The sequence below is a fragment of the Diadema setosum genome, chromosome 3 (assembly GCF_964275005.1).
Source record: "Diadema setosum chromosome 3, eeDiaSeto1, whole genome shotgun sequence".
Taxonomy (NCBI): Eukaryota; Metazoa; Echinodermata; class Echinoidea; order Diadematoida; family Diadematidae; genus Diadema; species Diadema setosum.
Genome location: NC_092687.1, coordinates 4,404,164 through 4,692,521, shown reverse-complemented (window position 1 = coordinate 4,692,521; position 288,358 = coordinate 4,404,164). Strand labels below are relative to the sequence as shown.

At 38.6% G+C, this 288,358-nt stretch overlaps 8 protein-coding genes across 9 annotated transcripts; 5 read left to right on the top strand and 3 right to left on the bottom strand.

Moving 5' to 3' along the window:
- Positions 1-33,640: 33,640 nt before the first annotated feature.
- LOC140226678 (uncharacterized) lies at positions 33,641-39,424 on the top strand. The gene is made up of 4 exons (XM_072307117.1): positions 33,641-34,351; positions 35,448-35,680; positions 36,062-36,222; positions 36,912-39,424. Exons 1-4 carry the CDS (start codon positions 33,641-33,643, stop codon positions 39,260-39,262), a joined length of 3,456 nt encoding a protein of 1,151 aa, XP_072163218.1. The 3' UTR covers positions 39,263-39,424.
- Positions 39,425-51,447: 12,023 nt separating this feature from the next.
- LOC140246980 (proton-coupled folate transporter-like) lies at positions 51,448-69,912 on the top strand. Its single transcript, XM_072326286.1, has 9 exons — positions 51,448-51,484; positions 53,407-53,741; positions 54,479-54,674; positions 57,150-57,328; positions 60,221-60,551; positions 64,312-64,443; positions 65,403-65,486; positions 67,200-67,356; positions 68,700-69,912. Exons 2-9 carry the CDS (start codon positions 53,433-53,435, stop codon positions 68,836-68,838), a joined length of 1,527 nt encoding a protein of 508 aa, XP_072182387.1. The 5' UTR covers positions 51,448-51,484; positions 53,407-53,432; the 3' UTR covers positions 68,839-69,912.
- Positions 69,913-90,187: 20,275 nt separating this feature from the next.
- Positions 90,188-92,569, top strand: LOC140226676 (uncharacterized). The gene has a single exon (XM_072307116.1). The coding sequence runs from the start codon at positions 90,188-90,190 to the stop codon at positions 92,567-92,569; it is 2,382 nt and encodes a 793-aa protein (XP_072163217.1).
- An 8,936-nt stretch (positions 92,570-101,505) lies between these two features.
- On the bottom strand, positions 101,506-112,965 carry LOC140246979 (splicing factor 3A subunit 2-like). The gene is made up of 8 exons (XM_072326285.1): positions 112,806-112,965; positions 111,301-111,453; positions 110,237-110,355; positions 106,631-106,740; positions 105,939-105,988; positions 104,987-105,127; positions 103,738-103,806; positions 101,506-103,310 (listed from the first exon to the last, which is right to left on the bottom strand). Exons 2-8 carry the CDS (start codon positions 111,424-111,426, stop codon positions 102,717-102,719), a joined length of 1,209 nt encoding a protein of 402 aa, XP_072182386.1. The 5' UTR covers positions 111,427-111,453; positions 112,806-112,965; the 3' UTR covers positions 101,506-102,716.
- Positions 112,966-117,836: 4,871 nt separating this feature from the next.
- LOC140246986 (leucine-rich repeat-containing protein 72-like) lies at positions 117,837-130,840 on the top strand. Of its 2 annotated transcripts, none has more exons than XM_072326292.1 (6): positions 117,837-118,092; positions 121,469-121,669; positions 122,484-122,622; positions 123,237-123,326; positions 127,060-127,255; positions 130,073-130,840. In XM_072326292.1, the coding sequence occupies exons 1-6, from the start codon at positions 118,063-118,065 to the stop codon at positions 130,242-130,244; spliced, it is 828 nt and encodes a 275-aa protein (XP_072182393.1). In that variant the 5' UTR covers positions 117,837-118,062; the 3' UTR covers positions 130,245-130,840. The 2 variants fall into 2 exon arrangements, with proteins under 2 accessions (XP_072182393.1, XP_072182394.1); XM_072326293.1 differs by lacking the exon at positions 117,837-118,092 and adding an exon at positions 118,632-118,662.
- Positions 130,841-137,288: 6,448 nt separating this feature from the next.
- On the bottom strand, positions 137,289-153,663 carry LOC140246978 (uncharacterized). Its single transcript, XM_072326284.1, has 5 exons — positions 152,338-153,663; positions 148,243-148,285; positions 143,588-143,786; positions 142,340-142,593; positions 137,289-138,346 (listed from the first exon to the last, which is right to left on the bottom strand). The coding sequence occupies exons 1-5, from the start codon at positions 153,288-153,290 to the stop codon at positions 138,113-138,115; spliced, it is 1,683 nt and encodes a 560-aa protein (XP_072182385.1). The 5' UTR covers positions 153,291-153,663; the 3' UTR covers positions 137,289-138,112.
- Positions 153,664-163,358: 9,695 nt separating this feature from the next.
- LOC140226527 (vinculin-like) lies at positions 163,359-249,556 on the top strand. Its single transcript, XM_072306977.1, has 26 exons — positions 163,359-163,546; positions 196,480-196,587; positions 197,777-197,948; positions 201,679-201,824; positions 202,869-203,040; positions 204,080-204,304; positions 206,999-207,144; positions 210,184-210,376; positions 212,954-213,099; positions 215,486-215,578; positions 216,464-216,533; positions 218,288-218,505; positions 219,314-219,425; positions 221,348-221,545; positions 222,328-222,419; positions 222,878-223,003; positions 225,872-225,994; positions 227,480-227,758; positions 230,894-231,016; positions 233,670-233,801; positions 237,164-237,260; positions 238,125-238,243; positions 238,927-239,042; positions 239,508-239,631; positions 245,296-245,386; positions 245,857-249,556. The coding sequence occupies exons 1-26, from the start codon at positions 163,490-163,492 to the stop codon at positions 246,024-246,026; spliced, it is 3,648 nt and encodes a 1,215-aa protein (XP_072163078.1). The 5' UTR covers positions 163,359-163,489; the 3' UTR covers positions 246,027-249,556.
- A 5,039-nt stretch (positions 249,557-254,595) lies between these two features.
- Positions 254,596-288,016, bottom strand: LOC140246977 (recombining binding protein suppressor of hairless-like). The gene is made up of 12 exons (XM_072326283.1): positions 287,910-288,016; positions 280,921-281,595; positions 271,366-271,543; positions 269,901-270,014; positions 266,996-267,161; positions 265,320-265,494; positions 264,312-264,449; positions 261,272-261,384; positions 260,346-260,486; positions 259,632-259,787; positions 258,770-258,873; positions 254,596-256,902 (listed from the first exon to the last, which is right to left on the bottom strand). Exons 2-12 carry the CDS (start codon positions 281,123-281,125, stop codon positions 256,584-256,586), a joined length of 1,809 nt encoding a protein of 602 aa, XP_072182384.1. The 5' UTR covers positions 281,126-281,595; positions 287,910-288,016; the 3' UTR covers positions 254,596-256,583.
- Between the last annotated feature and the right edge of the window lie 342 nt (positions 288,017-288,358).

The following is a 288,358-nucleotide window of genomic DNA, read 5'->3' as shown; positions in this document are numbered from 1 at the left end:
TAGACTGCTTCCAGGTCAAGGGTCAAGTAAAGTTCTTTGACCTTGGCTACCTTTTCCGGGTCATCCATCCCATAATTCTCCTGTGGATATAGATATAACAGAGGAGAGATTAAAAGTGAAAGATGGTGTTTTCAGATCATTCCTTGCACTACTATTTCATGTTCAAATTATGTATGTTATTTTGTAATGCGCAGTAGAGTATACTCTTATAGTAGCTGCACAATGTCCTTATAATATTATTATTATTGTTACTGTAGAGGTGATGTTATATCATAGGCTTCGATTAATGGTTGGAACAGTGTGGCAGTCAAGGTATTCCTGAAAAAGTACTGTGGCGAATCAAGGACAAAACAGCTGCATGATTTTATAAACACATGTAAAAACAACACCAAAGGTACAAATCAGGTGAAAAAAAAAATACTGACAGACTGACAGAAAGACTACTGGAAATGGATCTTCACTTAACCAGTTAGGGAAGGTTTGAGTTTACTACAACACACATTTCCCATAGACACCTGCCTGAATATACTCAGGACTCGTCCTCGATGGGTTAATGAGATGCACTGCGACCATCACTACTTTACTTTGAAAGAGAAGATACCACTTATGAAAAACAATGGAATCAAAATTACTTTCAAGGTGAAATTTTTATGCATTTTGTGTGATTTTTGATACTAGCGTGAAAATAAAACTGTGTAAAAGGTTTTGTTTGGTATACATGCATGTAATATTTCATATCTTTCATTTCACAAATTTTTAAACACACTAAATCCATCTTGTCCAGCCGAGCGCAAACAATCACTCATCCACTTTTACAGGATATAGTCAAACCTGTCTATAGCAACCACCATCTATAGCGAACACCTGCCTATGCGACCACTAAACACAATTCCCCGAAGAGAAAAGCCATGCTAACGACCTTGTCTATAGCGGCCACCTGTCTACAACAGTCACTTTTATCATCTCCCTTGGGTGGCCACTATAGACAGGTTTGACGGTATTAAGGGATTAGACTCACCTCCAGGATTTTTCTCTGATCAGGTGTCACTCTCTGCAAGGCTTGTACCACTAGCCAGCCACACTTGTTCTCCTCGATGTCCGTCCCAATTTTTCCTATCACCTCCGGAGACCCGTAGCAGTCTAGGTAATCATCCTACCACACCACATGGACAGAGGAAAGTTGACTGATGTGGAATTCACCAAGATGACATTCAACCAGTGATCAGACTGAGATCTAAGCTCAGATCCTACTCATTCACCATATATGGTGCCCTGTACTGAGTACCAGTAAATTAAAAGCTCGGCTACACAAGATACTGCTGACAGATCAAACACACAAGACATTTAGTTTCTGAAACATAGAATAGCATTATGTCGCTTGTCATGCTGGCTAACTGGGTTTAAAAACAAAGCTGGTTAACCTAGCACAACCTATTCGCAAGGCTGATTAATTTAGCACAATGTATATATTATTATACAAGACCAATGATTAGCACAACATAATATCATTTATAAGCAAAAATAAAGCACATGTTTGAACCAATAATTCAGACTCCAATTAGTTATCTCTTTAGATTCAAGATCATTTTTTCTTTCTAAATCAACACATGATAGGAAATTCACAATATCCAGCATGTCAAAAACCTTCAATGATGATAAAATTCAAGTTTTACCTGAACTTGAAAGAAATGTCCCATCTGGAGTAGAATGGTTTTTGCATCAGCATGAGCCTTAGCATCTGATATACCAACCTGAGAAACAAACACAGAGGCAAGTATGAAATGAAATTCATTCTTTTTCCACAAATATGAACTAGACTAGTAGGCCCTATAGCATTTTAACAACATCAAACACAGGTGTTTTCTCCCAATGAGCAAAGATTGTAACACAAAATCTTGTTGCTAGACCTTCCATTAGCTAAATACTTACCAATATCCATTAGAGAATATAAAATCAAAATGTTTACTCAGTGTTCTTTGCAGAGTCTCATATACTGTAAAACACAATATTTTTGCGGCATGAAATTTTCGCAAGTTGCCTCTAACATTCAATGCATATAGTGTAGACAAGAACTATCATGCGCATTTTAATTTCGCGAATCTTGGCTCTCATGAAATTTGTGAAATTAAAATGCGTACAAATATTCCTCATGTTACAGAAGAGAAGACAATACTATGCATTGTATTTTGCTAAATCTCTAACTGTCCTTCCCTGATGACAAACAGAGAATTTAATGAGAGAAAACTCTGTTCTCAAGAAACAAATAACAAACTCTTCTCTGCTCCATTCACATCGTTTGGATCCTAGACTGATAAATCTGCCTTCTGTATGGTGGCCTCTTGTTAACTGTACAGTTTACGCTCAGTAATACGGTTGGCCCCTGACAACAGACAGATATCTTCCATTCACTCCGCAGTATGAACTGTGTGATCTACGATGTATCTGCGCACATGCGAGTTCAGCGGTTTGAACGCGACTGCTGCATCATGTAGACAAGCAGATTTTTAAGACTGTTTTACCCAATAAAACACACAAAATGGTTTATAAGAGGAGTAAATCATGAAATTGGTGAGCTACGCTCGTTCCTCGAGTATATAAAGATACACTTGCCAATTTTTGTGATCTCTTACAATGGAAAAAGGGGAGTTGTACCCCATATCCTACTTGCAGACGTCAGGTAAGTGAGTCTGCACAGCAGAGTGAATAGAAGATATTTGTCTCTTGTGAGTGGCCGACCGTATTACTGACCATACAGTTAACTAGAGGCCACCAAACAAAAGGCAGATTTATCTCCTATCTCTTGTGTCTCTCGTAGAGCTGTTTCATATTGTCTTTTATCTCTTGTAGAGCTAAATTCTACTCTGAAGGGTGGAAATTTTGTTACTTTTACCAGGAACCGGGCAAGATGAATTTCATACATTTTTAATTTTGCTAACTGTCACAATTGAGCCAGCACATAAAACAGCCTACTGCTGCAATGGTAACTAAAGCAGTAACTAAAGGTTTGGGCAGCACATACTATAGTACAGGGTATCCAGTCTGCATTACAACCTTTTTAAAGATAAAAGATTATATAACATTAACAAGTAAGAAATTCACACACTTTTATTTTGTGCTAGCTTTGTGCTGCAAAAAAAGAAACAAACAAACAAATATGTGTAAAAACTTACACTGCACAAAAATTCCCACTTTATTTACAGTATCTCAAATCAAAAATTTGAAACCGATGACAAGAAAAATTGTTTCTGTGACTCATAGCCATCACAAGCCTTGTTAAGATATTTCAGTACATCAAAGAAAGGCAAAAATCAGCCATCACTCGGTGCAAGACTTAAAAGTCTGAAACAAACACACAAAAATATTGAACTTACCATGTACATGGCTGATGCAACTGGGAGGTAAAATGAGTAAAACGCTGTTTTCCATTTCACAATGGCATCGTACCTGATGCAACAAAAAAATAATGTGACAGTGATACTATATATATATAGCCATGAAAAAGAGAATGGAATATCTACAGAAAAAATCTTTGGCGGTTTGTAAACATTTTCATTTTTATATTCTCTTCATGTTATAATGACATACTGGGATGACCTACTGTCAAGCTCATTGAGCTTTTTCGTCTTCCTTTATTTCTTTCCATAAAACTTTACATTCAAGCAGTCATGTTGAAAGTTGTAATTATGAAATACTTAACCCGTTCCTTATGGGAACCTGATATACCAGGTATACCTGGTATGGGTCTAGGACTTGTCCCCCGGAGGACAACTCCCCCGGGGACTACTCCCACCTGACAACTCCCCCGGAGGACGTCTCCCCCGGAGGACTACTCCCCCGGAGGATGTCTCCCCCGGAGGAAGACTCACCCGGAGGACGACTCCCCCGGGGGACAACTGCCCCGGGGGACAACTCCCCCGGAGGACCACTCCCCCGGGGGACCACTCCCCCGGAGGACCACTCCCCCGGGGGACAACTCCCCCGGAGGACAACTCCCCCGGAGGACAACTCCCCCGGAGGACAACTCCCCCGGAGGACAACTCCCCCGGGGGACCACTCCCCCGGAGGACCACTCCCCCGGGGGACCACTCCCCCGGAGGACAACTGCCCCGGGGACGTCTCCTGGGGGACAATCCCATACTGAACAGAGATTTGTGTGTGTGTGTGTGTGTGTCCTAGAAATTAGAATTAAATTCATTTGTGTTAAAACAGTATTCTTTTTAAATAAAATTTAAATTAAAGTTGGCGTTACCTAAGACACGTCCATCTTCATAACAAAGTTTTTGAAATCTCAGCACAAAATTTTTACCATTGTACACGCTACATGTAATGCCGAAAAAAGTAGAAACGCAGGTCCATTTTATCACTGAAAATTGGTCAAGAGATAAACACATTGACGGATACACGCTTTTTAGGGAAGAGTTTATTCCTTAGCATGTACCTGTTATTCTTCATTATTTTATAATATTTTAAGAAGTCCATTCTTTGATGATTTTCTTTTTCTTTTTGCAATTCATGATTATGATAAGGAATTGAATGAAAGAAAGATATCATTCAGAGGGGTGAAGGCTCAAGTTTTTGAGTTTCTTCAGTTTGTCTCCCTCTACAAAGGAATATGTTGTTAGAAATACCCTTTTAATGGGGTTATGATTTTCATCTTAGATTCTTATGATAGTTACTATCCTGTATGTCACTGTCAGTAATTTCATTGTGCAATTTTCGTTTGTTATGTTGACAGTGAATTTATCTGAACATCATTACAATTCTTAATGTCGGAGAAATAATTGACAGAAAAAAATATTCTGTTCCTGAAAAGACTTGAATGTGTAAAAAGGTAATATCTTCCAACCGGCATTAGGCACTATAACGCAGAAACAGTATTAGCACTGGTTGCACAGTTACCATGCATCCTGAATGCACCAGCCACATACCGGTATCTGCATGACACACGTATAACATAACCCTTGCTGTACTATTGTTGGTAGAAAACACCAGATTGATAGCTAGAACTTGTTATAAAGAGTATGGTAGTCAATACTACTTGAAAAAATACAGAAAAAAATGTAAAAAATGGCAGTTGGGGTAGGGGTAAAAGGCAAGGAAATTTTATGCCTAAATACGGGCAAAAGGTTAGTATCATGTGGAAGATTAGGTTTTACACTAAAATTATCATTATAATCCATTTCCTTGACCCCCAAAACATGGGGTTAGACACCAAAACCATCACAATTGACCAAAAAATAGCCGAGTTATAACCAGCAATGTCTTTTTAAAGCCGAAACGGCGACCAGCTTCTCGGCCGGGGCACCCTGGATTTCGCATTTTTCGTTCTTTTTTTTTTTTCAAAAAATTCTAATGGTGTCAGTAGGCACAAAGTCATCAAACTAAGGTGTGATGAGCATTTTCTGAAAATGTCATCCTCTTTAGCCCATCTCTAAGAGATATCAAGGGATGACGACTGTAATATTTAGCCTGTTATTTAGAGAGTTCCTTAGTTGTTTCTTTAATCAGTCAGAATAAGCACACGATCTTGGCAGTAATTTGTTGTATTACAATCATGACGAGTTTGAACAATGCAAATGCTTTAGCGATATCGATTGCATCGGATGCCCAAGGGAAGAAACGGACACTGGTCAAAAAGTATATGTGCACATTTTGTTAACACGCAGGTGATAGGTTGATATGTTTTCATTCTTCTAGGTCTTGGGTGCAAGTAAGGAAGTTTGCTGAGGTAGTATATACATCAACCTCCGGGGTTTCTCGAGAGGGGTATAACTATAGAGCATAGCAACAGCATCATCTCTGTGGGGATTGGTTGGTGCTGCATAGCTAGGCACTAGTCTCTGCGTTCAAACTGTACTAATTTCAAACATTTGGCATCTCCCTTTTTTTTTTTTTTTTTTTAGAAAAGTAAAGTTTCTCTTTTTCACACAGATTTTTTCATTTATCAACTACCACTGAAACTTAATTAATAAGCCATTGTCTTTTTAGGATTATCATGGCAATTATTTGATACGTTGTTCACACAATATACTTGTCCTATTTGAGTAATAATGGAAATATGTCTTTTATGGGCGTGTTTGACTTGCCATATCTTACATCTTACATTCAACTTTACTACAACACATCTTATAAACACAAACATTACTGATACTTGTAAAGTGAGTAACACTTCACTTCAATATTGAGATATCACGGCTTTGTATGACACATTACAACGCACTCTTATAACGACGTAAGTTCAATCTCGCTCTTCACACTTGGAGGAATACTTGTGATTGTTTTGTAAACTGTACTTTTGTTCACTTTTAGAAATGTGTTATTTTTGTCTTTGAAGAAACGTTAATCATTGTTTCTCTTATAATAATCGACAAAGCTGTTACTTTTGATAAGTTAGATGAAACACTTTTATTGCACTCAAAATGTAACCAACTCTACTCTCCAGATGAATAGTTCAACATCTAAACATTATCACAATCCCGTGATCATTGTCATTTCATTTCCCGTCAAATTCCGGTATCTATCCTATAAAATAGATAAGTTTTTACACTGGTCCATATTTTTGACCTGATCTTGTGATACGATATTATGTTGAGTCATCTAGCTTTGTTGCATTAAGGATTGTTTTCCGCTGTACCTCTTCTGATGTCAATTCTGTTTTGACAGGAGCATTTTTCCTTCACATTCCATTATGCAACTTCTTGGAAACTTTGACTTTGAAACAACAACGCTTTTCGCTTCGATCAAAGTAATTTTACTGCACTTTTGTTTCTTGGTCAGCTTTGTTTGCACATTCTTTATTACTTTTGGTTTCAGCAGCTGACTAGCTGTTGGCAGGGTGGTCCTTGTCCTCCTCTGCATCAACAATTGTGCAGGACTAGCATCTAGCCCATCGATCGGTGTGTTCCGATAGTCAAGAAATGCTAAACGTGGATCTGTTCCATCTCTCATTGCCTTTTTCATTAGACATTGCGATTTGTACTGTCTTTTCAACTTTCCCATTGCTATGTAGAAAGTGATGAAGACGTGACATGCTTGAATTGGTACTGACAAGCAAACTCTTTGAACTGGTCACTTGTAAACTGTGTACCATTATCTGATACCACAATCTCCGGTATACCATTACGTGCAAAAGTGTTGTTTGCATACTAACTTCAATTACTCTTACGCTAGACATTTTTTTTTGTTTTTGTTTTCCATGTTCAAACGTTATCAAATAAAACTGTGTGAAACAAAACTCAATTTTCAATTAATTGAAACTCGAATCATCCCATCTTTGTGGTTGAGGGATTTGTGTTGGTCGTGCGGGTGTGCTTTCCCAGGGCTGTTGGAAGATATTACCTTTTTACACGTTCAAGTCTTTTCAGGCACAGAATATTCATATTTTTTTCTGTCAATTATTTCTCCGACATTAAGAATTGTAATGATGTTCAGATAAATTCACAGTCAACATACCAAACGAAAATTGCACAATAAAGTATTACTGACAGTGACATATAGGATAGTAACTATCATAAGAATCTAAGATGAAAATCATAACCCCATTAAAAGGGCATTTCTAACAACATAGTGGTCCTCCGGGGGAGTGGTCCTCCGGGGGAGTGGTCCCTCGGGGGAGTGGTCCCTCGGGGGAGTGGTCCCTCGGGGGAGTTGTCCCCCGGGGAGCTGTCCCCCGGGGGAGCTGTCCCCCGGGAGAGTTGTCCTCCGGGGGAGTGGTCCTCCGGGGGAGTGGTCCCTCGGGGGAGTTGTCCCCCGGGGGAGTTGTCCCCCGGGGGAGTTGTCCCCCGGGGGAGTTGTCCCCCGGGGAGTTGTCCCCCGGGGGAGTTGTCCCCCGGGGGAGTTGTCCCCCGGGGGAGTGGTCCCCCGGGGGAGTGGTCCTCCGGGGGAGTTGCCCCCCGGGGGTGTGGTCCTCCGGGGGAGTGGTCCTCCGGGGGAGTGGTCCCTCGGGGGAGTTGTCCCCCGGGGGAGTTGTCCCCCGGGGGAGTAGTCCCTCGGGGGAGTTGTCCCCCGGGGGAGACGTCCTCCGGGGGAGTAGTCCTCCGGGGGAGCTGTCAGGTGGGAGTAGTCCCCGGGGGACTAGTCCTCCGGGGGAGTTGTCCTGATACGACCTGGTATACCAGGTTCCCAAAGTGAAGACAAGAGTACCTGCTTTCGTGGCCTAAATTCATGCTTCTTTGTCTTATAAAGTCCCCAAAAATGGGTTTGATACAAAGGTTAGAGTTTATTCTATCAGCACTTGTTCTCTTTTTGTTGGAAGAATTCATATATAACAGTATTTTTTACCTTTGTTCTGATTTAGTTTGCCCTTGCTCAGCTACAAAACTCGTACGAACATACATATTAGCGATCAAAGCTGATCACCGTAGATATCTGGGTTCGCTGACCCCAGTCATTGCAATCTGGTGCCTGATTTGTGTAAAACAAAAGAGTCTGTGAGCCCATCAGTGCACGCTCTATTCATACATCGCACCCGATCAATATTTCTATTGTTCAAGGGCACATGTAGTTGACCGTGGGGAGGGGATGCATGTACCGCTTGACTGCTTTCGCACAGGTAGATTGCCAACCTGTCGATGTGCAAAAGGAATCTCATTTGGGGACATTGAAGGTATTTAGAGAATTGGGGAAGGAACGGGTTAAATGAATGTATATTTTGTAATAATCTCTTGCTTCTTTTATTCTGTTGGAATCTGAAATAAAATCAATAAATCGAAAGTTTGATAAATTATCTCATTTGTTCACACCATTATATACTTGACAAAACAAGTTGGCAGACATAACATTTTTTCAAATCATATGTCCACAACAGAAGTGAAATTAGTCTGCCAACAAAGGTTACTTCACGGTGGTAAGTCACTTTTCATGAAAAGTACACATTCCGTCGACTTGTTACTGACATGTTACAGGTAATACTGTTCCCCTGCTTTTTGAAGGAGGTATGAAGTCAAGGGCTCTCATTATGCTAGAAAAATGAAAATATGTTGCATTTCCTTTATATTTAATGATTATCCATAATGACATCATGAACTAGCACAAACCCTTGTTGGTCGTAGAAGGAGTCTGCGCCAAGACTACTATATGCACCACTTCGGCACTGTCCCATAGGCCCTGTGTTGTAGCTTCTGTTGGGAGAGGCTGCAGTGTAGTGGTGCGTGTATTAGTCTTGGCACACGCAGACTCCTAATACGACCAACAAGGGTTTGTGCCTGCAAACTAATCATGAACTGCAGTTGTCTCCTTATCCAGTGAAGACAGCAAAGAAACTTAATAAAATTCATAACATTTGAATCGACTGTTTGATTTTCATCAAACTTTCACTGATGTGTTCAACTAAAATTGCTGCTTTCACTCCATCCACATTTATATCTGAGCTTTGAATTCCTTTAACAATATCACTACTCAACATAGGCCTACATATTCATATTGTATTCTACATAACTTCATAACTCCTTCTTTAACCCATTGAAGACAAGCTCATTTTGCTTCACATATATTTCCCACCAAAGGTCGATACACTTTTTGATTACTGGTTATTTCAAGTTTCCGAGTGTCCAAACTTCATTTTATCAAAAGTCATCAAAGTATCTAATTACTGTACTTTCTCACTAGGTACTCCCTCTCCATCTCTTCTTTAACCTTTGACCCCTGACCCCCAACTGACCTTTGCTGGGTGAACCTGTTGAGATCTCGGTCACTGTCTGGAGATGTGATGAGGTCCAGGGCCTGACCCACCACTGTCTGGTATGTCACCTATAGAGGGCAGCAAATAATGTATGAATGGATGAACACAAAACCTGCGATTCAAGTCTTAAAAGGGCAGTCCATATGATTTTCACAATTTCACATCATGTAGTACATTATGTAGTACATGTGAATAGATTTGTGGAATTTATTGTGGTTCTTGAGCAGAAAAACAATACTTTTAAAAACCTTAAATTCGTCAAACAATTAAGGATAATGACACGCTCTATTCATACATTGCTCCCAATCAATATTTCCATTGCTCGATGGCACATGCAGTTTATCATGTTAAAGGGGATGGCTAGTAACTGATCAGTGGGAATCGGTGGGAATGCTGGGGATGATTGTTTCAATCCTTGTGGGATTCATTTAAGAGTACATTATGTATCTATTGTTGTGTGAAAAACATTTGCTTCAGAATGGTCTCATATTCAAGTAATGTGTTTCCAGGTTATCATGCCTGTACAGTGTCGGGGTGATCGTTATGGGCCGTTAACGATCGCCCCATCACTGTGCAGGCATGCTTAACCTGGAAACATTAAACTGCACATTACTTGAATATGAGACCATTCTGAAACAAATAATTTTTACACAATAGATATGTAATGTACTCTTAAAGATAATATAAAGTTTTGGTATTACCTCAAAAGTTTCCCTAAATTTCCTTGTCTTAGTTTGTGTTTCAGGTTAAAGTACCCTACCTTTCATATAACTAACACTGTGAGACTTACTCGCCCCAAAGTGCTCTCATGTCTTAGTAATCGTGCAATAATGGTTTCGTACCAGAGCCGCCGCTGAGGTAGCACACGTATTGTACGAAACCATTATTGCATGATAACTGCGACCAGCAGCGTGCAGCCCCATACGCATACTGAGTAGCTAACTGCGACCAGCAGCCCCATACGCATAGCTAAATGGGGCTTCGCATTGTAGCTTACAGGATCATGACAGATTTAGTATCGCGGGTAAATATCAACTTAAAATCCGAAAAATTCTTCAATTTGAAGACTTACCAATTAAGTTGAAGTCTTGAAAACAGGCTTCGAGCAACGTTTGGTTCTGCTAATAATCCCTTTCTGTTCGAATTGATGACTGAATATGACTCGGTCGAGAGGACCTTGGGAGAGCTACACTGAATTGACGGCCAGCGCATGCGCACACAAACATCTTATCCGTTTGTGGATTTGAAATTTGTTCGCATGTGATGTGTGCGTATGCGCTGGCCTTAGTAATCAGTGTATGTAGCTCTCCCAAGGTCCTCTCGACAGAGTCACATTCAGTCATCAATTCGAACAGAAAGGGACTATTGGCAGAACCAAACGTTGCCCAAAGCCTGTTTTCAAGACTTCAGCTTAATTGGTAAGTCTTCAAATTGAAGATTTTTTTGGATTTTAAGTTGATATTTACCCGCGATACTAAATCTGTCACGATCCTGAATGCTACAATGCGAAGCCCCATTACGCTATGCGTATGGGGCTGCTGGTCGCTATGCGTATGGGGCTGCTGGCCGCAGTCATTTGCATGATTACTAAGAAATGAGAGCATTTTGGGGCGAGTAAGTCTCACATTGTCAGTTATTTGAAAGGTACTTTAACCTGAAACACGGAAATTCAGGGAAACTTTTGAGGTACCAAAACTTTTTATTATCTTTAAATGAATCCCACAAGGATTAAAACAATCATACCCAGCATTCCCACTGATCAGTTACTAGCCATCCCCTTAACATGATCAAATGCATGTGCCATCGAGCAATGGAAATATTGATTGGGAGCAATGTATGAATAGAGCATGTGCTGATGGGCTCACAAACTTATTTGTTACACACAATAAGGGTACCTGAATGAGGTCAGCGAAAGTCAAATCTAGTGAGGTCAGTCTTGATAGCTAGATACATGTACTTCTTCATCCATGCTTTGTAGTGAACGAGTGCACTTCTATGTTGGAAAAAGGTAATTAGCAAAAAGAAAAAAGAAGCCACATTCAGCTTTGAAGCAAAAGGATAACAGGTACTGATAGAAGAAACTGTGAATTTCTGATCAAAGTAATTTTTCTGGGCAGTATTACATAACAAACAAATGAGACTTTAGATCACAAATGCAGACACTCTTGTCTACATTTTGGGAACCTAGTATACCAGGTTCCCACAAGGATCAGGTTAACTAACCTCATGGAAAAGGTCGGTGACGTCCATGTAGTACGGTTCTTGTCTAATGTATCTTTTTAAGAGTTTGTAGATGCAAGCCTCCACATAGAACGAGTCATTGATGGCCACCGTACCAACTCCTTCCTAGTAATGACAAAAGTAATGATGATCTTAACTAACTGTAGGTCAGCTGATTTTTCATAAATCTATTCATAAAGTTACGAACGACTTACAAAGGACTGGTGATCAGTTCTTGTGCTGAATTAAATATCACACTCCAGAACTGATCACTAGTCTTTCATAATTCGTTCGTAACTTTATGAACAGCTTTATGAAACAACCTCAGCTAATTTTGCTCCAACACACATTTCCCATAGATAACTTCCTGAGAATACTCAGGATTAGTCCTCAATGGGTTAATAGAAGATAACAGTATCTACCAGCTAAATTCCACCTCTGATATTGCTCTTCCGTAGAAATTACTGATTTTCAACTATACGAATGCTGAAAATTGCTCATTTCCCAATATAAAAGCCTTTGTTACGTCATAAACCCTCAGATGTGTGACATGCCTTACCCTAGCAGAAACTAGAGCATGCACTTAAGTGCGCGCATGAAAACCTCAAATACATGCAGTCTGATCTCCCCAGCTCAATGACCCTACCTGCCAAAATATCAGAAATCCTTCACAAAATTCATAAACATTCTGGATCACTATCAAAATTTAATCATCTGTTATATGTGACATTCTTGATCTTTCCTGTCAGTTTCATCCAAATACTTTAACCACTTTTTGAGTTATTTTGCACACGGATGGACAAACAAACAAACAAACAAACAAACGGTAATGAAAACATAACCTCCTCCCTTGGTGGAGGTAATAAAGACATCATGATTAGTCCAGTTCCAGGACCTCTCTCACCTTTCTGTACCAGCATGGCTTCCCTCTCCTGGTCTTAGACTGGTCCATCATGTCGTCTGCTATTAGGAAGTAGGCCTGGAGCTGGGAGGGATAGGATCAAAGCAGACATGACCAATATCAACTTTCATGTCAAAGGTCAAGGCTTTCAGGAATTAAGCAACATGACAAACTTTAGCTCAGAGCAAAGTGACAGAACAAATCAACTGTCAATCAGGGCCCCATTTCATAAAAGATGTTAGGATAGAAACTCTTGCTGGAATGGCATCAGCCAATCAGGAAGCTGGATTTTTGTCGTTACCATGACAATTGCCATTCCAGCGAGAGTTGCTATCATCATATCAACTTTTGATGAAATGGGGCCCAGATGTCAAAGTCAAATTCATACTCTAGATTAGATGCTAATTAAGAAACTCACGAACTGCACTTCACACAAGAAGATGAACCAATGCAGATATTCATTTGTAAACAATCATCATGAGAAACACCAGGAAAAATTTCACAAACAGAATGCTAATGAAAGTAAACTTCAATAAAAATATGTTTCTTGATCACATAATGCTGACATACCCTGGGCGGCCAACATTGCAATGTCAAAACCAGGGGGACTTGGCAGCTGTGGTTACCAGTAGTTTAGATAGAAAGACGCTTTTATTCCTTTCAGTATTTTACAAACTCTATGCTATCATGATTACATTACTTTTTTCAGCTGAACAGCAGTTGCTTATCAAGTCAAAAAGAAGCAGCATAATCTGGAGTCTGAATATGAGACTACTCCCTCACCCATTCGATGCACCAGCCAAGTACCATGGCCTTCTGGATATTGTCTTCGGTCAGCTGGTCAGCCGTGGCCAGCTGGCGAAAGGCATTCACGACTGTGAGACCCCTGTTCATCTTGCCTCCTGGAACAGTGTACACCAACATCTGAAAGAAAAGCACCAACGTCAAGGAGGCATCTTGCCTTTAAACACAAAACTAAACAAAATGTACAAATACTGGTGATTTGGGTAAGCTCTTGAACCAAAGAACACAAGACCACTGATCTAAAGTAGCAATGACCATGGGAAACGAATGACCAGACTGACCAACAGGATAAGAGGTGTATTGGACATACTGCTCACATGACTAATATCCCATTGGCCTAAAGAGTCACTGGACAACTGACCAGCGCAGTTGTAGCGATCAGCTAATGGGACTGACAACTATCATGACGAAGGGACCTACAAAGCTTATAGCATCAAAAATCTCAAACATGGGTCAATCCATGTCAAATCATCCAGTGCTTGTCACCCGACCCCCTCCGATTTTCTTAAAAATCGCACCAAATGTTCCCCAAAGTGTCTGACGGAAAATCCCAAAATATTTTGCCCCAAGGTCAATTGGTTGCTAAGATACAGCCTCACATAGCAACCGGTGCGCATTCCAAAATATTAGTTAAAAGAAAATTAGGCATTTTTGATTGACTGTTTTAGCATGGATATTAATGCGAAAATGTTCGTTATCTGGAAATTGAGAGAACTTTATAGTCTTTGCAAGAAAAACTTACTGTGACGCGAAATTGACTTTTCGTTAACGTGCACGAGGTCACCGAAAATGGTGTTAAATGTTAATTTTGAAAATTTTAATGTATATTTAGAGGCTAATATCTTCCACATTTCATCACGTTAGGTTCTAAAATATTAGGCTGTTGAAGGCTTTGACTTGCTCAGTAATTTTGAAAAAAATCAGCGCATTCATGCGCACCGTTTTTACGGAGAGCGCCCTCAAAGTTGACAAAAATGAAAAATGTGCCAAATTCAAGGTCACGGATCACCCTTCGTCCCACCTAAGAATGGCATCAATTTTTGTGTATTGATAGACATTTACCTATATTATCTTGGGTTACCAAAGAAATTTTGCTACCGAAATGTTCAATGGCAAATTTACCCCACCGAAAATGGTCGTAAACGGCCAAATTTCCATGTAATATCACATATTGGGTTTAGAGGACATTTCAAATGTCCACACTTTCAAGATGAAAAGCACTAGCCCTGTGATATTTGCAGTAGGCATAGTCTGTTATACATATTTCAGTAATATATACCACAAAACACTTTTATTACTTAATAATGACCTTGAAATTTAATCCAAAATTTGATAAAAACAATGAAATTGCTCCATTTTCCTCATTGCACTGCATATAAATACGTGTTTTGAAAGACATTTCACAGAGCAATATTTCAAGAATTATGAAAGCTGAAAGCCTACCTTATTAAGGTTCTAAAGTATTTGTGCTCTTCTTTCAGATTTAGTGTCAATTTGATCATGAATGTTTTACCCTTGACCTTGAAGCCCTTCTAAAAATAGCTGTAAATTTGTTAACTACAAATTACACACACGACAGGTGTATTATGGCATGATAATTATACTTGTGATTCTTTCACAAACACAAAAGCTTTTTATGGTGTAAATGTATATACTGGAATTAATCTACACATGCTTGCAAGATATGTTACAATTAATAACTTTGTTCTGACAATGACCCTCAATTTCAATCAAAAAAAGGGGACAGTAATATTTTGTGATTTTGTGTGCATTTCCTATGGAAAACAGTGCTTTGTTTGAAAACTCATAAAAACTTGACCATTTTTACAATCTATCACTTTGATTGATTAATTTTATTCTGGTTATGGTAGAAAAGTGGCCCGTAAAAATTTCCAATAAAAGAAAACACAGTTATGCTTTAGAAAATGAAAAACAAAGAAATACATAAGAAATTCCAAAAACAAGAAAATACATAAGAATTGAAATGATTTTGGAAGTTTTCATAAGGTACAGAACAAATCCCCTGAAAAAGAAGACTCTCAGTCCTTTTAATGTGCGTTTCACAGGCTAGAATAAGGATCTATATTATGTTGGGCGCAACGTCCATATTATCAACTATTATTCAGTACAAAAAATACAGGTCTTTATGGAGAGGAATAGGCATTTCTCATGATTTTGAAGGTCATAAATTGAGGTTCATTGTCTGAACAAAGTTATTAATTGTAACATATCTTGCAAGCATGAGCGTAGATGAATTCCAGTATATACATTTACACCATAAAAAGCTTTTGTGTTTGTGAAAGACTCACAAGTATTATCATGCCATAATACACCTGTCGTGTGTGTAATTTGTAGTTAACAAATTTACAGCTATTTTTAGAAGGGCTTCAAGGTCAAGGGTAAAACATTCATGATCAAATTGACACTAAATCTGAAAGAAGAGCACAAATACTTTAGAACCTTAATAAGGTAGGCTTTCAGCTTTCATAATTCTTGAAATATTGCTCTGTGAAATGTCTTTCAAAACACGTATTTATATGCAGTGCAATGAGGAAAATGGAGCAATTTTATTGTTTTTATCAAATTTTGGATTAAATTTCAAGGTCATTATTAAGTAATAAAAGTGTTTTGTGGTATATATTACTGAAATATGTATAACAGACTATGCCTACTGCAAATATCACAGGGCTAGTGCTTTTCATCTTGAAAGTGTGGACATTTGAAATGTCCTCTAAACCCAATATGTGATATTACATGGAAATTTGGCCGTTTACGACCATTTTCGGTGGGGTAAATTTGCCATTGAACATTTCGGTAGCAAAATTTCTTTGGTAACCCAAGATAATATAGGTAAATGTCTATCAATACGCAAAAATTGATGCCATTCCTAGGTGGGACGAAGGGTGATCCGTGACCTTGAATTTGGCACATTTTTCATTTTTGTCAACTTTGAGGGCGCTCTCCGTAAAAACGGTGCACATGAATGCGCTGATTTTTTTCAAAATTACTGAGCAAGTCAAAGCCTTCAACAGCCTAATATTTTAGAACCTAAGGTGATGAAATGTGGAAGATATTAGCCTCTAAATATGCATTAAAATTTTCAAAATTAACATTTAACACCATTTTCGGTGACCTCGTGCACGTTAACGAAAAGTCAATTTCGCGTCACAGTAAGTTTTTCTTGCAAAGACTATAAAGTTCTCTCAATTTCCAGATAATGAACATTTTTGCATTAATATCCATGCTAAAACAGTCAATCAAAAATGCCTAATTTTCTTTTAACTAATATTTTGGAATGCGCACCGGTTGCTATGTGAGGCTGTATCTTAGCAACCAATTGACCTTGGGGCAAAATATTTTGGGATTTTCCGTCAGACACTTTGGGGACCATTTGGTGCGATTTTAAAGAAAATCGGAGGGGGTCGGGTGACAACTTTTCTGAAAATTGGATGATTTGACGTGGATTGACCCACATGCGTGACCACTGGGAAGAAATGGAATGACACACTTTAGAAACCTGATTACTGTATCTTCATCTCTAGTGACAGTAGCTAAAATCTTACAAACGAAACATTTAAAGAGGATCCGTCAAAAATATCATACCGTAATGATACAGTATTCAAAATGTCTCCTCTGACGCTGTGACCTATTTACTAGAGCCCAGAACAATTGGAAGAATCTCACTGTGAACTCAAAATAATGTCTGGTAAAATATTTCCAGCTATTTAAGTATGATTATCTAATTTTTACCTTCAAAAAAATATATAAATTTTGAATCCAATACTAGTAATTAGTTTGTTTATTCTGTTAACATTCAAAGTGATGTGTAACATGGAATCAGAAATCAAAACTTTTCTGAAAACCAAAATATCAAATCAAGGTTTTCAGACAGACAAGAGAATATAGTTTGTATGTTTGTTTGTTTATTTTATTTAATCACGGGGTTAAAAGCCCTCAATCAGCCAAGAGGCTGTTTTTTTCAGAGAACAAAAGATTTGACATAAACAAAACAAATCAAAGATACAGAACGAAACGAATAGTCTACAAACTTTACTGATATCTCCACAATGCAAAGTAGCGTTCAATGAAATCATGTCCTGCAACTCTCAAGCCAAACCATGAATTTGAAACTTACATCTCTGAATCGGTTGGCAGCGTCAGCAATTTCTGGATTGGCAGCGTCATCGTCCACCAACTCGTCGACCAGTTCATTGAAGATCTTCTTAAACTTCTCTACATCTTGAGCACCATTGGATGACGTCATATCTAAATAAAATGGTCTGAGAGAGGTGGAGGCAGGGGAGGCAATGCGAAAGAAGTCAGTGGTACAATGGCTCTGAACGGAAATGTGAAAGTTTTAGTGTTGACATTAATAGTAATGTCAGATGAGATTTTGAATAAACATCATCTGGAATTGCTGAAACATGACAACCAAAATCATCCTCAGGCTTCATAGTGGTGAGTCCATAAAGTGCTGTAAAGTCTGTGTCAATTACACTGTTACTAATAACTTCCCCACAATACTAGAGACTTACTCTCGAAGAGCACTGACTTTGTGTAAGTCTTAGCACATTTTTAACCATGCATACCAGAGCAGAAACTCCTCTACCAACATCACTTCAAATTTGATGATTCTTGTCTAAAATTTAACACTTCATGGTGCAAATAATTTCACCACTTTTTTCTAAAAAGGGAAATTCCAGATGATTTATATAATTTAATATTACGTATCAGTAGATTTGTAGAATTTGCTGCATGGTCCCAGAGCAGGTAAACAAACATTCTAAAAACCCCAATTGATACATGAATCGGTATTTATACCGATTCCAGTAATGTAATGTAATTCCATTGCAATACTTCTGCAATATAAAGAACATGGATATTGAGCAGGCTAACTGTTAGTAGTTTACAACAGTCTGGAGTCTTGATAAACTTTTGGATATCTGATCAATGCTGGTCTCTGCTTACACTTGTTGGACAAGCTCTAGTCTACATCCTGGCAGACCTATTTTTGGTCATATACCTTGACTGGCCAGGAGAAGACAAACACCATGGAGCCGTGCCTTGCAAAGAGATAAAATGTCTGCAGACTGTCGCCTTCGTAGGTAGATTTCTACCAACAGGTATCAGTGCACAAATTCTGGCTGCTTGGAAACCTGGAAGAAAAAAAAATTCCAAATTACAATATTAGTCATTATGGTTTGTGGAATGTTTATTATACAGTGAAACTCTGCAATTCTACCTTCGTAAACATTCATAATCATAGCAAGATAAATAAGGCAGCCAGCAAATTCAGGTAATTTAAGGAAAAACATTGTGAAACATGAATTGGGATGGGGATAGTTAAAGTGAAGTGATTACATACACATTAAACTTAGAACATGTTTTGATTTAACTTGACATATCATTCATGCAGCAGACAATCTAATCTGCACTTAGAAACATCCATGTATTAATAAAGCACCTAATAAATGTATTGTACTATCAATATTATTAGTGGAAAATTGAGCAAAGAAAATGGGATTCCATCGCGATTTGAACCCAAGACCTCTGCTCTGGATGCTAGCCCGGTGCTCTACCGACTGAGCTTAAAAGAAAGCACTATAGTTCAGTGTTCTTCCCAGAAACCCAGAATTAAGGGCTTTAGCCTCGGGCCGGGGTTCTGCTGAACTAGGGTTTTCTTTAGGACTATAGCTCAGTCGGTAGAGCACTGGGCTAGCAATCTGGAGGTCTTGGGTTTGAATCCAGATGGAATCCCATTTTCTTTTCTCAATTTTATATTCATTTCTGGTCAGGGTAGTTTTCTTCTGTTTACGAATACAATTACATTATACACATCACCAAAACTAAAGGTTCTACATTAAATCAGACTCAGACAGCAAGCCTAACCAGCATTGCCATTGGTAAGAGAAGTTACTACAGGGTCTAGGCCCTGTCTTATAAAACTTGTGATAGAAATCAATCAATCACAAATCTCTTGAAAGCTGCAATTTAATCAATCACAACCTGTGTCTGTGATTGATGGATTGCAATTTTCCGTCCTAATTTCAATCATAATTTTTTTATAAGATGGATGTGCATTCAATCGTAATGTTGTAATTGATTTGAATCAATCACAATTAAAGACGGGCCCCTACTTACAATAAAAAACAGAGAGAAGTAAATCGAAACCCACACTGCCACAGTAAGACCACACTGCAAAAAATGTTTATCTACCTATTCGGCAAAGTTGTGATTTCAGCAAATACATTCCACAGTTTTATCGAGTTGGTGGCACATTAGTTGACAGTAGAGTTGAGAAAGCACAGGGTTAACTTCGGCAAGAAAATGACAACACAAAAAGACCCGCACATGATGAAACTTGACCAACGGAAGCAAGCCCAAACTGCCAAAACCAGGAGGCTACGCGATTCCACGACTATCTACGCTTCGATGCAAGCATGAGCGGCGGGGCCGCGCCCGGGGAGATCCGATGATGTAGCCGCTCTAGCTGGCCAAACACACGGGCATGAGAGCTACGGAAGCTTATGATAGCACGCACACATACACACAACACATGTATGGTGACATTCATGGGAAATCACCGACTGCGCGTTACCGGTATCACGCACAGACCACTCCGCATCAGCAATGGGGAGAGTGACCTGCCTACCGTTGTCTACTCATATCAACGGCCTTGCCTTGCTGCTTCGGTAACAAAGATATTTAGAGTAGTTACCTCCCTAAACTAAAGATATGACATAAGCAGAACATATAAACTCTCAGAAAATTGGCAAATACTTACTTTTTAAGTATGAAGAAAGCTGCAGATGAACAAAGAGCGACTGTCTACTACAGACCTTTAGAATACAGCAGCCGACATCGTCAGATGAACTTACTAGCTCGTGATTGGCTGATGTCGTGACCTCGCCGATATCGAACGTTGTGTGTGCTGTACAAAATCGCTGCTGTCTCTCCATGGAGCTACCAAAAAGACAGTGTACCGTGATGAGGTGTATGTCAGGCCTGGGTAGATGTCACAGGTACAAAACTCAACACATATTAATGTGTCCATCTTGACTTATTATTTTTCTCCCACGACCCTTACCTATTCGATGCAATAGGTTTATAGACTTCAATGTCACAATTTTCCTTTCCCGCCATACAATCAACTGGATAAAAATTAGCTTTAGGCCTGTGGACATGACAGTTAGTGATTACTCAGTGCTCTACGTTTTGCATCGAGAAATAGATTATAAACTATAGGAGACATTTCTTTAGTTGTTTGCAGAGCACGCTCTTCTCAATTCAATCAAATTTTTGTTTTCCACTAATGGGGTGGAACACCCTCGTCAGCAAAAGGCCGGTTTTCAGAGGGGTCTCCACATAGGTAAAAAAAGAAAAAAGAAAAAGAAAAAAAGCATTATACAAACAGTATTACTGAACATTTATGCAAAGAACAAAACAAAAAAAAAGTATAAACACCATGATAAGTTTGTTTTAGACACAAAAGGGAAAGGAAAAAATAACAAAACGACATTCAGAGGGAACAAAGGCATGTGAGAATAGATATCAAATACGGGAGAAAATTGATATTGGTGATATAATTTTGACTGTGGTTTGATAATAAAAAAGGATGGTTTGTTTGTTTGTTTGTTTGTTTGTTTGTTCATTTCCATCTGAGAGATGGCTGGATTGGATAGCCCATGTCTTCCATGAGGTCCAGTTGGATGTGAGGTGGGACCACTTCACCGGGTTTAACACCCTAGCTCTTTGCGATGAATGAATGAAGCGGGATCTTTTACCGCGGGACCTCCATTTTATGTCCTATCCGAGGGACAGAGTGTTTTGCCTCAGTCTTGCTAGAGGGGACGCTATGCATGCTTATACACACAACATATTGCTCAGTCCAGACTCGGGTTCGAACCCGGGCCGCGTGATCGTGAGGCATGTTAAAATCGGCACATTTTGGTAAATTACCAAAATGTGCCGATTTACTATAATATTAGTAAATGTACCGATGCACTATCGGCACATTTTGGTAAATTACCAAAATGTGCCGATAGTGCATCTATACCTGACGGGATTAACTGTTACCAAAATGTGCAGTGAAAAGTGGATTTGCCTGCACATTTTGGACAATCTGCACATTTTGGTAACTGAACTAAAAACCCATGGATGGGCTTGAGATTTATAATACGGTCAAGGAGTTAAAGGACAAGTTCACCTTCATTAACATAAGGATTAAGAGAATGCAGCAATATTAGTAGAACACATCAGTGAAAGTTTGAGGAAAATTGGACAATCAATGCAAAAGTTATGAATTTTTAAAACTCTTGTGTTGGAACCGCTGGATGAGGAGACTACTAAGGCTCATAATGATGTCATATGAGTACAACAGTATAAAGAAAATGTAAAGAAAATTCAACATATTTTCACTTTTTTTGCATGATATTAAAAAAGCACTTGACTTGCCTCGATCTTTCTAAAGGCAATGCATGGGAATACTATTACCCATAACATATATGTCAGTAACGAGTCAAGGGATTGTGTACTTTTTTCAAAAGATGAAATTTTGCGAAATTCTCTTTATATTTTCCTTATATTGTTGTACGCATGTGACATCATACACTGCAGTAGTCTTCTCATCCAGCGGTGACTGCACAAAAACTTCAAAATTCATAACTTTTGAACGGATTGTCCGATTTTCCTCAAACTTTCAATGATGTTTTCTACTAATATTGCTATACACTGTCTCTCAATCCTTATGTTAATGAAGGTGAACTTGTCCTTTAAGGTGATATGGTCCTGCAGTAAAGACAGGCAAGACACTTATTTAGCTCACACGAGCTGAAGGCTCGAGGAAGCTACTGTATTATTGCGATTGCTTTTCGTGCGGGTATGCTGTTTGACCTGCGTGCCAGGTGCGTGGGGCCAGGGAGGTGTTTCCTCTAGCTCACCTCCCTGGTGGGGCTAACAACTCAGTGAAGGAATTCCTCTGAAGGAATGGCAGAAGTACCCAGAATGTCATTAATTTGGCCGCATGCGGGGACTGCGAAATACATGCGTGGGAGTTGCTTTCTTACGCGAGGTGTTGCCGCTGAGGGCCTCCTACTGGCGTTCTGCGTGTACCTCTGCGGGCAATTCCCAGGACTCACCCGGAATAAGTTTTGGTCATGCTGTAAACGTAGCTGCGGGTAAATCGGACTTGGTGCGCACCTCCGGGCAAATACAGGCGAGATACGCGCTATAGGTACTGTCAGGTGCGGTCGACCAACTGCGGAGAGCTCCGGGTAGCAAATTTGCTTCACCGCAAGTCAAACTTCCCCAGATACGGTATGACAAGGCCTTGAGCATGTTCAAAATATGTTCCGAGTGAGTTGCGGGGGTACACGCAGAACACCAGTAGGAGACCCTTACCGGCTGCACCTTGCAGACAACTCCAACGCAGGTAGGCCTACTTCCCATCAGTACCCGTAAGTCGCTCGTAACAGAAAACGGATCGGTTTCAAAGTTCTCACGCAGGGCAAACGGAATACACGCAAGTAGAAGGTAAGTAGCACGCGTCTAGCAAATAAGACACAAGTGGGAAACTCGTAAACATTCTTGTCCGCCTGCAGAAAATTTTTCTGCGTGCTAAAAAATCCCTACTCGCAACAACCCGCGTAGCTTGCCCGGAAAGGTGTGACACGGCCTGTCTTTCCGCGGGCAAGCCTTGCGTGCGACTTGCGAAGAACAATTTTTACTACCCGGAGGTCCCCGCAGATGACCTGCACATAACAGTACCTAGCACGTATCTCACCCGTAGTCGCCCGGAGGTGCGCACGCAAATCTTTTTTACCCGTAACCATGTTAAGCCCTTGTCACACCTTTCCGGGCAAGCTACGCGAGCTTGTTGCGTGTGAGGATTTTTCAGCATACCAGACAATTTCTGAGGGCGGACATGGATTTGGGCGAATTGTGTATGTGTCTTACTTGCTGGATGCGTGCTACTTATGTTCTTCTTGCGGGTATTCTGTGTGACCTGCGTGCCAGGCGCGTGAGGGCTGACAACTCAGAAATTCATCTGAAGGAATGGCAGGAGTCCAACAGAAATGACAGACTGATATCATTATCTTGGCCGCGCTGACCGCCGCTCCTCCACTTCAACCCGTTCTCTTCGTTCTTCCTCCACTCTCCAACTATCACATGGTCCCCGCACCTGCACCCGCTATGGTGATAGGGCTTTTTCTGTTATTTCCCCGTCTCTCTGGAATAAACTTCCTCTCCATATTCGTAATGCTGATAACGTTGATAAGTTCAAGTCATCGCTGAAAACTTATCTGTTTACTCAACTTTAATTATGTTGTTTTGCTGCTGTATGTTATATTATTAGTATATAATTAGTATAGTATATTTACATAATGCTGTATTTTATCTTAATGTCATACTTTTGTTTTTCTTTTCTTTTCTTTTTCCGGATCAATGCGCTTAGAAACATCAGTATAAAGCGCTATATAAATGTTATTCATTATCATTCATTATACGGGGACTGCGAAGTACCTGCGTGGGAGTTGCCTACGAGGTGCTGCTCAAAACTTGGCTGCAGGTAAATCGGACTTGCGTGCGCAGCTCCGGGCAACTACGGGCGAGATAATTTTCCTGCGTGCTGGAAAATCTTACTCGCAACAAGCCCGCGTAGCTTGCCCGGAAAGGTGTGACACGGCCTTAATATAGGCTGCCGAACTCATTCGGTGGGGACAAAAACCCAACTGCACTTACAATTTGTTTTTGTGATGATTGTGGAGGAGTATAGAAAGTTACCAAAATGTGCCGTCAATGTCCTGCACATTGTGGTAAATTTACCAAAGTGTGAAGTTACCAAAACGTGCCGTAACATAGTTACGGCACATTTTGGTAACTGCACATTTTGGTAATTTACCAAAATGTGCCGTAACACGGCAGACGCGCTATACCGACTGAGCCAACTCACCGCACGTTGAACGTTGAACGTTTCTAGGCCTAGCTATCCGGTTAGGCATCAGGCATTTGAAATATATTTCATATATTCACGTAGATGTTGTTTAAGATTATCGAGTGAAATGTGTTAACCGTGATGTCATTTTGCAGTTACCCGGAGCTTCGAAGCAGGTCTTGCCTCTTACTGTACTTAGAGGTATAGCAAAGGTCGCTGGCTCCTTAACGCGTTTGAGTCGCTCGACAGCTGGATCGAAAACTTGCATTCCATTTTTAGTGTTTCATTGCATTTTTTCCATATTCATAAAATTTAAAAAGACACAATGCCGGGCAGGTTGATGGGTACGTACAGCAGGGCGGATAGAAGTCAGACTAGCTAGCCTGTCTGTAAAGGCTATGCTCAGATTTACAAAATACACATGAACGGACATATTTATATGAATATAACTATGTGCGGATATAATATAAAAATGCTGATATAATAAATAAAAGAGCATTTTATAACTTGTGCCATTTAATTCAATTCAATTCAACGTTACATTCAACTTTGTGTTTCATTTCCATTAAATAAAGCGGGAAAATTATATAAGCCTACAATGCATTAACAGAACATAATTTTATTTGTAATAATTTCAAAAACGTAAATCAACAAAATACATGTGATCATAATATTAGTAACAACAAAACTGCATATTTTGTTAAGGTATATACCTAGGCCCCATACTCTCTAAAAAGAAATCGAGTGAAAATATTCACTCTTGAAAGAGTGACTACAAAAAAGAGTGAATTTAGAGTGAAATTGGAGTGAATTTTGAGTGAAAATGTTCACTCATTTTGGAGTGACCTCAGGGGTCACTCGAAGATTTTGGAGTGATCCCTGAGGTCACTGTAAAACGAGTGAAAATGAACATTTTCACTTAAAATTCACTCCAATTTCACTCTAAATTCACTCTTTTTTGTATTCACTCTTTCAAGAGTGAATATTTTCACTCGATTTCTTAGAGAGTATGCATAGAACAAGGATGGGAATGGAAATGGAGGGTCCCACACACACACATACACACGCACACACGGAAAGCTAGTACGGTATGGAACCCTCAGAAAACACATACATATCTGTAAAAGAACAACTAATGACTTGTGAAACTACAAGCAGATATATGAATAAAAAACAAAAACAATGTCAACTGACATGAAATCAAATTAGGAAGGAAAGAAAGAAACAAAAGAAGAACAAGATGATCACCTCGATTTAAAAAAAAAAAGAAAAAAGTAAAAGAAAATCGCGGCCGGAAGGTGGGCAAAATCACACTACTGGTTTTCTGGTTTAGGACTACTGAGTATCCATGAAACACACACGCACCTTTATGACAAGCCTGAATCACTGAAAAATTCCAACTGTCAATATATATCTAGTAGGTAATTAACTAAATAAAAAAAAAATCAATGTTAATGAATAAATGACTAACATTTCCACCATCATACTGAACATTTTCACCTCTATTTTTTTTTTCTGTGGCGTTTTACCCCTTACAGTGTTACTTCTGATAATTTTCTCTGTGATATTTACCCGGTGCTTTATCATCCTGCGTGCTCTTGATCCATGATATAGAATAGCGCCAGTAAATAAAAGGGGAAACCGTAGACGATTCGGATGAGGTTTGGATCTGATTTATTGCCGTGGCCGAGACAATCGACTACGGCATGCCAATTGTGTACAAACGTAGATTACTACATACACTGTATATAACACAACCAATACTGGCGTGACTTCTTCTTTCTTCCTCTGTTCTCTGACAGCTTAATCATTACTTTCCATTCAACAATCAATCATATGTTTATACAACCTCAAAATTTGCCTCTGTTACAAACACTCTAAAAAACGGAAACTAATCACTAAGTAAAACCACAACTGAACAATTAGCATATCACCCAAACAAAACTCTATCGCTGTCAACAAACAATTGATAACCTTATGCATAAACACATTGATCGTACAGACTATCAATGTCCAACAAAAATCTTTACCATTTAACCTCTACATGCATGTACACTGTATATCGACACACAAATATAACTTGACTTGCTTTATGATTTTCACAAAAAAACACAAAATCATCATATTCATGTAAACTACACTGTATGTGCATCAAACTTACCAACATCATATTGTTCCTAGATTTCTGATAACAACTGAACACAAATCACATTTCACAACAATCTCACTATTGTGTACTGTATCCCAATATCTTCTCTTCCCCCATTAATTAGTTAACTACACTAACATGACACTAATAAAGCATAACAAAATTGAAAAAAACCCATACATGTATATATGATAATCAGATACATAAACTATACACGGCCATCTGAATAAAACATGAAATTCTTCACTAAGTTGAGCACGTACAATGTACATGGTACTCATAAAAACATATCTGTACATGTATATGGATTGTAACATTAAACCAGTGCAGACGTGGAAAACACTCTTTTGTTTTCATGAATCGTCCTGCTCAATAATAATGGATAAACAATCCAGACAACCACACTATGTAAATATACATACCGGTAAATATGTTTAAGCTATACATACATATATGTGTGCCAATCTTATGGGAAAAATGAACACGACTGTGCTAATACGGGGTATGAGCATGATAACACTGCAAATCTGTAATACTGTACTGGAAACATACAATGTAGGATACAGTCGTACGAGTCTAGTTTACATGTGTACCATGGACAGTAATCAGGTAGCAGGGAAGGTTGCCACCATTTATCAACATTAGTACAAAAAACAACAAGAAAACTTATCAGAATTTTGATGTGCCATGCTTCCAAAACAACATAATAATAAATGTGTATACGACTGTTTATTATGTACTGGAAAGGGCGAACAGAAAAATACAAAAGTGTACTGTCTTTAAAAAATTATACATACCAGTACATTCCACTCCTGTGACCTATACATTAGGTCAGTAAACAATCTATGACTGTCAGTAAAAATAAATGACAAATAATATAAATTTTAGGCTAACTAAATACGACATCAGCATAAGATATTTGTATGTACTTGCACAGACTGCAAAACAATATTATCAGATAGTGTGTGATTCAAAATGAAACTCTGGAGAAATGATAAACATTAAAATAGCTAAAAGGCTTGTGCATTGCCATACACAGTCAACCGTATGTTGACATCAACCTTGCCAAAAATCGTACATATCCAGTCTATCTACATGTCCGATTAAATACAGGTATAAATGAAATACAGTATAGTACATACACTGTAGCTGCCATACTACTGTAGGAACAGTAAAAACAAAAAGGCACCATGTTCCTACCCGATAGCCAAAATGGTAATAACTACAAAAACACACATCGCATCCTTAATCCAAAGGCCAAAAACCTTTCCTTGACAAAGATTCAGATCTCAAAAAATCACAACAGAAACTGTAAGAAAAAACGGATTAACAAAATTATCAAAACATCAAATGATACCCAAAGAATTTCACAAAACGTAAGATTCACTATCGCAATGACAAAAAGGTGGGTACCGGTATACAAACTACAATACATACAGCTGATGCATGTGGAAAAATGTGAATCACAAAAACACACACATAACATTGTGCACCTATATACACACTACAAAACAAGGGTACAAAATACAACTTAAGTGATCACTTAACCTGGAGGAGATAGGGGCATGGGAGGACCACGGGTTATCGCTGATGGGCGGGAGGAGTCAGGGGGTGCTGAGGGATGGGGAATCCAGAGCACGCAGGGGAATAGGACATCCATGATACCTACATCAGCGAAGCAATGGGTAGGAGCTTGGGGATCATCAGATGAATGTTCAGTGGGGATCATCTGGTAGAATGCACGCGAAACTCCATCATCGGGAGAGGGGGAGGGATCTCCTTTGGACCACAAACAGGACAGGCACGGGCCGTTGTGCCGTGGTGGGGCCTTCCAGGTTGGGTGTGTGTCACGATCGGCGATGCCAACGTCATCCATAGGGGGGCGGAGGCGAACAGCATTGTTGTAGGCGGTAGAACCCTCTGGGTGGATCTTGGGGACCATGTTGAAGACCATCATGAACTGGTGTTCACTGTCTCGCGGCGTGCAAGAGGGAGAGGCATCAGCAGGAGTGAGGTATTTGCCAGGAGGAGAACCTGTAGAAGATGGTACTTCACCCTGGACTGGCTGATGGGCAAATGTCGCGGTTGTCTCCTCCACACAGGCGGAACCATGGCTAGCACAAAGTCGGTCGATGCCAAATACACGTATGTCCATGTGGGTTGACACCTTGGGTAGAGGGACATGGTCTGTGACAGGAAGAGCGTCCTCACCTGACTGACTGGGAAGAAGCTTGGAGAAACCTTTAGGTAAGGTAGCTTCCACAAACTGGTACTGCTCATTGTGACTTTGAGGATCACTGTAGGTATTACACGAATTGTCAATGGGCGTGTAGTGACCTTGGTTGTTTATAGGCTGTGAGTGTATGTGTGAATTCACTTGTGGTTGGTGTGAAGTGTCTGTGAATGTATTGTCAATGTCAGCGTGAGGGTTTGTATTGCCCATGAAAATGTTTGTGCTAGACTCAGTGAAGAGAGTAACAGAGCTAGGCTCAGTGAAGGGAGGAACAGAGCTCGGCTCAGCGGAGGGAGGACCAGAGCTGGGCTCAGTGGGGCGAGGACCAGAGCTGGGCTCAGTAGAGGGAGGACCAGAGCTGGGCTCAGTAGAGGGAGGAACAGAACGAGGCTCAGTGAAGAGAGGACCAGAGCGAGGCTCAGTAGAGGGAGGACCAGAGCTGGGCTCAGTAGAGGGAGGAACAGAGCGAGGCTCAGTGAAGAGAGGACCAAAGCGAGGCTCAGTGAAGGGAGGAACTGAGCTGTGCTCAATGAAGGGAGGAACAGAGCTGGGCTCAGTGGAAGGAATGGCCATATTGGGACTCTCAACATCACCACAGACTTCAATGCCAACCGCACCTGCAGGATCAAAAGTCCATGAATCACTGTCAGAATTTGTCCCATATTTCTGTTCACACTCAAACCAAACACCTTTGTCCACAGCAGTGATCTCATTCTGTCCATCATCATAATTCAGTAACACACACTCTATTTCTTCATCTTCAGTATTCCACATCTCACATTCAAACCCTGGATCTTGCACTTTTGCCTCTTTCACCATTAAGCCTACAGCAACACCTTCAGGCTGTATGTTGTGTGGCTTACACTCTGCTTCAGCATCCTCTGTACTTTCCATCTCACACTCAAACTCAAACTCATTGTAATCATGCGCACGTATCTCCTTCTCCATTACACTGACATGAACGGCTTGTGCGTGATGAGTGTTACGTGAATCATAGCCAGCGGATCGATCGCTGAGACTATAAGTGTACATAGTATCATCTCCAAACATAATCTGACCTTTCGAGGGACGAACAGCAATATCATTTTGCTCCATGAAATCTGCACCTGCGAGCACATCTACACCGTCATTCATCACATGATCATCCACAACGAAACCATTAAACATCAAGTCACACTCATAGTGGTACAATGTACACGAAACAATACCAACAATATCAACCTCTGGAAGATCACCCGAGTGACCAATGGGTGCATCAATGTAATCCTCATATCCAGACCCATCGACAAGGATTTCTAAGCCAAGCATATCAGCTGCAGTTTCACTGATCAGACTACAGACAGAGCCACTTCGAACTTCAACCTGTATCTGATTATCCTTCCCTTGCCCTGTAGCAGGGAAGTGTGGAGGTTCACGTTTTGTCGCGTCTGACAACGCGGATTGCTGGCCAAGGCCAACCTGCTGGCCCGCGGGACACCTCCGCTTGGGTGCCTCAGCGGCCGGGGCTGCCCGTCGTTGCATTGACGGAGAGCCGGTGGACCCGGCCACGGCGGCGCATCGCTTCGTTGATGCAACGTGCATATCACTACATGGGACTACACACTATAAATCGCCCAAATACTGTATACGTCACCCGAATTATCACTGTAAATTACAACAGAACGCCTACTCCTGCGTATATCAGGCGAGATTCTCCTTTCTCTTGGACTAGGGTAGAGCAAATTAGTGGCGTTAAATTCGCATCCAGCTGCCACCACGCCAGTAAATAAAAGGGGAAACCGTAGACGATTCGGATGAGGTTTGGATCTGATTTATTGCCGTGGCCGAGACAATCGACTACGGCATGCCAATTGTGTACAAACGTAGATTACTACATACACTGTATATAACACAACCAATACTGGCGTAGCAATATTGAACCGGAGAGTTTAATAAAAGGCGAAATTTGCCCTACACTCTTGCACATTACTTTTCACAATCTTTGTAACTTTCACAAATTGTATGAAATAAACATTCGATTCATTCTAATGAAGACAGAACGTCTTCTAACAAAATTTCCAAGCCAAGGGCCCAGCCCCTCCCTCCCCCCCCCCCCCCCTTCCTCCCGGAGAAAAGGAGGCAGGGGAGGTCCGAGATCAAAATCGTCTTCTTGACATCTCGGGTCTGAGAAGGTTAGAAGGCGAGAGGGTGAAATAATCGTGTCTTCTTGCCTCCTTGGACCCGAGAAGTCGAGAAGACGATATCTTGCATGTATCTCGCTTAAACATTTTCTCTTGAAAACAAGATCTTATAATTATAGCACCATCTTCTCACTTTCTTGGATCGGAAAAAAAAATTGAGGCGACATGAATCTGAGATTATCTCGACTTCTCGCCTTCTCGAACCAAAGAAATCGAAAAGTCTAGATCTCGCATTCTCGTCTTCTCGGACAAAATTTTATAAAAGATCAAGGAGGCGAAAGATTATGGAGTTTTCTCAGTGGTATGCAAGGAGCTTTAATTTGAGGCTCGTTGGTTACTAGCCTATACCTATCAACAAGCTTACATACAGAGTATATAAACTGCACACCTCAAAATGACAAGATTCGGCCATCCATCCAGGGAGGTGGAAAGAGAACCTCCCTGATCCACCTTGGTGCCATCCACGGCCAAATTGCCAGTGCGCCGCTCTCGGCGATCCATTGTCAGCGTTGCTATGGGAATGAAAGAAGCCTGCTAAACAGTCTTTTCATTGTGGTTACGCAACTGTAAAATGATCGCACACCAGTGCTGTGCGAGGAGCACAAAACCGTTTGTAGAATGAATGAGCTGAAACGAGGCAATTGAATTTCAGCAAAGCAACATTTTAAGCGTTATATTCGTAACATCCATGTTGTAATCTAATGAATCGAGACACGTATTAGGCCTATACATAATGTAATTCATTCAACTTTTTCAGTGCATAGAAAGATACATTGATATAATTCAAGGTGTCTGTATAAATTTATAGAATGCATCCCAACGCGGGGTTATATTGTCCTGTTACGGTATAATCCCACACACTGATACACAATGGTAACGTCATATACGTGTCTGGCGAGGTATTGCAACAATGAAGTGCATTTAGACTGCTCGGAAGTGAACCTAGTTTGCAGCCATGGAGGACAACATACCTCTTTCTTCGAATCATCATCAGGTACATGCCGAGAAGCAATTAGAGGACATTAACAGGTGCTATTATGACGTATTGTTTATTGGATGTCTCGGTCAACCCCTTGTAGACATGAGTGCAGAGCCAAGCGAGCCATTGCGTTGACGGACACGGGACAGTGTCGGGTAGTATAGTGTCTGACTGTCCGCTCTGACGACCTGTCCATAGGCCTACAGGTGCCTCGTCTTACAACGGAGTTTTAACACCACTACTTCGTCTCCGAGTGGTAGCGTCATATCACACATCGCAAGAGGTTAGGAATCGTAGAAAATATTCGTATGATCTTTATTAGTATTATACAATCATTATTCAGTGAACGTATGACATTCATCTCTAATACAGCTGTAACATAGTCGAATCGGTCGTATTGTGTGTGTACAGTAGCAATGTACTTGTTTGAAAGCCACGGGGTTGGTTGAGGTTCAAATTGTTTGTTCGTCATTATGATTGTCGCTTTAATGGTTTTACCAATTTGCATTAGATGTTTCACTTCACTTTGATGTTCATATTAGTCCCCAAATAAATATATTTTCTCTATTGATAGCATACGCTCTTCGGAAAGAATGAAAGCCATATCCTGATTAGGCCTATACTGCCCTACTTTGGCAAAAGGAAGCAAGTGACATACCATCCGAATTTGAGTTATTGATGTTTTCATAATTCACATAATGAGCTCTTCTTCCAGGCCAAATTTCATGCAGAAACACTCATCCGACTAAGAGATAATAAGACATCATGATAGTCCACGTTTTGCTCTTTTACGAGAAAATGTCACTTTTGTCACGTGCTTCCTTTTGCCAAAGTAGGGCAGTATAGGCCTATCATTCTTTTTAGTGACGAAGCTGGTATTTAGCTGTTCGGTAGATTTTTTTAGACTTTTTTTTGTAATTACAGATATTTTCATAATTTTCATCAGATTACATAATATCTCAGATTGATAAACTAAACGAACAATCTGTTTTCCATTAAGCTCTTCGGATGGTTCTTACGGGAAGAAAAAAATGCAAATCATTCTTTGTATATCTAATCATATCACTGGTTACAGCTCGTTATTCCGAAGGTTCGTTATTCCGAAGGCTCTTTAGTCCGAAGATTCGTTATTTCGAATTTCATTTTCGGATCAACGAATCTTCGGAATAACGAACCTTCGGAATAACGCCACAAATGTTCGGATTAACGAACGCTTTTTCATTTTCGGATTAACGAACCTCTAGGTATAGGGAATTTGCGTGTTTCGGATTAACGAACCTTCGGAATAACGAACCTTCGGAATAGCGAACCTTCGGAATAACGAACAGCACCCCATATTGACTATAATATAACTGTTTCCATGTTCATAACTGGTGGGTAGTGTAGAATTGGTTTTCTATTACTTTTATTGTAGTCAACTTGTTCTAAGGTACAATCTTCCTCTGTTCACGTTTGTGTATAATCTTGTATCTCTGACGTCACAGACAGAGGGTCTGCCCTCGATGTGAGGGTGGGGTGAGTAAGAGGAGCCTTCATCAACAGCGTCCCGCTATCTCATCACCATGGGGTGTGGCGGATCCAAGGGGGCGGTGTCCGTTTCTAGGCAGGATGAGATCGTTCCGGAAAGTTCCGAGAGGGCCACCACGAGCACACGAAGTGTGAAAGAGAACCTCGGAACGCCTCGTAAACCTGCCGAAAGGAAGAACGACGAAATCGAAAACCGAAGCGGAGAGACGAAAGTCAAATCATCAACAACTGTAGACGAAGGAATAAAGCATGGACGGAGACAGACACTGCCAAAAGATGGAGGAGTTAGTCTTAGAGAGGGACAGGGAAAATTAGACAAACGGAGCAGTGACAGTAATAACAATGTTGTCAAAACAGAGATTAGTGACAGTGAAAGGCCTAACAATGCTGTCAAAGCAGAAATTGGTGACAGTAAAAAGCATAGGCCTAAAAATGTTGTTAAAGCAGGAACTGGTGACACTAATAACAAAGTTATCGAGGCAGAAATCTCAGAAACTTCAAAGAGTGCTATCCCGAACGCCAAATCTTCCGAGAACCTGCAGTATACGAAAACCGAGTCGCCCTTCGACTCTTCGGTAAAAGTCGGAAAGTACCGAAGTGAGCCGAGGCCAGTTTTCGGATTAGATGCATTCTCGCTGTCCAGTGGTGAAGGTGATTTGAGTATCGAAGACACGTTTTGGTCTGGGAAGAGAACAATGATACCTGACTACAATGAGATGAGACGTCTAGACCAACGAGCCATTGAGGTCAGTTTTCCCGTCTTTCCTCCTTTACAACATCCCTATCTAAGATGGGTGCACGTCACGAGACAGACACCCTAGAGTCATACAGCTGTCGAGTTATATACAGCCCACGAGTCATAATACAGCCCATGAGTTCGACACTTAGCAAACAAGGTCCACATGACCGACACATTAAACCCCGTGTTGTGTCTGTCGAACCCGTGGTCTGTTTTTACCCATTTAGTGTCGGCCCAATGGGCTTTATTTGCCCATGTATAGTGTCGAACTCGTGGGCTGTTTGACTCGTGGGCTGTATGACTCATGGGTGTCGGTCTCGTGGGATGACCTCTCTAAGATTTCATTAGTCTCGTTTTGCATTGCTTGCCCAGCTCTTGTTTTCTATACCGTGTTTTCTAAGCTTTTTTCAATTCAGTTTTCAAGAAAGAATATCCATGAATTAATATGTCCCATTATTTTATTTTTTTTTTTGGAAGTATACAATTTGCCTATCTTGTGAATGTGTTTTAGCCTTCATGCACATGGCATAAGAGGAGGCCTTACAAAATGAGAGAGACCAGAAGAAATGATCTCAGATCCCAATTACAGTGAGTGGAAAGGCCGGGCTCGACCAGTGCCGAGCCCGGCTTTCCTTCACTGCAAACGCTGAAAAGGCCAAATGCGATACCAAAATCGGCCGCGCATTTGGCCAAGCTCTGGAGGTAGTCTCGGCCCTGGCTCGTCTCGGATCGGCCCGGCCTTTTCTCACTGCAAACGGAAGCTGGGTCAATGCGGTACTAAATTGCGACCCCAGAAGTGCAATGATTGTGGCATCATATATAGGAAATGACGTCGTTATCCCGCGTTGAGAGAAATTTCTTCGGAAATGAAGTGTCCGAAAGCCAATTTCAGTATAGGAAGATAAATGAAAAGCGATGAATATCGACTGTAAATTCTTTGTTACTTTGAAATGCAACAAATTACTTGACTCTCGTGATATTCTGATATGATTAAACGTAATTGTGCTCGTTGCATTATTATTAATGGTTACATACTCCATGATAACTACGATAATCTTGTCAGCATCATCAATATTACCATGACGACATTAATTTCTCCTCAGGCTCCTTCAAATCTTCGCAACAACCTCAGTAACCTCGTGACCTTCCTGACGTCACAGTGTCATACAGACCTCGAGAAATTTCGCGTCATTTTCCGATGGGTTGCTCACAACATCAAGTACAACGTCAACTTTCTCAACACAGGCGATCATGGAGATAACTCGCCAGAGGGCGTCCTTCGTACTGGCATGGCTGTGTGTGCGGGTTACAGCAACCTTACACAAGCAATGTGCGAGTAAGTGAAAATACATTATGATTTACACATACGTTAGTTGTGTAGTATTGCTCTATTATTGACGTACGTGTTATGTCTTAAGACATTTTGTCTTTTTTTTTCTCCTTACGTTTTTTTTTTTCAATTGCATTACCCAACGACACTCTTAAGAAAATGAAAATTAATGGTTGATACATTTTATATATTAGAATTAAACACGGTTGGAGAAATAACAACCATTTAAAGTTTTGAATTACCATTGCTTAATTTTGATGTGTGGTCTTATCCAATATAGACATTGTGTATAGACTTCCGAGGACAAAACAGAGAATTTAAAAATGATATAAATATCTGCTACGCCACAACACAACAGTTGTTTTGTCTCTCTGTAACTATACACAGCAAAGCCGGGATCCAATGTGAGATACTTACTGGATACAGTAAAGGGTCTGGATACGAGCCTATGATGTCTGATCTGAGCAAAGTCAAGCATGCGTGGAATCGCGTCACTCTGATTGGTCAGAAGTTTTTCTGTGACAGCACGTGGGCGGCGGGGAGTGTTGGTGAGAAGTAATAAGGAAGGCGTGGTTATAGGCTTTGCGCGGGCTATGGAGGAATAGCGTCAAAGCTATTCTCGCTGTTGCAAATAAGGAATATAGAATTTACCACCAAACTAAACAGAACAACAGATTAATATACAGATGGAGATAGAAGCGTGTTTAAAAATGCCTTGAAGTTGTTAGTTGAAAACAGCAGGGAAGTTTGTGATTTAAAGCAGAATGTTGGCTGATTTTTTTTTTCTTTCACCGTGTACGGAGCAGAGACCTTGAAGGTAACTCTCTCAAAACGTGGATAAAAATCTTACTCGATGAGATGCGTTTAGAAAACGATGATTTATGTTGTGCTTCACTCGTAATATGCATTTTACATAAATTTTCCATAATATTCTTTATGAATTTCGGTCAATTATGAGCTTGGAACTAATCGACAACCCAAGGTGTTGTCATCTTAATAATTATGATTTTATTTTTTTTTTAACAGTAAAATTGTCTAAGGTATAGGCTCTTCTGTGAGGATTAAAACCTGTCGTGATTAGAGCTATGAAGCTCGTGTGGATGAATATTTCAGGCACAATCCAATATTCCCATTCGGATTAAAGTTAGACATCTCACTACCTATGACCCAAAGGATTGCTTTCCTAGTCATTAAAATACATGTACCAATTCATTTTCATTGTTTAATGTCTTCACAGATTCCACTTCCGGCAAAGCCGTATTCACACGTCACTGGAAAGAGAGCCATTTTTTAGCTGATCCCGAATACTTCAACATGTCCCATATTCCTGTTGATTTGAGTGGTAGTCCATACACCTCGATTAAACAGTGGAACAGCGAACCGATGATCTCGGCTAACGCCGTCTTCGCTGGCCTAGAGTGTCTCACGCACAAGCAGGGTATCATCAACGCCCCAGACAACGAGGTCCTTGTCAAGTTCAGACTGAAGAGGGCGGTATATAACTCGTTCTGTATATTGATCAATAGCTCTGGGGAAAAAGTGACATGTAGAGTGCAACACTGGTGGAATGGAGACCAGCTTTCTTGTTCGGTAAAACTTCCTCGCTCCGGTCGTTATTCCTTCCGCCTCCTCGGCCATGTTACCCCGCGGCAGCACAAGAGAGAGAAAGACACCGAGGTTTTGTATCCGGATAATGCCAATGATGTTTTGGAGAACAGTTTAGTCTCTTACGTCATATCCGCCAGCGGGAGCCAGGCTACCAAGCCAAATTCTATTCACGAGCATGCGCACCTCTTTGGTGCACCCTTGAATCTCCCCAAAGTAGGCCTCGTTCCGGTAACACCGAACAAAGCAACGATCAAAGCCCCCAAAGGTGCCGCTCATGTCATTTTCCAGAAGATAGAGGGCGGTCCATCGAATGTTCGAGCAGAACTGTACAACTTCCAGGCAAAGGACAAGCGATTGGACTCCTCTGTTTACTGCGAGCAGTTTGATGACTGGGTGGTGTGTCACGTCAGGTGCCCATCTCAGGGTAAATTTGCCCTCAACCTCTGGGTCAAAGGTCAGGACGAATCGATCAGTCTTCCCCTGAGGTATACCATAATGACTTCCGACACGGTCAGTCCTGTGACACTTCCGGTCATTCATGGGTCAGGAGGCCCTCAAGGGAATTTCGAGCAACTTGGGTTGAGACTTGCTGAAGCACTGACCTCAACAATACTGACCCGTCAAGGGGAGGGTCAGCTGGTGGTCAAGTCTCCGATTTCAAGAAATACAAGGATTACTGTAGACTTGAAAGACGATACTGACACAAAGTCTTTAAGGGAAGATGGAATGGTGATGGTGGAGAATCAAACTGGAGAAAATGAGTTAGAAACAGTAATCAGTCTTCGCTTCAAGAAAGCAGGGTTGTACAAACTAGCCCTGTTTGCACAAGACGCTTTTATTCCTGACTCATTGTTCGTCGGCCATTGGCTCGTGATGTGTCACAAACCTTCATCTAAGGGATTGTTTCCACTCAAGGCGTGTCACGTAGGTCCACAGAGTGACTTCTTCTCGTTCGGTTTGGAAACAAGCCACCAGGGCCGGATTACGTGTTGCAATGGAGAGGCTGTGATGGAGGTTTCCAGCTCGGTGGAGGATCGGGTTGAGTTTATCTCTAATCTCCAAACAGCTAAGGCAGAGAAGACAGACGGGCTGGTGTTTGCAGATTCCTTTGTGAAAGATCAGCGCAAGGTAACGCAGTTTAACCTGCGGATGGACAAGGAAGGAATCTTTGCATTGCGTCTCTTCGCCAAACCTGAAGGCTATGATACGAACAAGTATGTGGGGGTTTGGCCAGTCTTCAGTGATGGACCTTCTCCGAAATCACGGTTTCCTGGAAAGTTCAACAGCTATGGTGAAAACGCCCGTTTTAGGGAGTGCGGACTTTTGACTGATGAGGCCAAGTCCAAGAAAGTGACATTGACGTTGGGGGAGGGTGAGCTGGTCTTCGCTCACAAGAAAGGGGCAAATGTTAGGATCTCCAGCCATCTTGAAACGGAGAAGGGGAAGTATCCGAAGAGCAAGGAATCCGTATTAATAGAAGCGTCGTTTAGTGATGATGGCAACATATCGCAAACAAGGATACGAATCCTGTTAAAGGAATCCGGTCTGTTTAACCTTGTCGTCTTCGCCTCAAAGGAAGATGGGGGAAGCTTCGACTTTGCAGGAGTGTGGCTCGTCGAATGTTTGGAGGCAACAAAGAAACCTCGTTTTCCAGAGACTCACGGGACTATGGGTCCGGGGAAGAATTTCGTCCAGCTCGGACTCACCGTGTTGAGTCCGCGTAGCTCTACAATTCTCGCAGACAAGCATGGAGTATGTACTCTGGTGGTAAGGAGGAACAAGCCCTTCAGCGCACTGTTCAATGACGAGGGTCGAAAGTGTAAAGTAAACGTGACTGAATCTCTCAATGGCAAACACCAGCGCACTTGTACAATTCAACTTCCGGGTCGCGGGCTCTTTAGTCTTCATATGTTCGCGTCTGAGCCGGGCGCGGGGTCAATGGACTATATGGGGAAGTGGCTTCTTGAATGGGACAACTGACGATAAAGTCTCTATAAATACATCATGAAAACTCTTTTAAAAAAAATACTCCTCTTCGGTCCCAGCTGAGTGTTGAGGTTTTAGAATTCCATTCCAGCAGGAAAACAGACCAAATGATATGTACGTTCTCCCCGTCTTTCCGTGGGTGGAGAGTAATGTGTGAGCAGATTAGATTCGGTGTACTATTCTATATCGTAAATATCGTAAATATTATACACTATCAGCAGCTTCATTCGCTCTATCCCATCAAATTGTGCTTGTTCATGACATGGTTACTTTTTTTATTAGCTTCTTTCTCCTTGTTTGATCGTGCTTCATATGTTGAGTCTGTGGTTGTTAATCATGCCAGATGTGCGGTCGATGTTTATGTATCATTTCTTGGACTTTTTGACAAAATAGGCCTCCGGACATGACTGGAAAGTCGACGAAATAACAGGGTGATGTTCACTATTCCGATGGTTCTTTGATCTGGAAATGAAATAAGGTTCGCCATTCTCGAAATGTAGGGAAAAGGGGAAAGAAAAAAAGACAAAAAGAAAGTGTTACGTCCATAGGAACCTTCGGATTATTACTAATCGTATTTCATGTTTGGATCAACAGAAATAATGGTCCTTCGGCATGTTCAGAATGACGAACTGTTTACAAAAAATGAGACATTTACAGTAGGCCCTACTTTCCAAAAATAAAACAGTTCATTAAAGGGACATTCCAGACGATTTTCATAATTTCACATCATGTAGTACATAAATCGACAACTCCATGTATAGATTTGTGGAATTTATTGTGGTTCTTGAGCAATGAAACAATAGTTTGAAAAACCTTAAATTAAACTGAACAAGGATGATGACACAGGAGGTTCACATATTTCAGAAATGTATAGCAGTGTAATTCCATCACAATACCGCTTGCTTGCGAGTTCACCTGTGTATAATCTATAATGCATGCCTTCTTCTTTTGTTCTGCTTCCTTGAGCCCCAACTCATTCGTTCTTATGGTGACCCTGCCATGTCATCATCCTTGTTCATTGCAATTTGTTCTAAATTTTGACAATATTCTTATTCTTCATCCCAATCATCACAAGTTCTGCAACTCTGTCCTTTTTAAACTTATTTGTAGTTGTTCAAATGAAAAAAAAAAATTGAAAATCATCCGGAGGTCTCCTTTAATGAGAAAAAAAGGGACACTCTAAAGTTTAATGCACGATGTAGGATGTATAGGGCGTATTTTTTTTTTTTTTTGTATTCGCATTAATTGTGCTAAGTCATTGTGTTCAACGATATTTTCGAACAACTTCCAAGGTTTGTTACCTCACTAAATGTTGGCGTAGAGTGCAAGTTAATAGCTTTAATTGTTTGTTCGTTCGCTTGTTTGCCTTTTTTTCCAATAATTTGCAGCATCTTGGTAATGATTTAGAAGACGATTATGAAAATAGATTATGTTATACATCCAGCAATATCTTGCCATATACATGTAGGAAAACTGTTTTATGCTGAGTTGTAGTGCAAAAGACAGTGTAAAAAATTCATTTGTATCCGCCATGGAGGATGCTGCAATTTATTTATTTCTATATAATAATATTGTTTGTGTTGAACCTACCAAAATTATATTTTCTCAAATGATGACCACAGTGCGTTCCCATTTATCAAAGAGGGGCCCAATGTAGTTTATGTTAGCATTTAAAAACAAACATCCATATCGGTCTCATATCATAGTTGATTTTTTTTTTCTGGTTAAAAAGAATAAAAAATTAAAGCCAGGCGAGAAGTAAAGATACACCTATTTTCTGGACTGTTCGGATCGTTACATAGGAACACACGTGGCACAGGTTATAACAAACATTCTTAGTCAGTATATTGATACATAACGCCTTGAGTCCCTCAATATCGAACGAGCTTTATGTATGTTTGTGTGTGTGCGTGTGTGTGTGTGTTTGTGTGTGTGTATATTAATCACTATTTTCATCAATCCTGTTGCAGCAATTGTGTTAATCGGTACCTATCTTAAGAAATAAATCAAACACTTGTGATGTATGAATGGTAATGTTCCTTCTTTATTTTCATCACGTACCAATATCTCATATTTTGTCTCTTTTAAGAATAGAAGTTAAGAAATAAGTCTCAATGTTGTTGTTTTGGGCAAAGTGCACGATTAGTTTTGAAAGATAAGATGTTTTCAGTTACTACAGGTTGGCAAGAAACTAAGAAGGGAGATGATGAAGCTAATTCGGTCGCAGCACAAATTGACAGCATACAATGGCAGCATGCAATGAAATTCTGATATTTGATTGCATAGAATGTTTGTAAAGTTGTCTATGTGCCATTACACCTTGTCCTATGTGAAATATCCCATGAATTATGCGCTGCATTCCTTGTACCAGTCGTATTTTTTGACATTGTTGATAAGGATATAACAAATCTGATATGGTGAAATAAATATATCTTTTCTATGACTCTGTGTTTCTCCAAGTGTACTTTGAATTCAAATTATAGGTTCTATTGTAATGTTTCAAGATTTCATGCACCTATTTTGAGGGCACTCACGATCACCAGACAAAGAGAGAGAGATAGCAAGAGATGGAAGGGGGATAGGATGGATGGATTGGAAGAAAGGAGAAGAACTAACTGTAGATAGAAGAAACCAAGAAGGAGTGAGGGGGAGTGAAGGTGGAAAAACAAATCCGTGTGCTCTATAGTATGAACCCTGACTGCGGCTGAGAGAAATTGAAATTTGAGTGTTTTAATTATACAGCGAACACGGTTAATACGAACTTTCGGAAACAACGAAGTGAAAAAATTCTAGGCCCTAAACTATTATTACCTTTATACCGTTTTATTTTCAATGGGTAGCCCTTTCAGTTTAAAAAAAAAAACAAAAAAAACACCAAAAAACAACTCAAGCAGAATCATATACCTATAGTCCTTTCGCCAATATGAAGAGCTTACTTCCAAAAGGTGCTAAATCCATATTATTGTCCCCGCCGAACGAGTTCGAGCAGGGGACTATGAAACGGGCTCCGTACGTGTGTGTGTCCGTCCGTCCGTGCGTCCGTCCATGCGTCTGTCCGTGTGTGCGTCCGTGTGTGATCAAAATGTTCAATTTGCTACTTCTCTGTCATTTATGAGCCAATTTTGATTCTGTTTGCTTTATATGATAGCACTACATGGGAGCTTTAAAACTTCTACACAGAATTTCAGTTGTGACCTTTGACCTTTGACCTATATTGTACATTTTGCTACAAAATGCTACTCCTTCGCCATTTCTAACCCGATTTCGATTCCGTTTGCTTTATATGATGGCACTAGTTGAGGGCTTCAAAACTTCTCCACAGAATTTTGACCTTTGACTTCTTTGACCTTTGACCTTGATTTTTGACCTATATTGTGCATTTTGCTACAAAATGCTACTCCTTCGCCATTTCTAACCCGATTTCGATTCCGTTTGTTTTATGTGATAGCATAACTAGGTGAGGGCTTCAAAACTTCTACACAGAATTTTGACCTTTGTCTTCTTTGACCTTTGACCTTGATTTTTGACCTATATTGTACATTGGCTACAAAATGCTACTCCTTGGCCATTTCTAACCCAATTTCGATTCCATTTGCTTTATGTGATGGCACTAGGTGAGGGCTTCAAAACTTCTGCACAGAATTTTGACCTTTGACTTCTTTGACCTTTGACCTTGATTTTTTTTTTACCTATATTGCACATTTTGTTACTAAATGCTGCTTCCGGCGGGGACATATATTACGCACCGCGTAATTTCTACTTTTCCTTGTTTTCATTGGATTTAGCGCCTTTTGGAAGCAAGCTCTGGATTATTTGAACCGCACAGTCAGTTTCATGACCTTCGAAAGTCTGAGGGTGAGTAAAGTGAATCAAAAAACAACAACCAATACACTCTTCCAGTACATGGTAATCTATTCCCTATTGTACTCCGAGAAATTCAGCGCTAACATCTCCCATGAATGTCACTGTGTATAGTATTTATACACTCAAAATACATAATGTATAAATTCAACAGAATACATCCTCAAGATGTATCATTTCTGGCAATGTTATATCCTCATGTAATGTTAGTATTTCGCATTTGATTTCTGTTTATGAAATTTTGTTTCACTGATGGTTTGATTATGAAAGAAAGCGAGAGAGTGAGAGAGGGAGAGAGAGAGAGAGGGGGGGGGGGGAGTGGATGAGAGGGAGGGGAGGAAAGCATGAACTGGAAAGAGTGAGAAAATTGCCCCAACACAGACAATATCAGAATTGGTCCGCATTGTGTCCTGTAACCATGACAGTGTAAGGAGCACGATGCCCGGACCACGTGACCACCTTGCTAGGTTTCTCTTCCCTGGGCCAAGCAGCCTTCTAACTTATATACCTGTGTTTGTTTGACCCGTAACACGACTCACAAACATTGTTACGTAACAAATCAATGCGATGAATGGCAAACAACCAGTGAAGTTTGAAAAGGATCGAAAACCACTTTCCCAGTCATCAATGAAAAGGGAGAAATCATTCAATAAATCCGACCTAGAGGGATTCGGACGCCTTGGTTTCTCTGAAGAATGATCTCATTAGTCTGACTGCGTCTGTGTGTTGATGGTCTTACCTAAGGTGGTCTAACCTATTGGATTATCATCGGAGAAAGTCCTTTGAGTGTGATCGAAATCTGACTCGAAATAGTTTGTCTTCTCTACTTAAGAATCTCCAAGTTTTTAGGAAAAGTGTCACTGGATCATTCATTCACGTGTTAGTGATAGTTTTACACAATCTCTTTCACTCCGGACAAAGTCAGGACGAGAAAAAAGGTACGTTCAGTCAATGAATCCACTAATTAATTACATGTTTTTCTAACACCCTGAAGTTATTCGAGAATTTAATTCTCGGTGAGTCTTGTATTTTTCTGCATACGTCTACATCATCCCCTGCAAACTTTAAATTGACCTTAATTAATGTCATATACATCGAAATAGATTGATGTGTCAGCCTGCAATGTGAAACTGTGTACGTTATAATGAGTGGAGGAGTCGAGTCTTTTTGATTGTTATTGATAAAGATTATATCATTATACCACCTTGTGATTCTAGATGTGACAACTGTTGTCACTTTTTATCTAAATTGTCAATGTGGTAAACGAACGATTTAAAGGGGAGGGCTAGTAACCGATCAGTGGGAATCAGTGGGAATGCTGAGGGATGATTGTTCCAATCCTTGTGGGATTCATTTAAGAGTACATTATATATCTACTGTTGTGTGAAATTCATTTGCTTCAGTACGGTCTCATATTCAAGTAATGTGCAAATTAATGCCCCGTCACTGACCAGGCACACTAATCTGGAAACATTTAATGCACATTACTTGAATATGAGACCATTCTGAAGCAAATTATTTTCACACAACAATAGATATATAATGTACTCTTAAATAAATCCCACAAGGATTGGAACAATCATCCTCCAGCATTCCCACTGATTCCCACTGATCAGTTACTAGCCATCCCCTTTAAGCTATAGAATGAAAATGTCATAACAAACTTTATAGAATTATGTCAATCACTTCTCCATTATTTTGCAAACAAAATTAATTGTGAAATTTGAAAACAAGTATACTGTTGAAATCTGCTGGAAACGGGTTTAAATTACATGATTAATGGTATGCCCGGGAGTCACAGGATGATTTTCTATGAATTTCTAGTGAGGAAATTTGCCAAGGGTTATTACAATTCTCCACTCTTACTATCTTAATGAACTCAAGATTCAAGATTCAAGATTCAAATTTCTTTTCATTTCCATCAAATAAACGTAGAAATCATATACAATATACAAGCAGAAGATATTCACAGGAGAGAACCGCCATGCCGTGATTTGTTATTTTTTTTACAAGTTGAATTTATGATACTAGGCTTAATACGCCATGTCGGCATTCATGGTGATGTTTTATGAAAACTAGAACACTGAAGGGCCAGAAAAAAAAAAAAAAACGACCATCCTGACAAACATACGTGGATATTGGTCCCATCAAAGTGATTTCTCTACATGACTTGAAAGTTCCCTGGCACTCATAACCTGAACACTTCATTGTGTAAAGGGCTATAGCAGGTTCAGACTGATGACGAATGATTGAGGATATGCATTTTTAAGTGCGTCATTTTCAAATAAAATCACCAGCTATTGGCACTTTTGATGTCTGTGTTTGAGTGTTCAAAACACAGTTACTATCAGGAGTTAGTTTCGAGATGAGTAGACGCATGTCGACCTCTCTTTCTTTCTCTCACTCACCCCCCCCCCCCATCTCTGTCTTCACCTGCTCAATAGTTCTAGGAGCCGATTGATTTCTTAATCCTTGAACGTATCCCTAACAATGTCCACGGACGTCCAGTTTGGATGAGGTGAGGATTTAGCTTTTAACCTTTTGCGAGATATTCAGAAACCACTCTATGAGATGTCAAAGAGCATGCAATTCTAAGGGGTATCAAACGTTTTTTTTAAAGAAAATCGGTTTTGAAATGGCTGAGATATCCAAAAAACAAGGTGAAACAAAGAGATCCTAATAAAAGGCGTGGCCTGTTGCCTTTTATCATTATCACTTTTTTGGATATCTCAGCCATTTGAAAACCAATTTTCCTCAAATAAACGTTTAATCCTTCTTAAAATTACATGCTCTTTCATATTTCATAAGAGGCTTCTCATTATCTCACTTAGGAACGTTATAAACCTGAATCCCCACCTCAACCAGTACTGCACAGTCCCTTTAAAGCACTAAAATGTCCGAAGTCCGTTGAGGGACAGTATACTTGTCGGCGTGTCGACTTTCTTTTGAGAATTATTAAAAGTGAAGGTCATCCAACTGGGGCGGATCCAGGAATTTCGTTAAGGGGGGGGGGGGGGAGCAAAGAATATTTTGGTTCTACTTCCGGGTTTCATCTCATTTTTTCTTTTTATTTCTTTTGTTTTAATAAAAAATAAAGAGGGGGCGTGCGCCCGGTGCGCCCGCCCCCTCACCCCCCCCCCCCCCCCCCCCTCTGGATCCGCCACTGTCCAAGAACAGGGCGAGCAAACGATAACAAGAACATGAATCCTTGAACCAGGGTCGGGAACCAAGGAGATAGAAAGACACCTTCCTACACAAACTACACGTTTTGTGCAATTAATTTTTTCCAAATCTACCAAAGATGACTGAATCTATTTGTACCTGCTTGCACAAAAAAAAAAACAACAACAAATGATTGTTGTTACTTTGGAATATTTTTAAATTATTCTGGACATGAAAAATAGATGAAATGAAATGAAATGAAATGTAATGAAACAAAATAAAATAGATTAAAATAAAATGAAATGAAATGAAGTTGTATCCTCATTGATCATAACAGGTTTCCTTTGGAACCCTGGCTGTCGGGTAACCTGTGGAGTACTCGTCTTCCGTCGAGATCAACGACCACCGACCATGGGGTGTGGGACGTCCACCGTGACCGAAATCCAGACACCACAGCCGAAGGTGGAGAAGCCGCCCCCATTGTCCGTCAGACTACAACGAAAGGCTGACATCAAGCGAGAGGCGGGCCAGGGCGAGAAGCACCACCATGGCAACAGTAGCGAGGGTTCGTTGCTTGAGGCATAGAACCAATCAAACTGTGGAGGTGATGTGGCTTCAGTGGACAATCTTTACTCTTTAATCTTAGGCCACGAGTTCGAATCCCGACAGGTGCCTACGTCCGTGGACAAGATGCTTTTGACCACCCTGTTCCTCTCGACCCAGGCGAATTAACGGGTACCTGGCAACGCTATAGGGCAATGATAATGACAGTGCCGTCTGGTATAGAGGTGATAGATGTTTAAGAAGATCATATTATTTTAACAGCGGCACCATGGGATGCGAGGGACCTGTGCATCGTGGAGAAGAAGAACACAATTATTGCAGCTTTAGTTTGATATCGCGACGAAAGCGCTTGTGTCGGAGATGCTTTTCTCGGCCACTTTTGACGTCTACTATAAAAGTTTATTGAGTGTTGCATGGTTTTCTAACTGAAGTATTATCAACCTTTGAGGTTATGCGTGACCATCGTTATCATGAGCCGCTTTGAATTCTATTTCTATTTCATCCACGTGATACATTGGCCGTCATAATGTCGAACCTTTCTGCCAAAGACTCGGCGATGATGTATGTTATCTTATTCTTGTTACTCATGTGTGACCAACTCCCTGACGACTTGTAAAAACTGTAAACTGTCATTTTGATTGACCTTGTATCCATCCATTTTCACCTTGATTTCATATTATTTATCATTTTGTTTTACTTCTACACAGTTATAAGTGCAATTTTATGCAGTTTACTCGCTGCTGAGTAGCTCGTGTTACAAAAAGAATATTTTGGAAATATTTTATTCATTATAGGAATATGTTTGATTTTGCAACTTGAATTTTATTTATATTTGAAAACCTGTCACTATGGTTGAGATATATCCAAAATAAAGCAACCTTAATAAAAGATGGGACCCACCTTTTGATAGAATCACTGTGTTTTACTTTGTTTTTGTTTTTTTGGCTATCTCAGTCATTGCGAAACCGATTTTCATTAAATGAACTTTAAAATTGTCTTACAATAAGGAATTGAATGTTCTTTAATATTTGATTCTATCGTGGTTCTATAAGTATCTCGCAAAAAGTTAAAAGCTGAATCCTCAGCTCAACCAATACGATACCAACCCTATGTCATACATCGCTTTTTGCCGAAATCCCTCCCTGACTGCTGTCCTTGCAGGGAGCAGACACAGATCGATGATAAAACAAAACATTGCAGTGTTATTCAAATCTACGTAGTCTATTATAGCACCAATTGTCTAATGGAATATAGTTTAACCACCATGCCTTTTATAGACACATAGCGACACGAACTGCGGTGTGTAGCTCGAATCAGTCAAACAAAAACACAGAAGCAAGAAGAACAAACTTTTTATTGTCTCTGACATTGAGGAATTGAGATTCTTATTTGTGGTGTTACAACTTAATTTTAACGATCTTAACCCGGGTGATGTTCGTTATTTCAATTCGAAAATTAACAAGGTTCGATCACTTTTCCGAATGTTAGTTTTATTCCGAAACACAAAAATCCCTTTACCTAGATGCTCTCTGATCCGAAAATGAAAATGATTCATTCAGTCCAAACATTTATAGCGTTATTCGTTATTTTGATGGTTTACCATCCATTATAGTCCGAAAACGGACTACAGCTCAAAGATTAGTTATTCAGAGGGTATATATGAAGTTAATCCAAAATTAAAAGAAGGTGCGCATACCAACGAGCCTGCGAAATAACGAACCTTACTTTGTTTTCGGATCATAGAACCTTCGGGCGAACCGAGTCTTCCGAATAACGAACTGTAACACTTCATTACTCCTTTACATGTTTGGTTTGTTCTGCAACGAGAAAATGTATTCTTGTAATGTAATTTAAATGCTAAATGCTTAAATGTGAAAAATGTGAAAAAATATAAAATTCTAGGGCTGTAAGCAGGTGCCTATAAGAAACTTAATCCCTTCATCACTAGAGCAGCGGAAGTTTGACTTTGACAAGTGTTTGAAGATACAGATATCTTATACACGTGTAAATCTTTTACCAAAATCTGATGTCTGAAACTTGCAGCACTTTATAATTAGTCATTGAAATCAACCTACATGTATTATTATCACATATGGCATTGGCGTCATCTCTCATTGCATTCATGAATGTAGATTTTAGGTCATTAGAATTTGTGTTGCATACTTATTTTTGTGATTTATTTTTTAACTTCACTCATGGACTGCAATAAATGAGTGTGTAAACGAGTCACATGGTTTACGTTCTCACATCCGCTCAAACCAAACAATGAACGCTCGAGTGTGAAAAAGCGCTATTGAAATGATTTTGTAACATTACGCCACCTGCATCGTAACTTTAGTGATCACAAAATGCAAACTGTTACGATGAAAAGGTTGTTTATCCTGTCGAAAATCACGATCCCAGTCGTAACAATACTGCTTACTTGAAGAAAGGAAATGTAATGGTATAGTGTTTTACTACTGTATCCGGATTTTTTTTTTTTTTTTGAAAAAAGGAATGAATTTCTTTGGTTTTGTGACGCTTTCTCTAAAAAGAGAAGAGAACAATGTATACAGAATGAAAGGTAAGAACAAAGTTCGGAATTTTCTTTGTGAGCAGGATATCCGTCCAATAAATACTTATGTGATACTCACATCATGTAAATCATGCATCTCCTGGTTTGTGATGTCTTCATTCACTGCATCTATTCGTAAAATCGTCATTTTACAACTTTCAGCCACTTTCAAGATATCGTGAGTGATTTTGAAGAATGACCCATAGAATTTTTTTTTAAAGTGTATACTTCATTTGGTAAAAAAGAAATCAACGACTCCCATATGTTTGTGGATGAACGCATTCTGGTGTGTTTGGTATGCTTTGTTTGTTGTTGTTGTTGTTGTTGTCTGGTGAGTGTGTATGTGGGGTGTATGTGTGTCTTGCATCGATTAAGATCTTATGTTTATTTGTATGACAGCTCGATCTCGAGATTGCACTATAGGCCCTGTATACACTCAGCAAAAAAAAAAAAAAAAAAAGAGAGAAAGTAAACACTTTTTCGACTTCATATTTTTCATATCGCAGATTTTGAAGAAAATCAATGCATTGAATAATGATAATGATAATAATAATACTAATAATAATAATTCGCAGTACAGCATTTGTAATGCGCCATCGATCTAGTAGCCTATTCTGGGGCGCAGAGGGACATAATATTATAAAGAGAATAACATACATTATAGATACCATATCAAAGGTAATTTAATTGGCTCTTAAGCTATTAGATTAATACAAAGGAAAACTTAACGCATGAGTGAACACATTCATTTTTGCCCTAAAAGGCACAAAAGTAAAAATTGTAAAATTGACATGTCTTTCATTTGGCAATGCCCTTCAAGATAACAGTGACACTACCAATTTGACACAATGAGAGATATGAATGAAATAACAAAAACAAGTTTTTGTTCTTTTTGCTCTTTATAACCTCAAAAAAGTTTCTTATTGTGTTAAATTTGTCTTTTGTTGTTATTGTTATATGGAAGAGCACTTACGCATGAATGACAACTTTTTCATTTTTGCAATTTTTACTCATGCGTAAAGTTTTCCTTTTTATTTAGGCCGATAGCAAATTAGATAATTTTCAACATGGTATGTAATGCATTAGCCAAATATTCTATGAGAAAGATAGACTTGAAAAGTGTTTACTTTCTTTTTTGGCTGAGTGTACTTCGCGTTTTACTGTCCTAGATCTTGAATTACACTAAAAAAAAAAAAAAAAATATTAAGGAAGGGGCAGCTTTCAAGAAATACCGAGAAAGGTACTGTAAAAATATCCCTTTACAGTGACAACGTTCAAAGGAATCATATTCGAATTATACACGTGTGGATATTGCCGCTCTATAGGCCTATTGCGTTCAAAACAACTACATAAGATTAAGTTGACCTGCCTGGTTTGAAAACAACAACAACAACAACAACAACAGACATAGGTACCTACTTCTTTAATCGACATTAACCTACTTCTTGGGCCAGTGACAAAATGGACTGAAAATAGAATGATATTGCATCTTCCAAGACAGATTCAGTAGCAAAGTAAATCTAATTATCACCAAAAAATGGTATTTCGATTCACAGCTCGATCGTTAGGTCCAAACCGGAAAGAGAATTGTCAGATAGTCCCCATTCTAGAACCAACATTCCTTGCTCTATTTGAAAGTGCTACTGAACCACTGGTATTCGATTTCATGTAACTGGACGGCCTTTAAAAAAAAACTTTGAGGCGCCAAAGCGGGTCTCAGATTTACCCCCCAACAAAAAAAAAAAGAAAAAAAAAAACAAAAAAAAAAAAGTTGAGAAGCACAGCTCTAGTCCAATTTATCATTAGTAGACCGGTAGTACATGTAGGCATACTCGTGCCTCATTCTTTGGTTAGACTCCTCTAATATAGGGTCTTAGAATGACAGACTAGTAAACGCACGTGATTTTTCGTAAAAGGGATCAGGCCGAGCTAGCTCGGAGAAAACAAAACACTCATTCGCGATTTCGTTCCAACCAAGTGAACAAGCGTTGAGTTCACTGTTAATCCAGTCTGGAGTTTGAGGCTTTGTCGTGAAAAAGTGATCTGACGGATTACGGCTATTGTTCTTCGATTTGGTGAGCAAAGTGTACATGCGTTCTTTCATACACAACACATTTGTTCTATAGATACTGCATAAATTACTTTGATGTGTAAAAACGCGATGTAACCTGTTTCAGCTTGTAAGCTACCGTGAATGAGCGTGATCAAATTGCAATTATGCTATGCGGTATGTGTTACAGAGGACTAATTGGCTAAGTCCCACACTCGTATTTCTATGTATTGCGTTGGATTCTAACGTCTAATGGGATAGGTTTTCTAGGGGTCTATCCTTTCTTTGTTTGTTAATTTCCATCTGCGAAGATGGCTGGATAGCCCATATTCAGCTACGTTAAGCTGGTCTTCCATGGCCGGCATGGGGTCCAGTTGGATGTGAGGTGGGACCACTTCACCGGGTTAGACACCCTGTTCTTTGCGATGAACAGGTAAGTTTAGGCCCTAATGAATGAAGCGGGATCTTTACGTGCATGAGTTATTACGCTCGAGATTGAAGTTATAGTTATACACGGGACCTCCATTTTATGTCCTATCCGAGGGACAGAGTGTTTTGCCTCTTGCTAGAGGGGACGGTATGTTTACACACAACACTACTTAGTCCAGACTCGGGTTCGAACCCGGGCCGCGTGATCGTGAGGCAGACGAGCTGCCGACTGAGCCAAGCAACTCGCCGCCCTACGTTAATGTTGGCGCTGATATTAGAGCTTCTATATCGGAGCTTGTAGAAAGGGTTAGAAAGGATTCCAGTACCATATTACCTGATATTATTTGGCAGTTCATAACATAGAACAGAATTTGTTACATTAATTAACGAATGCAAACCGCCCATAATTAAACCACAATGAATGCTGTCCAAAATTTGATCACCTGCTCCATGCAGAAACCTATGCGCACGGTCGAACCTTGGCATGGGAGGTTGAACCTTGCCTTAGTGCGGGTGCCGATATGTGACTTCACTAACACTTCACAGACTAAAATTAAAAATGTTCTAGACATCCACTCTTTGCTCTAGACTAGACTCTGCAGCTCTGTCTCGAGTCTAGCTTCTGCCAGATTTGACCGAGAGATCGGTCTGTATCTGGTCGTCGGGGATATGTTCCGCAGAGAGTGCGTCTGGCTCCACAAGTTCACAGAATCCCCTCCTATTTATTTTTACATGTATTTTTGTCTACGGACAAGAGCAATAGCATCAAAAGAGTAATAGACTCCTCCAGACATTGACAGACGGATCTTTCTATAGTGAGGGCTGCTAAATTTCTCTTGATTCACTGAAATATACATGTTCATGTATGTACAATGTTGCCTTGCTTTGTTTTAGTATTATATATTTTGGGGTTCTCTTTACCTCTCCTTAATGTTATATTTTTTTTTCTTCTCTTGTTTTCTTTCTCTTTTTCCTTCTTCCTATCTGTTTTCCTCCTGCATCCTTAGCTTTAGTCTCTTGTGTATCTGAACTTCGTCTTGTAAATGTATATTAATGTCTTTTTAGCTACATAGTATGTTTCAATCAGATTCAACTACGTTTTCAAATGTTAAAGGTGCACTCACTTCAACCTGTGCTTACTGAGTTGTCACCTCCAGTTTATCATTTCTGAATTGTTACTGTTTCTACATGAATTGATCTGGAAATAAATGTTCTATTGAATTGAATTAAATTCTGTCTACTGCCAGATAGCCAGTAGTGTACGGTACTAGTGATAGTTCTTATAGTGTCTAGTAAACTTTCAGCAAATCCCTCCCGAGTATGTACAGTGTATGGGGTATTGGAGGCGAGGTAAGCCCATGTCTATAATAGTATAAAGGCATGACTTTTTAATCATCATATACTACTCGATTACATGATTATGTCAGTTTGATGTATTGGTGTGTATTTTAGTGGAGTTAGGACGATTTGTGAATTCATAACAATAATATCTTTGTGTTTATCTGTGAATCGTTTCAGTTCTTTAACGTGAAGCAACCTCCACCATGGAGGAAGACGAGGAACCGCTGACTTCTTCCACTCAAATCACGGCTTCGGCTGATAACAGCCAAAGAGGTTTGGAGGCAGACAAGACCAAGAGATTTTGCCACATCACCGTGGAACCAGTCATCTTCTTCATGATGCTGTGCTACGGTCTTTTTATTCCCCTTCGTCTTCAGTACCTCACCGATAGGATAGCCCAGGATCAGTTTAACATTACGTATAGAACCAAATATGACATTTTGTGCGAGAGAAATACATCTGATTCGAACGTCACCGTCAATAAGATGACAGATCATGCTATTCAACAACAGGTGAATACTCCAACAAGCTAGCTTCCTTTATACAGGTGTTTACTAAGGTGATACATGATCTATTCTAATGTGCCTCCATCTATAGAATTCACACAGTATTTGGTTAGCTGCATCCTTCAAGACAGAGAAAATTGATGCAATAGAGGAAAATCTAACAAAAGATACATATTTTTCAATTTGTCAGCAAGCACATTTTATGGGTAAATTCTCTTTTGAAGATTTCTCAATATATTTCACCTCTCAAGTTTTTCATGCTCTTCACTTTCTCTTTATCTTATAGCTAGCAGAAAATCTTTCATTTTAAATCTGCTTATGAATTTTTACTAGTCAGCCTATTTTCTTGCTTAATTTCTCTGCTTAATTTAGTTGTTTATGCTGTTTTCATGTACATGTAAATTTCTTGTCATGTTTTCATTTTTCTTTCTGTACATGTTGGCCCTGTCTTTGTAGTTTTGTGTGACTGTGATTGTTATCTGTAACTGTATTTCTGCAATTTTTTGAACTAGATTCCTTTCTATCCCTCTCTCTTACCCTAGATCTTAAACTTTGTCATTTTATAATTTGTTGTCTGTTTTCTCAGTCATCTTCTTCCACTTATTTTGCATTTTCTGGACTTAGTTCATGGCCTTGTTTCCATGGTATCAGACAATTTCTGATGGTTTTTTAGGTGTCGCTGTGGTCTCTGTACCTGAGTGTATAGCAACCTCTCACCCAGCGCTTTTCTGACTGTCTTTTAGGTATCGATGTGGTCTCTGTACCTGAGTGTAGCAACCTCTCTCCCAGCACTCTTCTGCACCACCATGATTGGAGCACATAGTGACCTTGTTGGTAGAAAGGTTGCCCTCATAGTCCCATCCATTGGATTCTGTGTCTATGCTGTCGTCTATCTTGTTGTCACTTTGCTGGAAGAAAATATAGCATACCTGCTGATTGGTAAGCCACTGTAGACAAGGTGCTCAGTTGATTGCCATCAGTTTTTTTGTTTGTTTGTTTGTTTGTTTGTTTTTTGTTATAGTACTCCTGTTATAATGAATATGATTATAATGATGATAAAATATAACAATGATAGAATTATTTCTGTCCATTTTTATGCCTGGAGTCTCATGTCTGTCAAGTGGGAGAGCCCACCAAGTGTGTAAGTATACTCTCAGGAGGTTCTGCACAGTATAGGACGAAGAAAAAGAACGGAATTTCGTTACAAAAAAGTAAAAACTTCAGGTCCCCTATTTGTATAAATTTATTGTCATAAGGTCTATGATACAAAATTCCCTTTGATTATAATGAAATTTTGATATACAATGAAAGCGTATCCGGGCAATTACCCCCAGAAGGCAATTACCCCTCAGCTAAATACTGGTTAGTGGTAAGGTAAGAGTAAAGATAAGAGTTAGGGTTAGGTTTAGGGTTAGGAGTTTGAGTTAGGGTTAGGATTAGGTTCAAGACTAGGATTAGGATTAGGGCCAGGGGAAGGGTCCGGGATAATTGCCCTAGACCCAATGAAAGACAACTTCCAATTCTGAGTACTTCGGTGTAATAGGGGTCGTCTGTTTTAGTTTATACACCTGCTTCATTCGTCATAGCTATTTGTGTATTAAATGATCTGATATCAAGGACAGCAAGAAATGCTTTATATCTCATCAAGATTTGTAGCAGAAAGACAAAACTCTTTCTGTACCAGGGACTTTAGACAGTGTGTGTAAGGCCTATGGGGTTTTCTGTGTCACTCAGCAGTCAAAGCATTAAGCTCCCTTTGCCGCTGAACCCTTCTGAGGGTATTGAGTGCATTGTCTGTCCAAAAAGGTGAAAACAAGAAAACTAAATTGAAATGGCACTCTTCAGGGAATTATTTTCCGAATCGAATTTGATTCGCAATTCTAGCTTATAAATAATATTTCTAATCAAATAGTATCCTCTACACTCTTATGGAAGAAATCTGCTATGTACACAAAAGATAGTCTGTGTAGCTCAGTGCTATAAAATGTATCTAGCAAATTGTGATGCTATATCAGTAAAAGCATTTTATGTTCTTTTGTATTTTCTGGCGTGTATTAAGTTCAGTGTCTTTTAGGAAACATGGGAACATTCAGTATTCTCTCGCAGTTAATGCTGCATACCTGCCAACTGTTCAGCTTTAATCTGAATATTCAAATTTTTCACTGAAAGAAAATGCATTAATTTTAGTGTGTGCTGATTTTTTTGGAAATATCTTTTAATAGTGAAGTATATGAAATTGATGAAAGTTCAGATTTTTAAATAATTTTTCTTTGTTTGTTCAGACTTCTCAGGGTTGGCAGGTATGAATTGTTAGAACAGATGTGTGTATCTCAGTTGAGATTGTGTCAAATGTCAATCTTCATTTTATTGTGTTATTCTGTGTAAAAAGGATGCACCTTGCTCAATGAGAAATCCTTCATTTTGTTGCTCTGATATGTGCAATACATGTGAATTGACTTGAAAAGATGTGGATTAATAATGATATGAGATATCTTCTAGACATTTGAGACAACCCAATATATTCCTGTATATGTGAGGGGTTTTTTATGATCTTAAAGGCAGGTGGTCCCGGTGGTTTAGTTGAATGCGTACGCGGGTGCACGGTGCAAGTTTCATATAGAGACCTATGCTATCTACTCCTCTTTAGCGCTTACGCTGTGACCCACTTCCCCGAGTCCGAAGAAGTCCGATCCACTGTAGTCAGTCACAATTTGGCTCATGATTCGGCTGAGGGGGATGACAGCTTTAGCAAACTCCTATTGTGATGTCATAATAAGAAGCACATATGCACGCACCCTGGCATTACTACAGACTGCGCAATGTGCAGAGAAGACAACGAATGCAACGTTACTTAGCAACACCTACGCACTTTACTCTTGCTGACAGCTCAATTTCGGTAATCTTTGTATCAATGCTAAGGGGGATCGGCAGTGTCGTCAACAGCGCCCTCTACACTACTGGGACTATGCGCCTTTAAGTTTGTGTGATGGCAATTCTATGAGTACCTGGTATGAGAGGAAAGGCTGAAAACAAGGAAGACATTGTTTTCATTGTGCTTATCATAGACGTAATTATGTAATTGTGATGCAAAATTTGTTTGTATTGTCATGATAATTTTGGTACAATGTAATGTCAATGGAAGCCAAATTTCTATGTCTGACAATAGACCAATAAAAGAATGAATGAATGAATGACTTAGAAACATGAGGAGAAACTAGATTACTACAAATTTCACATCCTTAGGGGTTAATATGCTCTTATGTATTTAAATTAATGTCTCAAATTCAAAAATATAAAGACAGAAATGTTTTTCTGTAATTGCATTAGAATGAAAAAAAAAAAAAAACTAATATTTTTAGGTCTAGTCATCTGACAGTGATTTGACCTTTCACATTTGACTTTTGACCCTTACAGGTCACTTTGCCCTTGGTGTATGCGGAGACTTCTCCCTACTCTTGGCTGGATGTTTCTCCTACATGGCTGACATCACCACTAAGAAGGAGAGAGCTTTCCGAATCATCCTCCTGGATTGTCTGAGCTTCACAGCAGCCGGCATCGCTCAGGTTGGGGTGGGGTACTGGATACAGGCCTCAGTAAGTATCACACACTGCTTATGCCTCTTTTTTGTTTCTTTCTTTGTTTGTTTATTTGCTTGTTTGTTTTTTGTTTGTTTGTTTGTTTGTTTGTTTGTTTTTACCTGTTGTGGCTGTCTTTTCTATCTAGGCCATCAAGATGGCTCAGTTCCAACCCTCCCAACTATTCTGAATTTGGAGGAAAGAATCTGAATTTTGACCATTCACAATTCTTGTTTTCATTTGGAGTTTCCTATTTTCTTTATGATTATTTTTGAGCCAAATCATCCCTGTTTTTTCAGTCAGAAAGGTAGGGAGGTCTGTTTTGACCATTCCCAGCTATTGTTGTCCCCGCCGAACGAGTTCGAGCAGGGGACTATGAAACGGGCTCCGTACGTGTGTGTGTCCGCCGTCCGTGTGTCCGTCCGTGTGTGCGTCCGTGTGTGATCAAAATCTTCAATTTCCTACTTCTCTGTCATTTATGAGCCAATTTTAATTCTGTTTGCTTTATATGATAGCACTACAAGGGAGCTTTGAAACTTCTACACAGAATTTCAGTCGTGACCTTTGACCTTGACCTTTGACCTATATTGTACATTGGCTACAAAATGCTACTCCTTCGCCATTTCTAACCCGATTTCGATTCCGTTTGCTTTATGTGATGGCACTAGGTGAGGGCTTCAAAACTTCTACACAGAATTTTGACCTTTGCCTTCTTTGACCTTTGACCTTGATTTTTGACCTGTATTGTACATTGGCTACAAAATGCTACTCCTTCGCCATTTCTAACCCGATTTCGATTCCGTTTGCTTTATGTGATGGCACTAGGTGAGGGCTTCAAAACTTCTACACAGAATTTTGACCTTTGCCTTCTTTGACCTTTGACCTTGATTTTTGACCTGTATTGTACATTGGCTACAAAATGCTACTCCTTCGCCATTTCTAACCCGATTTCGATTCCGTTTGCTTTATGTGATGGCACTAGGTGAGGGCTTCAAAACTCTACACAGAATTTTCACCTTTGCCTTCTTTGACCTTTGACCTTGATTTTTGACCTGTATTGTACATTGGCTATAAAATGCTACTCCTTCGCTATTTCTAACCCGATTTCGATTCTGTTTGCTTTATGTGATGGCACTAGGTGAGGGCTTCAAAACTTTTACACAGAATTTTGACCTTTGACATCTTTGACCTTTGACCTTGATTTTTTACCTATATTGCACATTTTGCTACAAAATGCTACTTCCGGCGGGGACATATATTACGCACCGCGTAATTTCTACTTTTCCTTGTTTCAGTTGGAGTTTCCTATTTTTCTTGATAATTTTACGACATACTCCGATGGAAATGATCTCTCGTTCATATTTTTGAGCCAAATCGTCCCTGTTTTGCAGTCAGAAAGATAGGAAGGTCTGTTTTGACTACCCCTAGCTCTGGTTTCATTTTGAGTTTTCTACTTTTCTATATAGTTTTCCTTCACACTCCAATGGAACTGCTCTTTATTCTCTACTCTAGAGCCAAATCATCCCTATTTTGCAGTCAGAAAGGTTTTGAGGTCTGCAGTTGGTTGCTTTAAATCTGTCTTTCAATCAAATAACTTGAATGGTTCAAGTGCGGGTTTGAATCTAAGAAGTCTTACCGGTACTGAGCAGTGTTGTGTGGAAGTATTCTGTCCCCTGCAGCAAGAGGCAAAACACTCTGTCCCATTGGATAGGACATAAAATGGAGGTCCCATGTGTGAGAGAGTCATAACTCATGCATGTACACTAAAAGATACCACTTCATTCATTCATTGCAAATAGCAGGGTGCATTAACCACATGACGTGCATAAACTGGACCCCATGGAAGATCAGCTGTTACAGCTAGATATGGGCTATCCAGCCTTCTTGTCAGATGGAAAATGAAACAAACAAACAAATAAGCAAGTGAATTGTCATAGAATCAGTCAGCTATAGCTTATAAACTGTAGTACATGTATGTCCAGCTAACATGATTCCTCTCAGGAAATTTTCAGTACTCCAATAAGTGAAAGAAATGAGTTTAAAACTGGCATTTTATACTTTGTTTAATGCTATGTCTCAAGTAAGATTCATTAACATTGGTAACATAGAAAGCAAAGAATACACATATCCTGATGTGCTCATCATGGCTTAATCATACAATGCACATATTTTAACCTATTAGTTCTTTACAAGTTATATACAAGAAAACTACATGTAAGTACATGGAGATGGAAGCCAGCTTTTTACTCAAGACCTCATGATAGCAATCATAACCATTAACATTCATGGATACAAATATGTGGGACTACATAACATATCCCGACTGCTGAGTTGTGAAACTTCAAAGGATGAGGAAGTATTGGACTCAGATAAAAGATTTGATGGGTTGAAAGCATTGAGACAAAAACATCAGATGAATGAAAGTAAAAGTGAATAAATGAAATCAAAATATTGATTGCTGAGCTATTTTAGAGATCTGGCACAAAATGGTAATCTTAGTGATGTGACGATAATATCTCTTGCAGTATTCCATGTGTGTTTGATGACTGGATGAGAATAGGTCTTTTTTTTTTTTGCTATATATGATAAACAAGTTAATGATATCATCACAATTATATCCCTTGGTCCCATTTGATGCAAATCATGTCAGCCATTTCAGAATGTAAATTTGATATCATGTGAGTCAGGATAGTGGTGGAAATAGCAATTATTGCATGTGGCAAGACTTCACATTCAATTGAGGAATTAAAAAAATAAATAAAAAGAGTTTGCTGATGTACCTCTTAGGAGTATGATTGTTACAAAGTGAAATGCTTTTGGGAAGTGGTGTCTGCCAGTATATTTGAATGAGAGTATCTATCAATTTTGTCATGATAACTTCTTATTTTCTAAATTTTCTGTATCTCCCAGGGGTTTCTTTATCCTTACATCTTCATCCTAGCCTGTGTTACCATGACAACAATGTATGTCATCTTCCTGGTGCCGGACACTCACCAGAGATCATCGACCTCCGTCATCCATGCTAGAGATGCTCCGAGACGCATCCTGAACCTCATCCAGAGCAACACACACAAACGCCGTCTTCCTCTCCTCATAGCAACCATCGTCATGGTGATAAGAGTCCTCGTCTTCTTCTCTCTCCCGAGCCTGACCATTCTGTACGGCATGGGGGAGCCCTTCTGCTGGGACTCGCGGATGGTGGGAATCTTTAGTGCAGCGCAATACGTTTCTGGTGCTTTAGGTGTGACCGCCATTTTGCTTTATTTCTTATAATTCTTTCTTTGAGTCATGTACAGCATCTCTGTGAGTTATGATAGCATGATCAAATTGTTGTTTATGTTGCAGTTTATTTGATTATTTCACGTTTGTATGTATGCCAAGAATACCATTGATGATTTGTATTTTCAGCTATTTCCTTAATTGCTGATACATATCCTTTATCAGGTTTATAATGTCCTATAATTTTCTCTCTTTTGTTAGCCTGTAACCTACAAGTGGTCAATTCACTTTTCATCCAGTTTCTGATGTATTTTTTGGCCATCCCGGCCTGGCTGATTACCTTCCACAAGCCTTTCAGCTGGTCACCAACTTATTTTGTTTAAAAAAGAGAAATAATTGTTCTTTCTTTGGCATTCCAAGAGCTCAATCTCTATCTGAAGCAGGTAGAGTTTGTCAGAGACTTAACTGACTACAATTTACTTCCTCATATTTTGCCAAAGTCTCACCCATTTCTTGTAAGATATAAGTTTCAGTTTCTACAGTTCTGCACATGACACTTAAGATGTAATCCATACACCAGTCCCGACACTCAATAGTAGGCTTGCCTGATACCTGTGATGACTGTTTATCTTTAAGCTTTTGAAACTCCTTCCTACAGAAAAGATGTGCAAGTGCCATAGGTTACTCATAGTTTAGATTATAGGATTCATTGTAAAAGAAACTTCACGTACTCAGTGCGAGACGATCATGTGACAATACAGTACTCTCCGCATAATCGGGTAGGCTCGGGCAGAGCATTTCTGGCCCGATTAACCCTAACTAGGCCGTACAGTGACGGGGCGATCATTAACAGCCCGTTAACGATCGCCCCATCACTGTACAGGCATGCTAACCTGGAAACATTAGACTGCACATTACTTGAATATGAGACCATTCTGAAGCAAATAATTTTCACACAATGATAGATATATAATGTACTCTTAAATGAATTCCACAAGGATTAAAACAATCATCCCCTAGCATTCCCACTGATTCCCACTGATCAGTTACTAGCCATCCCCTTCAAGCGGAGTATCCGATTACCAGAAGAACACGTCTCATTCACAATTGACACGTGCACAATGTGTATGTTCATGCATTGTACACTGCAACAAACACCTACACTGTATGCTTAACATGCATGCTTGCACGGCACATTATACATACCTTACACTTGCTCAGTCACGAGCAATAATTTACAGGTACACTCTTTTATGGACAAATATGTCTTCAGAAATCTTTGTCGTTTGACTTTAGACTCCTCGCTAACACGCAGGCGTTTTCCGAAATGAACGTGTCTCTTTGCGTGCACTAGTCATGTAGAAAGTCGGGTTACTTTTCGAGAAGTGTCTGGGGAAAAGCAAAATTATGGAGCTGGTGCGTGGCCTGATTTTCGTTGCAAATATCTCACATGGTGAATGTTGTTGTAGAGCTAGGGAGGAGCGCAAGTGTGTTCAACTCCTGTCGGTCTATGCAATTTTTAATGCCAGCTACATGTGTCATGTTCGTTTACGTGCGGCAAGTCAGTACTGGTACATGTGTTTTCGTGTTTAATCACTCCCCAAATGATGGGTCTTCTTTGCAAATTAAGCAGAGAATGCAGTTAGCCGTGGAAAATTTGACATTCATGATTTCTTAAAGTGTTATATCTTCAATAAAATATATGGGTAGAAATGAGATAAGAAGAAAATTATTTACCCATTTATGCAGAGAGGCAACCCGATTATCAGGTAATTTTAATGTGCATTGGAACGGATTTTGACATTACTGACCAATTAAACGGAGTACCCGTTTCAGCGATACCTGATTACGCGGAGAGTACTGTACTAGCCTGGCAGTATAGTGTATGACTTCATTACTAGGAAATAATCATTCAAGATTAGTTTATCTCTAGATGCTTTGTAGGAGATTTATATCCCAGAGTTATCTAGACGACACAAGTTTTGGCTAGAGGAGCTTATGAAAGCTTTCAAAAACAACAACAATTTCTCATTTTACCATGTCACTGTATTTAACCTTGTCTGAAAGATCAGCAATGTGTCTGGTAATATACTCTGTATATTTCACAACAATAATGATTCTCAAATTATATGTAGGGCTAATAGTGTCATTTCGCAAGTGCTTGACGGTACAATTCAGAATGATGAAGTATCCTTCTGCAAAATAAAATCTAGTTCCTGTATTTCCAGCATTGCATATGACAGACAATGTTTTTGCGAGCTGAGAAAATTATGAACTTCATACAATGGGAAGAAATCACACAAAATTAAAACGCAGTGAAGTATTCTTTGCATAAAATATTTGATTTATGCCCCAAATGCAGGTTAGGGACATATAAAATATGGAAAGAAGACTACTTTGTGAGTTACTGTATATGGTGAATATTTCACAAGGTTTTTAATTTCATGAATTTTAAACACGCAAAAAGTATTGAGTCTGATGCTGACGTGAATGTGACATGCATGCATTCATTCTCCGCTCAGTACGGTCTTCCACAATCGTAAATTTAACACTCGTGAAATTGTCGGGAAGTCCCAATCGACCAAAAAAAAATAGACGCCTAAATATATGGCGTATTCAGTATTCTTTGCTCCCTCATCTAATGAGAGACAATAGATGTAGAGATCAAAGTACATTGACCCCACTGATGAATGGATCGTGTCATGTGACCTGGTTTCTGCAGTAGATCATATCATGTGATCTCACCTGGTCACCTGATGGGAACTGTGCCCCAGATTTGATTAGACTGTAAGAGCCATAGATGGTGCACCCTGTTTAAAGGACAAGTTCACCTTCATTGACATAAGGATTGAGAGAATGCAGCAATATTAGTAGAACACATCAGTGAAGGTTTGAGGAAAATTGGACAATCGATGCAAAAGTTATGAATTTTTAATTTTTTTTTTTTGTGTTGGAACCGCTGGATGAGGAGACTACTAAGGCTCGTGATGTCATATGAGTACAACAGTATAAAGAAAATGTAAAGAAAATTCAACATATTTTCACTTTTTTTACATAATAAAAGAGCACTTGACTTGCCTCTTTCTAAAGGCAATGGGAATAATATTACCCATAACATATGTCAGTAATGAGTCAAGGGAATGTGTACTTTTTTCAAAAGATGACATTTTGTGAAATTCTCTTTATATTTTTCTTATATTGTTGTATACATGTGACACCATACACTGTAGTAGTCTTCTCATCCAGCGGTGACTGCACAAAAACTTCAAAAATTCATAACTTTTGGACGGATTATCTGATTTTCCTCACACTTTCAATGATGTGTTCTACTAATATTGCTACATTCTCTCAATCCTTATGTTAATGAAGGTGAACTTGTCCTTTAACCTTTACTGTGCTTTGGTTAGTGATTGGCACACACCTCATCTTGAGCATAGATTGTTGGAAACTAATGGCAAATGAAAGGAGATTAAGGAATCCCCCTATTCCCGACTGTATCACCATGGCCTTTCCATTGGACTGAGTCACATCGCTCCACCTGTTTGAGCTTTGCAAACTTTACAACTGGGTCAAGTTTGGATGGATTATTAAATGCTGATGAAAGATTTTGACAAGCTAGGGCAAGTGCCTTGAAATGTAAAGGGTTAAATGAAAAATTCTTACATTTATTTCTTTCAGTTTCTAGCGTATTTCCGTGTGTTTTATTCTTCAAATTTTGTGTGTTTACTTGACGTTATTTTTAATCGTCTCTGGGAATTTTACTTCTCTCATTTTCTGTCCAGGAATGATCATTGGGGGCAAAGTCCTCAGCAAGCAGCTGGGAGATGGTAGTCTTATTCAAGTCGGGTTGATTTCTTCAATCTTATGCATCGTCCTGACTGGTGCGGCACAATCGAATGCATTTCTCTATGCAGGTATGAAAAAATGATCAGTAAGAATCTTTACATGCTTTCTTGTATGTGTTTAGATTTACATCAAACTGTACTGCTATCTTTATGTATATGTGTGTATACAAATATGTAAAAAAAAAATACAATTGGATTTTGGCATTGATATTTTCCAATACGATTAAACTGTCTGAATGCTACATGTGTATTTCAGGGTCTAAAAATATAACATTTTACCTATATTTTGCAGAAAACCCTTAGCTATTCAATTTGGTGATGTGGTCACAGAGAAATGTGAATTGATGTGAAGTTTATAATCGATTATATCTTTTGATAAAATGGGGCCTGGTGTAACAAGGTCATTGTCTTGAGGTCAGGTCCATGTTGTAATGAAGTTTGACTGTACACGTGTATATCTTCTTTTTATTTCTTTGTGTTGGCAAAATATTGTATTGTACAATCAAACCTGTCTAAAGTGGCCATCCAAGGGAGACAGGAAAAATGACCCTGTCTAAAGTGGCCATCCAGGGGAGACAGAAAAAATGGCCATTAAAGACAGTTGGCCACTATAGACATTGTCTTTAACATGTCTTTGCTCTCTGGGGGAATTTTTGTCTGTGGCCATATATGACAGGCAGCGCTATAGACAGGTGGATGCAGGTTTGATCGCATACAAGTACTGTAAAAGTGGATATTTTCATGCAACTGATTTTTCTTGCTTGGTCGTATAAGATGAGTTTCACATGATTTTAATTCCACAGAATCAAGACATGAACTATTGGAACATATTACAAGCAAATATATATGCTTGCTTTTGTTTTTGCCCTAGTTTCTGGTTGCTGGAAATGTGCAAGTATGTACACACTGAAATTTTCCACTTTTATAGTAATATGTACAATGGTGCAGCGGATTAAGTATTTCTGTATCCTCATTGTAAGACTGGATTTGATGGAAGTGAGATGACTTTAATCTGTTTGTCTCTCTAGTCCCAGCCGTTGGTCTCTTCCGAGCTCTCTCTCTACCGATGTTGAGGACTGTGATGTCCAAACTGGTCTACCCTTCAGAACAAGGTTTGACCATGCCCATGTTTTGACCATCACTCTAGTGGTCTGGGGATGCTATCTTGAAACTTCTGTCAGGGTTATGCAATGTGATTTGCATGAAATGTTACTGCATTCTCTTTCACACTTAATAACTTGTATTAGGCAGTCTTGTAGAAGGTTAAAGGTATAAACCACTTTGCAAGCACACAAGTTTATTCTTAAAATTTATGTAGATTCCTGTTTTGTTGTAGTTGTGGTATGCAGGGCTTAAGAGTAGCACTGGTTTGGTGGCCTAGGGCCACTTAAAGTTGATATCGGGCCACCAAACTTCTGAAAAAGTTGGTATTTGATGGCCTGATGGGGCAACTACCAAGATTCAAAGTAGATTGTCATATTTCCTTTTATTTAGGGCCACTACTTTTTCCTTTTTCTGCCACTAAAATCTCAGAGTTACATGAATATAGAAGTCTGAATGGCTCACCAGAGAGAAAACTTGGTGTCAAGCCTTGTGGTATGATATTAAAAGTTTGTTTCATTTATTTGGTGACAAGCTGTTTCTGCTGTGAAAGAAAACTCTCTTCTAATTTACCAATATATTTGACAAATTCTTGAATAATAACTGGGTAAGTAATTAATTTGTGATTGCAGTGAAGTCTAAAATGCAGAAATTTTTTTCTTCATCAGGATTCAAAATCTATTCAAAAAGAAACTCGAAGCCAAACTGTTCCAGCATAATAAAAATGTGTGTGTGTGTGTGTGTGTGTGTGTATGTGTGCATGTGTGTATTATGAACTCTGATTAGTTTGTTGTGAAAGAGCTAAATAAGAAACTATTATTATTATTATTATTATTATTATTATTATTATTATTATTATTATTATTATTATTATTATTAATATTATTTTATTATTTATTATCATTATTATTATTATTATTATTATTATTATTATTATTATTATTATCATCATTATTATTTATTATTGTTATATTATCGTTATTATTAGTAGTTTGTAGTAGGAATCAGTTCCAATGCACATTAAATTTACTTGATAATCTGGTTGCCTCTCCACATAAATGGGTAAATAATTTTCTTCTAATCTAATTTCTACCCACATTTTATCGCAGATATAACACTTAAAGAAATCTTAAATGCCGATTTCCACGGCTAATCGCATTCTCTGCTTAATTTGCAAAGAAGACCGATCATTTGGGGAGTGATTAAACATGAAAACACATGTACCAGTCCCGAACGAAATGAGGCCATGCACCAGCTCCATAATTTTGCTTCTGATCAGTCACTTCTCGAAAAGTAACCTGACGTTCTAAGTGACTAGGGCACGTAAAGAAATGTGTTCATTTCGGAAAACATTTGCGTGTTAGTGAGGAGTCTATAGTCAAACGACAAATTTTTTTCTGAAGACATATTTGTCCGTAAAAAGAGTGTAAATTATTGCTCGTGACTGAGCAATTGTAAGGTATGCATAATGTGCCGTGCAAGCAGATATGTTAAGCATACAGTGTAGGTGTTTGGTGCAGTGTACAATGCCTGTACAGACACATTGTGTGTGTCAATTGTGAATGAGATGTGTTCTTCTGTTAATCGGGTACTCCGCTTAATCGGGTAAGAAACGCTCTGACCGAGCCTACCCAATAATGCGGAGAGTGCTGTACTACTGCAACTACTCAACATATTATCAGTTATGAAGTTTTCTGATCTGTATTTCCATTGTATCTCTCTAGGAGTGATGTTTGCCTGTATTGGATGCCTTCAAAGTCTTACGATGGTCATCTCGCCCATCACATTCAACAACATCTACTACGTCACTATCCGTGTCAATCCCGGCATCGTCTTTTTTGTTATGGCAGGCTGCCTGGTAGTGGCAAGTTTGTTAACCATGTGAGTATTGTAACCATGGTCATGCTCCAAGATAGATGCTAATTATCATAATGAATAGCATAATGATAACAATAATAGTCTTATTTGCCCAGGGTAGCCTCTTCAGTGTTGCCACTGCTCTACCAGGGGGCCATGTCATTATTATTACCCTAGCGTTGCCAGGTACCCATTTATACACCTGGGTCGAGAGGGACATGGTGGGTAAAACATCTTGTCCAAGTACGTAAGCGCTGGGCGAGATTCGAACTCGAATCCTCTGATCGGGAGTCTATCCACTATGCCACAGCGCCCCCACAATGCAGAATGCATAATGATGAGTAGAATGATAATATATAGTAATACATGGTAATGCAAATTTCTATCATGATGATGTACAAGTAGATATGATCATAAATTAAATTGAATTCTACTGGTATACGTATGGACATGATTTTTGTTACGGCTGCTACTCAAACACTGAATGATATATTATCTGTTGAGTTTTGTGTAAGGCAATTGGTCAGTCAGGTTATGATTTTAGCTTCAAAATACTTTTTATTTTATTTGACACCGAAGATGTGGTAAGAGCTGAAGAGGTTGATATTTTGAATTCATTCCCTCACAAAGCCTGTGAAACATTTTATCCAGTGATTCTAAACACTCAGTGATCTAGGCAATTCAAAATAATTTCATCCCTGCTTTTGCTAAGTAGGACTGAGTCATACAATGATACATATACATTACTAGATCCTCGTCTTTCTTTTTGTCTGTTCCTGTATGTGCTGTTTATATACAATGTGTATTTGTATCACTTCATGTGCTTATTAGAGTCATAAAATAGTCTTGTACTTACCTTGGGGTTTTCCCCTACCAAGTCAGCCACAGACAGGCTTGAATTGGTACACCATCACAATTTCCATATTCACCTTTTGATTGTGAAACTTTAAAAATGAATAGAAGAAAAATGAAACTGAAAGTCTGATAATGAAGAGAGATCTTAACCCGTTGAAGACGAGTCCCGAGTATACTAGTGCAGGTGTCCATGCGAAATGCGTGTTGTAGCAAAATCAGCCCATCCTTAATTGGTTAACATCTGATAGCACAATGCAATGAAGAGTAACAATATTGGCCTATTGCATTCCCTCCTGCTTAGAACCATCCCTAAGGGAAATGGAATGACCCCTGTGTGATGAACTCTCCATGATAGGACTCTGAAGTATGGAAGAAGTTCTATTTCCTTTAGGGGTGGTTGTAGGCAGGAGGGTTGGCTCTTGGCCAATTTTGTTACAAAATGATAATGCCAGGGTACCTGATAAACTTTTGGTTTGAAATATTTTCTCTCTTTCTCCCTCACCTTCCTCCAGTATCCTTCAAGTCAAGAAGCAAGAATCGTCATTCCTTCTTCTCCAAGATCCCTTGACAACCAGTGTCAATGGAAATGGGCGGAGCTTGGTGACAGGTCGTCCCCGTAGCAACCAAGGTGTCTCCTCAAAGGAGGGATGATCGTCACATGACCTATTTGAGACATTCCTCAGCTAGCTTATAGACAAGTATCAGCACAATACTCACTGTCAGCACCCAGAAGGATAAAAACTGTGAGTGGCATTCTAAAAGAAAATGATTATTTGCAGACCATCAAGAAAACCGGAGAAGCTTTGCAGACATGGAAGGCGCCCTGTGTAGGTTACTGGAGAGAATTCTAGTATCAATCAGAAAGCCCCCTCTCTGGATTGCTGGAAATAATTTTAGCATAAATCAGCTGATAGTTGAATAGATTTGAAGCAAAATACAAAATTTTTTTATTGACTTGTTATGACAGAGATATGTCATTATGAGAATTGCATGCACAAAGTTAGAGAAGTGATACTTTGGGTGATATCATTATAGCAGAATTCACATTTTGCAAAACATGGTGGAGCTTCTCTACACAATATTGTGCTTCATGTAGTTTGGGCAGTGTGACTGCAAACTTCCTAACAAGTTACCAAGCGAAACTTCATTCTAAACATCGTGCATGCGCTTGGGAAGTTTCTTACTTCTTGGGAAACTATGCAACGTATTGTATAGTGTGGCCTCGCAGGGCTGAAACTTCAAGAAGTTTGTTACATGATTATAGCCATTTTATATTTACACACATTATGTATTATTTTGCACATTGTTGCGTATTTGCATTTTAAATATTTATGGAGGGCATGCAGTTTTTGTCCTTGTGGAGTGTTAGAGATCTCATAACTATGGGTACTTTCACATTACTCAACAATGTGTAGTTGTGTCTGTTGTGTGATTACGGGCCGAGGCTTGTGAAAGCTTTCAAGAAGGATACTAAGCATAGTTTCATGGAATCTGACCGTGGTGTTTGAAACCTGTACTTTCTTGTTTCCAATGTGGTTTGGTGCTTATCAGCAGCTGTTGTCCGAGTGTAGGTATTAGTCAGAAATTGATCCAGCCAATTATTTTCCCAACTTTCAAATTTCTCAGCAAACTTCTGATATTTACTGCAAACAAGATGAAGAAGAGAGGTGTTATTCATACAAATTTTTGCTGCTTTGTAATACCAAACCAGAAGTATAAAAAAACAAAAAATATTTATGCATAGCCAGATCCTCTTAAATGCTGAATTTGATCCAGTAACTTCTCAAAAAATATTTAGCAGCAGGTGTTTATACCTGAAAGTCAAGAAAAATAAACCCACACTGTTACCTTTGTAAGAGGTATATCTTTATAAGCCCACCAGGATTCAATGACAAGGTATATAGGAACTATGTATTCATTTTACCTTTGACTCTGTCTCAACTCTGAGCCTTGATTTTTGCCAAATAGTTTTGTAAAATCATGGAAGCTTACTAACCATGATAACTTTTGCTGCTTGTGTATCTTTTGCAATGCAGTTCTTTGCATGATGAAAATAGATATAAATGAATAAAATGTGGTATATGCTCCATGGTTAAAGGACAAAAGTTCACCTTTATTAACATAAGGATTGAGAGAATGCAGCAATATTAGTAGAACACATCACTGAAAGTTTGAGGAAAATTGGACAATCGATGCAAAAGTTATGAATTTTTAAAACTTTTGTATTGGAACCGCTGGATGAGGAGACTACTAAGGCTCGTGATGTCATATGAGTACAACAGTATAAAGAAAATGTAAAGAAAATTCAACATATTTTCACTTTTTTCGCATAATAAAAAAGCACTTGACTTGCCTCTTTCTAAAGACAATGGGAATAATATTACCCATAACATATGTCGGTAACGAGTCAAGGGAATGTGTACTTTTTTCAAAAGATGAAATTTTGTGAAATTCTCTTTATATTTTCCTTATATTGTTGAACGCATGTGACATCATACACTGCAGTAGTCTTCTCATCCAGCGGTGACTGCACAAAAACTTCAAAAATTCATAACTTTTGAACGGATTGTCCGATTTTCCTCAAACTCTCAGTGATGTGATCTACTAATATTGCTGCATTCACTCAACCCACATGTCTATGAAGGTGAACTTGTCCTTTAAGGACAAAGGTACCTGAAAATTGGGTAAAATGTCATTTTCTAGCCATAACCTCTGCTTGGAAATGTTGTTTATTATGATGGATTGAAATGATTGGGAAATATGTAATACAGTCAACTCTGTATACCCAGTAAGTCAGTTGACAGCGCTGAGACAAACACAGCGACTTCATTACTGATAGGTGATATTTGAATTCTTCATGTGCAGAGGAATACTGCTGTAACACATGTAAGGCTGTGAATGTAAATTGGGACTTTTTATCATCTTTGACTTAGGCGATCATTTGACTCATGCCTCGACGACTTACGCAGGGTTGACTGTATAATGTATCAAAGGAGAACCCATAGGGTCAGAGGTCAGAATCAGTGAACTTGTAGGAAACGAAAGTAAATTCCTACATTCATTACCCCCAAGTGATTACATACAACTCATCATACCTCTTACCATCAGATGCTATAAGATGTTATGATCCAATGATAAGATGTTGACATACAGATTAACATTGATGCAGAGAATGACTTTTGTCACCATATTCTTAGATATTTTGTCAAGTCATGCGCACTTGTTTCGCTGAAGGTCAGATCTGCCTGCACCTAAAGAGAGGAATATTATGTACTTCCAGTGGCATGGTATGTAGCAAGGTAACATGAATACGGGTTAACTAGAGAACAGCTCTGTGTTTGGTAAACAAGGTACAGTATTTGTTCTTGTTCTATTAAAGAAGTAAATTCTTGCTACAGGGGAACTTTTGTGTGTAGGACCACTAATGCCCCGTTTATACTAAGCAAAAAGGGGTTTTTTGAAGCCTCCTGTAACAGCTTGAGCAGACTTTCAGCTCAGTATTTAAACAGACAAAAGGAGATCAGATCAGATCAGATCAGGTCAAGTTCTGAAACCACCTACAGGAGGTGGTTTCAGAGCCTGCTATAGCAGCCTCTGCTGCAGTATAAACGCTAGGGTGTTTGAGAAGCCGCTTTTTAGCCAACCCGGAAGCTATCGCTGAAGGTCATCGCCCGCTGATGTAACCAACCGAGCCGTCTCGACCAATCCGTGCTGAAGAAAGCAGCACAACTTGCACACTCATGCTCAAAAGCCTGTGCCATATATCGGAAGATGAGGAGCCAGTTGAGCCTGCTAAGGCCTGCTAGGGTCTGCTTTTGGCGAGCAGTATTAAACAGACGAGAGGCTGCTTCTTCAGAGTGGGCTTTCAAACATCCTCGAGGAGGCTCTGAAACCCACTAGCAGTATAAATGGGATATAAGATTCCTTCATACTGGGTATGCGTTATATCAGGGATAAAAATAAAGACTGCTTTTAAAGAGGGATTAGACCTGTAAAATGACCTTGTAGTATCATTTATCTTGCTGTATCGAACATCTTGTAACAAGGTTCATTGACATGGTGGATTTTTTTTCTGTTTAATGGAAGCCACAACCAAGTAAATGCAAGGATATACATATTATACAAGTAACTCAAAACTATTACTTATTAACCCGTTGAGGACGGACTGATTTTGCGACAACACGCATTTCCCATAGACACCTGCCCGAGTATACTCGGGACACGTCCTCAACAGGTTAATGCAAAATGTGCAAATAATTTGAGCTTTAAAATTCAGTAAAAGCTATTTGATGCCAAATTTCTCATGTGATATTCAAACCAAATATTATAGGGAGATGAGAAAAATACTTTAATATGAAAACAAAAAGAAAAAAGCATTGAAATCTGTCACAGTGAAATTATTATTGTAACCTTGATCATTTCTAAAGTAATGTGTATATTATGTACATTGTATAGCCAATGATTTGTTTTAAGTGTGCTTATTCCTTCACCTAATGTACTTAATAATTGTGATATTTTAACTTGTTACAAATGACGAATCATGCAGAATTTCTTTCTTTTTGTTCAAAGGGAATGTGCAAAAGCATTTACATTTGATTTAATGGAGTTTGCATTGCTATTTTACTAGGCATGTTATTTGACAAGGTAACATTAAAGTGAAGTATTTATATATTTTATGTGAGTGTATATATCAGATATATATTTTACATTGCGATGTATAAATGATATTTTCATGGCACCTGGGTAGTGGATATTTCTAGAGGATCATCAAGATTGTATATTTGTACATAAATGCTTAAAAAAAAGTTGCATGACAAATAAAAAGTATTAGTTCAGCTCTGTGCACCTTTTCTCCCCAAAATGATGCTTTACTGCATATTGCAACTATGCAAGGAAATATGCATGCACAACAGAAACTTGTACATTACAAAATGCTTTTTCACTAGAGAATTTGATTTTTTCCATTATAATATTTAGAGTGCGGCTGTAGCATGAAGAAAAAAAAGTGAAGTAAAAGCAACAATGAGAGCGGCTATTTCACAGGTATTACCTTGAATCAGTAATACAGCCATTTCTTATTGGTTTGTCACAGAGTAAGTTTGTACAGTGTGGAATGCCCTAGTGGGACATGTTTTTATGGCAAAGAGTGTCATTTCTTTTTCCACCATATCTGGAGAGAGTCCCTTATTGGGATAGGTTTTACAATTGTATTGAAAAGAACACCTCTTCACTCTCCACCATATCTGGAGGCATCTAGACCTTGTCACAAGGGATGTGTATGAGTCTCAGGATCAAAGTTTGGCAATTTTTTCTCCTGTGAGAGGTCAACCCTTTCTGTGCCAGGACTTCAGACAGTGTGTACAAGACTTTGACATTTACTGTGTCAATCAACACATAAAGCACCATGCTTCTACTGTATGTCAAAAAAAAAAAAAAAAAAATATATATATATATATATATATATATATATATATATATATATATATATATATATATGGGCTGTGACGGGAGAAAAGGGCCCTTAAGGCATTATATACCGAAAATGAGTTTTCACCTCCACATTGTAGAATGAACTCTGACGTATTTAGATATGCAAACCATTTTCTGAAATTCCAATCCTAAAGGACCCCATGACGACATTCAAAAAGAATGTTTCGTCCAAATCTTGCCACTTTTTGGTACGTCTATGCATGTGCGTGCAGTTAGCTAGTTGATCATTTTTGCGCGTATTGCTTTGTCAAACTTTCGCGCCGTTTTCTGGCGTTTGCGCGCAGCGGGGCTAAGGGCCCTTTTCTCGCGTCATGGCCCATATACACTGTACATGTACAATGGTGCCCTCCACAACGATAACTTTAAAAAAAAAAAAAGTGAATCAATCCGAACACAATTTGAGAGTATGAAACCATGACTCATTGCCCACATCTTACAGAAAACCCCATTCGATTTGCTTCAGTGGTGAAAGAAAAATTAGGATTTTTGACGAGCATGTCAGGAATCTCTTCCTTCCAAGTTCTGTCTATTGTGTTTACACACTGATATGCAGTTCCAAGATCATCCAAGTGCTAAACTTGGAAGAATCAGACTCATGACATGCTTTAAAACAATCTGTATTTCTCTGTGACTGTTCAACCAAACTGAATGGGGTTTTCTGCAAAATAGAGCTAAGATGTTATATATTTCAAGACCCTGAAGTAGCATTTAGACGGTTTAATCTCATTGGGTGTTATCAATGCAAAAATCTGATTTTGATTTTTCGGACATACCGTACAGATAAATGGCACTGTATAAATGCTGTTTCATCATCATCATCATCAAAGCATACATTTAAGGATTAAATTGATTCGCAGTGTATATATAAGCATGCAGTGTCAGGCTGAAGCACTTGTGTTGATTGAGATTGTGAAAAGTGCAATCACTAAATGTGCAGATATTGCTAACTTTATGTAATTAATGCAATCATTAATTTTGCATATGATAGTAAATGCTGTCAGTATTACTCATTTTCATTGTAATTTCAGTAATAAAATTATGAATATGACAAAGCAATACACAGACTATAATGTTTTTGTTTTGTTTCTTTGTTTTTTCATTTGTAATACATTGTACAGTGGTACTCATTTTCATGTATGCTTCCCGTGTTCTGTTGAATATCTGGACCACTTTTCCCATTCTTGCAGGTGGTCTGTTTCCATGATGATTTCTTTCAATCCAGACATGATACCAATGGAGAGATTTAGAGACAAAGAGATAGATACGTGTAGATGGATGGATGGATAGATAGATGGATAGATAGGTGAATAGGTAGAAAGATAGATAGATATAATGGATGGATAGATAGCTAGGTACATGTAGATAGATACAAATATAAGATACACGTGTACAAGTAGACAAGATAGGTAGAGAGAGAGAGAGAGAGAGGATGGTTGTGTATTATGATCGTGGGCAAAAATGTGTAGAGTACCATCACTGTAGACTGGTGCATTAATTGGTGTGATGGATTCCTGCCAATTCGTCTGTCAGGGCTGGGTAGGGAAAGGTTTAACCCCCCCCCCCCCAAAAAAAAAAAACAAACAAACAAACAAACAAACAAACAAAAACAAAAAAAAATAGTAACCAGTTTCAGCTTATACAGGGAAACCCTATCATAACCGTGTTGCCATGGACCACCGATTCGAATTTACGTCACTCCAATAAACCAGCTAAGTACAGTCAGAAAACTTGGACCGCTGAATTTACCTTGTTAAATGCGGTACCTCCTTGGCGAGCTCATTATAACGTGGTGTCCCTGTACTAACATAGTCTCTATTGACTATAGCAATCATGTACTCTGTACATTGTCGTGATTTTGTTTGTCGTTGTCATTGTGTAACTTCTCTGTTGCAGAGCAAATAAATTTAAAGCAAAGTTCAAAAATTCATTGCAAACTGAGCAGCTTCATATCACATAAAGAATGAAATTAAGTATGGACAATGACCAAAGTGTTCATGTACAAATTCGGGGGCGTGTATTAGCTTTAACCTATGCCAACTCAGGTTCCATAAACGAAGTTGCACCTCCAAATCTGTACTATTCGTCTAACATGTTAGTAGTAGTAGTAGTAGTAGTTGATGTGTAAAGAACAACAACAAAAAAAAAGCTTGTACTGAAATAAAAACAAACCATCTTCATTATAACCAGATGAAGCTAGATTACTAGATGAATACGTACGGGTGAATAGCAATTGTGGAAAAATAAACTTGTATGTATATATGAGTAATATTTCCATATACTGATGTCAAACGAGTAAAAGATGAACACAAGCGAGCTAATGAATGAAATCTTCTCACCTCGACAGCAAAATGGTAAATATAATTCTACAATGATTATGAGAAATAGGGTAGAGTGGGGGGAAGTGGGACAAATATTGTGATTTAATGAATTTTTTTTGTATAACTTTCCTGATATTCAGAATGGGAAACTCATGTCTCGGACCAAAAGACTACTGTATTGTATACTGATGCTAGACCACAAGTCTCATATTTGTGTTATTATTTATTAAAAAAAAAAAAAAGCTTATGAATTGTTTGAGGGTAAAGTGGGACAAACAGTAACTACAGGCTAGATAATATTTCAAGCATATCATATAATGATAATAATGTGTGTGTGTGTGTGTGCGCGCGCGCGCGCATAGGCCCTATATCCGTGTACACATTTACACCGTGAGTTTCATCTCAAACGTGATATATCCATTGTCGTCCATCAGAGAAAGATCACATTTAAAGCGAATGAAATTTAAAGAAAATGATAAGAAAGTCTGTGATCTGTATCTGTGGAGGTTGCCTTAAGCTATCCATTACATTTCGAATATTGACTCTTTTAAAGTTGACTTCAAGACTCATATGTTCGTAACCGTTTTCCAGTAGAATTGTAGTTTATTATATTTTTTTTTCATCATCATTACTGTGTCATTCATTTTCATGTGCATATGTTTGTGTAAGGATTTTTGTATTTCATAACTCACTTCTTCTACTGCGCCTTGAGCACGTTAGTTATGTGGAATTGGCGCATTATAAGTACCCCTGTATTCTTCTTCTTCTTCTTCTTACTCCTTCTTCTTCTTCTTCTTCTTCTTGTTATTATTATTATTATTATTATTATTATTATTATTATTATTATTATTATTATTATTATTATTATTATCATAACTCTGAATAATCGGAGAAGTGGGACAGTGATAATGTCCCAGTTTACCCCAACTCCCACAAAAATTCAAAATGGCGGCTAACATCAGAATTGAGCTAATTTTGCAAATAGGTCCATGGTGCAAATACACTGTAATTGGAATTCATAAGGTCTACATATAACATGCTAAGTGCCTGCTAAAGCTATACAATGAATTCAGAAAGCACTTCACACTGAATGCAAAAAAACTACAAAAAAGTGTCATAAAAAAAAAAAATTCAAAATTAAACTTTCCATCAGAGTTGTTGCAGAGCAGTTCATGTGCTTTTACTCTGAGGCCAAATTATTCCTAACAGGGGACAAGACTTGAAAGCTGATTAGTTCAAAACTTTTTGAGGTATGAGAGCTAGGTGTCCCATTTCTCCCGCGTCCCAGTTCACCCCACTCTCCCCTACTCAAGGAAGACCATGGGGACACGTCACGAAGCGTTTTGTCAGATATTTGCTCTGACAAACTGTTATACAAGGTACTGGAATCCGTGCATCTGATTGGTTGAGAGCAAATTTTGTCAGAAAAAAATTTCCGACCAAAACGATTCATGAAATGCCCCCGGGCGTACGTACATCAGCTCAGAGTGATAAATAGATAGAGAAAGAGAGAGAGAGAGAGAGAGAGAGGGGGGGGGGGGGGGAGGGGGGGGGGGGAGAGACGACAAAGGAGACTGGAAAAAGTCCCCTAATAAACACGGGAGCTGGCAAGATAGTATTAGGCTTAGCAGAGATTACACAATGTAATTCTGCCAGTATCTATTCTTACAGTCATACACATAATGCGGACATGTTATTCTCCCTTCTTATGCATGCAGTGTTGAAGTTGTTTTTTTCCAAAATGATATATCTGAGCATACCCCCCCCCCCCCTTGACGACATAGTGCCGACATTCCGCATTCAATTATGCTAGCTAAACTATTGTTTGTGGTCATGACCATGTTCATTCAGTCAGCATTCGCACCCAACAATATAAGACGGGGAGCGATCTGCGTGTGTGTCATTCTATTGAAATGTGCCGAGATCACGGTTCAGATGAGATTAAATTTGGAAACTTAAGGTCTATGCAGACACTAAAGTGACGTTAACAAAATATTAATGGTACGATTCCGATTGTCTCATGTAAGATTATACTTTAAACTATACTCTTCCGAAATAGACTACGAGATAACTTTCCACACGCCATGGGGTGAAAATACACACACACACACGCACAAACCAGCTTCGTCACGCAAATAGAAAAGAAAACACAAAACAAAACAAAACACCAAACAATGGCAAAAACTCAAATATCCGTAATATTCTTTGTCAAACTACAATAATAACAGGACTATAGTAAATAAACTTTGTTTCACCATCTTGCAGTTTTGCATAAAGAGTTGCAATGTTTAACCGGAAAAATATCAGTGCGATCATGCATATAATATCTTTCAGGAACTACATTCTTGTTTATCATTATTTCTGGTCAATTTTACAATCTCTTGCAATTAAATGTTGGGCTAATTGTACCTTGGTGGTAACTGGCAAGGAAGTTTTCTCCCAATCAAATGATTAAACAGGTAAATCATACCTGAACAGACATTTTCCAAGTTCAAAATATACTTAACTTTGATGTGACATTTCCTACAGCCCTGGGGAAAAATTAGAATAAAAACTTGTACTGCGTGGTCACCATTGCTTTGTATGGAATCAAGAAAACTACATGCAGAACTTAAACAGAGCTATAAATTGCAACTGAATGACAAAATTGTTGATTGCCCTACATCGACGTAAATCAGATTCAATGAAAACAACTCGACACAAGAATTTCATCAACTATAAATGCAAATGCAAATAAAGGTTTTCGTCGATTTCTTTTTTTTTTTCTGTTCTTATTTGCGTCGATGAAGGCAATTTGTCAATCAGAATTGCGGTTACCAGTTTTTGTCAATTTCAGCTATTTGGATATGCGGAAATAAGCAGAACTATACTGTAAAGATATACCACTGTGAATTATTTTATCAAATATCAAAGGGATTACAAGTTAGAGGGAGAGATAGATATTTGGATTGATAGAAAACAAATAAGAGATAACAAGTAACAGTTGCAACAACAACAACAACAACAAAAAGGACATGCAGACTGTCACAAATGTACACACTAGTAGTTATGTACATGTATGATATACTGTGCATGGCTGTTTTAATGTGTATGTACACAGGTGGACCAGATTAATGGAGAACATTCTATATGATATAGATATAGTACATACAGGCTGACCAGATCAGTGGAGAATTTTCTAGGTGGCATACAATGTAACTGCAGTACATGCACGTGACAGGAAATACATTGTAGCTCACTCAAACTAGAATGATTTCTCACCAAGTCTAGAATGTTCTAGGAAGTGCTTTGGCTGAGTGAGGCACTGTCCCTGTAGCCCAATGTGATTGGTAGTTATTTTTGGCAATGATGTTATGCACATAGTTAGGCAGTGAGTCATCCAGGATTCCTGGAACAGTCTTGGACTTGCTAGTATGTTCAAGTGTGTGGCCCCAGGTTGGAGAAAATTACAGAATGTACTAGAAAGGGGTGAATGGATATAAAAGCCGGAGAAATCCCGCAGTAGGCAGAGTACCCAACACTTCTGCTCTGAGAGTTACGTCACTTCTGGCTCTGAAGCGACTTATTATAGTCAATCCTGTGTTACCTGCTGACCTGTTATGTTTGTGGAAATAAGCTTGGGAGACATTTTGCCTGCAGAGAATTAATTTGCCTACATTGGAGATAGACTCCATTTTTATGTCAATGGACATTGCTACGGCAAAGCTGTGACGGGCTGGATTCCTAGCTGGACATTACTGAGTATACGGTAAATCATCATTCAACGCATCGACAGGACGCGGTCGTCATAACGTTTGGATTCTGCACGTTCCGCCGTGACTGTATATCCTGGATCTTTACCCCGGATTTATACCGTGGAATATCGCAACCTGCGCCTCTGGATTTACGTCGGAGGAATCATTCATCAGTGCATCAAGGATCATTCATCTGTGCATCGGACATCGTATCTGGACACTTCAAGGACTGTGTGATTTAAGATTTGGCTGTAATGCATGTAAGTGATTCCATTACCGACTTATAATTGTTTTATTGATCATTATTGTACTGATGTGAAAACCGATTACGAGTTTGTACCCACAATATCACTGTTAATAAACAGCCTGAACATTAGTTGATTGTTTCTTTTGTGCGATCATTCTCAGAGTGATTTTGGTCGTAACAAGACAGACACAAAATGCACTCTTAAAAAAAAAAAAAAAAAAAAAAAAAAATCCGGGTCAGAACTAACCCGGAACCGGGTCCGTTGTGGTCACACCCCGTTCCGGGTCAAAAATGACGTGGAATTTGGTCATGAAGACCCAGAATGTGGTCACCCTGACCCAATTCATGACTCTGAATGGGGTCATATCTGACCCCATTCCCTGTCATTTCTGACTCGGAACGGGTTGTGACCCCAAAGGACCCTTCCCGGGTCAGTCTGACCCGGATGTTATAGAGTGTAGGTAGTCACTTCCGATCTGGAACTCCACATACTCATCCAATTGGCAGGTAATGCCACACCACCTCCAAGGCGAATTTAACGAATGGAATAAACTCAGACAACATTAACCCAAATCGGATCAATAGTTATCGGATTCTACAGTTTTACATGTTTCCATGCACGGAAGACATATTGATCGCATTGGCAACCACATTATGCAAATCAGTTGAAGCGATGACGTCATCTGCTCTAAATTCTTTCATTGGTTGATGCATTGAAGTAGCGATTAGCACCTATCACTCTCAGCCCTTGATCCTTGAAGTAAAGATTGCTGGGTTGTAACAGCTTAGGCAAGATGACCGTTTTTATTTTGATATCATCAATAATCATGTCATTAAAAAAAGTAATTGGACTTGGATGTGTGTCCATGTAAGCCTCCTGAGACAATGACATCATGAGCTATCTTGATCTTCATAAACAAGTTAAAAGCCTGTCCTCGTGACATTTATTGTCTCTAGCTCTTATGGTGATTTAGTGTCTGTGACGTTTTGAAGACGTGTTGTGTCGTGTTGAAGAGAATGTCGCAGTATATGAATTAATGATAGGCCTTTTTGGTTGTCATCATAAATAAGATTTGTTTAGATTTCATGACATTTCCTAAATATTTTAGCTTGATACGTAAACATAAGGCATGACGACAGTGGCTATATAATTGCCATTAATTTTTAGATAAATTGCTAAAAGAAGAAAAATGATATAACACCCCTCATAATATGTTTCTTTCTTGAGAAACTTTAATGTGTCGGACTTGGTTCAGGATCACGCTTAAAGGATGGCACAATAAAGACTAGGCCTGTAGTGTCATTTTTGGAAGGCAAACAGCTGCGGAATAGGCCTATAATGGCGCGATCGATCAGTGATCATTATTGTCTATGCCAACGAACGCAGGATTAGCTCTCGCAGGAAGGGAGGTACAGACTTGATCGGTCAGTGTTATTGCGTTCCCAAACTGATATTACCATACATCTTGCAAATGAACCTATTATCTCTGACGCTGAATGAAGTAGGCCTACTTCATTAAAATACATGTTTTTCCACAATGAATGTTAAGTATCGAGATTCCCAGTGATCTAATGCAAAATAGTATGATATAAAATGGGCTTTAGAATCTCTGCAATCTGATTGGTCAATTGTCATGCATTGATATTTACAGATCCACACTGAGCCATAATCAGCATGCTTCCGGTAAAATCCGAATGTATGGCCATATATGCATCCGGTAAAATCCGAACGCATGGCTCAAGTTTTGTATAGCGTTGTAGGTGTAGGACCCTATATACAGGACGCATGATGGAGAAAAATGTCGTATTTCATTAATTTACGGGCCCATTTTACAACACGAGTGATGCATAGGCCTATTTCGTGGATCAGTGAGAATTGGATGCTCTCGTTTAACTTTGGAACGGTCTAAAATCCACTCGCTGCGCTCGTGGGTTTAAACAGTTCCAAAGCGCGCATTCAATTCTCACCGATCCACTCTGTCCTGTGCATCATGGTATAGTAAGCACGCTATCCTTCCTGATAGACGTCAACAATGTGTGAAAATGTTTTGATACATCCAAACATAAAAGTATGCTTTCTATGTATTTTTCACAGTCAAGTAATATTCTCCTTTGGAGGTCAAAACCCAATATCCTCCATAGGGCAGAAGGCGTGCTTTTCAAAATCTTGGGTGGTGGGAAACTGAGATGGGGAGACCATGGAGCTATAGCTCCATGGGGAGACTGAGAGAGAAAATGTACCACGCAAGAGGATTCTGGGTTGCTGGGACTGTTGCATGGCCGGCGGAACCGGGGGGGGGGGGCGTGAGGGTGAGGGCCCCCACACTTTTTGTGCACTATACAGAGGAATACATAAGGTGTCATCACTTTGGGCCCTCCCCCCTCCCCACACTTTTTTTTTAACCCGGAGGTACGTAAGTGGCACTAAAAAGAAATAGTAGAGATCTTGAAAAGTGTGATCGCTGTAAGGTTATGTCTTTTCGCTGAAGATCTTTTTTTTTTTTTTTTGCTTGTTAGCTCATCAAACCCGGAAGTGCCCCCCCCCCCACACACACACACACTTTTGAAAACGTTCCACCGGCCCTGTGGTGTAGGTACTGAAACGAAAACTAAAACTCAGAACCATGCTAATAAAACACTCCACACAATATGCACACAAACTCAGACACGGATGATTAGTTTGACTGAATTTCTGTTAGATAAACTGGAAAAATATGGTGTCAGTGGTTCTGAGATTTAAATAGTATTTATTGGATCGTTCACAGTGTGTATCTTAAAATGGAAAGTTGTCGGTATTACACAATGTATAGTGGTTGGAATATCCCATGCATGGGGTCAATACCTGGAGGTAAAAACAATGAATTAATTGTTATCTTATGAAATGATGTGCATGACATGAACTAACCGTGTGCAAAATGTGGGAATGAAAGGGCGTGTTTTTCTTGAGCTATTGCAAAGAAAGTCACCGAAAGAAGACATATCTCCCGACATTGAAGCTAAGCGTCAATTTCAACCAGGTCTTTGGACGTAATCCCGACTTGCAATAAGAATATGGATCACATGAACGATAGCCCAAAGTTTCATCTACAACATATTAAAATCTGGGAGAAATTCACTGAAGGATAAATTAGCTAGTGCTCGATAAAGACAATCATGTCATTTTTCATTTCCAGAAAAAAATATATGTACTCCCATTGAGATAATACCCCATTTGCACAGCCAAAATGGCGCCCGACCAAAGCGTCGTTATTTTACAAAATTATCCATCTATCGAGGTCCATGTGTGTGCAAAATATGACGGTGATACTGATACCATATACACTAATGAGATTACAGAATGACGTATATTTGACCTTTGACCCCACTTTACACAGCCAAGATGGCATCTGAGCAAAAAGTTGTTATATTGTGAAATGATTCTTGCAACATGTTCCTCACGTATGCAAAATGTGGGAAAATAGGACATGTATTTACAAAGATACAGGATTAAACACTTTTGACCTTTGACCCTAATTTACCTACCCAAGATGGTGTCGGAGGAAGAAGTTGATGTTTTATGAAATAATGTTCGTGACATGAACTAAACATGTGCAAAATATGGGATTGATAGCCACTGTTGTTGATCTATTGCACAGAAAGTGGAAGAAAGAAAGAAAAATGAATAAAAAGTTAAGGTATTGTATAGAAATTTGAAAGTGAAGCATAAAAAAATCAGACAAATATAAAGTTAGGAAGGGAGAATAAGATTAACTAAAGAAAAAGAAGAAAAAAGTGTTTAAAAAAAGCAAAAAGCAGGGGTCAGGCTCGAACCCGGGACCTTGAGATTAAGAGTCCGATGCGCTATGCACTGACCTATTTCATCCCCCATAGGCTCTGTGTATTAAGCAAAATGACGCTACATCGAAGCCAAGTGTCAATTTTAACCAAGTTTTTCGGCGTGATCCCGACGTCGTATGAAAAAATGGAGAGTACACTAACGATAGCTCAAAGTCTCAGCTACAATATATTAAAATCTGGGAGAAATTCACAGAAGGATAAGCGAGCTAGTGCTCGATAAAGACAGTCATGTCAATTTTCATTTCCAGAAAAACTGCACTCCCATAGAGATAACACGTAAACTTGTCAAATTTGACAAGGTTACTCTCAAATCAGTTTTACGAGGTGATGCCGTCATCCAATCAAAATTTTGACAGTGCACTTTTGAAAGAGCATTCAATAAGCTACAATATCTTGAAATCTGGGTGAAAATCGGCAAAGGATAAGTGAGATACGCTAGAGTGAACTTGAAATTTGATGACGTCATTTTGAAAATTTACTTTTTTATTTTATTAAGAAATTTGATATCTTTTCAATCATTTTTCCAGCATCGCCAACCCATGAACTGACATGTACAACTCATCAGCTTTTAGAATATGTAAAGAAAATGGGGGGTTACCGTCCATCCTGACGAGTAAAATTGGATTTAAAATTGGCGGTTTTTTGGTATAGTTGCACTGTATATCGCCATTGACGCGCGCGCGGAATTTCAACTTTGACGGGCCTGTATGACGTCATATTGAGTCGGATTGACTTGAAACTTGGTAGAATTATTCCTTGACATTTCAGACATCCGATCCGTGTGAAAAAAAAAAAAAAACCGGGAAATTTCTATTGCACATGAGCTGTGCGTGCGTACATGCGCGCGCGTACGCGTCCGTCCATTTTTTTTCAATTTTTACAAAAATGCTCCAAATGGTCTGAAACGTGTGCAAAAAAATTCTGAGCTCGATTGGAGCATATAAATATTTCAACGCGCGCGTACGCGCACGTTTTAACGGTAGATATGAATTTTGAGAACATGAGTGGAATGAGCTTGATCGACTTGAACTATATGTGACGTAAATTTCATTGAAAAATTCCATTCCATTAATGAGATATGAATGAAAATGTGTTTTCATATAATGACGTCATAGTGACGTCACGGTCGACTGATCACAATGATTTTACTAGATCTGTCGTCATTGGGACACGATACAAATATGGTATAAGTTTGAAATTGATAGGCAGAGGACTTTGTGAGCTAACCTCTACACAACTTTTGAGGAGAAATAAGAAGAAAGAATCCGTACAAGAACAGAAGGTGACAGACAGTGAAGGCATTGCATGGTGGATGGATTGAGGCTACAAGCCGCTCACTGGTCGAATTACCCAATACTTTCATCCTTTATCATCTGAGGGACAACCCTGTATAGCTCGGAGGAAGTCCGCTTTGCTTACTTGTGCTAATCACGCGCGCGCCACAAACAGAGCTAAATGCAAACAATAATGTTCATGGTTCCCTCTATATATATCCATCCCACGCGGGTCCCCCGGCGAGCCCCGCGTACGCCAACTGTCACAATAAAAGTGACAATTTTGAAATCCACACTGCTCTGTTTTGCGTATCTTTAATGAGTTGATAAGAGTAGTATGTCAAACACATGTTTATTGGATTGCAACCAGGAGTAAACACCTGTATTGTGTATGAGTAGTGCCATTGATGGTGAACATGCTCAAGTGCCATTGATGGTGAAACTAATTAACATGATAATGATTGAAATATATATGTCAGTGTAGTGAAGTACACACTGCACAGTATAAAGACTTGGTAAGGCAGGTGTATTGAGAACTGGTTTTGGCTGGTTTGAGGTTGGCCTTTAGGCTGTACCTTGGTAGAGGAGTGCATTAGAAGGAGTCAGACACACCCTAGCTGCCATGTTGAGTGGACAGAGTTCTCCAGAGCTGTCACACGGTACAGTCTACTTTGCAACATGCAGTAAATTGTCTGAGAAGTTTAATCTAAGCAGCTGTAAACTACTGCACTGAGTTGAGGAAGGCTGCTAACCTGCCAGCAGAGTTGGAGCTGGCTTTGCAGTATAGTAAGCTGTATTCGAGCAAATTTTGGTCACCATCGATGGCACTAAGGACGGAACAGAAGTTTCCGTGTCGCACTACAGACCGGACTGGAGTTTGGGTGATGCACTTAAGCTGGGACTGCATGGCCTTGAGTCTCCATGTTGCTGAGACCACGTGCATGTGAGGTCAGACGAGTTATCGCGTTGGTAGTGAGAGTCGCGGGGATACATCGTCAGTTAGCGAGACTAGTGGACACGCCCATAGACTCACAGAGGCCGGATCATGGTGATGTATACATTCGATACACATTCGCATTTGAGAGCAGAAGGAGTTTCAAAAGTCTGATGAACTTTCAAAGACTAGTAGTGAGATGAGATACACTCAAATGCACCGATATATATATTTGATTGGTACCTATTGAGACCCAGGTTGTTGTGAAGTTTTCAGGGGGTTAAAATAAGTATGAAATACCGGTACTAAAATTCCCAGATGTAACATTGGTCATTAGTGAGTTGAATTATAATATGCATAATGCATTCAGGTCAAGTCTGTTTCAGGTAAATCAATGGAGAATGTGGTTTAAAGTGTGATGATTGGGTTTAAGACTAAAATGAGATTATGAAGTAAGATGTGGCAGTGATTCTGAGCCAAAATTAGCAAACTTTCAGGACAAGTCAATTCAGGACTATCAATTGAGTTGCGGTAGCCCTGTTAGGTGGGCACGATATAGATAGTGGACGTGAAAAGATAGAGTTTTAGGTGTCAGGTGAGATTAGGACCTGGACCTGGAGTAAATTTGGATTGACTCGGAATCAGAGAGGTCGCACAGAGTCAAGTCAGCTCAGGACCTGCTGTGGACCAGAGGTAAAGCCAAACTCATTTGTTTAACAGAAACAGCCTCGTAGGATGACCTGTACACATGAGACGGAATTTAAGCAAAGGGAAGTTAATTTGTGAATTAAGTTTGAATCTCTTTAAGTGAGGATAGTTGAGACTAGGTCAGTGACCTTTGAGTGGAATGGTTTGAGGTCAAGACAGTGTCAACCGATGTGGTTATTTTCTAAAGGGGTTGATGCAGTTTTAAACAGCAAAAGCGAGATTTTGATATTGACCCTTACATTGGGCCAATTTTTGGAATTCAGAGATTTGACCGAACGAGTTTGTTGTAGCAATGGATTGACTGGTCAAATAATCTTTTGTATGTGAATCGAATTTTATTGGAAATAAACCTTGAGAGGTAACGGTACATGGCAGGTGTGAAGTTATCCTTATTGGAGTAAACCCACGTGACACCAACCACAGATAGACTTCTACGCCGCCAACCCCCGCGTCCTCACTACTCATGTACCGCTTTCCGTACCTGTGCCAGACCACTGCACGGAAAGGGAGGAGCGAGACTCACTGAGGTCCACACAACCTGGCGGCATAGGTAAAGGCTGCCTGCGAAAATGCTGCCTCCGAGCTATACAGGGTTGTCCCTCAGATGATAAAGGATGAAAGTATTGGGTAATTCGACCAGTGAGCGGCTTGTAGCCTCAGTCCATCCACCATGCAATGCCTTCACTGTCCTTTTGCCTTGATCGCTTGCACAATCATGAACCAGTGTCCTCCCGGAAGCCGACTAGTAACGTGTAGAGCCTTACTAGTCGGCCTCCGGGAGGACACTGGTTCATGATTCACTGTAGGCACCAACAGTTCTTGGTGCCTACGACGACCCTTAATACGGCCCAGGTAGGCTACCATGTCAACGCTCTACCTGGACATCAGAGTTTATCTTCGGCCACCGAAGAGAGCATGACTATCGGTTCAACACAATCCGATTGGAGAAAATCCTTTCGGAGAACACATGGAATGATAGTAAAGGGCTATAGGCGGGAACGCGTAGCCCCGAAAACCTCCCCAGTGGATCGCGACATTTTCCAAGCTTTTGGTTCCCTCGACAGTGCACAATACAGCGGAAGCTGGCTGTTCAGACAATTGGCGCAAGTAGGTCGACATGAATCGGGCCAAAGGCTCAGTATCTGACCCATATCATCGGGGAATATAGCCTCCATTGGCATTAGAACAGGAGCTCCTTGCTCCTCGACAGAAAATCCGCCTCTAGATGTCCCTAACCTGCGATCGAGATACGGCGTGCTTTGGGAAGTATGTGAGAGACACAGCACCATGGCCAGAAAAGAGTCGCTATGCTAGCTTGTTCAGGGTGATCGAGGCATCCATCCCCGCTTGTTTATGTAAGATCCATCTGTATTAGGAATGGCTTGCCGATCAACACAACATTGAAGTGTTTGCACGCCAATTAATTTATATCACATTCGAACTCCAGCTGACTGGTGAGGGGAAGTCGGTATACGGTGTATCAATATTCTTAGGTACCTGATACTGGTATATCTTCCCGCAAAATTGTTCCCCACCCCTGAAAAGACGAGTCTGTGGTCACCGTGATCACAGATTGCGCAGATGACAAGAATTTTCTCTACTTCAGGACACCGCAATGACACCATCGCAGCAGATGAGTGTGACGGAGACCCATGACCGGTACTGAGTGACAGGGACAGCATTGGAGAGATACAACTGGGCGGAGATGTATCTGAAAAGGTCTTATTATGTGTCATGTGTGTAGGTGGCAATTTAATTGGCAGCACGTCCAGAGGGCTCACCAGGCAACCTAAAAACTGTTGCCATACTTTGGCCGTGGAGCTGCATGTCGTTGAGAGAGTCTCCCGACAGATCAACTACAGAATCCTGTCGAATCTCTAGTTTCCATTCCGATTTACGGCCTTGAGGTTAAGTAACAGCCTAATTGATTTTTTTTTTCGAGCGTTTTGGGACAAGTAAAATTGGAGGGAAGGGGCGGGCGTGATCGCTTGAGAAGATGCCTTTTTGAGATTCTATATCAGTCTGGAACTGATATGCTCGTATCCCTACGGAAGATCTGAGGATACCGCCTGGACGAGGTTCGAATAATTAACCTATCACGAACCCGTTTTGAAAGACAAATACGAATCTGTCGTCCATGATGGCATGATGGCACAAGGGCCTGCAGGTAGCACCCTATATACCGGTCATATCGGTCCCAGTGTTCCCAGTACTATGTGCATCCCGTCAAAAGCCCTTGGTCATCCCTAGGCCCACCTCGGGGAGCCCGATGGTTGTCGCCCAAGAAGGGCTTCGAGTTTTTAGTTAGCCCCCGACCCCTTCCACTTATATCCGAACAGACTTGTATCAGAAATTTAATGCGTTATCTACTCTGACATGATCACCTGGTACATTATGTCAAATCCATTTGTATTACGTCGGGTTCACCAATTCGTGTGTAGGTAATGCGTTAGTATATTCACCCAATACAAAAAAACCAATCGCAACATATACAAAACCAAATGACTTTATCGCACGACCACCTCGCCCAAACTGAGTTTATCAATCTTGATACATGGGCAATAATGACAGATAATCTGCAACTGTTGCCAGTTGTGGAGTCAAGGGCTATTGCGATTTTCACTGCTACATTCAAGAATCTCCGCTTTGCCAACATTTTCCTTTTTATTACTTTCAATCTTTGGCTTTGCTGTCACCATTTTGCTGCAGTATATGCTCTTGATAAATTATGTACAGATTTATCACTGATTTAGATATAAGTGCACACACAGCCGCTTTGCCGAAGAACCTCAACTGGCGTTGAAAGTAGGCAGTAAATGAAGATCGATTCAATCTGGCCTCCATGTTTTCCCACGCTACTGGATCTATAAGAGTATACTTCCAACTCATCTTCCTTTCACCATGACAAAGGCATAATCCTTTGAATTTTCACAATGAATAAAGATACACACAATACTCAGGAGAGCGCACAAGACAGACCTAAATGACACTAAGAGAGAAAGAGTCAACACATTCCCACGCCCACGAATGATTACACAATGGAAGCCTCCTGAAAAAAAGAAAGAATCGTGCAATGATAATGGGTGCAAATATTGTTCCTCCGTGACCTACATCCTTTTGTTTTGGCATAGCAGCACGTATGCCACAGAAGAATGTTGCGGAAGTTCTTTCACGTTAAGCACTGCATGTTCCAAGATCAAAGTTATGTTGCAGTGATTGAATTTGATTTTCTCTCCAAAGTGCTTGTAAGCGTTGTCGTGCTTTGGTTGTCTCATGAGTGCATTAAAGAAGGTCCCGCAGTCCTCCAGTGGCCCTATCCCAACAAGGAAGAAACGATCCGAACTTCAGGGATTTATGTTTTAAAAGGATTGAAGGAGAGGTGGAATTTGCAACGCTTCGTTCTGTCCACGACACGGTGCAAGTAGTTTGTATTAATTTAAACATTAATAATCTGCAACATGGCGTACGTCAGAGTCGTGACAAGACCGGATTTTGCGGCCTACACATTGTTTTGTCTGACTGTTGTATTGATACTCGGTACTGCTACTGAAGGAAATGTTGCCACTGATAGCTGTATTGCACCCACGGAAGACACATGCCTTAAGGCACGGTCTGAGAATAGCATGCACGCACAGAATTCGTCGTCTACTGTTGAATGCACTCTCCTAATTAGAAACAAAGAGAGCATGATGGCACAGTTACGAAATGTTTTTTCGAAGGGAGCCATATTTGTATATTTCAAATTGGATTTTAACAGTACTTTCACGATGTACTCGAACAGTTCATACGTGGTCGACCCTTTGACATGGGTTTTGGCCGTCGACGGGAAAGGGAAACTCTTGCTGACGTACCCATTTGACTTCGAGCAGTTATCTTTAGGGACGCTCAGCTACGGTGTCTTCCACATGAATTTGACTGTGGCAGTGCCTCATAATGGGTGCTTCCAAAAAGGCGATGATGGAATAAAGCGGCAGATTGTGGCGTTGCTCGTGTCAGAGCTCGTACAGTCTGTCAACGACATACGCATGAATGCTGAGAAGGAATCGCTTGTGTGCTTTGAGAGGCAGCTGACTTCTGAGGAGTTTGATTTGACTGGAGTCTACGCAATTCCTCTCTGTACCTACTATGTCTTTCAAGGCAGTACAGCCTATGACTGCTGGTTGACTAATAGCGATCATTTTGACTCTGAACCGATGAGGGTGAGGAAGCACGGATGGTTGGGGGCAATACTCGCAGTAGGTTTTCTTCTGGCCTTCTTCTCTCCCCTCGCAGCGAGTTTCTTCATTCGAAAAAATCCTCCTGTGATGATCAACGGTGAACAATATGTAGGTTTAAACTCAGATTTACCACTTGGACTAAAGCACCTCCTCTGCTTCAGTCTTCAGGACTATTCGCTGATCGTGGTTGTGCGTTTGATGGTCTACGTCAGTGCGTTCATGCTAATACCCTTCTTACCGTTCATCATTTCTCATGCCATACGCAGGGATTTGTTCACACAGCGCTCTGCCGTCGCGTATGAACTGCTCCTCAGCAAAAACTTGGTGCCTTTTTATTTCATTATCATACTAAACGTTATTTTCTTAGCCATCATCGTGCTGTTCTTTGCTCTCTATTTATACGATAACAAGTTAATTTCAAACTATCTTGTAGTCGAGATGGCCGATCGTCGTTATTTCGGCTTTTGGAAGAACATGCCCGAAAATATTTGGGTTCCTGAGAAGCATGGCGAGACTCTCTATATATTCATGTTCACTTTGTTGTACAGAACGCAGATGGCAATCAACCCAGCTGTATGGATTTTCTTCTTCTACCCGGTTGGGACATACATACATAGTGTTTTCGGTGGGCGAGGGAGCGACAGGATGAAAAATGCGTGTCGAAATATCTTCACATGCCTCGCCATTCTCATCGTTTTTCCCTTCGCTTTTTTGCGAGTCCTCTTCTTATTACTGTTAAATTCAGTCCCTATGCTATACATTCTGCTCTTTTTATCCTCGAAGACTCTCAGCAACCAGGTCAGGGCTTCCGAGATAACTAGTGCACTCTTCATCTTGTTCCTGTCATTTGCTATTGTTTTCATCTTCGTCGCGGCTTTTGTGTACGTGGCAGAGGTAATTGGTTACACCTTCATCGGCTTCGTGTTGAATTCCGCCTCTGCAGGGCCCTTCTTTGTGGCGGCTTTGACCGTCACGGGGTACGTCATCAAAGCCACGACGACCTTCTACGACAAATATTGCATTCTCCTCATGCGCGTCATGGAAGCTGCGAAGCGCGTCGACTCGGAGTTGGCGTCGAAGCAGAGTCAACGAGAGGAAAGCTCGGGTGAAGAGACAACGTGGGAACAGAGCAAGGAAAATTATCGCTACGTGAGGACCGTCCGACGGAACAGAAGGAACAAGAAGAACGTGAAAGTAACATTGAGAGGATACAAATGCAGACCACAAGAGTCAATCATGGAGGCAAGGGACACTATTTTGTTAAAGTATAAGCAACATATTTCCGTCATTCCCCTCCGTCTCTTCGAAGATGTCGTGGCGAAATATCAGCCGATGTACCTTGAGGTCGGGTCCATTTTGCTAAAGCTGCTAGTAATGGTCCTCGTGATGACATTCGGAATCTCTACACTCGTCTTCATCGACGGTATCAACGATCTTCCAGCTGTCGTAGAGTTCTTCGCTACCGCCATCGTTGCTGGTGTTATACCCACTCTGACGTTGATCCTGAAGTCGCCAGCTAGAGAGGAAAATGAAGGAACTGCAAACGCTGAAGTATTGGAGGCTTTCTTGAAGGACTATGCAAGTAAGGATCTAAAGGATGACGTTCGACAGCGTGATAACTGAACATGGTCTTAAGTATGTAGGCCTATATAATCATACCTCCGCCGAACAAAAAAAATATGGTTTATGCTTCGGGTATCTTCACAATTAACCCTCGCATACTGTAGTCTAAGTCATGCATGATATACTTTATGGAGAAAAAATTAGCACAACTGCTTACTTCTCATGATTCTTTTATTATTAGTCCAGTTTTTATGTAAACTTCTTATCTATTTGTCACGCAGAATAAAACGATGAAGAAATAGCCCCATCCCTTTCATGATAAGGTTATTGAACAATAAGCATTGAATCATGGGTCGCAGGAGCTATGCTGTATCTGTAAAATGGCTGTATGATTTTATTTTTCTGTTTTTTTTTTCTGTTGATTATTAGTGGAGATATGATTTTTTGTTGTATAGAAAGTGCTAGGTGTGATGTTATGATGAGAGACTTTTAAAATCAAATTTTGGATAGTACGCTGCCATCATCCGGTTGTCCATTGGCCAGCTTTATGCCCTTTCGTAATTTCAATCATGTTGTAATTACATATATGATTATAAGTGCAATTTAGAACATATTTTTTGAATTGTGAAGTACAAATGGATTTTTTTGAACTTTTTTATACATCCCAGCGAAAAGAATGAGTTGTCATGGACGTAATTGGCAAAAGAATAATGAATTTATAGAGATAAGAATGATTATTGAATAATAAGCAATGAAGGGTAGCTGTGCTGTATCTGTATAATGCTGTATGATTTCATTTTTCTCTTTTTTTAATGTTATCAATGGAGAAGTGATTTTTTTGTTGTTGTTTTATATGAAGTGTTACGTGTGATATTGTGATGAGAGATCTTTAAAATCAATTTGTATAGTATGTTGTCATCACCCCGGTTGACCACGGACAGCTTTATGCCTTTTTGTAATCTAAATCATGTTGTAATTGCACACATGAATATATAAATGCAATATAGAATATATTTTTTATGTTGTGATATATAAATGAGTATTTTTGTATTTTTTTTATACATTGAGAATCAGTATGGAAATATGTAAACACAGTTCAGTTTTTTTATCCCACTCTGGAACAAAATATTAAATACGGTGATTAATGCATAGTATTAATGGGTTAATTAGAGATTATGAGTTTGTAGTTTATATGAAAGGAAGTTTCGTTTATATGTAACCTAGTTATCATAATTGTTTGTAGGTATGTGTGTGTGCGAGTGTGTGTGGGTGCGTGTTCGCATGGGTCTCTGCATGTGTTGGATCTTGCATGCAGTTGCGCGCGCGTGTGCGTGTATAGGAGTATGTTTGTGTGTATGCGTGCAAGTGTCTTGACATGTGCTATTATAGACTATGTGGGCATGCGAGTGCAAGTGTTGATGCGTGATTATGCCTGCGTAATTTTGAAATGGGTTGTTGGATTAAAGAAATTATGTTGGGTTTGTTTGTTTGTTTGTTTTTTGTAGTATATAGTTATACATATTTTTGGTAAAGAATTGATTGAAATGTATTCATATAATTTTATATATTTGTGATATATGAATAGATTTTATGTATACACATATATATTTGTTTGTTTTTTTGTGTAGTAATATGTGGTAATTGTTTTGTGCAACATATTTTATGTCTAATTGTGACTTTTAATGTTGATGTAATGTACGACAATTCAGTGCATCTAGTTGTCATTGCAATGTATTTTAGCCTTCGGGCTACGATTTTGCAAATTTTACCTAATAAACCATTCTAATAATGATAATAATAATAATTCGGGTTTTTATTTTTTAGCTTGTACCATTTCTTTTTTAGTTTGTTTGAGAGAAAGTAATTAAAAGTCAACAGTCTATCATGGTATCATGTATCATGATGCAAGTAAAATCACCTTTCCCGTGTTAAAGGGGAAGGCTAGTAACTGATCAGTGGGAATCAGTGGAAATGCTGGGAGATGATTGTTCCAATCCTTATGGGATTCATTCAAGAGTACATTATCATATCTATTGTTGTGTGAAAACTATTTGCTTCAGAATGGTCTCATATTCAAGTAATGTGCAGTTTAATGTTTCCAGGTAAGCGTCCCTGGTCAGTGACGGGGCATTAATCTGCACATTACTTGAATATGAGACCGTTCTGAAGCAAATGATTTTCACACAACAGTAGATATAATGTACTCTTAAATGAATCCCACAAGGATTGGAACAATCATCCCCCAGCATCCGCACTGATTCCCACTAATCAGGTACTAGCCTTCCCCTTTAAGTGTCTTCCCTCCGTCAGGTGGTGACGGAATGCCTCCACAGACAATCATGCCATGACGCCCTCTTTTGGCAGGCTGTTTCATTGCCTCACTGTGCAGGGGAAGAAGGATTGCAGATGCTGTTCAGTCCTGGGCCAAATTTCATAAAACATGTTAGGATGGCAACTCTTGCTGGAATGGCAACTTCCAATAGGGTATAACAGCCAATCAGGAAGCTGGATTCTCGTCGTTGTCATGACAATAATATTGCCATTTCAAGAAGAGTTGCTATCATTTCAACTTTTTTTTTTTTTTTTTTTTTTTGTGAAACGGGACCCTGGAGAGAGGAACGGTCTAGCTTCGTGGATGTGAATTCCTTGAGAGCCTGGTTGATGATGTTATGTACTGACTTGTGTTGAAATCTACAAGGAAGTTGTGCATCTTGTAGAATGTGCTGCAAGCCTGAGTGTTTCTCTTCTTTTCTGGGCCGTTTCATAAAGCTGTTCGTAAAGTTACGAACGACTTACGAGAGACTGGTGATCAGTTCTTGTGCTGAATTATTGAAATTCTAATTAAAAAAAAAAAAACAGAACTGATCATCAGTCGCTCGTAAGTCGTTCGTAACTTTACGAACAGCTTTATGAAACACCCCCTTGGACTGTGCACCAGCCAAGTTGCTGTAGCTGCAGTTGAGAGACGCTGGATGTGCTATGATATCGGCTGAACACATACAACGTTTCTGGCAGCTTTTCTCCGAACCATTACAGACTGGAGGATGGAACCTGCTGTATGGAGGTCCCATCACACTGTGCACCCATACTCCAGAAGACGGCACACAAGAGTTTTGTATGTTGTTGTTTTGAGTTGAGTGGAGTGAACATGGAGATTTCGATATAAGAAGGTGTCAGCTTGCCTTCTAGCAAACTCCAGAAACATAAAGATTTCACCTCAGGTCTAGCGTGATGATGATACCCAGATACTTTGTAGAAGAAACAGAGTCAAGGACTGCACCATTCAAGGTGTACTCATGATGCAATCTTGTCTTCTTTCTTGTGACTGAGATGCAGTGGCACTTTTGTGCATTGAGCTCCATCACCCACTTGCTTGACCAGCTATTGAGGTCATCAAGGTCTTGCTGTTAATGGATTGTCATGTACATACTGGCATCATCATACAGCAAACTGCAGATCTATCTTGTCTAGAAGAGGAAGAGGCAAGGTCCTAAAACAGCCCTGAGAGACATCTGATCCTATATTACTCACTTTCACATGAGATGAAGTTGTGGCTTCCTGTACAACTTCTTGTTGTTCAGGAAGCTATAGAGGTCAAGCAGTTGATGTTACGACCTCTGATGCCAAGTCTGTACTCCAGTTTGTGAAGCAATCTCCTGTGTCCGACTTTGTCGAAGGCTTTTCCGACATCAGTCACAATGACGTCAGTCTGGTTGTGTTCCTCCATGTTCTTCAAACGGTCACTGACAAGGTCCAAAAGCTGAAGCTCAAAGGAACGTCTTCAACGAAAACCATGTTGAGGGTCAAACAGGATGTTGTATTGCTATGTCTCATGATGTTGCTATAGCAATGATGTGTTCCAACAGCTTACATGTAATACATGTAAGAGAGATGGGACGATGATTTTCTGGATTCGTTTTGTCTCCCTTCTTAAAGATGTCAATTAGGCACCACATTTGTCTGAAACCGGTCATCTGGAAGTGCTGGAGCAACTACACAAGGTAACTTTTTTTTTTTCAGAACTAGGGCTGGGATGCCATCAGGTCTAGGTGCTTCCCAGGTTGGAGTCTATCCAGCATCTTCTTTATGCCTTCTGTCATGGCTATGGTGATGTCGATTTCAGACAAAGATGTATAGGGAGACTCTGCAGGAACAAGATTTGAGGGTGGTCCCCCGAGTGAACGCCTTCTTGAACTGGCGGTTCAATACATCTGCCTTCTCCCTTGAACATTAAGGTTCCAAGTATACAAACCTCTCCTTCACACCTCGTGTTCCTGCGGCAAGGAAATGTCGTGGCATTTATTCTCACGCAAGATGGTCAGTAGGCCTACTATAGCTTTCTAAGGATCATAACATGGACTGGCGCTGCAGACGTATAGGCCTACTTGCCCCTCTGCTGTCTCCTACATAGTAACTCAATTTTAACACTCCCCCCCCCCCCTCTTTCTCTCTCCCTCTCCCTTGCCCGTACTACGTAGCACATTCCTTGTAACTTTCATGTCACCTTAAAATGCACGCACAGCACAAAGTAGCAAAAGATTGTGAACACACATTCCTAATTTTGGTTTATATACTTATTCGTGTGTTGGTAGTGGTCTTTGTGTTTTTTCTCTGTATTTTGTCCCGAGTTTGTTTTTGTTTATTCTTATTTTTCATTTCACATAATTCATATAATGCCATTGTATTGACTTTGTTTTATGTGGTATTATGATGTGCATAACTGATATCTGCAGATATTGAGTAAGAATTCCTCTACAAACTGCATTTTGGTTTGAAGATGAAAGCTTTTCTCTCATGGAATTTGAAGGGACTATATTTCATTGGGTGCGTGGACGGAAAATAGGTGATTTTTTGAGTGAAAAGAACTCGTAGTCTGGCTTTGTGGAGTCGGATGTGCGAACGTGGCACATAAGGAGTTAATTAATTTTTTTCTTCATTTATTTTGGTATCTTTGGTACGAATTTGTGAAGGGGTCTGGGACATTCCATTTTATTGTAAGATTTGTAAGATTTGTAAGATTTGTAAGATTTTATTGACTCTATCGACCCCCTCTCGGGGTATGAGAGTACAAACATATTTACAATATATGAATACAAAAATATAAGTGATAATGTACATGTACGTGTGAAAATAACAGATATAAATAGATATGTTTACAAAACAAGGCGTAAAGGACGTTTAACTACTCTACCACTACGTGTACAAACATTCACATCTACTTTACTTTCTACAAAAATACTGTCTTTCTTCTTTGGTATTGAAGAGAACTGAAACATAATAATTCTGACAAATTTGGCGAGTTTTTTCAAATGGCAAGCATTAGTTGAATTGAATAATTTGGCCATATGTAATGCACTTGGTCTACTGGCCGTCAAGCTACTTGGTAAATACAATAATCTCTCTTTGTTGAAAAAGGGACAAACAAAAATATAATGAAATTCATCCCCTATATCATCGGATGAACAAATAGTACAATGCAATTCATCTGTCAGGCTTGCATCAAACCTGCCCTTATTAACGGGTAATCCATTAGATCTACATCTGAATTTACTTAATGTAATATAATCTTTCTTACACAAGACTTGTAAATACTTCTCTAACATCAAATTATCCTTAAACATTCTATAATTTGTACAGATTCTATTTGACCATGTTGCTGCTCTCCACTCTTGAATAAACATATCAAAAAGTCTAACTTTTGAGGTGTGTGAAATCCATGCAGCACTAAATCCACCCCCTTGTGCTAACCACACATTCCCTAGCCCTGCATAATAAAAAATATTTGCGATAGATAATAACCATTGTGATTTTGACGGGGAGTGTATGTCTCCTTGTAAATGCAGAAGAAATTTGAAAATTGTACATGAGTGTTTGGTTTCTTTTCCCTTGACTAATCTCAACCAGAATCCAATCATTCGACATTTAATATGGTTCAAAATTACTCCACGTCCAGTTTCACCATAAACCATACAATCAGGAGTACATTTGTTCACAAGCAAAATTTTTCTTAAGAATTTCCTATGGAAAATTTCAATTTGGTCTATGCACTCATAACCCCAGACTTCACAACCATAGAGTAAAACAGGTAAAACAAGATGATCAAATAGGTGGCACTGTGTGTCCACAGAGAGCTGTAACTTTTTAGCCTTGACCAACATGCTATAGAGTGCTTTTCTAGCTTGTGTGACTTGTTTAGAAATTGCCTTTTTAAAACTACCATTATAATTGAATTTAACTCCAAGGTACACAAAGTCATCTACAACCTCGAGTGGATCACCAGCATAAACGAATTCAGGAATTCTTCTAACCTTCCCACGTGAGAAAATAACAATTTTAGTCTTGCTTGCATTTACAGTCAAGCGCCATGTCTGACAATAACTATCTACAGCATCAAGAGCTTTTTGCAACTCCTCCGGAGTTTCTGCTAAAATTATTGTGTCATCTGCATAAAGTAAACAAGAAAGATTTAAAACTTTTTTGACATTATCAGAATCCAGGTGGTAAGAAATCTCACTTTCCAAATATTTAAGTCCACCATATGAATTTCTTATGTATTCTTGAAAATCATTCAGATAAATGGCAAATAAAAGCGGGGAAAGGTTTTCACCCTGTCGTACACCAATGTTACAAGTAAAAAACTCTGACATCTCCCCCCTAACCGCCACACATGATTTAGCACTTTCATAAATATTCTTAATGACAGTAAACAGTTTACCCCTAAGCCCCATCTTCAACATTTTGTACCATAAAGATGATCTATCAATTAGATCAAATGCTTTCTTGTAATCAATAAATGCACAGTATAAGCGTTTTTTATTTTGCAGATAAACATCAATTATAGTCTTCAAAACAAAAATATTATCAATTGTAGAATAATTAGAACGAAAGCCAGCCTGTTCTTCACCTAACATATTAGCTGCTTCGAAAAACTCTGAGATTCGATGATTCAAAATGGAAGTAAAAAGTTTTCCTAGACAACTGAGAAGAGTTATTCCTCTATAATTATCAGGATTTGTGTCTATACCCTTATTCTTAAAAATAGGAATGATAATCCCTATGCACCATTCAGTTGGAACAATACCACTGTCCAGTACCACATTAAAGAACTTTACCAACACATGAAGCATCTCTACGGGACAATTCTTAAGGAATTCATTTCTTATGAAATCTTTTCCACAAGCTTTTGAATTTTTAAGTTTCTTAATCATTAGTACCACTTCTTCCAAAGTGACTGGGGCATCCAAGGGACCATCTGCCTCAACAATTTCTGAAGTACCCATACTATCTTCCAGGCCTGTGGGCTGGTCCTCTTGGCTATTACCTAAACGACTAAAATGATTAACAAAATCCCCTAATGAAACATTTCCTGTTTTCTTTACTTTGCGTTCATTATTACTGTTGAGTAATTGCCAATATTTTTTCGGATTTGATGCCTGTAATGAACGGAGAGATTCATTCAAATCTCTATGAAATGCCCTTCTTTTATGTCTTAATAAATTCTTATAAAGCTTTCCTGTAGACTCATAATGATTCAATAGACAAGTAGCCCCTGACCTGTCCAGAAATTTAAGCTTCCTCTTTAATCGATTTTTAACATTCAAATACTCCTGACGGGCAGCTCTACATTCTGCATCAAACCAAGGCTGATGGTTGTTTTTATCCTTATTGACAGTCTCATTTTTGTTTATATTATGTCGAGATTGTCTCCACTTACAAATGCCAACATCTTGTGCAACACTGACGAACATATTGCATAATTGTGAGTAACAAAAATCAATACTATCTTGATTTGCATTCCCATCTAAACATTCCACATTTTCACACATTAGCTCAGCCGAGTCCTTGATTTTCTGTTTAAATATTGCAGCGCTGTCACTGCTCCACTGGAATAATAAATAACGTTGACTTTCATTAGGCTGTGAATCTAAAACTGCGTTGTCTACTGCAGCGTTTTGAGAATTGTTAAAAACAGTGTCGACATTCACAGCAGATTTAGAATTTTCCGATTGCAAGGTCACACTGACAGGACAATGAACATCTGACAAACATTTATCAAATACATCAATACTGAAATGTGTAATGCTAGAAAATAACTGGCGAGATACAATAACATAATCAATGGTGCTACAACCACCATTTTTGTTGAAACATGTGTATTTTCCGACAGACTGATCTTCCCCTATTCTTCCATTAACAATCCTGAGATCAAAACTTTGGCACACATCAATAACAGACTTTCCATTATTATTTACATGGACATCAGTATTATAACGAGTAGTTGGAATATCTAGGCCATCAGTAGTTACATGCATATCAGAGGCATCATTACAAAAGCCTAATCCAGTCTGATCTGTCAACACATCCTCTACATCTAAAAAATCATCAAGCAAACCCGTCCTGGCATTGAAATCACCCAGCAAACAAAAGGGTGCATCATATCTACTTTTAATATCAATAATATCCTGCACCAGGTTGTCAAAAACTTCATTAGAATGGTGAATTGATCCCTCACATGGCAAGTACACTGCACCAACAATAAACTCAAAACCTAAAATTTTACTATTTACCTTGACCCATAAAATTGATTCAGAAACTGTTGCATGAATTCTTTCAGAACAATTAAAAATATGATTCTTCATCAGAATACACATACCGTGAAACCCACCAAACTTTTGTTTATTGGAATATTTTGGCATACTATAACACTGAAAACCGCAAATATGAGATTGAGACAGATCTGGTGTGTCTGTTTTTGTCTCTAAAAGACAGATTACATCATATGCTTGCAAATGTAAGTCCAAAATTCCAATATCGAGTTTACTCTGCAAACCATTAACAATTTTATTTACAGGTGTGAGCCCTACAGTATTCTATAATGGCAGTTTAACTGTACATCTTATGAACACGAGATGGCGCTACACACACAAAAACATACACTGACACACACTGATGGAAACTACAATATCAGCAAAGACACTCAGTTACAGTATTGCATGTTACTGTTTTCTTGCACAATGTTTATTACAGTATTCTACATAACAGAGTACAATTACCATGGTACCTTGTTATATACAGTGCCTCACTATATCAAGGTACAGAATGAGGAATTTTACAATATTCAAAGTCAATCTTGCTAGAACACAGCACAGTCACTAGATAAGACTGCACATAGAGGATGAAAAGATCTTGCTTGATAAAGAGTCCAAGTTTTCATAAGGAAATGGCATTCTGAGGGAATATGTCTGAAAAGATGAAGTTCTCAGTGACTCCTGTGTATCCTAATTATTACGAGGTCCAGAATTACTGTCTAGAATTTGATCTAGCTTTTTTTGTACATTATTTGATTTCTTTAAACAACACTCCACTGTATTGACAGTGTGCTCATGAGCTAAACCAGACGAAGTGGAGAAGGAAAAATAGGTTTAGAAAGTATGAATTCTGAAAAGTTTCTCTCTCAAGGTTTCTGCTGTGTGTTTTGGTAATATACTGTATACACCCGTATCCATGCAATTACCCCCAGAGGGCAATTACCCCGCGACTTAATACTGGTTAGTGGTAAGGTTAGAGTAAAGATTAGGGTTAGGGTTAGGTTTAGGGTTAAGAGTTTGGGTTAGGATTAGGTTCAGGATTAGGATTATGGCCAGGGGAAGGGTCCAGGGTAATTGTCCAGGGGGTAAATGCCCTAGACCTGTATACGCCATATATTTAGCAAGTCCAATTTTTCATGAAACGGGACCTCCCAATAATTTAGCAAATGATTAAATTTGTGATCTTGGAGTGCAGCAATGAACGGAGAAATGTAAGTGGGCAAGTTACAATCATGTCAGATTCAAAATCAATATTTTTGCATGATGTTAAATTCGCAAACTGCACCAGACTTGCAAAATTAGTGAAAGTAAATATCCCACAAAATATATGACACATACAGTACTAGTGTGCAGAAACTGTCATGTATTGTTGGGTTATGTGAACCAGACAGAAAGTAAACACCATGGCTTTACAAATGGGATACACTCCATATGCATGGACTGTTGGGATACACATTGTCTGGAGCTTAAAGAAACAAATTTTGTCATCTCATTCTATAAGAAATCAATATATGAGGTTTATTTACACTTCTTAGCTACAAAACATAAACAGAGCAACAACTACCAAAAAAGGGAGGAAAGAGAATTAGGGCTGTACAAAACTATAAAAGGCTTATTCACTATGACGAGGAGTTTTCAGTACTTTGTGAGGATCCTTCAGAGCTTGGCTGGCTGACGGGTGGAGGAGCGCCTGGAGGGGGGATAGGGATCGGTGGAGGAGGGGGTGGTAGGAAGTTTGGTACCCCTCCTGACACACTGCTGGTAGGCGGGCGGGGAGGAGGGGGGATGGGAAGGGGGTTGCTTCCAAGGGAAGGTGGAGGGATTGGGGGCATACTCATTGGAGGCATGTTTGGTGGAGGGGGCGGTGGAGGGGGAAGGCGTGGCATGGGGGGTCCACCCACACCACTGGTAGGAGGGGGAACAGGTGGTGGTGGGAGGGGCATGGAGCCTGGTGGAGGGATCGGACGAGGGGGCATCATACCACCTGACCTTGGTGGCAGGGGTATGGGAGGGGGTGGAGGCAGGGGCATGTTGGGAGGGGGAGGAGGGCGAGGCATACCAGGGAAACCAGGAGGAGGGGGTATACCAATGGGCGGGGTCGGGGGGACAGGTGGCTTCTCCCCAATGTGAGGAGCTCCTTTCAAGGCACTGGGTGGTGGAGGGGGAGGGGCCACAGGCTTGGGCTCCATCTTGAAATGAAACTGAAGGAAAAACTGTGAATGAATAGGAAAGAGAGAAAGAGATTATTGTTGAATACTATTGCAACTGACAACCACATTGTCACAATAAACTTTCTCAATGGAAACTTCATCATTTCAAATCTACTTACTGATATCGCACAAATGGTAAAAACTGCAAGTATATTATAACCTCTTTCATTTACATGGCATAAATTTAATCAATATCCAAGTAGCTGCATCAAGATTCAAATCTGGCAGGCTGTAGAGCAATATTCTGCATCTATAGGACTCTTATTATAGAAATGATTATACGAAATAATAATAATTGTCATGTAAAATGAATTGTGCAATTTGGGAAACTGTATTCCTCCACTCTTTCTCTCATCAATAATGTTGTCATCAGCAAGTTTGACCCAAAACTTTGTCTGAGAGGTCACTTATTTACCCCATCATGTTTTACCTGTTTGGTTTCCTTGTTCCATGACGTCCAAAATTTAGTCTCACTCTTGTCAACTTCTCGGCTGGGAACCTGAGTGGGATGGATGGTAGAAAAACAAAGGCAAGGCCAAATTAGACAAAAAAAGAAAAAAGAGAGAGAAAAAGACAAAGAGAAAATGACATTGAAACATATCTACGGTGCATAAACTCTTTCATATCTTTTCTTTTTCATCTTTATTTTTATTTTCAGTATTGAAAAAATATTTTTTTTAAAAAGTATAGAAAAACAAAGGCAAGGCCAAATTAGACAAAAAACAAAAAAAAAGAAAAAAGAGAGAGAAAAAGACAAAGAGAAAATGACATTGAAACATATCTACGGTGCATAAACTCTTTCATATCTTTTCTTTTTCATCTTTATTTTTATTTTCAGTATTGAAAAAATATTTTTTTTAAAAAGTATAGAAAAACAAAGGCAAGGCCAAATTAGACAAAAAACAAAAAAAAAAGAAAAAAGAGAGAGAAAAAGACAAAGAGAAAATGACATTGAAACATATCTACGGTGCATAAACTCTTTCATATCTTTTCTTTTTCATCTTTATTTTTATTTTCAGTATTTTTTTTTTTTTTTTGGTGGAGGGAAGAGAGTTCTACAGATCACAAAATATTTGACAACACAACTTAACTTTGTGATATGTTATCTAATATAAAATCTAATTGATCACTGAAATCATGCTGATTTCATACTCTGCTTTATTATAAATTTTATGAATAATTAGAATCATCATTGTCCCTACAACATCAATATCACATTTCATACATGATATGAGCCGACAGTTGAAAAGCATTTTAGCAAGTTTACCTTGAATGAAAAGGTTTCATACCACATTCATTCTAACAAGCCTACCTTGAATGAGCTGCTTTCACGACACATTCATTCAAACAAGTTTACCTTGAATAAGATTGTATCATACCACTTACACTATTTTGTAATAGGTGATGTGTCTATTAATCTCGGATATGGTAATGACAATCATCTACTTCACCAGGTTCACGTATTTGTATATGTCATTGACATCAGTGTTTATTGCGTGTACTCCCATCGTGACTTTTACATGACGATCTCCATAGGCAAGCTCCCATAAGCGATCTCCCCATAGGCGATCACATTACACACCTGCCACAAGGTGGCGCTATGTCACTTTCATGACTAACTGTACCAAGTCACAACATCATTACAATGTGTATTGTCATCATTATACTAACAAGCTTACCTTGAATGAAATGGTCTCATAGGGTTCTGCAGCAAACAGGAGGTACTGCCACTTCTTGTCTGGTGGTTCTATTCGCTGCTCGTAAGCCGACATAAACCGATGTCGTGGGAACACACCCTCAGCTATCTCTGGGTAGTCAATCTAAGGAATAGATCAATACAGTGCATTCTCATTACCAATGGACATGGTTATAACAAAACTTTGTTGCAACAAAGGTAAAATTTAAGTCCAAAAATTATAATGTTTATGATTTGTATGTAGGGAGTGTAAATTTTTGCGAATTGGGATTTCCAGACGATTTCGCGAGTGGTTAAATTTGCAATCATGGAGTACTGTACTGAGCGGAGAAATATATATGTGTGCGTGATATTCGTATCAAGATCATTCATATAGGGATCAGAGTCATTATTTTTGCATGTCTTTAATTTCGCGAATAGCACCTGACTCAATAAATTCACGAAAATAAAAACTTCATGAAATATTTGGCATATACAGTAATCAATGTATCTGTATATACTTCACTTGTTCAGCTACCGTAAGATTTTGACATAACAAATAAAACAGCAAAAAATTTAAATTCCTGTCTAGAGGACTTCATTATGAAGGGAGTTACCTGTACTGGAGAAGATGTTTCATATTTTGTATTAACTGTAGATATTTATGAATGCAACTTAGCAAATGTAAATATGATTTTTTTTTTTTTATGTGTCAGCATGAATTTCAATCTATGTCATATGAACTACTGAATTTAACACAACTGGGATATTGGTGAGAGTAATGAAGTAAAGAATAGATAATTACGAGAAATTGGACACTGTGTCAGGTAGACCAAAGTAACAGGTATCTAACAAAACATCACACTACATTATATAATGAGTTACCATTATCATAGAGGGCTGAAATAAATGCAAAAAGGGCTCAAGTGTCAAAAATTTAAGGATAAAAATCATACCTGGAACAGCAAGCTCTGTTGGTTTGTGTCAGGATCTTTTTGTTTGGTCACTGTAAGGAGGAGAGAAAAATAAGAGAATGATCATCCCAGAGTCATTCAGACACTGAAGTCTGGGGTTTGAATCAGGCCATCCTTTTAACGCGTCGAGGACGAGTCCCAAGTATACTCAGGCAAGTGTCTATGGGAAATGTGTGTTGTAGCAAAATCGAACCGTCCTCAATGGATTAAACTCTGTAGATCAATGCAATAATGTAGGGAAGCCTATGAAAAAAAAAATTATTTTATGAGCTGACATGTTTACAGTGGTTTTATGTTAATTCACTGTTGAACCATGAAAATAACAACATGCAAACATATAAATGCACAAAAACATAATCTTTAAAAAGATGTAACCAGGGACCCCGTGATTGATAATGACAATCTGTGCTTTTATCTGCTGAGTTACAACAGCTTAATGAATATACCATTACCTAGGGAAGGAGGGGCCATTCCAACCCACAAAATATGAAAGCAACACTTAACAAAACAACAAATAAAATTAAGTTAATAATAAGAATTTTCACTGTACATTAGGAGTTTTAAAGTTTAATGCATATTGTGATCATTAAGAGAATTCAGTGAGAATTAGAAACTCCTTGTTTATGTCAGACAACACCTGAAAATAGGAGAACAGCATGAACATAATGACAAACCTTTGTAACCGGGTCTACCAATCTTGACAAATTTCTTGATTTCAACTCTCATCTTCTCCGGAGCTGGCTGTGCGGGGGCATCCTTCGCCTCTTTCGCTGCTCTCCGTGCTCTACTCAGCAGCAAAGGAAAGAGTAAAAAATGACATTGATGTAGAGTTGTCATCATGAGCTATTCAAACAGATCCCCAATGTTCTGAATACATTGATTGTTTTCCCTACGTAAATGATGTTGCTCTTTTACTTTCAAAGAATATTTCAGTGTTAACTTATGATACTGATTTGACTTATAATCCCTTTTTACTTTACTTTGCTTTAACACTATTCCTTTGACATTGGTAGATTGCATTGATGTTATGTGATACTTTCAGATTGAGCAGTTTACACTGGAAAGTTAAGTGTATCTCATTTGATACCAGTTAAACTGATAAATCCCTATTTACATGCAGATGTACTGTAGTAGGCTTCCCATGGTCTGTAAAGACTCAGAATCCTAGCTGACTGTTCTGTTGGAACAGCGCCATCTGTGGCTGAATGGAGTCAAAAGGGGCCTGAGCTTTCGATCCCAGCAGAATCTTCGTCAGAGGCAAAATGGTCATTTTGCCTCTGATGAAGATTATGCTAGGATGTAGTTTTCAGCAGCCTTTTTTTGCTACATCTGTGGCTGAACACGCCAATGTGCGAGTGGCAATCCTTGTCAAACAAGTCATACTTGTGATTACCTCTGTGCTGTACGAGTAGCAGCATTCTTTTCTGCAGGTCCGCTTCTCTTTTGCTGCACTCTTCAGTTTGGGTTGGTCTTAACAAGACGATTAGTGCGCTCTTCACATGTTGCACTGATATTGCTCCCTTTACACTTAGAGATTCTAAATTGACAGTAGGTGTTATAGAGATTTGACTGAAATGCTCCTTTCACATATAAAACTTATACTAATGTTTAGTTGGTTTATAGTAACCTCGTCTACAGCCACTATGTCTATTTTCCAATTGGTCTACTGGCATATCGTCTATTACCGATTAGTCTAATACCCATTTGGTCTACAACTCGTTTTGTCCAGTACCCATATTGTCTAATAGTCACTTTGCCCACTACCCGTATTGTCTAATACCCAACTCGTCTCAGGAGCATTTCGTCTACAAAACAATTGATCTAATAGCCATATCGTCTACACTCACAATGTCTATTTGCCATGTCGTCTAATATCTATTTTGTCTACTACTAGTTAGTCTACTCCCACCTCGTCTACAAGTCATTCAGTCTACATTCACTTTGTCTAGTTATCATATCGTCCAACCCTTAGTTTGTCCATACCCAATATGGTCTATACCCATCTGGTCTACTCCCAACTCGTCTACTCCCAACTGGTCTACTACCAACTGGTCTACTCCCAACTCGTCTACTCCCAATTGGTCTACTCCCAATTGGTCTACTCCTAACTGGTCTACTACCAACTGGTCTACTCCCAACTGGTGTACTCCCAACTGGTCTACTCCCAATTGGTCTACTCCCAATTGGTCTACTCCCAACTGGTCTACTCCCAACTGGTCTACTCCCAATTGGTCTATACTCGTCTATACCCAATTGGTGTACTCCCAACTGATATAGTTTTACTCTCAACAATTTACCCAAACTGATCATTTCCATCTGGTCATGCTAATAATGAATATACCACTTTGTCTAGTGTCCAGTCCGTCTCACTGTCATGAACTATTCATATCAAACCCTGCCCTTGATTAGCACAAAAATCAATATTAGACTATTCTAGTTGTTACGATGTGGGCGTGTAGTTGGATGGATTATTATTCTTATGATTGTGTATCAAAGTTGAATGGATGGAGTGTTGAAGTTTGGATATATAAATGCTTATTTAGGGTTCCTCGCGAAACGTGTATCGAGTACATTGCAGGCAAGTAAATTATTTGTCTTAGTAGTAGCTATATATTGGCATGAATCATATTTTGGTGTATATGTTTCAACCTTTTTTGGTGCATTTAACCGTTTACATACATCAGTACGTGGCACACAGAATAAAAAATACTGATAATGTACTTATAAAGTGTTCCTTTTCATTTTTACCATTCTTATGATTGTGTATCAAAGTTGAATGGATGGAGTGTTGAAGTTTGGACATATAAATGCTTATTTAGGGTTCCTCGCGAAACGTGTATTGAGTACATTGCAGGCAAGTAAATTATTCATCTTAGTAGTAGCTATAAATTGTACATGAATCATATTTTTGTGTATGTTTCAACCTTTTTTGTGCATTTAACCGTTTACATACATCAGTACGTGGCACACAGAATAAAGAATACTGATAATATACTTCTACTGTGTTCCTTTTCATTTTTACCATACTTATGGTTGTGTATCAAAGTTGAATGGATGGAGTGTTGAAGTTTGGACATATAAATGCTGCATGATTGCTTATGATATAAATTACACAGCCAACACAAAAATAACACAGCAAGTTTTTCACACTGTGAAATTATCTTTTTTTCCTAAAAAATTGTCATAATTAGAACATAAAAATTTAAACCAAATGGGGCACCAAGAGTGTTCAACCTAGTAGACCAGTTGGGAGTAGACGAGTTGGCAGTAGACGAGTTGGCAGTAGACAAGTTGGGTGTAGACCAATTGGGAGTAGACGAGCTGGGAGTAGACCAGTTGGCAGTAGACTAGTTGGCAGTCTACACAGTCTACACAGAATAAAGAATACTGATAATGTACTTCTAATGTGTTCCTTTTCATTTTTACCATACTTATGATTGTGTATCAAAGTTGAATGGATGGAGTGTTGAAGTTTGGACATATAAATGCTGCATGATTGCTTCTGATATAAATTACACATCCAACACAAAAATAACACAGCAAGTTTTTCACACTGTGACATTATCTTTTTTTATGTCATAATTAGAACATAAAAATTTAAACCAAATGGGGCACCAAGAGTGTTCAACCTATTTAACTGGGAAAAAAGAAAATGGATGAAGTAAACTTAAATAACAAATATATATATATATATTACTAGTAGTAGACCAGTTGGGAGTAGACGAGTTGGGAGTAGACGAGTTGGCAGTAGACAAGTTGGGTGTAGACTAGTTGGGAGTAGACGAGTTGGGAGTAGACCACTTGGGTGTAGACGAGTTGGGAGTAGACCAATTGGGAATAGACGAGTTGGGAGTAGACCAATTGGGTGTAGACCAATTGGGAGTAGACGAGTTGGGAGTAGACCAGTTGGCAGTAGACTAGTTGGCAGTAGACTGACTGGTTATTAGACTAATTGACTATTAGACAATGAGTTGTAGACCAATTGGGTATTAGACAAAATGAGCTGTAGACTATTCTATTCATAGACCTTATGATTACTAGACGAAATGGTCAATAGACATAATGGGTGTTAGACGAAATGTGACTTAGACAAATTGGACATTAGATAAAATGGCTAGTAGACGAAATGACAATTAGACTAATTGGTATATAGACAATATGGTTGGTAGACGAGTTGGTAGTAGACGAAGTGGGTTTAGACGAGATGGCATTAGACTAGGTGGACAGTGGACAGGGTAGGTGTAGACGAGGTGCCAATTTACCGTTTAGTTGCTACTCACAGATTAGATTGATGTTTCTTGCCCTGTGTGTGAGCCAGGTAGCTTCCCTCGTTGTTATGGAGTGTCAGACATAGCTTGCATTCATAGGAACCCAAGTGATTCCGCATGAAGTATGGATCCTAAACATGGTTTACAAGATATAAAGATCATCATTCACAGTGCTCATTCAAAAAGGAAATTCATCCCATTCAGACTTAGCTCAGACGGACAAAAAATACACAAAACACAGCAAACTGTCAGCCTCAAAAAGCAAGGATCGTTCAAACAGTCTACAACAAGACAGAAGATCATCATTCACAGTGCTCAGTTGAAAGGGGAAATTTATCTCACTCAGTAATAGCCTAGACTGCAGCTGAGAATAATTTCCCTTCGTAAATTTGAACACCATTTTTAGTCAATATGTTGTACATTTTGAGCAAAATAGTGTACAATTCTTATTCTATGTAATGAAATTGAAACACAAATGACATTTTGAATAGCAGTCATCACCAAAATGCATAGCAAATTGCTCTCTATGCAATACCAGTAAAATTATTCCCTGTACAGGATTGTTAGCATTCATTGATCATCATCAGAGAGATTCTAAAATGCAATCAGATCAGGGAGAACCTTGTGTGTACATGCATCTCAGTTGGCAAATATACATTGTACAGTACGTCCTAAATCAGGAACAATCTGGACATGTAGCTTTAGTTAGTGAAAATTTTCTACTTTTGAAATGTTTGCTTGTCAGCAATGTTCCACTCCAGTCAAGATTTTTTGGGTATGTGTAATTGTTTGTGGGGGTTCTCAATTATATTGGTGTCAAGTTTGCATTCCCACTGCACTGTATCCAGATTTAACTCTTTACATGCCAGACATATTGCTGCTCTATGGCTTTTGTGTCCATGCCAGACATATTGCTGCTCTATGGCTTTTGTGTCCATCAAGATTCATACTGCCTCTGACGAAAATTCTCCTGGGATCGAAAGCTCAGGCCCCTTTTGACTCCAAGATTCATATGATGCGATATTGAATCACTGACAAGCTAAGAGTTAAGAGAGAATGATGAATGATTGTCTCACCTTGTTGAGGTCGATGGTTTCCAAGGCCAGCTGTCTAAGTCTCTCTCTCCGATCTCGATTTGACTCAGACTGAGAGGCCACGCCCCCTCCACCGGTCTTACCACCAGCTCTGTGCTGAAAATCCATCTTGTCTGGTGGTGTCTCTCACTGAACCTTGGTGACAAATGGAGCAAAAAAAATACAGTGTCTTAATCCTCTTTAAAGAAGCTATCCACAGCTATCCCAGTGGAATATGGCTCCAGACCATAAATAATATCAAAGCAAGCTGCCCATGATTCAACCCCATGCTACATGTAAAACTATGCATGTGATGTGTGCGGTCGAATTTTGCACAGGGGTAGAACCTTGACATTTTTGCTTCATTTCACATATTTTGTGAGTACAAAGAAACAAGGTGTAATTTTATTTACAATTCAAATCAACATGTGTTGTTAGTTATAAATGTCATCACAGATTATGGGATTCATAGGAAAAATTCATGGTTGGACTGTGGAGATAACTAACGTTAGAATTATACACAGCCCTGTTGATGTAACTTGTAAGTAGCAACGCACAGTCGCTAGTCGGACTAGGTTGGAGTTAGTGCATGCACTGAATAATGCACCACATGACACAGCAAATATTTAATCTCATTCAACGAAATACAGGAAATTTTCTATTCAGTAAATTATCCCAACTGACCACATGACATAGGCCTAGATGAGATAGAAGTTCCTTGTATCCTCATTCTTACCTAACCTTGCTCATCATTACTAACAGTTAATCTAAACTCAACCCTGTCGCATAACCGCAGCAGCGACCCCATACGGACAAATACGTACCGTACCGAACTGTGTTACAGCGCCCCGCGACGGGGTTACCCTGTCGCATAGAATCTACCATACTTTTAAAGTCGGTCTTAAATTGTAATATAATAAGCAGCTGATTAGTTTGACTTAAATTTTTCATAAAACAACCCCCCCCCCCCCCCTTAAATCAGAAGCTTATGCAAACCTAGACAGGAAGATCCATCTGTCTGGAGGAATCTTTTATTTCATTTATTTCTTCTTCTTTTCTTTTCTTTTTTTTTTTTGGACATTAAATAAACTCAAGTCATTATCACTCTCCTCCGATATTTGTCCAAGGGCCAAGGGGATCCGTGAAGCCCGACGCAGTCTCCGCGCCGCGGAACATATCCCCGACGACCAGATACAGACCGATCTTTCGGTCAAGTGCAAACCGAGTTGTAAAATGTAGTCCCTACTCTAAATTTACCCCAGCAATCACATAGATAATCGATAATACACTAGACTGCACTGACCATTGACATGGCATTGTTCATAATTGCAACACTTAGATTTACACTGGTTTAATTTCTACTTGGGTTCTACGGTTAGTTTTGTTAGAGTCTACCAACAGTTATTTTATTGACAGCGACATTGTCATTGCCATTACATTGGAATTGCCGCAATGGCACGAAAAATCCGCATTCACAATGTTCACAAGTGATGTAAAGTTTAACTTACCCTCGTTCGAACAGGAATCAACAGTTTCAACAGTCTAACGTTATCTGCTAAAATTACAGCATGTTCGCTGTGAATTCACAGGGAAATTGGCTTTTGAGACACGAAACAACGCTGGTTCAGCTAACTCGATTGTTCCCGCATTTGATTCACACTGCACTCACTACTCGCACGCCGGATCGAATCGGACGCCACACACGTAACTGTAGGGGCCCTAGATGCATGCAGTACAGTACATGTAGTAGGCCCTAAAGCGTATACTGTAAAAGTGGAAATTTTCGCGGTGTTGAAATTTTCGCGCATTTCGCGCAACGAGAAACTAGCGCGAAAATAAAATCCCGCGAATATTTTTGCTTGCCATATGCTCCTGTGCGTGATGTCTTGATTCCGCGGAATTAAAAACACGCGAAACTCTTCTGACCCGGCCTAGCGCGAAAAATTAGTCGCGCGAAAATATCCACTTTTACAGTACGCGACGATTCGCTTGGTCGTTCGTGTACACGAACACGACCTTTAGCATGCACATCGCAACTGAATCAAACCACCACCAACCCATGCGTGCGCGGAGCTCAACCCTTGTTATGGGACGCCAAACGTAGGCAACTTTTATTCGCGTTTCTAAAAACATTTTGTTACACAGTACTTGGTACAACTGGTACTTGGTTGAGATCCTCCTGCTGAATACTCCTAATGGAGTTTTGACTGGAGGTGCCGGAAGGTGGACGTTTAAACAATTATTCCATTAAGTAACATCTCCTTAGATTTAACTAAGTCAGTTAGTGTGATTCCGGAAGAAGGAAGTTCATTCCATACTTTAATTGTGCGGGGGAAGTTTCGACAAATTGTGCAGGGCCTACATTTTCATCACATTTAGATAACTAAATATGACCCCACACATTGAAAAGAGATAAACAGCCACCAGCAGCCATCACTGGTGATAAGGCAGGCAAAAAAAAAAAAGAATAACTAATTCTTTAGTGTGTAAAATATCTGCGCAAACTAGTTGCATGATATGATATTAAATTTGTTTTGACAATCACGTAAGGGATGGTCGATCTGTCAATCAAAAAAGTTTCAGTCAGGAAGATGAAACAGGTGGACAAAGAATTAATAACTGTTCTCCTTTGAAGTATCGCCCCCCTTTTTTTGAGTAGAGGGGGATATTTCAGTTACTGGTACGCAGGACTCACAGACTTACTGTGATAGATATGAAGAGTTTGTTCGCAAAAACCGATAAGTCCATTTTTGAAGATACGGTCTCTGTCATAAAGTAAAAAATAATACCTTTTAACTGATATATTGGTCACTACATATAAAGGTACATTTTTGAAGTTATGGTCAAAAGAAGCACAAATTTTCTTATTATTCTCTTTATTTTTCTTGACCTTTAATCGCAATTAAATATTTCCATTTGGCAAATATGGACTTATCGGTTTTTGCGAACAAACTCTTCATTTGGAGTTCATATACCAGAGTCATCATGATAAAACTATCATTCCGTCGCAGCAGATCCATATTAGTAATGTTGATAAAGTCACCTTCGCCAAGAATTCACTGGATAAAAATCGCATGAATCAAAAAACACAAAATGGCCGTAACAAATCTTTAAAGGCTCATTTCCCCCTTTCAATATGATTTGTATGGGATTCTTTATTTATTTCCTTGCCTTTCCTTCACGGCCGGCGGAACCGGGGGGGGGGGGGGGGGGGGCAGGGGGCTCGCCCCCTTTTTGTGCACCATACGAAGAAATACATAAGGTGTCGTCACTTTGGGCCACAGATAGAGATTTTGAAGTGTGAGCAGGGTAAGGTTTTTTTGTTTTTGTTTTTGTTTTTGTTTTTTTTTGCTTGTCAGCTGAAGAAACTTGGAAGTGGAAGGGGAGGGATAAGCTGAGGACCAATTTTTTTTTTTTTTTTTTTGCTTGTTAGCTCATGAAACCTGGAAGTGCCCCCCCCCCCCACTATTGAAAACGCTCCGCCATCCCTGTCTTTAAAGGGAAACCCAAACAAAAAGAGTAATGCAGATTGAGTGAAAGCAGCAACATTAGTAGAAAACACTGTAAGTTGAGGAAAATCGGACAATCGATGCAAAAGCTAGGAATTTTTAATGTTTTGGTGCTAGAACCACTGGATGAGGAGACTACTAAGAGATTATGACATATTTGTGGACAAAAATAAGATAAAATATAAAGGGAATTACACATAAATTCACTTTTCTATAGGCATAATGAAAGAACACATGACTAACCGCTTTCAGAAATCAGGGGGAGTAATGTCAGTATCAAGTTGATGGAATGTGTAATTTTCATGAAAATTTTATTTTTGTGGAATTCACATCACAATGCCTTAATCTCTGTGTTTGTAAAATATCAGGACATAAACTGTATTATAATGTAAATATAAGAGTCTGCAAGAATCTTCAGCTCATTGAAGGAGGCAGATGTGAAGAAGAAGAAGAAGAAGAAGAAGAAGAAGAAGAAGAAGAAGAAGAAAAAAAAAAAAAAAACCCCACAAAACTCAAACTCAAATACCATGAAGACCGGTACAATTCTCTCTCCTGATGCAGGGCTGTGTGTGTGTGTGTGTGGGGGGGGGGGGGGGGGGTGTGGGGTTGGACTCCCGGGTTTCATCAACAAGAAAAAAAAAAGGGCCTCAGTTTCCATTTCCGGGTTTCTTCAGTGGAAAAACATAACCTTAGTACCGCGCTCACATTTCAAGATCTCTATTTTAGTGCCACTTACATACTTCCGGATTAAAAAAAGTGGGGTGGGGGCATAGTGATGACACCTTATGTATTCCTTTGTATGGTGCACAAAAAGTGTTGGGGGGGGGGGGGGAGGGCCGAGCCCCCACCCCCACCCCCACCCCCCCCCCCGTTCCGCCGCCCATAATTTTCCTTGTTCTTTCTCTTTGAAATAATAATTGATTGTATCTTACGTACTTGTATTTGAATCTGATCTTTTTTAAGATAGGGAAATAACAACAACATATAAGATTAACTTAGGAGTCGTTCCTGGTATTCACATTCACAACATACCAATTCTAAATTTGGGACTCTTTGAACTTTGAACTTTGAACTTTGTTGAAAATAACACCTTTTTGCCCCGTGGGGGCATATAAAGGCTTAAACGTACATAACATGCAATGTAAACATAGTATCATACTATAACGATATAGAACATATTTACAAATAGTGTACAAAATATATACATGTATATACAGTTGTCAGCCGTCACTCAATCTGTGAATCAAGGCTTTCTTGGCAGTAAGCAAAATTAATTACTATGTAGTTACTTAAAGGGAAGGTTCAGCAGTGGGGTAGAGGGAGGTCTAAACTTAAAAAAAAAAAAATGATTTATGATATCAAACAAAGACGATTATCATTTTTTAATACTTTGTATTAAACAAATAGGTTCTAAAGTAACAAAGTTACATTTTAATCGTATAGTATACAATAACAAAGGGTTTTTTAAAGCAGTTGAAAGCTTCGATTATGTTCCACTATTGAACCATCCCTTCAAGTCGGAACCGGATAAATAATAATGGTGCATAAGACATTATAGTTTCTAAGTAAAACAGTAATATTAAGAGTCATGGAATTAGGAGGGGGGAAAAATGTATTCTACGGGGAGGGGAAGGGGAGAGATGGGGGTGGGGGGAGCTAAAATGGTGGCTTAGAGGACTTGAATTCCACCATAATAGCATGGGCAAACTTGGCAAGTATGATCAAAATCTTTCTATCTGCAACATTAAACAGCTTTTCCATTTTATATGTATTTGGCTTAGTATAATAATAACTTGGTAATAATTCTGACCTGGTATTTTCTAATGAACTGCATTCAAAAAGGACATGAAATTCATCACCAGTCTTTTCACTTTTACACAAAGTACAGTGCCTTTCATCATAACTAATATCTCCAAATCTTCCTAGTACTACGGGGAGATGGGTAAAACCCAATCTGAATTTAGTCAAGTTAATGGCATATTTTCGTGGGAGTATTAATAAGTATTTCTCAAGGCCAAATTTTTTCTTAAAAATTCTATAGTTTATACAGGCACTTGATGATTCAATAGAAGAATACCAACTTTGGGTGTATTGGTCATCCAATCTTCGTTTAATGTTGGCTTTCAACCATGAAAGGTTACATGTTTGTGATGACCAAACCCCACTAAAACCACAATCTGAAAGAGTTCTTCTAACACATTCTAACCATTCTGACTGATAACCTTGGGTGTTATGCATCTGAAAAATAAGACTATAGATGGTAAAAGCAATATTACTCTCGCTTTTGTGTATGAGTTTTGCCCAGAAATTAACCATTCTGTACCTTATGTGGTTTGCAATTGGATAGCGTCCAAGTTCACCTGACACCATGCAGGTAGGAGTTGACAATTTACAGCTAAGAACTATTTTACAGAATTTCAGGTGGAGCTTTTCGGCGAGGTGACAATGAGAGTTACCCCAAATCTCACAACCATAGGTAAGAATTGGTAGTACTAGACTATCAAATAAGTCAAGTTGGATATCAATAGGGAGAGCAAGTCTCCTACATCTAGCTATCAAAGAGTACATAGCTTTGCTGGCCTGATCATACAGTTTTTTCTGGGCTTTAGCAAAGCTCCCATTATAATTGAAAGTAATACCTAGATAAACATACTCATCTACAACATCTATGCATGAGTTTCCTATGTGAAATGAGGGGATGTTTCTCACCTTGCCTTTTGAAAATATAACAACTTTAGTTTTGGATACTCGATTAGCTATCCGTACATCAATTTGTATTTGCAAAGTAAAAAGGAGTCTTTTTTGATCCATGATACATTATTTTTAATCATAATAAATGAAATAAAATGAAATGTAAAAATAATATTAAAAATTAGAAAATATATTTGTTTGCATGAATATCTTATGAATATAAAATATTACGCAAATTATATTTTATAATAATCAATCTTTATGGCTAGGTGTCCAAGGCAGCTTGTAAACATCAAAGAGTCTGCTGCCATGCCGTGCTGTTAGCTGTGTGATGATATGTGGTGATGACGGTGCGGTGGTAGATCGCAGGAGCAGGAGTGTGTTGTTGGTGTACCTGTACGTGTTTTCACTGTTCTCGTTGTTTTCCTTCACTCGGTCGAGATGGTGTTAAACATCCTACCGCAAATATGACTCTGGTTGGAATTAGGACATTTAATTTGCGTAGTTTTGATAGAGAGCCGTAAGCATTCGATACGATTTAGTTCTTGGAAATAAACAGGACAGAATGGCAGCATCTTCAACAACGTCAGTGAAGGTAAAAATGTTTACTCGGTTATGATGTGTATTAACCAACTGTATGGTCTAGATTAACTATACACAGCCCAGTCGCTGTAAGTTAAGTAGTCATACCAAGGTCTAGGTACTACTAGGCGAGCTCGCCTAGTACCTCCTTGGTCATACATAGCGTATCATAATGGTTGAGCTTGAGGGGTCTAGATATCGCGCACGAAAATTTGTGATGCTCTTATAATAGAAAACTATTTCACAATCGTACCTGAATTTCTCAATAAATATGACGAAAATGCAGAAAAATCACCTCACAGAATCTCCTGATGATACGATGACGGAGTAGTGCGCCATCGCCGTTTGTATGTCGGACTTAATTTTATGCGTTCAATTTCTCGGGGTATGTAAAGGTCGCGCAGATGCCCTATGTAGTTTCATGCGTGAAAGTGTCTGCCCCTCTGCGGCTGTAACGTGCTTCGGCTTTCGTAGAATATATAAACAATCGATCGAACAAATTACGAATTCTATCGGCTACGACCGAGACAAGCGAGAAGACACGTCTAGGCTACAACATCCTTAAAACAGATTTTAAGCTAAGGTAGGTAAATTACAAGGTAAAAAATTGGAAATTTAGTGAAAAATTTGTTCGAAATCTAGCCTGACCAGACCGCTGTGCAAACAGCAGTCTGACATGTAGGCCTACTAGTGTTTAAACGTTGTAAACGACCGTCGCTTTTGACGGCAAGACCACAAAAATGTCTTTTATTTTGTTTGATTTTAACAGTAATACCACCCACCTATATCGTATTTTGCTGATGGTTGAGTTGAATTTGGTGTTTTGTTGGTATCCAAACCTTATTGTTGAATTTTTCGGAGTAGGCCTACTGTACGAGCTGAAATTTTCGCGGTGGTTTTATTTTCGCGAATTTCGCGAATCGCCTTTGAACCGCGAAAATAACAACACGCGAAAATAACAACGCGCAAATAACTAAGTGCAGTTAGACTCTCGTAACCGCGAAATTAACAACACGTGAAAATGTCCGCCAAGTAGCAATTCGCGAAAATATCTGTACGCGAAAATTTCAGCTTGTACAGTAGATTGTGTGATGATTCACAAAATCAACGAACTACCACGAACGCTCAACCCAAGGTTTGGCCGTGGTAGCATTTTACGTACGCCCGTGCGTTTCTTTGTGTTACGTAAAGCTTGTCGTCTTCTACGTAGACCTCTACATTTATTTCCGTGCGTGCTGCTCTCATGATTTGACGTCACTTCCGCTCCGACTAACTCATCCACTTCCGCTCCGACTAGCTCTAGGAGAGTGATTGCTATTCAATAACACTCAAAAGATGAGGAGTGAAGCAATACGGACGCTTACAGACCTGATTTTAAGGACGGATTTCGGTGGGTTTTTGACGTAATTAAAAAAAATACGCATACCAATTATTGAATGATTATCATAGATTACGGGGATTCCTTATATTTTAGTTTTCCACGATTAATAAAGATATTCATGAAGGAAACGTACACCCATCGCTGAAAATAACAACGTCTGCGAAGGAGTAGAGGTGCAGCCGCTGTCACTTCACGACAGCGCCTGCGTGTAGTTATTCGAAATCAAAATTTCTTACCTGCTTCCTTCTCATGTTTAGCGGTTGTCAGGTATGTTTAATATCCCATGGGCGTATCGGCAAATTTTGCACTTAGTCCTACGCGTAATATTGCTTGCTATACTCAGTTTCGCTATGCGCGACCATGAAGTCCCTGCGCGAGATCTATACTATGTAACAGCGTCTGGTTGGGCTAGGTCTAGGATCAGTAGCGCACCGTTTCATGAAAGTTGCCAGTCCTGACAAGTTGTCAGTCACTGACAATAACAATAGGGTCTATTTTAGTGACAAGAGCGCCTCAACCAATCAAAACCAAGGATTTTATTGAAATTGTGAGAGACTGACAACTTGTCAGCGCTGACTAAATTGACGAAACACCCCCCAGATAGTGTACAAATTTTACATTCTCTGCCTAGTCCAAAAATTGGAGTGAGGTAAAATGCGTCATGATTAAATTACCTGATTGTTATGTTGCACCTGAAGAAGTCTTTTTACACTGTCCAAAGAACCAGCAATCATTTACCATATGTTTTCCCCATCATCTTTCTTGACTGACACCTACTAAGTAAGAGGGTGGTATCAGTAGAGTGGTGTAAACTGGTACAGCCGCCGAATACTAATATTACTATTACTTACTACCCTTGTAAGTTTACTTAAACTGGTAGTGCCCTAGTGGTATTATTTAGTGGTAAATTTACTGCTACAGCACTGTTCCAGTATCTTCAGTAAATTAACTAGAGTCTAGGTAAGTAATTTATTTACCATGGTAAAGGTATAACAAATGATCAGATGATACATGAGCCATGCATATTCCTCACAAATTGCTCCCTGATTATGATTTGTGTTGTATTTTGTATCATTTTGCCATCATGTAAATTACATTGTATTTTTGCTGCTTCTTCGTAGTAAATTGAAGTGTTCACTGCACATGGTTGAAACCTTGTGGAAGTTGCAGTTGTAATCAAATTAAATGGGGGATCCCATGTGTGTGTGTTAGCCATATGACACATGCATGTATACATTTAAGTAAACTGTAAGATCCCACTTTATTCATTCATTCATCGCAAAGAGCAGGGTGCCAACCCGGTGAAGTAGTCCCCGCCCCCTGCCTACCAACCCAAGAAAACAGGTGAATGATGATGATACCAACCCCTCATGGTTCGCCCCATCTGCATGACTAGCAATAGTCAGAAAATGGTATCAACCAGGCGCACTGTGTCATACACTTGAATGAATGAATTAATGAGAATATGTTTCATTCTCTCTGTCATTCCCTCCCCCTCCCCTCCCCTGAGTTACAAAAGAAATTAAAGGTGCATGGTCCCGGTGTTTTAGTCAAATGCGTACGCGGGCGCACGGCGCAAGTTTCCTATAGAGACCTATGCTATCGACCCCTCTTTAGCGCTTACGCTTTGGCCCACTTCCCCGAGTCCGAGGAAGTCCGATCCACTGTAGTCAGTGGTCCGATCACAGTTCGGCTCATGATTTGGCTGAGGGGGATGACAGCTTTAGCAAACTTCTTTTGTGATGTCATGATAACAAGCACATATGCACGCACCCTGGCATTACTACAGACTGCGCGATGCGCAGAGAAGACAACAAAGGCAACGTTACTTAGCAACATCTACAGGTACGCACTTTACTCTTGATGACAGCTCAACTTCGGTAATCTTCGTATCAATGCTAACGATGATTGGCAGTATCATCAACAGTGCCCTCTACACTAACGGGACTATGACCCTTTAAAGGGAACTCATATTATTTCATCTTGTTTTGTTTTGTTTGTTTTTCAGCTGATTGAAGACCAGATGAGCCAACAGGGAATCAGAAAGGATCTTGATGTCACTGAGCTGTATCTTAGCAACCAAGGACTAACCGAGGTCAGTGACCTTAGCCAGTACAAGCTGCTGAACAGACTTTGGCTCAATGGAAATAAACTGAGGAGGATCAACTGTCTCTCAATCAATTACCGTCTAACAGAACTTTACCTTCAGGTAAGAGATAATGTACCCAGTTGTGCAAAGAGAAAAAGAAGAATACCTTCAGATGAAAAATGACACTTATTTCTTTTATCAAAGTTTTTATGACATAAAGGTGAGACATTCAGGTATATTTTCCAGAAGGGGGTACACAGTTAAAAGTTTCTGTATTTGTGCCTCCTCTAGCCCTGTATGCTGCATTGGTGTATTTACAAGAGCAGATGTGTTTCAAAAGTGCTGTATAAACAACAGCAAACAAAAGTGATGGGTAATGGAGCTAACCTTCTTTGTGTACTTGTGAGAGTTTTGACATTAATGGACTGTTTCCCTTTAATACCATGGCTCTCAACATTTTGTACAACCTTTTTTTTTTTTCAGTATTGCTGTTACAAACAAGGCTGTGACGTCCCCCACAGGAAACTTAAAGCTGTTGGTTCTATCATAGCTTTAAAGCTTCTTTATTGGCTGCACTAATGAAATCCACACAAACGTCAAGATGTGCACATTCGTCTGCTAGCTTATTATGCATGCAATGGGAACACCCATATTTGTATGAAAAGAAGACTTTTCATTCAACCTTGTGTTCCTACTTTGGCACCTGCTAACAGTGATAAATTATGATAGAGGTACATATAGTGCATGAGAGATTAGCCCAAATTCCAATTTTGGCATTATTTTCTCCCAGTTATTCCTATTTTCTGAATTTTGGGGTTGGCAGATACTGCAAATTGAACCATATTGAATGTAATCTGTCCGCATGCTGCAATATTACACATTCTATATGACTTTTTGACATTTATGTTTTGTTTTTTGTTTTTTTGTTTGACAGGACAATGAACTGGTCAGTGTTTGTGGACTCCTAGCCCCTCTGACCAACCTGAGGGTGTTGATGCTACACAACAACCAACTGACCAAGCTGGAGGAGACGGTCACTGAGCTTCGAGCCTTGCAAGCTCTCCACACACTGAGTAAGTCATGGACTCGGCTGCTATAAAGGTTTGTCAGTGGATTGAAATACTTTATGGCTTGGCCACAATGCTTTAGTCTCCTAAAAACTTTAAGAAATGGTATGGTATTGGCGGAGATGAAGATTGGGCTTTTGACTTTGTGAGATGCCAAGAAACCACATATGTAATGATACAGAGCATACCATTCTAAGAGGAATTCAATCTTTATTAGATGAAAATCGGTTTTGGAATAGCTGAGAACTCAAAAAAAAAAAAAAAAAACAAAGTAAAACAAAGCAATCGAATAAAGTGTGAGTCCCACCTTTTATTAGAATTGCTCTGTTTTGGATATCTCAGCCATTTCAAAACCAATATTCGTAAAATAAACATTGAATCCCTCTTGAAAAAACATGCTCTTTTACATTTCATCAGAAATTTCTCATTATCTCACACACACACACAAAAAAGAAATAATAATAATGGTAGAAACCTGAAGTTAGGTCTGAACCAAAACTATACGATCCCTCGTTTCATTGATTCATCATAATGAAGATGTGCTCATACCATAGCTTTGATTTGTAATGTTTCCTAGATTCCATGCCTTTCACTACCACCTGTGTCTTTCTCTCCCACAGACCTGTCCCAGAATCCTTTGGCTCAGGAGACGGAATATCGTCACTATGTTATCTTCCACACCCCACCCCTACAGCTTCTGGACAGACAAGGTAGGTTTGATGGTGATAAGTCTTCACATTGTTCTAGCCAAAAAGATTTTTCTCCTCTCCACCACTAGAGGGCGAACTATATTTGGTGTCAGTGATTTCATGGGGGCACCCATTACCCATGTAGTAATGGCGGAGTTTGCGTACTAAGTAACATTTACAGCGCGTATTTTAACTTTCACGCAAGTACACACTTCTTGATTTGGCTGCTCCTCGGTTGCTCGTTTGCTAGTGTGTTAGCACGAGGGAGAGCCTAACGCCTCATTGTCATCCAGTGCTCCCCGTGTGCTCATAAAACAATAGTACAGGGCGTATGAAGAGTTCGCACTCTAGTAGTTACTGGGGAAAAGCTCTTTGGTTCTAGCTCTGTAACCATGATAGAAAATGTCATTCACTATGAGGCTGCTAAATGTATTCCACAAGTGTGATTTAATACTGGAAAAAATATTGGTCAGAGATTGTAAACTTGCAGAGTGTTAGTCCACCCATTTTCGTTTCCATGCATTAAAATTCCAATTGAAATGTACCTTTTTCCTTTCTTTTAAGAATTTGAGATTTCATTTAAGAGCAAACTGTACTGAATTCAAGCTTGTTTACAATTTCATTTTACTGGATTGATGTCAAAAGACATTCAGGACTTGAGGATATTTACCTTAAATGCAACACTCTACCTAGAACCCTACTCACTGACATGGTGAGATATGGTGGAGTCATAGAATTATGATTGAAGAGAAGATTTTGAGTTGTCCTCTGAAGTATCAGTAAAGATATCAGGTAGATGATGGAACTGCTTGCCATGTAATGAGATTACTTGTGAAAGTACCTCACTATTGAAAAAGTATATATGACTGCTGAATGAAGGAAGGCAGAGAAAATTGGAATGTTGGGACCCAAGAAAAATTTGTAATCAGTGACTTAGGTCCGCCTTCATCATCGCTTTAGATTAAAGTCCTATCTTGTCCATGTGCTTTTGAGAAATGATTCCCTAAAATCAATGTCATAGTTTTTTTGTTGTTGTGAGAAATAAATAATTTGTTAATTGCAGAGATAATGGCAGACAATGAGACATAGTAATCTCTCAATATTCATTCACACATTTGATATGTAGTCGTACTCTCTTTTTCAATCCATTAGAAACAAAACAAAAAAAGGTGTTCCCTCATTGTGATGTTTAAGTGATTACTGTGCATTATTGTAAAAGTGAAACTTCTGCGGTGTTGAAATTTTCGGCCATTTCATGCAACTAGAAACTAGCTCGAAAATGAATGCACACAAATATTTTTTGCTTGTCATATATGTTACAGTACTGTAAAAGTGGATATTTTTTACTAATCTTTCGTACTTGGCCAGATTTTCATCAGAATATGCCAAGAAAGTATGTTTAATATTGGCAAGATCACACAATTTGCAGCTTAAAATGCCAGAGCTCCTTACTGTGGGGTCAGGGGACACCCCCCCCCCCCCAACACACACACCCTCCATAGTGTTGTGGTTGCTTTGGTCCCTCAGGCAGTGCTGATGCACTGCAAAATTTCACACCCAACAGCTCCTTAACCTTGGCATCTGTGTTGTACGTGTAGTACACATAACACCTACTGTGTAAGCTGCACGTGCGCATTGTGATGATATAAAGTCTTGAGCAAAATGGAAAGTTTGGTATGACTGTATTAGTTCTCACCTCACCATTAATTGTGCTGTTGACTATTACATAAAGTAACAAACCCATCGCCAATTTATTGTAAAACACGATATTTTCACGGCATGACGTTTTGATGAATGAGAGCCGACGGCCTTATTCACACAATGAAATTTTCACAAGTGACCTCTAACATTCAATGCATACAGTGTGACTCTTTTATTTCATACTTCACTATTAATTCTCCCTATCGTATATAGCCGATATCAAGCGATATCACCTTGCGATACCGATATCTGATCGATCGCTCTTGGGACTTAGAGTTATTATGCCTCCGCCACGAAGTGGTGCCGGAGGCATTATGTTTTCGGGTTGTCCGTCCGTCCGTCCTTCCGTCCGTCCGTCCGTCCGTCCGTCCGTCCGTCCGTCCGTCCTTCCGTCCGTCCATCCGTCCGTCCGTCCTTCCGTCCGTCCGTAATGAATTTTGTGGACAAGGTAACTATCGAAACCTGTTGAGGTATCCTAATGAAACTTAGCATGTATATGTATTAGGGGGTGAAGTTGTGCCTATCAACTTTTGGGTGCACATGTTCAACGTCAAAGGTCAAAAGGTCAAGGTCAAATACATAAAATTTCACTATTTCCACCATATCTATTGAATTCTTGAAGATATTTTCTTGAAACTTAGTGTATACATGTATTACCCAATTAAGATTCCCTGGTGAAAGTTTGGGTCATGAGGTCAAAGGTCAAAAGGTCAGGGTCAAATACATAAAATTTCACTATTTCCACCATATCTATTGAAAGCCTGAAGATATTTTCTTGAAACTTAGTGTATACATGTATTACCCAATTAAGATTCTCTGGTGAAAGTTTGGGTCATGAGGTCAAAGGTCAAAAGGTCAAGTAAAAGTATTAAAACTTTTTTTTTTTTCCATACCTTGGAAAATTGTTCAAGGTATCTTCATGGAATATAGTATATACATGTACTGACTGGAAGTGATTATCTAGAGAATGTAGGGTTCATGGGGTCAAAGGTCAGGGGTCAAAGGTCAAGTGCAAGACTTCAAAATTTTACTATTACCCTCATATTTATGCAATGCCAGCAGGGTTATTTTTTTTACACTTGGTGCATGCGTGTGTAACCTAATAGAAATTCTCTGGAAAGTTTTTTTTCTTCTTTTTTTGCCTCAAAGGTCAAAAGGTCAAAGATCAAGGGAAAGTGCTGAACTAACGTTTTCCTCCATATCTCGGAAGTGGCTCAAGTTATCTTGAAACTTAATACATATTATGCATGTTTTACCTGAAAGTAATTATCTATTTTAGGGTCAAGGGCCAGATGAAAATGGTAACAAATTACTATTCAATTCAGAAAATTGCACTTTTTCTCCACACCTGTACCTTGAAAATTACTCAATGCCTAAATGTATGAATGGGTCAAAGTCAAGTTAAAGTCCTGAAATCCCTAGATACATGCTCTCCTATTCATCCAATTAAACCTAGGTCAAGGAAGGTGAACATTCAACACATTTGTGACAAACTTGTCATTTCAATATTTTGCCAATTTTGTGAAAATGTAATCACACATTGTCCACATGTACTATCTAGACCTGTTGGGAAAATCATGCATTATGGCGGAGGCATACCAGTCGCCAAAGCGACATTTCTAGTTTTCTAATCTGTAACTTTTTGATGAATGGGATTTTTCTGCAAAGCGGCCCATGAATGCAAACCAACAATATTTTCCATAATTTTGTTGGTTTGCATCATCGGCCCAGCATTCATGGGCCGTTTTGCAGAAGAATCCCATTCATCAAAAAGTTACAGATTAGAAAATAACTCTATTATTCAACATATTATAAGACAGAACTGTGAATACTAGTACTTCGGCGTTCAATGTACATAAAAGCATACATTTACACATCGCGTGTTCATAACCGGAAGTTTATATCCCAAGAATTAAAGGTAAAAAAATTAGAGCGCCACACGCATTCAGAGAGCTATATAAATGCGATAGGGAGAATTGTGTTGTTCACTAACATAAAGTAACAATCCCATCCCCAACATAGAGCCTCTTTGTCTCCCTTGTGATTGTCTCAGAGGTTCTCAAGTCTGAGAGGGAGGAGGCAGCCAAGCTCTACCAGCAGGACCGACAGGCTCTACTGGAGACCATCGCCTTTGGGCGTCGCTGCCCGGGACCGGTCCTACCATCTCAGGATGAGGGCGTTGCCATGGAGACCAGAGCCTCCAATTTGACTATGGCTTCAGACAGAGAGGTCGCTAATAATTTCTTCAGGTAGGACGGATATGTTGCAGAAATGTGGTGTTAGTGCAGAATGCTAAAGAATACCATGAAAATCACACAGGATGATTGGATACTAGGGAAGACTGGACCAGAGCTAGTCATTTAAAGGGATAGTCACTCAAAAGGTCAAAATTTTATGCCACATCATGAGAAGAATTATATAGAAAACAGCAGCACACATTTTTATGCCTCCGCCAACGAAGTGGCCGGAGGCATTATGTTTTCGGGTCGTCCGTCCGTCCGTACGTCCGTACGTCCGTCCGTCCCGTTTTGTTTTTGTTGATATCTCAAGAACCGTGTGGTGGTTTTGCATCAAACTTGGTATGAGGGTATATCCTTGGGGGATGATACTTTGTGTGGATTTTAGGGTCACAGGGTCAAAGGTCAAAGGTCACAGGTTATTTTGTGAAAAAAAAAATTGAAATTTCATGTTTTTCTCCATATCTCGCAAAGGGTTCAAGGTATCTTCATGGAACTTAGTATATATGCTTGTACCGATGGGCAGTGATTATCTAGGGAAGTTGGGGGTCATGGGTCAAAGGTCAGGGGTCAAAGGTCAAGGTCAACTCCTCAAAATATAACTACTTTCCTTATATTTATGCAGTGCCTGAAGGATTTTTTTAAAACTTGATGTATGCATAACCCAATATATATTCTGTGGGAAGTTTCTTGCCCAAAGGTCAAAAGGTCAAAGGTCAAGTAAAAGTGCTAAATTGCACTTTTTCCTCCATATCTCAAAAATAACTCAAGGTATTGTCATGAAACTTACATATTTATGCATGTTCTACCTAACAGTGATTCTCTTTGGAACTGTGGGGTCAAAGGTCAAAGGCCAGGTTTCGATAATACTATTTTACCATTTGATACTGAAATTATACTTTTTCTCAATACCTTGAAAATTACTCAATGCATAAACTTGTAAAAGGGTCAAAAGTCAAGTGAAAATCATCAGTTCCCCCAAATACCTGCACTCTGACGTTTTAATCATTCATCCAATTGAACCTAGTTCTAGGAAAGTGAACATTCAGCACATTTGTGGCAAACCTGTCATTTTAATATTTTGCCAATTGTGTGAAACTGTCATCACACATTGTCAAGACATTGTACTATAGACCTATTAGGAGAACCATGTATTATGGCGGAGGCATACACCAGTCGCCGTAGCGACATTTCTAGTTGTCATCTAAAATGCTGCTGATGATGTTGCTCTATCTAGTGTTAGGGTAATTTCTATTTTTGTTTGGCATAATGAGACATTGAATAAATTGCTCATGATTTGTATTTTCATTTTGTCATGCCATGAGGACTTTTTTACGTTGCATGAACATGAGGGGTGGAGGATTGATCAAATGCTGAAAATAGTCTGACGATGTGTCATCAAATGCAGTTTTAACTATAAAGCCAAGGCTCTGCATTAGTGGCGGCCTGGTGACCCAGTGGATCGGGTCACAAGATATTGATGTTAGGCCACCAAAAATCAAAAAACTAAATCTTTTTGTGGCTGGACCAGACAAGTAAGAGTCAAAATGGGTTGTTAATTTTTTTCTTTTTATTTTTGGGTCAATAAATTTCTCTTTCGGACAGCCACAATTTCAAATCAAAAGACTTTAGTGGCCTGAATGAGCCACGACGGAAAGAAAAAATTAAAAGGAAGAAAAAAAGAACAGTTAAAAGTCAAGAATGCTAAAGGTAAGATAAAGAGTCATTCAAAACACACATACAGGTAAGATATGTTGGTACTACAGTCAACATTGCCTATAACCAATCAAATCTGATTGGACAGAAGAAATAGCTTCAACTTGGAGAATATTTGACTTATGAGGGATTAAACTCAACAGATTATAAAGAAAAGAGGACTTGAAAAGACTTTCAACTTGAAGTATTTGACATGTGCGAGGTTGACTGAAGTAAAAGACACCTGTAAAAGATAATTTGAGAGCAGCTGTAATAGAAATGGCCACATTTAAAAGACCTTAAGTCAACTCTGAGCAAGGTGACATTGCCTGGACAGAGAAAAATTCCATGGCTTTGATGATATTGTCTTCTACTTTACACATGAATTACACACTGAATGTAATTTGGGACCTTTTTATTTTGGTAGACTTTGCTGATTTGTCAACATTTGTGCTATTGACTTATGCAGAGTTGACTGTATTTTGATAAATTTGATGGCATTGATTTAGTTCTTTGAGAGTGTCTAGTATATGTAGTTGATTTTCATTTCATTTCATTTCATTTATTTCCACATTAAAAACAACAATCATTATATATTCGAGTCATAGTATAAACATATTCATGGTGGGGGACCAATTCAAGCCTTTCAGGCTTGTTGGGAATAGGCCCCAAAGTAAATACAAGACTTTCTCAACTTAAGGGGGATGGCTAGTAACTGATCAGTGGGAATCAGTGGGAATGCTGAGAGATGATTGTCCCAATTCTTGTGGGATTCGTTTTAGAGTACATTACATCTATTGTTGTGTGAAAATTATTTGCTTCAGAATGGTCTCATATTCAAGTAATGTGCAGTTTAGTGCCCAGACACTGTACAGGCATGCTAACCTGGAAACATCAAACTGCACATTACTTGAATATGAAACCATTCTGAAGCAAATAATTTTCACACAACAATAGATATACAATGTACATGTATAATGTACTCTTAAATGAATCCCACAAGGATTGAAACAATCATCTCCCAGCATTCCCACTGATTCCCACTGATCAGTTAGCCATCCCCTTTAAAATATATGGGTACAAAATATATATCTTATGATTATTATTCTATGATTTGTTGCTGGTCTGTGGCAGTCCACCGAGAGAGAAATCAGAGGAAGCCGTGGCTGAGAGAGCTGTGAAGCGATCCATCATGGAGTTCTCTCACTTTGATTGGTCCAAGGCTCCCAGAGCAGAGGAACGAAGGATGAACAAGGGACTGGAGTCCAACAGAAAGACTGAGATAGTCACCGTCAAGTTTAGATAATCATTATAAAGAGAAGATAGTCACTGTCAAGTTAGATAGTCACTGTTAAGTTTAGATAGTCACTGTCAAGTTTAGATAGCTGCTGTCAAGAGAAGATAGTCACAGTCAGGATAAGATAGTCACTGTCAAGTTTAGGTAGTCACCAATGGCCAGAAACCACCTCCAAAAGGAGGACCTTATTTGGTTTCGATTGATGACTGTTTGAATTTACACTTGATGTCAGGACATGAGGAAATAGAAATTTGCAAGAGAACAGGTGGAAATGTAGCCCCACAGTCAGTTGACATATTGATGTCATCACTAGTCAGGTCAGTGCCACTTACATCAGCAGGCGGCAAGCTTGAAGGCTTAGGATTCTTGTTACACAATGTTCCATGTGTCCATTTGTCATGAAAGAGTTATTGCAATGATTAAGAAAGTGTTTGAAATGAGGAATATGATTGAATTATTTTTTTCAAAAATCATACTTTTATTTCATCTACCAATCGCATGAAGCTTCTTGTGTTTTCAGTGTAAAGTTTGTAGAAAATAAAATGACGCATTGTGATATATAAAAGAAAAACTTTTCCTGGAAAGAAATTTGTATTTTCTGATGCAGAGGATTTTTTTTTTTTTTTTTTTTTTTTTTTTTTTTTGGGGGGGGGGGGGTTGGGTGGGGGGACTTCTTGCTGTTGAACATTTTCAAAGCTGACGGATTCTCAAAATATGTGTAGACTGTATTTCCCACAAGTGACATTAGTCTTAATTCATGTAGGACCAAATGTGACCCGCTACAACAAAAGGATCCTAAAGTCGCTGACGGGCGAGCCAAGCATGGCCCAGAAAAATTGCTATTTTCTGGCCTTTCCTTTGATCATTTAGCTTCGAAATTTCGGCAGATGATAGAAGATACATTAGACTACAAAATTATGTAAAAACAGAAATCCGAACGTTTTGACAGATTTTGGTGTTCTGACTTCAAACTTGATTTTCTTGGCTCACCCATCACCGACTTTAGGATCCTTTTGTTGTAGCGGGTCACACATTTTAGAAGAGAAACTTAATTGCAATCCCTGTGATTGTTGAGAATTTTTGAACACACTTCTTCACATAATCTATCAAAAAATCCATTTGAACTGCAGTCTCTTTTACAATGCTTATAGTCAGTTGCTCCTCTGTTTAAATTGTATCCATTGCTCTCCCAGTTTGACCCTGGTTCTCTTCTTTTTAGACTCAATGTAATCACAAGAAAGCATAAAGAATGCCAGACAACATTAATGTGAAAGACAGAATACAGCTATGAATGACCTGCAGCAGTAATAAAATGACTTTGTAGTTTTCTCTTACTAGATTGTTGGCTTTACTTTGAGAACTTATGTACAAAAGGCTTTGTTTTCAGCATCCTTTTTGTGACAGAAGTTAATTTCTTCTGAAGGTGACTTGTTGGGGTGTATCTTTGATTTAACTGACTTAGGCATGCCTCTTACATCATTCCACCATGCAAACTGAAGGGCGCCCTCATTGTTGGCTTGGACTGTTGATAACTCACAAAGTGTGGCTGGGATAAAGCCTCAGTGCTCCATCACTGATGAGCTTTTTATTTCACTGTAAAACAATACAAAATGTTTTACATCAAACATTGTAGATACTGTAAATAATGTTTCTATTGTGAAAATTAATAATGTGAATATTTTACCAATAAATTATGGCTGCTTTATGTGTTGTAAGAGTATTGGTTTGATTTTGATAAGATAAAAACATGCCATGTACCAGTACGCTTGGGTTGAAAGAGCAATATGAGCCAGTTCATGGATGTGATTTGTGCATGGATGATATGCCAAACAAAAGGTCATTTGAAAATGACTGTGAATTTGCCATCAACTTCTAACGGACAGAGTCCTCAAGCAAGTTCTATCTAGAATGTTATGTTATGTTTCACATTTCTTTGAATAAACAGCGCACATCGCTATAGCTTACACAGTTATAACAAACTTCCAGTTACAACGAAGTGAAAATTCAGGCCGCTGCATTATCCGCTGTATTTTTTTTTTTTTTTTTTTTTTTTTTTTACTTGTTCGGTTATGACAAACTTTGATATAACATAAAAAATGCCACTCCCAAGAACTTTATTACAACAGGAGTCCACTGTACATAAGGGTGAAAGTGATCCATCTGTAATGTGTAACAAAAGCACTCCATGTATTTCACCGACAATGATTTAATATAAAGATGGCATTTGAGTGCTTCATGACAAGGCCTTTCCATGTCATTTGAAAGTCTCGTTCAGTGATCGTTTGGGACATGCACTAACAGAAGTTGTGATGTTTGATTATTTGACTGAGAAGAGAGTAAGATGTCTACTGGAAATGGATTGATCACACCGATTTGAAAACTGTTTGCAGATGAATAAAATGGCTCGTAATTATGTAAAACACACACACAAACATCAATGATTACCCATATTAGGTATTTTTGGAACAGTTATTTGTATTACTAAAGCCCAAACAAAATAAATTTTATGTGTATTAGCGATACAGATTCCAAGACTGATTCTAAACAGATACATGTACACAGAAACAGACAATGAAGACATTCATTTCAGTATTTTGTCATTTATTTTTTTTTTTTATTATCAAAGCTTGTTTCCTCTTACTGTTGTTTATGATGACACAAACCATGAGATTCAAATATTTGATAATATCCAAGGCAAAGAGATCCATACACTCATTATGTTGAGTTCTTCAATGTACAATATGAATATACAATATTTGACAGCGGTCTAACCCAAACCATTCATTCTGTACAGAGGTAATGCTTCTCTCGTTCTATTCATTCATTACGGAGACAAACATCACAAGAGCATCATTTGAGGCATTGTATTTCATCATAATCAAAGGGTGAAAAAGGTAGTCAACGAATCTGAATTATTGTTTACAATTATCATTAGAACTATGGCAATTTCTGTCAACTGATCATAACTTGTCTTCTGAAATTCCAAATAGTCAATAATGACCTAGTAATGTTTATGAAAATATGCTTCAGGCCACAATCCGGTTCATCTAAAGCAGAATTTCATTTCATTGATCAGGGCAAAACTGATGACAGAAAAATCATCTTACAAACCTAAAAGCTGCTGATATTCAACACATCATTTTCAATTCCACTTAGAAATGACTTCCAGTATTATAGACATGAGATTTCACTAAGAATGTTCTCACTCCCATATCGGTTTACATTCAACACAAGGCAATGCTAAAAACGAGGATGATGGTTGGCACAAAACTTGTCACACAGTGACAACATTTCTTGCCAAACACCCTTGGGTTCGTCCAGGAAAAGTTGACCAGTCTGAAAACTGACCAATATGAATAGAGACAGACCACTGAAGGGACATTGGTCCTAATGGAGGCTGCTGACCCAAACACACACAAACACACACATACACTCTGAATAGTCTGAATATAACTAAGCATTTGTACAATTTCAGATGTCTTGTGAAGTCACAATGTCTATTATGACATCACAATGTCTTGTGTGACATCACAATGTCTTATGACATCACAATATGCAGCCGTATGAAAATATGCGTACACCTAGACAGAATTATTGCTTGATGACGTAATACTGTGACTGTACAGCTGATAGCAGTGCTTTAGAGAAATAGACATTTATTTTGATAGGCACTTTGTTTCTCCCTGGAACTCAATAAATTTGACTCATTTTACCCCGTTTTTGGCATCTCACCATGGGTGGAAATGTGTAGGACACAGCGAGCAATAGCAAGATTCACCACAGCTGGATTTGTCTCGCAATTTTACAACGGCATTTTTCCGACGGATCCAAATTTAAAAGGGGAAGAATACAGGACTACTGACAGACAAACACCGCCTAATAATCTGACACCATTCAGTGTGTCCCTCTCTGTAGAATGAAATTCATAACCTACAAGCCAACACAATTCAAAATTGAAATATTTTGAAATGTCGGGTAATTCAGTGTAGCAACACTGCAACAGTAATAATTAAACACATGACATAGAAAGTGGGTCAAAGGTGACAGGTCTGCTCAATATTCATGATTGAATCATAACAAAATCTCACTCTCTTGCAAAATCAATTTCTAGGACATGGTTGTGGGAAATTAAATTATTTCTATAAATCTCTGACCATCCAAATTCAATACGCCTTATACAAAGCAATAATCAAAGACAATATGTGTCAGCTTACTGCGGATAAAGAATTGCCACCAAATACAAAATTTAAAAGTTACAAAATACGTGGGACAAATTATAGTGCCATAATACAGACCAGAACAAGTCAACGCCTGAAAACTAATGCCTAAAATCAAAGGGTATCATATTTCATTGTAATAACGACTCAAAAGTCATGTCACTTTAAAAATCAATGCTCTGAGCTAGCCACTGAATAAAACTTTAGGTAAAAAACAAACAAACCCAATTGGGGCAATATTGCAAAACTTCTCACACGTTTTAGGTCATCCCCCCCCCCCCCGACTGTTTATAAAGGGGAAAACATTTCATGAAAACTCATGGAGCCTGTAATTGCAAAATAGAATTCATATTTACAAAGATTCTCTGAGAGAAAAACAATATTGGTACCTTTGAATTCATTTCATGGTTCTACACAGCAAGAGTTTGATGTCAACTGAGAAACTTTACAGCCATTAAATTGAGGTACATGGGAACTTTGTTATAAAGAGGTCAGATAAAACAAAACCCTCTTCTGTCAATTGACTTTGAAGGTCCCATCTCTTTGTATTTCTTGTGCTTGTACTCTTATATAGGGAGAAACCTAATACAACAAGGTAATTGTCATGTTTTGGGTCCTTGTTACAAGATTGCCCTGTACCGTGGAAACTTGTTTTAAAGAGGCCATATCAAAAGCTTACAAGGTGATTTTCAAGTCCAAAATCATTCTACTTCTTTGTTTTCATACCCTGATACAGTGACAAACCTGAAATAACAAGGTAGCGGTCATGTTTTTCAGGTCCTTGTTATAACGGGTGCACACCACGAGACTGCCGACACCCACGAGTCATACAGCTCACAAGTCATACAGCCCATGAGTTATTCAGCAGACAATTCGTACAGCTCACGAGTTCGACACTAAGCTAACAAGACCCACTACCCACGAGACCGACACATTAAGCCCTGTGTTGTATCTGTCGAACTCGTGGGCTGTTTTTTACCTAGTGTCGAACTCATGGGCTTTATTTGCCTAGTGTAAAACTCATGGGCTGTATGACTTGTGGGGTCGGTCTCGTGGGATGACCCTGTTATAACAAGGTCCCCCTGGTACCTACTACCTTCATAAAGTTGAGACAACCTCCAGACTGACTTCACTGCCAATATTCCTTTAGTCTCCTTCCTGAGTGACATGGAACAAGGCACTTCTTCATTCATCACCTTTCACAATTTTGCATTTTTCTACAATCAGTAACAAAGCGACCAAGATACAATTCGTTGCTGGGGCGATAAGACCTCGTATCTACAAAATGTCAAATGTTCAGGAAAGCAAAAAAAAAAATGGCAGCCAAAGTACTGTATGCAATGGCATAGACATTCCATTGACATGCCGTGGTGGCTTCATTTTGAGGGTAAGACATCTAGGATTTGGACAGGACATCACTTAACTGATTATCTGACCATTAATCCAAAAAAGTCATTTTCACCAAAATTGCAGATACAAGGTCTTGTCACCCCAGCGACATGTACATTGACAGTACAGATATGAGGTGTTGAATTATTATTATATATATTTTTGTTAATTTAGAGTCTGTTTTTGTAGCTACATCATCAGCTTAGACAGGAAACTAAACAGACATGCTTTCCTTACTGTATCATGGTAAGTACAAAAACATGTCAAAACCTAAATTTACTTTGCAAATTCAGAAAATTTGTGCACCATGGGATATTCTTACAAAACTAACTGTGTTTTAACTTGGTCTCCTTTTCAGAGATTTGTAAGCTTTCTAAATTGTATATCCAAAATATCCAAAAGGAATCAGGAAGGTTGAGAAAGGAAATGTAAAAAGAACAAATGGGTTTAATAGAATGATTTTGTAATCTACACTTTACTTAAAACATTCCTCACAGGTATTCTGCAGGGGGATAGCAAAAAGACGTAAACAGTCAATTTAAGTTGAATATTACATTTAGAAAAGCTGTTTTAAATATAGATTGATTAATAACCCTTCAGGAATTTAGTCTCACATGAGAAGATTGCTAGAACAAACATCTTTACCTCATAACATTTACATAACTGGCACTTTGTACAAAAAGTGTTGAATGAAATAATGAGGATGTACACTGTACAAAGGAAAAGGGAGACTAGTAATTATGTCATCTTGGTTCAATCTCTGACATGAATTCATCATCAAATACGGGTGGAATACCTGAAATTGAGCAAATACAATTTTCTAGTTGAATGTCATAAGAACTGTCGATGATATATTATCGAATGAACTGTTGCCAGAAATATCCTGGAGCCATGACTCTGACTGAAACAATCACTACACCATTCTTTGCATTCTCTGAACATGAAAACTGTCAACTCGTCCCTTGGGTTAAACTTGACAAAAAGACGCTGGACACAAAACAAACAAGATTTGCACAAATTTGGCACCCTTAAATGCACACATCACACTAGAATCCAAGGCCCACCTCTCATCTCAAACAATGGGTCAAATGAGATGAAGGAACTCTGAAGTTTGCAAACTAACTCATTTCACTCTCTCCCATTCCAAGAAAAACAGCTTTAAATGATTTTTGACTGCGTAATATTTGCTACACACCCATGGCTAAGTATAGTTATCTCATCAGTAATATATCAAAACCTGTACAAATGTTTTTGTATTCAATGTGAAAATATGCAAAACAAACAGATCTTATGTACACATAAAGTTCATTAACAGTTAATCAGATAAATCATGATAGATCATTAAAATAGGAATCTTCTTTTCCATGATTGAGTCAGACAATTGGTGTCTAAAGCATGAGACAATTCTGACATTTAAATCTGTTCTGTTAGAGGAACTCGGATTTCTGCTTTCCTTATTTGACAATGCTGTCCGACCCCCTGTGACTCAAGCAGGAATTGTGTTGAAAGGGCGCCCCCTGCTGGTCAGAGCACTGTAGTCAATACCAAGTTAAATTTGTAAGTTTGTAACATTGAGATGAGGAGACACTGTGGTCTTTCCACTAATGATGGCGCTCTCCAAGAAACATGATAGACAATCAGATCTCCCCCTTTGTATCCATTGATGTGATGAGTACAGGCCGAGTGTGATAAAAAGCTTGCGCTGAAAATGAAGCATAAGTAAGATGTCACCTAGAGACGGCAGTAGCTTTGTGAAGACATAGTTTTCCTACGGGAATTCTACACAAGTCACTCTGTACTGTAGAATGTGACTCCTGACCGCTGGGTGTGACACATCACAAGACTGTGAGAGAAGGGAAAAACCAATGGAGATGTAATAATGGGAGTAGCCACACTCCATCCCGATGGATTAGCACTCCACATGTGAAATCTGAAAAATGATGAAACAGTCGTGAGATTCTGAGTACACCAGCTCCTTGGAAATCCAAGGGAAAACTCTCCTGATTTAAACATTCTCTCCAGTGAGTCCACGTGAAATCTGACATAATTGTAAAGACGCTGAATCTTGACTTGACTTGCTTCTGAGCTTTCCATGATAACATTCCAGGCTGGTCTCCAGATGAGGCAAACTGTGACATCAGATAGTCTCTTTTCATGCATTTCATTCAAAAAACACATACACATGATCCATCTCTATGTGGTTTGATAATTAGTAATTTAGATAAAACTCTTAGAAACATCTGTATCTAGGAGTCCAGCCCTCTGTGATTGTCACATGAATGCAGTGACTTGTGGAGTCCTGGTAGGGCTGCAGAACTGGAGGGCCGAGGAGCCAACGGCCTGGGGAGAGTCCAGGGGGAGAAGGGACGTGGTCACTGTATGGCCGGAGTCCTTGACCGGTGACGTGTCCAGTATGGAGCCACTCAGACTGAAGGTGGTCAGTGGAGATGTTGTCATGGGAACGTCCAGGCTGCTGAGGTCATTGAAGGTATCCAGGAGATTGTCCTGTGTAAGAAGAAGAAGAAGATATATTTTGCAAGTTAGAACAATTATTACTGTAAAACACAATATTTCAGTGAATTGGAGCTGACGGACTTTTTCGCGAGTTGCCTCCATCATTCAATGCATATAGTGTAAACAAGAACTCTTGCATGAATTTCAATTTTATGAATCTTGGCTCTCGCAAAATTTGCGAAATTAAAATGCACATGTACATTCCTCGTTTTACAGTAATGTACAATGTATATAATACAAGTGTTCTTAACCTGTTGAGGACAAGTTGTTCTACTATAAATGCATTTCCCAGTCACCTGCCTGAGTATACTTGGGACTAGTCTTCACTAACTTCAACTTCCAACTTTTCAGAAAGTTGGGAAAACTCAAACCAATGTGTACAAATGTATGTTTTACAAATGAACTTACGAGATATAAAGTTCTGCAGTTTTTATTTTTGCAAACTTTGCTTCTTTTTCTGTTGATCCTACTATTCCAAAAACATAACATTAATACTGAGGAAGAACAACACAACTGTACAACAAAGAAAGAGAAACTGTCTATAAGAGGGGTATTATAGGAAGTCTCAATTAACGACTCTTGTGTTGAGTTGTTTTTATCACATCTGATTGACAAATCATCCTTCCATCAATGGAAATAAGCACCAATTATTCAGTGTTTAGAGTAACAACCATAATAAAAATCATAAAGAATGTGAAATGAAGTTGTGAGAAACTTTTTCATATTACTGTAAACATGGAAATATAAATTGCTACATTAATTTTTGCAGATTTTGCACTACTTTTGGTTAGCACAAATTCTAATACCTTCAAAAATATCTTCTAGATTTTTCTACGCACATTCTTAATGGATTGGATTGTGCACTTTGTAAGTATGGTAGACAATAGTAATTGAGACTAAATGAATGTGTGTGTAAATGGGTTCTGGTACTGGGCAAGTCCAAGATATCGCGCACCTTACGTATGGGACATTCAGAGATTTCAAACCTCTGAAAAGTAATGAAGGAGCACTTGGATTTTATTGTTTATCATCAGGAGGACTGGTATCCTTGAGAAGAATATTGTGTTTAAGTTTGGTGTCATTTGACCTTGGGTTGATTATTTTATTAAGAAAAATATGCCAACTTACGTATGGGACCAGAGAAAAACTGGATTTTTCAAAATAAAGTTTGAACTGAAAATTCTCTGAAAGTACCTTACTGATCAAGTTCTGTTTGGAAGTGAAGAAAGGTACAATACTGAAGTATCTTTCAGCAAAGTTTCACTGCAAAAGAATAAAGCATATTTTCATGAAGTTGGTTTAATTAACGAAAGTACACCTTACGTATGGGACATGGCTCAACTTACGTATGGGACATTTGTCTTTAGTGCACAAATGCATTCATGGGAATGACTTTAAATTTCCCCATAGTGTCATATTTAGTTCCACAAATCATGCTACAACATGTAACAAATGAAATAGACTTCTAAGTGGGTACTTTCCCGGTTCAGGTACCCAGCAAAAGCTAAAATAAAACAAATAAAAGTAATTATCAATTTACAATTAAATGTCTTAGTTTGGATTCCGTCATGCATTAACACTGTCCTCATGATGTCTACACATGCAGATATAGTATACTGACACTCTATTTCTAGCCCATTTGTAATTACTCTAGTCAATATTTTTTCATCAAATGAAAAAAAAAAAATGAGCAAATTCTAGCTTGTGACCTTCATATAGCATACATGTACATGTACAATAACTAATTTGTAGTCTTGATAATTTCAACTTTAGAATCAAATGTCATGTACAATGTATTTGCAGATACAGTTTGAAGTGGGTACTTTCAGTAGCTCTAGGCTTACCTTGCAAGTTGTCTAAGTTTTTATAAAGCTTTATAATTGTTTGAAATGCAGCACAAAACACAACAACAAGAGTACTTCATTTTGCTCTGTAATCATCATGTTTTGCCATGTGAATTTTAGCTGAACTGCAATATCAATCAAATTTTAATGAAAGTTTTAGATTTTAAGGAGATAGAAGAATGTATGTACCAATGCTGTTTCTGTTTTTTTTTTTTCAAATTGCTTGGCTTCGTGTCTATGAAACCAAAGACGACAAAATTTGTGCTACTTTGTACATACATACATGCTTGTGTAGTGATACAGGAAAGATTATCATTTGCACATTCAAATCTAGATTTGAAACACTTAAGTAACTCACTGATCTGCAAATTACAATTTTGAATAAATTCTAATAACCTCATTTGATCATACACTACCAGATTGCAGTGTATGTTGATAATTGTGTAGATGTGGGGTACAAAGTAAGTATGAGTTGATGAAGGTGTCTCAGAGCACATCTGTCTCTTCAAACACAAAATAGAAAAGAAAATTGAATTTCCTATTTGTTTGTGTAATTTGTGTTTTTAGCACTCCAACCACAGAACCAGTATTGATATTGTGGTTTATAGCAAATGTAAACTATAGTCTTCATTTTACAGGATTTTCAGAAATCATGTTCATGACCTTGATAAGTCATGACATATTCTGAGGGTGAACAGTTGAAATATTAACAATCATATCAAAATAAAAAGTACAAGTGTACTCTCATAGGGTTTTTCCTTTGCTATCAACTCAAGTAATGACAAAGTTACCTGCTCACACCTTAAGTGATTTTTCTTTTCAGTAAGACCTATAATGTTGTCATTGATGCGCGCCATAAGCACAATTGTTTTGATTTCGCTTTTGAGGCTGTACAACCTGTGGTACATGCTGAACAGTGTACTGCACCTAAAATGACACTCAGAGAATCCCATTCTTGGACAAAGTCATTTTGTAGAGAGGTAAAGTTGAAAATGATAACTGAATTAAGAAAATGTCCAATATCAAAATGTTAACGGGGAATGTTAATTCAAGACCAGCTGCACAGCCTGTAATGAAAATAAGAAATTACAAGTATAAATGAATATTCTTTATTTTCCTTTCTTAATCATAGAATGACTCAATAATGCTGTTCTTACACTCTCCCTGAGGTCATCTGAGTAGGAGAGGCAGATATATAGACATATTCTTCAGAGTAGGTGCAAAGATAACCATTAACCAAACAAATGTAAGGACATATAGCATCCATGTCAAAAGGCGGTTTTCCCATTCACTTTGCATGTAATGTCCCATACGTAAGGCATTTGTCCCATACGTAAGCAAACTTTAATTAGTTATAAGATGAAGGACTAATTAAATTTCCTCATTTAGTTTTGCTAATCTGGAGTTGAAATGAATAAATTAGAACTTCCTAAAGTATGATTGGTCAATGTTACAAATCTTCAGAAAAAACTTAAAAAAACATACTCAAATCCTTACGTATGGGACACTATGTTCTGGGAAAGTGCATAATTTGCATAATTAATGTGCTGACCTTGTCTTACCAATTGCAGATTATACTAACTCATACAGGGGTCATGTCCATAAAGGAACTAGGTCAAGGACAAATTCAACTGATTTTAGATGAATATTTATAATTTGTCCCATACGTAAGGTTTGTTTTTGATTTATGCAAATCAAGGCCATATTTCTTGCATAAATTTGCATAATTCAATATTTTCTTTGCTGGAAACATATGATTTAACTCTTTGGCTACAAGATGATATCAATAACTTTTTGATAAAATCAAGATGAATTTTGAGCATCTGAGGGGACATTATCTTGGACTTGCCCTACTACTAACAGTATTATTGAGCATGTGTATACATATGTTAATATTCTGTGCAGGCCGTACATTTAAATGGATCGTCCCCTTTGGAAACATCACTTGCTAGTTAAATTCATGTTTGAATTTTAAGGCAATCTGGTAGCACATCGATTTTCCCACATCAGAATATAAAATCACATACGATTAAGCAACTGCACAGAATGAATTTAAATAAGCCCACAAATTACATGTAGTAGTTATGGAGCTGCTAAGTGTAACAAATCAATCATGTAAAGATAAGATTTTCAATAGTACCTGTAAACCCAAATCCCCATCAAGTTGTGTCAGGGTGGGGTCCAGCATGTTGAGGGAGGTGTTAAAGTAATACTGCTCCCCCAGTCCGCTGCTGGAATCCTCTGCCTTGATATCTGATGATGTCAAGGTGGTGGTGGTTGCCGTGGTGATGATACTCTGGAGTGGAGGCGGGGCTTGGGGCGGAGATGATGGTTTGGGAGAAGGTTTGGGTGACGAGGAACACCTTGAGAGAGCCTCAATCTTGTCAAACTCTTCTGCAGAGAAAAAGGATCACAGAAAGTTTGAATAAAAAGCTCCACAATAACTGAGCTGCATAATTGATATTGAGACATTACCTTATGGGAACAATAAGTAGGAAAAATGAAGTTTGCAGTACAGCTACATGTACTTCACCCTTTCTGGTTCTTAGTATATCAAATCCTAGTCCCATTGGTGCATATGATGACAGCTGTACGTAGGTTTCTTATTGACATTTATTAATCAATACCCAGGAGATATTGCGGGCATATTACCATCAGCAAAATTACCCAGTGCAGTAGGTAATACTCATCATGATTAGAAGTATCTGTATGGTAGAAACATAAGAAGGCATAATTTTCTTCCTTTGTTCTCTTTCAGAGGTAAAATTGATTAAGAGAGGAAGTCCAGCATCATCCAGGATCCTGCCACCAGAACCCAGTGGCATCACGGCATAGATAACAAACATCACAGATACATGTACCAACTGAAAACAGAGAAGACAACGATACGAGACTTCATAGTGACATACAATGTAGCCATTAAGTCTTTTTTGACAACAATTAAAGAAACTGAATATTTCGTTGCTAAAATTAGAAACAAGCTTTCTGTTCATTTCAGAAAATGGGCTTTTGACTTGTAAGCCTTTTGGTTTTCTAGACTACGTGCTGTATTACCCCAACTATTACTATGTACGATGTTTTGAATCTTGTGAAACACCATCTCAAAACTGATTTTTTTTTTTTTCATGACCTTTTTGGCTATATTCCTTATATGATATTGTCCTGAAAGACCATAATGTTACTTGTGCCCAGTCCCCCCCCCCCCTTTTTTTTAATATAATTATTGTACCCCTTTTTTTCTGCTCTCTTTTGCTCTCCCCCTTTTTTATGTTATTATGGAATACTGTAATTTCTGATCATATTTATTTTCGTTCTAGTATGAAAATCAATAAAGATTAACAATTCAAAAAGAAGGAAACTTTGACAATTGAAGTGACCTCTCACTGACCTGGTTTGGCCATGCTCCTCTTGATCCCCAGGGGGTCCTTCTTGGTCCACTTACAGACCTCTTCCTCCATCTTGGCCTGTTTCTCAGGATTCAAGGCCCACAAACATCCCTTCCTGGTGGAGCCATTCCCATTGGTGGGCGTGGGTTTCTCAATCTTGGCAAAACACTTGTTGAGTGACAGGTTGTGTCTGACTGAATTCTGCAGTGGAGAGAATAAACAGGACAAATGTGGAAAGATTTCATTTAGCGCTCATTGCGATACATCGGTGTATGTGATGTGTTATCATTAGAAACAAAATAATCTTTAAACATAAAAGAAGGTAGCACATATTACCTTGGGTACATATAATTTTGAATAATCAGCAACCAATAAATCAATTACATGTACAGTAAATCAGAAATGAAAAAAAAAATGAAAACATATCAGCAATGAATCAAGAACACTGAAACTAATTGTACGTGTATGTGCCACTTTTCTTTTCTCTTATAAATTTTCTCCCCCCTCCCCAGATTATGTGATGTAAAAGAAATGGAACTTCATTTGTTTATTTGACAGTTTTTGTTGGTTACAGCATTTCCAAGAAAGGTTTACAAAGAGAGAGGAAGATATAACAAGAATCTTGAAGCTTTCATTCCCCTGTTCCACACATGTAGTCAAGATCAGATGGTTGATTTGTTTATTTTATAGAAAGAGTGCATCAGAATGAACTGTGAGACTGAAACCAAGCAGGCAGTAGTGAACCAGTGAAAATCAGTTTTATGACACATTGTTAAACCTGAATTGACATGATAAAGAATATCATTACAGGGTAAACATTTTCTCAGACTTAGCATTCACAGTTATGTGGGCATGCATTTAGAAAACTTGGATTCAGAATCAACACTTGATCCATTTTGACTATTACAACTGCATAACCCGACTGTGAAAACTCTTGTCTGCTGGGTGTAATATAACCCCTGCACAGTATGTGTAATATACATTAGGGCAAAGCTCAGTAATCTCACCTACAATATAATCTGGTAAGAAGTCAAGTGTAAAATCAACACAAAAGACTGTGAGAGAAGAGACTAAAATCCACCAGGGTTGAATACAATGTTTAATCAGGGCCACCTGTCCCTATACAATCACTCCTATTGGTTGAATGAACCTACCTAGCCAGGTGCCTGGTAATACATGTTATGCGCTTAACAATGGACTGAAAGGTCTATGAGGTTTCAATACTACTGTACCACTAGATACCTTGAATCCTGGCATGAATAGGATCAAGAGATTAATGGATTTAAGCCTCTAATTGAATACAGATCTGTCACATTCTTTGCTTCACATTCTCAACTCTATGAATTGTGTAGGGTAGTCTCTTTTTGTCAATGATATTATGGTGGAGTAACTAGAGACTTGGAAAACTAGAAGCCCATCCCCCTCCCATGAATGGAACAGTCCACTACTGTTTACAATGACTTACACTGTACAACCAGCACAATGGAAAAATGACTTGTACTTTGGACTAGGCAGAAGGGAAGTTGACACAAATACCCATTAAAATCCTGACAGGTAAGAATAAGTACACTGTAACTCCATTTCCAGACTTAAAATGTGAAAGCACCATTTTTGCATTTTATCATCTGTGGACTTTGCTTTTTAATTCTACTGATGTGTAGCATACATTGTAGGTATGTTGGTATTAGTAGAACAACTGATATAGTACACTGCCTCTAACTAAACAGCTTGTAGATGTGACATTTACTTGGGAATATTAGGTGTGCTTGGCATGTTTGGTTTATGAAATAAAGTCAGGCTTTGGCATGAAAAATGACTGAATGTTGGACATTTGTGTATCACATTTTAATACTAGTGTACTATTAGAAGCATCATTCTGCACTCTGGTGTCCATATGCAACGGATGAAAATCGAAGGAAATAAATTTCATGTGTTTTTGCTGAATGGGTACACCTTGTATCTTTACTGCACATTGCGCACAATGCTATAGAGTTTGAAGAAGAATAATAAACTAGCACCAGTCTGACGGTCCCAGACAGGAAATATTTACTGTCAGGCCAGTAACCTTTTAGGGATTGCCAGACTGGCCCAATTTACATGACCAGTAAAAGAACAACAACAGTTGCCAGTTGAAAAAAAAAAAAAAAGATTGTTATTGTTTTATATTAACCCATTGACAAATTGTATGTACAACCAATCATTCGGTGTTAATCAACTCAACTCAAGAATTTCATGAATTTGAAGGACCAGTAACTTTAGGTTTGGACCAGTAAAAAATGGAAAACTGGTTGCAGAGACTCCAACTCTCCCGCTCTGTCTCCCGTTGGAAAGGATTTCTTATATGAAATACTTATTGCCATCGTGTGTTGAAAACTATGCCTTAGATGTAGCACGAGAGAGCACCTAGAACCCTAAAGCTTCCAGGGCCCTTAAGCACATCAACTTGGAGTCTCCCGTTTGCTAAGGGTGTCAGGGGGGAGAATCTCCAGATCAAAAGGTGCTTGGAGTTGGAGTCTCTGTGGTTATCTTCTAGTCACACTGGGACCAGCTGGACCAGTAGGAAAAAAATAAGTTTGGGGTGCATCTCTTGCCAGAGTAATTTAATAGTTTGTCATTTGTAGATTTTTTTTCTCTGTCTATAATTGTGGATGTATGATACATGTACATGTAGTTTCTCTTTATATCTGTTGTGTATTTTGAGTTACAGGGTTTATGGAAGAAGGGCTCTCCTTGCCCCCCCCCCCCCAAAAAAAAAAAGCAACAAAAACAACAACAACAACAAACAAACATGAAGACAGAACGGAATAAATGCTGCTAAGATTGTTTGTTTTCAAAACATTTTGTGCTACTTGCAGAGTACTACGATTTGTACATGTACAATATTGTAATTGTGAGCACCCTCCCACACTTCATTAAACTGCTTCTAATCTTTATGGTGGCTCTTTTACAGGAAATTATTGCATAGTGATTATACATGACCCTGAAAATGATGGGATCAATTAGAATGCTTTCATCAATATTTTGAACTAATAGCTCCCCACGTATTCAGTATCAGCTCAGCTCCCATAGATTGACTTTTCATATTAGAGTGGCAATGCATACCTTTGAACAGTACCCCATTGTTCATGTATGTTGATGAAAGTTATTATTCACTTCGCTCCATACACAATGTGCTCTGCATGAGCGAACACACACATTTCTACCCATCTACGTGTACCAACAAATTGTACATCATTATACAAGCCTACCACTATACCCCAATCAGGTGTTGTAATGCAGTGTTTCGAATAAAGTAGGGCATACGGGGCGGGGTCATTGGGCTGGTGGTGGGGGGATGTGGGTGTGGTCTTGACTCATGATGACATTGATTCGTTGCTAGGAGGAGCCTCAAGATAGTGAACCCCTCCCTCTCCCTGTCTCACATGTATACACACACAAACAGACACACACAAATCCAGCACAACATGAACATCTCAATTGTGAATTAGTACACATGAATGTTGTCTATCTTTCACAATACACACAACCATTTAAACTGTCTCAACATAATACAGCAAATGGAAACACACATATATTGGAATAAAGTTTGAAATTTCACACTATTCCAAAGGCACAAACTTGATACAGCCGAAATCACTTTAAACTCGGTTCAAAGACAAAAATATGCATGACATCGGAATGTACAGGTCTTGGATACTTAAATTGTAGTAAATATTATGCATTCACCATTAAATGTACATTTATATGTTCCCAAACAGATCTCATCTATAATGTATCAGGCACACAACTAGAAAAGCACTACGAGAGCGCGGATCTGCGCGAAGCAGCTCATTTTCACCCATACACGCATGATCCCAATGGCTATGCCATGTGTTTACCTTATCAGTTTCCTGCTGCGCGGCGCCTCAAGCAGAGCATGCACTTTAGTGCTGAAGCGTACGCAAACCTCAAATACGCGCAGCTTGAACTCCAAGTTCACTGACCCTATTTGCCAAAGATCAAAGAAAAATCCTAAGTTCAAAAAAATCTGTGATTACTACCAAAATCCATCACCTGTTCCTTGTGTGAATACTGTATCTATATTTTCTGCAAGTTTCATGAAAATGTGTTTTCAAGTTTTTTAGTTATTTTACAAGCAGACAGACAAACACAAACATACATTGTACAAACCAATGCCGACAAAGAAATAACCTCTTTGGCGAAGGTTATGGTGTAAAATGTCAGATTTGTATGTCTTGTGACTAAACCAAAGTGGACCGTTTTCTTTGACAATTCTTGCTATATGGCAGATGAAAGGCAACAAAATTGTCTGTAAGTGGGACCTTTGTTACTCTATGGTTCAGCTCAACCTGACTTTTTGTCAATACAGTGTCAGGTTCTGCATTATGTAAATCAGCCCCTTGTTACACCCAATCATCACAGGGAAGCAATTTCATTCAGTGAGAGAAATATTACACACTTTAAATGGCAACCTTCCAAAGGTCTGAAACATAGACTAGCTAATGACTCTTACATGAGCGTATCCAAACACTATTGTAGCTGTGTATCTGCTGATTGTCCCACTTGAGTTCAATGATCATGGGATAAGATGTAACACATCGAAGCCATATGATTTTATACAAGTTTGCTCTATGATTACAAATGAACAAAATCTTACCTTCCAACCATCAGGAGCTGTCTTGAAGTATGGAAAATATTCGCTGTAATAAAAGAAAAAGAAATGAAAACAGGGATGTTTAGAAGTGCAAATACAGTGCATTGCATACAATTGTAGGTATGGCAAATTTGGCTGGGGGTGGCAATGAGATCTTTGTTCTAAGAAATGATTGAGTAAAGTGTTTATTATGGTAGGGAAATTGAATGAGCTGCAGTAGGTTACAAAGACATCATGCGTACGCATGCATCATTATGATGAAAATTTCCATAAATATATACTGTACTGTACTTCAGTGAAATTCTGTTTAACCCGTGAAGGACGGTTTGATTTTGCTACAACACACATTTCCCATAGATGCTTGCCCGGGTATACTCTGGACTCATCCTGAACGGGTTAATGATACAATATGGGGGTGTGTCAGTCTGAACTACCAGTACTGACAACAGAATGATTTCCTCAATACTTGAAACCATTCCTCCAGTGACTTAATTCCAACTCACTGTCTAAGGAGGACATCAGCTGGTATTTGGGGAGAAAAAGTGACTTACTATGAGTAAGCCAGGCCACACCCCCTTGGCTAGCTACCAAGGTAGGGAGTCATTCATAGACTGAGCCTACTCTCAGCTGCTTACTCAATGGTCAATACTTAGTCTTCAACCTAGACTCCATGTGAAGACACATATATAACTTTAGTGACAATGCAGAGTAAAACATCTTTGCAGTGCTGCACACTGGCACTGGTCCAACAGTCCCGGCATCCCTGACCAGTAAAAATCACCATCGGGACTGGTAACATTTTCAGGAATGGACCAGTAACAATGGAAAAATTGGGTAACTACTGGTCCAACAGACAGGTCAGACAAGTAGGGGAAAAAAAATAGTTGCGTGCAGCCCTGATACTACAAGAAAACAATTGTCACAGTGAAATCTGTGCATGTCGAAACTCTTTGCAAGAGAAAAGTAAATTAGCTTACACTTGATAAACTTGAGTAGTCTGTACCTTACAACTACAATGTAGCTAGACAACAGTCTGAGTATGTACAAAAAAAAAAAGGCTTATCATTACATCAAAGCAAAGTTTAAACACATGTTGTGTCTTTCAGAGTGAGGCCTGGTTGATAGTGTACTAAATTGATTTGACCTGTAATCATTTAGTACATGTAAAATAGTATAGCTACATGTACATGATAGATTTAATAAACACTACATTTTTTGTACATCATCTCATTCAGTTTGGATTTAACAAAAGACAAAATCTGGCAAAGATAGATAGAGTTAGAGAGAGTTAAGGTTGATAGGTGAGGTTTACCACAGAACTAAAACTGAACTGGGTTGAAAACAGCAGTGAATAACAGTTTTTTCCTAAGTGAAGTTAAATTTTATCAAGATACACTGTACCATCACTTTAATAATTCCCTTTCGTGTCCTCACCAAAAAAAAAAAAAAAAATGTGATCCTCTTCACTCTAACCACAAAAAAAAAGAAAATCAAGAAAATCAAGAATAAAATCTATTCAAACAGTAAGACACTCAAGAAAGATCAGCTTGGTGAAATTATGTTGCGAATCAGAAACAGAAATGGCAAAAATATAAAGATTATGGGAACAAACATGAAACCAGTCCTATCCTCAAAATTCTTCTTTTTGATATGTGGATGAAGTGTATCAAATATATGTTCATAAAGACTTAATGAGTGAAACTTTAATGTACGTCATTGTATGACTGCGTTAATTCAAAGTGCTCAGCTGGAAACTTTGTTGAAACAATGTCTTAACTGATCTTCTTTTACTGTCCAAAACCCAGGCTAAGAAGGGGCCAACCTGACAGCCAGGACAAAACATGAAATCCTACTCAAAGTGTCTGATATGGGTATCTTCCTCTAAGGCCTAGAAACAAAGACTAGTCCTTACATGGTTCACTTCTCCCAACAAACAGACTGAACTCCTTTCTTGTTATTTCAAACCACACTACAACAAAGGATGATCCTGTTCCCCTGACTCAGTGTATTGATTGGGAGTGGTTTCTTTGAAGTGACAAATGCCTTCAGTGTTATGTAATGAACAATGCACTTGTCCACCCAGCCAGGACAAAGAGGGCAGGTGGACCGGACTCAGCTGTGACAGAAATCCAGAAAATGACCAAACAATGCTCCTGGCAGCTACAATAATCTGTAAATCTCAACTTGTCTACTCAAAGCCTAGCTGGGAGCACAAAAAGGAGGCATGAAGTTAATGCAATTTAGCGGAAGTACATGTAATTCACCATTGCAAGTTATTTGCATTTTCTAGTTCTTTATGGTGTTGTACAGGTATCGCAAAAGCCCATGTGGCTTGTCCTATGTAATATTTTCCATACAATAACAATACAATGTAAGCCTAATGTGGTATAACTACGTGTGCGCTCTGTCTTTGCGATAATGTACAATGTAGCCCATGTTTGTGTCCTACAATGTACTCGAGTAGAGTGGATTCATTTGTTTGTGTTCTTCAATATATGATGAATGAATTTGAATTTTATAAAAAAAAAATGAAAACACATGTAATATTTACAGTGTACAACTTCCAATCAGAAAAAAGGAACCTCTAGAATAAGTTCTATTGTTCTGTCAAATAGAGTGGTCTCAAAACAAAGACAAAAAAAAAAAAAGTTGGCCACTTTTACCTGACTACTGTACATGGCAATTGATCTGATGTATGAAAATTGCATTAAAATATTACTGTCAAAAAAAAAAAAAAAAAACAGAGACACATTTTAAGTTATGTTGTTGCTGTTTTTTTATGGTTAAAAGCTTATCTAGGTGATGGAATTCTTTAATTCATAACAAAATGAAGATTCTGTGTCTTAATAGATGTGTTTAGACGTGACAAGTAAGTTTACCTATACAGTCCCACTCAATCTTTTCAGAAATTCTACAGTTATAGGCCAATCACTATGATGCACATTTAACCTGTTAATGACGAGTCCCGAGTATACGTAAACAGTAGGGCTGGGAAATGCATGTTGTAGCAAAATCAAACCATCCTCAACGGAAGACAGCAGTTGCTTGTTTCAAAGTGTGTGTGTGTGCTTTCTTTCTTCTTTTTTTTTTTTTTTTTTTTTTTTTGGTGTTAGCACATACATTTACAGTGTAGTGTTCCAAAGCAAGATGATTTTTTAATACTGTATCTTAATAATATAGGCCTTTTAGACAACTTAACTAGTAGATCCTGCATAAACTCCATCTATACTGGTTAGACTCTACCACTTGGTCATTGAGCTGAAAGGTACAGATATCAATCAGATATGGTAAAACATCGTATAAGGTTATTATCACATACAGTGTAGGCTACTTTACAGATATTAAGATAATGTGACAGCTGATTGAAAAAAAAAAAAAAACTTGAAATTATGTTTTAAGTTTATCAGGGTATCATTTCTGATTTTTTAAATGCAAGATGAGGTGAGTGGAACAGAAGATTTCTTCTTTGACAGCAAGTTCATGAAGTCAGCTACTCTTTGAAATTGAAATTCTCCTTCACATTTTTTTCTTCGTTTTTGTTCATTGCAAGATGTGGATGTCAGAGAACCAATCCCAAGTTTTTATCAAGAACATGCTCTGCTAGTAGAATCTATAAGATGCAATGTGTGATGACAAGAGGTTCCTGGTTAGTTTCAGTCACAAAAGAGGCATCGTAGTCACATCCAGGTAAAAATTACTGGTCACAAAGCCAAAGTCCACAAGACTAGATGAAGGTAGACTTCTGGACAGTGTAAAAATCATATCATTAAAGAAAGAATTTTGGAATGAATTGAATTTGTTTGTAGATCTTGGAATTTGTTTGTAGATCGTGGATCTTGCTGCAACTCTAGTACTATCTCCCTCTCTGACTGGCAACCCCCCCCCCCCCTGTTTAATAACCTATCTCTGAGCTTTCTTTTCGACACCAAATGTACTACAGCTATGTAGTACTATTATTGTCATCCTGTTGTTATCCTGTGACCTTGTGACTATTCATCCATAGACCTCACATTTTAGACAACTCTGCAACTTTAGCAGTTCTCCTGACTGGAGGAATTCAAGCAAAGAAGTGTACATCCTAGGTATTTTTGTACTTACCACATGAATTGATAAATCTCACTGACAGGCAAACAACCTGTCTGACTGTTCTTCAGGGCCATCGTGATGAGGCAGCTGTAAGAGTAGGCAGGTTTAGGGTAGATCTTCTCCGTTTTAGTTTTTGGGCTTGCTGGCTCAGCGTCACTCTTTTTGACCTTCAGCGCTGAATTAAGACTTGAGAGTGAGCCTGTTTGCACATTACCGTTGGCGAGGTGCAACTGCTGTTGCTGTTGGAGTTGTGTGATGAAAGTTTGAGTGGCAAGCTCGTGAAAGTTTGACAGATTGATTTGTTGAAGGTCAGATTGCTGCAAAGTTCCATTCTGGAAGGTAAGATTCTGGTTGTCCGATGTTGCTGTCGACAGGATGAGAGGCGACTCCTGCTGCAGTTGTTGCGGTTGCGTATTGAGAGACAAAATGGGGGCTTGGGAAATGATGTTGCCTATATTGGCAAGACCCAAGTTCTCAGCGGAGGACGAGGCAATCTGGGCCTGAAGCTCTGGCAGGCTGTTCACTATCATCTGGAGACTTGCCTGTGCAGAGTTCGGGTCGAGCTGCAGTTGAGTGGTCGTCGAAACAGGCAGTCCCGTTTGGGGATCGACAAGCAGATCTAAGCTGTTTACTTGATTATCTACACTATCCATGGCTGAAATTTGACTCAAGTCCACTGTGTTCGACGTCATCGTCAAGACGGACGTCGAGTTAATGTCCTGCGCAGTCGTTTGAACTCCCTGCTCTTGGAAGTAGTTTGGAAGTGATCCCAGGTCCGCGAAGTCGGTCGAGTCCGCTAAACCCGTTGACTGCTGAACGAGGTCCGTCCGTGGCTGCGGAGAAAATCGTGCGGAATCTGAGCGCAGTATCTCCGCCATTTCGCTCTGTACCTCGCTCTCAAAAACATCGTTCACCGACAGGTCGGTCACAGAAGAATTGCAGTGCCAAAACTCAATATCTGCCATATTTTAACATTTAAATAGACCAAACGCAATTACAACATGTCCGGTAAATGACGACAGCAACAGATCACGATCGGAGCGAGAGTAGCAAATGTCGTGTAGTCCGACCTATTAGAAATTCATACAATAACAACCTTATAACGACATACATACGTTACGTGTGCGCATAGGTTGTTGTAGTCCCACACGGAAGATAAGAATTCACCTGTAGAAAACCACTGTATAACAGCGAAACAGACCTTTTTCAGCTAACAAAATATTACTGATCCAAGGAATAAACTGTTTTTCACGCGAATAAATTATATCCAGTGAAAGATATGGAGCCTTTTTGATGCAATGAGCTGTAATTAGCACTCAAAACAAATCGCCTTGGACTCCGGAGGATGGGCCCGTAGTAAGTTGTAGTAGAATTCCGTTGACTGAGCCTTGAACAAAGACGGATGGGAATTTAAATAGCCTCGCGCTGATTGGTCAGATAGGTACCACGTGATAGAGCTCATAAATGGCGCGCGCTGATAGGTCAATGTTCCTCGTCGTCAAAGCAAGCATTATGCATGCAGATAAAAATTTCCGAAACTCTTCTACGAAATAGTTGTTAGGATACTAAATTTAAATCGTTATAATGCCTTTGCAAATTACATTCCGTGTCATTTTGTTGATGATATGCTTAGTTTTAGGCGTAATACATATACACTGTGTAAATCAACAGCTGTCTGCTCCTTAGTAGAGAGGGTTTTGCAAATAAGATGGGTTGTTTTTTTCTATACTGCCGAAGATAAAATCACCCCTTTGTTGAATGTGGACGATCTCTTTGTCCTGACGTTGGACGTGTGGGGTGTGGTTATTTGTCCAGTGATGTTACGTTGTGCCAAGACTACTGATCATCCTACGTTCAAATGGTGGTCTCGGTTTTTATAGGATACGACTCGGTGTTCCATTGACGGGATTAGCCCAGGGTTGAGCGGGCGAGCGAGGCTCGGCGTATCAGCTGATCTTCACAAACACACGTGTCTAGTCTAGACGAAGTGAACGTCAGAATGGCTGAGAACAAATCAAGTCGTTTATGAATATGAGTAGGCCTACATGTAGTTTGTGCCATTGAAGAGCATGTCTTGTAGGTTGTTGCAATGTCAGTGTACTAATTTACAGTTCTGAAGTGGATAATTTCTTTTCTTCGCTCATCAAGATTACACTACAGACGATCGAGTGATAAAAAGCGAGTAATCGCGAGAAGAGAGTGAAAAAACAACAATTAAAGTTTTAATCTTTGCAAACCTTAAATGACTCAAAGGAGAAACCCAACGTCTTCTTCAGGTGTCTTTTCATCTTTTAAAAGTGATGTCTCTTTTCTCATAATTATGTCTCTTTCGTTGTTCACCCTTCATGAATATCTTGTTTATGTCAATCTCTTTCTTGTTTGCTGTTTCACCTGTTGACATCTGGCCGTTTCTATTTCAGGGTCTGTGGATGAGCGTGGGCATACAATGCTATGGTGTGTGTGTATGTTGTTGTGTTTATTTTTTTGTGTGTGTGTGTGTGCCACTGGTAGGGCCTATACTCAAAGTAGACAAACTGGATTAGATTAAACCTCTGTGTTTTGGATATTTTCAGTCTTTTTCTTCCCCATGTTCTTTATAGGTCCTGCTTAGGTCTACCAGGTGTCTATGGTTACATCTGTAGGGCCTACCGTATAGACGGTCAAAAAAGTATAAACATCTCTTCGTCTATAGGCTAAGGCCGATATATACTAATTAACAAGAGAAAGTTTCTATGTGACACCCATGAACAAGAAAAAGAATAATATGAATGGAATAGGAATATATCCTCCGTACAAGCTATACAAACACATTTCCTTTCTTTTAAATCACTCACTCCCTTCTTCATTTTTTAAAATTTCTTTGAGAATGCTGTTGACATCTTTATCATTTGTATTTGTGTCAGCATCATTAATATGCATTATATCTTCTTTTTTTTTCACTGTCAACCCTTTACCTTTAACTAGAACCATTTTTTTTTATTGTATGGTTCGCCCTACAAAGACAAGAAGCTTTCTGAAAAAAAAGAAGAGAAAATAATTCGTCCAATCTGATATAGCGTCACGTGTCTGATGATGTCACAATGCAATTTGCGCGTAGCTGGTATTGAACTTGACTTCTGGCTTGTAAGTTTACCCTCACAAATTGTGATTAGCCTAACTGGACACTTTATCATTTCGTTGCATGGTAGAGTTCTTCTCTCTCTCTTTCTCTCTCTTTGCTTATTTCATTTCGATATCATGTTTCGCTACTAATATACAGCACACAGACCATATCCTGCACAATTCTGATTGTCGAAACGAAAAGGTCTTGCTCTTATGACGGGTTAACGAGTGTAGTTTTTGACCAGGATATAATGGTCATTCAATGGTGTTGCGCCATTACATTTACAGAATATTTCTAAGTATTATTAATACATCTAAAAGAAAACAGCAAATTTCGCTAGCAATGTCAGGAATTCGTGGTTGCCTGTCGGTGATTATGAATGTGCGGTCTTTCCCAGAGACTAGCCGAGACGGATTGTTGTGACGGGGTACCTGGGTGACGGAGCGGCGAGCTGCCCGGTTGAATGGAGTGACGTGATGGGCGCGTGGCTCGTCAGCTGGTCGGCCCCGCCTCCCACACGTGGCTTCATACATGGCTTGAAAAAGGCGGGAAAATGGATCTCGATGAATCTTTGGGGGACCGTTAACGTCTTTCTAAGGAATTGATGCTGAATTAGTGAAAGTAGAACTAGAGTAATAAAAATAACAAAGCCGGTGTTAAATTCATCTGCTATTTCTGGCTGTTGAAATGACGGTGAAAATAATAATCTAAACAAAACAGACGTGAAATGAAATAAAACAGAGAGTAGGCAGGGAAAGATTATTTTGATAACAGCAATGCTGGATACAGTAAGTCGTCCGTGTGCGAGTACGGCAATTGGCAGGAGACCAAGGCGAGATCCTATGCATAGTCATATGATTGTAAATAATATTATTTACTCATTCATTAAGGGTCTCTATTGACCATTATCATCAGGCCTACTTGTGTAGTATATAGGCATACCGGTATTAGTGTTAATCCCTGAGTGAAATTCAACAATGCCAGGCTAAATTAGCCTATATTGTATCGTAACAAACCAATAGACCACCAGACACATACATATATACACCATGCCATTAGGCATGTGGGCCTGTATTCAAAGAACTTTTTATACAAAAACATGGATATCCTTTTTATCAATTTGAGATATTGAGATTTTATCTCCTGAAAATCACTAGATGATAAAGATATATTTTAATGTATGTGGTACAGACGTATAGGCCCTATAATGTTCATGCATCTTCAAAATATTTCTTATCAACGGGTGCAGAGTTATTGAATATTTGATGAACACTTCACTCGAAAAAAAAATGAAAATGGCGTTTATCTGTTTTTGCTTATGATTGTCATTAAAATTGTTTATGTTTATCAACAGGCATTATAGTATCCACTGAAGAGCCGTGATCACGGTATGTTCACTATTTTCATGTTTGCGAAGTATAAAACTTGTAACAGCAGTAATTGACACCTCGCTATATTCTAACATGTTATTATTCATGAGTTTGCCGCCCTTTCGAGTTTTTCATCGCAAATTCCTCCCATTTCTCATTTCTCTTTCAAGACATAATGTGATAAGAATCTAAAGTCTTGCCGTGGTAACAATTTCGTCTACTTTTGATGTGGTAATGTATCCCGATCCTTTATTTTGTCTGAATTAAGAAAAATGAATAACTGAATCTGAATGTCGTGTCCTTTTATGTAACTAAATCCACAACACTTATGTTAGTGCTCTTATACCTTCCTAATATCGGAATCGTATATTTCGTGATTGTTTTTTTTTTTCTTTTTACCCCTATAGGCTACAAATGGCAAATGAAAGGGGAAAAATAGCGGACGTTATAGGCCCTATATGCCTAAAAACAGATCCTGCTCGACGCATTTGGACCAAGGTGCATAACAAGCCATATTGGAGAGCAACTCCCACTGGCGGATCCAGAGAGGGGCACAACGGGCGCGTGCCCACTCTTTATTTTTGGTTAAAACAAAAGAAATAAAGAGAAAAAAATGGGGATGCATGCGCCCCCTTTAATTTTGCAAAGGCACCTCCCCTTTCCCCACGGAATTTCTGGATCTGCCCCTGATCCCCTTGTGAATTGATATCCAGGACATTCTCCGATCTGTGCAAAACATTCTCCAACCCGAGACATTTCCTGGCATATTACATCGGATATTCCAAAATAACATTCCCTGATACAGGACAAGACATTCCATCACAACCCCGGACGCGTCCAACCCTGGAAGTTCAGTCGACATGTATAGCCGACCCGTTGGCGCTCTTGGTATATAGCTGAATGTTTAGGAGCAAAACAAACAAACAAAATGTTATCTCACACAAGAACTAAACGCGCGCGCACACTCACACACCCACACACACACACACACACACACACACACACACACACACTCACACACACACACACACACACACACACACACACACACACACACACACACACACACACATAAACATGACAAAATACGAACAAGACCAAAAACAAGATAGGATTTCAGATTGGGATGCGAATTATCCGTGTCATTTTACGTGATCAGAGCGAATTAGTACGAGTGTTGTTTGTTTGTTCTGACCAAGGCTATACCAGTATCAGATGCATGTGTTCAACATTAAATCTGAGCGGCTGTGGAAGGAATACTAGGTTAGGCCCTCAACATATTCTATCATCTCTTTCACTTTCATGATGTCTTTACAACAATACAGAAGTTTGGATGAGATTAACGGGTGTGTACAGTTCTGGTCGAGGTGAGGATTTAGTTTTTAACGTTTTGCGAGATATTCAGAAACCACCGATATGAGATGTCAAAGAGCATGCAATATTGTAAGGGGTATAAAAGGTTATTTGATGAAAATCAGTTTTGAAATGGCTGAGATATCCAAAAACAAGGTGAAACATAGAGATCCTAATAAAAGATGTGGCCTGTAGTCTTTTATTATTATCACTTTTTTGGATATCTCAGCCATTTGAAAACCAATTTTCATCAAATCAACGTTGAATCCTTCTTAAAATTACATGCTCTTTCATATTTCATAAGAGGTTTCTCATTATCTCACTTAGGAATGTAAAAAACATGAATTCCCCCTCAACCAGTACTGTACAGTCCCTTTAAAACATTGATGGTATAGGGCGACCGGAAAAGAAAAGAAAGCAAAACAAAACAAAACGGTTGCTAAATAAATGAAATTGATTTATTTCGTGTATTCCATTTTATATCGTGTATATTCCTTCTCTAATGTGATTTTACTTTTATTTCTCGCCCATGCCCTAGTTGGCCTACGATCAGTTTCTGTCTGTGGCCTGTGGATACAACATGGGGGGGGGGGGGGGGGTTACAGTGAAAAAAAGATACCGGTAGGCAACATTAGGTATAATGCAAATCAATGAATGATCAGGCACTCACACACCACCGCTGTCGCACACGATACAAAACGCGAAACGAGGGGGGGGGGGGGGGTAAAAAGGGAGAAGTCGAAAATGTAATGAAAAATAACTGCAACAAACCCCAATGATAAACCCAAAATCATGTCCGGAGAAGCATTTAAGAATAAAAGAATTGCAAAACAAATAATATAATGTATCATTGTGGAAAACCAAGAAGCTCATTTAAAATTCAAAACATCTCTTCACGGATTTCAACCTGTTCATAACTCGCTGCAAAACGTTATTCTATAGGCTTCCACTTATTTGGGTGGTTTTCAATTCACGTAGGCCTAGAACGACACGGTTGCTTCTAATGTTAATCCTTGCAAGGTTAGATGAATAAAACTGATCCCCTGATTTTACATCACATAATTTGTGCAGGCACGCTCATCCAAGCGAATATTGTCTTACAACTAGAAAAGCAAAAAAAAAAAAAAAAAAAGGACAAAAATTATTATTTTACGTCATGACTAACAGCTCCCAACAGTATGGTATAAACAATGTATGAACTCTTCCCTGTCACTTTCTTTTTTAAGTCTCATAAGGTGATAATTCTGTGTGATTTCATACACATTGTAGACATTTGTTAATGCATTGTCCCCTTTCTCTCTCCCTCTTTGCTTACCCGAGACTATTAACGTTGAGCACAAGTCTCACCGCAAGATGGCGTCATGAATATTAAATTTTGGAATCATCACGATCAGCAAAGTGACTGATCTCATTGTAAGTACATTATCGTGGGCGACGAGGCTTTAATGGTTCCGTCTCAAGATGGCGCTACAGCGCATGCAGACTGTGCAATCTTTGAAACATAATAAATCGTATTCAGTATTTAATACCGCATGATGTACCTTTGTCAGGACTGCAATAAGGTTCGTTATCCCGAAGATTCGTAATTCCGAAACGCACAAATAATCAATACAACTAAAAGTGTTCGTTAATCGTTAATCTAAAAATCAGTTGTTTCAAGCACTTGTGGCGTTGTTCCAAAGGATCGTTAATCCGATAATGAAATAAGATTCGTTAATCTGAAAGCGAAAAGAAGCTAAGTAACGAACATTCCTCTGTAATCCAGCATTTTTTTTTCTAGTTCATGTGGATTGAGTTAATGCAGCTAAAACATCTAACATACCAAGACAATCGACAATCAAACAATCCATCTGTAAGTCATGAGTTTTCAAAGTTTCCGTGCCGCCATTGCAGGAGAAGATCGAGCAAGGACATCGATGTATGAAGGGAAGAAATTATTTTCATTTTCTAGCATAATGACAAAGCACTTGCCTTACATAATTTCAGAAAGCAGGAGAAATAACTTTCCCCTTTACATAATGAAAGCCGCAATTAAGTCGTAGACATTGTTTTTTTGTTTGTTTGTTTTTATTGTGGGATTAGGCCTATACTTCTTTATCAGACAAGAAAATATTGGCGTTACTAGATAGGGCCTATTCATTAAAAGTACCCTCGGCTCTGGATGAGCTCTCAATACGGACCAGGTCATTTTACATTTTGTATATAGAACAAACAGATCAATTGCCTCAGTTTGCGTGGTGTCTCCAGTGATGCGAGTGAGGTAAATTCAATGATGCAGTCATCATAGCTAATTTAACACATTGTTCACAAATATTAGAATTATTATTACATCGTGAAAGGTATGACGCCTGTACACTACTAGAAGCTGAATTTTATTATTTTGTTTTTGAGCGTGGCAAGGAATTCCGTTGAAGGATTACTGTCGAGTGAAAGCATTCCTCCTCCACGAAAAAAAAATCACCTGTTCTTATATTTTACAGCATGGACATGCAGTGGCGGATCCAGAAGGGAGCGCACCGGGCGTGCGTCCCCCTTTATATTTATTATTATTTTTTTTTTTTGCTAAAACAAAAGAAATAAAAATACCAAAAAAAAAAAGAAAAAAGAAAAAAGGGGGAGGCTGTAAAGTCACCCCTCTTTACGGAATACCTGGATCCGCCGGCCCCTGATGGATTAACTTATAGTTCCGTCAAGTATGTTCTGGAAGAGGGGTAGAACCAAACTGCTCGTTGGTAATCAAGCCATTGATACTAAATAGATTTTACAGTCTATTAATCACTAACGCTCCGGTACTTTCAACAGTGTCCACGAAGGCGGTTAGGTCGGGCGATCTAGGTATTTGTCTAAACGCCGAATGGATCACCCCTTCTTATGGATAGGAATTATCTCTAAAAAAGAACTATTTGAGAAAAACGAACTGTTTACAAAATGTTGGTGAAATGCTTTAAAATGCATGACCCAAAGAGTTGAGATTATGCCAATCATCAATCTTGCAATGAAAATAAACGCGATTCTATTAATTTACTTGATTCATTTAGGCCGCTACAGTCAGAATAAATGTCATTCTCACCAGCAGGTTCTAGAAGAAGGCATATAAAGAACAATACACCCCATACAGAGTATGATGTGATAAGTGAAATGTAGGCTATATGTAAACGTACTAAGCCTTACGTTAAATTTCACGCTTCATATAATGTTAAAGAAATCATCAAAATGATTGACATTGTAAATGTTAATTTTGTATCATGTCATATGGGATATGAAGGAAGACAAAAAGACTGATTTTCTGTTTTTCCAGTCATATTGTTCAAAGAACACTCCATGATTTTCAGATCATATTCAAAGCTGCTGGCAATTCATCTGTATAATGCTTTATCGAAGTTCTCTGTGTAAATATGACAAGTTTCGTGTTGATAACTCCGTTTATTTCATCGTATAAGGCGAGTTGCTTTGCGGTATAATTATGACAAATGTATAGTTTATATCATCTATTCAGACAGGATAAAATAAATGATGAGTTGTTTTTCCATTTGCGGACGGCAATTTCCCTTTACTGTCAATGATACAAACCCGGAAAATGATCTGATATTACGGTGTTATATCAGGGCACATAGATGGCATTCGAGAAGAATCAATCCGTGAGGAGTGTGATATGACACATGGTCCTGGTTATTCCTCATTCAGGGGAGAAAAAAAAAGAATGAATCTAGAAAGCTCTCCTTATATGTGTTGAGTAACTCAAAGTTATACTTTCTAATAAAGATATTTTAGTATAGATTTCATTCAAGTAAGGTTTTTTTTTTTTTTTTTTTTTTTTTTTTTTTTGCAAGTCAATCAATGAAGTCATTTGGGTTGAATTTGGAGGTTTGTCGATAAACCCAGCTATCGTTTTATGGTCTTTTTGCATAAATTCATAGTTCCTTCTTTTCTAAATAACATGGATGCTATGGTCCATAGCAGTGTAGAGTTATACGGCAGACTTGTGAAATAACAAACAAAACACTTTCAGATATCAGTTAGTTAGGATCGGCAGACTCCCAAGATTCTGTAAATAGACTGTGATCTGCTATCTGTACATCTTTCTACATTTTCAAACTTGTTGGCAAGCGATTATACGTTCTCCTTTGTAAGCTATTCAACATAATATGATTAAAAGTATCTGCAAATTATAGAACTGACAACACGTTGCATTGTAAGAATCATACTACAACATAATCATCTAAATCATGTTCTGGAGGTGAGAGAAAATTCCGCAGGTATACAGAGAGGAAGAAAAAGCTGATGGATTTTTCACTTTGAGCTATAATTTTGCTTTTCATTTTTATATATTTCTGAAAAAGCATCATTCTAGATTTCAACTGATGTTAATAGATCCAAGTCCTATAATTTCTATAAAGTGCATATTAAAATTTTAAATGCGCATGTTATCTACGGGCTTTGGGAAGGGAATAGGACAGAAGGAAGAAGACAGTTTGGTTTTCAACAATTTCAATTCAATTTCAATTTATTAATCTATTATCATTATTATTATTACTTTTTTTTAACAAACCATTCACATGTAACACTCGTAAACCCCTTGTCAACTTTTGACTGATCAATTTTGATATGTATCTTGTCAGTGATAGGCATAGTCCACAATGACTATTCATTGCAGGGACCGTAAGGTGACAGAAATGATCTAATTGCACCCTTTAAATAATCCCCCGTTTTATCAAGTGTAACTTCTAATTTGCGCTCATCTATGCAGTGTCTACAGGGTTTAAGTGCAACCATGCATCATAACAGTAATATAGCATATGTATTCACCTAGAAATATTAAAACTGAAGTGAAAATTGAAAGAATGGAAAGAAATCAATGACGGCCAGGATGGATGTAGGTAGGCCAGAAGAAAAATGAGTCTGTGAAAAAGACTAGCAATGGTCTACTAGTATTGGGTGCAATAGGAGGGTGGGGTTTTGGAATGTGGGCACTGCGGTGCGGGGTCAGTATTACTGCGTTTACTGTATTGCATCCTCCCCGCCCGCATCTATCTAGCTAGGCGTGCACCGTTACACACACTGACGTGCGTATATCGTATGTAGCTCGACCGCGGCTGCGCTGCATGCTGGACGGAGCATGACTTTGTGTGTCGTGTGTGTATGTGTAGTGATTAACAGTGCATAACTTCACCATCAGCGCTTGGCTGTTTCTTGTCCGTGTGGTGAGGTGGAGGAGATACAAAATAAGTGGACTGTCTGCTTCTGATTTTCGTGAACGTTTTTGCTACCGTGTTTGCAGTCACATTTGTAAAAATCCTCGGAATATTTCTTCCCGTTTGGTGCATTCCTGGTGACTGCCATGCCTGTGTTCCACACAAAAACCATCGAGGCAATTCTCGAGCCTGTGGCTCAGCAGGTAAAGTGTGAAGTTATTTTTGTGACTCATCGAGTGTGTGTGCTCACCCTACCCCGGAGTGTTCCCGTGTGTGAACAGGGGACGACCGTACCACGCTGGTCCTATGGAGGAGGGCAACACTCCTTTACTTTAAATACATTCAAATATTGAAATATTGCTATTTACATTGGGTTCAAATTCATTTTCTCCAGTCCGTTTCCTGTTTGGCAAATTGACAAAAATAAAGATGATACAATATTAGTTTCTAGATCTAGAAGTAGAAAATCTAGATGAATTAAATATAGACTCGAGTAGAATCTGTTTTGTCTTGACCAGATCCAGATGGTGTCTAATTTGACATTGAATTTAGAAACGATACTTTGCAATGCAGAGAAAATGAATTGAATAGATTGAAGTATACTAATGATTCCTTTTTTTATGACGATGCATCAAGTTGTGTTGTCTCATTGCCAAACAGTGTCCAGAAAGAAAGGAGTAAACTTAAAAAAACAGAAGAAACAAAAGGGCTTTTTACACTTGTAAATTTTTGCTTAGTCCCGTACCAACGGTGGGGCTAAGGGGGGGCCTTAGCCCCACCGTTGGTACGGGACTATCCTTAGCCCACTATCTGTTTACACTCGTTTTTGCCAAAGTGGGCTAGCCCCACCGATAGTCCGGTACTATCTGGCCCTGCAAAATAGCAGGGTTAGCACCGCAATTTCGGTGCCAAGCAAGTGAGTGTAAACAGAACGAAAAATAATCCTGGGCTAAGCGACGGAGACAAAGTCCGACCCTCACTGACCAATCAGAAACGAGGTAATCAAGTGCTGCCGGTGCGTGCGTGTACGTGTACAGTACACAGTGTAATCATGAATATTCATGTGGTTTGGAAAGTCCGGGGCTAAGAAATACAAGTGTAAAAAGGTCAGTTTTCTCCTTAGCCCCGGACAAGAGATAGTACGGGACTAATTAGCGAGTGTAAAAAGCTGAAAAAATTGGTACGGGACTAACAATAGTCCTGGGTCAGAGAAAGTCTGGGGTTAAGAAACACAGTACTTGTGTAAAAAGGGCTAAACAGCCCTCCATACATAATGTACAATGTTCTCCAGGATTGTTCGAGTCTTGTGATAGATGATCAACAGTTATTAATTTATAAATGTAAAGTGAATTGTGAACCAAGACCGACAAGGGTCAATGTTACGTTCACCCATAAATCCATGGAAACATGCCGTTGCTGAAATTAATTTCAATGTATGAAGCATGTCTAAAAGCTGGAACCCCTTCCCTGGTCTTTTGCAGAGAAGAACAACAACAAACAAACAAACAACAACAACAACACAAAAACAAAGAAAATTTTGTGGTCCCAACTTTTGCAATGTACTGCTAGTACTCGATACTCACTATCATAAATGTGTAACTTTAGTGTGCACTAGACTCTTGGCTCTGCTAGTCAGCATCATTAGAACAATAATTAAATGACTGAGCTTCAACCAACCTTGAAATTGTAGAAGGCAAGCTTTCCTCCTCTCCTGAGGACTTTCTCAAGCCTTATGCAGAGTTGTCTTGCTGCCGTTGCCTTTCTTTATTAATCACTGGACCATATATTGGTGAAAGGGTATAGCCCGAGTCTCTGTTGAGAGCTGGATTGACCCTTCTGATCCAAAGTGCTTCCTTTATTTTTCTTTTTAACCAGTTGCTTTCAAAGTCAATGATACGTGCCTCATCCCATTCAATGTTGTGTCCTGTGTTGTAAGAGTGCTCAGCTATCGCCGACAATCCATCACACTCGGCGATAGCTGAGCACTCTTACAACACAGGACACAACATTGAATGGGATGACGCACGTATCATTGACTTTGAAAGCAACTGGTTAAAAAGAAAAATAAAGGAAGCACTTTGGATCAGAAGGGTCAATCCAGCTCTCAACAGAGACTCGGGCTATACCCTTTCACCAATATATGGTCCAGTGATTAATAAAGAAAGGCAACGGCAGCAAGACAACTCTGCATAAGGCTTGAGAAAGTCCTCAGGAGAGGACGAAAGCTTGCCCTCTACAATTTCAAGGTTGGTTGAAGCTCAGTCATTTAATTATTCATCATCCCCAGCCGATGAAAGTTTTTAGTATCATTAGAACAAGTTTAGTAAAGTGATGCTGCATTGGTAGTCACTTTGTGCGAGTTTACAAAAGTACCCGTACTTGTGATTTGGTTGTTTTAATTGCTCAGAGATATACAGCACTACAGGCATGAAATGCAGAATTTTGCAATTTGACATAATTTGGTATCATAGCTATTTTTCTATTTGTTTTGTTTTGTTCAATTTTCCTTAGGATCAACAAAACTCACTCTCAAAATGTCAACATTGCATCCTGGAATAGTTTTACTTTTCAATTTAAAGCCCTTGTCTGTTTTAACTATTCAGTCATTGAAAGTATTTGGAAATTTAATTTTGATACAGTGTACATGATTTATATCCATGTTTATAGATGAGGACTCCCACAAATATCATGTTACAAAGAAAGAAAAAAAGAAAGTGAAAGCTGCAGTTTTGTGGTTTACACCAACGATGGCTTGATACTAACTGGAAGGCAAACCAATTAGTGCTGTGGACTTTCCAGAAGTGAAATAACTTCTATAGAGGTTGTGAAATTAACTGTAACTTGTTCTGACACACTGTTTTCCATTCAACAGGACACAACTCAATTGAGACTAGATAGGCTGTCATGGCAACCAATCATCTGAGTGGTGGATCCAGAGCGGGGGGCACCGGGCGTGCACCCCTTCTTTATCTTTTGTTAAAAACAAAAGAAATGAAAAGAAAAAAAATGGGGGGGGGGGGTGCTCTTGCACCCCCCTTTAATTTTGTAAAGGCGCCTCCCCTGTACGGAAATCCTGGATCCACCCCTGCATCTCCTACTTCTGTGGTTTAGAAGATTTACTTCTATGTCATTTTCATTTTGTTTTAAATCTGTTTCATGCGAGCTTTGACAAAGAAACAATCTATACGAAAAAAAAAAAATCAACTTGCTTTGACACTACAAACATACCGTCCAAGGGAAAAAATTGACGAGTTGACCTTGCTTAATGATCAATACCTGAGTGGAATGATCTACCAAGCTCCCTAGCTCATTCTAACTTGGTTAAGAATATTCCAATTTCCCCCTTAAATGGGATACAGTATTCACCGCATAATCGGGCATCTGATAATCGGGAACCTCGCTTAAATGACATACGCTTCCCAGAAACATTTCCAATGCACGTTATTTTCACTGGATAATCGGGCGGGGACCTCTGATAAACGGGACAATTTTTCTTCAAGCGACCTTTGATTTTGTTGATATTTTACACAAAAAATCTACCAAAATACCACAACAATATTTCAAAGATTCCCTGTCAGTTGTCGTTTACATCAAACTTACAAAGCAAGCTTCGGACTGGTGTGTTTTGACCTCCGTCCATCCAGTACACATACATTTCAGCTCGCTGCCCGCCTTCGCTTTTCTGTACATGTGTATATATGGCGAGCTAGATCGCTATACAACAACACATGTACAGTGCAGTGATCGCGGCAAGTAAACAATCAAGCCGTGATGATTGAATGATTGTAGGACTTTTCATTGACGTTCCCACATCAGTTCTGGGTAATCATTTCCCATGGTTGTGGATATGTATTTATACAGAACGCCCTACGTGTCCAAGAATTCTACGAATGTTTAAGAAAGTGCTAGCTTTTAATCCACATATTTTGTGTTCGAAGAGAGGTGACAGAAGAAGAACCCGGTTGCGATGACTGCATCATTGCGAGAATGCACAGACAGCTAGAGGGTCGCGCCGAGGGGTAGCGTGGTTGTGTATTCATGTACATGTACAGTACGTCAGTATGCATGTGTGTGTGTGTGTGTGTGTGTGTGTGTGCACTGTACATAATGTACATGTCGTATGCCGTTAGTGTATGGTGAGTGCTCATCGCGAAATCGGGCACCCCGCTTAAAGGGGCCATGTTTGCTACTCCCAACCTGTCCCGATTATGCGATGAATACTGTATTTCTCAACAACCTCTGAGTAGGACCATATGACTCCAAACAAACACACAGGTCAATTTTGTCTTTGGGATAGGTTGCATGCCATCCCTTTAAAGGATTAGAAGGAAGGAGAAGAAGAAGAAGAAATTATCTAATATTCTTGTTTGATAAGATTTTTTAAATATGTTTGATTTATGTTGATATCTGGGGCAAATCATCTGTTGTACATGTATAGGACCCCATTTTTCTCTTCTTTAAAATACAAGATGAAGAATAAGAAGAAGAAGAAGAAGAAAAAGAAGATCTTTATTAAAAGGGACACATACGGGTAATTCCATTGAAAAGGGTCCCACTAGTTAAATGCCCCTTCTATTTGCTTCATATTGTCATTGCTTGAAAATTACATACTGGTACCCTACGTAAATCAATTTTACATCTGAATACTCTTATTCAGGTAAGTATCTTCCTTTTCAAAGTAAAATATAGAAATTGCTTCTTCAAAATTCCACATGAATTTTGACAAAAAGTGCAAAATCACAACATTGGGTGCAAACTGTGTGACATTTTTACTGTGACACCAGTTAGACAGATTTACAGCTTGTTTGTGGATTAAACTCTATTTTAAGGGGTCAAAAATGATAAAAGACGAGCAACTTTTGAACACTAAATATAATTCAGGCATCAATTGATACACATTTGTGCACATAAATCCCAAGAAAGACGTTTCACGTGTAAGTTTTGGTGTCCCCATAATTGCTTACACGAGAAACCTTAAAGGGACTGTTAGTGGTTGAGGTGGGGATTCATGTTTTGAACATTCCTAAGTGAGATAATGAGAAACCTCTTATGAAATATGAAAGAGCATGTGATTTTAAGAAAGATTCAACGTTTATTTGATGAAAATTGGTTTTCAAATGGCTGAGATATCCCAAAAAGTGATAATAATAAAAGGCGACATGCCCCACATTTATTAGGATCTCTTTGTTTCACCTTGTTTTTGGATATCTCGGCCATTTCAAAACCGATTTTCATCAAATAAACTTTTGATACCCCTTAGAATTGCATGCTCTTTGACATCTCATAGAGTGGTTTCTGAATATCTCGCAAAATGTTAAAAGCTAAATCCTCACCCCGACCAGAACTGTACACACCCTTTAATTTATGAGTGTGGAATCCATATTAAGGACCAGTGTTGAACTGTTTGTTGTTATTTTGGTAGCAATAACATAGTTTAAAAGATTTCAAGAGAAAATCGGGATAAAATAAATAAATTTGAAAAAAAGACCAAATTATAATTTTCACACACGTGGCTTTGGTGTCCCCCTAAATATTACGTCGGGGCACAGTGATAGCTAATTTTTTGTGTCTTATTACAACAATAATTGCTCCTCATTGGCATATTTTACAATGTAGCTGTGGTTTCTTTGTAACAGGTATCAAAAATTGACCACTCTATTAATTTGAAGAAAAAAAAAATGCAAAAATAATATTTGGTGTCCCCCTTACACGAGAAACATTGAAGAATCTTTTTCTTGGCCAAAAATAGGGGTTGTGTCATTTTTAGCTCACCTGAGCCGAAGGCTCAAGTGAGCTATTGCGATCGCTCTTCGTCCGGCGTCCGTCGTGCGTCGTGCGTCGTCCGGCGTCCGGCGTCCGTCGTGTGTAAACTTTTTACATTTTCATCTTCTTCTTGAGAACCCCATGACCAATTTTCACCAAACTTGGCAGGTAGCATCCCTAGGGGGATAGGATCTCAAATTGTTCAAATGGGCACCATGGCCCACCTAGGGGGCCCCAGGGGGGGCCCAAACACCCTAAAATTAAGGAATCTTTAAAAATCTTCTTCTCTAGAACCAGAAGTGATAGAATACTTTTAGTTAGTATGTTGATGACTGTAGTTTCAAGTTTGTTCATGGGGGAATCAGGGGTGCCCCCCTTGGGACCCAGGGGAGGCGTCCTAATGGGGCCTAAATTGTACATTTTCATCTTCACTTTGATATCCCCATGTCTGATTTTCACCAAACTTGGTAGGTAGCATCCCTAGGGGGATAGGATCTCAATTTGTTCAAATGGGCACCATGGCCCACCTGGGGGGCCCCCAGGGGGCCCAAACCCCCTAAAATTAAGGAATCTTTAAAAATCTTCTAGAACCAGAAGTGATAGGGCTTAGATAACACTATGAGTTAGTACTGTACATTGATGACTGTAGTTTCAAGTTTGTTCATGGGATTGGCGGAATCAGGCATACCCCCCCCCCCCTTGGGACCCAGGAGAAGGGATGGGGAGAAGTCCTACACAGTGTAATGGGGCCTGAATTGTACATGTTCATCTTCTTCTTGAAAACCTCATGATGAATTTTGACCAAACTTAGCAGGTAGCATCCCTAGGGGGATAGAATCTCAATTCCTTCAAATGGGCACCATGTCCCTCTTGGGGGCTCCCTAGGGGGCCCACTCCCCCCCCCCCCCACATTAAGGAATATTTAAAATCTTCTACTCTAGAACCAGAAATGATAAAGCATACTGTAGTTAATACTGGTACCATGAGTTTGTACATTGATGACTTTAGTTCCAAGTTTGTTCATTGCAGATCCAGGGCTGCTTGCCCCCCCTTCCCCCCCCCCCCCCACCCTGGAGTTGAGGGGGGGGGGGATCCATATATGCAGATCTAAGTTTCCAATGTTCCCAGGTAAGAGTGTGCAAGAATGCATGGAAGGTGAAATTGCGATACTCAGGTGAGCGCGTGACCCCTGGGTCTCTTGTTTCAATAGTATAGTTAATTTCTTACTTCAAAATAATCACTTCTATTGAAACAAACATAGAACTAGTTTGAAATATGTGGTATTTGATGCCAAAATGGATGGTTCACCGTGTAAGGGGGACACAAATGGTGTCCCTTTTACATGATGAACCAGTTTTCCCCATACACTGCAATTTGGTATGCTGACTTCCTTCAATTTCAGTTTAGAATATTAATTTTTAGTCAGTTTTCAAGGGACTTGATACTCAATATGATTGCTTTTTAAAGTTACAAGTGTATGTTGAACAAAAATCTGATTTTCTGATTTTATTGGCAAAATAGGCATGTCACAAAGTGGGTCCCTATTTTATGGAATTACCCATACTTCAGTTCCTAAGTGAGTCCCATTTTCTTTGATTGATACCTTTTATGGCAATAGATACCTCCATTGACAACATTGTTCCATTAATTAGATATGACTAGGATTAGTTTTCATAGTGCTTCAAAAGTTCAACTACTCTGAAATGTAAACACTTTCTGTCCGCTCTACTCAAGGACTCATTTCAAAGGATGCGAGAGAGAGAGGAAGTGGTTTTGAAAACCTTTTGAAACCTTGTTCATAAAGTTGTCTTGAGTAAATTATGTACAAGGAGAATGGTTTCTGCCTCATCTTGCTGACTTCTCTCTCTCTCTCTCTCTCTCTCTCTCTCTCTCTCTCTCTCTCATTGGTGTTGGAAAACATGAAACAAAAAGAGGGATGGCTATTGATACAAACATGACCAGAATGAAGCGCACACTCAGTGTGGATAACAAAAAATCAATTTGCATAATAATTGAGTCTGTAGTGGAATGTTTAGTTCAGTTTTCAGACATTTTTACAGTCATGGATAATCATCCACATCCAAAGCCTCACCCACATATAGTCATAATGTAGCAAAAAATTTATAACGATTTCAGAAATGTTTGCATCAAGTTCAAACCTCCTAGGGCTGCGGAATTTGTGAAAATCTTGCCTGATACCCTCATCTTTAAATGTTATTAAATTTGAAAAGTGTCACCTAGCTCAACAAAGTAAGGCCATTCCTGAATTGCTGTTGAATAACTCTCCAGATAAAATGGTTTCAGTGTGTCATAACCATCAATACTAATTGGTACTATTGTACATGGTGTAGGCTTTGTGTATAGTGAATTCATTGATAGACAATGCAGGCCAGGGGTAGTATTAATTTAGGCTGATAGTTTGCCGATGCCATTTGAACAAAACATTATCTGCATAGATCTCTTCACAGCAGAGCATCTCACCTGGTAGTGCAGGGAGGTGTAACTCTCTTCAACCTCCCTGGGTTGTGTGTGTGACCTCGTACATCGTATGCAATCTCAATTCACAGCACCAGGTTGATACAGTTGGTACAGTATTGGTGGAGAGGAGGATTGGGCTTTTAACTTTTTGCAAAATACCACGAAAACAGTTAGGATATATAGTACAGAGCATACCATTTTAAGAGGAATTCAATGTTTATTTTATGAAAATTGGGTTTGGAGTGACTGAACCATCCAAAAACAAAGTAAAACAAAGCGATCATGATAAAGTGTGGGTCTCACACTTTATTAGAATCGTTCTTTTTTGAATATCTCTGCCATTTCAAAACCAATTTCCATCTTTTCCTCATAGAATTACATGCTCTTTCATATTTCATAAGAGGTTTCTCATTATCTCACAGAAAAATGTTCAAAACCTGAAATTACGGTGATGTAGGTCTCAACCAAAACTGTACGATCCTTTTACCGGTGTAGTGTGTGTGACATATCGATATACATGTAATCTCTACTCTATACCAAGTTATGACACATTACACCGGTGTAGTATGTACGTATGACCTGGTCTAATAATCTCTACTCTACACCAGGTTATGACACATAACACCGGTGTAGTGTGTATGACCTGGTCTAAGATGTAATCTGTACTCTGTACACCAGGATGTGATATTATATTACTCTAGTCTCTCTCTATAGTTTCATGCCAGCCTTTATAGTTTGTTATCAAAAAGCCTGTTAGCTTTGGGAGACTGTGTATAATATTGCAAAGATTGCCGTGACTCACATTACCAAGTATAATTATGATGAATTTGGGAATCCCTTAACAAATAGCGTACCGGTACTGCTTTATATGCAGCACACACGCAGCCGAATAATCTCAACATGAGTTGAACATTACTGGATAGTGTAAACTGTTCTTTTGAGCACACTTTTTGCTGATAGGCAGTTTGTTCTAGCAGGCTAGTGCTAGTTGCAGTTTTCGAATGTTTCACGCTGGACAGCAAGTGAAGATCAGTTTGCTGGGGCCCTTGCTACTGCACTGGGCCTTTAATATCGCTGTTTGTTACTAGTCTTTGCTGCCAGTCTTTGACACGATGAGTCAGCGTTGAAAATGCCATGGAGGCTTGGTGTTTGTTATTGCATTCTTAGGATGGATGTCAAGCCAAGGATTAATAGTGGTGTTCCCTAGCTAACCAGAGGTCAGAGGTCATAGTGTGGGTTGGAATGAGATCGGTATATAAACTTGACCGTAGTTGTGGTCCTGGATGCATTTTTGCACAGATGATTCCTGTTGTACTGAAGTCCTTGTGACCAGCAGTTTTCTCTCATTATAATAAAAATTTCATCATAGCCAAACAGTTAAAGTATGTGAGGAAACACAGATGATCATTTGGGGACCTAAATTCTCACTTCATTTTTGCCATGCAGTAAGTCTGTAAAACGAGGAATGTTCGCATGCATTTTATCATTGCAAATTTTGCAAGAGCCAAGATTCGCGAAATCAAAATGCACATTGAAAATTCTTGTGTGCACTATACGCTTTGAATGTTAGAGGCAACTCGCGAAAAAGGCCATCGGCTCCAATTCGTGAAGTTTTCATGCCACAAAAATATATCCTGTTTTACAGTTTCTCATTTTTTGTTGTTGTTTAAAACAGCCCACTGTGTAAAGTGCAGAATAATTTTCCCTTTAAATACTCAAGAGTTGCATCTTTGAGTCTGCCAAACTTTTCATCAAGACAAAAGGCCCGTTCACAAACAACGAAAATCGAAATTTCAATCGCGATCCAAATTTCAATTTTTTTTTCGACCGTTCATACACAGGGAAAAATCGCACTTCGCAGCAAGGAAAGAACGATCAGTGGCTAAACTGCGCATGCGTGAAACTTGCATGACCGAAGACTGACCCCGCCCGCAGTCCCAATAGAGTTTCGCACGCGCTACGAACGATGGGATTAAAAATACCGATTTTCGAATCTCGATCGCGCTCACACACACGACGCTTGGCAAAATAATCGCGATTATTCTGAAAAATCGCACTAATAGTGCGAGTTGTATCGCAATAAGGATCGCGGTAATTAGTGAGATTTTTCTGTCCACACTGGAAAAAATTTCGAAATTTTGATCGCGATAAGAAAATCGATTTTTAAATCGCACTTTTTCCCTTGTGTGTGAACGGGCCTATAGTTATCTTAATTTATCCAAGCAGGAAGAGTGAACCAGCTCATTAGTCACCCTTCATGTTTATCATACAGCCATGAAAGCCATCTGGTAGAAAATTTATTCAGCCCCCTGGGTTGCCAGTAGGTGCATTCACATCCCAATTAGGGCCTATTGAGATGTTAAATGGTTAGCGCCTGTCTCATTTCTAAAAGCTTTATACAATGTACCATGGTGATAGATAATACAGTAATTCACGTGGTGCGGAGTACTGTGGTATAATATTCCTGGCCTGAAAGTACACCTTACTGAGGTAAACACCACTCACACATTGTATACAACATACTGTAAAACATGATATATTCGCAGCATGAATTTTTCGCGAATTGGAGTTAACAGCCTTTTTTGCGGCATGAAATTTTCGCGAATTGCCACTGGCATTCAATGCATATAGTGTAGAAACGAACTGTTGTGTGCATTTTAATTTTGCGAATCTCCACGCTCGCGAAATTTGCGAAATTAAAATGCACGCAATTATTCCTCGTTTTACAGTAGTGTATTATATACGTTGTACATATCCTATGTACTTAAAGACAGGAAGTGTGTAAAAGGGATCTTGGTTGAGACCTAATTTCAGGTTTCTATTCTGGTGAGATAATGAGAAACCTCTGAAGAAATGTGAAAGAACATGTGATTCCACAAGGGATTCAATGTTAAAGGACAAGTTCACCTTCATTAACATAAGGATTGAGAGAATGTAGCAATATAAAGTTTGAGGAAAATCGGACAATCCGTTCAAAAGTTATGAATTTTTGAAGTTTTTGTGCAGTCACCGCTGGATGAGAAGACTACTGCAGTGTACAATGTATGATGTCACAAGGAAAATATAAAGAGAATTTCACAAAATTTCATCTTTTGAAAAAAGTACACATTCCCTTGACTCGTTACTGACATGTTATGGGTAATATTATTCCCATTGCCTTTAGAAAGAGTCAAGTCAAATGCTCTTTTACCGTATTATTCGAAAAAAGTGAAAATATCTTGAATTTTCTTTACATTTTCTCTATACTGTTGTACTCATATTACGTCACAAGTCTTTTTAGTAGTCTCCTCATCCAGCGGTTCCAACACAAAAATTTTAACAATTCATAACTTTTGCATCGATTGTCTAATTTTCCTCAAACTTCCACTAATGTGTAATATTGCTGCATTCTCTCAATCCTTATCATTATGAAGGTGAACTTGTCCTTTAATTTGTTGAAAATCGGTTTTAAAATGGCTGAGATTAGGGAGGTGGGAATCCCCACCTCCCTGCTGAGATCATCCAAAAAATAGAGCAATGCTAATAAAAGGTTGGACCCACCATTTATTAGGATCGCTTTGTTTCACTTTGTTTTTGTTTTTTTATATCTCAGCCATTCCAAATCCTATTTTTATCGCATAGGCCTAAGCTTTGAATTCCATCTTTATAGAATGGTGATGCTCAGTAGTACATTATATCATAAATGTGTTTTTTTTTTGTATCTTGCAAAAAGTTTAAAGCCCAATCGTCATCTCTACCAATACTATACCATCCCTTTAAAATGTCACTTGACAAATACACCACTGTATGAAAGAAGATATTTTGTGACAAGATTCACACTCAAATAAATGCATATTTTGCGCAAAGTTTGAATAACTACCCTAAATATCTTGGTACTTTCTAATGCAGATTTCATTCACATGAGAAAATGCAAGAAATAATGCCGTGTTTGACTGTGGGTGTGAATGGGGACTTCCAATGTAAATGGGTCTAACAGCAGAGGATATCCTGTTAGCAGCAAACTCTGGTGCTAAAGTTACTCACTCCTCCGCTCTTTCCTTTCTGGTCAGGTTGACTGGGTCTTTCGTGGCCTTATTTTCAGAAAGTTTCAAAGAATAAATCTGTGTTTTAGGATGTCATCAATTTGAAAGGAGAAAGAAAAACGATTCTTCCTGTTATTCTAAATCTGATCACTTGTTTGTTCATGCTTAAGTCTTCTGACTTACAACATTCTTTATGTCTGTAGAAAATAATAACCTAGAAGGGTGAAGCTATGGAGTCTGTTAATAAAGGGAAACTCACTCTTGTCAAAATATAATACTCCATTAAAAGACAAGTTCACCTTCGTAAACATAAGGATTGAGAGAATGCAGCAATATTAGTAGAACACATCAGTGAAAGTTTGAGGAAAATTGGACAATCGATGCAAAAGTTATGAATTTTTAAAATTTTTGTGTTGGAACCGCTGGATGAGGGGACTACTACAGCTTGTGAGTCATATGCGTACAACAGTATAAAGAAAATGTAAAGAAAATTCAACATATTTTCACTTTTTTCGCACAATGAAAGAGCACTTGACTTGCCTCTTTCTAAAGGCAGGGGGAATGATATTACCCCTAACATAATATGTCGGTAACGAGTCAAGGGAATGTGTACTTTTTTCAAAAGATGAAATTTTGTGAAATTTTCTTTGTATTTTCCTTATATTGTTGTACGCATGTGACATCTGAGTTATTCATACAATGCAGTAGTCTTCTCATCCAGTGGTTACTGCATTAAAACTTCAAAAATTGATAACTTTTGAACGGATTGTCCGATTTTCCTCAAACTTTCAATGATGTGTTCTGCTAATATTGCTACATTCTCTCAATCCTTATGTTTATCAAGGTGAACTTGTCCTTTAATATTTTCTGTGTCAGGGGCTTTTAGACCTGTTTGTATGCCCTGTGGACAGGGGATTAATTCCATGCATTTGCCGTGTAGACATTGGATTATCTAATCCCCTGTATCCTGTGGACAAAGGATGATCTAATCCTCTGTATGATACAAGTGCAAAGATGCCAGTGTGGACAAGATAATATAACTACTAAAAAAGTATCTAGCCTCCTGTATGTTGCTCTGTGTTCAACTACATTTTACAATGTCACAGACTTTACTGTAGACTTTACTGTCTGATTTACTCCAGTTAGCAAAGAATGAAGATTCAGTCAGTTGGGTAGTTTTCCTACTTTGTGGTTAAGATTGGGATTCAGGTTTTAAATTTTTGTGAGAAAATTAGAAACCGAAATATTAAGGAGCATACAATTCTAAGAGGAATGAAAAGCTCATTTGATGAAAATTGGTTTTGAAATGGCTGAGATATCCAAAAACAAAGTGATCCTAATAAAAGGTGGGTGCTGCCTTTTCAAAGGTGGCACCCTGGAAGTTGCTGTACCCATGTATGGGTACATCATATACAATGTAGGTTTATATACATTGTAGTGCCCCCCCCCCCCTCCCCTCTTTTGGCCTGGAAGGGGTTGAAATAGCTTGGGCTTTACAGGGTTAAACATCAAGTCCACCTGCACAGGCGTGTGGAATAAATGAATGCAGCAATATAGTAGAACACATCAGTGAGAGTTTGAGGAAAATTGAATAATCCATTGAAAAGTTATGAATTTGTGAAGTTTCTGCTCAGGCATAGCTGGATGAGAAGACTACTACAGCTTGTGCTGTCTCATGTGTAGAATTATACAAAGAAAATATAGAGAAATTCAACGTAGTTTTTCACTTTTCTTGCATCATAAAAGAACACCTGACTTGCCTTTTCAGAAGGCAAGGGGAATAATTACCCTTAAGAAGGTCATTGACAAATCAAGGAAGTGTGCACTTTTTTTCAGAAACTATAGATTTTGTGAAATTCTCTTCATATTTTCCTTAAATCGTTCTATGCATGTGACATCATACACTGTAGGAGTCTTCTAATCCAGCAGTGACTGAGCAGAAACTTCAAAACTTCATAACTTTTGAATGGATTGTCTGATTTTCCCCAAACTTTCACTGATGTATTCTACCAATATTGCTGCATTCACTCAATCCACATGGCTATGAAGGTGGACTTGTCCTTTAACTTCTCATTTGAAGTTGCCCAGCCCAGACAGATTTTTGCCACCAAACTTGAGCTTGGCTATACATGTAAATCTCACAGCCAGACCTCTGAGTCATCTCCAGTTCTTGAAAAGAAGTTCATGTGAAAGAGTTTTATCACATTAACGTTGTCTGGGTGAATCCCAAACCTGACTGTGATTCTCCTGATTTCACTGGACAGCTGTAGCCAGGGAGGTATTTCTTTGCTCACTGGAGATTTTCTGAAGAGGAAAATGGTGTGAAGAAATCAAAGTTTCTACAGAATCATAACAAAACTCTTACTTTTGAAGCCTTATATCATACATATTTTTTATTTTGATTTTAGGGGTTCAATATGAAATTCATTCAATTTTACTAATATAGAAATCAATAATTGATTTATTTATTAAATGTTCTTTCATTAATTCACTCTGTGCTCATTAGAAGGGCAGCCAACCTTGGGTAGGGCTGATAAGTTTCATACATTTGTACTTTACTAGTTACAAAAATGCATTCAAATCCATGAAGCAGAGCAATGTTGACATCAACACTCTTTTTTTGATACTGTCGGGTTTAGTCAGTCAAAGGCTACACATTAACAACCTTCAAATAAAAAAGTATTGTTACTCTCAGCACCAAAAATTTGAGCTGGTGTATACTGTAGTACCTTGAATACACAGAAGCTTGGAAGCCCAAACTGTTTCTTCTGCACACCCTAAAAGGAGAGTACTGTACATCTCAGTCTAAGCTTTAGAGATGGTTTCATATTATTATATAAGATATATATCCCAATTTCTTACAAAGTTATGGTAAACATTGATGTAATTTTTAGCAGTTTATTGCTGCTTTCCTTTTGTTTCTAATTTCAACTTGACAACCCATTCACTAACTTGAATAGAACAGAATATGATCATTCTCTTTAGTACAAAGTCTGTAATTCATGAATAAGGATGCTTCAAATCATGTCAAGTTCTATCGGATAGAACTTGTCTTACGGATGTATGCATACATGTACATAACCGTTTAAAGCTACTTTCCACGTCCCACATGTGAATTTCTGCAGGCTGTCAGAATGTGTAGCAGTCTTTGGATACTGTAGGCCATATTGTTTGAGTGTGGTACCACAGCACCATGGTCCTGAAATCATGTGATTTGGAAGCATTGTGGAAATAATGAATCAAGTAATGTAATCCGGGGTTTAATCTTGTCCTGTTCATCTCAGTTTATTGTTCGTGATGTTCTCTTTTGTGTGCTACAAAATTGTGTCTGATCTTTTTGATATGAAGCCCTGATGTTTGCCTTTTATAGAGTCTGACAAAGGACTCAGTGGGGGTTATTTCACAGCTTTTTGAAGGCACCATTGAACAAATGTATTCGATGCTGATCTGAGAGCTGCATGGTTCTAGATAAAACATGCCACCTGAGTCTGATGTCATGAAGCTGTGAATAATAAACACTCAAATCTTTCTAGAAAGTGAGTGATCTGGGAGTGCTTAAATTAGCCATGTTTATTGTATGCTCAGAATCTCAATAATGTTTGAAACAACAGTTTGTCAGCATAACCAGTTTTATGTGTTTGTATTGATCATGGCAGCAGCATGATTATCAAAACTGTTGTAACACGCTTTCCAAGAATGTTTTTATGCGTCAGCCACAAAGTTTTGCTGGAGGCATTATTATAATTTTTTTTTTTGGGTAATTTCATCCATTTTAGTGTCATAATACTGCTTAATCAGCAAACTACCTCAAGGTTCAAAGAAAACTTGAGCCAAAATAATGCTGCATGCATGACAGAGGAGTGTCAGACCAGAACAAGAGTAGACAATTTTTATCTGCATAAAAGATAATTTTACTGTAAAAGTGGAAATTTTCATGGTGTCAACATTTTCTGGCATTTTGCGCAGCCAGAAACCAACGCAAAAATGAAAGCATACAAATACTATCTTTGCTTGCTATATGTTCCAGTATTTCATGTCTTGATTCTGCTGAATTAAAACACATATAATGAAATTCTTCGTTATACTGGCCCGAGCACAGTAAGTTACTCATGTGAAAAATCCACTTTTACAGTACGCCGTAATAATGTCTATAGATGTACAATTTGTCAAATACACTGTATTGACCGATGACTGTATAATACTACAATGTACCAAGGTACTAGATGTTGCAGGGTGTCAGATAGGTACTGAGATTATGATATGGTTCAGTTTATGGTCAATTCCAGCGTAACGGACATGACATTCAGACCACTTTTTTGTGATTCAAACCATCACAAAGTGAAATTTGGAGTCTCCAAAAGATTCTAATTGAGTTTATCAGACACATTTAAGTATATGTAACGTACACTAAAAATTTCATGGAAATTTATCAAGTGGTTGTTGAGAAAGTGCATTTTTAGCGAGCGTAACGGACATGACACTAAATGGACAAGGCATTTTGATCTACTTACCATTATGAAATTCCTGTGAATTTTTGGATAAGATGCAACTGGTTTTGGTCTTGATTAAACCTTTAGGTCATGCTTTACTCATAAAGTCCTAATTTAGAGTAGTTTTACTGTTCATTCTTTTTTAATAGTTTAAAATATTGCGTAACGGACATGACACTTCGAGTGTAACGGACATGACAGTTTTGTCCACTTTTTGTAAGCTAAGAGAATTTTTTTATTACAAGGTATAGCAGATATTCAATTGTTGGCATAGTAAGGTTAGAACATAGGGACACACATCATAACTGCAATCATGTAATATTTCTTATATTTATATCATTTTAGGGGGGTTAGTCTTCGTATATATTTACAAAACAAACAAATATAAAAAAAATTCGCTCCTGCACCAGCTAGCTACAATTAGTGACAAATTTCCAGTTACTACCACCCACCATAGCAAAACAGGACATATTACTATCTTATACTGTGGTTATTTTTTTTCTTAGTGGCATAATATTTGATACTTAGTATTATACACTAGCGTAACGGACATGACACCCTTGTAAGGTGAACCATATTTTCACTTCTTTGTTTCAAAATAAAAAGATTAAAATAACTGCACACTGCTAACTACATTATGTTCTTGAACAAAACATCAAAAAGTCCTTTTACTGCAGGTTTTAGTGATCTAACAGCTACTCTAAAGCACATGGAGTACAATGCCCAGAGTACCACAATGGCATGTGTATACATGTACAACACAGAAGATCATGTCTCCATATCTGCGGATAGGCAAAGAAAACAGAACAAACCAGAACCAGATCTGTATGAAATAAAAAGTTTGAATACAACATCATTAAAAAGAACTCAGGATTGCATCAACTTTTATGCAATGAAACAGGACCACAAAACTGTTTGGTACCATTATCAAATTAATGTTATCATCTGAAAGAAATAAGGTATGTAAATTTTATTTCTGCAAAGTTCTTTCATTTGGCATTAATGTCATCCTTGGAGTAGAATCATCCTCTGTTATCCAATCTTGGATAGACTATTGTAAAAACTTCCACTGCTAGTACCAGTACTTTATCATTGTCAACAAATGCTTTATTTTCTTGGCTAGAAGTGAATGATCAAGCCCATTTTTTTTCTGAGAATTTTCACAACATACATGTATACCGGTAATCCATTTCCATGTAGAGTGGAAACCTGGGCAACAAAGTATTTCTTGTTTTCTTCACGGCAAATTCAACTCGTACAAATTGTACAATCAACTTATTGCTTGCTTATAGTGGTGTACTGGTTACATTATTCTCACCAGCTTGGGAGCAGGACTTTTTGAAATACTGGATGCTTTCCCTACCAACTGGTTGTAAATGACTTACAGTGTACCTTTCAGTGGATAAACATCTTCTCATAGCATCTCAAAATTTTGCTTTTGTACGATGCTGTGCGCTGTCATATATACCGGTATATCCCTTGGCATAGAGGTACATCTAGTTTAGTTGTATTGATGAAATGGATGGCAGCATTCAGACTGACTTTCTCTGACGATAGAGCTACATGTACTGTCAACACGCTAATAATAAAGAAACAATTCCATTCTCAGCCCTCTTGGCAAGTGATGTCTCATTAACGTGCCACTGAAGGTGTGGATTTATAGAGTCATAGAGTTCAGAGAGGTACATGTATGGATGCAGCACAAACTTTTTTTTTTTTTTTTTTTAATTATGAGACAACACCATCATTGAAGACATTGATGATAGTGACATTTGGATTCTTTGTTGTTGTATCATCAGTGATCATGTTCATTGGATGCACGAGGATCCATTTGTGCAGGAGTTCCTGGCTGTTGTGTTGACTCCATGGCAGATATGTGTTAAATGTGGTCTACAATGTACTTATATGTAAAAGTGCTCATTTTAAGTATTGAAGGGAAGGCCAACAGTGAAAACTCCATTGTCTAAATACTCCTTGGAATGACAGCTGCAGTTTATCAGTCAGGATTACAAGAGGTGGGAATGGATCAAACCGGTGTAACAGAGTAGCAAGATCATCTAAAATCAACAGTCTTCCAGTGGCAGAAAGCAAAGTCTGCTTGTTTTTGTTTTATTGAGTGATGTGCAGACTTAATTATTTACTCAAGTATAGAAATGTCCTACTATCCTCAAGCAATTAAAACTAATCACCACCCTGTTTCACTGAGCCACAGTGTTATTTCTGCCACTTGTCTAATATGAGGTGTCATGTCCGTTACGCAAAGCGTCATGTCTGTTACGCCATTTACAGGAAAACTAGAAGTGGTATAGAAAAGTGGTTTCCACACATGCAAGGGGATTCAATCCTAACATAGAAAATGAATTTGCAGCAACTTTACACTAATTTCCTCTTGGCTATGAAAACTTATAGTAAAAAACGTAACGGACATGACACTTCAAATGTTAGAGAAATCACACAACTTTGAGGATCAATGGGTCAAAAACTGATGAATGCTGAAGAAGTTGGTTGTGATTTTCCGTTGATATATACACTGGACTATAATTTAAAAGCTGAACAAGTCCTCTAGGACATATCTGGCCTTCTTTAGAGACAGGAACACTAAACTCTTGAAAAATAGCCAAATTTTTGCCTCATTGCACACATCATACAGTATTTTCATTGACTGAGAAAAATACAAAATTCTGTAATGACAAAGATGAGACTAGTGAAAAATGAAAATATATATGTTACTTTTTCAGAATATTTGAGAACTTAAGTGAAACTCAAAACTTCATTTTTTCACCAAAGTGAACATTTCTCATGGAATTGCCCTTATAGAATTATTTCTTTCTGTACCACACAGTTGGCAAACAATCCAGTGGCAGCCCCACATGACTACATGGGTATACAATGGATCAATTCCATGTCAGATTTTATCACACAATGTGCAGGTTGTAAAGATCTCTAGCTGTCTACCAAGCTGTTAAATACAGTATACAATGTAATAGTGTCCACTGTCCCATACTGTGCAAAGGGCACATTGTATTTTGTAATACACGTCTCGATGTATTCATACAAGCACCTGACTACACACACCCAATGACCCAAAACTTGTGGCTGCCATGGCTGTTGGGAAAACAGAACCATACAGTCTAATACAGTCTAACCTTTACTAATCCTTATGTCTGGCAAGCCATGGTTGTATAGGCCTTGTCTTAGAAGATTTGTGAAGGATATGAGAATATTGGCACAACTGCATAGTAGATAAGACAGTTTATAGTTTGGTCATGCGCACAAAGGTACTAATAACCATTCTTTTTTCTCAGTTGGTTTATTATGTAGGTACTTGAAAAAGTTCTTGAACTTGAACTACTTCACTCATTTTCTATGCAATATTATGCATTTAAGCTTGCTCAACATACCAATTTCTGGAATTCATCAATCATGCCAAACAAAGAATGAACTTGCGTAGACAAGCTGACTAGGATGGTCCATCAATTAACACTCGGAGAAGCATCCATTTCATTATTTTGCATTGAATACAGTAATAACAACCTTTTTCTACACAATTTGCCAAAAACTGGGCTTGCAGTCAGATGGATGTACTGGCAAGCACCATTTTAGAGATTACGTGAATAATCATTGTACATCACAGTATGCTTGTAATAATCCATAATCTCAGTGAATTTAAAATCCCATCATGACTGTTATGTACAAATGACTCTTTTCTGCTGACAGGCAAAGCGTTTTACAAACTGGCTCATAATATCATGAGATAGTGAGAGTCCTGTGAGACGAGGTGAAGTAAAGAGATCTGTCTCGTCTCCTCGTTTTGCTACAGATTGCTGGGAGGTTTGAGGTCACTTCAGGTCAAAGGTAGAAATGTGAAGGAATGCTGTGTTTTTCCTCATCAAATGTCAAGATTTCCAGACAATATTACCTTTCTCTCTCTCCCTGTAAAGCACTGTGTAAACCTGTCGAAGGTCAAGTTCTCTCATTCTTCAAATCAAATCATAAAGGGCGGTGATTCGGCTCAGAGGTGATTTGGCTCAGACTGTAGTGTGTCTGCCTTCCAACTCATATGACAGGGATTCAATTCCTGAGTCTAGCTGAGCAATGTTGTGTGTAATCATATCGTCCCTCTTGTATACAGGTAAAACACTTTAAATGGGGTCTTTGTTGTACGTCCATGCTCGGATAGGACATAAAATGGAGGTCCCGCGTGTGTGAGAAAGTCACAACTCGTGCACGTTTAAGATCCTGCTTCATTCATTCAATGCGAAGAGAGCAGGGTGCAATCTGCATTTAAAGAAGAAATTTATAGGAAATAATATCATATAAATTGACTGTTTTCCATCATTTAATGTTATTTTGATTAATTTCTGACATAAATCATGCAATAAAGTTGTCTCTGCTTTGAATATAAGAATCTTTATTTTTACCAAATTTTAGCACCGGACAAAGTTCGATGCGGCTACAAAAAGTGCCAAATCTGCGACGTCACCAAATGTGTATGCAACCCAGTGGGATTTACGTATCATAGGCATTACTGTGTGCACTTTTCAGGAAATTGGTGTGTGATTTGTTGTCAATCTAGAAATTCCCCTACAACGTGATACCAAAATGTCTAGATTCTAGATTCTCTGTAAATTTCTGCTTTAACCCGGTGAAGTGGTCCCACCATACATCCAACTGTATCTGATGGAAGACCAGCTATTGCAGCTGAATATGGGCTACCTGGCCATCTTCTCGATGAAAAATGAAAACAACAGCAACAACAAACAAACAAACAAACAAACAAAAGCAATGCAGAGAACCATTCAGGTCGGCCTACATAGTTAAAACCCACTGCCAGGCTAGATTTAGGAGTGCGTAAGTCGTCCCTGTACTGTAGCCTGTCTGTTTAGCTTCCTGGCATAACTTGGGTGTGATGAAAATGTACAGAGACATTTCATACAGTAATCAAATATCATGCACACAGAGGTGACAGTAGACCCTATAGTGATACATTGTACCCTTTACAGTTAACTTCATATTTTTTACCATTGCCAGATAGACGTTGTATTTTGCATAACACTGGGCATGTAGGTCCTGCATGCTTCAGGAGGAAATATTTTCTGGAGGGGAAAATATATTACTCCCATTGGACTGTGCAATATCATGATAGACAATGCAATTCTCATTCATGATGTACCGTGGTATTTCTAGTAAGCATTGCACATGCGCATACATATTGTATCTCCAACCTCGGAGTCCAACAGGAAAAGACACAAAATGTGTTAGAGTACGTCATATTAAAAGAAACTGTGAAATGTCTGCATGATCAAGTATGAGATATGGGATTCTGTGACACTATAAATACTCAAATGTGACATGCACTTTTCATGCAAAGTTTGAGTATACCCTATTACAGTTGAAGTACCATGGTATTTCGTAGGCCTAAGTATGTTTCACAGTGTATTTTGTAGTGCATTTGTGGGGCTAATACAAAATACCGTGCAAATCACTGCAGTATTTCACTACTACCGGTAACTTAAGAAAGGCATTGTTAATAATCATTTGCAGATGAAACAAAAACCCAACATTAGTGCATCAAAATAGTTCTAAAATGTAAGTTAGGGATAGATACAACCAATGTTAAAATTTGAATCAGTATAATCAATGTTAAGTATTGTTAAATATATAAAATGTGAACAATAGTTATAATAAAACTGTTTCTAGACTAAACCATAGATCTACAATTATGGTTTAGTGGGAGAAATAGTGATATCTTCTTATATTTTAGGCTTTATTACGATTTTTTTCATATGGTACAGCGTAGGATGTTTTGTAATACAACTGACCAACACATATCAAATGTGATATCTCGAACATTACTTAAATCACTGCTCCCAATGGAAAACAGTACAGTGCATGTATCTTTAAATGAGAACAATTTGAACCTAGTGATCTCTAGAGCTACACTCCTTCGGTGCAATTTCACAAGATTTTTTATTTTTATTTTTTTTTTATTAAGGAATGTGTAGACATCCCTTTAATATAGTGACTGAGTTCCTGTTATTGTAGACTTTGCAGCCAATCCCTGACAGGTCTTGTTTGCCTACACCTCACTCTGTACACAGCTTCCTAACTCCCACAGTTTGTGATCAAAGATTTCAAATTAATCAGCTTGAAGGAGCAGCTGTAAACATGGTTTTTCTTGTCAAGGAGATTTGATGTTTTGAATTACTATGACAAATGTTCAAATTTGTTTGTAGGCCTGTGCATGATCAATGACAAAAATCTTGGACTTGATTGATGATCCTTAAATGTCAAAAGAAATACTGAAATATATAGATTCCACTTAAGTCATTTTTAGCATTTCTTTTTGTACTTTTTTTTTTTATTCAACCTGTTTTGTCAGGTGTTAAAGGTCATGTTTACCTTTGAGAACAGTGGTTTAAAAAATGTTCATGATATGACATTCAATGCATGTGCAGGTCTATTGTACCACAAAACATCCTATCATTTAACATTTTCGCGATAAAGCCTAAGATATAAGGAGATATCTGTATTTTTCTCAATAAACCATAACTGTAGACGGTTTAGTCTGGAAACATATTTATTATTTACTATTGTTCACATTTTGTATATCTAACAATACTTAACATCAATTTTACTGATTCAATTTTTACAGTGGTTGTTTCTCTCCCTAACTCACATTTCAGAACTATTTTTAAAGCACTAAGGCTGGGTTTTTGTTTCATCTTCAAATGGTAAATTATGCCTTTAAGATTCAGATGACATGTCGGTCTGGATGCTAGAGTCAGATTTGGGCCTCACCTTGTTTTACCCCCTCACCTTGTTTTTCCCCCTCGCCCCTTAAAAAAGAGCTGGATAAAACAGAATCATTTGAATATCAGCACACATTGGTTTGCACATCTAAACACATTGGAGTAACAAACTTGGTCTGATTGAGTGTTGTCACTGCATTGCACTGGGTCTTCATCATTATTAAAAGTGTTGGAAAGTTGCTGAAATGATGCGGTGTACAAGTTGTATCTGTGGGCTTCTGAATGGTAGACTTTGTGGGTTTGTTGTGGGTAATAAGTGAAAAAAAAGTTGGCTCTACAACTTTTTGCTTGCCCAATTCGGGCAAGTGTTCTCATTGTTCAAAAACACTTGCCCAAATTTGATTTTTACTTGCCCTAGGCAATCGGGCTATTGCCTGTAGCACCCGTTGCCGTATAGTTAGAGGCTCCCTTGTTATTATCTCCCTTTGATATTACACTCCCTTGTAAGATGCACTCCCTTACTAAGGGGTGAGGATTGTACATATCTCAGTTTACTTTCACTTTGATTTCCGACTAGTCACATAGACACCATTCCTAGCTACTGACACATACAGTGTAGTGTCCCCGACCATAATTTCACATCTTCTGTCACATCACAGAGTTCCACAATGTATGCCATACTAGCTTACTTATTGGTTTTCATGTTTCTGGTGTTTATTTTGTTGTAGCTTCTGGTGATTTCCTAATCTTTACCCAACCCTAGATATTCGTGTTTCATTTCCCTTGGAGAGGACGTCCATAGTGTGAATTCAGGCACACGACATGGTAGCCTACATTTAATGAGGCGAGTCTGCATGGGGTGTGGATCCGAGACCATGTCAAGTGAGTCAGGGGTGCACTGCTCTAGTCTGCTCATTCAGACCTCTTTACTGCCTACAGATTTCTAGTCCAGGGCCCCATTTCATAAAAGATGTTAGGATGGCAACTCTTTGCTGGAATGGCAACTTCCTGCAGCAACAAGCAATGAAGAGGCTGGATTCTCATCGTTACCATGACAATTGCCATTCCAGCAAGAGTTGCTATGGTATCAACTTTTTATGAAATGGGGCCAAAGGGTATGAAATGTTAGTTCTATTTTATACCAGAGATTTTTATATTCTATTAATACCTGTCAAACTACAAACTTGCTGTTCATTCAAGCTGATGACTGGGAATTTTGAGCAGAAAAGATTCAATTTACCTGAAATATGATTTATCAAGTTAACACTGAAATTACCACATTACTCATGGTAAGGTTGTCAAGAAAAATGAAATGTTCAAACCCTCAAACTCTCTCAGGGTAGTGAAAAGAAAACCTGAGGAGTCATTCTTGTTTTTCTGTGCGCAAGCTGGGAAATTTAATATCATCATGTTACATTGACACAATGTTTCAACATGAGAACCAGAAAGCACTATCACATTCTAAGATCTGAGTGTAAATGAAAATAAAACAATCAGTTTCAGTGGAATAAAAAGCTTATTTAATAAAAAGTGGATAGATTTATAAGCATTGTTCCAAATGTTTGGTAAAATAGCACCCATGTGGTTTTGATTTTTAACATTTTAGTTTATAAAATGAAAATAATAGATCTTAAATTGACACCATGATGCAGAGGAGATCGAGCTCTGTGTTGTGATACCAATAACTCAATATTCCCCAAAATTGTGATAACGCCCTTCTAGTTCTCAGGCGATAATATCAATTTTCATGTCAGTTGGAAGAGCTAAATAAAGCACTTTTTAACTTTTTCCTATCTTAGTATTAATGACTTGGATAATTTACAAAGTTAGTTTAAAAATCAAATATATTGTTTGAATTTATTCCATGGATTAAGACAAAAAAAATATGTGAAATAGGCAGACTTTCCCTGTGTGCGTAATAGTGTGCGTTCATTACTGGTTGCAGACGTAGTGTAGGCCTGCATGATTTGTCACATGCATAGCACGATCAGAATTTGCATTTTACACTGCCTAAGGTTATGAATTTTGGCCGATGTTTGAAGTACCACTAGATTCTGTGTAAAATTATTTGGAATAATTTCTTGCTTTCTATGAAAATTGAATAGTTATGACTATTTTTGAATTATGTAAATGAAAGGTAGATGAGTGGAAAGGTTTCTGTGATGAAATAATTGCCAAACCTTCTGGCCGTGGAGACTACGAGACTGAAGACTGAAGGAGGATGACCTCACTTGACCTCACCAGGAAGGTCAATGACCTTTCAAAACTCATGATGTACAGTGTACCATCCAGACTGTTCCCATGCTGTGATATTCATACCTTTGTGCAGGTCACTTTCTGTATGTTTGGATTGCAATGTTGATGTGTTTTCATGGAGGTCAACTAAAATGGGTTTCTCTCTTGTCTCTGGGCCCCAGCTACGTAGGTGAGGGATGGGTAACATGGTCAAGAGGGGGGGGGGGGGGGGGGGATGACCACAGGGAGACGACTTGTCATGCAATCTATAAATACCAACTTTTGAGCTCCTTTAATGTGTGGAGATATTTTCCATGTGCTCCTTATTTGAGGCAGTTACTGTAAAATGAAGAATGTTCGCCTGCATTTTAATTTCACGCGAGCCAAGATTTGCAAAATCATAATGCACATGAAAGTTCTTGTCTACACTATACGCATTGAATGTTAGAGGCAACTCGCGAAAATTTCATGCCGCCAAAAACACCGTCGGCTCCAATTCGTGAAAATTTCATGCCGCGAAAATATCATGCTTTACAGTGATACAATGAGTTCCCTCATGGAGACATTTTATTAGCAAAGGTTTGAAATGATATAACCAGTTTGATTCAGTACTGTTTGATCATTTTGATATCGGTATTACTATTGGCTTGGCAAATAATTCCCCATAGGGTCCCACCCCATTTTCCCTTTTTTCCCACCTTTTATGAAAGCAGCAACAACAAAACTCCCAGGACTTCACTGTGTATGTTTGAATGTTTAGTTAAAAAAAAAAGTCTTTATGCGTCATCAGACCCTGTTAGATATAGGCAAGGGATGAGATGTGGATCGTAGTGTCAGCGGAGACGTGGGCCTTGTGTCAAAGGGTCTGTGGGAGTAGATTAAGTGTAAGCCCAGCAGACAACAGTGGCAAGAACTCCCCGCATTCCATAACCTCATATGGAATGAGTGATTACAGTCAACACCCCCACTATCCGGGACACTCTTTTGCCTCGTTCATACTGGGATGGGTAAGGAAAAGCTGGTCAGTGACTTTAACCCTCCCTCAGTGGTCAGCGGTCAGTCCTTGACCATGTATGCTATCCTCATCAATATTAGGAAGTAGGTATGTAAGGTGCAGTAAGATACTGGTGCTATAATGATCAGCTGAAAGCATTGCTATTTTTAAATATTGTATGTGCTGCTACTACTACTACTGCTACTGTATGTGGCGGATGCATGAGAGATCGAGTACACAATACCTTTAATACCAAATATCTTTGTCCATCAGCAGTATTTGCATGTCAGCTTAATATTCATTCTCAATATCTTGTGCAATGCAATCAAATACATTTGTACAAAAAATGTACATGTAGTTCAGATGTCTGCCTCCTCTGTATGGGCAACATCATCTTTAGAACAGGAAAGGCAAGGAAAATGTTTTGTTTTTGTTTTGTTTTCAAAAGCAAATAAAGTTGTATGAATAAACAATAGAATCCTAATAATATGTTATACATAATGATGCTGGAATATTAATTTGTAGGGTACAATGGGACAAGTTTGAAGGAGTTTGTTATTGTTGATGACATACCTTTGCAAATATGCTGCATTGATCTTCTTTTTGATTAATAGATGAATGATGGTCAGTTTGACTCTATCCAGTGAGCATTGATAGCCAGACTATGAAACACTGACAGTAGGATTGTGGGTTTTGATTTGATTGGATTTCTGGCGTGGCATTCATGGAATTTGAGTGGTCAAACCCTCTGGCCACACAGGAGTGCATTAAACTTGCAGAAAATCCTGATTAACTGCCAAGAAAAAAAAAACCCACAAAACAAAACAAAGCAAAAAAAAAAAGATAAAAGCTCATCTATAATACCTTTAAAGTCAAGTGCAATGTAATGACAACAAAACATATTTAAAGAATTTACACAAAATGTGATAGATTTGTAACAAACTGAAATTAGATACAATTCTTGAGTCTAGTTATTTATGTTGCACCTAGTTGACAAATTGCCCATCATTGATGTAAATAAACACACATTATTCAGTTATTAGCCATGATAGAAATCATGGGCATACAGTCTATGGAGCCCAGGATTTATTATTGCTATTGGACTCAAGAACTGAATATTATTATTATTATTTTTTTTGTGTGTGTGTTTACTAGACGTTTTCACATCAGCCCGATAAAAATCCAAGCTCGAAATATTTTTCGCGATCGAAAATTAGCACGTTACTTTTCATTTCCTATTCACATCAGCCCGAACATTATCAAATAGCACACCAGTTCGCATTAATTATCCTGCTATTTCGGAAATTTCCTGAGTTGGACTTGAGAAATTTTCTCGATTCAATAAGCACGCTAATTTGTATCCACATTATCAGATAGCGCACTATTTCGTGATCAGGTTAATTTCCCAAGTCAGAAAAGAGCGTGCTATTTCGAAATATCAGGCTGATGTGAAAACGCCTATTGACATCAGTGAAGGGATATTTGTCCATCGTGATTTTGATTTAATAAATACTTGGAACAGATATCTGTAATTGATTACCCGGTAAATTAACCTCTTGTGGTTACCTTACAATAGTTGTTTTCACATACTAGAAAAGTGAATTCATAGTGTATAAATTTTTGGAAAGCCCATTTCGCGCAGCATAAAAATAAAACTAATGTAAAAATAAAAGTGGGTCATTATTTATATTTGAAATATGCAATAATGCTTAACATGTTTTGTTCTGCTGATTATGAAAATGTGACATTAATTTCACTTGACTGTGCATGTAAAAATTAAAATTTCCACTTTTACAGTAGTCTGTCAGCTGATTGTATGAACCAGTTTGAGCATCATGGAAACAGATAATATGGTCCCATATTTTATTAAACTTTGCCTTCATATAATCATAGTTGGTGCACAAAATTTGCTGATTTATCTGTATGTTTTCGCAGCAAAAAGAGACTGATTTCCTTCATGGGGTATCCCTTCCCTTTGATAGGGTAGGGACAGAATACTGGCCTGACTGAATTGATCTTTATCCACTGCCCACCAGGGTATGTTCAAAAACCAAGTCGAGAGTAAAGCAAGCTGAAATCAAATTTCCCCCTTGGCAAATTGTGCACTGGAGCACGCACTCATCGCTATTATAAATGTTCAGCTTCTTTCGAGCTTCGTTGACTGTCTGTTTACTGACAGTTGTATAAAGAGATCAGAACTAAAGCTGTATTCAGTGGGATTCCCAAATACCCAGTCGGATTCCCAAATATATCCCAGTTGGACCAGCCTTCCCGTAGCATTGTATCCCTTCACTACTGGGCTTTTAAGTCCCAAGTAAACGGCATATTTTGGCTTTGCAGGATCGATGTTGGTTTTAGATTTCTCTGAACAGCACCAGCATAAATCCAAGGATTGCATGACACTGGTCTGGTCGGTGTGATGTGGAGTTAAAGTTTCAGTGGTATCATGTCATAGGATTGAAAGTCATTGTGGTCATGGCATACTTACCCTTTAAATGCAAAACAGTCACAGCTGGTTGATGTGTAATTTGATTCATTTAGGTCAGGGAGAAAGATGGGTGGAAGGGGGGGGGGAGTGGAAGGGGGTGGGGAAGGGGGTGGGGATTTACAGGTGAAAGGAGGAAAAGGGGCAGGGAAGGAGAAACGGGAGTACATAAGGTAGGGCAGAATGAATGCAGGGAATGAGAAAGTTGATGGGATAGGAGGAATGTGGGTGGGGAGGTAGAATGGGGGGTGGGGTAGAATGGGGGGGGGGGGCAAAGGAGATTAGGGGTGGGAAAGGAAGAAAGGAGGATGAGGAATGAGGGTGGGGGAGGATAAGGGGAGATGGGATGGGGTGGGGCAGAAAGCAACAGGATGGGAATAGTGGACGGGGGGGGGGGGGGGGGGGAGGGGAAGGTGGAACAGGGGGAGGGGAAAGTGGAACGGGGGAGGGAAGGGGGGGGGGGGGGCTTGTACTGTGGATATGCTTTGCTGTATCTGTGCGATGGACATTGGCCATATGAAACTTTGAATACTTCGTCAGTGAATGCAGATAACAGACAACCGTGATGACTTTCCCACCCAGGGTCTCAGCTTTAACTTGTGTCTATTAGTTTTAATTGAAAGTACTTAGCTCACTAATATACAGACACATAGCCAGCCTGGTGCAAGCATTAGACTGCCATGCCATGGACTGCTTGTAACAAATCCTACTCAACAAGGCAAGCCAAACGCAGTATACCAGACACACACGTACAATGTAGGATCAAACTATGTTGTGATGTGCACAGTGACCAAGCCACATCTGTATACAATGTACGCTAAGGTCATACATGTACACTGTGTTCGCTTAACATTCTGCAAATTTGTTCCATGGAAAGGGTGCATAACTTACTGTAAGACCTTGTACAGTTTGTATTTCATTTCTTTTTAGGCTGAGCATAATGACAAAGAACAACTTTCTTCACATTTTTTTACCCATGTCACTTGATGCAATATTATGCTTGTGGTTAGAACTGATTCAGTGTGTTAGAGTACAATATTGTTACAATTTATAACAACATGACTCCAGCAATGAAATAAATCAGTGGATAAAACAGACAGTTTGATAAATGTTTCTCAGTAAGCTACGTCTTTTTGCAAGGTCAAACATTGAAATTATGTCATGACATCTTGAAACCAATTATCTCACATCTGAGGCAAGTTGGCAGACTGTGAAATTTTGTGTCAGTGAATAAAAGTAATATCAGGGAATCTAACCCCACTTATCTCTTGTAGGACAAGTTCCCCAAAATTTGGATTGAGTGAATGCAGTGATATTACTAGTAAAACAAAGCAGTGAAAGTTTGAGAAAACTTGGGCAGTCTGCTATTGCTGCTGTTGGTGGATGACAAGAGAACAGTTTGTGACATCACTTCAGGACAACAAAATAAAACAATAACATAAACAGAATTCAACATATTTTCATATTTCTAGCGAAATGAAAGAGCACTTGACTTATCTCTTTCAGAAAGCAGGGGGAACAATATTACCCTTAACATGTGGTAGTCGAGGGAATGCATACTTTTCATGAAAAATTAAATTTTGTTGAATTCTCATTTATATCGTTGTCCTGCAGTGATGGCATTATAGTCTTCTCATCCTTTGATGGTGGCAGTGAAACTTTCAAAATTCAGAACTTTTGAACAGATTGTCCGATTTTCCTAAAACTTTCACTGATGTGTTATACTAACATTGCTGCATTCACCCAATCCAGACATGTATTTGGGTGATCTTTTCCTTTAAATTGGAGATTCTCCTGCCTGGACCTCCAAGCAAACGTACCTCACGAGTGTGAAGAGTGACGTCCCTTCCAACCAGGATCTGGAAGCTCTAGGGTTGTACAATGTACAAATTGTACATGTAGATGCTCTCCGGTGATATCTCGCCCTTATCTTTGAACATTATGACAAAAATGAGGTTTGTTGGGGGGAAAGCTAAATTTTATTTAATTTTATTTTAATTATTATACATCTTAGGCGTGAGGCACATAGCTGGAGTCGGGGAAATTCAAACTCAAGCTTGAGAGTGGGAGATGTTTAGAACAAGGCCTCAAGCAGAAGATCTCCCACTAAAAGCTGGAGAGTGGGAGTCTCTGTAATATATCAATTTTTTTTTTTGTAGTTGAGGAAGCTCCCATCAGAATGCTTGCTTTGATTTCTTCAAACTGAATTCAAATAGAAAGATTGCAATATTTGCTTTTTTCATGTCAATATTCTATCTTGCTTACTCTTTGCATACATCAAACACTCCACTCCTAATTGATAAAAATCTACCCTCTCTTTGGAGAGCATGTTGTGTCTAGAGATTGCATAGAACCTTGAAATATCTTTAAATCCAGCTGACACATAGATAGATTCCATACCAGGACTGTCAAATAAATGTTGGTTTAGTTTGATGGGATGGAAGAGTGAAGCTGACAAGCAGAGTAGATACAGAGTGAGTTTGGAGAGGATATCTGGAATGGAGAATGTTTTCTGGGGTCAAGAGGTCATTACCATGGTATTAATGGATGTTATGTACACGTTGTACATGTACTAGAGGTCAAAGGATAGTATGTTAGTATGTTATGTAGTAACTGGCAAATGGATAGTAGATAGTAATAAATGCTCATCATTTTAGGGAATACTTTTGATCGTTTATAATTAATAATGAATGGGTGCATTTTGTTGAAAATTTGGATTGTTTATTACAAGGAATAGTAGGGATATTCTGGATGGTTGATCCTGATGAATGTTTTATCAAACATTGGATCATAAATGTATCATCTACGTAGTGATTATTTGAAAGAGCTTCACATGATTATAGGTATTTTCAGCTCAGTCAGAATGTTGACATGTTTGACACTCCATGGTATACTAGTACTTGCAAAATTTTGCTACTTTTTATAACATTTTCCAAATAGGATATACTGTATGTGAAATGGTGTCACAAAGCAATTCTGACATAAAAATGTATTGCGCTGCTTTATACAGTCACTATGTAAAATGTAACAAAATTATTGTGACATCAGAAAGCAATTAAAATAACATCACGCCCTACTTGGTATTGTTACTGTAGGATCCTTTCACAACATCGCGTCTTCCATGACTTATTGCCACATATTTTTCCTTCTTCAAATTTTGTGTTTATTTTTTTTTAATCCCTAATATGAAACAATAAACCCCATCTTATTTTTGGTTTCTGATTAAAGGTATAGGTCTTGATGTCTTCAAAAGTACTATTCACTTTGGGGTTGTGCCCCTCAGTGAACATTACTATTTTTTAGTCACCTCTGCCCATAGATTTAACTAAACACCCTCAAAGCAAAATATATTTGTATATAAACAAAAGGTTTCTAATGGATAGTTTGGATATTTTTCACTCCCAAGTTTTTCCAACTAGTGATAAAGAATGGTTTTCTAATGGATAGTTTGTATATTTTTCTTCTCCCTAATTGTCTCAGCTAGTTGATAATAAATGGTTTTCTAATGGATAGTTTGGATATCTTTCACTTCCCAGGTGTCTTAGCTAGTTATACTGAATTGTTTTCTAATGGATAGTTTGGATATTTTTCTTCTCCCTAATTGTCTCAGCTAGTTGATAATAAATGGTTTTCTAATGGATAGTTTGGATATCTTTCACTTCCCAGGTGTCTTAGCTAGTTGTACTGAATTGTTTTCTAATGGATAGTTTGGATATTTTTCTTCTCCCTAATTGTCTCAGCTAGTTGATAATAAATGGTTTTCTAATGGATAGTTTGGATATCTTTCACTTCCCAGGTGTCTTAGCTAGTTATACTGAATTGTTTGGATATTTTTTTCTCCCTTATAAGTGTCTCAGTTAGTTTATAATGAATGGTTTTCTAATGGATAGTTTGGATATCTCTCTCTCTCTCTCCAGGTTTCTCAGCTAGTGATCCTCCATGAAGAAGCCCAGGATGGCAACGCTATGCCAGACCTCTCCAGACCAGTCATGGCTGTCAGTGCTGCTGTACAGAATCTTGTCAAGGTTAGTATATATATCCTCATTACACTACACTAACACTATCACACAAACATAACACTAAACTAGCACTCCATACATGATACTACGCAACACTACAGACATAACACTCCACTATTTACATGTACAAGTCTACACAACACTCCCTACATAACACTACTCTATAACAATATATACATACATTGTAATACTACACTAACACTATATACATGACACTGCACTACCACTACTTACATATCACTACACTGACACTATTGGAGCACTTCATATTAAAAACTTTAGTTTAAAAGGTTGTTCAAAAAGAACTAGAATTTTTTCAGACAAAGAGTGTTTAACATCTTACAATGCTATACCTTCACAGTGATGCATTTGCATTTCCAGTTACATGTATTATCAGAGAGACTTCAGTATGAGGCATTTGTGTATAGCTATCAATTCTAATCCCGGTACATTTTTAAGTACGCTGTTGAAAATAAAATCTAGAGTACCAACTGCAAACGGTGGTCCATGTAATATCAATAAAATTTTATGGTAAGATATTCTTTGCATACTTCCTTCTGATGTAGTGAAAGTAAAGTTGTGTGTAAAAAATAATATTAAAGAGTGAAAGGTTAATGGTTTGCAGGAGAAATTTGTGTCTAGGATGACCAAGATGAAATAGTTTTAAATCATTCTGAATAATTAGTCCATTGCAGTAAGTATCATGATGATGATGGTGACTGAACTTCTACGGTGACAGAAAGTACATTTACTATCACCTATAGGTATGGCCTCCTGCTGATAGTTTGGAGAACTGTGCAAACTTGTTCTCTGTTCACAAACCAAAGTGATTTTTTTTTTTTGGAAATTACTGTAAAACCAGAATGTTTCTGTTCTGATCATTAAACTCAAGAAATACACAAAACCCCCTCCAGAAATGTTTCTGTGCATTTCAATTTTGCAAATTTTGCAAAAGCCAAGATTTGTGCAATTAAAATAACACACAAAAAAATTCTTGTCTACACTATAATGCATTGGATGTCAGTGGCAATGTACCAAAAATTCATATTTCGAAAAGACCAAAATGGATCCAATTTGCAAAAATTTCATGTTGTGAATATTTCTTGCTTTTTAATATAGTATGCAAAGTAGGCTATACAGCAAAGATTTCGGTATCTCTCGTCGTTATGGTAAACATATGTTTGTTTGTGTCTAGGTTGGCAAAGATACAGCCGAGTCCACTCAGGACAAGATTCTGAAGCAAGAGATGCCTCCAGCCTTCCAGAAAGTGGAGGAGTCCGCCCATCAGCTCTCCCAGGCTGCCATGACCCTCAAGACGGATCCATTCAGCTCCGAAGCCAGGAAGATTCTCATCGATGGGGCAAGGGGTAGGCACAGTGCTTTCATTGCATTAACCTGTTGAAGACCGGTCCCGAGCATACTCCGGCAGGTGTCTATGGGAAATGTGTGTTGTAGCAAAATCAGCTCATCCTCCATGGGCTATTACAAAAAAGGAACTTTGATTTTATGGTGGGAAATGAATCATGGAAGGAAGTTTTACTTCACATAATTGGAGGAACTTAGCAATTTAGTTCCTGTGTTCCAATATACTTTCAACTGATTACGATGTAAATAAATGAATGAATGAATAAATAAATGAATAAATAAATGAATAAACCTGGAACAACAAGCATTCTGGGGATCCCCTCAAAACTTGGATTGAAAAGCAGAACCCATAAAAAGGTATTTATTGATGGTGGTAAAAAGAACCAGGAAAACTAGATTTAGAAGCAGAACCTTGCAAAACAAAAAGGGAAAGAAAAATGAGAAAGCAGTTTAAAGATGGTGGTGGCACCAACCAGTAGAACTTGATTTAAAAGTAGAAGCTTTTCAAGGAACATTGCTGGAAGGGTGGTGATACAAAACAGAAAAACCTGAATTAGAATTGAGAATCTCAGAATTAAAGGCATTGTAAGGAGATTTATAGTGATATGACTCAGTGAATTAGTGATAGTTAAATGAGATTTAGGAACATAAAAATAGTTGCTTGAGATTGCTTAGAAATCCGAGAATAGTGAACAGGTGGAGTAAACTTCAGTCAAGAGGGGCCTGAGCTTTTAATCCTAGCAGGATCTTCATCAGAGGCAAAATGACAATACATGAAGAGCAAACAAACACTTATATAAGTATATGTGACCCTGCACCTCAAAACAAACAAAGTCGCCAGACATGAATTTTTAGTTAAGACCATATTCTAAAAGAGCAGACTTTAAGCTTTAAAATGATGTATAACTCAATAAATGGACTCTCCTAACCTATCTAAATATTGGAAAGAAAGCACAAACTCAGGAAGAGTGTGAACTGAGAAAAGAGGCTCTGAAGTACAGTGTCTATTCAAGCGCTTAATCTTTACCACACCGTGCTGGCTGTGCGATGAATGGGACAAAAAACAGGAAGTAAACCACCAGAGTAACAACAATGAAGGGATAATCAGATTAAAATGAAATTAAGCATGCCTCATTAGCGCATTCTGTCTATAATTAATGCCAACTTTCAAAGCAGTAGCACTATCCTTTCAAAAGTTAATAGAGTTGAAAGTGAAGAGTGTGGACAAGGTTTTTCAGAAATGAAAAAGGGATTCTAAAGACACACCTAATCACACTATTCTACCAAAAATAGTCGAGATAAACTGCTAAAAAAACACGCTTTCCTGCCCATTTTATCATACCAAATTTTAGCATAATGTAAAAGAAGACCCGCTCTTTCAGAAAATATGAAAAAGTCAAGTTCGGCTAAGTTGACCCATTTCACTTATTTTCAGTCCTCACGCAAAATCAGTGCGTGCGACTTTATGTTCGTTTTGAGGTGCACGGTCACATATGGACTGGAGATAAACAACAAGACACTCACCATCTTGGTTGGGCTGGGGAGAGATGAATATTCTTTTCCAGCGTTACGTTTGTATAGCAGGCAAATGTTGTTTGTTCGTTGTATTCATGCTTACGCATTCCGTCGGAGCCAGAGAATTGGACGTGTGAATAGTCCAGAATGCCACGGATGGCTTGTCAGAGTAAGGTTTTTAATGTTGGGCATATAATGGTGTTAAAGGACAAGTTCACCTTCATAAACATAAGGATTGAGAGAATGTAGCAATATTAGCAGAACACATCATTGAAAGTTTGAGGAAAATCGGACAATCAGTTCAAAAGTTATGAATTTTTGAAGTTTTAATGCAGTAACCACTGGATGAGAAGACTACTGCATTGTATGAATAACTTAGATGTCACATGCATACAACAATATAAGGAAAATACAAAGAGAATTTCACAAAATTTCATCTTTTGAAAAAAGTACACATTCCCTTGACTGGTTACCGACATATGTTAGGGATAATATCATTCCCCCTGCCTATAGAAAGAGGCAAGTCAAGTGCTCTTTTATCATGCGAAAAAAGTGAAAATATGTTGAATTTTCTTTACATTTTCTTTATACTGTTGTACGCATATGACTCACAAGCTGTAGTAGTCTCCTCATCCAGCGGTTCCAACACAAAAATTTTAAAAATTCATAACTTTTGCATCGATTGTCCAATTTTCCTCAAACTTTCACTGTACGTGTTCTACTAATATTGCTGCATTCTCTCAATCCTTATGTTTATGAAGGTGAACTTGTCCTTTAACGTGTGTAGAAAATCATTCTAGTTGTCGTGCAAGCCATTATACCGATGTGTATGTTGTCATTGATCATGGACAAAATGTGTTAATAAAGCATGCCTAATTTAAGCTTAATCTGATAATCCCTTCATTGTTATCGCTCTGGTGGTTGACACCCTGTTTTTTGTCCCTTTCGTGGCACAGCTACATGGCTTGGAAAAGATAAAGCGCTTGAATAGACTCTTTACTTTAGAGCCTCTTTTCTCAGTTCACACTTTTCCAGAGTGTGTTCTTTCTTTCCAACATTGAGATAGGTTAGGAGAGTCCATTTGAATTGAGTTATACATCATTTTAAGGCTTAGAGTCTGCTCTTTCAGAATCTGCCCTTGATTGAAAATCCATGTCTGGCGACTTTTTGTTTGTTTTGTGGTGCAGGGTCACATATACACTACAGGCAAATCACAATCTTGGGTCAGCTATGTACTTTATGCTGGATGTTTATGTTCCTTGTAAACTGGAAGTCAAGCTGTTTGTATGCTTTAATCCTCAAGCTGTGTATCAAGTGCTTGATAGTGAATGTAACAGGATTCCTAAGAGTTTTAATTTTATAAGTAGGCATATCCTGAAAGTGATACGGACTCTCAGTAAAGTTTAAAAATACAGTTCCAGGAATAGATCTGATGATATTTTTTCTTTCATTTTAAATGGAATCAGGCAGTCAATAGAGCAGCCCAGTCTACACTTTAAAGGAAATTATTTTGATGTCAAAAGTTCACAATGAGATATGGTAGAATTTAAGAATGAAGGTGTTTTTGTTTTATTTCTTTTCATTTCTGTTTTGTTTTGCAGAGAGACAGTAGTTACAGAGAGATTGTTTTTTTTTTTTGTTCTGTATTGCTGTTACTGTCCTTGAGAATGATTGTAAGCTCAATCTGTATTAGAACACCAAATGAAAAAGAAGGAAGTAGCCTTGGATTTTAATCCATGGTTTCACTTGGTGTTTACTTGGTGTTCATTTGGTGTTTGCTTGGTTTTTATGATAGTACAGATCTATCATATGATCCTGTTCATGGAGAGTAACAAAAAAAAAAAAAAAAAAAAAAAGAAAAAGAAAAAAAGAAGAAAAAAAAAAGAAGAGAATTGAGACAGACAGTAGTGATGTGACCTGAGTCCTGATTCACTGAGCTCTAAAATCAATCCTCAATTTGATTCCACTTATCCATTTAGGATCATTCGGTCCTCAGACGTAAGGAACTGTTTCATTTTGTCATTTGGGAACAATATCTTGCACCCACCTTCCCATGTTTTAGAATACATCTTGAATGTCTGTGTACCGGTATCAACTAGATTTGATCTGAATCTATCCCAACTTTATTTTCATGATTAGGCGCAATATTGTTCACATGTTGGTAAAACAGGGCCCTGATCTGATCACAGATTATGTTTCTCTTGTTTCTGTTGGCAGGAATTCTGGGAGGAACGTCTGACCTGCTGCTCTGCTTCGACCAATCAGAAGTGAGGAAGATCCTGGCTGTGGCCAAGGGTGTCATGGAGTATCTGGCGGTCTCCGAGGTCGTTGACATCATGCAGGACCTGGTGACCTTCGTCAAGGTCAGATATTGGATGATTTTCAGTGTTTCCGTGGTAACATGACTCACAAATTACTCCTAAGCTCAAGTTTTGACAGTGATTTGGTTCAGTCAGTACTACATCTGCCTCTCAGTCAAAATGACAAGGGTTTGATTCCAGAGTCTACCTGGGTTTGATTCCAGAGTCTACCCGGGTTTGATTCCAGAGTCTACCCGGCTTTGATTCCAGAGTCTACCCTCTGGTAAAAGGCAAAAAATGCTCTGTTCCTCCGATATGGAGTTCCCCTCTGTGAGCTGTAATGACTCATGCATGTAAAAGATCTCACTTTATTTATTCACCAAAAAGAGCAGCATGCTAAGCGGGTGAAGTGGTCCACCTATCTGTTATATACCCATAAAAGAAAATGTGTGAAAGATGTTAACCCCTAGTGGTTCTTCCCAGGATCCCATTTCATAAAAGATGTTAGGATAGCAACTCTTGCTGGAATGGCAACTTCCCATTGCAACAGCCAATCAGGAAGCTGGATTCTTGTCATTACCATGACAATTGCCACTTCAGCAAGAGATGCTTTTATATCAGCTTTTTATGAAATAGGACCCTTTTGATTAGCAGTAGTCGGCAATAATGGTATCAACCAGGCACATTGGGGATTGGGTGCCATTTAGTGTTCTTTACAGATATACTCTGCTTCATACTGTTCATCATGGTCATCAACATCATCAAGTTGTTTGTATTCCTTTATGTGGTCAATTAAAGTCATTCTGTATGAATAAAAAAAACACACACAATGATATTCTTCATGGTTTCAATCTTGTAGTACTTTAATCATTTGGATGGGATGGCTCTCTTTCTAATCTAAAGTCGTTGAAGACTAGTCCTGTGTATACTCGGACCAGTGTCTGTGGAAACTGTGTCAAAAGCAAAATCAACTCATCCTCAATGGGTTAAGAGTATGATGTCATGACACACTTAGACAAAGAAGCAATGGCAGAACATCGAATGAAAGAATGAACTTGCTATTAATGTCTGACCTTCCATTGACCTTTAACTGACCTTTGACCCTAGAACCTGACCCCTGGGATGACCAACCTCGCTCAGAAGGTGACAGCCAGGAGTAAGGAGCTGACCCACGTTGCCCACGCCAACGGTCTCATCAACCACACAGAGAGTTTGAAGAGGACCACACCCATCCTGATTTCTTCCATGAAGATCTACGTCACTACACTACAGAAAGGAGGTGAGAAGATGCCACTTGGCAGTGTCCAGTGTTTAGTGTTCAGTGTATGAGTTTGGTGTATTGTGTCCAATGGCTGGTGTCTGCTGGACGGTGTTCGCTGGCTGAATCAAGCTCTGCTTCTGATTGTAGTCTTGTGTAGTTTCTCTCATTTTCATATACTATTGAACTGAACATTTTTGTTCGAGTAATTTTTCATGCTTAGGTGGGTAAGATGATATTTTGTAGACGTTTTTGAAGGAGAAGTAATTTTAATAAGTATGTACAGGATAAACTAAAACTTGTAAACATCAATATCAAAAGTTAAGAAAAAAAGAAGAAGAAATAAAGTAATAGTAATGAAAAGACACCTACTGCCTAGTCATGTATATTTTCACTAAAGATATTTATGGAAAATCAAGTCATTTGTGTCCTTCAGCCTTTATAATGAATGAAATGAAATAAATTGTATACCTTGTGAAACAACATAGATTAAGGTAATTTCACCTTAATAAAATGCTACATTCTTCTGTAAATCATACCCATTAATTTTAAGCTTCATACCTATTGATATTAAGCATCATAGTAATGTTAAAGGGACTGTACAGTAATGGTTGAGGTGGGGATTCATGTTTTGAACATTCCTAAGTGAGATAATGAGAAACCTCTTATGAAATATGAAAATGCATGTAATTTTAAGAAGGATTCAACGTTTATTTGATGAAAATTGGTTTTCAAATGGCTGAGATGGCCAAAAAAATAATAATAAAAGGCAACAGGCCACGTCTTTTATTAGGATCTCTTAGATTCATCTTGTTTTGGGATATATCAGCCATTTCAAAACCGATTTTCATCAAATTAACTTTTGATACCCCTTAGAATTGCATGCTCTTTGACATCTCATACAGTGGTTTCTGAATATCGCAAAACGTTAAAAGCTAAATCCTCACCTCAACCAGAAATGTACACACCCTTTAAGCATATGCCATTGAGGCTGTAGTTGTGGAGCTTTGTGTGATATTGACATAGAATCAAATAAGAGATGACTAAAATATGTTTCCAGGGCGGGGACGAGAAGAGGCACAGCAGAACCGGACTTTCATCGTTGGTCGAATGTCGCATGAGATCACCGAGATCATGCGCATTTTGAAACTAACGTCAGCGGACGAAGATGATTGGTCGATGGACGACATCCAGATTATGAAGAAGGCAGCATTCAACATCAACAACCAACTTCAGTCTGCCAAGACTTGGCTGAGTAATCCAGAGGGAGAACCCGGCGGTTTGGGTGAGTAGACATCAAATCACTCCAACTTTTTTTTCCTTTTTTATGCCTCCGCCACAAAGTGTCGCTTGAGGCATTACTGTATGCGCCGAATATTTCGCGAGGTTTTATTTTCACAAATTTCGCGACTCAGGGAACAATTTTTAAAATCAAAGACATGCGAAAATAATGACTCTGATCCAGCATGTATGACTGTGATGCACATGTAAACATTTCTCCATTCAGTACAGTACTCCATGACTGCGAATTTAACCACTCACGAAGTCGTCGGAGAGTCCCAATTCGCGAAAATTTAGACTCGCTAAGTATATGGCGTATACAGTTTGGTTTTTTGTTGTCTGTCCTTCTGTCCGTCCTTCCGTCCTTCTGTCCTTCCATCCGCAGTCAATTTTGTGGACAGTGTATTAAATTAAAAAATTGTTTGAGGTATCCTAATGAAACTTGGCATATTGAATATGTGGACGAAGTTTTGCCTATCAACCATGCATTATGGCAGAGGCATACCAGTCACCATAATAATAATAATAAAATATCATTTATAAAGCGCTTATTACAATGTTTCTAAGCGCTGAGCGTCTCGAAGAAAAATTAGAAAAGAGAAATTCCGTCATGGAGTAGATACAAATTGTGGTACGATGAAACACAATACAAAATACATAGAATACACATTGTAAGTTATAACTTATAGAACGAACGTAACATATACAGACTTTATATAATAAATCAATATACATTACATGACCTGCGAGACCAGATGAGTTTTCAGTAATGGTTTGAAGGAGTCTACTGTTGGAGCTTCACGGACGTAGATGGGTAAGTTGTTCCAGAGTGTAGGTGCAGTAACACTGAAGGCATGGTTGCCATAACGGGTACGGGTGAACGGTGCTGACGTGAGTTGAAGGTGTGCAGTGGAGTGAGAACGAAGGCGTCTGGTTGTTGAGGAAGAAGATATAGTCCGGAAGGAAACCAGATGATGAAGGTAGGATGGTGCTAAGTTGTGGACAATCTTGTAGGTGAGGAGTAGAACTTTGAAGATAATGCGGTCGGGAAATTGTAGCCAGTGCAGTGATCTGATGACAGGTGTGATATGTTCATGTTTCTTCGTGCGTGTGATGAGACGCGCAGCAGTGTTGTGGATGCGTTGTAGCGGAGCAAGACAGGAGCAAGGAAGACCAGCTAGGAGGCTGTTGCAATAGTCCATGTGTGAAGACACAAATGCATGTACCAGCTTTTCTGTAGTTGACTCATTGACCCTAAAAGGGCCGGGGGGGGGGGGGGGGGGGAATCCGCCCCCCCTCGACGTTTTACACTATAATTCTGTAACGCGAGAAGGCCTCGTCGCGAGGCTTCTTGACTTTGTTTGTTCAAGTCTCGCGCAACTTTTGAGACCAAACTTGCAACGTCCACGCATACTTTTGCGAAGCCACGCCCATTTGTAATGGAATGTCTCCCCAAAACGGGCACAATTTTGTGATTTTGTGTACATTTCCTATGGAAAACAGCGCTCTGTCATGAAAGTCATAAAAACCTGATTATTTTTACAATTAATCACTTTCATTGATTAATTTTATGCTAATTATGGTAGAAAAGTGGTCAGTGACAATTTCCAATAAAAAAAAAAACGAAGAAAAAAAACAAAAGTTGAAAAACAAAAATACATAAGAAATTCTGAAAACAATAAAATACATAAGAATTGAAATGACTCTTGGAAGTTTTTGTGATGTACATTTTCAATTGTTGAATATACTAAAACAGATTTACAGATCACAAATTAGACTCTCAATGCTTTTAATTAGGCTAAAGTATGATCTTCAGCTTAATTGGCATAATTAATTAATTAAAATTAGAAATTGATTGTTTCAAAAAAAATCTGATGACACAATCTCATAGATTATGATGTGGGCCTCACGCATGCAAAATTTCATCGCGATCGCATTACCGATGGCCGAGACCCCCCCCCCCCCCCCGGTTGCTGCCTAAACTGGGATGAGATGAATAACAACTCAGTTCTCAGTTTTGGCTTCATTCAGTTTGAGATGGTTACAGGAAGACCATGACTTAATGTGTAGGAAACAATCATAGCAACATTTACAGTTACTTCTTGATTTCATTGTAACATACAGGTTGAACACATCACTACAACTTGATATAATTCTTAATGTGCCGGTGCAATGTGATACTCCAACTTGATTTCATTCTTACATCAAGCTTTAATATGTCACTTCTTTCTTACAACCTCAGTTTATTCTTACATCTAGGTTTGACACGTCTCTTCAACTTTATTTTGTTATGCTGTTAATGTTGTGGATGGTGTAATTTTGTAACACTACATAGTAATTGGTGTAATTTTGTAACCTACATGGATATGTGCAATAGATATTGTAAGTTTGTAACACTGTGTACTGAATGGTGTATGTGTGATACACTGTATACTGAGCGGTGTAATTTTGTAACCTAGATAATATCTAGCACACACGTAGGTTACAAAATTACACCGTTCAGTATACAGTATATCAAACTTCCACCGTTCAGTACACAGTGTTACAAAAATTACAATATTATTGTAATTTTGCTACACTGTGTACTGAGTCGTGTAATTTTATAACCTTCATGTGCGATAGATATTGTCAGTTGGTAACACTGTGTACTTATTGATGTACTTTTGTAACACTGTGTATGTGTGTTGTTCTATGGCAGGTGAGAAGGCAGTGAGGGATATCTTGAAGGATGCGAGGAGAGTAGCAGACCGCACGGAGGGGGCGGAGAGAGAGCGTCTCCTAGCAACCATCAATGAGGTGGAAACCATGATGGATCAGCTCTGTGCTCTCAGGGCCAAGGGTCAGGTGAGTTCACAGCAGGTCAAAGGTCAACTCATGTGACCTTTCAGGGAGACTTTTTAAGTGATAGTTTTGAAGGATTTTACAGACAGTGATTTTTATAAAACAAATAATGATGAAGTAGAAATCATTATCTTAGTACTGATGTTGATGGTACTGTTAGATGAAGTAAAGAGAATTGTAATAATATCAACAGAAAGTAAGGAACCGGGGAGTCAAAGCAATATTCACAGTCAGTGCTAATGTGAGTGTTGGTTATGATACAATATACGATGACTGGTGTCAGTTTAAAGGGGATGGCTAGTACCTGATCAGTGGGAATCAGTGGGAATGCTGGGGGAAGATTGTTCCAATCCTTGTGGGATTCATTTAAGAGTACATTAATTATCTATTGCTGTGTGAAAATTATTTGCTTCAGAACGGTCTTATATTTAAGTAATGTGCAGTCTAAGGCCCCGTCACTGTACAGACATGCTTACCTGGAAACATTAAACTGCACATTACTTGAACATGAGACCATTCTGAATCAAACAATTTTCACACAACAATAGATATATAATGTACTCTTAAATAAATCCCACAAGGATTGGAACAATCATCCCCCAGCATTCCCACTGATCAGTTACTAGCCATCCCCTTAAATTGGAAAGTTTATCTTGGAGAATATGATATTTATAGTGAGAGAATTGTGTGTTATTTGAGCAAGTAGCATCTTTTGAACTGTGATGGTGGAATCAGTAAGTGAAGGGTTTGTTTGCAAAAACCGATAAGTCCATTTTTGAAGATTTTGAAGTACGATCTCTGGCACAAAGTACAAAATAATACCTTTTAAATGATATATTGGTAACTACATATAAAGGTATATTTTTTAAGTTATGGTCAAAAGAAGCAAAAAGTTTCCTATTATTTTCTTTATTTTTCTTGACCTTTAATCGCAAATATCTCCATTTGGCAAATATGGACTTATCGGTTTTTGCAAACAAACTCTTCAAGTGTTTGTGAGGCATATTCATATTCAGTTTCACTTTTGATTCATTGCATTTAAAGAGTTTTCAAGGTTTGGTCATTTCTATAGTATCCAATTTGTTTATAGAAAATACTTGTGGAAGAGATGGATAGATAGAAAGAATAGATAGATGGATGGATAGAAAAGAGATAAAGAGACAGATAGAGGGATAGATCACTCAGGTAGAAAGATAGATGGATAGATAGATAGATAGATGGATAGATAGATAGATAGATGGATAGATAGATAGATAGATAGATGGATGTATAAATCTAGTAGAGTAAGAGAGAGAGAAAGAGAGGGTGGGTCACTTCTTCACATGCCTTCACATATCTCTCAGTCGTGAATATGTATGCCAATCAAATAAAGTGATGGTATAATTTTTAAAGATAATAAAAAGTTTTGGTACCTCAAAAGTGTCCTTGAATTTCCTTGTCTTAGTTTGTGTTTCAGGTTAAAGTACCTTTCATGTAACTAACACTGTGAGACTTACTCGCTCCAAAGTGCTCTCATGTCTTAGTAATCATGCAATTAACTGCGACCAGCAGCCCCATACGCATAGCGACCATTAGTCCCATACGCATAGCGTAATCGGGCTTCGCATTGTAGCATTCAGAATCATGACAGATTTAGTATCGCAGGGTAAATGTCAACTTAAAATCCCATAAATTCTTCAATTTGAAGACTTACCAATTAAGTTGAAGTATTGAAAACAGGCTTCGGGGAACGTTTGGTTCTGCCTATAGTCCCTTTCTGTTCGAATTGATGACTGAATATGACTCGGTCGACAGGACCTCAGGAGAGCTACATACAGTACACTGAATACTACAGCCAGTGCATGCGAACACATCGCATGCACACATATTTCAAATCCATGAACGGATAAGATGTTTGTGTGCGCATGCGCTGGCCATGGTATCCAGTGTATGTAGCTCTCCCAAGGTCCTCTCGACCAAGTCACATTCAGTCATCAATTCGAACAGAAAGGGACTATTGGCAGAACCAAACGTTGTTCGAAACCTGTTTTCAATACTTCAGCTTAATTGGTAAGTCTTCAAATCGAAGAAATTTTTGGATTTTAAGTTGACATTTACCCGCGATACTAATTCTGTCACGATCCTGAATGCTACAATGCGAAGCCCCATTACGCTATGCGTATGGGGCTGCTGGTCGCAGTTAGCTATGCGTACAATGGGCTGCACGCTGCTGGTCGCAGTCAGTGGTTTCGTACAATATTTATCGACGCTGTACAGCGTCGGCTCTGGTACGAAACCATTATTGCATGATTACTAAGACATGAGGGCACTTTGGGGCGAGTAATTCTCACAGACAACGAACTTTAACCTGAAACACAAACCAAGACAAGGAAATTCAGGGAAGCTTTTGAGGTACCAAAACTTTTTATTATCTTTAAGTAAAATGTCTTATTTCTTTTAAATAATAAGTTGATAATGTTGTTTAAGTCGATAACTTAGCAACCACATGCCACATGTCCAAAAAAATTATTTTCATACTGAGGTACACATACATATATTTTTTTTTAACAGAACAGTTTCAGGACAGAATCAAGTTACAATCCAAATACAGGTCTAAATTGTAAATATTTGTATCTTCTTCATGAAAACAGCATGATGGATTTTCACCAAACCTGGCAGTTAGCATTAATAGGGGATAGGATCTCAATTTGTTTGAGTGGGTATCGTTCTCCCCTAGGGCCCAAACCTCACAAATTAAACAATATTCAAAAATATTCTTCTGTAGAATAAGAAGTGATAGAGCTTTAAGTTTTTTTTTATCTTTTTAAAAATTTTTTAACTGCACTGTGAAACTTTCCAAGTACAGTGTACTTGGCAAGTATTTATAACAGTGTGATGGATTATGCAAACGGACACCATGCCCCCAGCTCTCAAAGCTACCTCCCATAATGAATATTGTAATATAATATTGACATAATGTAAATATCAGGTTAATTCAGTCTATACGAATGATGTGGTGTTTTTCTGTTATTACACTGAATGTTTGGTGTTTGTGATTATCAGGGCAATTCACCAGAAGCCTTGCAGCTTGCTCACCAGATAGCAGTCAAACTGGACTATCTTCAGAAGCAGGTGGATGACTCGGTCAAGAGGGCAATGGTCAGTGGAGTGACCAAGACTGCCTACACCCTGGCCGGCAAAGTGGAACAGGCCCAGAAGTGGCTTAGAAACCCTACACCAAATGACATGGATGTGGGTGAGTCCACTCTGTCACAGGGAAGTTAGATGAGAGAGAGAGGGAGGGACAGTCTAATACCAGCTCTGGGCCAACAAGAAGGTTCCGCGAATCTTTATTATCTGTGTAATCCCTTCCCACTGTAGACAGTTGTTCAATTCTTCTTGAAAATGGTTTTTACACTAGGTTGGGAAAAAATGAGGATAAGTAGCTGTAAAATCTTGTACTGTATGAGCCGAATATTCTGCAGTGGTCTTTGTAACAAGGTTTTCAACATTCATGGATGTTGGCGTACCTTTCACGCATCATTCACCTGCACACACACCGGCAGTCGTTGAAAATCAAAGTCCCATTCCACACAAGTCGTATGTGAACCTTGGTGTCCGCTGGACTTTTATTCAGCTGAAAAATGATGTGTACAGTTGGAGTGAAATGATTCTTCACTCAATGAGCTACTTGAAGATGTCGAGTTGTAACTGACCATTTTGGGGTCTTGTACCCTGGTTTTGTTTCGGGCTCTCAAGCTTCATGCATATGATTATTTCACTGAGTCCGCCCCTCTTGGAAACCAATTTAAAATGTAACATTAAATATGGCCCATAGATGTCCCTCCCCTTGCCAACACAATTAACCAATCATATAGATGGCCATTGGTCATCTGACGAATAATTATGAAGTGGACACTCCACAAGGCACTGTCAGCATAATAAAGACTAGTGTCAGCATAATAAAGACTAGTGTCAGCACAATAAAGACTAGTGTCAGCACCTAGGGACTAATGTCAGCACATTACCTCCTTGTCAACTTAAAGCTAGTACTCATGGGGCAGATAAAACTGTCACTCCTCATCTTGTTTTGACCAGTGTCAGACTCCCACCAGTTATACCTTTTCTTTACAACTGGTATTCCCTTGTCTCGATTCCAGGTGCCTACAGCTGACCATTAAAACAAGTGTGATCCCTCTATTCGGGTTCAGGATACTTTCTTCATGTAACGTACAAAGAAGGGTGATATCAGCACTTTGAGACACTTTCTTATTATGTACATTGTCTCCCAGAAACAATTTGTTATTATGTACATTGTCTTCCAAAATGAAGCTTCTCAGCAATTTCAGCATTTCTCATTTTTGAGAAAGACACTCATCAGCAGTTTGGCTTCTCTTCTACTTTGGATGGTCTGCCTGGACCGATCTGCAGCTCTATGTCCAAGCACAATAATGTGCAGCACTGTAACACGTCACTGTAGGTTACAATAGATGTGAATATGTTATTAGTCATATTCATTATAGGCCCTATATTCCTTTAATATGCTTCGTCACAGTCTTATTTTTATAGATTTTGTGAATGACATCTGAACCGCAAAAATGACAGTGCATAAAAACAACAATGTGCAGAACATTGAGCCATGTCAATCTTGGATTACATTTCTGTTCAACTGGAACTACGGTAGGTCTAGCATGCTGCATTGGCTGTGACATAGCAATATCTGGACATAATAGCACACTAGCACAGTGCTACAAATGAAGAACACTCTAATGTTCAGGATATCACCTTGTAAAATCAGTCACTGCTACACGTAGTACTGTCACATGTTATCCATTCTCATTTATTGTGTGAAAGATGAAGCAACAATTACCAGACCCTCACAACAGGGAAATTAACAACTCACAAAAAATATCTGACATGAAAATTTCAGCTTTTGCAGTATAAGTTATCACTCACAATCAAATTGCAAGGATATTGTCATGAAAAAATGATGAAAAAAATAATGTTACAAGACATTGTTCAGAGACAAAAAGCAGGAAAAAGAAATTTAACATTTTGCAAGAATAGATCGCGCCTTGTTCTCCATACTTCATATCGCTTGATGGTAGATTAGACATTACTACATCCATTTATGTCCCATCCTCTCTAAACAGAAAACCAGCTGATGAAAGGAGTGATTTAAGGCTGACATGTAGATCTCAGAAGAGCTCAAAGTTCATCTTCTACCATTTGGAATTTGTTTACAATATATTGAAAGGATCTACCAAGAAGCTTGTCTGGCTGACATGATTTGCCAGGATAATGAGTTTTGATTGATTTTTTATTTTTTTTTTGAGTATTTTGAAATCAAAGTGTAAAATAATTTAGATTGTATGCCTACAACTTTAGTTCTGGTAGCGCCCTCCCCATTCAGTAGATGGTAGGTAGAATGTTAAGTCATGATTGATCGTGCCCTAACAAACATATTTTCCAACATGCTGCATGCCATTCACTGTAGCATGGAAGATTGGTGGATGCTGCTTTGGCCCGATTTGCCGATTATCAAAAATTGATTATGAAAAATTACACAGCAACCATGGTCAGGTATGCTGTGAGACTGTAGTACTTCTAGCAAATCTTGTATGTCAATATTTCACATTTTTGTAGTTTCCCAACTGAAATTGTATTGCTATGGCATTCTTCCACACATTTCTTGTGCATATGTGTACATTTTAGAGCAAATATTGACAGTTTTGCAAACATATGAGAACTATGATTTCCGTGTAAGAGAATCAGTTCACGAAATAGTGTGATGATTAATTCTGAGTTTGTTTTCTTGTTTGCTTGGCTGCAGCTAACCGGGCCATTGCGGGCATCGTGTCTCAGGGCCGTAAAGTGGCTGAAAACATGACTGGCCCGGAGAGAGCAGAACTTCTCCAGAGGTGCGCTGAGGTGGAACAACTCGCTAAGCAAATAACAGACCTGGTGAAACGAGGCATGGTTAGTCCCTTAGTCCCACATATCAAGTTTCATGTAAGGACATCTGTTCTCACAGACCTGGTGAAACGAGGCATGGTTAATCCCTTAGTCCCACATATCTGGTATCATGTAAGGACACAAGTCAAGGAATAATAGTGATAATAATAATTGCGTTTGTATGGGGCTTTATACTGGTGTTTCTAAGCGCACAATAAGCCAGTTCGGAGTTCCACTTTGCGCATGAGCAGAAACAAGGTCATTTGGACCAACAGGCATGTTGGTTTACTGGGATAAGCATCTGTCATGTAATGATTATTCATGTAATCCTTATAAATGCCGCTTGCCAGCACATCCACCTGACAGCAAAAGTGGTATTTGGCAATATCAATAGAAAGAGATTGTCATTACATCCAATGCAAAATAATGAAATGGATGCTTTCTCAAGTGTGAATTGACAGATCATTTTGCTCATCTGGTCTACGCAAGTTTATTCTTTGTTTGAATGGGATTGATGAATCCCATAAATTGTTACGTAAAGCTTATGCATTATGTCGCTCTGAAAACGAGTGAAGTGCCCCTAACCAACTGAGAAAAAAGAAAGGTCATTCGTACCAATGTGCCCATGAGCTAACTCCAAACTGGCTTATTACCGTAGCTACAATGTCTGTAGAGAAGGTGTGCTATGTACACTGAGGTAAAGTTTTAAATCATCAAAGGTGTAGTTGTGAGATTTATTTTATTTTGCTCCATAAACATAACAAAGCTATGTGGGAAATGAATGATAAAAGGAAGGCTTGTGAAATCTGTGAGTCCCAGCCAGAGAAAGTTCACACATCTCTATAACTTGATGAACTTAGTGTAGAGACTTATCACTGTGTAAGGTTTAAGTTATATCTTGATAGGTGTGTCCAATATCTCTCATCATAACAAGTCTTTCTTTTTATCGGAATCACAAATACACAAATATTTCTTTTGCAATTTCTTTCTAAGCTCTGTAGACCTTAGGTTATATGCAACCACGGTACGGTATCACACGCTAATTCTTCTTTATTTAACCCTAAAAAGACTGGGGGGGGGGGCCTAAAAGGCCCCCCCCTCGACATTTCGCGCGATAACTCTGCAACGCGCAATGCTCTCGCCGCGATGCTCTATGACTTTTTTCTTTCGAGTTTCCCGCACATTTTGACACCAAATTTGTGACGCCCGGGGGTACGGTTCTGAAGTTACATAACTTTTTGTACATGCACGTGAGGCCGAAAATGGCTCAAAAATGTGATTTTGTGTACAAAGTCAATGCAAATTGAGTTTTTTTCACATGGTTCATATAAATATGCTTATTTTTACTCTCAATGGCTAAAATTAATTTGTTTTAGGAGTATTATGCTTCAAAAAATGTCTGCCACAAATTTTGTTTAAAACAAAAACAAAAACAAAAGGTCGAAAAAACAAAGAAATACATAAGAAATTCATAAAACAATAAAATAAATAAGAAATTGATTTTGATACCGAATTTTTTTTCAAGTACATTTGCTAAGAATGCCACAAAGAATAATTAGACCAAAAATGAGCACTTTTGGAGCTTTATTTACTGATTTAGATCAAAGAGTCTGATTTCTTGCATAAATTAGCATAATTAATCAAAATAAAATAAAAGAAGACTATTTTGTAAAATTTAAATATACGATCTTGTAGATTACATCGCACACTACCATTATGCAAATTTCCGCGGCAATCGCGCGATCCACGGCCGAGATCTTAAGGGGGGGCCCTTTAGGCCCCCCCCCAGTCTTTCGAGCTACCAAAATAGCCCAGTCTTTTTAGGGTTAAGTGTTCTTAGGGTTTCATTTTTTTTTTGGTCATTGCATTCTCAAAACACTACAAGCCTAAATATAACAAATTTTTCTCATGAGTCTTGTATAGTGTAACTAATCCATTGAAGACTTGACCTGAAGACTTGACCTGAGTATTGACCGATTCGGGTTCGTTGAGGGCAGCAGACATTTTATGGCACTGGGCGCTGCCATGAGCTCAAATTGCGGTGTCTCAGCCAACCCCCCTGCTCTCCCCCACCCCCCGGGCAACATGTTTATCGCGCACTTGTAACAAAGGTTCGCGCACTAAGCAAGCATTCGCGCACTCAGTACGAGACGCCCATTGGCTAAAGCAACCATGCATCAGTTTTTCATTCTGCGCGCGTGCTAATGTAGGGAGAGGGGTGGGGAGTGGGAAGGGGGGGGGGGGGTCGGCTGAGACACTGCGTAATGGCGCTGCCCATGCCAAAAATACACAGAGCGCGTCACAGAATCGGTCTATACCCACAACAGGTGTCTATGGGAAACACAGCAAAACAAGCTTGTCCAAGCCATTTTAAATCAATGGATTCCATGTCTCTCATCTCTCTCACAAGGGGAACTCCCCAGAGGCTGATCGGGTTGCTAGGCTCCTCGCAGAGAAACTTCCAGCTCTTCAGAAGATGATAGAGAATGCACTGGTCAAGGAGGTAGGTAGTGATGCAGGGTGGTGTATCCCTTTAATACAGTCTTTGAGTCTGGTTGCTTCTTGTGTAGTGTGTAGTGTGAGGTAATTCCCCTTCATACAGTCCCAAGTCTGGTTACCTGGAGTGTGTGGTGTGTATAGATGTATGATGTGGTGTATTGATACCTTTTGTGTAGTGTATAATTGTTCTCTAGTGTGTGATGTACATGTTGTTTTGTTTTCTTTTGTGTGGTTTGCACACAAAAGTCAAGGAAATGTGTGATGATGCACGGAGGGACTTCCTCGTTTATATAGTCTTTGAGTCTGCCTACCTCTTGTGTAATATGGTTGTGCATATGGTGTATTGATACCTTGTGTGTGGTGTATTAGTTTTTGTGTGCTGTATTGGGTTTTGGTGTTTGATGTATAGTGTACGAGTGTCTAGATAATATTGTTCTGGTATTCTTTGTGTGACTGATGTATTTCTGCATTTAATTTGGTCCAAAAAATATTATCCTGATTAGTGTTTGAAGTGATGTACGAAGAAACAACGAAGAAACAGGCATCTTAGAAGGAAGAAATGAAAGAAGACAAAGTAATAAATTTTTCAGTGTTATGTTTGGAAACAGAGGCTTTGCCAAATCAAGTTGGCTTCACATTTTGCTTTGGTAGGAAATGATAAATGTGATATTTTCTCAGTATGCAAATTTAACTGTTAAATATAGAATTTATAGAAATGAAATTTAAACATATTGTTAAAATTCAAGTTCAGGATCCTGTCATGTGCAGCACTTGGTGTCTTGTGTTCTTTTTCACCATGTCATCATAGACTTTATGTCAACACCATATCTATATGGGGTATTAAGGAAAATGTCAGAATCATGTTTATTTTCTTTTTTTTTTGCTGTAGGTGGTTGATGCCTTCATGGATACTACCACACCAATCAAACAACTGGAGAAGGCAGCAAAAGCCCCCATTGGTAAGACATGTGTAACCTCACAGCCCCGACTGGTAAGACACTAGTCACCTCCTAGCCCCCATTGGTAAGACACTAGTCACCTCCTAGCCCCCATTGGTAAGACACTAGTCGCCTCCTAGCCCCCATTGGTAAGACACTAGTCACTGCCCCACCCCCATTGGTAAGACACTAGTCACCTCCTAGCCCCCATTGGTAAGACACTAGTCACCTACTAGCCCCCACTGGTAAGACACTAGTCGCCTCCTAGCCCCCATTGGTAAGACACTAGTCACCTCCTAGCCCCCATTGGTAAGACACTAGTCACCTCCTAGCCCCCATTGGTAAGACACTAGTCGCCTCCTAGCCCCCATTGGTAAGACACTAGTCACTGCCCCACCCCCATTGGTAAGACACTAGTCACCTCCTAGCCCCCATTGGTAAGACACTAGTCACCTACTAGCCCCCACTGGTAAGACACTAGTCGCCTCCTAGCCCCCATTGGTAAGACACTAGTCACCTCCTAGCCCCCATTGGTAAGACACTAGTCACCTCCTAGCCCCCATTGGTAAGACACTAGTCGCCTCCTAGCCCCCATTGGTAAGACACTAGTCACTGCCCCACCCCCATTGGTAAGACACTAGTCACCTCCTAGCCCCCATTGGTAAGACACTAGTCACCTACTAGCCCCCATTGGTAAGACACTAGTCGCCTCCTAGCCCCCATTGGTAAGACACTAGTCACCTCCTAGCCCCCATTGGTAAGACACTAGCGCCTCCTAGCCCCCATTGGTAAGGCACTAGTCACCTCCTAGCCCCCATTGGTAAGACACTAGTCGCCTCCCAAAAGCAAAACAATAGAAGATGTAAAGTATACTGGCATTCAATAATAGCACATCAACAAAATGAACATATAAATGGATATTTGAACACATGAATGACATTTGTAACCATATGGAAATACTTGACCTTTCCATAACCTTTGACCTTCAAGTGACCTTGCATTGACCTCTAATTTGCTAATGACATTATGAAAGTATTGTGAGTGTAGTCCAAGTCTACAATTGTATCTGTAGATATTTCGCAAATGTAGAGTCTGTAAAAACTGCACAGTTTCGTGTAAGAGCAAGAGTAAAAGAGACTTTTAAGGGGAGGAGCGTTTCTTTTGTAATGCCATGTTGTGACAGTATGTAATTGCTACCGTTACTGTTGTATAATTTTTATGTTGGAAATCTTGTCTTTTGCATACTGTGGTCATTCATATTCCATGTAATATTTCACATTGATCTAATTACATTTCATTTCAATTTCATTTCAAATAATTTTCATATTCCTCACATATATCACAATAAAGTATATAAATACGAAAATTATACAGAAATAAATTAGATGAAACTTCACCAGAATGTACAAAAGTTTGTCTTGGTATAAACACAAGGTCTGTATACATGCGAGTTAAACTAAGGTTGTTATGTGAAAAAATATGATGGGGCCTGCATAAAAACTAGCTTGTAGAGCTGCAGGTCTCATGATAAATCAGATTAGGTGAACTATGAAATACAGATATTTTTTAAAATTTTTTTAAGAGCATACTGTAACTGGGGGAACCGATTAAAACGAACAAAAATCAGATCAAGTAAGTGCTACTAAATAAAATACAGAACATCAAACTTAAAATACACCAGATATAAATAGTGTGTACTGCTACATAGTTCGATACATAGATGCAGTAAGTGAGCATAAACTGAAGTCAAAGGTCAAATGTTTGACTTACTGTAGACGTCCCAGACCGGGAGCCAACCTATACCTCTAAGGCAACCATCTTCCTGAGACATGCTAATACCATCACTGATACGGCCAAGGCTGTGGCAGCGGCTGGAAACAGCAATGACAGGCAGCTGGTGGAGGAACTCAATGGCAGGGCACAGGAAGTGAGGGACCTAGCACCTCAGGTGGTGGCTGCTGGGAAGGTTCTTCTTCTCAATCCTGGAGAACAGGTGGGAGGGCTTTGTTTGGTTTGAATTGACTCTTGGTCGACCTTTGCACTCTGTTTCAGATGACCTTTGCACATTGTTTATAGAAATGACCATCTATTGATCTTTGCACTCTGATTTGAAATGATGCTTGGATGACCTTTGAACTCTGTAATTTGAAATGACTCGTAGTTGAACTCTGCACACTTTAATTTAAAGTGACTCGTGGTTGAAGAAGTGTTGCAAACTAGCTGTGAAGTTTGGCTTTGAGTGTCAGACTCATGTGTTATCATCTTACTTATAATGTATGTTAAGAGTGGATCCATTCTGAACCCCTTATATCTCAATCAAATAGTGTAGGTGGGACTAAGGGATCAAGCAGATGTCTGCCTGGTGTCTTCTTGACCCAGCTGTATAGGAACACTGTGAAGTGGAAAGGCTGACCTGACTCATATACAGTATATTTGGGAATCCAAATAACGAATGTGTATAGCTGTATACGCAGCACATACGCACTGCATAATATTCCTGTGACACTCAACACGCATTTGCAGTAGTCCAAACAGAATGACACAACGCTTAGTGGTCATGTGCATAAATTGTAACCATACTCCCTTTGTACATGAAGGGGTAGGTTGTTATGGAAACCTACTCGGAGAAGGTCTTCTGTGTGTCTGTTAAAATGGTACCCCTCGATCTCTCCTGGGGTTTCATTGCCAGAGGTCGAGGAATTTTGATCTTTGGAAGTTGTCAGAATAAGGTCTATTAAAACAGGGCTGTGGTCATTAGTCTCCAAACTCCTAACCTGTCCTCTTTGTGTGTATGTGAACAGATGGCCGACTCTCACTTTGCGGAGCTCAAGAAGGAATACATGGGCAAGGTAGAGGGATTGACCGACCTGGTTGACCAGGCTACGGACACTGTCCAGTTTGTCAAGGCTTCAGGTGAGAGATAGTTAGCTGTCTGTCATCTAGTTTGGGTTATGGTTAAGATTAAAGGTCCTGTTTAAAGATAATATAAAGTTTTGGTATTACCTCAAAAGTTTCCCTGAATTTCCTTGTCTTAGTTTGTGTTTCAGGTTAAAGTACCTTTCATATAACTAACACTGTGAGACTTACTCGCCCCAAAGTGCTCTCATGTCTTAGTAATCATGCAATAATGGTTTCGTACCAGAGCCGCCGCCGTATGGCGGCGGCGAGGTAGTACACATACTGTGCGAATATCACTGCGACCAGCAGCGTGCAGCCCCATACGCATACTGTGTAGCTAACTGCGACCAGCAGCCCCATACGCATAGCTAAATGGGGCTTTGCATTGTAGCTTACAGGATCATGACAGATTTAGTATCGCGGGTAAATATCAACTTAAAATCCAAAAATTTCTTCAATTTAAAGACTTACCAGTTAAGTTGAAGTATTGAAAACAGGCTTTGGGCAACGTTTGGTTTTGCCAATAGTCCCTTTCTGTTCGAATTGATGACTGAATGTGACTCGGTCGAGAGGACCTTGGGAGAGCTACACTGAATTGACGGCCAGCGCATGCGCACACAAACATCTTATCCGTTCATGGATTTGAAATTTGTTCGCATGTGATGTGTGCGTATGCGCTGGCCGTAGTAATCAGTGTATGTAGCTCTCCCAAGGTCCTCTCGACAGAGTCACATTCAGTCATCAATTCGAACAGAAAGGGACTATTGGCAGAACCAAACGTTGCCCGAAGCCTGTTTTCAAGACTTCAACTTAATTGGTAAGTCTTCAAATTGAAGAATTTTGTGGATTTTAAGTTGATATTTGCCCGCGATACTAATTCTGTCATGATCCTGGATGCTACAATGCGAAGCCCCATTACGCTATGCGTATGGGGCTGCTGGTTGCTATGCGTATGGGGCTGCTGGTCGCAGTTAATTGCATGATTACTAAGAAATGAGAGCACTTTGGGGCGAGTAAGTCTCACAGTGTTAGTTATTTGATAGATACTTTAACCTGAAACACGGAAATTCAGGGAAACTTTTGAGGTACCAAAACTTTTTATTATCTTTAACTTTGGGAGCAGTAATTTAAAAAAAGGTCCAAGATATCACATTTGATGCATATGTGTACAAACTGTAGGTCGGTTGTATCACAAAACATCATACCATATAAAATTTTTGCAATAAAGCGTAAAATATAAGGAGATATCACTATTTTTTTCTCATTAAACCATAACTGTTTAGTCTGGAAACATTTTTATTATAATCATTGTTCACATTTTGTATATTTAACAATATTTGACATCGATTATACTTGTTCAAATTTTTTACATGAGGTTGTTTCTATCCCTTTTTCACATTTCAGAACTATTTTGAAGCACTAATGCTGGGTTTTTGTTTCATCTCCAAATGGTAAATTATGCCTTTAAGATTGAGATTATAATGCCAACCGTTACCTCGTTACCTAGTTGGGGGTTATACTTCGTCTTCTTCTTCCATTTGCTTTTTTCGTGACATAAAGTGATTATCGCTGTAATTATTACACAGATTTTCTATTTTGCTATTATTCTCTGTGATTAAAGGCATAATTTACTATTTGCAGAAGAAACAAAACCCAGCATTTGTACTTCAAAATAGTTCTAAAATGTTAGAGATAAGAACAACCAATGTAAAAATTTGAACTAGTATAATCAATATTAAGTATTGTTAAATATACAAAATGTGAACAATAATTATTCTAAAAATGTTTCCAGCAAGATGTTGTGGTCACCTGATCTTCATGACAACATGTTGTGGTCACCTGACCTTTATGACAACATATGTGGTTGGTCACCTGACAATAATATGTAGACATGTCGTCACCTGACACTAATACGTAGACATGTTGTCACCTGACAGAGGAGGCCATCAAGCGAGACAGTGAAGCCGTGTCTGCTGGTATCCAGCAACAAAACCCAAACATCATCATTGAGAAGGCATCAAACATCGCCAGGCGAGCCAAGCGGGTCGCTGACGTAGCATCGAAGGAAGCAGCCAACTCGGAGGACCCCGAGTTTGTTGCCAAGGTTACCGCGGCTGCTGAGCAGCTGTCAAATGGTGAGTCAAAGGTCAAGTCAAAGGTCTCTCAGTCACAGATTACAAGCAGAGATTTTTAAGAGTAACCTTGAGGATGAGATCCCCTAATGAAAGTATGGAAGTAGAACTCTTTTTGTTTGTTTGTAATGTTATAGTGATCTACCTTATGAACTCAAGGTGTAGAATTTTTGGTTCACCCTGTGTATAGAACTGAAATGATTTGGTAGAAAAGTAAGAGAAACCCAGAAAGAGAGAATAATTACGAAAGAAAGAAATGAACTGGAGGGAAAGAGAAAAGTAGAGGAAGTCAGTAAAGATTGGAAATATTCTTTCTTGAAGAGTCCTTAATAAGGGGTGCAGTGAAAGAGAGGAAGTGTAGAGAAAGAGGTCTTGATGGTTTGACAGGTTGACTGTCAGTCTTCTAGAGTGAAGTGGAGGAAGTGTGAGGGAGATTAACCCGTTGAGGACGAGTCCCGAGTATACTCGGGCAAGCGTCTGTGGGAAATGCATGTTATAGCCAAATCAAACCGTCCTCAACGGGTTAAGACAAGCTAGTGGGTGCATAGAAGGGGAAAGTAGTTGTTTGGTGGTGGTATGTAATGAAAGCAGTGGAGACCATGGTGGTGCCGTTCTCTTGGTGATGTTGTGTGCATGACACCATGAAGAAAGGAGCAACAGCAGTGCCACACCCAACATCACTAAGAAAACACTGACACCTTGTAGCTCACTGCTTCCAACATACCCTGACACCCCGATGACCTTTATTGACCCTTGACCTTTATTGACCCTTGACCTCATTCCAGACATATCGCCCACGGTGACAGCAGCTAAATCACTAGCAATGAATCCAGGCCACAAGCCCTGTGAAGCTGATTGGATGGCTGCCAACACCAAGGTAAGACCACTCCCACTTTTCTCTTTTTTCACATCATCTCCATGGTTACTCATCTCCATGGATACCCATTGCTGTCTAAACATCTTGTTTTTCTTTTTCTTCTAAAGATTGTATATAGCATCACAGGAAATTAAAATTAAATCATAAACTCTGTAATAATGTGCACCTTTGTTTGTAATTCAAAATTTTGTGTATCTTGTGATAACCATAATGCATAGGCCTATTATCTTTGTTCATGAGAGAATTCCTTTGTTTCGTAATTTGGTTGACAGGTTGTATTCAGATGTGTTTTGTTTTCAATGATTTTTCTTTTTTTATGCTTCCCCTCCCCACTTTACATTTCATGAAATGTTATGAATGTAGCACTGTAAGTTTTAAGATGGGTTCACTGAGTTAAAATGGCGGCCTCCAGCCAGGCACATTATATTTTGGTCTAACCGAGTCTCTCCTCTATCTAGTTGGTGAAGTCAGTGGCTGCCGTCCGTCTTCCTCTCACTGTGGAGATCCCATCGGAACAAGATTTCCCTCCGCCGCCCCCACTCCCCCCTCTGGGAGCAATGGAACACTCCACTGTGCCTCAGGTTGTCTTATGCTCATATGCAAATTACATGCAAATGAGTCCTAAAGTGTTGTTCAATCGCAAACTAACAATGGTCACACTCTTTTCCCCCCAGCCTCATTTAGCAGCAGACAAACAGCTAAAGCATACATACTTTGTAGCAATGTGCAAATATATGTGTGTATGTGTAGCTTTTGTGTCCATTCCTTGTAAATAAACATTGCATTGTATGTTGTCCCCATATTTTTCCCTTTTTGTCAGCATGCCTGTGGATTCATTACATGAGTGAAAACCAGAATGTGACTTCATGTAGCAGTGACGTCTCTAAGTAGGTGCATTCACACTTATGATGAAATACCACGGCATTTCATGCAGTATTTAGTAATGTGAATGCAAATACATTGCTAAATGCTAAGTGAATTACAGCATGAAATTCCATGGTACATGTACAAATGGGATTTAGGGTGGTAATTCAAACTTGGCGCAAAATCCGCATTTGAGACTTGAATGTGAATTGGGTCTTGAATACCACCCACCATAAAGCATTGTATTTCTCTCATGACCTAACACACTTCATGTCTTATGCACATAGGAGATATGTGTATGCACAATGCTTACCTTGGAGAGGTGTGCAGTTGAGTCAGAAATGCAATGGTAGTTTATGAATATGAATTGTACCAACTAAAATACCGCAGCATTTGCGGTTATTTCACCGACAAATTACCGTGATATTTAAAACCGCTGTAATTTAAATGTGAATGCACCTTGTGTTGTGTGTGTGATCTAACAAGATCCTTCTCCTTCTCCCCACATAGTGACCCGCTTCAGATTCATCACAGATTCCTGGCTGTCCTGATGAATATTTACATCAAACCAGCCAATCAGCTAACAGCATGCAAATGAGTATGTAAATATCCTGCTCATTGTATAGACTCCAGCAATCACTTAGAATTAGTCCATGAGAGAAGTTTGTGTATGATGTCAGAGAATTTAGTTTTCTATCTGTTATAGAGTGCCGAAGTCATTATTTCTCGGTCTCTTGTAATAGCTATTCTTATTTGTAGCTTGGTTGAAAACTGTGATTCAGTCCCACACATGTAAAGGTTAAGCCATTCAGGATGAGCCGATTTTGCTGCAACACTCATTTCTCATAAACACCTGCCTATGTATACCTGGGCCTGTCGGTAGTCTTCAACAGGTGAAAAATACTGTTATAGCTCTCTGCCTTGATACAAGCTGGTATCATTTATCTCCCACAATTCTGGGGAAAAATTGCCATCATGATGAAGTCTGGAAGAACTTCTGAAAATTTGATTGTCAAACTTCATATATATCAAGTTATCATTTTAGTTTTTATGTAGATTTTGAGCTGACACTTCACACCCCTGAATCAATGAGAAATCAATGCCTTGATCGTGAGGGCACTGTGGCATAGCGGATAAGACTTTCAACTCCCGATCAGAGGACCCAAGTTCGAATCGCGCCCAGTGCTTACGTCCTTGGACAAGATGTTTTTACCCAATATGTCCCTCTTGACCCAGGTGAATAAATGGGTACCTGGCAATGCTAGGGTAATAATAATATCAGGGCCCTCAGGTAGAGCAGTTGCAACACTGAAGAGGCTACCCTGGGTAAATAAGACCGTATTTTTATTATCATTAATATTATTATCATTATTATTTAGTCGAAATTTCTTTAGTCAAAAACCTTATGAGAGAAAAACTGGGTACTAGTAACCATAGTAGGTGTGGCAGATGTGAAAAAAAAGTTCTCACTAATCAGCTGGTGCATGTAAGCAGCATTGATTGCTGAACCTGACTTAAGGGGTGTTGCAAGAAAACCGAGTTACAATTGATTGCAACTTTCACCCAAGGCTCCCTAAATAGACTCTGAGGACAAAACATGTCACATTTCATCATAGCACCCATTGCCAATCACAGTCACTCAGAATCCACTAGTCCTGCATGCATCACACCCAATGGGTTTGTTACAGAGGATTTAGCATGAGCTGCACATCCGGTTCAAAGGATTTTTTTTTTTCTGTAGATAATGCCTTCTTGCATGAACTTCACATATCCCCTTCTTGCACAAACTTGAGATAAGTCCTTCTTGCACAAACTTCACAAACATTATTTAGTCAGATTTGCACAGACTTTGCACAATCAAAACATCCTCGTGTTGACTCATCTGACGTAGCTTGTGGTAAGATCCATGTTACACCAATACCTGCTGATTTGACATTGTATTAAAAGCCAAGTGTTACTATTTCATTTTTTTTTTCAAGGAAAGTTATGATATTAAGCTCATGATATATTTGTTAGTCTTGACTGATTGATACTTTATCTTTCATTCTCTTCAAGTTTATAGAGAAGACAGAAGTGAGTGTATTTACATGACCTCTGCTAGTGTATTTTTTTATTTCTATAAGGGAGTAGGTTGTTTCAGAAATGCTACTCATTCACATTATTTAGAAATATTTCTTGATGATGTATGTTCTACTCCATCATAAAAGACAAGGTTGTCATTGAAATTGTCTGCCCTAAATTACATTAACATGATGCTGATGCATATATTTCTAAAGTTATAGAATTGTAACATCTTAGCAGTGATATGTTTTCTGTTGATAGTTAGATGTATTACAAGGCTTATTTACCTTGTTGATTTCTTGCTTTACCTAATTACACGCTAGCAGTTAAAATAAGGCAAATCCTTGTGAGCTTGCTTTAGAATTTAAATTGTTCATTTTATTAGCCATGGGTAATATCTTTCGCCATTTCATAGCAAAGGATAATCAGTATTCACCTTGTATGAAATTCTTTCTATATTTGTAGAAAGTAGCTGGTAAGTAAACCTACTTTATGTGAGAGATGTACTGACATTATTCTGTCCATAGAGGGCGCTATACCACGATCCACTTCAAGTCTCATCAGATTTCACCACCGAGAGTGCAGCGCCTCTTCCTCCTCCCCCTCCTCCAAGCTCCGCCTACTCCAAACAGGCCACACCTCCTACACAGGTTCAACTCATTTCCCTCTTTCTGTGGATCATCCAATGAGCTTTCTGGGTTTACTTTTGTCACTCAGGAAACGTCGATTCACCTTTCATAGATACAGTACCTAGATAAAGTTTTGCCAAGCCATCTTCAAGTTGAATCAAATAGAAATGAAAGGGATAGAATCAGACAAAATTTCGTTTTCTGGGATTGTGATTATTTTAATACCAATCCTGACTTCCCCTCCCCCTCATCCCTAATTGTCACAACCCCACCCCTCTCTCTTCTTATCTGTAAAACCCTATCCTAACTCACCCCACAGACACTGACCTTTCAGATAGCTCCACCCACTGCTCGCTCTTTTCATTCTTCCACACCTCTGATTGATCCTCCTGTAACCATGGCAACTATAATCTAAATCAGTATTCTGATACATGTATGTCCTATGTTAGACCACAAGAGAGTGCTCAGTCCTCCTACAATATGGACGTCCTGGGACCAACTTTCCCAAAGGATGGTAGGATAGCAAGTCTTGCTAGAATATTCACTCCTCATAGCAACAGCCAATCAGGAAGCATGATTCTTGTCGTTACCGTGGCACTTGCCATTGCAGCAAGAGTTGTTACCATGGCAACTATTTTGTGAAATATGACCCAGGTACCCTTTGGGCACCATCATATTTTTGCATTGAAATATTGAGCTACTATCTGGAATGCTAATGTTTTTCATGATAGATACCACATGTAAGGTGACTCTAGATAACTCTGGTGATTTTACTTAAATTGAGAAAAGAAATGACAAATATTCAAGAAAAAAGTGGCTCTTCGTCACTGCTCTAGCTTTCAACTCTCTTAAATCCATTCCTCTTTGATCACATGATGGCGGGGGTAGATAGCGACTGCTGAGTGAAATGAAAAACGTAAGGCCTCTAATAATTCTTTCAGAGATGTACCATACAGACAATGAGATGCTAATTTCATTGTGGGATTCGCACACATTGTCATCTCATTGTATGTGAACTCTGATTTAAAAGGCAGCAAGTCGAAATTAAAAATGACCACAGCCTGATTTAATGTGGTGATTGTAAGCCCTTTAAGTTTGCCCTATAGATATATGTTCAAATTCACGTAATTCTTCCATTGAGGTGTTTTCATTGCAACTGATTGACAAATTGCCCTACATCGACATAAATAAGCACTGAATTGATCAGTGTTTTAGTAGTAAACACTGATCAATTCAGTGCTTATTTACGTTGATGTAGGTCCATTTGTCAATCAGTTGCAAAGTCATTATGTTGTTTTAATTGTTTCAAGAAACACTGCATACTACCTTTAGTTTCTATGGTTTACAGTCTTTCATATTCCCCTTAATCACACCTTTCTTTGTATCCTATTGTTTGTATTGTCGTCTTGTATCAGTTCTGTGTTATGTTGTATCAAGTATGTCTTGTCTTGTATCAATATTGTCTTGTCTAACCTGTCTTGTTTCTGTGTTTTTTCTTTGTGACAGACACAATCTTCCCATCACCTACAACCTTCTCACTCTCAAGCTTCCTCACCTCATCACCCTGACCTTTCACCTTTCACCCCTCCTGACCCTCAGCCATCCTCACTTCCTGTTGACACTCCTATCCCAGCATGCAACCCAGCACTTTTTGTTTCTACGTCCTCCCTCAATCTGACCCCTTCACCTCACGCTGACCCTGCAACGACCTCCTCATCTCCTGGTGACCCCTCCATGACCTCTTTTGACCCCAACGTCGCCATAGAAACAGGGAGTGAGAATGAGGTGATCATGTGATATGAGATTTTACCTCAAGCTTAATGCTTTGTATCAAATAGTATCACAAAAAGTAAGAAGAAAGGAAATTCTAGTAAGAGTGGTATAACACTGGCCATCTTTGGAGGACAGAAATGAAAGCTACTGATCCAAGTATTTATTATTAATGTTTAGATTATGATAGAAGAGGTTAACTTGTCACTCTATGTGTATGACAGTCAGACGTTGTATTAGAGAATCATAGAACAAACCACATTTCAGCATAGATCATTTATGCAATCACAGATCTCTTCAATAAGCTACTACACCGTAGTTTCTGTTTTATTGTCACAAATTGGGGCTTCACTTGAAAATGCAATTTAAATTTTTTGACAATCTTTTTTTTTTTTTAATTCTGCTGTAGATTCACACTACATACAGTCTTGAGTAAAGACTAATGCATGACCTTTGTCACTGACCTGACAGATATCTTTAATGTCAAACTGACCGGGATAGGAGCACAACCCAAACTTTTTCTTCTTTCTCTTCAGAATGTCTTCTTCTAAGTGATATGTTTCTTTATCTCTGGTTCGATCATACCTGTCTGTAGATGCTTTTTTAGCTCACCCGAGCCAAAGGCTTAAGTGAGCTATTGCGATCGACCTTCGTCCGGCGTCCGTCATGCGTCGTGCGTCGTGCGTCGTGCGTCGTGCGTAAACTTTTTACATTTTCATCTTCTTCTTGAAAACCCCAGGACTGATTTTCATCAAACTTGGCAGGTAGCATCCCTAGGGGGTTAGGAACTCAATTTGTTAAAATGGGCACCATGCCCCACCCAGGGGGCCCCCAGGGGAGGCCCCAAACCCCCCAAAATTAAGGAATCTGTAAAAATCTTCTCTAGAACCAGAAGTGATAGAGCTAAGTTAATACTATGAGTTAGTACATTGATGACTGTAGTTTCAAGTTTGTTCATGGCAGAATCAGGGGTGCCCCCCTTGGGACCCAGGGGAGGGGGGTGAGGAGGGGTCCTAATGGGGCCTAAATTGTACATTTTTATCTTCTTCTTGAGAACCCCATGACCCATTTTCACCAAACTTGGCAGGTAGCATCCCTAAGGTGTTAGGATCTCAATTTGTTAAAATGGGCACCATGCTCCACCCAGGGGCCCCCAGGGGGCCCAAACCCCCAAAATGAAGGAATCTTTAAAAATCTTCTGTAGAATCAGAAGTTATAGAGCTAAGATAATACTATGAGTGAGTACATTAATGACTGTAGTTTTGAGTTTGTTCATAGGAGATCCAGGGGTGCCCCTCTTGGGGGCAGGGGTGGGTGGTTGGGAAGGTCCAAATGGGGGCCTGAATTGTACATTTTCATCTTCTTCCTGAAAACCTCATGATGGATTTTCGTCAAACTTGGCAGGTAGCATCCCTAGGGGGTCAGGATCTAAATTTATCAAAATGGGCACCATGCCCCACCCAGAGGGCCCCAGGGGGCCCCAATCCCCAATAATTAAGGAATCTTTAAAAATTTGGGCCCTTATTGTACATTTTCATCTTCTATTTGAGAATGCCTGGTCAAATTTTGGTAGAGCTGTGAATAATTTAGATTAGTGACTGCTTGAAAGGTGAACTTGCGATATTCAGGTGAGCGCTAGACCCGCGGGTCTCTTGTTTTTTAAAGGTCTTCTGTCTTCTTGCCTTATTGTATTACTTCTTCTATTTCAATAAATTCGTATTTCCTCCAGTAAACTCTTTTTCATATTTTCAGCAAGAGAATTTGATAAGAAGTACTTCGTGACAAAACTCACAATAAGATATCAAAATGGCTGCCAATATATCTGAAAGCTCTGAGTTCCTACTTATCTCTTCCTCTCTCCCTCTCTGTATCTCACTATCTCTCCTATCTCTATTTATATTATCTCTCTCCCTCTCTCTCTCTCTCTCTCTCTATGTATATATATATATATATATATATATATATATATATATATATATATATATATATATATACTGTATACGCCATATATTTCGCGAGTCTAAATTTTCACGGATCGGGAATTCCCCACAACTTCGCGAGTGGTTAAATTGACGATCGTGGAGTCGCGTACTTAACGGAGTAGAATACACGCGTACTTCACATTTACATCAGGAACAGAGTCAATATTTTCGTGTGTCTTTAATTTCGCGAATAGCACCCGACTCGCGAAATTCGCGAAAATAAAAACCTCGCAAAATATTCGGCGTATACAGTATATATATATATATATATATATATATATATATATATCTTCCTCTTTCTCTCTTCCTCCCCATGATGTGTGAAGTGGGATTTTTTTTTTTTTTTTTTTTTTTTTTTGTTCTCTCTTCAAGCAATCTGAGTATTTTTATCAGCCCTTCAGGATTTATCACTGGATCAAATGTTACCTCATAGCTGACAAAGATCTTTTTGTTCTGATATTTCATTTCAATTCAATTCATCTATTTTCCATCTATTCAAGAATAAAGGAAAAAAATGATTCAAAATGTAGAAAGTGCAATGAAACACAGAGTGTTAGATTTCAATTTCAATTTCAATTTTATTCGGCAACTGTATGATACAACATAAAAAAGTGCACATTATAAAAGACATAACGTTCAAAGGCCGGAATCCCTTGTAAGCAACTAGTGCTTGTTATGGGGCCCCTAGATATCTTTGATGATGTTTGATAGAATCATCAGCTTTGTTTGAGATGAGCAGAAAGAAAGAAAGAGAGAGAGAGAGTGAAAGAGAGAACGACTTGAAAAGGAAAAAGCTTTCATTTATTTTTGGTTGGTTTTCCACGTTTTGCTGGATTCACCTTTCACATGCCTCTTTTTACCCATTAAAATTTGCTGTGTGTAATACTGTCGTAGGTGTGAGTTTGTGTCACTTTAAACTGATTGATGACAGTGTAGGAAGAAGATGTGGCTAGGTAATGAGACAAAGAATATGTGGAGTAAGAGGTATTACTATTAAGGCCACTTGGTAGGCAACACCCCCAGGACACACCCTTAGGCCACACCCTTAGACCACACCCTTAGACCACACCCAGGCCAGACCAAGGTCTGAGGGATGTATATGTCTCCTGGTTCAATCCACCAAGATTGATTCTTTTTCCCTCACCCACACTTCCTCTCTCCCCATCAGCCTCGTGGTACGTCCCGTAATCTTCAGGTTGGCCCAGGATCCTCACCCAAAAGGATGCCCTCTAGTGGCAGCCACCAGCCAGCATCTCGCGGCCAGGGTCCTTCGTTCGACTTGCCGGAAGAGGTGTCATCTTCAATCCGAGATTTCTCTTTTATGTTACTTACTGCCGTTTGCATCCAAATGTCTTTAATTTGATTTATGCACACTAACCCCACAGTCATCTACAGAGGACCAGCAGTGCACCAATGGCAGCGCTCCTTTCATTTAGCACTTTACTCTAATCATGTGAGAAAGCATCTGATTGGCTGCTGACTCCTGTGAGTGTTGTGGATAATAATTCTGTATATTTCATTGTGGAGTGAATCACAGTCATATGTAAATGGCTGAATGTTTTATGTGAACTTGTGATTGTGTCATGTGATCTGTCATGTGATTGATCAGCTGACTGTACGCTGACTGTCTCTCAGTGCCTGCTTGCTCTCTTGTGAAGTTTATTATTTCAAAACATGTGTTGTGTGTTTGTTGTTTGTTGTTTGTTGTGAGCTAAAGTCAAACTTGTGATAAAAAGAGAAAATGTGAAGAAAATGTAACTTAGTCAGCATCATTTTGTGATGTGTGTTACAATGTGTCTCTCATCCTATTGGATGTTTGTGCTTTGTGGCATTCAACAATTCTTTGAGGATGAATAAGTTGAAAAAAATGGAAGGATTAGGAGTATAAAGTAAGAAAAGAGTTGTGACTGAAGGAGAGTCGCAAAGTGGTTTAAACTGACCTCAAAGTGGTCCCAAACTGGTCTCAAACTGGTCTCAAACTGGTCCCAAACTGGTCTCAAACTGGTCTCAAACTGGTAGAATGACATTCAGGTTTAAAGTCAGAAATTGAGAGATGATGGTTTAAGAATAAATACCAGTGGAAATGCCAATCCTTGCAACTTTTCTAATGGCTGTTGCCATAGTTACACTAAACAGGTGTTTATACCATAGTTACACTAGAAATCTGCATGTGACTCTCTGTGTAGAGTAGATCTAGCCATGGGTCATTAGTCCTAAATATACCATTGTGTACCAAAGCATTCACTCTAACCTAACACCTTGAAGTATTTGAATTCATCGTAAATGAATTGTTTCTGTGGTGATACTCTGAATAGCGGTAAAATTTAAGCAACCTTGATTTACGTGTATACCGCTGATGTAACGCAGTGCATGTATGAAGCTACTTGTGAGTGTATCCTGCTTTAGTTGAATGGTTGGACTGATATGTTGTGTGCCTCATCTACACCTCTCCCTGCAATGTGTCCTGTGTCAGTGTAACTGTGTTTGGTGTACAAAGTATGTCATCATGTAAAATGGCAATTATTGCTACATGTATCCTGCCAAACCCTGCGATGTATCGAGTCTCAGTGTAACTGTGTTTGGTGTACATTTGTTTGGTGTTTGTCATTATGTAAAAAGAATAGTTGGTGTTATTCTGCCAATCTCTGCAATGTATCAGGTCTCAGTGTAAGTGTTACTGTGTTTGATGTATTTCATTGTGTAAAAAAAAAAAGGTCAGTTGGTGTTATATTCTATAACACCGTGTCATCTACCACCTGTTTGGTCGCTCTCTGCATGGCTTAAGACTCACTCTGCTGGTATTATTGCTTCTATCCTTTTTGTTGCAGCACTCAGAAGATAAAACGTCTTTTCCCTTTGAATGCCAATCCTTGCTATCCATGTCTAGTCACTTTATTATTATTATTTCCCTCATGTACACTATATCAAGGTAGATAGGTGTGTATGATTGTCAAAATTCACGAATGAAATAAAGCAAAAGTCACAATGCAGTCTTGTGAATCATCAGCTGTGCTGTAAACTGACCTCAGTCCATCTGATGGTCAGTTGTGTGCTGGTCAATTATGTATTAAAGCACGATACTTGGCGCATCATACCGAGAAATCTCTGGATTATTATGTCGTGTTACAGCAATGAGTGTAACACGGATTTCTACATCACACAGTAGTGAGTGTAACACAGAAGTACACCACACAGTAATGCCTTCATCAATTTGCGAACATACTGGTACATTGTATGCAAGATTGTACAATGTAGATGCACACGTTTCATTTTTAGCAGACCTTGCTAGATATTATGCTTGATTATGTTATTGATTGTAGATGTATTCAGTGCTTCAAAGCTAGCCACTGATGTGACATGGTAATCAAAGACCTGGTAGCGTGGGGATACAATGCAATGCAAAGACTGACCCAACTTGGATATAATATAATTTGGGAATCCCTGTAAATAATTCTAGACAGGTTATTGCCGATTTCTGTGTAAGAACACACACATTGGAAGAATGTAGACTGGAATGGAACATTGCTGATGAGTGTATGCTTGGCTGTACATATCCCCTGACAGTCAATTTTATTCTAGTAGGCCTTTGCTACAGTAGTCCTTGTTTTCGAATGTATCCTGATTGGCAGTGAATAAAGATTGATTTATACTGGTCAACCTTCTCACCCCATGCTACTGGGTCTTTAACTAGTGACTGCCCATTATGTCAGTATGTGTGTAGTAGTCAGATATATTAGTGTCTACCATGTATCTTGGTAGTCGTCATGCCTTCACTACAGAATGTGTAGAGAAGTATGACTCTCATTGGTCACCAAGCAGTCAATATTCATCATTCACCAAGCAGTCAATATTCATCATTCACCAAGCAGTCAATATTCATCATTCACCAAGCAGTAAAAACGAGGCATTAACCAATCATGTTTGCTTGCACATCGTTACTATAGCTACAAGATGACTTGGAGGCGGTGCTGAGAACGTTTCCTAATTACCCCAGCCCTCCATCTATTGAGACTCCTACATATGCCCCGCCCCCTCCACGTGCTGCTCCGCCTTCTACAGCTCCCAGGCCAAGAAAGGTTGACCAATCACAGCATCCTGTTTGTAGCTTGTTAAATTATTCATGAGTGGTTGCACTGTGTAGTTTGTTTGAATGACAGACCAAATCAAGTGCCTGCTGGTCACATGGTTTGTGGACCAACTGGTACACTATCTTTGAGATCCAACATGTGAAACAATGTTTAGTCCCACCCGTTTCTAATGGTGTGTGCATGAAGAAAATGTTTGTTTGTTTTGTTGCCATTTACTGTGCTGTGCAGTTATTGATGAATCTGTTTATCTAAATCCAGTTTCTAAACATGTTTCATCCCTTTCACTATAAAAAAGAAAAAAAAAATGAAAAAAAAAATAATGCTACATGTATGACTACACAGCTCTGTATTATGATTTTATCCCCCATCAAATTTCACTTTATGGAATTCCAGTTTATTTCCTAAAAGTGTGTGGGTGTGTCTACATGTAAGTCTTTTAGGAGTAAATATTCACCACTCTGATATATTATCCCTTTTATTTAGGGCACCTACAGAAAAGCAGACTGACAAAGAAACAAACACTTTTTATGATAACTAATAAACTGCATCATGTGAAGTTTTTCCTGATATAATACATGGGAAAACTGAACTGTTGCCAGCGATTACCAGTGATCTCTGACTCCCCTGGACCTGTTTTGTTTCCATTTTAGGGATTATCTTTGGTGCTTAGTGATTGTTCCATCTCTCAGATGTGTATTGTTATTATGTGTTAGACGTGTGGTTAGCCTCGTACAACAGTGGGATCATTTGTTTGTGAAATCATTGAACGCCTACAATGTGACATTGTCATTGATGGTCATCTCTGTCCAGTTTAGTGGTCAGTTCAGTGGTCACCAGGGCTCTACAGTGGGAACAATTCTCATCAAATGTTGGAAATGATGTTTTCATGATTCTCATTCTGCAGCATGCATGATATGTGTTACAGGCAGTCCTGATAAACGTTTTTTCTCCCTTGCCTCCACCGTCCAAGTTTTACCTCACTAACATTGCTGTGACAAATTTTGCCCATCTGTATATGATATGAAGTTACCAGGTATTTCAGAACTAACGTCTTGTTCTTTCCATCATGTTGTATTGTAAGCTAACACATCTCTGTCCCACAGACACGAATGTAGATCCTGGACCAAAGCATTGAGTAGTTTTGTGTTCCATTGATAGAGCAGTAATCATAATTACAGATGTAAGTAGTTTGCTGCCCTCTGTTGGTGGCAGGCAGGTGAAGTGGAATCATTTGCTTGAGTGACGTAAAGTATTTTGGATGAAGATGATGTGGAAGTTCTTGCTGCTGGCATTGATCACTGAAATCTCCACTCCACCTCTTGATTCACTCAATTATGAGTAGAAATTTGGAATTTGTAGATTAATTGAGTCAGACTAAATTCATTTCAGTGTTTGAATTTAGTATTCAGTGGACTAGCCATCTCTCTACTCAGATAATGTGATCTATTTCTATTTTGATAATGTATTTATGCCAAAAAGCTTTTAGTGAATTCAGAAATTCTCCATGCTTTCATATCATGCCATGAATGAACATATAGTTTCTTTATGTTTAAATGTTTAGATTTATTGGGGATATTTTCCAGTTAACTCCCTAAGTATTACGTAGGCAGTGTTCTCATTTTATGCTTTTGCTTGGCCTTGATAGAGATGGTAAAGTCTGATAAAATCTGAATAAAATCTGTGGAGTTACGACCTTCTGCATTTCCTTCAAGACACTTTTTGATAGTACAGATTGTCACATATGTCTTTCTAAAAATCAGTTTCATATCTTTTTAGAGGCCTACCCAAAGGTTACATAATATGTCTATGTGTGTAGAAGTGGTTTTCTGTTCAAACCATGTTTTACTGTGTTGCAAGATTTTGATGTGTGTTTTTCATGAAATGCATGAAATTACATTCCACTAACACCATCATGAAAGACACAAATGTGATGTTCCATGTTGAAAGTTTCATAAATTTCATTAATGTTAGTTAGTACAAGGTTCATCAATCCAGGCATGAAATGTAGCTGGATTTACAGCAAAATATGACTCCATGCAATGTGCCATACATTACATTTCACACAGTCATGTGAAGTGCATTGAGAGAGAGAGAGAGGGAAAAAATAAATACCTGTAATGTGTTTTGTTCTCATTAACAGCTATGTTTTCGTGAAGATGATTCACTCAAATTTTTATTGCTCGTATTCCATGTTTGTATTCCATGAAAAGAAATGCTTGCCAATCCCAGATTTGATGTTGCATACTTACATTGTACCTTCAAATAACTGCAAAGATTTATATTTCTAATCCTGCAGCTAGCTGAAAGAAATTGTATTTCATAACCATTATTTGCATTGTCAATTTGTCATGTCAACTTGTCATTTTAAGGCCATTATTTGCTTGCCAACAAACAATTGAGTGAACTAGAGATTACAAGATTTCAATTATTCAGATGAGAAACAGGTATGTACTAGAGCAGAACAAAGTATGCAGAATTAACTCCAGGAATAATTTTGCTGGCATGGCATTGCAATTTGCCATACATTTTTCTTGTATATCACTGCTATACAAGATATCTTTTGTGCAGCAGGTTTCTTCCTTAAAGGGTGTGTACAGTTCTGGTCGAGGTAAAGATTTAGCTTTTAACGTTTTGCGAGATATTCAGAAACTACTCTTTGAGATGTCAAAGAGCATGCAGTTCCAAGGGGTATCAAAAGTTTATTCGATGAAAATCGATTTTGAAATGGCTGAGATATCCAAAAACAAGGTGAAACAAAGATATCCTAATAAAGTTGTGGCATGTCGCCTTTTATTATTAGCACTTTTTTTGATATCTCAGCCATTCGAAAACCAATTTTCATCAAATAAACGTTGAATCCTTCTTAAAATTACATGCTCTTTCATATTTCATAAGAGGCTTTTCATTATCTCACTTAGGAATGTTCAAAACATGAAACCCTACCTCAACCAGTACTGTACAGTCCCTTTAAAAGTGTACAGGATACAATTTGAAATAGTATCTATCAGCTGAATTTGCTAATCAAGCTTGAGTTGGAAAATTATTCTCTGAACAGCACTCTTTTGTCTCTCTGAATAATCTTGTTAAAATGTGACAGGTTTCTAAGCATCCTGTTTATAGATATTTTTCCTACAAGATAGAAATGTATCAGACACAGTGATTTTGTGTTGTCTAATAAACTATGTAGAATGTACGTTTAGCACCTAATTTTACTGAGAAAAGTTAGCAGAAAGTCTTTCTGTCTTTGAGATGTGTGAATTGTGGAAACTAGCCTTTCTCTCCAGACTCTTGTATACGATGATTGATGGAGACTAGTCTTTCTTACCAGTCACTTGCTTGTATCCTGACAGATCCAATCTGATGTAGTAGATGTGAGGAAAGCTTTGGTTGTCAACCAGGAACCAATCCTGCCTCCCCCTCCTGACCTCAGCCAACTTCAACTGGAAGGTCAGTAACCCCCATCATTGACCTTTGACCTTTGCTTAGGTCATTGACCCTTATAATTTTTCAAGTTAAAATAACTGCTTTGCTTCAGTAGCTTATGTTGTGTAAGATACTATAAGTTTATGCTACCATTCTGCAAATCACTTAATTTGTCGAATATCTTTCTAAGTGCACAGAGAATGTCTTTGAATAATATGTCCCGGTGTTCCATTGTGAAACTGGAATGTAATATTATGTCTTGTACTACATAATGATATGTGTAAATACCAAAGTAAAGATCACCTTGAGGAGAAAACACAGTGTCAGGGTGTTAGACTAAGTGTGCATTTATCAACTCACTTCTGGCACAGAATTAAGCTTTCCAAACAACTTTCTTGTAGTTTTGGACAGTTGATGAATACAAAGCTGTTTTGATTATGGGGTTAGACGTGCATTTCTGAAATGCTGAAAATAGTGTGATTTGAAACGCACTTGAGCCAGAGCTGTGTTTCTGTAGACTTGATGAACACACAGTCGTGTTGAAACGTGTTTATAGCTCTGACCTGTCCACGGTAACCACTGCCTACTACACATCTCTGCTCCTCAGTTCAAACTGGGCAGTGGTGCTGTACAGGAATAAGGCCTCCCAATCGACTCACGACAGAGTTGATAAATGTAACTACTCATGAAACGTGATCCAAAAGATGTCTGCAAATGCTTTTTGATAGTGGGTAGTGGAATGTACTTCAAACATGGGAAAGAGGATAAATGCAGCCTAAACCATACTGTGATCCTTGACAAGAGCAATCACAGATACGGACTCTTTCAGGTGAATAGTCCAGTGAGGCTGATGTCTTTGTGCTCTTTTGGTTGGTTTGCATCTCACAGAAACTGAGGCCGCCCCTCCCCGCCCTCCCCTCCCAGGGGATGTGCCCCCACCCCGCCCACCACCCCCAGAGGATACATCCCTCCCAGTGCCAGTGCAGGGATCCCAGCAGCCTATTATGGTGAGTAGAAAGGATCACAGTGTGAGAGGGAGAACAGTGTGTGGCCAGAAATACAGTGTGTGGGAAGGACTACAGTGTGTAGCTAGAGATATAGTGCATGGGGAGAACCACAGTGTGGCTGAGGGAAAACTGTGTGTGGCCAGATACACAATGTGTGGGAGGGACCAAAGTGTGTAGCTAGAGATACAGCATTGGCTCCATATCACATGGCCCACAGTTGGGGAGGGACTGGAGTGTGTGATCAGGAGTGTGAGAGGGACAACATGTGTGGGACCAGAGATACAGTGTGTGGGATGGACCACAGTGTGTGGCCAGGGATACAATATGTTGGAGGGACCATGGTGTATGACCAGAGAACCAGTGTGTGGCCAGGGATACAGTGTGTATAAAATGGTACCACAGTGTGCAGGCATGGATACAGTGTGTGACATTGACCACAGTGAATGCCATGGGAACACAATATTGGTTGGGTGCTTTATGTATTTAGGTGTATATCCAGAATTTGATTTATTTTTTTCTTTCATTTTATAAAATCTACATGTAGTTAATGAAAGTTTGAAATCGAAAGGCTAGATCCATGAAGGCCTTCACATGCTGACTTTGTTCACAGAATATTTTGTTCAGTGGACTAGGTTTGTCAGGTTTGATTACCCAGCAATGTCTCCCTCTATTGTCCAATGCAGCAAGCTGCTTACGATCTCCACGTTGAGACTGCCCAGTGGTCCAGTAAGGATAATGACCTCATCGCAGCAGCAAAGCGGATGGCACAACTTATGGCTGCAATGAGCAAACATGTCAGGTATGGTGTCAGTGGCTGATGATGATATTACTACTCTTGTACGACACTTTTAGCACTCTTCAGATGTAATCTTTGCACAGTACATGTACCTCAATAATCTCTCTGTAAAACTTAAACTATCAAACAAGGCTACCTGAAGTTGTAACGATTTCCATCATATCAAAAGTCAATAACTGGCCGTAATTATGTGCCTTTCCATTTTCCATTTTAAATTCTCCAGAATTCTCTTATTCTTTGTCCTATTATTTTGAGTTGAAGCATATTTTTATTTGTTGAAAATTTGAGAAAACAATTCATTTATATACATGTTATGCTGGAATTGATGGAAACAAGTTTTTCCAGGCTAATCCATCTCTTCTAACAGTGAGATGACCATGTCTTTCTTTGACATTTTAAGTTGCTTCTTTGCCCTTCTGTGTGTGACCTCCTCTGTCCTAACCTTCGACCTTTGACACATGACCTTAGTGGAGAGGGCGGAAACAAAAAGGATTTGATCGATACAGCCAAGGAGATAGTCAAGGTTGCTGCCTTGGTGACTCGTCTGACAAGAGAGATAGCCAACCAGTGCACTGATATCAGGATGAGAGTGGTGAGTATGGGCGGGGCCTCGACAGGACACTCCCACTGCCTGTTACCATGGAAACAAGTCATGTGACAATGTGTGAGTTTGCTGGCCAATGTGCGTAAAGATCAGTCAAGGGTAGAAGAAATTACTTGATTTTACCGAAAAGATGGTCAAAAGTGATCTGATGGCTATGCTACATGCTGCCAAAATGTTCCGCAGGTGGTTTGGAAATCTGTCATCTTAATGTTAAAAACTGCATTCACACACACACACACACATAAAAAAGAGAAAGATGTGATTTGCCTCTCTAGTGTGAACAGGTTTTCTACCTTGGCTGGTCTCTACAGTGTGAGGCATGTGGCCACCATGTGGTGTGTTCAGACTGGGGGATTTTGACATCAATGTGAACAGACTCTCATAAGATTTGTCTTCTTTCTCCATCTTATGTCTAGTGGTGAGAACACCTCCAAGAAAGACTTGATTGAGGTTGCCAAGAAGATTGCCGCGGCGTCGTTGGAAGTTGTTAGGCTCGCCTCTGAGATAGCAAATCAGTGTACTGATAAACGCATGAAAAACGTGAGCATGTACCACTCCCCCTGCGGGCGTGTGTTCGGTGTTTTAACTTTTGTTCTGCTTGCTTGCTTTGCTTGACTAGTGCAACCACTGACCATGTACTACCATCTAATGAAGGCATACTCTGTAGTGTGAATGAATCATGGGTCACTATTTTTCTGTCAGCCATTTTCATAATGCCATTCTACCATCATTTCTCCTCTGTCTTTCTACTGATCAACTTTATATCATCCTTTTCTCCTCTTAAACTGTTGGCAATTTGAGAAAATTAATGATTCTTGCATTGAGTTGTTTTTATTGCAACTGAGTGAAAAATTGGCATACATCAATATAAATAAGAACTGGTTATTCAGTGATTTAGTAGCAGCCATGATTAAAAAAAAAAAATCGTGACAAACATACTCGAGTTGGACTCAAACCAAAAATCTCATGCTACCTAGACCCAACCAGACAGAGCCCAATCGGAGTATGTATGCTCATGATGTTTTAAGCATGGCTACTGCTAAAAACTTAATAATCATTTCTAATTGATTTTGGCAGTCTGTTTTGAACTTACTGAATAATTCTTAATTTCTTGGGTTGATTGGTCCGCATTCCTATCAATATACCTCACCTCCAACATTCTCACAAAAAATCCCACGTCAAACTGTCTTAGCACTGTACTTCTCAAACTGTTTTACACCCACATCTTAATTCTGTGATTACACCTTACGCTGACACCTCTACACCTTACACTTTTTGCAGCTAACATTTTTGTTTTTGTTTACCAAATACCCCAGACCAGTTCAACCCCTCCCCTTCACCAGCTAACACCCCCACTGCACCTGTTTAACTCCACCCCTGCATCAGTATATGCCAGCTGGACTCTTTTTCATACAGAGACTTCCAATCATTGTAACTTACAACAACTATGACAGCCACTACAACAATCATAGTGCTCCTTGGTAATTGGGAAACATGATATATTCGCGGAATGAAATTTTTGCAAATTGCCACTGGTGTTCAATACATATAGTGTAGACAGGAACTTTCCTGTGCATTTTAGTTTCGTAAATCTTCGCACTCGCAAAGTTTGCGAAGTTAAAATGCATGCGAACATTCCTTGTTTAAATGTCAGTTATTGTAAGTTATTGTAGGAGCTGTATGAAGAAGGGTCAGTTTTAATCATTATTTGTGCATCCCTTTTGCTCTCTGTTTCAGTATTGCAAGTTATTTGCATGGTGAATGCTGGCTAACCTTAAGAGTCAGAAGGGCATAAGTGTTCTGCATAGCTACAGGACATGCAACCTTTTGACTCTCAACTTTGATTGCTCCTGTCTGAAGCATTATCTCTGAGTTTTATTTTTCCCCAGCTTGAAGGCATTATTTACCATTTGCAGATGAAACAAAAACCCAGCTTTAGTGCTTCAAAATAGTTCTAAAATGGGAGTTAGGCATGGAAACAACCATGGATCATAAAAAATTTAATCAGGATAATCAATATTAAGTATTGTTAAATATACAAATTTTGAACAATAGTTGTAATAAAATTGTTTCTAGATTAAACTGTCTACAGTTATGGTTTAATGAAAAGAGCAGTGATATCTCCATATATCTAACGTTTTATTGCAAAATTTTTATATGGTATGATATTTTGTGATACAACTTACCTACACATATTAATCAAATGTGATTACTCGAAAATTTTTGAACTCACTGCTCCCAAAGGTAAAGTGTACAAGAAACGCATTGTAGCTCAGAATGCAATTATTTCATTCATCAAGATAATATAAATACAAGTCTCACAATCTTGCAACATAAAAAAAAGAAAGGAAAAGAATAAAGAAAAGAAAAAAGAAGAGTTTTTACCTGTTGAAATAGTTTTTTGAGAACGGTTGAATGATTTTTTGCTTTTATTTTGACTTATGCTATTAGGGCTTTTATAATACACTGTTAGGAGCAGTTGTTATCAAAAATGCTGCAAGAATTACTTCTTTTCTGTTTGAATCATTAATGAGCTTTGCATGAGGAGAAGTCCTGAGAATACTCAGGCAGGTGTCTATGGGAATTGTATGCATGTTATAGCAAAATCTGTCTGTACTCAACAGGTTTAAAAATGAGCTTTGCATGAAGGGCTGTAAGGACTTTACTCATGCCTCTCTTTGTTTTCTTGTTTGTTTTCTGGGCTTGGTTTGAGTTTCTACTGAAAGCATGGTGATGGTTTGTGTGATGCATCATTTATCGATTTCTTTTGTCAGTGATTAAAGAACAAATTGAAATCATTTCTACCACCAGATGTACAAGCATGTCAATCTTTTGAATATGAATAGTCACCAGAACACAAAAAGGGAGTGCGAAATACCACGGAATTTGAAGTTTGAATTTCCACGTTATTCAAAGCAAACAAATCTGTGACATAAATACTTTCCTCTCTTTTGACAAGAGAGAACAATATTTCATTTTGTCAACTAAATTGTTTCAAATCAGGACGAGTTGTGAGTAATTGAGAGTATGTGTACAATTTGTAAGTAGACTGTCCCTAAAAAAAGACTAAACATCACACTAGCAAATTGATATGAACAGACCTTTTCTTTTTGACTGAGATAGGGTTTTGTGTCCTATCAATGATTTACATGTCATTATGTGAGATATACACCTTGTGACTAGGTTCCATTATTACAATCATTGGCATTACAAATTCTTCACAGTTGTATCAAGCGTGGGTTGTATGTTTGTGTATGTGTTTTTTGTTTGTGTATGATTTGTATGCATGTGCTTTGTGTGTATGTGTGTGCTTGTGGTTTGTGTGGATATGTATTGTATGTGTTTGTATGTAGGCCTATGTGTGCATGAGATGTGTGTGCATTTGTGTTTATGCATGTTTGTGTGTTGTAATATCAGTCTGTCTGTTTGTCTGCATGTATGTACAAGGCAGAGTGTCTCGTGTCCATCCAAGGAACCCGGTGTCCTCTTCCTTTGTCTGTCTCTACCCATAATATTAGTCTTAGTATCAGTCTTTCCAGACAAGCTCCTTTTTTAGACATGTAATCCCATTGTATCCTTTCTTGTTGTAAGCATTGACATCTATTCTTCCCATCGTAGTATATTGGCCATGTCAGTCTGCAGTGGAGACTAATATCTCCGCCCTCCGTAGACTCCTTGCCAGGTGTTTCAAGCATGCATTTGGTCATGACTATCATGAATACCACATCAGTCAGTGCATTCTAGTGAGATGTTTCCTGGACATGCAGTCTGTGTGTTTTTCCCAACTAATCCATATGTCAGTGCACTAGTTGCTGCGTCCTTAAGTAGAAAGAAAAGGAGAAAGCAAGAACAAAATAAAGCAAGCAAAACTGATAAGATAGAGCTGAAAATAGAAAGTGCAAGCTGATTGCTAAATCATTTACCAATAATGCAAGAGTCAAGCACAGCTTGGTCTGCTGCTTAGAATTCAGGAGGTTGTCTGTCAGTCAAGACTAGTCCCAGGCTTGGTTGGGAGCTGAAGGTAGTTGAGGGAGATAGTCTTGTAGCTGCCTTTAGCCATCAGAGAGTTGTGATATAGTGGCTATTGTCACAATCTCCAACGGAATTGAGCCAAGACTTGTTCTCAGAATTGGTAGTGGGAGACGGTGATGACAAATGGATCCTTAAAAACTGTCTGCATGATCAGTTTTAAACGAGAGAAGACACACAGTGATGAGATACGGGATTATCTGGGATAGTTTTATTTTTTCTAGATAAGTACTAGATGTTAACTGATGACCAGAGAAACTTAAGGTGCTTGTTTGGGCTAGCATACAGTCTAACCATATGAATTTTTGTCCTCATGGGCCAAGAATGTAGAAAATCTAGATTGTGTCCAGAGACAGAAAATCCAGATTGTGTCAAGAGACAGAAATTCTAGGGTGAAGATAAGTTCTTGTAACTTTGATTGTAAGACAGGTGCATCACACTTTGGAGATACTTCAAGATGATGGACAGATAGAGAGAAGAAAAGGATAAATTCCTCAAGTCAGCAGGAAATAGGAAAATCTGTTGTCATGGCAACCATTTGATGAGGCCTGCCACCACTGGAATGGGCCACACCCAGTGATGCGGTCTTTGCTACCGGTGTCAAGGTCTCTGTGCCATGGAGACCATCTTCTCTACAACCACAGAAAGGATTAATTCTCAATTATTATGTATGCTTTGAGATTGATAGAGCCAAGATGTGTTATGGTGTAGAGTGTATGTAACTTGGAGACACATGGTTTGCAAGTATCATGGTGTTTGGTGTTTAGTGTTCAGTGTTTAGTGTTCAGTGTATGGAGAGAGAATGAAAGAGAGAAAGAGAGAGAGAGAGAGAGAAGGCAGGATATAGATGATGCTTGTAAAAACATGTACATTGTAAAAGTTCCAAAAAGTTGTTTGATTTTATATTGCTGAATACTTTAAATAAAACTGAACATTCAAACAACCATAGAAATGAGGGAAATATATATATATATATATATATATATATATATATATATATATATATATATATATATATATATGTTTTTCTCTTTCTATTAAAACACACATATTGAAAACATCTGGAAGTTTGTGAATTAGTAGTAGGAAATGGTATATCATCACATGAACATCACATGACCATTACATGAACATCCTCCTTAAATACGTTGAGAAACATTTGTTATGCAAAACTTTTTTGAAAGAAATACTGCATTGTATGTATATGCCAAATCATAAAGAGACCCCTTGATATGTCATAAATGTTAGCCTCATTCCAGATAACTTTTATGGCCTTGTCTTATACTGAAAGAAATTTTGACCTTATTACAAGATAATTTATCAACATGCATGCTGCTAGCATGATGCAAGTGAGATTAGACTTTTTTTTTTTAAACCAGACTCTCTGAAGAGTACATTGTGACTCCTTAAACATCAATATCACTTTAGCATAAACTAAAAAATGGTTGGTAACAAGTCCCAAATCACTTCATTTTGCACAAGTTGAGTGTTTCATGTTTCCAGTACCAACTGATCATAGCTACAGTGGTTTGAGTCACAATGTATGAGATCAGTGGAGATATGGTAGATGTGTCTTGGTCTTTACCACTTGGCTAAGATTCTTATTTCTTAATGCTTCCTTAGAACCTTCTTCAAGTCTGTGAAAGAATCCCAACCATCAGCACTCAACTCAAGATCCTCTCCACGGTCAAGGCTGTCATGCTTGGAGCTCAAGGTAAGTAGTTCATTAACTTACTGCTCTTTGACTCATTCTGGACTAGACTGGGGGGGGGGGGGGGGTCCAGGGCCCACTTAGGGTCCCAGGAAGAGACACAGAGCCAGGGCGGGAGAAATTAAATCTCAAACGGGAGAACGGTAGATTTTGCCAAAATGGGCTTTCGGCGGGAGATCTCCCATCGAAAGCAGGAGAGTTGGAGTCTCTGTGGATTAATTGAAAAGTCTGTACACCTTTCTTCTGCAACTCTTATGTCGGTCAATAAGTTGATATATTGTCTGTGGCCAGGTTTTTACTGTAGTTTTCTTAACACTGAACTTTTCACATGTAAATCAGCATTCATGAAGTCATTCAGGTCTCTGCCTTATGTGCACTTTCCAAGGTGGAGACAATCCTCGACCCTTCTCTCTCAAATCTCCCAGAATCCTCTCCTATTCTCAACCTCTGACATAAATCCCTTGTTTCCATAGAAACGGAGGAGGACCAGGAGGCGACCGAGATGCTGGTAGGAAACGCCCAGAACCTGATGAGGGCTGTGAAGGAGACGGTACGAGCCGCCAAGGCAGCGTCCATCAAGATCAGGACTGACGCCGGCTACAAGATGAGATGGGAACGCCAGAGGCCTTGGTACCAGTATTGAAGATTGGACAACAGAGGGCGCCCCACATAGAACAGTGGCTGTAGAGTGTCAAGTAATGCCTGGTTGGGGTCACTAGTGGGTCATGTTAGTGGATGTAGTAAGAGGAGGAATGACATGTTAGTAAGAATATGCATCATGCCAAATAGACTGCCTGCTGAATGCTAAAGCTTAATGCGCTAAATAAATCAAAGAGGAGAATGTTACTCTTTATTTTTTGGTTTTTTGTTTTAATTGTGGGAGGTGATTGGAAAAATGTAAATTGAGCAAGAACTAGGGCCTGCCATATACAGCTTAGCACCAAAGGCTTCTCACAGCAGACTTGTTGAGGGTGTCTGCTTTCAATTGATAATATTGTAGGTATGGTATGATAACTCTATGAAAGATGAATTTATAACAAAAATGTACAATTTTTGTCAGTACAGGATCACCTTGCATGAATCAAACAGTGATAAAGAGTATGCAATGTTCAGTGCTTGCTAATAAACCTGCCTAGATAGAAATCAGGGTTGAAATGTAGAAATCTTTCTATTATCATGACAGCTCAAAGCAATTGATGAGCACAATTCATAAAAAACTTTTTTTGCTGAATTTTTGATACAGCTGTATGTTTATATGAATTATAGAAACATGTGCTATAATTATTGGGAAATTTATATTTGAGAAAGTCCTTCAGCTTTTGTTGGTTTCTTCAGAAAGACGAACACTGCTTCACTTATTGTAAGAGAGGACATTTCAAGATGCAATGAATGAAAAGTTTTTGTATACATGTAGATTGTAGTCGGATGCCTTCCTTCAAACCAGTTTAAACTTTCTTTTCAGCCAGCTGTCAACTGATGCCTAGTCTTGGTCAAAATCTGTAGCTCTTTATCAAGATCTCAGAACAGCAATCTTGACTGTGTTGTTTTGTGGACTTTGGTGATATTCTTATATCCGTTTTGCAGGTTGCAAAATGAATCACTCTTGACTCATTTCTAATGTCTCTCTTTACTGCACTGTGAATTTAGATAAGAAATTTGTACTTTTTTTTTGTCTTCCTGAATTCTTTCATGCAAATCATTTGAATTTCCTTAGAATGCCATGCTGGGGAGATTTTAGCTTTGAATGATTAACAAGTTAAGGTTGTGCTATTGTATACTGTGTGTAGAATTATAAGATATAGATACTTATAGTTTATCATTGCTACTCTAAGAATTGATGTTAGATTTTGACTTGATGGAAAGCTAGACCTCTGTTGGTAAGTGACAGCGATCACTGTAACAAGTGAAAGCTATCCTAGAGATATGGTGCTATTGGTCAAGGAATCTAAAATTTTCTTGATATCAGTAACTTTTACAAGTCATCCAAAACCTGTAGCAGCCATTGATGTTGTATACTGTAAAAATCATTTGACACAACCAAGATGAAAATTATTCCCCCTGCATTGTTTCAAAACTGCGTATATTGAATAGTTATAGGAATTTGTTAATGTGTGAGAAATATTTTGATATTGTGTGAAACTTTGGTTGAGTCAAGGTTGATACAAGACTCTCAGTCTATCCAAACATTAGAGTGTCCATCCCACAGAATCTACTGTTATCATTGCAGAAATCATACCTTTAAAATTAACTGGATTAAGTATATTATTTACAATGTATCAGAGCATGTAACCAAAAGAGTCCTCTTATAATCAGACTATAGCGCAAATCAGTGTAGCACAAATGATGAGCCTTGAAATGAGACTAGCATTAACTGCCAATAGATTAACAGGGTTGCAAAGTGGAGCTTTCTATTGCAAAGATCTAAACTCTTGATGAGTAGATCTGTAATGACTGTTAGTGGTTAGGCTGGGACTGGTAGTCCTTGTCAAGTGTGTTTTTGGAATAGAATTGATTTTGCTTTGAGGGAAAGAAGAATTTCTTACACTTCTAAGAGTAGTCTTGGTTTCAGCTCTCTACCTTAATTTGTTTAGACTCCACTTTTTCCTTCAGCTTTCTAGATGAATTGCACCACCACACAAACCATGGTTTCTACAATGGCTATATACCCTGAACCCATAGAGGGCGTTTTCTGGATACTTCCTAAAGGTCATGAGGAGACTTTCATGGTTTAGCTCCTTGATTTGTTAAAATCGATTGGAAGTTATGGACTTAGTACACCTGTAGTTTGTGTTTATCATTTGAAATATTGCAAATGGTTTGTGACTTGTACAATGTTAATATTCTATGTTAGATTGTGTTTGCATGAATAGTTTTTGAAAATGTGAATGACGTTTATCTGGAGTTTGCATGAATTATATAATTATTATTTATTAATAAGGTTTATTAATCAGAGAGATATCTGTATTAGTGCTGAGTACTTACTTGCTGGTCTAACAAACGGTTAAATACTCCCAAGTTATTTTTGTGTGTAGTTAGATATAAATGTCATTGATTCACCTCAGACTAGACAGATGTTGAGTAATTGGTGGAGGCTTCATATTTAAAGGCCCTACAGTGTGGGAACACCATGCAATGGGAAGGCTGGTCTGATTACTCTGTAGTCTGGAATTCCTGAAACAAATTTTGTGATACTTGTAGCTCTATTACAGGTCTCTATGCAAGCATGCACACAGCTGAAAAATATCAACTGGAGTTGGATGTTACCAATGAGCACACGTTTTGGTGCACATAGGCTTACATGTATTCGCCAATGTGCAGTTCTATTCTGGCAGGCCTGCACTAGTTGTAAATTTAAAATGTACCTCCTGGGTGGTGTTTCACCAAGTTATTCTTAGGCTATGAGCAACTTTAAGAACGACTGGTGATCAGTTCTTGTGCTGAATTATTGAAATTCTGATAAGTATAGCACATCAGAACATGTTCCAATCATTCTTAAGTCGTAAGTAAGTTTAAGAACAGTTTTATGAAACACCCCCCTAGTTGGCTGCGAATGACGATGGATTCATTTGGGTCACCCATGTCTCCCAAACGTGACTGGGTCTTTAAGTACTGCTGATTGGTGGGATCTCCACCTTTAAGGAGAGCGGGGAAACTAGTGAAAGTCAGAGACTTTTTTTCCTCATTTTGATTGTGGCAAGATAGACATTGTGTAATTTAATGTGTGCAGGATTTTCTTTTTTAGCTGGTGTCCCAGATCATTTATTTTTTTCTTTGGTGGTGTATGATCTTTCTCATTAATTTTCCCTTGAAAAAAATAAAAAAATAAAAAAAAATCCTAATGAGATTGCAATGAGTGTACATCCTTCCCTGTCAAATAATCAGTAATAGCAAAATTAATTTTCAAAGACTTTGGGACTTCAACAATCTTGAGGTAGTGCTCAGTCGTCAGTCATACAGCATACATTGTATGGTGGTACGGTAATTCAATCTAATTCAAATGTTTAATATTGGAGTACATCATTGTAAAGTGGCTTGATTTAGTAGACAATAGAGCAATAATTCTCCATGTAAGGAATGCCTGTGTAATCCTTGCTAGACATGCCCAGATTGTGCACGTTCTTGGCAAGGTTTATCAAATATTTATATGGATAAAGGATGATTAAATCCATTTTTAAAAAATCATGTATTCTCTGACTGATTTTATTCCAGTCGTCCATGATATACATTTGTTTTCTGGCTGGTGAAAAGAATTTTCATGTGGAATGTAAATTGATCTACATATTTGTATCACTCTAGTTCGAGCAGAAATGCAGAAATTCATGGAATTCTACCCACCGATTCTCTTCACGTAACATTGTAAATTTATCGAAATATCTTTTGCAGTGTGTGATACATGTACTTGAAATGAGTGTTTTACCTTCAAATTGACAGTCTTAAAAACTGCACATCAAGCCAAAAGTGAACAGCTACTATAACTGTCAAGGCAGGAAGTAAATCTCTGCTTTTTTAATAATTAACAAATTGATGACCATAAAAATGACCCTCAAATTCTCTATCTCTCTCAGTCACATACACACATGTAAATACATTATTATACTTTTACTTCTCTCCAATTAAATACCTGAATATAAAAATGACCCAAGTCCATTGCAGAAAATTTAGAAGAAATACATGTAGATAACATTAAATAATTTTGTAATTGTTTTAGTGTTTTTTCTTTCAGTGAGTGGAATGTTCACTATATAAAATGTAAAACATTCATTTGATTGATATTATCTATCTTTGCATGACTTCGCGAAGGGTATCCAAAAACAATAGCCTAGTCTGGACTTGGGTCATTTTTATATTCAAGTATTCAATTGCAAATCAGATTACATTAATTTGTTAAAATCAGACTTAGAGGATATGTTTCATAAAAATGTACTTTTATTGTTGCATCTAAAAGGCAAAAGGGCATCATATAGTATAAAAGATTTCACTAGAAGCACAGAACAAAACATGACCCAGAACAGTAGAGATTATCTATTCTGAGATCATTACTGTCTTGGCTGAGACATAGAGGGCAGCAGACAGCCTGTCACGGTGACCACTGCCAACCTACACAGGTTTCAACATCATAATTTTTTTTTTTTTTTTTACGACCACAAATGACATGCTATGAACAGACAAAAAAGTTTCTAATTATACATTTCTTAATGTAAGCTTGCAGGTAGATCATTTTCCCCAAGATTTGGTGTATGGGAGAGTACTCTTGGTTTCACAGGAGATATCAAGAATTCATTATCCAGCTGTGGATATTACAGGGGGAGAAATCTTGATGTAACCTGAATAGATTTCCAATAATTAGATACAGTTAACCTTGCTTAAGTTGACCTTGTACAAGTAAAATAATCGCCCAAGTCAAAGGTCTTTTCAAGTCCTCTTTAACCCCCCCCCCCCCCCCCCAAGCTGAATTTCCTCTACTTGAAAGTTGAAGCCATTTCTTCACTCCAAATAGATTTGACTAAGGCAATGTTGATTGTATTTATGAACAGAAAAAAAAAATTGAAACCACAAATAATGACATGACTATTCAATCATTTGTACTTCAATGAGATCAGATGGACCATGTAAAGATTCAATACATGTATTGTCATACAGTAAATCTCCTGTAAAGACAATTGTTTAATTGTCTTTATGACGAATGAAGTTGGAATTGAGAAATCACTGACTCAGCAACATGAATCAATGTCGTGTGATGAGTGCCAGAACACACCCTCACACACCGGCTGCTAGAAACATTGTACTTAACTCTTCTTTTTGTAAGTTTCAACTATTGGCAGACTTTCACTGGTCCCAAGGATTGATTCCCAGAAAGAATTGACGATACTATTCATGGTGCTTTTTTCATACAGGTGTTAAGAGCAGTCCACTAGAGGGCGCCCTATAGTACATTATTGCTGATGATCAAAGAGAAGATTAAGATGAGAGACTGGTGACACCAGTCCACTGGTTTCAGCCAGTGCATATTAAGAGAGTCTGGCCAACTCGGTTTTCGGCCTATGAGTTTTGAAGCCTGTGATTGGTCAAAAGTGGTCCCGTGATCTTTGAGGATCCGAGCCATGTCGTTACCAAAGTGCGCTCATAAGCAGTGCCCACTGTTCACTACCCCTTATTTGGCTTGCTTTTATTATTACATCTGAGCGTACACGCCGACCCTGTACTGCGTAATGCGCTGGGCAATGACATGGCGTTCAATTTAGTAGTTGGCTAGACTCTCTTTATATACGGCACTGGTTTCAGCCATTCAACTTAGCTTCTCCTTCCACCCTCAGGTCCTCCTAACACTCTGAGCTCCTCCTCCCACTAGGGTTTGTACCACCATCCCTCATGCATTAAATTATTTTTCTGGATTCAAAGATTTCTGAACACTTTGTCTCATCAGTATGTCCTTTTCGCCCTACAAAGGACTCACAAGTGAGAAATCACTTGGAAAGTGAGTTGTGCATTACACCCAACCCACCTGACACCAAGCTCCACCCAGTCTGCAGTGGCTGGGTTGCTATAGAAACACTGCCAAAGCATGACACTGGTCTTTTAAATGTTATGAGGCAGATGTATCTACTACAAGTACTTGTAATACATGTACCACAGACATTGATGCTGGCATAAAACCAAGATAATCAAATAACCCCTAGCTAGCCAGCAGAGCGAGGAAATATGAAAACACTGATAGACCCACACTGTAAAGGAAAGTGAGGGGAAAAGAAGGATGAAGGGAGGCAGCTTTCTAAGATGTAGAAAATGTCCCGTGGTGGACTTACATTGTAGCTGTGGCTTACGAGTCTTCCAAGGGTGGTCTGGATGAGGAGCTGATTTCAGTGAGTTTGGAGAGTTTTTTTGACAAGTTTAGTTTGTGGTCTTTCTTTTTCCCTCAGCAGTAATGACATTCTTGCATACAAAATTCTCCTATCAACACAGGCGAAGGGTAAAATGTTCCACACATTTACATTTCTTCAGCTACTGTGGTGATACATTCTGTATAACATAATAATAAGAACATCGCACTACTTACTGATGTACACCTGAAAAAAAAATAGAAGCTAGGCATAAATGAAATACATGTACAATACATAAAAATAATAGTTAGTACTCGACATCAACAAACTTAAAACTAGAGTAAAGTTTGATGCATTGACATAATGTATACTTTGGCCACTGCCTGTAACCATGCATTGTCCTTGTGGTGGGCTACGCAATTCAGAATCGGCAGTACGACAATCACTGATAAGGCTCAATCACCTCTTTTTATGTAAACAGTTTGGCCCTAACCACTGTAGCATGTACACACTTTAGCTCCACCTACTGTAGTATACATACACTTTGACCCCACCCACTGCAACGTGTATAGACTTTGGCCCCGCCCCCTCTAGAATGTTACTATTCAATGTAGCCCCTTCCACTGCAACGTGTGTAGACATTGGACCCGCCCCCTGTAGAACGTATTCAATGTGGCTCCACCCACTGCAGTATGTATACACTTTGGCCCCACCTACTCTAGTCTGTACAATACATTGTATGTGTCAGTTGCATCTATGTTTGTACAGAGCTGAAGGCTAGAGTGACAAAAGTATTTCAGAAAGTATAAAGGTACTCTAGATAGATGGAGTGAATGTAGCATGAAGGAAGAGCTCAGCTATACACTAAAGGGATGGGAATCAAACATGGGCAGGAATCTCAAATTTTATCAATCCTGTCTGGTCAAAATTCTTTTCTCTCTAAATATAGCATACAAGAAGCCATGACTAAGGGGCTTCATTCTTTATCTCCAAATATTGAACCAAAAGAGGACGAGTCCCGAGTATACTTGGGCAGGACGCTGGTGTCTACGGGAAGTGTGTGCCGTAGCAAAATCAAACTGTCCTTAACGGGTTAATATCATCAGCCATGGTAGTACAATATTATTCTGCTCCATTCTGATTTTCTACTCGTATTCACGTGCTTACTTCAAAGAACCAGGGCCTCCAGTTATAACAAGCTCGCTTATAACCAAAGTGCCACTATTAGTGAGGTAAATTCGCCAGTCCTGATTTTCCTGATTTTCCTACTACTGTATTCAGTGGATGTTCTCTTTGTTTTTTTAGTATCTCTATCATGATGTTCCAGTTTTTACAAGGTAAGATCGCCTGAACTTGTTATAACAGACTTTTCCTGTAATGTGAAAAAGATTCTGGAAGAATCGAAGCTCAGGCCCCCTTTGACAAACAATCAATGCAATTCAGTAGCAAAGAAAAAATGTCATGAGAAAGTGACTTAACATTTAACACACCCAACAAGTGAGGGCAAAACAATCAAGCAATGTATTGCAGTAATCACACTGCCAAGAAATCTCTTCCCACAGGTACAATGAATGATCCGTAGTGACTATATCTCTCAAAGTTAAACTCTTCTGGGTTCTGCTGCATAAAAGTTGGAATTGAATGGAGATAAAGAATCAAATTCAGTCTCTGAACACCCAATTCTAATTGACCGACTTCTGACTTGCATTCAATTGTGTGACTTACTGTATGTTTGATCAGGGAGGTGGGAAGTACCCTGGTTTGAATGATCTTTACATGCAACAGGACCGTACTGTTTTCATTTCCTGGAATCACAAAAGATGACGTCTCCTTGGAAAAAAAAAAATATAATACCCTTTCTCCTGTCCATTCTTATCTGACAATTTGAAGCTGTGTCATGTACATCACTTGAGTCTTCATGTTTTCATGAACTGAATTCTCTTCATCATTAGGGATATACCCATCTCGGTCAGACTACACAACACTACACATATTTTCACTGCCTGGTATTTTGCTTCAGGTAGTTTGGGTACTTTGCCCACAACATGCCAGCAAAACTTTCTATGAAACTTTCTGCACAGTTTGGACATCTCTCACATCACACGTGATTTTGTAAAGTGTGGCTGTAGCCGGCCGAAACTTTGAGAAGTCTGTCACATTATTAGATCCATTTCATGTTTATGCACACTGCACACCATTTTGCTCGCTGTTGCACATATACAATCTTTATATTAAAAAAAGGTGTGCGGTTTTTGTGTATGTGAGTTAAAGACTGAAACTATGGGTAGTTTTGCATTGCTGCAACTGTGGAAGTTATCGGAAAGCAAAGTATGATTATTTTCTTGTAGACTGACCAGGACTTTTGATTCATACCACAGTGTGGTACAAAAAAAAAAAAAAGCAAACAAGAGCAAATAGGAAAAAAGAAGATAAAAATCAAGGGTGTAGAGCCCTGTCCTGCCCTGCCCTCAATCTTACTAACACCTAGAAGTGAAGCTTTCTGGTACCCATAAACCTGAAACATTGAGACAGGTTGAGAATAGGGGAGATGATATTCCAATCCCAACGAGGCAACATACAGTGTTATATTGACTGCTACAGTGTTATATTGACTGCTACAACATTGTATTGACTGCTACAGTATTATACTGACTGCTACAGCATCACATGTTCTAATTACTCTGGAATCAGGGAATATATTCTGCCTGGTGGGCTAAAGTACACCCTTGTAGGGAAACAGAGCAGGTGTAATCGTGAGTAGCTCATCAAAAATGAGTTGAAGCCCTCTTTCAGATGGTAGAAAATCTCTTTTGTAATCATGACTCTAATCTCTTTAAGAAGAATAGTGACTGTAATCAAGATATTTCTTGCATCTGAAAGCCAATTATTGTAATTATGATTCTAGAATCTTGATTGACAAATGGAGGTCAGGAACCTTGTACCTCTACAAAACTCAAATCAAGATTACAATATCACGAGTCATTAAATTATTATAAGACAGATTTATTTCTTTGTTTATCATCGGAAAGAGATCTTTTTGTTGTTGAGAATTTGAGTGTCTGAAAGGTGTTTGACTCTAAACAGGGTTATGATAATGATTAACAAGGATGACTACAGGAGAGATTTTTCAGTTGTCTGAAAGAGCTCTCAAACTGACAGTGTAACATCTCTACCACATGGCAGGTCTGTAAGAGGTCATTAGTAGACATCTTGGACTCGAGAGCAAAGTCATGTACACATAATATATCAAGATACAGGCAGAAAGTAACATGTAACAGTCTTTACAATTTGGCATACACAAACCAAGATGTGACTCTTTTCTTTCACATTTTGTCAATCTAAAACAAGTATAAATGATGATCAAATCGTGGCGAAATAAATATAGTAGATATACTCAACATGGCCAAAAACTCTACTCTGTGATTGATACAATGCAGTCATGTGACCTTTAATATACGCATGACATTTGACCTCGGGGTCACTGAGAGACTTTGAAAGGCACATACACCAAACGTCATTGAAGATTTCATCAACCTGTCATTAACTCCTAATAGTAGTCCAGGTTAATACCTCACAAAGGACTATTCTCAGGACATGGTGAAGATGGCACATGGTTTTCACAATCTGCTGCATTCAGGTTTCAGCAAAAAATTTGCCAAAGACCCCTTGCTGAGTTGCACAATATTGTAGAGGAAGTACAATAAAAATCTACAAGTTTTATAAAAATAGATCATCTTTCCAGTGTACTGGCAGTGAAGATTACAAAAGGGAAAGAACGTGTCCGTCGTTTGGAAGAGAAGAAGAGTTGAAAGGATTCTCATCTTTGACACTTGAAACATGCTTGAGGCTGATAACACCTGTTGGAGTGTAGAGTGTAGAGTGTAACACCAGATGTTTTGACACCATGCAGTCACTCCTGATAGGTTCTGCTCCATCACTGGACTCAAAATTGGATCTCTTGATCCGGGACCAAGAACTCCAGACACAAGACTGGTTTCAGACTCAGCTTATAGTCAGAGTCCATGTGAACACCATGGGGATTCATCTAACAGATTCATCAGAATTGCGGGAGTCTTGCTTGGTGTTTCTGCAACCTTCCAAGGCTGTTACACTGGTGTAGTACACTGTTTAATGCAATTAGAAAGAGAGTACACTGGTGTAGTACCCTGAGCAGTGTAGCTGCCTTGTGCAGCACACTGAACTGATACGCTATGCAGTGTAGTATTTGGAAAGTACACTGATGTAGTACACTTTGCATTATAAACAAGCAGAGTACACTGGTGTAGTACCTTATGCTGTGTAGTCACTACACAGAGAGTACACTGATATGGCACACCATGCATGTAGGTGAATAGTCCAGTACACCCATTCATACACCAAGCCTAGTCTAACATGCCACCGGTGTATGCCATCATGCCGTTCAGGGAGCCCCCCATAGCTCCCTGCACGGCCTGCATCGTATCAGGTTGCATGATGGGAAGGCTCTGGTCATGACGGCGATTCCTGACGACGCTTTCCGCCACCGGGCAGTGAGGCGGGGGGCAAGGCTCCGGTGTGTAGGTGAAGACACGCCCAGTGGGGTAGATGATACCATCCTGACGGACTAGCATGATGTTGACTTGTGTGGGACGATGGACGTACCTCCATTCTCCAACCAATGCTGAGATATCTGGGACTACACACAGCAGACAGTCAGTGTTCCTACACAGAAACAAATGAATGGGACTAAGTCACTGCAAGCTTGATGGGTTAATTTTTATTCATTTACTGATTTATTAATTTTCCTAATTCTGCTGGAAAGTGGTCTGTCTTTCTTTTTGACTCCTTTTTAACAAGTCTTTCTGGTCTGTCTCTAGCTGTCACCTGACTACAACAGTCACTTTTTTGTTAACTGTTTTAAACACGTTTGAGTGAATACTGTAAATACATAAAAGGCAACATGAACAAAGAAATAGAATTAAAGGGGAAACTTATCAAAATACGACTGTTTTGTGCAGTGTAGAAGAATATTTGTACATAGGTTTGGTGCTTCATAAATTGACATTATTATCATTATTATTAATTAAGAAAAAGCAGGAGGAATAGGGAAAAAAGTTGCATACAGGGACTACTGACTCAATATTTTTAGCTATTCCATATATGCCTTTTCTCCAAATAGGAACAATACATGACTTCAGAGCAGTAGAACAATACAAAGAAAATAAGTGACTGTGCATCACAAAAAAAAAAAACACAAATCGAAGCCCTTGATTCTACCTGAGGACTCAAAAAAGGTGAAATGAGTCAACTAAAGTAAATGTTGAGTTTTTCTGAAAGAATTTTCTGAAAGAGCTGTCCTGTTACATTATTCTTTAGTTTGGGATCATTACATGAATGGCAAAGTGTGTTTTCAGCAGTTTTTCTACAACCCTGTTTTTGTTTGTTTGTTTTTTTTTTGGGTGGAGACTAGAATGATGAGGTAAGTCTTAAGAGGCCCCTTTTCATTTCTTGAAGTCCTTTGCACACTCTTCTTCACTCTCAAGTCTAATAAGTTTTGAATGGATGTTACTGCTTGAAAGTTGGCATTAACCATGGACAGAGTGTGTTAATAGAGCATGCTCAATTTCAGCTTAACATGATAATCCCTTCATTGTTGATGCTTTGGTGGTTTACATTCTGTGTTTTGTCCCTTTCATTACACAGCTGGCATGGCTTGGTAAAGATTAAGTACTTGACATGCTTGAATAGACCCTGCACTTCAGAGCCTCTTTCACAATTCACACTTTTCCAGAGTGTGTGATTTCTTTCCAGTATGTAGATAGGTTAGAGGAGTTCATTTGATTTGAGTTATACATCATTTCAAAGCTTAGAGTCTGCTCTTTCAGAATGTGGCCTTAACTGAAATCCATGTTAGGCGACTTTTTGCCAGTTTTGTAATGCAGGGTCACATATAGTCCACACACTTCACAGATTTTGCTTCCACTATGCTACATAGACTTTATGGAGACCTGATACTGAGAAATGTTGAGGCAAATATTGTTCTCCGTGCTTTGTGGAGGAGTTGGGCCATGTGATCTTTTGACGTCATAGAGAAAGAAACCTTTGAATAGCAGTACAGTGCACTCCTGTTACAACAAGCAGTTATTGCAAAACTCTTGTTACACGAGACCAAAAAATTCACGTCCCAAAATTGTCATCCACATATCCACATAACATTTCACTGTTCAGTTTTAATAAAATTTAATAGAAAACTACCTGTCCTCAGGAATTTTGTCACAATGGGAGTCGCCTGTATACTTTATTCAAAATAGAAACCAGATTTAACGGTTGGTGGGGTAGGGGTGGAGAGAGCGAGATGGGGGGGGGGATGAATTGAGATTTACTTCTCATTTCTTCATTCCAGGAGAAGAAGGGATGGAGAAAGAGGTAGAGAGAGAGAGAGAGAGAGAGAGGGGGGGGGGGGGGAGGAGGATGAAGTGGGGTGAATTTTAGATTCATTCAACACCTTATTTCTTCTGTCCTGATGGGATAAATTTGAGATTCATTGTTTCTACTTGTTATTTCTTCATTGCCAGCAAACTTTCCTTACCTGTACATAGTTTCTGCCTCCACACATCCAAACCACACCTTGAGTTCTGGGGTGAGGTTTTCTCCTCGTAGCTCCAGCATAGCAACATCTCCTCCACCATTCAGCTGTCAAGACGATTCAAATAAAAACATCACAGTACTTTTCAGGAAACCATTGTCATATTGAAAATATAGTTTATTCATCAAAGGACCTGTGCGATGAAGAATGCAACCCGACATGTCTTTATTTACAATACCCTCAACATCACTAATGTAGCCAAATGAATGTTTAAATATGTGCCATGATATTCTTACAATTTCTATACTACTTTCTTCAGATTATTTGGAAACAACCACAAAAATTCTTCCAAACCAAATTTCTGTCAATTACATCACCTGCCAATCACTGTCAAAGTACTGATATCTATAACAACAGACAATATAATGCACCTTCCTTAGCCAGACTGACCATAACCTTCAAAGCGAGAATGATGTCAATTGACTACTGTCTCTCATGATAAGGTTAGTATCCATGAAGGTAAGATTGGTATTCATCAAGGTCAAAATGATGTCCAAAGGGATGTTGGTAACCATCAAGTTTGTCTGCAGAATTTCTTGTGTCACTCATTCTGTGCCAGAGAAGGAAGGGAACTTGAATAACCTGAAAGCCAGGTCTGGTGTTCAGTGTTTGGTGTTTGGTGTTAAGAAAAAAGAAACTCACATGGAGATCAGAGACGAGGTGTACAGGAGTGACGGGAGACTTGACTGGTCCCATGCCTTCATAAAACTTGTACTCAGCTCGGTCTGTATTTATGAGTGAACTTGTATAACCTGAAAGCCAGGTCTGGTGTTCAGTGTTTGGTGTTAAGAAAAAAGAAACTCACATGGAGATCAGAGACGAGTGGTACAGGAGTAACTGGGGACTTGACTGGTCCCATGCCTTCATAAAACTTGTACTCAGCTCGGTCTGTACTAATGATTGTCCAAGAGGCACCGTCGTTGATGATTTCTTTCTTGGCGTCTTTTGGGGAAGGTGTAGCCTGTGTCAACATAAACACATCAGGTGTCACGTGTTACTTGAAGGTTTGCATGGTGAAGTAAATATGGGAGAGAGTGCATTGCAAACTGTCATTATCTACAATACATCCTCAGTATAACAAGAAACTCACATCAAATTTAGAATGGCACTACTATAACACTATGCAACCTGGACTTCCAGTTAGAGTTGCACCGTGTTACCTGTCCTAGACTCCATGAACAGTTACAATGTGTCGCATGTCTTACACTCAAGTTAGAGTTACACTGTGTCATCTGTTCTAGACTCAAGTAATAGTTACACCATGTCAGCTATCCTAAACTCTAATAATAACGACACCATGTCATCCTAGACTCCAATAATAGTTACACCGCTTCATCTGTCCTAGACTCCAGTACAAGTTACAGTGCGTCGCCTGTGCTAGACTCCAGTGAGAGTAACACCGTGTCATGTCTTACACTCCAGCAATAGTTATATCGTGTCACCTATCCTAGATTCCAGTAAGAGTTACACTGTGTCATCTGTCTCAGACTATAGTTACACCATGTGTCACACAGCTCACCTGAAACTGAATGATCCTCTCCTGTGAGAGACACAGATACATCTTGTCGGTGTCTTTCATGTAGAAGGCACATTTGTGGAGTTGAGAGACAGGATCATCGGCATCTAGCAATGCCATCTGTTTGTCCACCTTACGGATGATCTGAGTCAAATAAGAGAAAACAGAAAAGATATAATGAATGAATCAATGACTGCTATATCTACTGATTCAAGAAAAACATAAAGAACTAAAGCACTATTTTTTTTTGTTGTATTTATCTATTTACCACTTGTGGGATGGATAGCCCTTTCAGCAAACTGCTGTTTTTCGAAGGGGTCCTATCAGTGTTCTTAAGACGTGGAAGAGTGTAACACAGCCAAGTCATCAAGTAGTCTGCTACAAATTTGTTCAAATCAGCTAAGAACTATCAAAAAAGAGATATCAGACAGCAAGGAAATTCTCACTAAATTTGTCACACACTGTATTTTGGAGTATGTTTCACACTTCCACATTTAATGTTTGTGAATTTTGCAAGTCAAGTGATTTTTGTGAAATCAGTAAGTTAGGAAAACTTTATATGGCACAAAAAGTCTTCACTGAAATAAAACACTCAGCTTAAACACATCTCCTTTAAAAAAAAGAAAAAGTCATATAAACAACTGAATCCAATATTTTGTTCCAAAGGCTGATTAGCCTCATAAGAATCCGCCTAAGATTGCTGACGCTAGCAAGAAGTAGGCTGGTAGGACAAGCTCTCCAAAGGTTAAAGCTCCGACATAATCTGACCTAGGTCAAAGTCACAAATAAACTCCAAAGAAATGACTTGTCCAACGTTAAAGTTCTGACATAATCTGACCTAGGTAAAAGGTCACAAATAAACTTAATAGAAGTGACGTGTCAAAGGTCAAAGTTCTGACAAAATCTGACCTAGGTCAAAGGTCACTCACCAGTCTAGGGAGGGCCATGCCAGTTATGGTGTCCACAAGTTTGATGGTGGAGCCGTAGTGGATGTAACCTTCACGTACAGTGAACTCTTCACTCTCTGATTCATCATCATCCACTGGGGAGAGAAATCAAATTAAAGGCATAATCTCTCTTTTGCAGATGAAACAAAAACCCAGCATTAGTGCTTTAAAATAGTTCTAAAATGTGAGTTAGGAATGGAAACAACCACTGTAAATATTTGAATAGGTAAAATCCATGTTAAGTATTGTTAAATGTACAAAATGTGAACAACAGTTAAAATAAAAACGTTTCCAGAATAAACCGTCTACAGTTACGGTTTATTGAGAAAAATAGAGATATCTCCTTATATTTTAGGCTTTAATGCAAAAATTTTATATGATAGGATGTTTTCTGGTACAACAGACCTACACATATGCATTAAATGTTATACCTTGAAAATTTTTGAAATCACATGGCTTTCATTACTTAACTCTTTATGTGCCATGTTGTAAACCACATGTGTGCCACATTATTCAGAGACACCAATGTAGTCATGCTTTGGGAAGACATTCTGTTTTGTCAAATCCATGTAACTTTAGTTTTTTGTAATGAGCAAAGATGGAGAGAAAATGCCAAGCTTTGCTTTGATGTAAATTGTATGACAAATTTATGAATGTCTATCTACAATGTACATGCGACAAGAATGGACTCACAAGAAACGCTTCCATTGTACTGCAGCATTTGGCGATTTATCAATCAAATGGGGTTGTGCGTTTGAGCAGAATATGTGAAGTTGGCATGCCATCGACTGAGTTGGGTGTGTGATGGTGGCACATAAAGAGTTAACAGACAACTCAGTGGGTGACTAAGAGTCTAGCGCAAGGTGCTGGTGTTAGTGCCATCTCAATACTAGCATCAGCGATAATCCAAAACTTAAAATCAGTTGGTGCTAGCAGGTTGACCTAGAAAGTATCGTATGACATACAATGTATTTCTGGTTACTGCTGTAGCACCTGGTGTTGAATGTCATCTGCTGAAGCGAGCTCCACTATTCGTAGCAGCAATTTACATGCTTTTTCTCTATTGGCTAACACCAGCCTCAAAGGATTATCAAAGTTTGTCAGTTCAAGTTCGGTGTTGGTGTTAGTCTTGCAATAAAATTTGAATGCTGCATTTACACTAATGCACGCCAGGCTGTGCATTAATTGTAATCCTTATTTGATGAATTGTGGATTCTGATTGGTCAAAGGTGCAGTCACTACTTTTTACTACACTGCCTTGCACTTGGCTGGTGGTTTTTTGAGATAAGTTTAAGATTATCGTGTGCACTTATCTACATTTGTGCATTTTCTTTATGCTGATGACATACAGATATATATTTCTTATGACCCAAAGACTCCAGGCACTTCTTCTAATGCCATTACTAAATTTTAAACATGTATTTCAGATATTAAGAAATGGATGGTAGTAAATAAGTTGTAACTGAATGATTCGAAGACTGAGTTTTTTGTTGCAGCTTCAGCCCACAGTCTGCGCGGTCTTCGAAACATTCAGCTCAATGTTGGTTGCACACTAATTAGCCCCTCAGAAACAATAAGAAATCTTGGTGTTATTTTTGATCGTCGAATGTCAATGGCTCAACATATTTCTCAAATTTGTAGCACTGTTACGTTTTATTTAAGAAATATTGCTAGAATTCAGAGATTTATTGATCAATCTACATGTCATAACGCAGTGCGTTCTTTAGTTCTATACCGTATAGATTATTGTAACGGGCTTCTCTCTTCCATTCCTTCACCTCAATTGGATCGTGTGCAGCGACTTCAAAATTGGGCAGCCCGATTAGTGTTTCAGGTTTCTAGGGACTACCCATCTCAGCCACTTCTGAAGTCGTTGCACTGGCTACCTTTGAAGCAACGGATAATTTTCAAACTAGTTTTGTTTGTTTACAAAATCCTCAACAATCAAGCTCCGAAATATCTAGACGCCTGTTTGACTTTATATACACCTACTAGAAATTTGAGGTCATCTAGTGATCCGCTTCGTCTCACATACTCTGTTACTCGCACCTTAGCCGCTGATAGGACATTTACTGTGTCTGCTTCAAAGCACTGGAACAATTTACCACTTACCGTTAGACAGTCTCCATCAGTCAGTGTTTTCAAAAAAGCCTTGAAAACACATCTTTTTAGTAGCAATTAGTTCGTAGCTGTAACATTTATCCAATTACACATACTGTCGTACATATTTTGAATTAATTGTAAGCGCTTTGGGCTTTGTGGGAAAAGCGCACTATAAATAATAGTAATAATAATAATAATAATAATAATAATAATTTTGAGATTATACTCTATTCAATATCTCTGACTGGCATCATGACAAAGTTTGTGTCAATGCCCTAATTTTGAAAAAATGTCTTTAATAGAGTAGGATGTGGCATATGAAATATATTGAATGCTTCTTTAGGGTCATTGTTAAAACTATTTGTCCTTAGTGATTTCTCAACAGTACATAGCACTATTGAGAAGTCACATCTGGGCATACAGTCAACCTCGCATAAGTCAAATTTACTTGGACTAAAGAAATAGCTTTGACTTCTCAAAATAGAAAATTCAACTTACAGGACGAAAGTTTAAAATCACTAGAATAAGAAGAGAAGAAGATTTGAAAAGACCTCCGACTTAGGCACTTATTCGACTTACGCGAGGTTGAATTAAGCAAGGTTGACTCTACTTTTAATCATGCCCTCAAAGCAGTCAATATTTGTATTGTATGACATAGTGTACCAAACAAATTGTTAAACACAGTGTGTCAAATGTATACTTTGTATCATGTGCTGCCTTTTGCTTGATGGAAATAAAGTATAACTGAATTAAAATCAATTAAATCACATCAAATTAAATCAAATCAGACTAAATAAATATTGAAAAAGTTAAACTGAATTGAAACAAATCAAAATGAACTGAATTGCATTGCAGTAAATTGAGTTAAATAGAAATAACTTGAAATGATTTGAATTAAAGTGACTAGACTTGAACTCACAGAGATGGATGGTGAAGGCTCCCCACTGCTGTGAACTTGCTCTGAAGTTATTATCTTCCACATGGAGGTAGCGAGTACTCACTGTCTGAGATCGTAGTCTGTTAAACAGCGCCACCGTTGATCCAGACTGAATGCACACTGGTCATATCACACAAGGGATTCAGTTTTGGGAAGAAGAGAATATAAAGATTGAAATCAAAAAGTGTCTAAAATGAACCATAAAATGAGTCGCCATGGAAAGGGAGACACCTTGGTGCTGTTACATAAACTATAGTAACTTCAAAATTAATTGTAACTCAATTATAACCAGTGGTAACTACCACACACATAGATACACTATTTCATAGCCTAGATTTTATACAATAAAGTGAAGAAATCACGAATGCTCAGCATTGAAAGTTACAAGAGATCTGACAAGTCAAGAAAATAGACTGTCAGAGAAGTTGTTACGTGGTTAACTAGTTTGAAGAGATAGGGAGAGCTGTCTTCAGGTCTATGCATAGCTGTGTACACAATGATAATAATGAAAAAAAATTGATGCAATATTATGACAATTCTAACATCATTCTTAATATGACTATGTGTAATATTACAAGACACATTCTAACGTCAATCCTAATATGTCAATCAATGAACATGCCAAATTACTAGGCAACAGCTCATTTGTGTACATTTAAAGGAATGTCAAATACAGATCATGGCATTATAATAGTTTTCATTTGTTGATGTGATTTCATCTTGATGAAGATCTCAAACTACTGCATACACCATATATTTAGGGAGTCTAAATTTTTGTGAATTGGGACTTTCCAACAGTTTTGTGGGTATTTAAATTGGCGATAGTGGAGTGCAGTACTGAACAGTGAAATGTAAACATGTGCGTCACATTCATATCGGGATCAGAGTCATGGTTTTTGCATGTCTTTAATTTCCCAAATTCGCAAAAAAAAAATCAAATCCTTGCGAAATATTTGGCGTATACAGCATGGCTTTGAGAGACAAACTTACAGTCAGCATTCTTTAGGGATTGCTTCTTCTTGGAAGGCTTAGAAATGACTTTGATTCTCTTGCTGTTGAAGACTCCGATGTCGTCTCCGTTCCCGTAGAACATTTTGACGGTGAGGAAGAAGTGTTTCCTTTTGTCCGAGTCTGAAATGTACAGCGTCTTGGCTGCACAGTAATCCTGATAGGGAAAAATAGAAACAATAACAACCAAAATGTCAAGATGGACTGGTTCACTTCATTTCATTTCATTTCATTTTATTTCCACATTAAAAAACAAACAATCATTACAGTTTCAAGTCCTAATGTAAGCACACATGTACTCATTGTGGGGGACTAATTACAGCCTTTCAGGCATGCTGGGAAAAAGTCCCAAAGTAAATAAAAGACTTTCAAAACTTAACAAACACAGGTACAACATTTATAGAACACAAACGGTATAAAATCAAAACAGGCTGAAGAAGGAAAAGAGTAAAGAGTAAAATCCTGGCAGAATATACAAAATTATGTTCCTGTCTGAAGCCTAACTGTTGCTATTCAGACAGCTGTTTCCACAAAGAAGAAAAGAAAGTTATAAATCTTTATGGTGTGAAATGTAAAAATTTAATCAAAATCAAACCCCTTTTCTTTCACTGCTTTTTCATATCTTCCCTTCAATCAACTAGGCATTTTGTTCTTAATTGTTCAAAAGAAAGAACAAGAAGACCTTTAGAGCATCATATTAACCCGTTGAGGACGGACTGATTTGTGACAACATACATTTCCCATAGACACCTGCCCAAGTACACTAAGAACTCGTCCTCAACGGGTTAAGAGAGGTATTCTTGACCAATGATTCTGGAAAACCTTCAATCTCCACATTTTTTGTTCCCTAAGAAATGTTGCTTTTTTATTTTGTGTACAATACATGTATGTGCCTTGGAAACAACACCCTTTAATTACCCTTCTACTGTAAATCCTTCTGCACACACAAAAAAAGCAATACCCTTCTACACACAACAACCATCTACATACAACATCTTTCTATGTACACAGCACCTTTATACACAAAATACCATTCTACACACAACATTCTTCTACACATAACACCCTTCTATACAGTATGTCCCCCCAAAATTACAACAGGGCCCTCTGCAATTATATCTTTAAAAATAGTGAATCAAGCTAAAGACAGAACTATGAAACTATAACTCATTGCCCACATCTTACAGAAAGCCCCATTCGATTTTCTTCAGTGGTCAAAGAGAAATGAGGAATTTTGTTGAGGGTGTCGGGAATCTCTTCCGTCCAAATTCTGTCTATTATTCACACACAAGAGCATTGAAATGCTAAAATTGGAAGAATCAGACTCATGACATGCTTTACAACAATCCACATTTTTCTGTGACCGCTTAACCAAATTGAATGGGGTTTTCTGCTAAATAAAGCTAAAATGTTATATTTGACGACCCTGAAGTAGCATTTAAAACAATTAATCATATTGGTTGTTATCAATGCAAAAAACTGATTGTGATTTTGGGGGGACATACTGCAGTAAGTTGCCCCCAAAATAACAATTAGATTTTCGAATTGATAACACCCAATATGATTGACCTGTCTAAATGACGTGTATGCAACACTCTCCTACACACAACACTCTTTTACACGAAACACTGTCTTACACCAAACACCGATGTCCTCACCTTGCCCTCCAGGTTGAGTTGCTGCATATCTTGGTCACTGTTTCCTATTCCCATGAAGGCACACACTTGGCTACCAGCCTCCGTCTCTCCGTCCTTTAAGACCTGTTCCCTCTTCCTCTTCCAGCCTGGGTCCAGTAGGTAGATGCATGGCGGAGGACAGAAAAACCTGCAGAAAAACAAACAAATGAACAAACAAACAAACAATCAAATAAACAAACATGTTAGGAAATACTTTACACTGTACATTCAATTCCCATTATAATAATACTAATACCAATTCCAATACCAATACCAATACTGGGGGTGTTTCATAAAGCTGTTCGTAAAGTTACGAACAACTTACGAGCGACTGGTGATCAGTTCGGATGTGCTATACATATCAGAATTTCCATAATTCAGCACAAGAACTGATCACCAGTCGCTCGTAAGACGTTCGTAACTTTACGAACAGCTTAATGAAACAGCTCCCTGATTCCAAAACTACTACTACTAATAATAATTACATATCAATTTATAAAGCGCAAAACCAATGGACATACATTCTTCTGTGCTGCAAAAGTTTCTGATGTGTACTTGATGACGATAGACAGTTAAACGAAAAGATAAGTTTTGAGTTGTGATTTATACAAAGACCTTGGGACCAGGGCCCCATTTCATAAAAGATATAAGAATAGCAACTCTTACTGTAGTAACTTCAAAAAACAACAGCCAATCAGGAAGCTGGATTCTTGACATCACTATGACAATTGCCGTTACAGGAAGAGTTGTTATCATATCAACTCAGGACCAGCAGTCTTCTTTCTTTACATCAAAGTTTTGTTATTATAAAAGGGATTTTGTACTGATACACATTGGTGATAATGATTTGGGGACCTGAATTTCCACTTTGTTGAAACAAAATTTTGTTACAACCGTTTTTTTTTTTTAATCTGGAGTGCCCTGTAACACAATGGCTGACTTCCTTATCACATGACCAAAATGCTGTTTGATTATTTCTTGAACAAATAGATATTTATCTAAATGATAAAATTATCACAGTGTGTTGTTTTTAGATTACACGAACAGGAGGCTACTGCGGCAGAAATTGTGGGGTATCAGTAATCTATTCTCCTTGTTTGTGAGATTATTAGTCTTTAAGTCACCAAGATACAAACCGTGTACAGGCCAAGCCCAACACAACAAACACCCACAAACTAATATCTTATTACTGCAAGAAGATCTTACCCAATTTATTACAAGAAGAACATTTTCATTAATCAGATAATTTCATTACAACAGGGCTCTCCAACACATGGGTAGTGAACACCCTCTGGTAGCTAGAGCAGTGGCAACACTGAAGAGGCTACCCTATGTAAAGGAATCCTTATTATTATCATCATTATTAATATCTCGTTATAAGAGGATTCTCTTGTTTTACTTTTTGGGCAAAGTGATAATGCACTCTCAGACAAAGGACTTTAAGAAGTCAACTACTACCAGAGATGACGGATTCTCACCTAAAATGTGCTAAAAAGGGAACTTACCATGGACTAGAGAATAGAGGTATTTTGGCAAGAGGCATCAATCCAATAAGGCAGTTCGGAGTTAGCTCACGGGCACATTGGCCCGAATGACCTTTCTTTTTTATCTCAGTCGGTTAGGAACACTTCACTCATTTTCAGAGCAACATATTTCCTAAGCTTTATGTAACGATTTATGGTATTCACTAATCCTGCTCAAGTAAAAGAATGAACTTGCAGAGACCAAATGACCAGAATGGTCCATCAAATTAACACTTGGGAAAGCATCCATTTCATTATCTTTCACTGAATGTCTTAACCCTAACTTACCTGGGCTATTTAGCAAGCTTGAATTCCTTGGGGGGGGGGGGGGGGAGAGGGTGCCATTATGGCCCCCCTTCAGATCTTGGCCGTTGATCACACGATCGCTGCAAAATTTTGCGTGAACATAAAGCCAGATGTAATCTACAAGACTGTTCAAATAATTTTCAACAAATTTGCATTTTCTATTTTAAATTAATTAATTATGCAAAAAACCTCATTTTCATCTGTAATTGGCTTATAAAAGCTTATGGAAAGCTGATTTTTGGTGTAAATATTCCAAATGACATTTGTGCATAAAAAAAAATTCAGTATCAAAATTAATTTCTTATGTTTTTTAATTGTTTTATCATTTTTTTAATGTATTTCTTTGTTTTTTCAAACTTTTATTTTTGTTGTTTTTTTCAGCAGAATTTGTCAAACACATGTTTAGAAGCATAATTATACTAAAATAAATTTATTTCAGTCATTAAAATTAGAAATATGAATCTTTATATGAATTAATTGAAAAAAACACAATTTGTATTGACTTTGTACACAAAATCACGTTTTTGAGCAATTTTGGGGATGATGAAAATTTTTTGAAGGGGTGTGGCTTTAGAACGGTATGCCCAGGTGCAACAAATTTGGTCTCAAAAGTTGCACGAGACTTGAAAGTAAAAAGTCAGCGATCGGCGCGGTCGAAAAATTTTGCGAGGGGGGGGGCGGGGCCATTATGCCCCCCCCCCCCCCCCGGTAAGTTAGGGTTAACAATCTTTTTCTATTGATACTGCCAAATACCACTTTTGCTATCAGGTGGATGTGAGGGCAGGCAGCATTTATACGGATTATATGAATAATCATAATGATACATCACAGATGCTTATAAAAACCAACATGCTTGTTGGTCCGAATTGCCTTTTCTTCTGCTCATGCGCAAAGTGGAATTGCGAACTGGCTTATTGCCATATAAGTCGCCTGCCCTTCTGGGGTAATCTCATCATGGATATTGGCATCTGTTTTAGAGGTTTGTAGCAGGGTACTACAATAAAATGAATATGGTAACTTTGATATTACAATTATTACATTTTACAATGTTAACTTACCGTTTTTCATTCCCATATGATTTTTGAGCTACTTTGGCATGTTGAACAACGACTGTCTGGTGACATCGGTCCTCTAAGTATTTTTGCATGGCTTCTTTGGTTAACCTCTGACCTCTGAGTTGGGAAAAGAAAGAAACTAGTCCAGATATGAATGACACAAAAACAACAGAAGTACAGCTTCAGCTTAAAGCAATTATAGATTACAGCAATGAGAGGTAAAATACAGGATATACCTGAAAATTTCCTTCTTTGAATTTCGCATGTACCCATAAGAAAGTCTGTTCTTGATAATGTTCATGTAGACTTTACAAACCCTCAAAAGAAATTTACTGTGAAAGATTTCAAAGAAACCTTACACCATGGATCGAGGCATAAAATATGAAGTAAGCCAAGCTATTGTATATTATTCAGAAATACCCAGTATGGTTTTTTTTTTCCCCTTTTTTTTCTTTTGCAGAATTTTGAATATTCTTCTGATTTCTACCCTACAAAATAAAAAAGAGTGTAATGCAGCTAACTAGAGTTTGTCATGCTTCTGAGAAATTTCACATTGTCACTGAGGGCAAAATTAGAAAAAAAAAACTTCCTTTGTATAATGAGTACACCAACCAATCTATATCAAGAAGGAAGCATGAGGAATTATATTCTTAAAGGACAAGTTCACCTTCATAAACATAAGGATTGAGAGAATGCAACAATATTAGTAGAACACATCAGTGAAAGTTTGAGGAAAATTGGACAATCGATGCAAAAGTTATGAATTTTAAGAATTTTTGTGTTGGAACTGCTGGATGAGGAGACTACTACAGCTTGTGAATCATATGCGTACAACAGTATAAAGAAAATGTAAAGAAAATTCAACACATTTTCACTTTTTTTGCATTATAAAAGAGCACATGACTTGCCTCTTTCTAAAGGCAGGGAGAATAATATTACCCATAACATATGTCGGTAACGAGTCAGGGGAATGTGTACTTTTTTCAATAGATGAAATTTTGTGAAATTCTCTTTATATTTTCCTTATATTGTTGTACGCATGTGACATCTAAGTTATTCATACACTGCAGTAGTCTTCTCATCCAGCGGTTACTGCACAAAAACTTCAAAAATTCATAACTTTTGAACGGATTGTCCGATTTTCCTCAAACTTTCAATGATGTGTTCTACATATTGCTACATTCTCTCAACTAATGTTTATGAAGGTGAACTTGTCCTTTAAGTCACCAATCTACATAAACATGTGGGACTGAGGAATCATATTCTGAAGCTATCGATTAAAATAAACATGTGGGACTGAGGAATTACATTCTGAAGCCATCAATCTAAATGAACGGACGGGACTGAAATGTGTGACTCTGAAGCCATCAATCTAAATGAATGGGTGGGACAGAGTTTGACTGTGAAGCCATCAGTCTAAATGAATGTGTGGGACTGAGGAGTTTGAATATGAAGCATACACACAAACCTTGCCGGGAGGTCTTCAGGATGCATAGCATTGCCTCCCACATGAGAGGGAGAAGAGCTGGGAGTAGGACTCGGAGGACTCCGCACTGAAGTGGCTCCATTGTTACCATGGTGAGGGCTGGCCGTTGTCCTGGAAACCATACCAAGTGATTGTGAATGTGACGAGATGCTTGGTGAATCTGGACATGGAGAGAGACAAACACACATCAGGAATGAATAATATTTGCAAAGTGTATCAATCATTCACAAAAATACTGTAAAATACTTGCAAATTGTGAGAGGCAAAAATGAAAGAAAAGAGAGAGAGAGAGAGGCGGGGGGGGGGGGGTCTCTTATAAACTAATAAGAGTAGTATGACTGCAGCGTTCAGTCTAATAATGCAGTTCCTTTTTTTTTTTTCAAATATTCATGATATAATCATGTCCCAAGAACAATGTTTATGGTCTTCCATTACATTTAATAAGTAACTTACTGATCATGATTATTGACAAAGATGATTTTGTGACGTCACTGCAGAACAAAACAAAAATCTAACAAGAATTCCTCCAGGAATGCCAAGTTCAAAAAATTCTTATGAGTGAGGTTTTCATGACTCGGCATCTCGGCGCACAAATGTGCACGCGAGCGAGGGTGGGAGGGTTTTTTTACCCCTCCCACAGTAGGGAGCTTTTTCAATTTTAAGCTCTTATGGGTTCGATCAGGTGCATACTTAAGTGACTATTTTTACTTATCTTAAAGACAAAAGGGAAATATACCTTCAATTGCAACTATCACTTTAATCCTTTGGGCTATGCCCATTATTATAGGCCCAAGTTGCAGACTTTGCCCAATACGCGAGTGAAATGGGTGACATGCGTGAGATCGTCCCTAAATGCTTGAGTCTCACTCAGAATGCGTGAGACTTACACGCGTGTAGTAGCCCTGTTCCTCAAATTTTAATTTTTGAAGCACAATGAAAGATCAACTGACTTTAATTGTGTATCTCTTTCAGAGAGCAAGCCTGAAGAATAAAGAGCTACGCATAAACTAACTATACACAGCCCTGTCGCTGTACACAAGTGTAAGTTGCGACAGCGCTAGCGCATGGCGTCTGGTCGGGCTACCCATAAACATACATTGTAAATCATGTGTTGTACCCGTATGTCAGTAGCAAGTCAGAGAAATGTGTACTTTTCACAAGAAATGAAATACTGGGGAACTATAAATACTTTTCCTTCTGCGTAGTGATGTCACACACTGCTGTAGTCATCTCATCCATCAATGGCTGAACAAAACTTTGAAAATCAATGTTTGAACAAATTGTCTGATTTTTTTTCACAAAATTCACTGATGTGTTCCGCTACAGTAATGTTGCTGCATTCACCCAGTTCACATCAATTTGAGGAAATTTCCCTTTTAAATCAGGTTGCATCTCATATACTTTATATCTTCCAGAACAACAAAACAATATAAAATGTTATGTGAAGGATTCAGTGGATTTACAGTTTGTAACATCCATGTCAAAATGACCAGCTGAATTGATTTGCGGCAAAGAGAGTCAAGTTACTATAGGAGATTCCTCATGTCCAAGAAAAGGTCTACAATTTGACGTACAGAAAGTATAACAATAAAATCAAGGCCAACATCTTCATTGTTGGTCTTCCAAAAGCTTTACAGTGTGTTCTGTCTACCTTCAGTGCACAAAATGTACCTGGGGGTAAAACATGCATGAAGCCATTGAAGGAAGCACATGAAACACACTGTTTTCTAGAAAAGAGCAGGCAGTGTACATGTACACTGTACACACAATGTGTATAAATGCACCCTTTAACACAGAATTATTGGATTACAGCGTAACAAAGACCTTTACCAAATTATTATAAAATTAGTCATTATTATTTTTTTCCCCATCAGATCTGAGGGAAGCCAGTGTGGAAAGCTAAACATGAGTCAAATGGAGCAAGCTAATATGTGACCAGAGTAAGAAGAGATTGAGACCTGGTTTAACACACAGGTCTATGGTGGGAAAATATCACTGGCTCACTGCTGTGGAGGGACTAATGAACATTTCACCTAGTCTCGCATTTCAGACATTTTGTCCACTGTACTACAATAATTGTACCCTGCAGGATAGTTGCATTCAGTATAATTTGACTATACACTCCTCTAGATCTACCACATACAATTTGTACGTACATGTGCATTGTGTGTTTGATACTGAAAATGCTTAATGTCCGTTGTTCTGAGATTCTTGTTGATTTCACAACAATGAAGAAACAGTGGTGTACAATCATTATACATGTACACAGTGATCTGAGAACTTGAAATATTTTCTGCATAGATACACAAAGGAAAACATATCCTGTCAAAGCGATAACTCATGTACATTATGATTCAGAGAGCTCTATAACTGATGACCAATTCTGACTAGATGCTGGGACATAAAATACTTTGTACATCAAAAATGTAGACTGACAAAGAATTTTAATCAAATTTAGAAGATGTACAAGTGTAGTATTTATTTCAACTACGTGTAGGCTATACAAAAGAAGCCATGCAGTACACTTTTATTTGCCCTCCTCTCTTAGATTAATTATCATTAAAAAAGGTATAAAATTGGGTGAAGAAATAGTAAGAGATACAGGAAAAATAGGTGAGTATTGGTGAGGGGTTCGACAAGGGAACAGATCTGTGGAAATAATTTACAAGGGTAAAGATGGGTTTAAGGTGTAAGGTGTAAGGTCCACAAGGACATATGGAAAGGGTTTGAAAGCAGTGCAAGTGTGGTGTAGTGATGGTGTTAGTGTAGGACAGAAGTGGGATGGGAGTGACGTGGTATTGGTGTACATGATAACAAGTGGGATTTGCCAGGGCTGGGAGTACAGGGAATTGGTGTGGTGTAGTGTTGGTGTAGGGCAGCTAGGTGAAATTGGTGTGGGTGAAGTGTAGAGATGGGATTGGTTTTGGGTGGTGCTTGTGTAAGAGTAGAATTGGTGTGGGTTTGGAATATCTGGTGATGGGGCAGGTTTGGGTTCAGTATAAATGGAGCAATGAGACTGATAGATTATTGCTATGGACATCACTACACCTATCTCTATGCCTGTCAATACACCCATTACTACACCTTAGTAATGGGTGTATTGACAGGTGTAGAGGTTTGTAGGTGTAGTGATAGGTATAGTAATTGGTGTAGTGATGGTTTAAGGGATGGAATGTGTGTATTGATCAATATGCAAAATGGGTTCAGGTACTGTACGAGCTGAAATTTTTCGCTGTGGTTTTATATTTCGCGAATTTCGCGAATTGCCTTTGAACCGCAAAAATAACAACACGCGAAAATAACAATGTGCTTGTAACTAAGTTCAGTTACAACAAGACCCTTGCAACCGCGAAATTAACAACATGTCTCCAAGTCTCCAACAACAGAAAATGTCTCCAAGTAGCAGTTCGCGAAAATATCTGTGCGTGAAAATTTCAGCTCGTACAGTATGGCATGCAAACATTTGCACTACCACAAATTGTATCAGAAAAATGGACTTTGTGTACATTTTATATTGATATCATGTACATACATACATATGTGTATTTCAAATGATAGAATTTTTAAAAGCAAAGATAAGATCATGATCTGTCTATAAGCAGGTCAATTTTACTGGAACTTGTTCTGTTTTTTGTTGTTGTAGTGATTTATGTTTCCTTCTACTTTCCATTAAATCTCACATCTAGAAGTGAAGGACATTTACAAGTAAAAAGAAAATTTATTCTATCTTTTCATTCATGTTTGACCATCATGACATACAGACAATACATGCACATGTACAAAGTGTACAGTACTTGTTAAATGTCAAGAGAAGTTTTAGCTACACTGTATCTATCAGAGTTTATATCATAATAGAAGGGAGGAGCTCACTTTTATACAAACATTATTCACTGCATTATAAGGAAAATTATTCTCACAGTCCAAAACAAGAACACAAAAGGATAGCAGTTGGCATTAGGCATTACTTCATTTGAGAGACTTATGACATCAAAGTGGAAATAGGATTTACTGGTTTGTTTTCTGAACCAGATTCATGAGCAAAACAAATTTGAACATGAATGATACTGAAGTTCAGAAACCTACAATTTCATGCAATGATATCAAGGTTGTGCTAATCAAAAAACTGTGATTTCTGCAGATCAATTCTCTTCACAACCTCTCATTCTATTATTACCCATGATGGTAGCACCTTGAAACTTCATACTCATTAAGTTTTATTTCAAATCTATTCATATTTGAATTTGATCTACAGGTGGTCTCTACCAATAAACTCCTTTCAAAGACTGTACAATCAAATTATCTCTCATAATTTATCACCCATCATAATCATGTCATAATTTTTTAACACAAGCACTTCATGAAAATACTGTGTACCATGTCTTGCTATAGTAAGAATGGAGAAGGCTCTGCCCCCTTCCTTAAAGACATAATTTATCATTTGCAGATGAAACAAAAACCAAGCATTACTGCTTAAAAATACATTGTAGTTCTAAGATGTGAGTTGGGGATAGAAAGAACCATGATCTAAAAATCTGAATCAGTATAACTCGTGTTAAAGTATACATGTATACAAAATGGGAACAAACCATCTGCAGTTATACTTTAATGAGAAAAGTGGTGATATCTCCTTATACGTTGTACTTAAGGCTTTATTGCAAAAATTTTATATTGTAGGATGTTTTGTGATACAATTGACCTACACATATGTATCAAAAGTGATATCTTCAACATTTTTAAAATCACTGTTCCCTAATGTAAACGGGACGTTCAGTAACCCATTGAGGACTGTTTGATTTTGCTACAAGACGCATTTCCCATGGCCGCTTGCCCGAGTATATTCGGGACTCATCCTCAATGGATTAAAAGAAGAGCATTGAAAAGTATGGTCCACATCTCTATGCAAACTGTGATTCTCAGAATACAAAGGTAGTCTTTTCCAGACTAAACCTGTTAGACTGTTAAATCACATACCTGGTTCCTCCGTACCCATAGCTCTCACTATGATAGCATCAGAAGTGGGATCCAATCACGGTGCTAAGCCAAACTTCCCACGGTGTACGTTTCCCATTCACCCTAGGCACCTTACATGACCTACTTTCTATGTTGCACAAGACACAGGTACATTGATACATTGTACACACCTTCCTTCTTGCTTTGGCACAACAGATCTCATTTCAGTAAGAAATCACTCACTCCAACTTTCACTGTGATAAGAACTGACCAATTCATACTCCCTGTGAAAAGTTTTCATCAGAATTCCCAGCCAATATAGAGCTGTAGATGTGTGGTTTTTTGTTGTTGTTGCTGTTGTACTTAACTAAAAAAATCATCTTGTATTACAGTTATCATGAAACTTACATTCCACAACAAGGTAAAAGAAAATAGGGTGAAAAATGGGGTGAAACTAACTATTGGGCAAGTCCAAGCTATTTTGCACCAGTAACGCGTGGGACATCACAAAAATATTTAGCCCTACTTATTGCACTGTTTAGATTGAAACTCCATATGCTGGGCTACTTTTGATAGCTAGTACGTAGGTATCTTTGTTCAAAACAATAGAAATATTGAGAATCATGCATTCGGTATTTGATTTATGCAAATTTATTCTCCAGTAGCGCGTGGGACCACAAAGATTGTCATTTTTTTCTTCTTTTATTTTTTATCTCAATTATTGTGAAAATACTTGGTATCCTAAAAAATCATTACAAACATCTTTTTCTACAACAATAACTGTACCTGAAACAAAATATTTCAGAAAAAATCATGAAACTGTTTTTTCTCAAGGTCAATTATCGAAAGATAGGTATAGTAACGCGTGGGACAAGTAACTCGTGGGACATTTTTGTCACTATGAATATTGTGATGTGAATTGCACATTTGCTCAGAGAAACTTTAATATGTGGTATTAATTATCTAAATAGATGTATTTCTAATAAATTCTTGCAAATTTCAATGATTTAGGCCCACCAGAACAATAGATATAATAAAAAATATGAAATGCCTGTGTTATCCTTTATTTTTTGACATTTGACTTTGAATGTGACCTTGAATATAGCATGTAATGATCTTTTGTGAATTATTTATCCAAAGTGGAACTTTTCACCAAATTTCAAGTCAGAATTCAGGAAATTACAAAAAATCCCTCAATAATGTACACATTTCCCATAGAAGACTAAGATTTAGTACACTTCCATTGACTTGTACACAAATCGTCCCATGCATTACTGAAATGTCCCAGGCGTTACTAAATTTAATTAAAAATTGCAAGTATGAGATTTATCAGACTAACTTTTTATCTCTTGGACATGATGAGGTCCATTGCGAATTTGGTCTTTTGAAAGTTTCAAGTCAATTAAATCATTAACTTTTATGCAAATGAGAAATAATGACCTAAAAAAGTAACGCGTGGGACATGCTAATTTTGGCCCATCCCTCATTACTTATAACTTGTTATTCAGACTTAAGGTCACCATACTTATTTTCTTAAAAACTTGTAAAAATTAAAAAATACATTTTAAAATGCAGAATTTTTGAATGTCCCACGCGTTACTCTAAATTTTAAAATGCATATTAATTAATTTATTGCTGGTTACGCAGAAGGATTTTTACTTTTTCTTTTTGAAATTCATGTATTTTAACTTCTTAGCTTTAAAATGATACCAAGTTTATGTAGACTGAAACATTTTGAATTTTCCGTCTTGTGTGATCAAATAGCTTGGACTTGCCCTATTCAAGACTATAAGACCATGAGAAAGACACTTGACTTTATGGCATGAAGAGATAACAAAGCAGGGGCGGATACAAGACAGGCGCCTTTACAAAATTAAAGGGGGAGGGGGCGCATGAGCCCCCGTTTTTTCTTTTCTTTTGTTTTGTCTAAATAAAAAATAGGAGGCACGCGCCTGGTACGCCCCTCTCTGGATCTGCTACTGCGGAACATCTGTTGGGAAGATTTATAAATACATTATTCAGATTGTTTACATTTGATGGTAAAAACTTAAATTGTTGGGATACAATGCATTACGCAGTAGGGCGGGGATAAAGTGATACTAGTACTACAAAGTAATACCACAGTAGCATGGGGCAAAGCTCCTTGGGCAAAGTGAAACCATTGTAGCTCCGGTGGGGCAAAGTGATTCCACACTATCGTGGGGCAAGGCACTACTGATACATCAGTATGGCTTGGATTCTAAGGTGATACCACAATCGGGTGGGGCAAAGTGGCCCCTCAGTACGGTTGGGATATTAGTGATCAATACCCTGGTAGGGTGGGGAGAATGATATCACAGTAACATAGGGGGCAAAGTGATACAGTGTACCATAGTGAGATGGGGAAAGTGATACCACAGTAGGGTGGGGCTAAAGAGTGCGGTGGTGGTAAAGAGTAGGGTGGGGGTAAAGAGTAGGGTGGAGGTAAAGAGTAGGGTGGGGGTAAAGAGTATGGTGGGGCTAAATAGTAGGGTGGGGGTAAAGAGTAGGGTGGGGCTTAAGAGTAGGGTGGGGCTTAAGAGTAGGGTGGGGCTAAAGAGTAGGGTGGGGCTAAAGAGTAGGATGGGCTAAAGAGTAGGGTGGGGGTAAAGAGTAGGGTGGGGGTAAAGAGTAGGATGGGGCTAAAGAATAGGATGGGGCTAAAGAGTAGGGTGGGGGTAAAGAGTAGGGTGGGGGTAAAGAGTAGGGTGGGGCTAAAGAGTAGGGTGGGGATAAAGAGTATGGTGGGGCTAAAGAGTAGGGTGGGGCTAAAGAGTAGGGTGGGGATAAAGAGTATGGTGGGGCTAAAGAGTAGGGTGGGGCTAAAGAGTAGGGTGGGGGTAAAGAGTAGGGTGGGGCTAAAGAGTAGGGTGGGGCTAAAGAGTAGGGTGGTGCTAAAGAGTAGGGTGGGGGTAAAGAGTAGGGTGGGGCTAAAGAGTAGGGTGGGGCTAAAGAGTAGGATGGGCTAAAGAGTAGGGTGGGGGTAAAGAGTAGGGTGGGGGTAAAGAGTAGGATGGGGCTAAAGAATAGGATGGGGCTAAAGAGTAGGGTGGGGGTAAAGAGTAGGGTGGGGGTAAAGAGTAGGGTGGGGCTAAAGAGTAGGGTGGGGATAAAGAGTATGGTGGGGCTAAAGAGTAGGGTGGGGCTAAAGAGTAGGGTGGGGATAAAGAGTATGGTGGGGCTAAAGAGTAGGGTGGGGCTAAAGAGTAGGGTGGGGGTAAAGAGTAGGGTGGGGCTAAAGAGTAGGGTGGGGCTAAAGAGTAGGGTGGGGGTAAAGAGTAGGGTGGGGCTAAAGAGTAGGGTGGGGCTAAAGAGTAGGATGAGCTAAAGAGTAGGGTGGGGGTAAAGAGTAGGGTGGGGGTAAAGAGTAGGATGGGGCTAAAGAATAGGATGGGGCTAAAGAGTAGGGTGGGGGTAAAGAGTAGGGTGGGGGTAAAGAGTAGGGTGGGGCTAAAGAGTAGGGTGGGGATAAAGAGTATGGTGGGGCTAAAGAGTAGGGTGGGGCTAAAGAGTAGGGTGGGGATAAAGAGTATGGTGGGGCTAAAGAGTAGGGTGGGGCTAAAGAGTAGGGTGGGGGTAAAGAGTAGGGTGGGGCTAAAGAGTAGGGTGGGGCTAAAGAGTAGGGTGGTGCTAAAGAGTAGGGTGGGGGTAAAGAGTAGGGTGGGGCTAAAGAGTAGGGTGGGGGTAAAGCGAATATCAATGAGGAGTGGGACAGAGCGATATCAAAGGAGTACAATGAAGAGACTCTAGACTCGGGAGGTGAGGATTTGTTTGGTTTGTTTTGTTCTTGTTTGTATGTTTGTTTGTTTACTTGTTTTTACTACTGCTTGTGATACTCAATTCCAGTATCTGTGGTAAGCTTACCTGCATAATGAATCACTTCATCTCAATATTTAGAGTGATTTTTAACAAGTTTATACTGTAACATCATTACTTGTACAAATGAGGCAGTTTGCTTGATTTATCATGTAGCATGGGAAGACCATGCAATGGAAAGGTTGGGTTGAATTATGTTTGGGAATCCCTGTAACAAATTATGTACAGCTTTATACTAAGCATACATGCAGCAGAAGATTCTAACCTGGAATTGACTCTTGCCCTGAAGCATATCAAATGCTTCCATGCACATGTCATACTCACTAAAGGGCAAATTATGGGAGACCTCCACTACTGTTCTCTCCTAGTGTATACCCCAGAGGACACACAGTGAATAAAGCAATTCAACCCATTTGAGGACAAGTCCTGAGTATACTCAGGCAGGGGTCTATGGGAAATGCGCGTTGCAGCAAAATCAGTCCATCCTCAACGGGTTAATCAGGCTAACCCTCCCTCCCTACACTACTGGGTCTTAAAGATGAGACATTCTGAGATTAATGTGAATTAAAAGCATGTACAGCAAATCAAACTTACTGCAAATTCAAACATAATTATATACCTGGGAAAGGAAAAAAAAAGAAAAAAGAAAGAATTACTGCACATTAGACCATGTACAGTAAATAAAACTTACTGTGAATGAAAGCATTTATGCAACTCACTGCAAATTAAAAACTAGAGGCAAATTCAACTTACTGTGATACTTTGTGATGTCAGCCGTCATGACATAGGGCATCGCTGTGGCTCCAACCATCATACTGTGACTTCTGGAAATCATCATTCCCTCCGGAGTCATGTCTCCACCCCTAGCGACCAGGTCTCCACCCCTAGCAACCAAGTCTCCACCCCCGGCAACCATGTCTCTATGTGACAGGTTGAGTGCTTCATAGTGTGGATTCATCCTCACTGAGTTGCATAAAAATGTTATGAGGAGTCGGCCACCAAAGTCTCACAGATCAGCGACTCCTTACAGTCTTGAAATCATGGCAACGCTAGCTTTGAACATGCTGCAGATTTGGTTGTAACTTTATAAGGTCACTTCTACAGAAAGATTGTTCAAGAAATATTTCTACTGAAACACTCTCTTTTTGTGTGAGCATGACAATGTTGTTATAGAGAGAGTGTGTTATCATTCATACTACAGGTACTTTGATACAGCAATGGGCGTCTGTTTAGAAAACTGTGATATGGTAGATGTCGACACTGAACACTGTGATGTACAGTCAGTGTAGGGTGAATCAGAATTGAGTATCTGATGGAGATTTGTAGTAACACCTGGAATGAGACTAGTGTTTGTCCAGTAGGATGTCTTTTGGCTCTTGTTGAGGATGGGACAAACGAATCACCGTAGCGTTACATCTTGGTTTGGACCTGTGATGAGAGAGGATAAGAAAGACGTCACTCTCCTTCAAAATAGTTTTTACTTTCAGTTATCTCTGCTTCTCTGACATCCCAAGGATAAGACAGAACATTAAAGATGTTTATTTAATGATAAAGCAGATCCCGAGCAAATGACTGGTTGGGAGTGTATACATGACTAGGCATTCATTTTGTTTAAAGGGATGGTATAATATTGGTTGAGGTGAGAATTTAGCCCTTAACTTTTTGCGAGATACTTCAAAACCATTTCATGAAATGTTGAAAAATGTAGATTTCTAAAAGGAATTCACACTTAATTTGATGAAAATTGTTTTTGAAGTGGCTGAGATATTCTAAACCAAAGTAAAACATAGCAATGATAAAAAAGGTGGGTCCCACCTTTTATTAGGAAAGCTTTAAAGAAAGTATTTAAATTTCACAAAATATCATTTCATATGAAAAGTACACATTCCCTGAACTTGGTACTGACATTATACATACACTGTATTTCAAGGGTAATATTATTCCTCCTGCTTTCTGAAGAAGTAAGTCTAGTACTCTTTCATTATGCTAGAAAAGTGAAAAATGATTAATTTTCTTTCATACATGGCAGTCCATATGTGATGTCATGATCAGTAGTAGTCTTCTGATCCAGCGATCTTATCACCAAAACTTCAAAATTTCATAACTTTTGAACAGATTGCTCGATTTTCCTCAAACTTTCACTGCTGTTTTCTACAACACTGTATAATGCTGCATCCACTCAATCAACATGTATTTTTTGGGGGGTCATTCCCATTTAAGTGGTGGAATCACTTGCATGAAAAAAACAACAACCAAACAACCAAACAAACTGAAGTTGAAAAGCTTGTATTCGACTTTAATTACTGTCCTATAAATATCACATCTCCCTGATTAGGCTTGATTAAGCATATTTCCAAACGTATTTCCTCTGCTTATCACTATCAGCTCAAGACATGTTTGCTGAAGACAAGTTGATTTGTTCACCTGCAAAGATCTCATGGCAGTGAACCACTACCAGTAGCGGGATCGGGAGGGGGGGGGGGGTGCACCCCCTATTTATTTGTTGTTATAAAAGTCCATAAAAAGAAAAAAAAATGAGATGAAACCCAGAAGTATTGTTTGCCCCCCTCCCCCTACAGAATTCCTGAATTTGCCCCTTACTAAAGCCTGGTTATCTACATTACGTAAAACAAAGATAGAATAGGCCTACATGTCCTCCCCAGGCCTCCACATACATACAGACACACACACACACACACACAACACAGAGAACTTTAGGGTCAGGTTCCCAATTTATAAACCACCTGCAGACTGGTACTAGATTCTTCCTTTAGGCCTACCTCTCCTTTTTACTTTCTTAAAGGATAAGTTCGCCTTCATATACGTGTGGAATGAGTGAATGCTGCAATATTGTTAGAACAAATTATTGAAAGTTTGTGGAAAATTGGACACTTCATTCACTAGTTATGAATTTTTAAAGTGTCAGCGCAGTCACTGCTGGATGAGAAAACTACTGGAATGTATGATGTCATTTGCGTACAACGATATATGGAGAATATAAAGAGAATTTAATATATTTTTATCTTTTGAAAAAAGTGCACATTTCCTCGGCTTGTCGCTGACATATGTTAAAGGTAATATTATTCCCCTTGCCTTCTGGAAAGGGCAAGTAAGGCATTCTTTTATTATGCGAGGAAAGTAAAAGTATGTTGAATTTTCTTTATGTTTTCTTTATATTGTTGTACACATGTGACATCACAAGTTGTAGTAGTCTTCTCACCCAGCAGTGACTTAGCAGAAGCTTTAAAAATTTATAACTTTTGAACGGGGGTCCAATTTTCCTGAAACCCTCACTGATGTGTTCTAATAATATTGCATTCACTCAATCCACATGTCTAGAAAGGTGGACTTGTCCTTCAATACAAAATGCTTGATTATGAAAATTGAAAGTTAGTGTATAAAAAAACTAGAAATGTCGCTACAGCGACTGGTTATACCCCCACCAAACAACATTTCATAAGCTTTGGTCAAAAAACTGAGGAAGTAGTTAAATCCGCAAGATCTTTCCTTGATCTTCTGCCATTAATATGCCGTTAACATGGCAACGTACTTTCGGGTACTGTCGAAAAATGCGTCTTGCACATCTACAACCAAAAGCACACATCTGTACCAAGTTTCATGGAAATTGGGCAAAAACTGAGGAAGTAGTTTGCAACACAAAATTTTCCATCATTTTGGCTCATAATATGTGAGCTGTTACCATGGCAACATACTTTTTGTCACTGTCAAGAAATGTGTCATGCTGACCTATATCCTAAGACAAACATTCAATATGAATTCCATGAGAATTGGAAGAACACTGATGAAGCAGTTTTGCCACGAAGCATTTTGCCCTATATTTTACCAATAACATGCCGTTACCATGGCAACGCACTTTTTGCCACTGCGGAAATATGTGTCTTGCACATTAACATATTCAGATGAACATCTGTACCTAATTTCATAAAAATTGATCAAAAACTGTGGGAGGAGTTCGCGACGCAAGATTTGTACCCATTTTTGCCCATAATATGCCGTTACCATGGCAACATACTTTTGGGTACTGTCAAAAAATGCGTCTTGCACATCTACAACCCAAGGCACGCATCTGTGCCAAGTTTTATGGGAATTGGTTGAAAACTGAGGAAGTAGTTCGCGACGCAAGATTTGCAACGGACCGACCGCCCGACCGCCCGACCGCCCGACCGTCCGCTGATTCCTATATACCCCCTTCAAACTTCGTTTGGCGGGGGTATAAAAAGTCAACCCCGTGGACATTCATCCTCTTGACTTCAGAAAGGGCTTCCACTCAAGCAAAGTTCAACTGTAAGATGAGGCTACTTTTCTTGACTAGCACGATTTTGACTTTTTTTTTTCTTGTGTCTACACGTAAGTCAAAGTCACACTCTTGTACATGTGTGTATTGACTTGACTGATGTTTAGGTAAGTTCCTTGAATTGTGATCAATATCAATTCTTTGTTAATCCCTTTGCATTGCCAGTGCAGTGGAAAGCCGTTCTTACTGAATGTGGCTCATAGATCTCACCCCGAGAGTATGAGGTGCTGTCATCAATTCACCTGCATTTCTCTCTACTCTCTATAGAAACTATCCCGAATTCACAAAGGTGGTACCATCTTTGTCCACGGTTAAAGCCATGGACAAAAACCGTATGTATGGGGTAGCAAGTGTCACACGGATTATTTCATTACGAAATCAGTCATTTCGTCGATGAAATGACCATTTTGTTAATGAAGTGATTATTCCGTTGATGAAATGCTAACATTTTGTACACATTCTGTACACACACATTATTGTATAGTGCATGACTCTTGCACATATATTGGGGAGTGATGGCTTCTAGTGTCCTCTACAATGTAAACCAATCCCAGCGAATGAAGATTAAAGTGCCTTGTAAAAGGCTACAACTCCCAGACTTGGACTCAAACTGTATTTTTCATGCCTGCATGAAAGTCCATGTTTTTTAATCAACATGGTCTCAACTAATTCAGGGTCTTTAAAGGGACTGTAACAGTACCTGTTGAGGTGAGGTTTAAGGTTTATAACATTTTGTCCTTTTTTGGTGAGATAATGAAAAACCTCATAATGAAATGTGAAAGAGCATGTACAGTGTATTTTCAAGAAGGATTCAATGTTTATTGATGAACATTGGTCTTGAAATGGCTGACATAAAAAAAGAAGCTTTTGTATCCTAATAAAATTGACAGGCCAAGACTTTTATTAGTCCCGAGTTCTTCGTTTTACCTTGTTACTAGATATCTCAGTCATTTCAAAAATGATTTTCATCAAATAAATTTTTGATTCAATTTAAAATTGAATGCTCTTTAACATTTCATAGAGTGGTTTCTAAATATCTCGGAAAACGGTACAAGTCAAATCCTCACCTCAACCAGTACTGTACAGTCCCTTTAAGTGGCCCCTACAGGCGTTGGGGTTACAATGTATTTTCATCAATAATGACAGCATTTGGGCTAGTCTGTGATTTTGAGACAATTGTACAAAAAGTATTGCTGGATTAGACTGGTACCAGTGGATGAAGTGACCAATGAACCTAACAGGTTCACAACTGGTCAAAAAAGCAGGGCTGCACACTATTAAACCCATCTTTTTTTTTTCTACTGGTCCAACAGACAGGTCGGACCAGTAGGTACCCTGTGCTTCCATGTTTTACTGGTCCATTCCTAAGAAAGTTACTGGTCCGACAGTGATTTTTACTGTTCTTACTGGTCAGGGACCGTCAGACCAGTGCCAGCTTGCAGCATTGCAAAAAGACAAATTCAAATGAACCAGCAACTAAAAATCAGCTTAAGTCTCAGAAAACTGACCTTTCATTTCCACAAATTATTGATTGATGCACTCCCTTTAAAATTTAATTTCATAAAAATGTAGTTCACATTTACACGTACAATGTAGGTCCCTTAGTTATTATCTATGTACATGTACATCTTAACATTTTACTTGCTCAAAATTTTGATAAGAACAATAGAAAACATTCACTACCAGTTCCAAGGAGTCACCTGTATAAGAATATAATGTTGGCCTCTTATCATGAAATATTTTGTGCAAATGTGCAGATCACAGACCTTTAACGCGAGGTTCTCTGTAAGTCTACTAGTAGACTAGCTCAAGGTGATATTTTCATGGGTTGTTAATTTGTGAAATTTGTGAAATTCAAAAAAATTAAACCTTCCCCAAAATAACAGCTTGTGTACGATTTATATAGTATACTGCAAAAGTATATAACCACTTACTGTAAAAGTGGAAATATTTGCTGTGTTGGAACTGTTTTGCGCAATCAGAAATCAGTGTGAAAATAAAAGCATGCAGATATTTTTGCTTGCCATCTTGTATGTTCCAGTAGACATCTACTTGATGTCACGACTCCGCGGCATAAAAAAACACAGCTGAGCGTGAAAAATTAGTCGAGCAAAAATATCCATTTTACAGAAGTTCTTGGTACTTTTAGACTTGAGACTATTTCAAACATGGTTGAATTCACAGTCAAGTACCATACATGTAGTCAAAATGAGGAATGATAATTTTTCCTTTTCAGGAGAAGAGCTGATGATTCATTTTCACTTGGGAGACAATAAGGTCTACATTAATAGGACATAGACCAGTGATAGATTGTAGATTTTGCAAGTTGTTTATCTTAACATTAATAAAAATATAATTCCCCTTGTAAATTCTCAAAAATAACAACATTGCTAAGTATGCAGCTGTACATGTATGTGCATACAGCACAACACATTTTCTGACATGAATACCACAGGTCTCCTTTTCTAGAAAACTAAATTTTCTTGATGTCTGTATTCTAAACCCTAGTCATAAATTTATTCTAATGTTAGAGATAGACTTTACCGCACTAGATCGGTCTGTATCTGGTGGTTGTCGGGGATATGTTCTACCGTGATATTGCGTCTGGCTTCACGGAATCCCCTCCTACCCCTAGTCCTGTATAGTCCTGTATAGTATGTCTATGTAACGGTTTAGGCCTATACATGACATGTCTCCACGGCAGAGGAGAGCTGGTAAATTTTAAAAGAAGAAGAAGATGATAGAAGAAGAAAATATTCCTCCGGAATGATGGATTTTTCTGTCTAGAGTAGAGATACAATTGTAGACATATCAAGGTTTCATTTATGTGTTGAGCTTGAGGAAGCTGCTTGTTCGCTACCCAGGCAAAAACATACACCACCTACAACTGTAAATGACCATACCTTTTCCCACCACCATATCCATGATTTCTCTAGTTGTTTGTCCATACGACCATGGACCATCTACATGTAAGAATACCGTACATCATAGTTAACATGAAACTCAAGACGGCCTGATATCGAGTAATAATATGACTTTCACCTTTAATAAAAACGTGAGCAAGTATCTTCTAGCAGGTATTTCGGCCATGGTCACAATTTTGTTGACGGGAGAGCGGAGTATTGCATTGCATTCTCCCTGCCAACTGCCAAGTTAGTGTGGTGAAGCGTGCGTGGCGTGGCAAGTACAGACCGCTGCTATACCCACTAGCACACCATCTACACCGCTACCAATACCACGACCTACCACTCGCCTCACCGTCAGGTCACACTACGAACTTCACATTCACTCGACTTACTGCTAACGATATACCACATATCTTCTAATTGAAAACGACAGATATTTAAACCCTAGGTATCTACTCTATACAATAAGACATAACCCGCATGTAACTGTACATATTTATCTTAAAATCGACAATACTTACGTTAAACTATTTTGTCTCGACCATGGTTCTTCGCACGACTTAGGGGGTTCCGCTTCAACATAGCCCGATTCGGGCGAATTTTCTCATCCCTGTGCTGCTAGTTGCTGCAAGTCCACAGTGCAGAGCTGGGCCTCAGAAATTCCCACAAGCACGTTGAAGACCAAGAATCCAAACTCATTAAAACAACTAATGATCCTTAATATCAAATTTTCAAACATCAAATAAAGAATTGCGTCAAAATATAATATTTTCTTATACTTTTATGCACTGAAATGTATATTATTATAAATTTGCGTAGATAATTTGTATATATATGATACTAATCAAACTCGGCAACTGCTTGTTTGAGTGTGAAAAGCACACCGTGGGAACTTTGCATAGTTGATTATCAGCCGTGGGAATGGCTGTTCTCATCGGGTCTCTCCTCCCTCCGGACGACAAAATGGGGT

What these genes read in the sequence shown, in the direction of transcription:
- LOC140246979 (XM_072326285.1), bottom strand. Translation starts at nt 111,426, where the DNA reads ATGGATTTTCAGCACAGAGCTGGTGGTAAGACCGGTGGAGGGGGCGTG. An exon ending in AAACCATCGACCTCAACAAG is followed by an intron (nt 110,356 to 111,300) that starts GTGAGACAATCA and finishes AACCATGTTTAG; the next exon opens with GATCCATACTTCATGCGGAA. An exon ending in ATGAGACCATTTCATTCAAG is followed by an intron (nt 103,807 to 104,986) that starts GTAAGCTTGTTA and finishes CATCCCACTCAG; the next exon opens with GTTCCCAGCCGAGAAGTTGA.
- LOC140226678 (XM_072307117.1), top strand. Translation starts at nt 33,641, where the DNA reads ATGGGGTGTGGCGGATCCAAGGGGGCGGTGTCCGTTTCTAGGCAGGAT. An exon ending in TAGACCAACGAGCCATTGAG is followed by an intron (nt 34,352 to 35,447) that starts GTCAGTTTTCCC and finishes ATTTCTCCTCAG; the next exon opens with GCTCCTTCAAATCTTCGCAA. An exon ending in CTTACACAAGCAATGTGCGA is followed by an intron (nt 35,681 to 36,061) that starts GTAAGTGAAAAT and finishes AACTATACACAG; the next exon opens with CAAAGCCGGGATCCAATGTG.
- LOC140246980 (XM_072326286.1), top strand. Translation starts at nt 53,433, where the DNA reads ATGGAGGAAGACGAGGAACCGCTGACTTCTTCCACTCAAATCACGGCT. An exon ending in TATAGCATACCTGCTGATTG is followed by an intron (nt 54,675 to 57,149) that starts GTAAGCCACTGT and finishes TGACCCTTACAG; the next exon opens with GTCACTTTGCCCTTGGTGTA. An exon ending in GGTCTACCCTTCAGAACAAG is followed by an intron (nt 65,487 to 67,199) that starts GTTTGACCATGC and finishes GTATCTCTCTAG; the next exon opens with GAGTGATGTTTGCCTGTATT.
- LOC140246977 (XM_072326283.1), bottom strand. Translation starts at nt 281,125, where the DNA reads ATGAATCCACACTATGAAGCACTCAACCTGTCACATAGAGACATGGTT. An exon ending in AGCCTTCACCATCCATCTCT is followed by an intron (nt 261,385 to 264,311) that starts GTGAGTTCAAGT and finishes TTCTCTCCCCAG; the next exon opens with TGGATGATGATGAATCAGAG. An exon ending in CACTCGTCTCTGATCTCCAT is followed by an intron (nt 258,874 to 259,631) that starts GTGAGTTTCTTT and finishes TCGTCTTGACAG; the next exon opens with CTGAATGGTGGAGGAGATGT.
- LOC140226676 (XM_072307116.1), top strand. Translation starts at nt 90,188, where the DNA reads ATGGCGTACGTCAGAGTCGTGACAAGACCGGATTTTGCGGCCTACACA.
- LOC140226527 (XM_072306977.1), top strand. Translation starts at nt 163,490, where the DNA reads ATGCCTGTGTTCCACACAAAAACCATCGAGGCAATTCTCGAGCCTGTG. An exon ending in TCGAGCCTGTGGCTCAGCAG is followed by an intron (nt 163,547 to 196,479) that starts GTAAAGTGTGAA and finishes CTCTCTCTCCAG; the next exon opens with GTTTCTCAGCTAGTGATCCT. An exon ending in TGCTGAGCAGCTGTCAAATG is followed by an intron (nt 221,546 to 222,327) that starts GTGAGTCAAAGG and finishes ACCTCATTCCAG; the next exon opens with ACATATCGCCCACGGTGACA.
- LOC140246978 (XM_072326284.1), bottom strand. Translation starts at nt 153,290, where the DNA reads ATGGCAGATATTGAGTTTTGGCACTGCAATTCTTCTGTGACCGACCTG. An exon ending in GAGATTTATCAATTCATGTG is followed by an intron (nt 148,286 to 152,337) that starts GTAAGTACAAAA and finishes CTTTTATTACAG; the next exon opens with CGAATATTTTCCATACTTCA. An exon ending in CAGCTCCTGATGGTTGGAAG is followed by an intron (nt 143,787 to 148,242) that starts GTAAGATTTTGT and finishes TCTCCACTGCAG; the next exon opens with AATTCAGTCAGACACAACCT.
- LOC140246986 (XM_072326292.1), top strand. Translation starts at nt 118,063, where the DNA reads ATGGCAGCATCTTCAACAACGTCAGTGAAG. An exon ending in ACAGCTTCTGGACAGACAAG is followed by an intron (nt 123,327 to 127,059) that starts GTAGGTTTGATG and finishes TGATTGTCTCAG; the next exon opens with AGGTTCTCAAGTCTGAGAGG. An exon ending in GTCGCTAATAATTTCTTCAG is followed by an intron (nt 127,256 to 130,072) that starts GTAGGACGGATA and finishes GGTCTGTGGCAG; the next exon opens with TCCACCGAGAGAGAAATCAG.